Source organism: Pristiophorus japonicus, chromosome 15 (assembly GCF_044704955.1).
Source record: "Pristiophorus japonicus isolate sPriJap1 chromosome 15, sPriJap1.hap1, whole genome shotgun sequence".
Classification (NCBI taxonomy): Eukaryota; Metazoa; Chordata; class Chondrichthyes; family Pristiophoridae; genus Pristiophorus; species Pristiophorus japonicus.
In genome coordinates this window covers 47,860,753-48,149,110 of record NC_091991.1, presented here as the reverse complement: position 1 = coordinate 48,149,110, position 288,358 = coordinate 47,860,753, and the positions used below count along the sequence as shown (strand labels likewise).

Below are 288,358 nucleotides of genomic sequence, written 5' to 3'. Positions count from 1 at the left end.
TTGATATATTTTGGCCATTGAATGTAAAGATTGTCCATCCTTGATAAGCAGAGTTCCAAAATCAAAGAAAATACAACAAAAATACTAATGTATTGGACATGTTGTTGTACTTGTAAATAAGGTCAGTAGGTAGATTACTTGAAATGCCTTCATAATATTTTACTGTGATTTGGTTAAGAATTGTAATTGTCTATTCAGAATTGTACAATAGGCAATATTGCAGAACCCACCACTATCGTTAGCATGTGCTACCCTTAAAATTCTAAAAAAGAATGTGAAGAAGTCTGTACATTTTCAATCATTTTTGAATCTTGCAAATACATTGTTATGAATCATTATGTTTTAAAAATGAACTGTCTAAGAATTGCCCAGATGGAATTTATGTGAAAAAGGGGAGTTGGAAAATCTTTGACAACCTCTGAGTTGATTGTTGGCTATTTCTCATATTGTACTTTACAGAATATTAACCTAATACCGATAAAATTATAAATCTGTGACTATCAGGGCAGTTATTTTAAAACAAACAGTATAAATTTGAATAATAATAATGCTTAGTCTCCAGTTTAAGAGGCTGGACTTTAAAGGTCATGTGATGAGTGAGCTTATCAGTGTAAAGAACAGTCATTAATTATTATGAGAATAAGGTTTTTTCTTAAAGTCTAAGGGTATATTTGCATAACAATTGTAGCCTTGGTACAAAGTGGTGTCATTTAAACATGAAGGAAGCTTAATCCAGAGTCAGGCCTGAGCTGACACAAGAGTGAAGTGGAAAGAGACTGTCCAGACTCTCACACTATTTCACACTGACATTAATATTATAAGCCTACCCTAAATATATTCCCTTTTTTCTGCAAATTTTCTGTGATTTTGTGATTAGTTGTTTTGTTTGAAACATTGCTCTGTCTCCATGTGCTTTCTCTGCTCTGATATTAATTCTGGTAATCTTATGCTGCATTTATACTGTATCTACAGTACAGGCAGTACACTGTTTACACTGCCTGGCTTACTCTGTAGCTGCTGTATCAGTTCCAGTCAGGCAGTGCATTGTTTACATTGCCTGGCTTACACTGCAATTGCAATACTGGATCCAGCCAGACAGCATGCTACTAATACATTGCCTCGCTGGAATTAGATTATACTTGCCCAGGAGAGAAATCTGCATGTGATTACATGCACAGAGTGCCTCTGCCAATAGTTAAAATGGAAATGTTTAAAGAGTGTGGCTTGCAGAATGTACACTGTCTAAATGTTTAAATTAACTCTTGTTAGGCTGAATAAGTATGCAGGAAGTCCAAAAAGCCCTGTGGACACCTTTTAAATGTGATTTGATAAGATGCTGGAGTTACGCTCCATGTGGTGTCAAACCCAAGTGGTGTGATACTGCCTCTTCCAATGCGTCTCCACTCCACTTCTCAGATGTTAGTGATGGGTCCTGACTACGGATTTATACTGCAACTTTAATTTTGCTTTGTATGAAAACTATTTTGCAGTAACACTAATTCAATATTGGGAAGACTGAAGCCATTGTTTTTGGTCCCTGCCATAAACTCCATTTCCTAGCCACAGATCCCATCCCTCTCCCTAACATCTGTCTGAGGTTGAAACACAATATTTGCTAACTTGGTGTCATATTTGACCCTGAAATTAGTTTCCGACCACATATCCACGGCATAACTAAGATCACCTATTTCCACCTCCGAAACATTGCCCATCACTACCCTTGCCTCAGCTCATCCGCTGCTGAAACTCTCATCCATGCCTTTGTTACCTCTAGACTTGAATATTCCAATGCACTTCTGGCTGGCCTCCCAAGTTCTACCCTACATAAACTTGAGATCATCCAAAACTCGACTGCCCATGTCCTAACTTGCACCAAGTCCCATTCACCCATGACCCCTGTGCTCATTTACCTACATTGGCTCCCAGATAGGCAATGCTTCAATTTCAAAATTCTCATCCTTGTTTTCAACTTCCTCCATGGCCTCACCCTCCCTATCTCTGTAATTTCCTCTAGCCCCACAACCCCCCAAGTTATTTGCTCTCCTCTAATTCTGCCCTCTTCAGCAACCCTGATTATAATCGCTCAACCATCGATGGCCATGCCTTTTGTTGCCTAGGCCATAAGCTCTGGAATTCCCTGCCTAAACCTCTCTGCCTCTCTACCTTGCTTTCCTCCTTTAAGACACTCCTTAAAACCTATCTCTTTGACCAAGTTTTTGGTCATCTGCCCTAATTTCTAATTATGTGGCTCGGTGTCAATTTTTTTTTTATCTCATAATGCTCCTGTGAAGAACCTTGGGACGTTATACTATGTTAAAGGCACTATATAAATACAAGTTGTTGTTGTAAAGTTATAAAGTCAACTCAAGATATGTATTTGTAATATGCAAATCACAGCCATCATAAGCATGGCCTGAATGTGGTTATGAATCACATGGCGCCTGTTGGGTGTCATCCCTCCCAATCTCTTTAACCTCCTCCAGCCCTACAACCCTTCGGGAACTCAGCACAGTCATGCCTTCAGACGTCTAGGTCCCAAACTCTGGAATCTTTGCTCTAAACTTCTCCGCCTCTCTCTCTCCTTTAAGACCCTTCTTAAACCCCATCTCTTTGACCAGGCTTTTAGTCTCCTTCTCTCCTTATTTCGTTCAGTGTTAATTTTTATCTGACTAGGTTTTTGTGAAGTACTTTGGGCGCTTTCCCACGTTAAAGGCCTAATATAAATGTAACCTGTTGTTGAGAAAGTTCTGCGCATGTCTGCACAAAGCTCCACTCCCTCGGCACCTTGTTTTAACGGGAGGAGACTGGGCGGTAGTGTCCGTTTTCTCAGCACTATCTACCAAGTTTAAAAAGTGCACAAGAGATCCGATGTATCTGAGTAGCTTTTAAACGTGCCAGGTTGCACACGGGAGTTATACTCCACACAGTGACAAGCCCAGGCGGTGTAAAATTGACCTCTGGAAGGGTCGAACATCTCTAGCTTTAGATTTGGTCCTGGCTTGTGTTGGTGCACAATCAAAACTGCTTTGACTGGACACAAAAGCAGCAGCATCAGTGCAACCGTAAGACATTTTACTGAGGATTGCGTTTGTACAAGGTCGATTAGATGCCAACATGTTACAGCCTCTGGCTACAGTTAACGAAACGTTTTCACTTTTTAAGTATCTTTGTCCATTGACTTTTAAAGCAAAGCTAAGGCTGCAGTTATACACACGGATAGAATGTGGTTTCGGGTACACCTCAATGTGAAAAGTATCTGTGCAATGTGGGTGTTGATCTGACACCAAGTGTTGCAGGAGCGCCAAGATACCCTCTCACGCCACTTGAAGTTTGCACTGGACGCGGTGTAACTGCAGCCTGGTGTAAATATGCTTTTCAAAAGTACCCATTTAAAATTGTGAAAGGATTTGCTTTAATGCTACGAGCCTGTCCTCTGCTAGCTTTAACATGTTAGTGTCTGGGGAGTGCAGATGTGCACATACCCCCAAGCACTCGAGTATAGATAGTCTGCCCTGTCCTCGCTGTGTCTGGATGCTGGTCAGCCTGAGATCATTGTGCATATAGCCAGGTTTTGCTGGTTGTACATCAGAGCCGGCAGCTGCCGGTCTCGGGTATTACCTGCCGTACTACTCGTCCTTTCACCTTTAAAGCAAGTAAGAGAGAATTGACTGGGAGAGTATTGTGTAATTACCTAAGGGTGTATTTTGCAGGCTGTTCCCTCAGTGCCACAACCGTCCATAGGCGGCAGTGAGGAGCGACTCGGAGACGGATCCGCTGCCGGGATCCCTGACTTCGGAACCCACGGAGCGTGCGTGCCTCCGACTCTTCTCCTCCCGGCTTCGCTGCGCTTTGCGCTTGCTGCTTTTCCCTTGCTTCTTCCTCTTGCCGTTCTTCTTCGCGTTCTGGTATTTGAAAGGACCGGGTTTGTTGGTCTCTTGCACCTGCTCCAGCGGAGTCTTGGTGCCCTCGTTGTTACTGTTGTTGGCTGCCAGTTTGATGAGGAGCACGGCCAGGTCCGGCGAGTCGGGCCACGTCGCCGGGTGTTTGGGGTTGCGAGCCGGCTGTGTCTGAGCCAATGCCCGGCCCTCTGCTGTGTGCAGTTCGCCCATGACGTTGTGCAGCCAGATCCGCCTCTGTAGCTCCTGGATAGACCTGCTCTTGTCATGCATGAACTGGTGCTCCGAGACAGACCTCTTCCTACATAACACAGACACGAGAATTTTATTATTTTAGATTAGACAGCTCGGCACAGGCTCAAGTACAGTTCAAAACCAGTTGTAACCACATCAAAACTCAACCATCAAATTCCAGTCGACCGTAACAGGAAAGCTGTATTATCCAAAGGGCATTCCAACTGAACTTATTGTGCTGGAGTTATTTTAAAGTCAAAATACTTAACACGCGTTGTTGCCATTATGAACTATTTTATGCCAAGTGCATTTCAAGGTGCCGATTGTAAAATAGAGCAGGGAATCTATAGCAAAATGTTTGACCCGAACAGCTTCATATGATCGTAAGGTCAGTTCACAGTCGATCCTGAATCTCGTGCGCGCCGCTCCGAACAATTGGATCGCAAACTGATCGCAGCGCAATGCTTCTATCGAGACAAGGGTAGCGCGCTGGCTTTAACACCTTAACCAGGATCAATTACTGATCCAAAGCTTTGGCAGCGCAATGAGCAATGTTCTTCACTTTGTCATTTCTGCAATCTTATAAAACCACCAACATTTCCGCGTTCCGAACACCCTTCGTTTTAAAACTGATGAAAATAAGCATCCAACTCGCGTGTAATACTTTAGCAAAAGACCAGCACAATTTTTGTATTAAAGTATGTGCTGTTTAAATAGAAAACTGTACCCGCCTCTTGCAATACACTGGGAGACATTTCAATGCATTATATGCACCATTCAGCCTACATATATCAAACAGACTCTGTGAATATGCACAATACAAACTTACTTTATGGAGATTTCATCCACTGGCTTCCCATGTGTGGGCATTGAACAGCACAGGAGAAATATCGCAAAGCTCAGCTGCTGAAACAATCTTCTTGTGTTCGACATCTCACTTTCCCCAACCTGCGAACACGAGAATTCACGAGTCAAAATGAAGTGCATGACAGAATCCCCAGTCAGCCTCTACGCACTGACGATCTGAATTCTTTCCACAAAGCTGACTCGAAACTGTGTGAAATTGTAAAACAAGATTCCAGTGCATATGTAAATCGATCCCCCTCCCCTCACTTACTTCTGGGTAGTCAGTTCTTGCAAAGTCTGACGGAATCGGAGACTTTCCTAGTCTGGTCGCCTTAAGGTGCTCTGTAGAACGAAACAGAAAGATACATGAATCGCTTGGAGTAGAAGCAGCGTGCACTGTGCTCGCGGAGCCTGGGCTGCGCCAGAGACACGCAGAGCAACGTTCCGAATTTAAACTCGCTAATCAAATTCAAAACACAGTATCCCCCTTCACCGTTTCATCCGACCCAGCCAAGTAGGAAAGGAACTTTAAAATATCGCACTTTTTGTCCCAACTTGTTTTAAACACTGGGGGCTGTTTTACAAAACCTCAAAACGAGCGTGTTCATTATCTAGCCTTTAGACGTTTAAAGGAGCACTGACTTGTCAAATGGTTCGTTGAAGTTTATAGCAACTAGATATAATAGTTTGAACTTTATCCAGAAGAACATCTGTCAATTTCCAATGATTATATCAGTCTTACATCTCACATAGGTGCACTATAGAAGGTTCTGGACATGGTCTGACCTTGCAGAACTGTTACTAGAAAATGGAATCTGTTGAACGTCCTCTCACCGTCCAACACTCACCAGTACAATGACAGATAACCTGTTAGAGCAGAATTCAGTATTGAAGGTTGGACGGATCTCTGAATAGCTCGCGATTCCTTTATGATATTCAATGTTTCTTTGAAACTAAAACAGGATCTTCACTGAACAGATTAAAGACTAATACAAAACGTAAACGATTTTAGTTCTTGCATATGCCATGCATGCTCCCCGCACCGACCCTGCCCGGAGTTTTTAAATCTTTCGGTGGGACGCCGAGACCTGGCCTTGATAAGCACCTTTTCTCTGACGTCACGCCGCGTTAATCTGCGTTTGAGTAAATCATCGCCGGTTTGATGATGCTCAACACATCCGAACACTTTCCCAAAGCCATTCAACTGGAACAAATACGGTCAATCATTAAAGGAAACAAAAAAATGTTGGCAATGATATGCAGGAAGGTTAAAAAAACAAACTTTATTACAGGTCTTAATATCGAGCGGCGTTGTCCTCAGCAATCACCTCTGTCAGCAGATCCTGTGTCCCTGGCGCTGTGTATAAACGAAATCAGAGGATTAATGGAGAGAAGAACGCTATTCAGGACAAGTCTCATTCTCATTGTAATACCCTCGTTGACTTTGATGAGTAAATCTTACCCTGACACAAAATAAGTGAAAAATAACGTTGCTGAATTCATTCGCGCTTAGTATAACATTATTTGATTTACCCTTTATAGACAATAGTTTTATAAACAAACATAACAAATTAGACATAGTATGATACGGGGTAACATAATTTCAGTATACGGGCATTTTCAAGTGATGTTGCTCGTATATAATGAAAACAGTAATCTTCATCCACAGAACTTTCAAACTGTGCCCTAACTAGACATTCATATGTGAATCCACCTGTGCATCTAAAAGCATAGATAGAGAGTATAAATCCAATGACAAGCAGCTTCCAGTGCAACACAGGGACATAGATAGAGAGTATCAATCCAGTGAAAAGCAGCCTCCAGTGCAACACAAGGACAAGGTTGGGTTCAGTCAGTTCCCATTAGCATTGAGGAAATACTCTAAACCTTTGGATTTGCCGCACATTGTGCGATGCTGAGAGCTGTCCATGGTGATTACCAGATTCTCCAGAAAAAGCAAACACGATCGGTAAAAAAAACCTTGAAAATTGCGTTGCACAAATAATCTATGGAACTTTGATGAAAGTGGATGTCATTTGATGTTTTCTGATGATTCTCTAGGGCACGATAAAACAATATGCCCTGGGATACTGTTACCTCTTTGGATGTGGACATTGGCATATCTTCCTCGCTGCAGTGTAAACAGAAATAATCCGCATAGTAAACGGAAAAAAAATCCTTGATGAATATAGCAAAGATAGCAATAAAAAAGATAGCTTTAAAACCTGATTTTTTGCATTTTAAAATTCATGTTTTTACTTATGCCGGACATGTTACAGCGTGATTATTAGTTGGTTTTTTTCATGGACTTGTGGTTTTGCTGGCACAGAAACTTCCAGACTAAATTTCTAGGGCACAATTAATCTGTCATACCAAACCCAAACTTTGGTCAAAAGCGGGAACAGAAAATACGAAGCGAGAAAAGGTCACTGGTCCCATGCAACCTATTCCATCCAAAACAAACCATGTACAGTTTTGCATGGCAATGGACACTCCCAATTTAATCAATTTCCAGAGTGATGTGAGCGAAGCTTAGGGGCATATTGTGCTTCCTGTTTAAAAGCAATGGTCACATAATCAATTCACAACTGGCAACACCTAACTGAACCCACTTTTCAATTGATTTTCGCGTGGCAGCTCCCATAGCCTGGGTTTCCTACAACCTGCTGTATTCCTGCCAGGAAACCTATTTTTCTTTGTTCTTAGTGGTATGCTGCCCATTTAACTTTGGTCACTGAAAGCGTTGCACTGGCGGCAGCGCATGTTTCAAGGGTTTTCAAAATGGCCCTGCTGACATAATCTGTGATGATATCATGACGTATTGCTCAATGTGGGGGCCAATTTGCGATGGCTTCTCTGAGCATGCGCAACCCCCATGGAATGCATTTTGCTGCCGAGAGAAAGCAGCGAGGCTACTGGAGTATACATTTAAGATAGCAGTATTCTTAGGCAGTGCAGGGAAGACCTAATATGTAGTATAAAATATTCTGCATTGTACTTTTGTATTGCATTAGACCCGTGTTGCTAGTGTTGCTGGCTCCCGACTTGCATGTCTTGTACAGCTAACGGCCTCCCCAAAGCAAACTTGGCAGGATTTGCGAAGGCTGGCCACCCAGAAGATGGGTCTTCTTGGAAAATGTACTTTGGCATTGCTGCCAGTTGCATGAGACCCAAAGATTGTGAGCCAACTGCACTAGCACCGCACTTAAGCCAATATGAAAGTGGTTTTTTTACTGCCTGGCTGGAATTGCATTAACCTGGCCAGACGAGACTACACATATTTTCTTACATGCGCGCACAGACCTCCGACCAGAAAAAGACTTGCAGAGGTACAATGTTGTTATGAATTCAGATCTTCCATAGCTACCTTCTCATGTTCAATGGCGCCAGTCATTCTTGTAGGTGGTCTGAGCATCTTACTTTTATGAGAGTTGGCTCACACTTCCCTATATTTATTTGTACGATAGTGGGATCAGAGGCTATAACCATCAAATCCGTTTGTGGCCTGAATGGGGTTCCTTATCTCCCGCACATATATTTCTTTAGTCTCTCCGACAGCAGATTGAACTGACATTCGATGGGGTTCGAATTGTACGAATCCCGCAGGAAGGTGAACATACAGAGCAATAGTTACGATCAGATATTCTTCGATCCACACAGCATTTCTTCATGCCATAACATAACATAAAGAATATGTTATAAAAAAACAGAAAATGTTAGAACTACTCAGCAGATCAGGCAGCATCCGTGGAGCGAGAAACAGAGTTAATGTTTCAGGGCCTCAGAACTGGAAAAAGTTAGATATGCAACAGGTTTTTAAGCAAGTGTATGGGCAGGGAAAGGCGGGAGAGTAGGAAAGAACAAAAGGGAAGGTCTGTGATTGGATGGAAGGCAGAAGAAATCAAGCGACAAAAGGGATGATGGCGCAAGGCTAAAGGAGATGGTATTAAGAACATAAAAACATAAGAAATAGGAGCAGGAGTAGTCCATTTGGCCCCTCGAGCCTGCTCCACCATTTAATAAGAGCACGGCTGATCTGATCATGGACTCAGCTCCACTTCTCAGCTGCACTTCCCTGCCCAATCCCCATAACCCTTTACTCCCTTATCGCTAAAATCTATCTTGGCCTTAAATATATACAATGACCCAGCCTCCACAGCTCTCTGGGGCAGAGAATTCCATAGATTTACAACCCTCTGAGAGAAGAAGTTCCTCATCTCATTTTTAAATGGACGGCCCCTTATTCTGAGACTATGTCCCCTAGTTTTAGTTTCCCCTATGAATGGAAATATCCTCTCTGCATCCACCTTGTCGAGCCCGCTCATTATCTTATGTGTTTCAATAAGATCACCTCTCATTCTTCTGAACTCCAATGTGTATAGGCCCAACCTACTCAACCTATCTTCATAAGTCAACCCCTTCATCTCCGGAATCAACCTCATGAACCTTCTCTGAACAGCCTCCAATTGAAGTATATCCTTCCTTAAATATGGAGAACAAAGCTGAATGCAGTACTCTAGGTGTGGCCTCACCAATAACCTGTACAGTTGTAGCAGGACTTCTCTGCTTTTATACTCTATCCCTCTTGCAATAAAGGCCAACATTCCATTTGCCTTCCTGATTACTTGCTGTACCTGCATACTATCTTTTAGTGTTTCATGCACAAAGACCCCCAGGGTCCCTCTGAATTTCAACACATTGCAATTTTTCTCCATTTAAATTCTAATTTGCTTTTCTATTATTGCTGCCAAATTGGATAACCTCACATTTTCCCACATTATACTCCATCTGCCAAATTTTAGCCCACTCACTTAGCCTGTCCATGGGCTAGACTTTCTATTATTGTGCAGATCACCCCAAAATGGGCGTTATTTCCAGCTTGGTGTTTATTATGGGTTTTGAGATCGCAGGATTATCGCCCATTTTCAAAACCCTAGTTTCCACTTTATAAAATGGGCATTAGCGGGAACGATGTGAAATGGGCGTTAGCGGTGTTTATTTCTTCTGTCGTAAAATGTCGGTGCCCATAGCAATGGTCTTTTCCCACATTTCAGGAGGTCAGTGGTCATCAATACATGGGCAGAAGAGGAGAGAGAGAGAGCAGAGAGGAAGAGAAAGCGTGTGTGGGTTTGTTGTGTAGGGGTTTGTGGTTTGTTTGGCTATTGTGGGAGTTTGGAAGGATTTTTATGAGGAGCACTCATTAAAAATAGCACTATTTCATTTTCTGAGACAGAAATATCTGTCACAAAGATATAAAAAAATGGAAGGCATGGAGGAGGCGAGAGATCACGATGTGAAGGTGGAGGAGGCTGGTGAGGGCTGTGAGGTTGGAGAGGAAGTGGAGATGGGAGGTCAAAAAAGAGCAAGGAGATTTTCAGCTGAGGCAAATGCTACCCTTCTGTAGGAGGTGGAGTCACATTGGGGTCAATTTACCCAGGGTCGGCATGGGAAGCCTATCCTGAAGATTTATCAGAAGATTTGGGCCAAAATCGCTGAGGTGGTCTTAACGGTGATGCGCAAGGTGCGTGAGGGCAACCAGTGCCGCAAGCACTGGAATGACCTTGTTGGCTCCTGCAGAGTATGTATTACATTTATTTTGATTTATTTATATATTTATATAATTCGAATTGTAAGTGTAATGAGTAAATAAATTCAGATCTGATGTATTGCAGTTAGACCGGTAAAATGTTTTACTCAAATCCTACGTTTACGGTGTCCGTGTTTAGGTTAATAAATGTGTTGTATCGGTATCTGTGACAGTAACTAGCAATGATCTTATGCAATGATCTTATGCCATGTCATGCTGGTGTCACCACTTGCAGAAGAAGCTTTCAAAGAATAGGGCCAAACAGCAGCGCATGGGTGGTGGCCCACCAGTGATGTGTGAGCTGACGGTCATTGAGGTGCGGGCGCTGGCACTCGTGGGGGTCCTCAATCGCTTGTCCACCCATGCAGCAGCAGAACCAGATGTTAAGCCACATCAGTAAAGTATATACCATTACGTGATGTAAAGTCAATCAATGCCGCACCCACTCATATCTATACAATATATGATAGATGATTGATGAAAGTGTTATGTAATTAATGATAGGGTTATGAAAATCATTGTAATGCAGGATTTGGTTATGTTCATTAAATGTGATGTCTGTGATTATTTTGAAAGTGGTACTGCTGTTCTCGTGCATACGTTGGTGTGTAGCATTTGAATTACCCTGTGACCCTAGCACCCCTTTCTCCATTAATTACCTAATTTATGTTCTGTAGCGCAGTCACTGCCAAGAGCATCAAAGCAAGGTGATGATCTGGCGGCGGCATCTGCGGTGGATCGTGCTTCTGGTGTTGAGGAGCCCCGAATATCGCCTCTTGAGCTGCAGGTTGTCTTCTCCAAAGGACAATGAGGAGTTGGAGGAGCCTGCTGCAACAACCTCAAGATCAAGCACAACTATTATATTTAGTGCTCCTGGGGCCATGTCCTCCTCCACCATGGAGGTAGCAGGCCCAAGCACTTTGCCGCAGGGCACCCCAAGTGTCGCCATGCCGTTGCCGACCTCACCGAGGTTGTTTCAACGCTGCAGGACTGATTCACAATCGGCAGATCTCGGCAGGAACATGGTACATTTGTCGAGGAGAGGTGTTGACATAGGTCAGCAGATCCTCCAGACAATGGTGAGCATATCCCAACAGATGACCACAATATCCACGACCATGACAGAGAACATGCCACGGTTGGCGGTGGCCCCAGAGGTGATAGCCAGGAACACTAGTGTCAAAGGGCTATCAGTGTTTCCGGAATGCCAAGTTGCCCCACCCCCATTGCCAATGACACATGCGAGCCAGGAGGAAGCTCTTGCTTCTGGCTCGGCGGACGTTTCCTCCTCGGGAACGTCCTCTCCAGCATCCAGCCAAACAGCAGATCTACCATCATCCCCTCCAATGAAGCAGCATCTGAGGAGCACTGCGGCAAAGCGGCTTGGAGTCGGGAGTGAAAGGGGAAGGGGTAGAGGTGGAGAGAAAATGCGGGGGCGGGGGGGAAGGAAAATGAGATGCATGGCTGCAGGAGTTGGAATTCTAACAGTATTGTTGTTATTGTTGCTACTATTTAATGACTGTTGGGAGTTTTGGGGAAGGGGTGGGGGGGGGTACGTTGTTGTATTTGCATTTGTGTTATTTGTGTTATTAATGTTATTGGAAATGTAAAAAATGTTAGAAATGTTATATATGTTCTAAATTTGTTGTGGGGTGGGGTGAGGATGGGCTGGCGTGATTTTTTAGAGTAATAATAATGAATCAATACAAATGGTTTCATTAAAAATTTTTATTTAACATAACATTGTTGTGCATTTTCTCAGATTGCTGTAATGTTAAACATTGGTGATTCCTTAACAGGAAAGGGGATAATTAAATGTAACTTGAATCGACTTTAACTGTAACTTTCAGCAAGGTAATGCACACCATTCATGTATGAGCTGCAGACACAGCAGTCTTGCAGCTTTGTAAATACCACCAACATTATTTCAAGCAAGCGCTCATTTATGAGCTGCTGACATAAGAGTCTTGCACCTATGTAGCCACCATAGGCCCTTTCCTGCAGTGTACAGGGGGGCGGGGGCATGGTTTCATCATCAGCCTGATTGTCTGCCCCGAGGTCATCATCTACCTCCTCATCCTTCTCTTCCTCTTTCTCCTGAGAGGCAGTCCCTTCTGGCAATTCTTGTCCCCTCCTGATAGCCAAGTTGTGCAGCATGCAGCACACCACCATGAATTGAGCTAACTACTCAGGGTCATATTGTAACTCGCCTCCTGAGTGGTCCAGGCATCTAAAGCGCTGTATCATCAGCAAACTTGGCCCCTTCATTCAAATCATTAAAATAGATTGTAAATAATTAAGGACTCAGCACCGATCCCTGCGGCATCCCACTAGTCACTGTTTGCCAACTGGAAAATGACCCATTTATCCCGACTCTCTGTTTTCTGTTCGTTAGCCAATCCTCTATCCATGCTAATATATTACCCCCAACCCTATAACCTTTTATCTTGTGCAGTAACCTCTTATGTGGCACCTTATCGAATACCTTCTGGAAATCCAAATACATCATATCCACTGGTTCCCCCTTATTCACCCTGCTCATTACATCCTCAAAGAACTCCAGCAAATTTGTCAAACATGATTTCCATTTCATAAAACCATGCTGACTCTGCTTGATTGAATCAGGCTTTTCCAAATGTTCCGCTACTGCTTCCTTAATGCTGGACTCCACCATTTTCCCCAACAACAGATGTTAGGCTCACTGGTCTATAGTTTATGCTTTTTGTCTGCTTCCCTTTTCAAAATAGGGGCGTTACATTTGCGGTTTTCCAATCCGCTGGGACCACCCCAGAATCCAGGGAATTTTGGTAGATTACAACCAATGTCTCCACTATCTCTGCTGCCATTTCTCTTAAGACCCAAGGATGTAAGCCATCAGGTCCAGGGGACTTGTCCGCCTTTAGTCCCATTATTTTACTGAGTACTACTTCATTCGTGATAGTGACTGTATTAAGTTTCTCCCTCCCTATAGCCCCTTGATTATCTACTATTGGGATGTTTTTAGTGTCTTCTACCATGAAGACCGATACAAAATATTTATTCAACGTCTCTGCCATTTCCCTCTTCTCTATTATTAATTCCCCACTCTCATCCTCTAAGGGCCCAACATTTACTTTAGCTACTCTTTTCCTTTTTATGTACCTGTAGAAACTCTTACTATCTGTTTTTATATTTCGTGCTAGTTTACTTTCATAATCTATCTTCCCTCTCTTTATCATTTTTTTAGTCGTTCTTTGCTGGCTTTTAAAAGTTTCCCAATCCTCTGGCCTCCCACTAGTCTTGGCCACATTGTATGCCCTTGTTTTCAATTTGATACCATCCCTTATTTCCTTAGTTAGCCACAGATGGTTATCCCTTCTCACATAGTTTTTCCTTCTCATTGGGATATATTTTTGTTGCGAGTTATGAAATATCTCCTTAAATGTCTGCCACTACTCATCAATCATCCCATACTTTAATCTATTTTCCCAGTCCACTTTAGCCAACTCTGCCCTGATACCTTTGTAGTCTCCTTTATTTAAGCTTAGGATACTAGTTTGAGAACCAACTTTCTCACCCTCCAGCTGAATTTGAAATTCAACCATAGTATGGTCACTCATTCCTAGAGGATCCCGATCTAAGATAGCTTGCTCCCTGGTTGGTTCCGCAAAATACTGTTCCATGAAACTATCCTGTATACACTCTATGAACTCTTCTTCAAGGCTATCCTGGCCAATTTGCTTTGTCCAATCAATATGAAGGTTAACATCGCCCATGATTATTGCCGTTCCTTTGTTACAAGCCTCCATTATTTCTTGATTTATAGTCTGTCCAAGAGTGTAGCTACTGTTAGGGAGCCTATAGACTATGCCCACCTTATTATTCCTTATCTCCACCCAAACTGATTCAACATCTTGATCCTCTGAGCCAAAATTGTTTCTCACTAATGCACTGACCTCATCATTTATTAAGAATGCTACCCCACATCCTTTTCCTTTCTGTCTGTCCTTCCAAATTATCAAATGCCCCTGAATAATTAGTTCCCAGTCCTGGTCACCTTGCAACCACGTCTCTGAACTGGCTATCAGATCATACACATTTTTATCTATTAGTGCCGTCAACTCATCTATTTTGTTACGAATGCTACATGCATTCAGATAAAGAGCTTTTAAATTTGTTTTTTTACCATTTTTTCCTGCTTTGACCCCACTTTCTGATTCACCTTTATGTATATACATTCTGTCCCTCCCTGGCATGCTCTGGTTTTCGTTTCCCCCAGTGCTACCCTGATATATTGCCTTCTCCTTATTCTTTGGCTTTTTACATTTTCGCTCACATGAATCCTCCCCCCTGCCCCTGCCACCCCCCCCCCCACTAATTAGTTTAAAGCCTTCTCTACAGCCCTAGTTATTTGATTTGCCAGGACTCTAGGCCCTGCATGGTCTAAGTGGAGCCCGTACCAATGGAACAGTTCCCTCTTACCCCAGTGCTGATACCAGTATCCCACGAACCAAAACCCATTTCCCCCACACCAATCTTTGAGCCAAGTAACTCTCTGATCTTATTTACCCTATGCAAATTTGCTCGTGGCTCAGGTAGTAATCCAGAGATTAATACCTTTGTGGTTCTTCTTTTTTATTTGGCCCCTAGCTGCTCAAACTCTCTCAGTAAAACCTCTTTCTTTGTCCTATCTATGTCGCTGGTACCCATGTGGACCACAACAATTGGATCTTCCCCCTCCCACTCCAAGTTCCTCTCCAGCCCTGAGAAGATGTCCTTAACCGTGGCACTGGGCAGGCATCACGGCCTTCGGGACTCACGCTCTCTGCTGCAAAGAACCATATCTGTCCTCCTAATGATACTGTCCCCTACCACTACAATGTTTCTTTTTACTCCCCACACTTGTATGGCCCCCTGTACCATGGTGCTGTGGTTAGTTTGCTCATCCTCTCTGCAGTCTCTGCTCTCGTCCACACAGGGAGTAAGAGCCTCAAGCCTGTTAGATAAGAGCAAGGGCTGAGGCTACTCCATCACTCCATCCTGAGTCCCCATACTTTCCTCACTCATAGTCACATCCTCCTGTCCATGACCATGGATCGAATTTGAATTAATTATTCTAATTGGTGTGACTAGCTCCTGGACTGCGGCGTCCAGGTAACTCTCTCTCTCCCCGATGTGTCATAGTGTCCGCAGCTCGGATTCCAGCTCATCAACATGGAGCCGAAGTTCCTCGAGCTGCAGACACTTGCTGCAGATGTGGTTGTGATGGACCTCAATGGGGTCAACCAGCTCTCACATGCAACAGCAGAAACACATCGCCTGTCCTGCCATCTCTGTATGTATCTAATTAATTAGATTTAATTTTTAGTTATTAATCACGGCCCCTAATCTAAGGCCCTTAAATTAAAGCAAGAAAAGAGAGAAAAACTCACTAACCAATCACTTCCCTGCCTTCCTGTGATGTCGAATATAGTCACCCTGTTCTCCTTTTATCATCCTCTCTTACCTGCTCATGCTGCTCCCTGCGGTGGCTGCTCACATTTTTCTCTCCGCTGCTGGTGTTGTGTTACCTCACAGGTCTGGGACAAGTTAAGAAACAAAAGATGAGACTAGAAAGGGTGTAAATAGAGATGGCAGAATCATCAACAGCTGCCGTGGGAAAGAGAAAAAAAAACAAAAAGAAAAAAATAGGGGCAGAGGTTATGGTTTAAAATTGTTGAACTCGATATTGAGTCCAGAAGGCTGTACAATGCCTAAAAGAAAGATGAGTTGCTGTTCCTCGAGCTTGCCTTGAGTTTCTTTGGAACAGTTTAAGAGGCCGAGGATGGAGATATCAGAGTGGGAGTGGAGTGGAGAATTAAAATGAGAGGCGACTGGAAGCTCGGGGTCACGCTTATGGACTGAGTGGAGGTGTTCTGCAAAGCGATCACCCAGTTTGGTCTCCTCTATATTGGGGAGACCAGATCATGAGCAGCGAATACAATATACTAAATCGAAAGAAGTACAAGTAAATCGCTGTTTCACCTGGATCACTGTTTCACATTTATTGCCCATTCCTAATTTTCTTTGAGAAGGTGGTGGTGAGCCGCCTTCTTGAACCTCTTCAGTCCATGTGATGAAGGTACTCCCACAGTGCTGTTCGGGAGGGCGTTCCAGGATTTTGACTCTACGACAATGAAGGAACGGCGATATATCTCCAAGTCAGGGTGGTGTGTAACTTGGAGGGGAACTTATCTCTTGGTTCACAGACAACCAGATATCAAATCATTTTCCAATACAAAGGGTGAGTGGTGTTTCTGAATACGTAGCCAAGCTACTGAAGCATTTAATGTCCTGGAAAAACAAATTAAATATAGTGTATTGCCTATTTAGAGTATTTCCATTCAGGTTTCAGTCTTGGTTCACTTTTAACCCTCTTGCCTGAGTCAGAAGGTTGTGGGTTCAAGTCCTACTTTAGAGACTTGAGCAGATAATCTAGGCTAACACTTTCATGCAGTACTGAAGGAGTGCTACACTGCTGGAAGTACCATCTTTCAGATGGATGTTAAACCAAGACCTCGTCTGCCCTCTAAGCTGGGCCTAAAAGATCCCATGGCATTCTTTGAAGAAGAGCAGGAAAGTTGTCCCTCATATCCTGGCCAATATTGATCCCTCAAGCAATATCATTAAAACAGTATATCTGGTCATTATCTCATTGCTGTTTCTGGGAACATGCTGTATGCAAATTAGCTGCTGCATTTCCTACATTATAACAGTGACTACATTTCAAATGCACTTCATTGGCTGTAATTGCTTTCTTTTTTTTAATCACACTTCATTTGGGTGTCTTTTTTCAGAAAAAATCTCATGAGAATACATATTGCTTATAAAAAAGCCCAGCACTAAAATTAACTCTTTTCCCAAATCCTTTCTGTGGAACATGGTCAAAAGGATCTCAAGCCAAGACTACTGACTTAGATCTACTTTCAGAAACATCCCAAAGTGCATCACATACAATGAATTACTTTGGAGTTTAGTGACTTTTAATATGTAGATAAACACAACAGTTATTTTACATATAGCAAGATCCCACAGCCATGAGATGATTTAACAGTTAATCTGTTTTGTTGGTGTCTTTTGAGAGTCTATTTTGGCTAGAACTCCATGCTGTTCTTCAAAAGGTGCCATGAAATTTCTAACATCCAGCTGAACCAGCAGATGCATCATTGGTTTAATCTCCCATCCAATGGACTGCACCTTCAACAATGGAACACTCCTTCTGAACTGCATTACAGCGGCAGCCTAGATTATGGATTCAAATCCTGGCATGATACTTGAATCCACAACCTTAGAATCAAAGATGAAAGTGCTATTAACTGAACCAAGTTGATAATGGCAGTTTAAAATAATAAGTTTGTGCTTATAAAGTTCTTCAAAAGTCCAACAGGCAAAAATGCATGTTTTAAACTCAACTCAGTTCAAAACGATCTTTCTTCTGCACTTGCATTCAACATACAACTGACCCTTAAAATTCAGTAATTTATGCCTTTCATGGTGGTTCATTATCACATAGTCTCTGGTCTGCCTTAATAAGCTGCAGAATGACTGCTTACTTAGAAGTTGTTAGCTCTTATATACCATTCAAAGTCCCTTTAAGAGGTACTGGAGCATATTAAAAATGTATGTCTCATAACTACTTTAAATGTCATCCATTTGCAGGATTCAAAATTCTGTTTGCCCATAGCTACCATTTACAGTAGAGTTTAAATATATCTCTCAGACTGTTTGCCTGCACATAACTGAGGTATCAAGATGACCATAGTTGAATAGAACAACACCTAAGGAAATAGGCGCCAAGAAATCCTTCTTAAGAATAAAGGTCTTTGATATTTCTGAATTAGTGATATCCAAATGGATTTTGGAAACTCACAAATCTCTCTACACTATTGTTTAGTTTATCATGTGATTATGGTCACATGGGCTATGCTCAATATTTTAAAATACAATAAAAATGTTTCTCAAGACCAGAAAATGTCGATTCAGAAATATTAATATTTCTATTTATGATCAAATGCTAATATATTCATGTATCTGTGCCTTCACCAGGACTGCCTATTTCCACCTCCATAACATTACCCAACTCTGCTCCTACCTCAGCTATTCTGCTGCTGAACCCCTATTCCATGCCTATGTTACCTCCAGACGTGACTATTCCAATGCTCTCCTGGCCAACCTCCCATCTTGCACTCTCAATAAACTTGAGTTCATCCAAAACTCTGCTGCCCATATCCTAATTCGCATCAAGTTCCATTCACCCATCACCCCTGTGCTTGCTGACCTACATTGGCTTCCGGTCCCACGTGCCTCAATATTAAAATTCTCATCCTTGTTTTCAAATCCCTCCACGGCCTCGCCCCTCCCTATCTCTGTAACCTCCTCCAGCCCTGCAACACTCCACGATCCTCGAATTCAGGCCTCTTGCACATCCCCTATTTTAATCGCTTCACCATTGGTGGCCGTGCCTTCAGCTGCCTAGACCCTAAACTCTGGAATTCCCTCCTTAAACCTCTCCGTCTCTCTCTCCTCCTATAAGACACTCCATAAAACCCATTTCTTTGAACAAGCTTTTAGTCATCTGTCCTAATATCTCCTTATGTGGCTCGGTGTCAAATTCTGTTTCATAATGCCCTGTGAAGTGTTTTGCACCATTAAAGGCACTATATAAATGCAAGTTGTTGTTCATATTCCAATCATAATCTTGTGGAGAATTGTCACAATTATACAATTTCCTTGAGGTTATAGATGCTGTACTCTGACAGACTGTCCTCACCACAAACCGGCCCACTACTCTGCATGCCTCTGGACTGTGCTAAATCAAGTAGTGAAAGATGAGTATTCTCTGCGGCCTGCCAAATAGAATTCCAATGTCCCATCACTGGGCGGCTATAGGCTTGGGGAAATAACTGGAGACAATGACAATTTAGGACTGAATTCTTTTCAGGATTCTCGATGTTCTGTTGTATTTTCTGGTGGTAATGGGCATTAGTTTATCCCAGCATCAATTACATGTAACTGCCGAGCCATGGAATTGAATGTTGTGACTGAAGATGGTTCGCGCCATTATGGAATGGAGGTGGGAGAGCAACACGGTGGTTAGCCATTCACCACAAGGCTGTTGACTTCTTCTTCTCGCTATAGTCGGTTGACATGTGTTCCGTTGTGCTATATGTATTGTGGCGAATTGCGTTGTTTATTGTATCTTGTTGTATTGTAAAAAGACGCATTATTTAAACAAAACAGACTTTAAAAACGTCTCGCGTCCTTCACCATTTCTCCTGTGTTTAGTTTTACAGAACGCTACGAACAGTGCTCAGAAATGTAACCAAGGGACAGAAGCTACCACGAATAACTATAAAACAATATGCAGGATTATCAGAAAGCTGAAACTGATGTCAATAAAATGATCATTACAGTTGTTTTCATTAGATGGGATAAATTTTACAAGTCAATCAAACTGGACCTTTCAATTTGATCTTACAAATGAGATACCTTTCAATTTGATCTTACAAATGAGATAGACCATCTATCGAGGTCCAAGGATCAAACGCGCGCAGCTGTTGGGCAGGAATGTAACTTCTAAAGATTCCTGCTCTTTTATCTCCCATTAAGCATGAAATGGAATGTAAGTAGAAATAGCGTTCAGTCTGATCGTTTGGAAGGCTTTTTGAGGTGTGCTTTGTCTCCCTAACTAAGAAAAGGAAGTGAGAAAAATAACCCAAGTATTGTGTGGAAAGCTCGGTCCTGGAGTGTCATGGAGCTCACAACCTTTCGAATGAACAACTTCAAGGGCAATGCTTTCAGCCATGAGTCAAACGTGTGCACCAAATGTAGACCCACGTATAATATACAGTTGATTAACATTTCATGTTAAATTACAATCGTATTGTGTCATGAAGTTTGGGGTAATTCAGGCTCGGGGAAAGTGAAATGGATATATACAATTGATGCAGAACAACGACAATTCAAAGATCTTAGGCATACAATTATATGAAGATAATACGAAATGAAGAAAGCAAATATCATTGATGCAGAAAACAGACTCTGAGTGTTTAGAATTAAATAAAAACATTTTTAACGGAAAATAAATCACTATCGACTTACAATCGCACGGTCAGTATTAAAAGATCGTTTGGACCCCAATGGCGTACAGGGTATAACTTTCAAGGCAGTACAAAAATAAATTGACCGCAGTGAACTTATTTCGTAAAATTAAAATAGCATAAAAATGGAGACAGGTTACTTTTAATGGGTACTATAGAAATAAAATCGTAGCGTCGTGCAGATTTTAAGAGCTTCGACTGTGACTCTTGCGGCGGAATGAAACAACCGCCAGTCTCGACCAGTTGCATGAAAAAAAGAATCACCCAATTCTCTGCACGTCGCCTGCAGTTTGATAGTTCCAGCTCATGGTCAGTCTTTCCAGGCACAGCGTTAGTGGACGCGTGCCTGACCGACTTCCCCCCCCCCGTGCACTGTAACTGGGGAATTTTCAGCCAACATGTGTGCCAAGGTACTTCTAAAAATGCAAAATAAGAATTGTATAAAAATTAGATCTTAAAAACAAAGGGGTCGCTCGTTCGCTTTCCTTCAGCTGCTGTCATAAAAATTGATGGCCATTTATTGGGTGATTCTTTTGTTCATGCAACTGGTCGAGACTGGCGGTTGTTTCATTCCGCCGCAAGAGTCACATTCAAAGCTCTTAAAATCTGCATGACGCTACGATTTTATTTCTATAGTACCCATTAAAAGTAACCTGCTCCGGAAAAAATCGGTTTAGTTCTGAAGATATGACATTTTAAAACAGTTAAACGATTTATTCATGAATGACTGATTGTGTCTGGCCGCATATGCCCCTTGCGAAAAAAGCCTTTGAGTAGCTAAATAGAAGAGCTGGTTAAAGGCAGAAAGTATTTGAGTGAAATTCTGAGGTTCCAAATAACCTCCCTTGTGGCTATAAACCTGTGCGTTTTCCCCTCCCTTCTGCCACCGACGCCCAATATCAGTTATCATTATCATGCCGAGACAAGGGTATGCAATCGGTTTCGGGAGCCGATTAATGTTGCTCTAGTACTAAAAGAAAAATTGGAGCTGAGCGGCACGGTTGTGTAGAAAACTGTCCTTTCACCTCTGGGACCGAGGAACCTATTCATCCCATATGAAATTAAAACAATTCTCTTCTCTGGGTTTGGACAGTCGCGATTTAGCACAGCTTGCCTCAGTTTTGGCTTAATTTTTGCTCACTCTAGGATAGGCAACAATTAAATGGATATTATCATCTCAACAGCCAGGAACAACTTGCTGTAAAAACAGAGTTTAATTACAATAGGGACGATATTTAGTGCTGCACAACCTGCAGTATTCTAATATTCTCTTAGTTTTTTTCAAAAATTAAATGGGTAGCAGCAGATTGGATTGGAGATATAACAACGTGATCTTATCATGCATTATCTTTGGGCAGTCATCTGTTTATAACCATGGTAAAGTGTCTTGGTTGATACTTTAGCCCCTTTAAGGAGACTGTAGGGAATGTCAATGCTTCCGATATGTCTTCCATTTTCCTCAATCAAGGATTCCCCTCCACTGTGGTTAGTAGGGCCCTCAACCGTGTCCGTCCCATTTGACACACTTCTGCCCTCAGCCCTTCCCCTCCCTCTCAGAACCACAAAAGGGTTTGCCTTGTCCTCACCTTCCACCCCACCAGCCTCCACATTGAATGGATCATCCTCCGACATTTTCGCCACCTCCCGCATGATGGCACCACCAAACATAGCTTCCAGCATTCCCTCCTTCACACGCTGGTCCACTCTGTAATCACCCCCAATGGCCCTTTCCCTCCTCACGGCTCCTTCCCGTGCAAGCACAGGAGATGCACCTCCTCCCTTCCCACTCTCCAGGGCCCCAAACACTCCTTTCAGATGAAACAGCGATTTACTTGAACTTCTTTCAATTTAGTATACTGTATTCGCTGCTCACGATGTGGTCTCTACAATGGGGAAACCAATTGGGTGATCACTTTGCTGAACACCACTGTTCAGTCTGCAAGTGTGTCCCTGAGCTTTGGCTTGCATGCTGTTTTAATTCTCTGCCCCACTCCCACTCTGGCCTCTCTGTCCTCGGTCTCCTACGTTTTTCCAATGAAGCTCAACGGAAGCTCGAGGAACAGCACTTCATCTTTCAATTAGGCACTTTACAACCTTATGGACTCAACATCGCGTTCAATAATTTCAGATCATATCTACTGCTTCCATTTTTTGGACAACAGGTTCTGGTAATAATTCTGCTATTGCCATTTATACCTTCTCTAGACCCATCTTTTATTTCTTTCCTTATTCCATTACCACCCCCTTTTACCTTGCACATTCATTGTTTTGTCATTTAATAACCCCTGCCTTCCACCCTATCACATACCTTTTCATTTGTTCTGTCCACCTCTCCCCACTACCCTGCCTCTGCACTTGCTTAAAACCTGTTACATCTGTAACATTTTCCAGTTCTGACCAAAGGTCACCGACCTGAAACTGGGGCTGGATTTGCGGGTCCTAAGGGCAGCAGCGTACGAGGTGCGCATGCACCCATAGGGGTCCCGCATGTTCCGGGTTTACGCATGCACTGCGCATGTGCTGAAACTCAAAACTGGTTAATTTTAACATATTGCATAGAAATTACTATATGAGAACTTATTCTTGAAGTACTGTATATATGTTTCATTTGCCTTGATTTCAACCGAATAAAATTTTAACAGTATTTTAAATACTTGGTTGGGTATGAGATTGCAGGTAATAGGGGTTGGTACAGACTGAGATGAGATGTTCAAACACTTTGCTGGACATGAATATTCCACTGTGAAGAATCCTCTTGACAGATTGTATGAATCCGATAGAAAAGGGTATGAGAGTTGGTCAATCTGCCCAACGGAAGCCATTGAAATTCTTATGTCTGGTAAAAGCAGGCGTAAGGCTTTTAAAAAATTAAAAAATAAAATTTCATCACTCATTTATACATTAAAAATCTTGTCCAATAAGATAAGTTTATTTTTAGCCCCGTTAAAACATTTTGGACTGGAAATTCGGGTTTTAGCGATTTTACCCGCTTTTGGACGATAATTGTGGCGGAATTTTGTTTTACTGCCAGACCTTCCATACCCCGAGCTTCTCCAGTGGACCACACGTGGCGTCTCCATTGTTTCTCCCCGCCCCCCCCCCCACAATACAGCAGGACTCTGGCCGCTGTGCTGCACGAATTCTTGGTGGCAACTTGGGTAGGGTCATGACGTGAGGGAGGGGGATTAGGATGACGGGGGATGGAGGGGCCGCAGGTAAAAGACGTTCGGTACAGGGGTTGTTGTTCCGTTGTTTTGTAGTTGTTTTGTTGCAGTTTTGTTGTTGTTGATATTTTATAAAAGTTTTAAAAGATTCCCAATTCACAATAATGTTTAATAAATTTTGTTCCATTTTTGAAATGCTTAAATTTTATTCAATTTAAACCTTATTCAAATTACAATGTTTAATAAATCTTAGTCAAGTTACTGTATGTTTAATAAATTCTTTTGTTCACCTTAACCATTCCTGTGTCGAGTCTCATTTGCAGAATAAGAGGGGAAATAGTCAACATGGTGGGATAGAGTGGCCAGGCAATGGTCAAATGTGCCATTCACTCTTCAAGCAAAGCATTGAATTATGAATTGCTGACGTAAGGCTTTTTCAGTGGCGAAAGCTCCACGAGGCTTCCCCTGTGGTGGTGGTAGTGGTGGTGGCATGGGTTCCTCGCCAGGCTCCTCGTCCTCGTCCTTCTCCTCCTCCTCATCCATTTCCTCATCCTCCTCCTCCTCCTTCCCTCTCTCCTGAGGTGGTCCTGCAGTCCCCAGTGGCAAATCCTGTCCCCTCATGATGGCTAAGTTGTGTAGCATGCAGCACACCACAATGAACTCAGAGACCTGCTGAGGGGAGTATTGCAGGCAGCCTCCAAAGTGGCCCAGGCCTCGGAAGCGCTGCTTGAGCACTCCAATTATCTGTTCAATGATGTGTGTGGCTATATGGCTGTCATTATAGCGATGCTCGGCTTCTGTCTGAGGGTTCTGGAGGGGGCGTCATGAGACAGGTGGCGAGGCCATAACCTTTGTCCTCCAGCATCCAGCTCTGGCCTTGTGACTGACGCTCAAACAGGCATAAAACACTGCTCTCAAGATGAAAGCATCATGGATGCTCCCTGGAAATTGGGCATTTACTGCCATGATGCGCTGAGTATGGTCGCAGACGATCTGTACATTCATGGAGTGGAATCTGTTTCAGTTTTGGTAAACCTCTGGATTGAGGAAAAGTGCTTGCAGAGTGATGTGCGCACAGTCAATGGCAGCCTGAACCTTGGGGAAGCAAGCAAAACCTATAGCCCACTCATTCTGTACCTTCTTGGTTATTGGGAACCTTATAAAGATCATCCTGCATGTGTATAGTGCAGTAGTCACCTGGCGAATGTGTAGCGTACTGTAAGATGGAGCAGATGTCCTTTGCTGATGCCTAAAAGGAGCCGGAGGTATAGAAAGCAAGTGCTGCAGTCACCTTCACCTCCACAGGCAGTGCAGTCCTGTTGCTGCTGGTAGGCTGTTGGTCTGCCTTTATGAGCTGGCATATCCCTGTGACCATCTCTTTTTGGAAGTGCAGCCTTCTAATGCACTGTGCCTCAGAGAGCTGCAGGCATGAGCGCTGTTCCCTGTAAACTTGTGGGGGGTAAGGCTTCCTCCCCATATGTCTGCGAGCTCTTCGATTATGCTCAAAATGCTCATCAATAAGTCTTCTTCCAGCTTGACGCTGCATACAAAAAGCAGCCAGGAATAATGACTGACATAGTATAGCCCCTATTTTTTAAAAGCCATGAACTCATTGAATGGCGGTGCAGGCTAGAAGGGCTGAATGGCCTGCTCCTGCACCTATTTTCTATGTTTCTATGTCCTTAAATGTCCTTTAAAATGAACTATAAACTCACATAAAACATCACTCTTTAAAACGCAGTCTTCCTTCTCCAAATCCTTTCATGCACTGAACTTGTGCTCCGTTTTCAAGATGGCGCCGTTAGCGCCGGGTGTGCCCTGGGTCCAACCTGCGTCCGACGGTTTTTTCTGGGTGGGTTTCCGGGCGGGCGATAAAATGGGTGATATCGCCGAATTTACTGCCCATAGCGATTGACGTCATAAAAACGCTTAAAAAATCAGGCGGGCGATAACTTTCAGCACCGGCGCAAAACCACTGACGAAATTTCCGCCCGATCACAAAATGTTATGCGACTTGTTTAGTGCCATAAAAAAATATCGCTTCGCCCTGGCAGAAAAACAGTTGCAAACCTGTCAAATTGCTAGCCTATAATTTTTTTTCCCAAAAAATTAAGTTTTGCTTAAAATATTTCATTAAATGGCATTTTAAATATGTAATTGAAAAAAATATATATTGCATGTGTTCATGTATTTTTTAAGTGATTCCCATTCATATTTATGGTGATTCCTGGCTGCACCTAGGCTCTCCCATGACTCCCTCCATATGCTTGTCACAGCAAGCAGGGAGGTCCTCTTCCCTTCCAATGGGAGGAAGAGACCCCACCAGGTCACTAACGCAGCCTGGTTGCACATTGCACAGGAGGGCACAAGCAGGGATATCGTCAAGAGGACCTGGCTGCAGTAGCGCAAGCCTTTCAATATTCTCAGTCGATCACCAAACGTGACTATAAAGCCAAACTCAACCTCATCCTGCTGTGTCACTCATCACATCCCAATCACTCTCCCTTTCTACCCTACTCTTGCACATTCTATCTCACACCAACTTACCTTGCACCTCAATCCATCCCTCTCTATCTACATTATCACTTCCCCATCTCACTAGCCATCTCTCACATTCCCCCTCATCTGAGTGCAATCATATCAACAAACAAGGGTAGTCCCTTGGGGTTTTATGCAATGTTCACGTAAAGTTTCTGTTAATGTGGTGTCAAACATTGAAACCTTTATTTTTAACACTTTGAATTCTTGTACAGATTTGTGTGCACCTTTGGAAGTGGCTTAGTGAGTTGCAGTGAATGGTGAGACATAACGGTACCCTGCAATGGTGATGAGTGTGAAAGGAATGGTTTGGATATTGTAGCGATGCTTTATGGTGCTGGTTTGGGGTGGTGCCAGTATAGCGTATCATGTGGTAGCTGGGTGCATACCGTCAAGTGAAGTAAATCGGGCCATTGTGATGCAATCCTTGGCATCCTGGGCAGCAACATGCTCAGCTGCTGATGCCCTGTGTCCTGTGCAACATCAGTTGATTGTGGAGAAGGTTGGTGTTGTTGTTGGTGCTGCTGGTGTGCCTGGTGGTGCTGGTGTTGGGGCTAATCGTGATGGAATGCTGAGGACCAAGGTGAAATAGTTTTAAGGGCACCGATGTTGATGTAATAGATGGCAGGTGAACTTGAGATGACAGAAGCAATCTGTCAGTGGTGAGAGAGGTTGTTCCAGTGAGGTGACACTGGATAGGGAGTTTGCTCCAAACAGTTACAACCTGCATAAAGCTCAATCTGTCTTCCAAAATCAGTAAGTAACAGCGTATGAGCTTGGAAAGTGAACAGCTGTGAGATGGGAGCTTTTAAAGCATATTTGCAGCATGTCAAGTAATGAGATGATTCCATGGCCATTCAACTCCTGCCCTGTTTACCTGACATGATCCCCAAGCAGCGTGGATCCTGTGAGCAACATGGTAAACTCTGAAGGTGAGCTGAAAATAGTTCTTAATCCTGTTAACAAGGCCATAATGACCTGAATTGCCTCCCCTGCCACTGCGTGTCGGGTCTGCTCAGCGCTGACAGACCCAACATTTGGGAAAGGTGTGTGGTGGTGGGTTGACAGCAGGGTCTCATCCCGCTGTCAAAAAAAAAACATTTTCCCACCCGATCTACCACCAATCGTGCGCGCTGACCCCTGCAAAATTCCCCCCCCAGAGATTCTGGGTTGGAGAGGGAAAATTGGAAGCAGATATTTGGGTGGATGTAAACTTATTTCCAATGGGGATACTGGTTCTCTGGAAACTTTATGGTAGCGGTAATGTGTGAAGTGTGGAACATGCCACTTCAGTGTTTGCAGGTGTATTTCACCACCTGAATAAATTATAGAGACAAATCTAGTCATGTTGGTGAGCAAGATGTCTCACAAGACAACCTTCAGTGTCAAAGGAGACTTCACCAGCTGCCGAGAGAAGAAAAGACAGTAAGAAATTGGATGCAGATAAAACAGTTTAATAGAGCAGAAATAACTCACCTGATGAAAGAAAGGCTGAAAGAAGTAGTAACGGTAAGATTTGAATATCAGGTTAAATATTTTAAATATTTCATTATCCTTTTGCTTTTCTTGGTGCACACTTACTTATATGCCCACTGAGAAACACAAGATCAATACAGAGAAACAGTTTACTCTGTTGTGTTCTAATTCTTATATTGATTGTTGTATTTGCTGTATGTAGGGAAGACAACTAAACTGCCAAATGATCCATTTGTGCCACCCATAGGGGGAAGGTATTGAGTCTATCTGAAAAATAGTTTATTGACACTGGTTAATTTTAACATATTGCACAGAAATTACTGTATGAGAACTTATTCTTGAAGTACTGTATATATGTTTAATTTGCCTTGTTTTCAACCGAATGTAATTTTAACAGTATTTTAAATACTTGGTTGGATATGAGATTGCAGGTAATAGGGGGTGGTACAGACTGAGATGAGATGTTTACTTTGCTGGACATGAATATTCCAGTGGTGCTGAGTCCAGAGGATGGGTCATTGTCTTTGGAGGGTAACGGGCTAAGGCTGAATACTGGAGATGTGGGAATAAATGTTCTAGAGATTTATTTGGTTATTCCAGTGGTGACTATTTTGTTCATACTGTGAGCTGTCAAAACATACTAAGATGGAGTGTATGTACCTACATTTGTGCACATATGCGTGTGTACACACATTCTAAGTCTTAATATTTATAACCAGGCTGCAAGACGATAAAGCTAATCATTTGTGATTGCTAACCTATGAGAAGATGAGAGAGTTTGTTGTACCAGGCATTTCAATTAAGGCATCCGATGATGGTGCTCACTGACTGTTCCATGCTCAGAGCATGCCTAATAGAAAATAAATACTAGAAGCCTTTTGCCAGTTTGGCAGTTCGCTTCTTGGATCGCTGTATGCAGAAGAGGCGAGGGCCCAGGGGCAGCACGGATCAGCCCACATTGCAATATGTATGCGCACTAGGTCCGTGCAACAGAGTTGGTCTCCAGTCGTCTTGGTTAATCCTTGCCACTGGACCAAGATCTAGCTCTGTCAAGCCTGTGTGGTGGCTGGTGTGCAATGGCCACCATATGTTTAAAAAATCCACGCACAGGCATCTTCCACCCTTTAACATGTAGTTCGGGACCTGGAATATTAGGTCCTTCATTGAAACACCTGTGAACCCATCCTTTTTTGGCGTGGAAGCAAGTCATCCTCGATACGAGGGACTGCCTATGATGATGATGATGATTTTGTTCATGTGCAGGTCAAAAATAAATCAAGTATTCCTTATTGTATACAAGAGTTCTGATACAAATGTCACATGGTGGCTGCAATATGTACTATTTTCAGGATGCACTGCAGCAGTTTGCCAAGCTTACTTCAGCAGCACCTCTCAACCCCATGACTTCTACCACTAAGAAGAACAAAAGAAGCAAGTTCTTGGAAGCACCATCACCTCCAAGTTCCCCTCCAAGTCATATGCAATCCTGACTTGGACATATACTTTTCTTCATAATCACTGGCCAAATTCCTGTAATTCTCTACCCAACACCATTGTGAGGATACTATCAGCACACATACTGCGGCAGTTCAAGAATAAGGCCAACCACCACCTTCTCAGGGCAACCAGAGTTGGGCAGCCAATGCATTACCCACATCCTGAGAACCAATTAACAAAGATAAGCAGTTTACCAATAGTGGTAGGATTAGATCAGGACTACGAGGAGCAGAAGAGCAGTGGGGAACATAAAAAGGAACACCTGAGATCAGCGCTGAGAATGGGAACATAAAAAGGAGTGCCCGAGACCAGTGCCGAGAGCAGGAGCAGAGGAGCAGTGGGGAACATAAAAAGGAGCTAGCTGGGAGCAGAGTGAACGGACCTGTGAGGGGATCAGAAAAAAATCGAAGTGTGACATCACAGAAAAGTAGGTAATTGATTGGTTGGTGAGTATTTCTCTTTTTTTCTAAACTTGGGCATTGGTTTACATTAAGAGCTGTGATTTCAGATTAAAAACTATACATAGATAATTGATATTTCAAAACTTGAAAATTTAATTCGTTAAATAAAATACTGGAGATGGTAGGGCAGGCGATGTATTGCAGCTGCAGCATGTGGGAGCTAGTGGACACCAGTGTGATCCACGGCGACCACATCTGCAGTACGTTTTGGCTGCTATAGGAACTTCGGCTCAGAGTTGATGAATTAGCGTCCTGTTTGGACGAGGGTAGGGACTGCAGGGAGGATGAGCTAACTGACCACAGCACCGTGGTACAGGAGGCCATTTAAGTGGGGGGAGTAAAAAGAAATGTTGTGGTGGTAGGGGACAGTATAGATAGGGGGATAAATACTGTTCTCTGCAGCCGAGAGCGTGAGTTCGAAGGCCATGTTGCCTGCCCGGTAGAGTGGGAGGGGAAAGATCCAGTTGTCATGTTCCACGTAGCTACCAATAACATAGGTAGGACAAAGAAAGAGGTTCTACTGAGGGACTATGGGCTAAGGCTAGGGGCTAAATTAACATACAGAACCACAAAGGTAATAATCTCTGGATTACTACCTGAGCCAAGAGCAAATTGGTTTAGCGTGAGTAGGATCAGAGAGTTGAATACATGGCTCAAAGATTGGTGTGGGAAAAATGAGTTTCGATTCATGGGGCTCTGGCACCAGTACCGGGGAAAGAGGGAGATGTTCCTTTGGGACAGGCTTCACTTGAACCATGCTGGGACCAGTATCCTGGTGAATCGAATAACTGGGGTTGTAGACAGGGCTTTAAACTAAATAGTGGTTGGGAAGGATCAGGTGAGGGGAAATTTAAAAAGTCAAAGAGAAAGCAGAAAGCAATAGTGCAGGATAGTGATAGGGATAATGATAACCAGAGTGTGACAGGAAGGGACAGAGGGTACAAACATAAGAATGCATCAGAAAATAGAATTAGAGTAGGGAAAAATGGTAAAAAGACAACATTAAAAGCTCTTTTCTGAATGCATCATTCGTAACAAGATAAATGAATTGACGGCACAAATAGAAACAAATGGATATGATCTGATAGCCATTACAGAGATGTGGTTGCAAGGTGACCAAGGCTGGAATCTGAATATTATGGAGTATTTGACATTTCGGAAGGATAGGCAGAAAGGAAAAGGAGGTGGGGTAGTTCTGTTAGTAAAGGATGAGATCAGTGCAGTAGTGAGAAATGATATTGGCTCAGGAGATCAAGATGTTGAATCAGTTTGGGTGGAGATAAGAAATAATAAGGTAAATAAGTCACTGGTGGGAGTGGTCTACAGGTCCCCAAACAGTAGCTACACTGTAAGACAGAGTATAAATTACAAAATAATGGGGGCATGTAAGAAAGGCAGTGCATTAATCATGGCGATTTTAATCTTCATATAGATTGGACAAATCAAATTGGCAAAGGTAGTCTTGAAGAAGAGTTCATAGAATATATTTGGGATGGATTCTTAGAACAATACATTGTGGAACCAACTAGGGAGCAGGTTATTTTATATTTCCTAATGTGTAATGAGATCGGATTAATTAATGATCTCATAGTAAAGGATCCTCTAGGGAAGCATTATCATAGCATTCTAGAATTTCAAATTCAGTTTGAGGGTGAGAAACGTGGTTCTCAAACTAGTGTCCTAAACTTGAATAAAGGCAATTACAAAGGTATGAAGAGAGAGTTGGCTAATGTGGACTGGGAAAATAGATTAAAATGTAAAATGGTAGATAAGGAGTGGTAGACATTTAAGGAGATATTTCATAACTCTCAGCAAAGATATATTTCAGTGAGAAAGAAAGACTCTATGAGAAGGATCAACCATCCGTGGCTAACTAATGAAGTTAAGAATGGTATCAAATTGAAAACAAAGGCATACAATGTTGCGAAGATTAGTGGTAGGCCAGAGGATTGGGAAATTTTTAGAAACCAGCAAAGGGCAACTAAAAAAAAAATGAGGGAGAAGATATATTATGAGAGTAAACTAACAAGAAATATAAAAATAGACAGTAAGAACTTCTACAGGTATATAAAAAGGAAGAGAGTAGCTAAAGTAAACATTGGTCCCTTAGAGGTTGAGCCTGGGAAATTAATAATGGGAAACAGGGAAATGGCAGAGACTTTGAACAAATATTTTGTATCGATCTTCACAGTAGAATACACTAAAAGCATCCCAATAATAATAGATAATCAAGGGGCTATAGGGAGGAAGGAACTTAAAACAATCACTATCACTAGAGAAAATATACTAGGCAAACTAGGGACAAAGGTGGACAAGTCCCCTGAAGCTGATGGCCTACATTCTAGGGTCTAAAACGAAGTGGCTGCAGAGATAGTGGGTACATTGGTTGTAATCTTCTAACATTCCCTGGATTCTGGAAAGGTCCCAGCGGATTGTAAAACTGCAAATTTAACACCCCTATTCAAGAAAGGAGGGAAACAGAAAGCAGGAAACTATAGGCCAGTTAGTCTAACATCTGTCATTGGGGAAAATGCTAGCGTCCATTATTAAGGAAGCAGTAGCAGGACATTTCGAAAATCATAATACAATCAAGCAGAGTCAGCATGGTTTTATGAAAGGGAAATATGTGTTTGACAAATTTGCTAGAGTTCTTTGAGGATATAATGAGCAGGGTGGATTAAGGGGAACCAGTAGATGTAGTGTATATAGATTTCCAGAAGGCATTCAATAAGGTGCCACATAAAAGGTTACTGCGCAAGATAAGAGCTCACGGGGTTGGGGTAATATATTAGCATGGATAGAGGATTGGCTAGCTAACAGAAAGCAGAGACGGGATAAATGGGTCATTTTCAGGTTGGCAAACTGTAACTAGTAGATTACCACAGGGATCGGTGCTGGGCCTCAACTATTTACAATCTGTATTAATAACTTGGATGAAGGGAGCGAGTGTACTGTAGCCAAATTTGCTGATGATACAAAGATAGGTGGGAAAGCAAGTTGTGAGGAGGACATAAAGAATCTGCAAAGGGATATTGATAGGTTAAGTGAGTGGGCAAAAAAAATGGCAGATGGAGCATAATGTGGGAAAATGTGAGGTTATCGACTTTGGTAGGAAGAATAAAAAAGCAAATTATTATTTAAATGGAGAGAGACTACAAAATGCTGTGGTGCAGAGGAATCTGGGGGCCTTGTACATGAAACACAAAAAGTTAGCATGCAAGTACAGCAAGTAATTAGGTAGGCAAAAAGAATGTTGGCCTTTTATTGCAAGGGGATGGAGTATAAAAGTAGGGAAGTCTTGCTACAATTGTACAGGGCATTGGTGAGACCACACCTAGAGCACCACGTACAGTTTTGGTCTCCTTATTTAAGAAGGCATATACTTGCATTGGAGGCAATTCAACAAGGTTCACTAGGTTGATTCCTGAGATGAAGGGGTTGTCTTATAAACAAAGGTGAGTAGGTTGGGCCAATGCTCATTGGAGTTTAGAAGAATGAGAGGTGACCTTATTGAAAAATATAATATTCAGAGGGGGCTTGACAGGGTAGATGCAGAGAGGATGTTTCCCCTTGTGGGGGAAACTAGAAGTAGGGGGACGTAGTTTCAGAATAAGTAGTCGCCTATTCAAAATGGAAATGAGGAGGAATTTCTGCTCTCAGAGGGTTGTGAATCTTTGGAATTCTCTACCCCAGAAAGCTGGAAGCTGGGTCACTGAATATATTTAAGGTGGAGATAGACAGATTTTTGAACTATAGGGGAGTCAAGGTTATGGGGAGCGGGTAGGAAAGTGGAGTTGAGGCCAAGATCAGATCAGCCAAGATCTTACTGAATGGCGGAGCAGACTCGAGGGGCCAAATGGCCTATTCCTGCTCCTATATCTTATGTTCTTATGTTCTTATAAGTGGAACAGGATATCTAGAAAATTCAGATATTAAAGTAAAAACTGCAAATCTCACAAATCTAAGTAAAAACAGAAATGCTGGCAATTCGCAGCAAGTAACAACACCAACTTACATCTTTCTCGCACTTTTCAGGTAAAGAAGATGTCTCAGATGGCAGAATAAAGGTGGACACTGAATATGAATAAAAGGGGAAGAAGAAGTTAGATGGAAGCTAAAGGCATGGTCAAAAATAAATACTTTTGGGAAGCTGTTGAAGGCTGGAAGGGAGGTAGCAACGTAAATGTTTCTTAAGGGAGAATTCAGGAACAGAACAGAACGGTCACCAATGGTAGAATAGAAGCAATTGTTGATGACCATGAGTAGTGTCAGAGGAATAGAGTATGGGTTCAGGAATGTACAGATAGGTAAGTTTGCTCAGGGTGGAAAGAGGGTATGAAGGAACTTGAAAATTAAGTTCAAGATTTTGAAATCAATTCAGTGAGGCATAAAATGCCAGTGGAACATATGAAAAGTAGGGTGAGAAAAGACCATCAAGCTCACTGTACCCAATAATCATTCCATCCTCTAATTTCCATCCAGGACAAACAGCCCGCTTGATTGGCACCCCATCCACCACCTTAAACATTCACTTCCTCCACCATCGGCGTACCGTGGCTGCAATGTGTACCATCTGCAAAATGCACTGCAGCAACTCGCCAAGGCTGCTTTGACAGCACCTCCCAAACCCATGACCTCCACCACCTTGAAGGACAGGGGTAGCAGGCGCAAGGGAACACCATCACCTCCAAGTTCCTTTGTAAGTCACAAACCATCCTAACGTGGATGTATAGCGCCGTCCTTTCATCGCCGCGGGGACAAAATTCTGGGACTCCCTCCCCAAAAGCACTGCGGGAATACCTTCACCATGCTGACTGCAGAAGTTCAAGAAGGCGGCTCACCACCACCTTCTCAAGGGCAATTGGGGATGGGCATTAAATGCTGGCCTAGCCAGCAATGCCCTCACCCCAGGAATGATTTTTTTAAAATAGTCATGCCAGATCCGATTGCACATTCCTAATGGACAGTCGTATTCAGATGGAGCGCATTGTGCCCATAATGAATGGAAAATCACAGGCTGTCTGCACGCGATTCACTACAAGTACTGTTCCCTACCAGGATCAGAATTGCCCTGCTGTTTCTGACAGAGGCAAAAGAACAGAAAAAAAACTTATGGCCAGTTCAGGAAAAGGTTTTGGAGAATACTGTCCAACTCCCTAAACCAATCCGCAAGCTGCAGGAGGTCCATCACAATGTAAACTAACCATTTACCATTTTATAAATGACATAAAATGCTTGGAAAGCCCATGGCTTCAAACTCCTGTGCCCAGAACACATGGATACTCATCTGAAAAGAACAATGTTCAAGGAGCATTACATCTGCATACATATTCAGACATGTCTCCAAGGATGTGCAGCAACTGACAGCTATGAGTATAAAGTCTACAGATCTATTTGCCACAACCTCATGGAAGCTTTACATTACAGGCATCAATAGAGCATCTGGCAGCTTCACTAGAATCTCTGCTGGCCCTCAGAATCAGCCCTGGATCAGATGTTGTCTCTACCTCCACAGAAACACAGACTGCTGCCTGGTGGCTGTAGGGGACAGAACCCTTCATACCAGCTTTGAGATACTGGGGGCTGGGATGCAGGCCACTGTCTGTCAGGGTTTTTATGAGCTGATAGCTACCCTTAAACCAGCCAGCCTGGAGAGTGGGCATGCTGGAGTGCACTTGTATGACTTCTCAGGGCAGCAGCACATTCCAGCATTCTGCCTATCCACTCAGAGCACCACACAAGTGACACCTGTCCAAGCACCAGCTCTAGAAATGCAACCAGAAACCACAAAAATGATGACACCTTAAGTATGATGGACAAAACACACACTTTTAAATCTATCAATGATATATTAAACGTTTTCCATAAACATGCACATCTTCCCTGTCTCTTATTTATTTCATGTAATACATAATTTTATTCTGATCTTTCATCACATTACGGCTAGCATGCTATGTCCATCAAAACTTTTCAGTCATATTTGTAATTTCTTCAATTTTCCCATTCATTTTAATAGAGTATTAATTCAGCCCTTCTTGTTCAATCTGCAAACTAGGCAGCACTGTGACAGTGTTATTGGCTACATTATTTATACTTACTTATGCTTACCTTTGAGTGTCTGGAGATGATCACATCACATGGACTCAATTCCCAAGGCTACTGCTCCCCCCATTTTATTTTGTGCTGCCCACACATTTTTCTCCTGTTCAGTCCTTGCCATTCTTACTGAATATCCTGTTCAAGTTTGCAGTCTTGGGCCAGCAGATTCCCTCACATTTCAGGCCTTGGTTGACCATCTACATCCCTTCCGCCACCTGGTTTCCTCTGCTTGTTATTATCAGTTGTCAGGGCTCGAGCCTAACACTCGGGGCAACTGTCTCACCACTGCCATCTTGCCTCCAACATAATGGCCCCCAACCTTGCGACTGCCTCCAGCAATTTCTAAACCATATCCAATCCAATGCTGTGAAATAGGCTTCTAGTTTTTTAGCCTGAATCTACTAGGGTACTGAAGGAAAATAAATCTTTCGGGGGATGAGCAGATATGTGGTTAGGGAGGAGGGATAAAACATCTGCTGGACAGCGAGGCAGTGAGATGCAGAAAAAGTTACAGATCACAGGCAACAAGGGAGAACAGGAAAGATGATAAACTTCATACAGATAACGAGGAGCACAAAAAAAGATGGGACATACAAGACTGAATACAGTACTAACTGTTTAAATACTAAAACAAATACACTATAAGCCTTTTTCCCAAATAAGTGCTGAGAAACAGGCTTTTAGAGCTGTAAATTTGGGGTTGGTGGAATGTATGGGGAGAAGGAGCGAGAGAAACATAGGCTGCTAGTGTTTTTGTTTCTATTAATCCTACTACTGCTCTTGTATTTCTTTTAGTTCCACACCCACTCTGGTATTTTTTTAAACTTACCACTATAAAGGTATGGGGTTACAACAAAATCCGCCACAAGGGACTGTGTATGTGGTTATGGGAGGGGGTGTAACCATACGCAGGTCAGCAGAAAAGCGAAACCCAGAAGATGATGGACAATGAGGGGGACCAGAAACCACAGGCTTTATAAGTTAAATACCATATTAACTCTATACATTTGTTCAAAAAAACTAACAGACAGTTGTCAAATCAATACTGTGAAACAGGCTTTCAGTTTTTTTTTAATGGTGGAAGTTTGGAGTGGGGGAAAGGGAATAGGAATGGATCACAGGGCAGCAGAGGAGCCTGGATAGCGGGGGGTGGGGGGGGGGGTGGAGAGAAGGGGAGGTAGAAATGGCAGAGGCAACAAGAGGAAGGGGTATGGGGTGATATGGAGAGGGTATGCATAATGTTGGGGAAAGATGATGGGAGAAAGTCTCCCCATGCAACGTATTCTCCATTGTGCCTTTCCCCTGATTGACTGCTCTTTTTACTGGTTACACTGACACGGAGTTTTATAAAATGTTTGTACTATATTTGCTGACTGCAATGTAGGCACTTTCTAAAATGAAAAACCTGTTTCGTAGCTCAGTACTGGGAAACAGGCTGAACATTTAAGAACCCAGGGTTAAGAAACCATAGGTCAGGGAGCATAGGGGTGATGGGTGAATGGGACTTGATGCAAGTTAGGACACAGACAGTTGAGTTTTGGATGACCTCAAGTTTACGTAGCGTAGAATATGTGAGGCCAAACAGGAATGCATTAGAATAGTCAACTCTAGGGTTAACAAAGGCATGGATGAGGGTTTGAACAGCGGATGAGCTGAGCCAAGGGTGGAGATGGGTGATGTTACGGAGATAGAAATAGGCGGTCTTAGTTATGTCGGGATATGTGGTCGGAACTCATTTCAGAGTGACCCCCAACCATTAATACATAACAGTTGGGTTATGTTTTAATCTGAAGTCAAGTGTACAAGAAATAATGGATGCCATTTGAGTCCTGCTGTTATTCATCATTTGAACAATCCCTTGCTATATCTAATTAGATTAATGAGTTGTATCAACCTCCATCAGACTGGCAATCTGCTTAAACAATGCCTACTTGATGAAGAACACAATGAAAATCTACCCTGTATTTTATGTGGAATTTCACAGAAACATATTTGCACGTGATGATTTGGCCATATACTGGCAGTTGGGTTTGGGGTTTTGTGATGACCATATATTTCACAGACTGTTATTTCTGAGCTATTTCTATGGTACGTTAACTCATCTCTGTAAGATAATGGGACTAAAGGCGGATAAATCCCCTGGACCAGATGGCTTGCATCCTAGCGTATTAAGAGAAGTAGCGACAGGAATAGCGGATGCATTGGTTGTAATTTACCAACATTTCCTGGATTCTGAGGAAGTCCCAGCAGATTGGAAAACTGCAAATGTAAGGCCCCTATTTAAAAAATGAGGCAGACAAAAAGCAGGAAACTATGGCCCAATTAGCCTAACATCTGTGGTTGGGAAAATGTTGGTGTCTATTATTAAAGAAGCAGTAGCAGGACATTTGGAAAAAAATAATTCAGTCAGGCAGAGTCAGCATGGATTTATGAAAGGGAAACCACGTTTGACGAATTTGCTGGAATTCTTTGAGGATGTAACGCACAGGGTAGATAAAGGGGAACCAGTGGATATGGTATATTTGGACTTCCAGAAGGCATTTGACAAGGTGCCACATAAAAGGTTACTGCACAAGATAAAAGTTCATGGGGTTTGGGGGCAATATATTAGCATGTATAGAGGATTGGCTAACTAACAGAAAACAGAGAGTCAGGATAAATGGTTCATTCTCGGGTTGGCAATCAGTAACTAGTGGGGTGCCGCAGGGATCAGTGCCGGGACCCCAATTATTTACAATCTATATTAATGACGTGGAAGAAGGGACCGAGTGTAACGTAGCCAAGTTTGCTGACGATACAAAGATGGGAGGAAAAGCAATGTGTGAGGAGACAATAAATCTGCAAAAGGAATAGACAGGCTAAGTGAGTGGGCAAAAATTTGGCAGATGGAGTATAATGTTGGAAAGTATGAGGACATGCATTTTGGCAGAAAAAAAGTCAAAAAGCAAGTTATTATTTAAAAAGAGAAAAATTGCAATGTGCTGCAATACAGCAGGACCTGGGGATACTTGTACATGAAATACAGAAGGTTAGTGTTATGAATGGAGAAAGAGTCAGACTGAACACTGTAAGCTCAAAGTAACGTGTGACCTTAGTCTTTTATTGCAGGTCTCCAGAGTGCCTCTCCAACCTGTGAGACCTCCTTAAATACCTGTGCTCTCAAGGGATTATGGGATCCCTTGGGACTCCAGGGGATGAGCCCTCTGGTGGCTGTACAATTAAATACAAGTTTACATATATAACAACATTCCCCCCGCCAAAGTCAATGGTGTAACTATTTACAATGTGAGTCGATCTGGTGCCCTTCTTGCCCTGGTCGATCGTCTCGGTGTGAAAGTTGGTATTGTTGAATCACTTGCTGGGCCCTCGCTGGGCTGCTGTGCAGCTGGCCTTGCTGAACTACCTGGTGTGTTGGGTCCTGCTAGGCTGCTGAGGATGATGGGTTCTGCTTCGTGGTCAACCGTGGTGCCGGTTGCCACTGGTGTGTATGTTGGGGGATCAAAAAAGGTAGGGTCCAAGGTGGGATGCTCAGGATAGTCCATGAATCTGAGTTTGATTTGTCCAAGTGTTTCCGGTGAATGAATCCATTTGAAAGTTTGACCCAAAACACCCTGCTCCCCTCTTTGGCCACGACAGTGCCGGGAAGCCACTGGGGACCTTGTCCATAATTCAATATAAGTACAGGATCATTGATTTCAATCTCGCGTGACACATTTGCGCTATCATGGTATGCACTTTGATGAAGCCGCCTGGTTGCTACCTGTTCATGTAGATCAGGGTCAACTAACGAGAGCCTTGTCTTGAGTGCTCTTTTCATGAGCAGTTCAGCAGGTGGGATCCCAGTGAGCGAGTGGGGACTCGTGCGGTGGCTAAGCAGGACTCGGGATAGGGGAGTCTGCAGTGAGCCTTCAGTTACCCTCTTCAAGCCTTGCTTGATGGTTTGCACTGCTCTGTCTGTGTGACCATTGGACGCTGGCTTAAACTGGGCAGATGTGACATGTTTGATCCCGTTATGGGTCATGAATTCTTTGAACTCAGCACTGGTAAAACACGGCCCATTGTCGCTCACCAGGACATCGGGTAGGCCGTGTGTGGCAATCATGGCCCGCAGGCTTTCAGTAGTGGCGGCGGACGTGTTAGCCGACATAATCTCACATTCAGTCCACTTGGAGTATGCATCTACAACCACAAGTAACCTTTTACCCAAGAACGGTCCTGCACAGTCGACGTGTACCCTAGACCATGGTTTGGAGGGCCAAGACCATAAACTTAGAGGCGCCTCCCTGGGTACATTGCTTAACTGCAAGCATGTATTATATCTGTGAATGCAGGACTCTAAGTCCTCATCGATACCAAGCTACCACAAATGGGATCTGGCTATCGCTTTCATCATTACGATGCCTGGGTGGGTACTATGGAGGTCATTGATGAAGGTGTCTCTGCCCTTCTTGGGAACCACTACTCGATTGCCCCACAGAAGGCAGTCTGCCTGTATAGACATTTCATCTTTGCGCCACTGGAATGGCTTTATCTCTTCCTGCATTTTCACTGGGACACTGGACCAGCTCCCGTGAAGCACACAGTTTTTGACTAGGGAGAGTAAGGAGTCCTGGCTCGTCCAGGTTTTGATTTGCCGGGCAGTGACGGGTGATTGCTCACTCTCAAACGCTTCCATAACCATGGTTAAATCTGCGGGCTGTGCCATTTCCACCCTCGTGATTTGGCAATGGCAGCCTACTGAGAGCATCGGCGCAATTTTCTGTGCCTGGCCTGTGGCGGATGGCATAGTTGTATGCGGACAACGTGAGCGCCCATCTCTCGGAAAACAGGGATATGAGTGGCTTATGTTCAGGTTCCAATTCGAATTTTAGCCCAAACAGGCATTTTCTTTACCCCACAGACACAAGCTAACGCTTCTTTCTCAATCATGCTGTAGGTTCTCTTAGCCAGACTCCTGGATGCATAAGCAACCGGTTGCAGTTTCCCGAAATCATTAGCTTGTTGCAATACACACCCGACGTCATATGACGACGCATCACAAGCTAGTACGAAATGCTTACATGTATCATACAACATTAGCAATTTGTTTGAGCATACAATTTTCTCGCTTTTACAAAGGCATTTTCTTGGCTTTTGCCCCAAACCCATTCATCCCCTTTTCGTAGTAAGACATGTAGTGGTTCTAGCAGTGTGCTGAGACCCGGTAAAAAGTTACCAAAGTAGTTCAAGAGTCCCAGAAAGGACCGCAGCTCCATCACGTTCTGTGGCCTCGGTGTGTTCTCGATTGCCTCCGTCTTCGCGTGGTGGGCCTGATGCCGTCCGCCGCAATCCTCCTTCCCAAGAACTCCACTTCAGGCACCAGGAAAACGCACTTCGAGCATTTTAACCTGAGCCCCACGCGGTTGAGTCGACTAAGAACCTCCTCCAGGTTCTGCAGATGCTCAACTGTGTTCCGAGCTGTGACCAAGATGTCGTCCTGGAAGACCACAGTGTGCGGGATCGACTTCAGTAAGCTTTCCATGTTTCTCTGGAATATCGCCGTCACTGATCGAATTCCAAATGGGCATCTGTTATAAATAAAAAGACCTTTGTGTGTATTGATGATTCCTCCAGTTCCTGCGTCATGTAGGCTGAAGTCACATCCAGCTTTGTGAACGTCTTTCCTCCCGCCAGCATTGCAAAGAGGTCATCGGCCTTTGGTAGTGGGTATTGGTCCTGCAGGGAGAAACATTTGATAGTTACTTTGTAATCGCCACAGGTTCTAATGGTGCCATCTCCCTTGAGGACTGGGACAATGGGACTGGCCCACTCGTTGAACTCGATCGATGAAATGATGCCCTCTCTTTGCAGCCGGTCTAGCTCGATCTCTACCCTTTCTCTCATCATGTACGGTACTGCTCTTGCCTTGTGCTGGATGGGTCGTGCCCATGGAATTAGGTGGATCTGCACTTTTGCTCCTTGGAAATTCCCGATGCCTGGTTCGAACAGCGAAGGAAATTTGTTTAAGACCTGGGCACATGACGTGTCGTCAGCGGGCAATACTGCTCGGACATTGTCCCAGTTCCAGCATATCTTTCCCAGCGAGCTCCTGCCGAGCAGCATGGGACCATCGCCCGTTACCACCAAGAGTGGTAGCTTGTGCACCACTCCATCATAGGAGACCTTTACAGTAGCACTGCTGATTACAGGAATGAGTTCTTTTGTGTAAGTTCTTAGTTTCGTGCGAACTGGAGTTAAGACTGCCTTGAGGCCTTGTTGCACCACAACCTTTCGAAAGTCTTTTTGCCCATGATGGACTGGCTCGCGCCCGTGTCCAGCTCCCTTGACACTGGGAGTCCATTTAGTTCAACATTCAGAATTACCGCGGGACAGTTCATGGTGAATGTGTGCACCCCATGTACCTCTGCCTCCTCGGTCTGAGGCTCTGGTTCGTCGTGATCCTCCGTGGATATGTCCTCCTCTGCAACATGGTGGTTTGCAGGTTTAACAAGATTTGCAGCTCGCCTGCACATACGTTGGAGGTGTCCCATTGTGACACAGCCCTTGCAAACGTACCCTTTGAATCGGCATGAATGGAAACGATGATCACCCCCGCAGCGCCAACATGGTGTTAATGGCCTTGCATTCATCACCCTTGATGGTGGACTCTGAGACATCTGCGGACATGCAGCTGCAGGCATGTGTGACCTGCCCTGTCCATTGCGATTCGAAAACAACATCACTTTTTCACAGTACTTGTAGCAGCACTTGTGTGCTGAGAGATTTGCTTAGTATTGTCACTGGTTGCAATGAACGCCTGGGCTATCGCTATGGCCTTACTCAAGGTTAGGTCTCTACAGCCAAAAGTTTGCGAAGTATGGTTTCGTGGCCAATGCCAAGAACGAAAAAATCTCTTGAGCATGTGCTCCAAATGTCCTTCAAATTCATAATGTCCTGCAAGGCGTATTTGCTCGACGACATAACTCTCCACTTCCTGGCCTTCAGACCTTTTGTAGGTGTAGAACTGGTACCTCACCATCAGAACGCTTTCCCTCAGGTTCAAATGCTCTCGGACCAGTGTGCACAAATCAGCATACGATTTCTCCGAGGGTTTCGCTGGAGTGAGCAGATTTTTCATGAGGCCATACGTTGGTGCCCCACAGACGGTGAGGAGGGTCGCCCTTCATTTGGCAGCATTCTCGTCCCCATCTAGCTCGTTGGCCACGAGGTATTGGTCGAGTCGCTCCACAAAAGTTTCCCAATTATCTCCCACCGAGAATTTCTCCAGGATGCCCACTGTTCTCTGCATCTTTGGGTTCACTATCTGTATCTCGTCGCCAGTTGTTATGTATGGAGAAAGAGTCAGACTGAACACTGTGAGCTCAAAGTAACATGTGACCTTAGTCTTTTATTGCAGGTCTGCAGAGTGTCTCTCCAACCTGTGAGGCCTCCTTAAATACCTGTGCTCCCAAGGGATTATGGGATCCTTGAACTCCAGGGGATGAGCCCTCTGGTGGTTGTACAGAGTAAATACAAGTTTACATATATAACAGTTAGTATGCAGCTACAGCAAATGATCAGGAAGGCCAATGGTTTATTGCAAAGGGGATGGAATATAAAAGCAGGGACGTCTTGCTACAGCTATATAAGGTATTGGTGAGGCTATGCCTGGAATACTGCGTGCCATTTTGGTTTCCATATTTACGAAAGGATATATTTGCTTTGGAGGCAGTTCAGTGAAGGTTCATTGAGTTGATTCCGGGGACGAGGGGGTTGACTTATGAGGAAAGGTTGAGTAGGTTGGGCCTCTACTCATTGGAATTCAGAAGAATGATAGGTGATCTTATCAAAACGTATAAGATTAGGAGGAGCTTGACAAGGTGGATGCAGAGAGGATGTTTCCACTGATAGGGGAGACTAGAAGTAGGGGGCATAATCTTAGAATTAGGGGCCACCCATTTAGAACTGAGATGAGGAGGAATTTCTTGTTAATCTGTGGAATTCGCTGCCTCAGAGTGCTGTGGAAGCTGGGACATTGAATGGATTTAAGACAGAGATAGACAGTTTCTTAATTGATAAGGGGATAAGGGGTTCTGGGGAGCGGGTAGGGAAGTGGAACTGAGTCCATGATCCGATCAGCCATGATCGTATTAAATGGTGGAGCAGGCTCGAGGGGCCGTATGGCCTACTGCTGCTCCTATTTCTTATGTTTTTATGTTCTTATGTTCTTATGTTTAATGTTACTTAAGTTGTGCTGGGAGAGGTGTGTTTTGAAATTTAATTGTCTTTTTTCTTTTTAAAGCAACAATTTGATGTGAAAGAAAAGTAATAGCAGCAGTCCTGCTGCAGCTTGCGACAATCAAAAATAGCCCCATGAATAATGGTATCACTCTGCTGTTACCACACTGTTCTAAATGTCAACACCTTTGTATAAAAAAGGTAAAGGAGAAATTAATTAAACTTTCTATACATCAGGTGCTTATAGTCTACAGTCTTTGCTCTAATTTTAATTTTAACTATAGTTCAAAAGCTCAAAGAAAGATAAAAGCATGTGTAAATATCTATGTAATTGTTCCTGTACTTCTGTTATTATTAAGGGTCGTGATGTAAATCTAAAGGTATTTATTATAAAAACATTAGATGATGAGTGAGTCATCATTTCCTGAGGGAGTCCATTCTAACTTTTTATTGTCCTTGGAGAAAGGCTATATTTAAAACTGTTTACTGAAGCATACAATTGAATGTATTGAATTTGCATCCTTTAGTGACTATTAATTTTAAAACATAATTGGGAATGGGGAGGGTGAAATGCGGAAAAAAACTGAATGGATCCAACTTTTCCCTTTAGGGCGCAGGTGCAATTTTAGCCACTGCACAAATTTTCCATCTGGCACTGAGCTGTATTACATTCATTGAAATTGTGTCAGTATATCAATAGCATCACTTACATTGTTGTGTGCATATCCAAGAAGTAAAAGGGCAAGTTCCTCGCTCAGCTGCTCATATAGTAGGTCTTCCTCATTTGCACTGGAAATTTTAGACCCTGTATTTAACACATTTTATAACTATAAGTATAACTCCCAAATTAACAGGTTCTAATTGTACCAATTGAGGCAGAGGCCATTTGAGGATGTTAAAACTGGCACACTCATTTTGAGACAATGAAGTAATATGTAACACAAGAATAAGCCCACTAAACATTATAACAAAGGAACAAATATGCTGTTAATTAAAAAAACACAGGGATGTACATGCCATATTTGGTGACATACGAAGACACAGGGCTGGATTTTCGGCTTTTGGGATTTCGGGGCAGTAATGACGGCAGGGCGGTCCTGAAACCGCCTGAAAATGTTTGCGACATCGTCTGCAAAATCGGGCAGAGAGTGAGGTTCCATAAACGGGGGTGCAAAATCAGTGTTACACAAGGGAGTTTTACCACCCCAGCCGAAAATCGCGGCATTAAAAAAATCTACATTTTGCGCATGCGCAGATGCATTCCAATCTTCCCGGGCGCAGGTAAAACTTTATGGTGCGGCGATTTCCTTTGCGCATGCGCAGATGAACCAGTCCACTTTGTTCACAGTGGGAGAGATGGCGCAGCAGGAGGGATAACAAAGAACATGCTGCTTCTCTCCAGCGGCTGCTGAGGCATTAGTGCAAGCCATAGAGAGGAGATGGCCTGCACTGCATCTGGTGGGTGGAAGGAGGCCCGTGACCAGTGTCTCCAAGAGGATATGGAGAGACATAATCCAGACATGGTGGCCAGAACTGCCACCCAATGCCACAAGAAGCTTAATGACCTCACGAGGAATGTCAGGGTGAGTACCCTTCACATTTATGTTGCCCTGCCGTGGTTGCAAGATGAGTGCCTCACACAATGTTAAGTCTTTGATGGAGCTGCCCCTTCTCTATGTGTTCCAGGCCATGGTGTGGGTTGTTGAAGCCACCTGAAAACTGGAGGCTCACTTCTCCAGCCATGCCCTCTGCATTCATGATGCACCCTCTTGTCCCCTAATCATTGTCAACCCTCCTCGCACTCTCCTTCCACTGTTGTTATGCGTTGTCCAAACATCACCCTGAGCGCAGTGCTACCTGGCTCTCACCTCCTCCCAGTCTATCCACATGATCAGTCACTAGCCACACATTTTGTACTGAACACATTTTCACTTCCACACAGTGGCAGCTATTGAACTATGGAAGGCACATGTGGCACAAGAGGAGGTGGACACTTACTCAACCCTTCTTCTTGCTCTTATTGTCGGCCAAGCTATCGCATAATAGGAGGGAGCAGCATCGGACTGGAGGCAGCCAGCCTGAACTGCAGGAGCTGACCGAGGTTGTGCAGAAAGTGTCGGCCCTCATGGGCACCCCAGTTCACCCGGTGGCCGGTGGCGAGGCCGAGCCCCTTACAGCTAGTGAGGGTATGTGAACGACATTTGCGATTGATGTGACTTCCTTGACCCCTAATATCAAGTGGCCTAGCCCCTTTACATATACATGTCCAATGCCACTTTCCTCTTATCTGCCTGCCCCCTCCCCTGCTGCTAACCACACGTCTATTGTTTTGTGCTTACAGATGATCAGCCAGAAGCGCAGTTGCCTTCCCGTAAGCTGTCGACATCTAGCCATAGGGGAGACGATGAGGGAGGGGTGGAAGTGTGCTCCCTGAGCCTGAGACCCCATCAGTCCCACCATGTGGGGAAACAACATCGGGAGAGGACAGTGATTTCGAAGGCTTTGAGGATTCTGAGGCTCCTGGTCCCAGTGGCCTACAGCAATGCCCAGCGGGAGGGGAAGCTCAGAGGCCAGCTCCCCAGAGGGTGAGTCGTGCTCAGGGACAGGCAGACATGCACCTGGACTTGGTGACTATGTCCAGGGAGAACATGGAAATGGACTGTGAGCTCATGGGTAGGGTCCCTCACTTGCTGTGAGTGTGGCCGCCTCACGCATTGTACATGAATCTGAGGAATCCAGCGAGCCCATCCTTGCCCTCTCACAGAGGCAGATGGGCTCCAGAAGTGACAGTGGAGTTCCAGAGTGCGTGCCACGTGCCATGGGTGATTTTGCAGCAGCGATTGCATCGCAGTCACAAGTTACGATCCAGCTTGGTGATGTCATGCAGTCTCTGACTGCTGTGATCCTCTCTGTGTTCCCCACTGTCCAACGGGCAAGTAACGGTGCTGAAGCAGGCACATATCATGCTCCGGATGCTATGGGCCAGCCCCTTGTGAGTGTCAGTGGTCCCCAGGAAATGGAAGGTGCTGTCCTTCCTCAAGATGACAGCATTGTGAACCTGTGGAATTCTCTACCACAGAAAATTGTTGAGACCAGTTCGTTAGATATATTCAAAAGGGAGTTAGATGTGGCCCTTACGGCTAAAGGGATGAAGAGAAAGTAGGAATGGAGTACTGAAGTTGCATGATCAGCCATGATCAGATTGAATGGTGGTGCAGACTTGAAGGGCCGAATGGCCTACTCCTGCACCTATTTTCTATGTTCCTATGTTTCTATTCCGACTCTCCCACCTTGCACCTAACGTGGTCCACTCCCGATCCAGCAAAGACTGCTGATGCCGATGCTGAGGTGCAGCAGTCTGCAGCCGAGCTTTCTAGGCCCAGACCTGGTCCAGGGCATTGTCATTGGATGTCTGCATTGTCTGGCCCACCAACACAGTAGCCCTCAAGCAGCCTTGCTGTAGGCACTGAGACCTCATTGAGCAAGAGCAGCAGGCATTGGAGGGGGGTAAAGGTAGAGGGGGCAAAGCTCAAGGCAAGTCCAAATAATGTGCAGGACAATGTTGTGGAGATGTCCTGATTTTCTTTATTATGCCTATAAAAAGTTATGTTGAATTAATGCACTTCATTGTTGGTCAGTGCCTTGCAGCACATTGTATATTGTATGGTTTTCTTTTGGTGGGGGGAGTGTTTATTACTTTGGTGCAGTAAAATATTACATTGATCCTTTGCCATTGGTGTCTTGTGTATCATTCCAATGTTTACCGGAGATGTGCCTTTAAAGTGGCACATAACATGGCCAGTATTAGCTCCATCCCTCAGCTTCCTCCATTCAGGAGAACTGGTCCATAATGAGTTGGTGACAAGCGGCTCTTGGTCCGGCAACATCTCCACACTGCCTCCACCGTGGATGGTGTGGCTGTCCAATTGGGGCCTCGCCAGGCTCCTCTTCAACGTCCTCCTCATCCTGAGGTGGGCCTGCAATCCCCACTGGCATTGCCTGGTGTCTCATGATGGCCAAGTTGTTTAGCATGCAGCACACCACAATGAATTCGGATACCTGTTGAGGGGAGTATTGAAGGCTGCCTCCAGAGCGGTCCAGGCATCGGAATTGCTGCTTGAGCACCCCAATTGTCTGTTCAATGATTTTGTGGGTGGCTGCATGGCTCTCATTGTAGCACTGCTCCGCTTCTGTTGTGGGGTTGCGGAGGGGGATCATGAGCCAGGTGGTCAGGCCGTTGTCCCCGAGCAGCCAGCCGCGCTGTTCCGTTGGTGGCTGAAACAATTGTGGGACAGTGCTCTCACGCAAGATGAAAGCATCATGTGCACTCCCTGGATAGCAGGCATTCACTGCAAGGATGCGCTGCGTATGATCACACACCAGCTGCACCTTTAGGGAGTGGTATTTCTTTCGGTTTCAGAATACCTCTGCATTATGGAATGGTGCTCGCAAGGCTACATGTGTGCAGTCAATGGCTCCTTGAACCTTCAGGAAGCCCGCAATTCTGTCAAACCCACATGCCCACTTATTCTGGCTGTCCCTGCTCATTGGGAACTTTATGACGTCCATTCTGCGAGCGACAGAACCTTTGTGACATGGTGAATGCAGCAATGTGCAGTGTATTGAGAGATGCTGCATATTTTCCCTGCTGCTGCCTGGAAGGAGCCGGAAGCCTAGAAGGCCAGCGCCACAGTCACCTTCACTGTGATGGGCAGCGCAGTCCAATTGGTGCTGTAAGGCTGCAGGTCTGCCTGTAAGAGGTGGCATATCTCTATCAGCACTTCCTTTCGGAAGCGCACCATCTCACACACTGCTCCTCAGAGAGCTGGAGGTATGACCATTGGTGCCTGTAAACCAGAGGGGGGGTAATCCCTCCCCCCCAGATGTCTTTGGTCCCTCCTTAGCCATGGGCCGATATGGCCAACAGCCCTTCTTCTATCCTGATGCCACCTAGCAATAGCATGGAGCATGATACGGTGGTGAACTAGTAATGCCCCCATTAAATTCTTTCACTGAAGTTGTAAGGACATTGTAATGACAGATATAACTGCCGCTTTCAAGTTGGGGCTTCAGGCAGTGTGCAAACATTGCAGTCAATGTGACTGCAATGTAGGATCCTCCTCCCTCTATTTCAATACGCGGCAAATACCGCTTACTGGAACGTGGGACCGCCTGGTTTTTCAGTCGTCTCTTGGGGCGGGCGTATAATGTGGCATTATAGCCTAATTTTGCAGCCGGGGCACTAGCGGAGCATTGCACAATGATTGATGTCATAATCTCATTGAAACTAGAGGGCGGGCGGTAACTTTGTGTGCCACCGCAAACCCTGAGCCAAATTTTCTGACCGGACTGTAAAAGCTGGTCGCCCACCATTATACCTTAAAACACCCTTTACTGCCCCTCTGGGGTGCTGCCAGAGGCACAAGAGAGCCTAAAATCCAGCACTTGGGAAAAATTGGGCTGTGTAGTGGCTGTTTTTTCAGTGCTACGCAGCCACCTAATGCTCAAAAATTGGGTCCGAGATGTGCGCACGCACTTAACTAACGACTGCCGACAGCATGCAGCGCAAGCAGATCATGATGCGAATCTCTGTGATTTGACACCAGCGTTGCCATTTTCGAACAGCATACTCCAGCCAATGCCCTGTCTTAACCTCGCACAGCTGAACACGACGTTAAATGGAATGAAGGAATCTAGATTATTTCTTCTGGCTGCTGGTGCAATTATACGTGGTTTTGGATCGTTCCTATGCTTGGCTAAAGTTTGAATACGCTGCAGGGAATGGTCTGGCTGGTGCTGAAGTGCATTTTTGCTCATTTAAGATCTTGCGCTGAAACATGTTATTTCCTGACATGGGTGGACTGGTAAGGCTTCCTCTGGGAAGTGAACGTGACTTGGAGAATGAAGAGCAAACACGCAGGGCAGGACAAGCTGCTAGAAGAGGGAGGAGGAGGAAGGGCAGAAGGACTATCAGCAAGAAGCATTATCCCCCGAGGGACTTCAGGGAACCATTCTCTTATCTCAACTAAAGCAGTGATCAATGCATTCGACGTCTTTGCTTCATGTTTGACAAATTTGCTGGAATTCTTTGAGGATGCAACGAACAGAATGGATAAGGGGAAACCAGTGGATGTGGTGTCTTTGACAAGGTGCCACATAAAAGGTTACTGCACGAGATGAAAGTTCACGGGGTTGGGGGTAATATATTAGCATGGCTAGAGGATTGGCTAACTAACAGAAAACAGAGAGTCGGGATAAATGGTTCATTCTCAGATTGGCAAAAAGTAACTAGTGGGGTACCACAGGGATCAGTGCTGGGACCCCAACTACTTACAATCTATATTGACGACTTGGAAGAAGGTACCGAGTGTAATGTAGCCAAGTTTGCTGATGATGCAAAGATGGGAGGAAAAGCAATATGTGAGGAGTACACAAAAAATCTGAAAAAGGACATAGACAGGCTAAGTGAGTGGGCAAAGATTTGGCAGATGGAGTATAATGTTGGAAAGTGTGAGGACATGCACTTTGGCAGAAAAAATCAAAGAACAATTTATTATTTAAATGGAAAAAAATTGCAAAGTGATGCATTACAGCGGGACCTGGAGGTACTTGTGCATGAAACACAAAAGGTTAGTATGCAGGTACAGCAAGTGATCAGGAAGGCCAATGGAATCTTGGCCTTTATTGCCAAGGGGATGGAGTATAAAAGCAGGGAAGTCTTGCAACAATTATAGAGGGTATTGGTGAGGCCACACCTGGAATACAGTTTTGATTTCCATATTTACGAAAGGATATACTTGCTTTGCAGACAGTTCAGAGAAGGTTCACTCGGTTGATTCCGGAGATGAGGGGGTTGACTTATGAGAAAAGGTTGAGGAGTTTGGGCCTCTACTCATTGGAATTCAGAAGAATGAGAGGTGACCTTAGCGAAATGTATAAGGTTGTGACGGGGCTTGACAAGGTGGATGCAGAGAGGATGTTTCCACTGATAGGGGAGACTAGAACTAGGGGGCATAATCTTAGAATAAGAGGCCGCCCATTTAAAACTGAGATGAGGAGGAATTTCTTCTGTAAATCTGTGGAATTTGCTGCCTCAGAGAGCTGAGGAAGCTGGAACATTGAATAAATTTAAGACAGAGATAGACAGTTTCTTAACTGATAAGGGATTAAGGGCTTATGGGGAATGGGCAGAGAAGTCGACCTGAGTCCATAATAGGATCAGCCATGATCGTATTAAAAGGTGGAGCAGGCTCGAGGGGCCGTATGGCCTACTCCTGCTCCTATTTCTTATGTTCTTATGTTCATATAAAAGAGGTCACAGCTGGAATCTTCCAACTGCTGCGACCACAACTGCAACCTCAAAGCAGGACAAGGATAGCATTGCCTGTGGCTGTCAAGGTGACCGTGGCTCTTAACTTTTATGCATCTGCCACCTTCCAGGCTGCTGCTTGAGATATAAGCAACATCTTAGAGTTTGCAGTGCATTCCTGCATTAGGTAGGTCACTGAGGCTCTCTATACACAGAAACAGCTTCATCTCCTTCCCCCTTGCCAGGGATAAACAGGAGGAGGGTTTGCATGGATTGCAGGCTTCCCCATGCTGCAGGGTGCCATTGACTGTCGCAGGCGCTCTACTCGGAACTTCATCACAGCAAACGAGCCAAAGGTGGGCAGAGGACACGTAACAAGACACTCTCAAAGCCTCCCTGATAAAGTGCAATATCCCCACTGACACCTGGGAGTCCCTGGCCAAAGACCGCCCTAAGTGGAGGAAGTGTATCCGGGAGGGCGCTGAGCACCTCGAGTCTCATCACCGAGAGCGTGCAGAAAACAAACACAGGCAGCGGAAAGAGCGTGCGGAAAACTAGTCCCACCCACCCCTTCCCTCAACGGCTATCTGATATACCTGTGACAGAGTCTGTGGTTCTCGTATTGGACTGTTCAGCCACCTAAGAATTCATATTAAGAGTGGAAGCAAGTCCTCCTCAATTCCGAGGGACTGCCTATGATGATGATGATGATGATTGCCTTGTGTGCACCTCATGTGGACTTGCCCATTTTCATAACTCCCTCAATGTGCATGTGGTGTGCAACCACACAGCACATCAGGTGAATGCTCATTGTGGCTGTGGTCACGATTCCTTCATTCTGCACAGTCCTTTGTGCACCTGGATTTGACCCACCATGTTAAGTCAAAGACTGGCTACTGGGCAACAAGGGTTAGCCATTCATGACATGGCTCATGACTCCAGTCTGGAACCAATGCGCACATGCACAGCAGGGCTACAAAGAGAGTCACGCTGCCACAAGGAACATTATAGAGCACACCATCGGTACCCTCAACCAACACCTCCACTGCCTAGACCGCTCTAGAGGAGCCTTGCAGTACTCAGCTGAGCAGGTATCGAGATTTGTAGTAGTATGCTGCACAACCTTGCCATTATGAGGGAACAGTGCTTGCCACCAAAAATCAGTCGAGAAGCTGGGGAGCAGGAGAACGAGGAAGAGGAGGAGGAGGATGCGGAGGATGTGAAGGAAATAGAGGAGGAGGAAGTGCAACAGGAAGTGGGGGAACAGGAAGAGGAAGGGAGGCTACAATGTAGACAGCCCCTTTCTGCCTGGTTTCTACGTGATGAAAAAATTAATGAGTGATACCAGTAACCTTAACCACATCTTCCCATTCACCAACAGTCCACACACCTTACCTTTCCATTATCATATCAGCCTCTTTTCGACATTACAGCAATAAAAACCATCAGAAAATGCACATTCCAATCCAATTTTATAAATTCAATCATTACATAATGCATACAAAATTAAAGTAATCACCCTTGTGCATTTCCTTAGTGCCTGTCTTCCATGTGCCTTTGCCTATCCTAATGCTCCTACGAGGTGCTTCCCCAATGGCTGCAGCATGGATGGTGCAAGGCTGCTGACCTTCAATTGAGGAGACTGCGGATGACCTTAGAGGGCGACGTTGAGCAGCTCTGGGCCTAGAAGGCCTAGCTTCAGACTGCACCATCACAGTCTGGGCTATAGCAGTCTGGACTGGCTGGCTGACGCGCAGCAGCAAGGGCATGGGTGGAGTGGCAGGGGTGGGAGCAGGAATGCTGTAATCCTGAGAGAGTACAGCAGGTTCATGTTTCATGGAGCCACTGCCACTTTCCTGGGATGGCACCTCACCAAACCTACTGATCTGTTGGAGAACAGATTGATGGACTAGTTGCCCGAGAAGCCTCTTTGATCAGAACCGTGATGGCAGCAGTCTGGATTAGAAGCAGCGGCCTCAACCATCAGACACTGCACCATGCTGGGCTCCTCAGATGTGCTGATGGAGGGTGACCACCCATTCCATATCGGAAAGAATGGGCTCCAAGCTCTGCACATACCCCTGTGCCAAGTTGGTGCTAGACTCCTCCATGCTCCTTGACATTGTGCGCAGGCTTTCTGGCAGGCTTTCCAGTGCACCAAGCATTTGGTTGTGTATACCCATTAACCTTCTGTAGCCTGGCACATCAAAGTCCTCATGTGAGACCTCTGCAGCAGAGCTAGTGTGCAACCTTGCCCTCTGACAAGTTGGCACCTGCGCTATCCTTTCTCCCTGCCTTGGCTCCTGCACACTTGTGCCCAGTGTCTCACCATGTGCAGATCCCTCCTCAATCCTAGCCTCTAAAATACAGTGTCATTCCCGAGCTGGTGGCTGCTAATGTAAGATTGAGTGATGGTTTCTCTTCCTGCTCTGACTCGAAAGTTTCCAATTTTTAGGTACCTGAAATGAATAAGTGAGAAGGGTTGAGTTGTGGTGAGGGGAGAGGAGAAAGCAAGAAATGTGTGCTTACACCCTCTGCAGCTTGTGAGTCAGAGAGATTGAGCTGAAGGAGAAATGAGATGAGAGAAGGAGGATTACTTATGCAGAGACCTTCATCATCAATCCCTCCAGCCCCGCCAGTGGCCACAGTGTCAGCGATGCTCCTTCCCATGATAGCCAGCACTGACTCCTCCATGGTGGTTAAAACATGCAGGCACGCTTGTCCTCCTTCAGTTCTTTCCTGCTGCCTCGTTTTATACGACAAAGAGGGAAGAGTGTCAGTGAGTGTCCAGCAATATGTTTGGGTGATGTGGCTGCAATGGTTGAAAAGCTGCCAGTGTGTGCGAGCTGTGAGTTGTGGTTGTGAGATTTGCAACAATGTGTGAGGGTAAAGTATGAATTGAAGGGGTGAGTATCGATTGTTAGAGATTGTTGGTAGGTGGGTGATGGACTGTAGTGAATTGAGCACTGGATGAGGCGACTGGTGCAGTTGATTGGATATGCCATTTAAAGTTGAACTCACTCACCTTGACAACTCATGTCAGATTGTTAAACACCCATGTTTTTGGAGCTACAATCCTGGCAATGATCACTACTGTTATTTGTTCCCACTGCCTCCTGAGTATGTCTTGCACCAAGACCTCCGTGCTTAAAAACCTTGGTGTTCACTCTCTCACATGTTGAGCCATTCCTCAAGGTATCACAGTGCAAAGTATCACAAAAAAACTCCTATTTCTTGCAGGCACAATGCTCCTTCCCTTTAAGAAATGAAGGCTGCCTTTAAGTAGCGCTAGCCACTCGCGATATTGGGGCCCCTGCTGATGTGTGCAGCCGATGAACAGTGCAGGCAGCCACCATGGCTGCACACAGCAATCATTTAAAACAGCAGGCAGCACAAATTTAACATGCTGCCTGCAATGTAATAAACGGGCATGGGTTAAACGCCCATTTTCTGGGGTTATCCAATTTAACCCCCACTATACCTGAATATGTTTTATGTGGCATTGTACATGGTAGTCAAGACCACATGTGACCTTCAGGTAAAGAAAGATTAGAGAGGATTAGGATACATAAACATACTTTCATTCCCATTTTAAAGACATACATTATGTCCTATTTTTATGTCTCGATTAAAAATTTTTATGTTCACATTTATAAAAGAAACTCCATTAAACTTGTCATGAGATAATGAAAATTTATGCTGGTGTGGAGGAAATGGGAGAGTTGTTAGAAACATAGAAACATAGAAATTTACAGCACAGAAGGAAGCCATTTCGGCCAATCGTGTCCGCACCGGCTGACCAAGAGCTATCCAGCCTAATCCCACTTTCCAGCTCTTGGTCCGCAGCCCTGTAGGTTACGGCACTTTAAGTGCACATCCCAGTATCTTTTAAATGTGGTGAGGATTTTTGCCTCTACCACCCTTTCAGGCTGTGAGTTCCAGACCCCCACCGTCCTCTGGGTGAAGAAATTTCACCTCATACCTCCTCTAAACCTCTCCCCGCATTACTTTAAATCTATGTCCCCTGATTGTTGAACCCTCTGCCAAGAGAAACAGGACCTTCCTATCCACTCTATCCAGGCCCCTCATAATTTTATACACCTCAATCAGGTCTCCCCTTAGCTTCCTCTGTTCCAAAGAAAACAGACCCAGCATCTTCAATCTTGTCTCATAGCCAAAATTCTCCAGTCCCGGCAACATTCTTGTAAATCTCCTCTGCACCCTTTCCAGCGCAATCACATCTTTCCTGTAATGTGGTGACCAGAACTGCACAAGGTACTCCAGCTGTGGCCTCACCAGTGTTTTATTCAGTTCAAGCATAACGTCCTTGCTCTTGTAATCCATGCCTCAACTTATAAAGGCAAGTTTTCCATAGCTTTCTTAACCACCTTATCTCCCTGGCCTGCTACCTTCAGGGATCTGTGGACTTCCACTCCAAGGTCCCTTTGTTCCTCTAAATTTTCAGTGTCGTAACATTTAACGTGTATTCCCTTGCCTTGTTAGACCTCCCCAAATGCATTACCTCACACTTATCCAGATTGAATTCCATTTGCCACTGTTCTGTCCACCTGACTAGTACAGTGGCCCAGGAATCCCGGTTGGCTGCTTCCCGCAGACGATCGGGTAAAAAAGTTTAAAAAGATGCGCACCTACCTGTTCCTGCTGCGCCCACACGAGTTCCTGGTCCTGAGGCTTCCACTGACTGTGCGTAGGAGCGGGTGCAGGTCAGGATGTGCGCAGGGCTGGAGCTGCTGTCACATGGGCCTGGCAGCCAATCAAGGTAAAGTATTTTCTCATTCATAATAATGGGAACTCCGGAAGTTGGAGTTTCCATTATTATGAATGAGAAACCCCCCACCCAACAAACAAAACTCTAATAAAAAAATTGAAAAAAATACACCACATATTTTTATTAATTTAAATTAAAGTTATTTATGTATTATAAAAAATAGATATTTTTCCAATTTTTTAAAAGTTTAAAATAAACTTACCATAGTGGGGAGGGTTTTTAACAATAAATTGTGACTTTTAAAATTTCATTTTATAATGTTTTTGTGTATGTTTTAAAACTCTTACTCCTTTAAAAGTAGGCTATGCACCTGCTTTTATCAGGCACAAGAGTTTTGATGACATTTGCTGGGCAAGATATGCGTAAATACCGCAATCTTACCCATGCGAATGTCCTTGCTTCTGAAATGTGGAAGGTCTGTTAAGCTCCAGCTTGACAGATCGGAAAAGCCGGTTTTCAGCACATGTGCATTGTGCGCTGAAAACCAGCTTTTGCGATGCCTTCCCGGGTCCATACAGACTCCGTACGGACCCGGGGAGGCCGGAATTTCTGGGCCATTGATATCTTCCTGCAGTCCGCAGCTTTCTTCTTCATTATCAATCACACAACCTATTTTAGTGTCATCTGCAAACTTCTTAATTATACCCCCAACATTTAAGTCCAAGTTATTGATATATACCACAAAAAGAAAGGCACTCAGCACTGAGCCCTGAGGAACCCCACTGGATACAAACTTCCAATCACAAAACCACCCATCAACTATTACCCTTTGCTTCCTGCCACCGAGCCAATTTTGGATCCAACCTGCCACTTTGCCCTGGATCCCATGGGCTATTACTTTCAGGACCAGTCTGCCATGTGGGACCTTATCAAAAGCTTTGCTTAAATCCATATACAGTACATCATATACACTGCCCTCATCGACTGTCCTGGTTATCTCCTCAAAAAATTGAACCAAGTTAGTCAGACACGACCTTCCCTTGACAAATCCATGCTGACTGTCCTTAATTAATCCATGTCTTTCCAAATGAAGATTTATCCTGTCCCTCAGATTTTGTTCCAATAATTTTCCCATCATCGAGGTTAGGCTGACTGGCCTGTAATTACTCGGTCTAGCCCTTTCTCCCTTTTTAAACAAGGTACAATATTAGCAGTCCTCCAGTCCTCTGGCACCGCACCTGTAGCCAGAGAGGATTAGAAAATGATGGTCAGAGTCTTTGCTATTTCTTCCTTTGCTTCTCTTAACAACCTGGGATACATTTCATCCGGGCCTGGAGATTTAACCACTTTTAAAGCTGCTAAGCCCCTTAATACTTTCTCACTCACTATGCTTATCTCGTCTAATATTTCACATTCCTCCTCCCTCATTGCCAAGTTTGCATCAACACTCTCTTTTGTGAAAACGGATGCAAAGTATTCATTAAGAGTCCTACCCACATCTTCCGCCTTCACACACACATTTCCTTTATGGTCTCTAATAGGCCCTACTCTTTCTCTAGTTATCCTCTTGCTCTTAATGTATTTCTAAAACATCTTTGGGTTTTCCCTGATTTTACTTGCCAACATTTTTTCATGCTCTCTCTTTGCTTTCCTGATATATTTTTAATTGCACCCCTGCACTTCTTATACTCCTCTAGAGTTTCTGCAGTGTTCGGGAGTCTGTGAGTTCGGGAGAGTTTGAGAGCGGGAGAGTCCGTGAGTTCATGAGGTCAGGAGTTCGGAGGTCCGAGAGGTCAGAAGTTCGGAGGTCCGAGAAGTCGGGAGTTCGGAGGTTCGAGAGGTCAGAGAGTTCGGGAGGCCACAGAGGTCGGTGAGTTCAGGAGGCCATTACATCTTTTGAAGGAAAATTGAATAAGCATTCGAAACAGAGGAAGGTGAAGGAGTGTGAGGAGAGAGCAGAGCAGTGGGATTGGTTTTGGATTGCTCTAGCAAAGAGCAGCACACCTGATTCATGGCACAATTTTCCAGCCATTAAAATCAGTGATTGTAAACTCAGGAACACTGTGAATCAGGCACCATAACCTTGTGCTCGAATCTTCAATGTGAACTCTAATCGAGCAAGATACCATGTCAGGAGTGGAGGTTCACAACTTCATGGCTATAAAATACATTTTGGAGTTTTGAGGGGTGATCTTATTTAGATAAGGGTTTATTCCTTTGCCAGGATCTGAAATAGTTAATGCTGAAAGATAGTATTCAGTGCCATTGGGGGGAATTTTAACTTTTTCTTTTTTCATTCACAGGATGTGGGCATCGCTGGCAAGGCTAAGATTTATTGCATATCCCTAATTATCCTTAACTGAATGGCTTGCTATTTCAGATAGCAGTTAAGAGACAACCACATTTCTGTGGGTCTGGAGTCAGGTGTAGGTCAAACCAGGTAAGGATGGCAGATTTCCTTCCCTAAAGGACATTAGTAAACCAGATAGGTTTTACAACAATCCAGTAGTTTCATGGTAACCATTACTGATACTAGTTTTTTACTGCAAATTAACTTATTAAATGAATTTAAATCCCCCAGCTGCCATGGTGGGATTTGAACTCATGTCTCCAGATCATTAGTCGAAGCCACTGGATTAATAGTCCAGCAACATAACCACTTTACTATGTTCTCAATCAGCTGGAAGCGGGGCAGCGGGCCAGTATCACGCGGGAAACCTGGAAGTCCATGTTTTCCCACACGTTGTGTCGTCATTGACAGGTTTCCCATCCAGAAGTTGGTTTGATGGACAGGCTTGGCTTCCAGTCGGGTAGGGAATGCTGGAGAAGAGGCTGCAGCCCCAGGTAGGCCAGTGCCCCTATCCCAGGGGGTGTGGAGGGGTCCAATCCCAGGGGGGGGGGTTCAATCCCGGGAGACGGGATATTGCCAGGTCACCATGAAGACTTCTATCTGCTTAGAAGAACCTACTGATGTAAATGTTTTGACAAACAGTTGTAGCCCAAATGTACTTCCTATTTTATTTTAAATTTAAAAAAAATGTCCAAACAACATCAGCAACAATTTGCATCTATAGCACGCCTCAAGGGCCTTCACAGAAACATAATCAGACAAAAATGGATAGCAAGGCAAGAAGATGTTAACTGGGGTAACCTTTTTTAAATTATTCATTTTGTCAGCATTCTTTTATTGCCGACCTTAATTTTGAAAAAAACAGTGTCATAGAGTAGAAGCCAATTAAAATTAATGAAAATGTTTGCATTTATCGCCCATCCTTATTTACTACAACTGAGTGACTTGCTGGGCCACTTCAGTGAGCAGTTATGAGTCAACCATGTTGACGCATATAGGCCAGACTGAGCAAAGGTGGCAAGTGTTCTTCCCTCAAGGACATTCATGAACCACTTGGGTTTTTATGACAATCGGGCAGTTTAATGGTCACTTTTACTGATGCCAGCTTTTTATTTACAGATTTCTCTTTTTGGAATGGAATTAAAGTTCTCAAACTGCCATGGCAGACTTTGTACTAAAAGTTTAGTAAAGGAGCTGGGTTTTAAGGTAAAGGAGGAGAAGGCAGTTTAGGAAGAAAGTGCCAGAATGTGGGACCTAGGTGGCTGAAGACAAGGGAGCTTGTGGTGGGCTGAAGGAAAGAGGGATTCACAAGAAGCCAGAGTAATAGGAATGTAGTGCTAGAAATTCCCCAGCCTGTCATTTTTTGATAAATAATGTCACTTTTGTGAAGAAATAAGAATAAAAATGTCACCATTTTTTAAGGGGCTAAATTTGGCAACAGAATACGCTTGTCATTAAAAAACAGCGTTGCACGAGGATTCGCAGCGGAAACCGCGATCTCAACAACTTTAGCCCGCGGCCTATCAATGGCAAAAATACAGGCCTTAGGAGGGGAGAAAACACAGAAAAAAATTGGAAAAACAAAAAAACAAAAAGTCAAAAATCACAAAACATTTACAAGACCCTTAACTAAGTAATCGCTGCAAAAGAATTAAAAAATAAAAACTTTAACTTACCTTTTTTGCAGGTCTTCACACATACCGATGTTTTTGAGGCTACAACGCCTGCTTTTCTTGTGCGTTTTTTTTCACTCGAGTACGGGTTCGGCGAACGGCTAAATTTAGGCGGTGCGAATTTTTTCACGTTGCACCAAGGCGATCCGCTTTTCGGCGATATTTGAAAAAGCCATTCTTAAACTTTGGGGAATTTTGTGCACTTCATTTTAAGAACAAAAAAGTAGTTTGAACGCAAAAAGATTGCGTTAAATTGTGCATTAGGCTGGCTAATTTCTAGCCCGTAGAGTTTGAAGGAGAGTTTGTAGGTTTGAAGGAGGTTATAGAGATAAGGAGGAGGTATTTAAACATAAGGATGAAAATTTTAAATTGGAGATGTTAAGAGACCTTTAGCTTTATATGTTGCAGCCATGGAGGGGCAATCTCAACAAATCGGGTTTGTCAAGCCTCACTTATGTTCAGTGAGGCTTACTCTTTTTGTGAAAAGTATATGTGGCTTCCTATTAAAAAAAAACACTGCTTCAGTATAGCCAAGGTCAGATGGTTAAAAACAGTGAAGGCTTTTGAGAACAAACAGCGTCATAGAGTAGAAACCAATTAAAATTAATAAAAATGATTTCATTTTGCAGTGAGGGACTTATGAAAATATAATTTCCCCCCCAAAACAGTGGCTGTTACTGGAATTAAGTGAGACTATACAGAACTGCAGCATAATTCGTTTTAATAGGTTTGCAAGAGGTCTTACTGGTTCACTCTTGGCAGTGACCTTGGCAACTTGGCAAAGATTGCATTTTTTTAATATTCGTTCATGGGATGTGGGCATCAAGGCCAGCATTTATTGCCCATCCCTAATTGCCTTGAGAAGTTGGTGGTGAGCTGCCTTCTTGAACCACTGCAGTCCACATGGTTAAGGTTCTCCCACGGTGCTATTGGGGAGGGAGTTTCAGGATTTTGACCCAGCGATGATGAAAGAACACCAATATACTTCCGAGTCAGGATGGTGTGTGACTTGAAGGGGAACGTGAAGGTGCTCCCATGCGCCTACTGCCGTTGTCCTTTTAAGTGGTAGAGGTTGTGGGTTTGGGAGGTGCTGCTGAAGAAGACTTGCCGAGTTGCTGCAGCACATCTTGTAGATGGTACACATTGCAACCACGGTGCGCCAGTGGTGGATGGAGTGGATGTTAAAGGTGGTGGATGGGGTGCCAATCAAGCGGGCTGCTTTGTCCTGGATGGTGTCAAGCTTCTTGGGTGTTGTTGGAGCTGCACTCATCAAGGCAAGTGGAAAGTATTCCAACACATTCCTAACGTGCCTTGTAGATGATGGAAAGACTTTAGGGAGTCAGGAGGTGAGACACTCGCTGCAGAATACCCAGCCTCTGACCTGCTTTTGTTGCCATAGTATTTAAATGCCTGCTTATTACACTTAAATTTTCTGTCTTTGCTGTATGTCCGTCTGCTGGTAAGTTTTTTTGTTTTAAGACTCTGTATAATGGATCAGGTTTGTCAAAATCCATAAATGAACTTCACTAAGTTGATTGGGCAAGGTGAATACAAACCCTTACAACCCCCTCCTTGTCTTCAGTCCACAAAACTAATGGTTATTATAGAATCATAGAAACTTACAGCACAGAAGGAGGCCATTGTGCCTGTGCTGGCTCTTTGAAAGAGCAGTGTTACGTTTCCCCACATCCCTGCTTTTTGTATATGTATAGATGATAAAATCGCTGAGAAATTCTTGTAGTGATATTGTTGAATAGGTGATACAACTTTTTTGTGCTATGTAAGTACATGATAAAATAATGTAATTAACTTCAAAGAACATCATTGCATCATAAAAACACAAATGTGTTGTTAAGTATAATGCAATTGTGCACAATTCATCTTAGTTGTTGCATTCATTGTTCCTCCAGAAAATAGCTATAATCCTCCTTGAAAGTACAAAGTTATAAACATATGGGTGCACTGTCAAGCACCAGAGTGCACAATTCAGGATTTTTAAAAAACATCCAGGTTAGGGCTATTTTCTGCAAGGCTGCACAAATAGCCAATGGTCAGTGAGGTTTGCCAATCATGAAACTTAAGTTACTTTAGGATGAGGGAAAAAAATTAGATCAGCGCAATACAAGCATCACCTTAGGGGGAGCTAAGGACAAACTGTTCTCCCAATAGTAATTTTGAAGCTGTAATTTACCTCCAGTACAGACCTGATTTTTCTAGTATGTCAGGTGTCCATCGTAACCAAACAAATCCGGTCTCCACTGAACTCAAAAGAAAATGGGGGTGAAATTCAACTTTGATTGTAGCATAAACCGTGATACCAAATCTCCACCGTACTTTACACAGTTTTCTTTTCATTCACTGCGATGTAAAATGGGCTGCTGATTCACTATTGCCCATTTTGCACTACCACCAAAGTCGAATTTCACCCCCAATGATTCTGAGCTGCTTTCGCAACTATGACTGACAGAATACTTCAGGCCAGGGTGAAGTCAGTGAAGATAAATGAATCTGTAGTAGGACATGATTGTTCCTTTTCTGGTAAATCTTCCAGCATTTCAGCAAAAAGGCACAGTTCCTTCTAACTTTGGCACTGTTTAAATCCACCAGAAACCGAGGACCTCTCAGACCTTCTCCTCAGTAACAGTAGTTTTCAAGCAAAATGCATTTTCCTTATAGAATGAATTTTTTTAAGTGTTTATTTTTTTCATGATCACTTGGTCACTGATACTGATTTTATTCAGCTGTTTCTCAACGTACTGGCAACTTATTTTTAGATCCTAGAAATAAAGAAACTGAGTCATCTGGGAGAGGGGAGAAGAGAGAAGAGAGAAAAGAATCTCTCCCAATTTAATCTGTGCAATTTAAATTAAAAAAAATTATAATTATTGTTATAGAGCAAGTTGAAATTCCTCAGGCCATTTCTTTAGAACAGATCCTAGAACATGCACTGGGTGCCTGATTCACTTTACCTTTGCATCTCACAGTACCTTGATCTTGCTCTACCAATATTCCATGATTATTGCTACCCATACAGCGAACAAGTTTTTTTAAAAATCCTGCCAATAAACTAAGAGGAGCAGGTGTGATGGACTGTACTTATGTGATTTGCCAGTGTTGGATACTTGCATTTTATAGGAAAAGTAAACTGTATCGAATGAGGGAAGAAAAGAATGGAAATCTGGCAATAGGAACTATGGGCCCAATTTTGGCCATGACTTGCATCAATTTTTTTGGAGTAAGTTGTTTTTTCTGGCGTAAGTTTAAAAAATGCCATTTTCCCCAAAAAATTTGCTCCAGAGTAAGTCAGGTGAATTTTTTTTTTTGTTCAGCTTTTTTTTCCAAAAGGGGGCATTCCCAAACACTTACACCAGTTTTGGCAATTTATGCCACTTTGGCCAGCTAAAACTTACTCCAAATTGACTTAGGTCAGCGTATGTGGCCAGCTCTGAAAACACTGCGGGCAGTTAAGAATTCGGTGCAGATTAGTACATTTAAAGCACCAAGACTTACAAAGCACTAAACAAAGCACAAAAATAAGCTTTCAATAACAAATATAAAATACAAGGAAGCTGAGAGGATCTGCACCAAGACTTACAAAGCACTAAACAAAGCACAAAAAGGAATAAGCAATCAATCAATAACAAATAAAAAATATAAGTCCTACCTTTATGCCAGAATCAAGTTTTTTTTTAAAAGTACCCCGCCCCCATCAAAACACTCCCCCCCCCCCATCAAAACACTCTTTCTCCCCCCCCCCCCGCCAAAACTCTCCTCCTCCGACCCCCCGCCGCCGCCCCCCCCCCCACCCGCCGCAATCAAAACTCTCAAGCACAACCATCAATAAATAAAAAATAAAACTGAAGTCCTACCTCGGCCCGGGAACTCAGCCGGCCGGCCGGTGCGGGAGGCCACTCGGCCGGGGATAGGGTGCGGCGAAGATCGGGGCATCCCTTCAGCCGGGGATAGGGGCTGCGAGCATTGGGTCCTGCTCACAGCCCGCAGGACACGCTGGGAGGTTGAGGAGCATGCGCGCAGACTTCACTGTGCATGCACGCAGCTGCCAGCAGTGCTTTCTGCACTGGCCTGTTGCTCCACCCCCCACTTCACTATCTACGCCATGCTGGGACACTGGAGACTTGGCAGAGCAGGCAGGATGGGGCCCTTTTTTTTCGGCGCCATTTCCAGTACGTAAAGTTGGTGCATTTAAGGTAAGTGCGCCAAAAAAAGGGGTTGGGGAAAATTGGGCCCATACAAACAGGAGTAAGCCCATCGAGCTTGTTCTGCCATTCAATGAGATTATGGCTGATCTGTATCTTAACACGAACCACTTGCCTTCGCTCCATATCCTTTTATACCTTTGCTTAGCAAAATCTAGCGATCTCAGATTTAAAATTATTAATGAATCTACTGCTTTTTGTGGGAGAGAGTTTGACACTTCTACCACTCTTTCCATGAAGAGGTGTTTCCTAGCTTCTCTCCTGAATGGCTTGGCCCTGATTTTAAGTTTATGTCCCCTTGTCCTAGCCTTCCCCCCACCACCAGAAAAAGTTTATCTCCATCTATCCTATCAATTCCTTTTAAAATCCTAAAATCCTCAATCAAATGACTCCTTAACCTTCAATATTCCAGGGAATACAAGCCTAATTTATATAGGCCTAGAAATTGCATAGCTCCCCATTTGGGGCGATAACTTTTCAGGGAGCAAAAGTATCGGTGGCAAAAAAGATTTGCTGCTGCCAGGAACTTCCATTTTAGCGCTTCAAGAGGAAAGTGGAGTGCTAAATCAAGCATTGCCACTTCTCTTATAAAACTAAAAGGAGTGAGAGGGACGGTATTGGCAGAGTGCTGAGCAATGTTCAGTGCAGCGCAGCCGTATGTATCGGCCCCTTCCCTCGCTTAAAGGGAAGGGCCAATGCTGGGTCGAATGAATTTTCCTGCTGTCTGTTTTGGACCATGCCACCTGTGCTTCGTGCAGAGCAGCCCCAAACATTCTAAGAGAGTGCCGGGCTGAAGAATCGCAGGAGCAAAAGAAATCAAGAGGCACCAGAATGGGGAGATAAATTAATTTTGCCCTTCCTGCCTTTAAATATCGCTCCCCAAGCGGCCAGTCAAGGTGGCAACGCTTCCTGCAGCTGCCATTGTTGATGCCCGGCGATGCTGCAGGGGGTGGGAACAAATATTGCATCTGGGGTGGTAACGGGGCACTGCACACCGGATGACGTCATGATCTACAAGGCGCAAGAGATCGAAGTGGTAACTGTTAATGCCAGCGCAAAACCGCCAGGGAAGTTCGCGGGCGTCAGTGATTTCACCGCACCTGGTCGGTAACCCCTTAGCGCCCCATTACCGCCCCTTGCAGGCACTAATGGGAGGCATAAACCAGGCCAATTTCTCCCCATTATCTCTCCTCAGAATTTAACCCTTGGAGCCTTGGTAACATTCTGCCAAAACTTCGCTGCATTCCTTCCAAGGCCAATATATCCTTTTTAAGGTGCGGTGCCCAGAACTGTACACAGTTCCTGATGTGGTCTGACCAGGGATTTATATAGCTGTAGCAAAATTTCATCCCCTTCATATTCTAGCCCTCTAGTTATAAAGGCTAACATTCCATTCACATTTTTGATTAATTTTTGTGGCTGACTACTGCAGTTTAGTGATTTGTGCACATGGGCCCCTAAATCTTTTTCGACCACCCTTGTTCCAAGCTTTTCACCATTTAATGCACAGGAAATTGAGAAAGTGGATCTAATTAATTTTAGCTTGTTAGGAAGTAGTAGTGATTATAAAACTGTGGCCCAGGGGAATGGGAACTGGGTAGTACAGTGAGTTAGCACATGCTATACTTTCTGGGTTCTGGGTTCAAGTCCAGTCAAGACTGATGGGATCAAAGTCGACTCTTGATGCTCATTTAAAGATCCTTAGTGAAATAAACCTTGCCTGACTCAATCCAGTTGTTACTGGATTTGAGCCTGACCCTCAGCTCTAAGAGGCTACCAAAATCATTGCTGGAAACAGCTGATGCAGTAAGGTTGAGCATGAGGCTATGGCAGCCTGCCTCTCTTCCGCGGTTATATCCGAGCCTGGGTGTCCCTGGAGAAGGAGCACGTGGTGTCCACCGGTACGCTCACGGCCTTCCGCGAGAGGTGGGCGCCGGAGGGACTGGAGTGCATCATCACCCCGGCAACCAAATTTTTATTTGATCATTTAAGTTTAAAGTTTAATTTGTTTAATTTGTCGGTTTTAGTGTTCCTGTTCCCGCCCCCCCCCCCCCCCCCCCCCAACCACCTTTTAGCCAGGGGGCACTTGTATAATTTGTGTGTTGGTGCCCTCAAGGGGCACTGGAAAAAAATTATTTTGGAATGTGACCCTCCTTGTAGGGGGCATTTGTTTAAAGTGCACAACTAAAATAATTGAGGCTATGGCATTTTGGTGAGATAGAGTAAAGGAGAGCTTTGCTCTGCAATTGACATTGTTATAACAAACCAAGGAGTCACCATTGGTGCCTCAAATGAGAAAGTATTCAAACCTGTTGAGTACACACACAAAATTCAGGAAGAAAACTGAAACATGCAAAATGCATGAAATAAACATTAAATACATTCTGAGTTGAGTTAAAAGCGGTGCATCAAATAAATACTGGGGTTCCACAGATCAATAGGTTCACATAGAATATACAGCACAGAAACAGGCCATTCAGCCCCACCAGTCCATGCTGGAACTTATGCTCCACTTGAGCCTCCTCCAATCTTTCCTCATCTAACTCTATCAGCATAGCCCTCTATTCCCTTCTCTGTCATATGCTTATCTAACCGCCCCTTAAATGTATCTATACTATTCGCTTCAACCATTCCATGGTGGTGAGTTTCACATTTTCACCACTCTCTGAGTAAAGAAGTTTCTTCAGAATTCCCTATTTGATTTCTTGGTGACTATCTTATATTGATGGTATCTAGTTTTGTTCTTCTCCACAAATGGAAACAATCACTCTGCACCTACTTTATCAAAACCTTTCATAATTTTAAAGATCTCTATTATATTCAAGAGAAAAGAGACCCAGCCTGTTCATCCTTTCCTTATAGGTATACCCTCGCATTTCTGGTATCATCTTTGTAAATCTTCTCTGTACCCTTTATCCTTTTTATAATATGGCAACCAGAACTGTACGCAGTACTCCAAGTGTGGTCTAACCAAGGTTCGATACAAGTTTAGCATAACTTTTCAATTCTATCCCTCTGGAAATAAATCCTAGTGCTTGTTTTGTTTTTCTATGGCCTTGTTAACCTGTATCGCTACTTTTATTAATTTATGTATTTGTACTCCGACAAATTTATTTGCCAATTATATGCCCATTCTGCAAGTTTATTAATGTCTTCTTGTAATTTGTTGCAGTCCTCCTCAGTATTGACTAACCCCGCCCCCCCCCCCCAATTTGGTGTCATCCTCAAATTTAGAAATTGTGTTTTTTATTCCAAAATCTAACTCATTAATATAAATTATGAACAGTGGTCCTAGCACTGATCCTTGTGGAACACACTTCCCATCTTCTGCCACTTTGAATAGCAACCCTTTACCCCTACTCTCTGCTTTCTGACTTGAAGCCAGCTAGCTATCCATTTTGCTACTTGTCCCTTGACTCCCCATTCTCTGATGCTATTCATTAGTCTATGATGTGGTACCGAATCGAAGGCTTTTTGAAAATCTAAATAAATTTAATCTACTGCATTACCCTTGTCTACTTTCTTTGTTACCTCTTCAAAAAATTCAATGAGGTTGATCATGCAAGTCTTTTCATTTTGAAATGCATGCTGACTATTCATTATTATATTTTTGATTTCTAGATGTTCTTCTATTTTCTCCTTTGGTAGGGATGCCATTATTTTTCCTGCCACTGATGTTAGGCTGACTGGTCTATAGTTCCCTGGACATGTTCTATTTCCCTTCTTAAATATAGGTATTACGTTAGCTATCCGCCAGTCTTCTTTTCTAACAAATTATTAAATATGTGTAGTAATGCCTCTGCTATCTCTTCCCTAGATTTTGTTAAAATGTGCGGATATAATCCGTCTGGACCAGAGGTTTTATCCTCTCTGAGTTTGATTTGTTTATTTAATATATCTCTTTTTATTTCATTGCTAATCTCATCATCCGATATCATGTCCACCTGTTCGATCTCCCTTGTAAATACTGAAACAAAGTAATTATTTATTATTTCTGCCATCTCTCGACTGCTAATATTTTACTATTTTGTTTTATGTTCCTTGACAATTTAATTTCATAGTTCCTCTTTGCCTTCCTAAATGTTTTTTTGATTTCTCTTCTAATCTCTTCGTATTCTCCCTTATCATGCTCTCCCCTGCTGTCCATCTACTTAATGTGTACCTCTTTCCTTACCCTCAATTTTTCTCTTAAGTCTTTATTCATCCATGGTGTCTCATTCGTGTTTAGCTTGTTCATTTGTTAACAGAATATATCTTTCCTGGAGCAAAAATAAGGTTTAAAAATTCTCCATATGATAAATATAGGTAGGACAGTGTAGTGAAAACTATATGAATTGTAAAAATTATGGAACCAAAGCATAAAAGGATATTAGGAAAGCTAAGAGAAAGTATGATGAAGGACTGGTGGTCAACGTAAAGGGAAACAGAAAGGTCTGTTATAAGCACATAAGACGTAACAGAATAGTTAAAGAAAGGATGCTTAAGGGTCAAGGGGTCCATTCTGCATGTGAGGCAGCAGGAATGGAAGATATGCTTGGTAAGTATTTTGCCTCATTTTTTACAGAGGAAGACGAAAGTGGGACTATAGAAATACTAGGAAGATGAGGAACAGCCAATGCTGAAACTAAATATTCAAAGGGAAACTAGTCTATGGAGAAAGAGCCAGACGGAACACTGTGAGCTCAAAGTAATGTGTGACCTTAGTCTTTTATTGCAGGTCTCCAGAGTGCCTCTCCATCCTGTGAAGCACTCTTAAATACCTGTGCTCCCAGGGGATTATCAGATCCCTTGGGACTCTGTGGATTGAGCCCTCTGGTGGCTGTACAGAGTATATTCAAGTCCAGATACAGAAGAACATTCCCTGCTAAAGTCAATAGTGTAACTATTTACAATGTGAGTTGATCTGGGGCCCTTCTTGCCCTGGTTGATCGTCTCGGTGTGAAGGCTGGTGTTGTTAAGTCGTTTGTTGGGCCCTCACCAGGCTGCTGTGCAGCTGGCCTTGCTGGGCTGCCTGCTGTGTTGGGCCCTGCAGGGCTGCTGTGGGCAACCGTGGTGTCGGTTGCCACTGGTGTGTGTGTAGGTAGGGTCCATGGTGGGTTGCTCAGGGTAGTCCGTGAATCTGAGTTTGATTTGGTCCAAGTGATTCCGGTGAATGAGTCCATTTGAAAGTTTGACCCGAAACACCCTGCTCCCCTCTTTGGCCACGACAGTGGCGGGAAGCCACTTGGAACCTTGCCCATAATTTAATACAAATACAGGATCATTAACTTCAATCTCGCGTGACACATTTGCGCTATCATGGTATGCACTTTGTTGAAGCTGTCTGCTCTCTACCTGTTCATGTAGATCAGGGTGAACTAACGAGAGCCTTGTCTTAAGTGCTCTTTTCATGAGCAGTTCAGCAGGTGGGATCCCAGTGAGCGTTTGTGGTCTCATGCTGTAGCTAAGCAGGACTCGGGATAGACGAATCTGCAGTGAGCCTTCATTTACCCTCTTCAAGCCTTGCTTCATGGTTTGCACTGCTCTCTCTGCCTGACCATTGGACGCTGGTTTAAACAGGGCAGATGTGACATGTTTGGTCCCGTTACGGGTCATAAATTCTTTGAACTGGTAAAACATGGCTCGTTGTCGCTCACCAGGACATCGGGTAAGCCATATGTGGCAAACATGGCCTGCAGGCTTTCAGTAGTGGCAGCAGACGTGCTAGCCGAAATTATCTCACATTCAATCCACTTGGAGTATGCGTCTACAACCACAAGGAACATCCTACCCAAGAACTAGCCTGCATAGTGTACGCAGGACCATGGTTTGGAGGGCCAAGACCATAAACTCAGCGGCGCCTCCTTGGGTATATTGCTTAACTGCGAGCATGTATTACATCTGTGAATGCAGAACTCTAAGTCCGCATCGATGCCAGGCCACCACACATGGGACCTGGCTATTGCTTTCATCATTACGATGCCTGGGTGGGTACTATGGAGGTCATTGATGAAGGTGTCTCTGCCCTTCTTGGGGATCACGACTCGATTGCCCCACAGAAGGCAGTCTGCCTGCATAGACACTTCATCTTTGTGCCACTGGAACGGCTTTATCTCTTCGTGCATTTCCACTGGGACACTGGACCAGCTCCTGTGAAGCACACAGCTTTTGACTAGAGATAATAAGGGGTCCTGGCTTGTCCAGGTTTTGATCTGCTGGGCAGTGATGGGTGATTGGTCATTCTCAAATACTTCCATAACCATGGCTAGATCTGCGGGCTACACCATTTTCACCCCTGTGATGGGCAGTGGCAGCCTACTGAGAGCATTGGTGCAGTTTTCTGTGCCCGGCCTATGTGAGATGGCATAGTTGTAGGCGGTTAATGTGAGCGTCCATTTCTGGATACGGGCTTTGGTATTTATCCCTTTGCTCTTGGAAAACAGGGATATAAGTGGCTTATGGTCAGTTTCCAATTTGAATTTTAGTCCAAACAGGTATTGATGCATTTTCTTTACCCCATAGACACATGCTAACGCTTCTTTTTCAATCATGCTGTAGGCTCTCTCAGCCTTAGACAGATTCCTGGATGCATAAGCAACCGGTTGCAGTTTCCTGAAATCATTGGCTTGTTGCAATACATACCCGACGCCATATGACAACACATCACATGCTAGTACTAAACGCTAACATGGATCACACAACACAAGCAATTTGTTTGAGCATAACAATTTTCTCGCTTTTACAAAAGTATTTTCTTGGCTTTTGCCCCAAACCCATTCGCCCTCTTTTCATAGTAAGACATGTAATGGTTCTAGCAGTGTGCTGAAACCCGGTAAGAAGTTACCAAAGTAATTCAGGAGTCCCAGAAATGACCGCAGCTCCGTCGCGTTCTGTGGCCTCGGTGCGTTCTCGATTGCCTCCGTCTTCGCGTTGGTGGGCCTGATGCCGTCCGCCACAATCCTCCTTCCCAAGAATTCCACTTCAGGCGCCAGGAAAAAGCACTTTGAGCGTTTTAACCTGAGCCCCATGCGGTTGAGCCAACTAAGAACCTCCTCCAGGTTCTACAGATGCTCGACTGTGTTCCGACCTGTGATCAAGATGTCGTCCTGGAAGACCACAGTGTGCAGGACCGACTTCAGTAAACTTTCCATGTTTCTCTGGAATATCGCCGCCGCTGATCAGATTCCAAACGGGCATCTGTTATAAACAAAAAGACCTTTGTGCATGTTGATGCAGGTGAGGGCCTTCAATGATTCCTCCAGTTCCTGTGTCATGTAGGCTGAGGTCAGATCCAGCTTCATGAACGTCTTTCCTCCAGCCAGCGTTGCAAGGAGATCGTCGGCTTTTGGAAGTGGGTATTGGTCCTGCAAGGAGAAGCGATTGATAGTTACTTTGTAATCGCCACAGATTCTGAAGGTACCGTCTCCCATGAGGACTGGGACAGTAGGACTGGCCCACTTGCTGAACTCAATCGGTGAGATGATACCCTCTCTTTGTAGCCGGTCGAGCTCGATTTCTACCCTTTCTCTCATCATGTACGGTACTGCTCTCGCCTTGTGATGGATGGGTCGCGCCCCCGGAATTAGGTGGATCTGCACTTTTGCTCCTTGGAATTTCCCGATGCCTGGTTCGAACAGCGAAGGAAATTTATTTAAGATCTGTGCACCTGAAGTGTCGTCAGCGGTCAGCGACTCGGATGTCGTCCCAATTCCAGCGTATCTTTCCCAGCCAGCTCCTGCCGAGTAGCGTGATACCATTGCCCGGTACCACCCAGAATGGTAGCTTGTGCACTGCTCCATCGTAGGAGACCTTTACGGTAGCACTGCCGATGACAGGAATCAGTTCTTTCATGTAAGTTCTTAGTTTCGTGTGAATTGGAGTTAAGACTGGCCTTGAGGCCTTGTTGCAACACAACCTTTCGAAAGTCTTTTTGCCCATGATGGACTGGCTCGCGCCCGTGTCCAGCTCCATTGACACCGGGAGTCCATTTAGTTCAACCTTCAGCATTATCGGGGGACAATTCGTGGTGAATGTGTGCACCCCATGTACCTCTGCGTCCTTTATCAGAGGTTCTGTTTTGTCATGATCCTCCGTGGATCTGTCCTCCTCTGCAATGTGGTGGTTTGCAGGTTTAACAGGCCCTGCAGCTCGCCTGCACACTCGTTGGAGGTGTCCCATTGTTCCACAGCCCTTGCAAACGTACTCTTTGAATCAGCATGAATGGAAATGATGATCACCCCCGCAACGCCAACAAGGTGTTAATGGCCTTGCATTCATCACTCTTGATGGTGGACTCTGAGACATGTGCGGATGTGTAGCTGCAGGTATGTGTGACCTGCCCTGTCCATTACGATTCGAAAACAACATCACTTTGTTTACAGTACTTCTAGCAGCACGTGTGCTGAGAGATTTGCTTCGTATTGTCACTGGTGGCAATGAACGCCTGGGCTATCGCTATGGCCTTACTCAAGGTTGGGGTCTCTACGGTCAAAAGTTTGTGAAGTATTGTTTCGTATGGTTTGCCAAGTATGAAAAAGTCTCTGAGCATGTGCTCCAAATGTCCTTCAAATTCGCAATGTTCTGCAAGGCGTCTTAGCTTGGCGACATAACTCGCCACTTCCTGGCCTTCAGATCTTTCGTAGGTGTAGAACTGGTACCTCGCCATCAGAACGCTTTCCTTCGGGTTCAAATGCTCTTGGACCAGTGTGCACAAGTCGTCGTACGTGAGTTTCGCTGTATTGAGCAGATTCTTCATGAGACCATGCGTTGGTGCCCCACAGACGGTGAGGAGGATCGCTCTACGTTTGGCAGCGCTCTCTTCCCCATCTAGCTCATTGGCCATGAAGTATTGGTTGAGTCGCTCCACAAAAGTTTCCCAATCATCTCCCTCCGAGAATTTCTCCAGGATGCCCACTGTTCTCTGCATCTTTGGGTTCGCTGTCTGTATCTCGTCGCCATTTGTTATGTATGGAGAAAGAGTCAAACTGAACACTGTGAGCTCAAAGTAATGTGTGTCCTTAGTCTTTTATTGCAGGTCTCCAGAGTGCCTCTCCAACCTGTGAAGCACTCTTAAATATCTGTGCTCCCAAGGGATTATGAGATCCCTTGGGACTCCGGGGAATGAGCCCTCTGGTGGCTGTACAGAGTATATTCAAGTCCAGATACATAACGGTATTAAAAAATATATAATGGAATTGAAGGTAGAAAAGCCACTAGACATAGAATACTGAGGGAGTCTGGGGAGGAGATGGCCAAGGCAGTAAACATAATTTTGCAAAAGCAATGGAAACAAGAATTGTGCCCAGGAACTTGAGGGTGGAAATGGTGAAACCATTGTTCAAGAAGGAATAAATGAATAAGCCAGCAAATTATAGTCTAGTTAGTCTAACTTCGGTTGTGGGTAAACTTCTACAGTGTGTAATACAGGATGAAATTAGTAAATAATTATAAAGTCATGGATTAATCAAGGACAATACATTTTTAAAGGGCAGGTTGTATTCATGTAAATAAATAATAAAATGTAGGAAACCACAGAATGTATAGTTAAAGGGAATATGTGGATGTTATATATATGGATTTTCAGAAGTCATTTGATAAAGCGCCATTAAACATACATGTTGTGAAAATTAAGGCAAATTAAAGGTCATTTGGCTGCATGGATAGAAAGATGGCTAAAGCACAGAAATCAGAGAATAGGAGTATATGGATGATTTTCAGACTGGTGGGATGTGTTTTGTGTCTGAAGCATGACATTCACCACCACCCCTCCCCCTAAACCCTCCTTGACTCTTAAGGTTCTGAACAATCACCCTCGCATTGTCATACTGCTGAATATCACGTGAACATTTTAATATACATACACTTAACTCATAACTTCGTTTGCTATTACGTGCTGTAAGGACTGGAAGCATCGAACCCCCAAGAATTTATTGGACATTGTCTGGACATTGCATTTAATATTTTTCTCACCACAGAAAGAAAGCTGGAAGCTGTTTGTGGGAGAGGCCCAGGTGCGGCTCCATGTTGGACTTAGAATGATGGGCAGGGTGTCTGGAATGACAATGGCCAGCATAAGGCAGGAGGTGAGCTAATGGAAACCATTGTTAGGCAAGGTGACCTCGTCAATCAGTGATTATCTGGATGAGTTACCAGAATAGAGAGCCATTAAGCCTAGCCTGCCTGGAAGCGAAAACCCATCACAGGAAGCCTAGAAAACAAGGAACTTTATTGGGTAAAAGCAGAAAACACACCCACAGGAAGCCTAGAAACAAACTTTATTCAGCCTGAAAAGACAAACGAACTTGGAATATAAAAGCATGCCATGTGGACACAGCTCTCTCTCTTGCCTCGCTGCTTCGCCCCTACAAGAATCCAACTCTCCGTATTGTGATGGAGAGATGAAACCAGAAGAGACACCTTTTCATCGGAAGAAGCAGCGAGTAAGCCAGTGAAATCGGTGAGCATTTCTGCACACACATCTTTTAAGATCACAGCCACAGTGTGAAGGGGTATCATGCATTTTCCCAACCAAATTCTTAGGCATTTACAGGGGAGGTGTTTTAGATGTTGGGGTACTTCGCGTTAGACAGGCAACACTGTGTATTGTACTGCATTTGTTTGTTTTACACACCAGGGTGTATGTGGTTTTACTGGGTGCAGGTTGAGACCGAGGTAATTGTCCGTGATTCATTCATCTGTTCAGTACAGTAATCACTCCCAGGTCTAGAGCTAGTGTAAAGTGGGCGTGCATCGAAAATAACTAAGGGAAACCACTTACAGAATCTATAAAGTGCCTGTAACACTCTCAAGTTCCTTTAGTGGCAGTACAGTTGAGGATATAAATGGCTGCTCGTGCTTGTGAGCCACGTGAACAGCTTCTTTCCATCTGCTTCTGCTCCCTCAAGTTGTATTGTCAGAAACTCATCAATTACATCAATACAGAGGTAAGACCCAAAAGAATCGATTCAGCAGCCAGGACATGACAAAAAGATGTGAAGAGCGGGATGAGTTTGTCCAGTAAGGGGTGGTTACTACTGCTCATGGGCCTCCGCACGCCACTCCTTTTATGGCCCCGACCTGCTGCTGATAAGTTTCTCGCAGGTCGGAGCCTCCACGCTGCTCCCTGGGCCACTCGCCTCTCCTTTTATGAGCAGCGTGGAGGCATGCCACTACAAGGTACAGTGCAAGCTGGTGCAGGAGGGCAATAGCAGCGAAGAGTGACGTCAGCAAGGTTCAGGTTAGTGATTGGAGCATGGGCAGATTCAGCAGGAGCGGCGAGAGGGGTGAAGGAGCTATGAGAGATTGTGGAGGGATGTGATCGGGGCCCAGGGGAGGCACGAGTTCGGGGCCAGGGGCCCGGGGCAGCACTGGCCAGCCCACAATGTGATATGTGTGCGCACTAGGTCCATGCAGCAGAGTAGGTCTCCAGTTGTCTTGGGTAATCCTTGCCACTGGACCAAGACCTAGCGCTGTCAAGCCAGTGTGGTGGCTGGTGTGCAACGGCCACCACACGTTAAAAAAATCCACGCACAGGCATCTTCCACCCTTGAGGATGTAGTTCGGGTTCTTCATTCGAAACACTTGTGAACTCATCCTTTTTTTGGCATGGAAGCAAGTCATCCTCGTTTCGAGGGATTGCCTATGAAGATGATGGTTACTACTAAAGAGAGCACTGCATAATGCAAAGAAAGTAAGGGGATGAACACATCTCAGAGTCCCAGATATGCCTCAGGTAGGTTATATATGAGATCATCTAGTCCCTATCCTCTGGAGTGCCTAAAACAGCCTCAGAATTCGTGTTGGATTTGGTTATCTTAAGCAATTGATTGAAACTTCATCCTAATAATATTTTCTCTATGTTCAAATATTTGATATTCTATTACAAAAGCAAAATACTGCGGATTTGGGAAATCTGAAATAAAAACAGAAAATGCTGGAAATCCTCAGCAGGTCAGGCAGGATCTGTGGATATAGAAACAGAGTTAACATTTCAGGTTTCATCAGAACTGGAAAAAGTTAGAGATGTAGCAAGTTTTAAGCAAATAGATTGGCAGAGAAAGGGGAGAAGGGAGGAAAGAACAAAAGGGAAGGTTTGTGATAGTGTGGAAGGCAAGGATTAAATGACTAAATGGTTCATGATTAAATGACAAAAGGGATGATGGTGCAAGGTAAATGGGACAAGCAAAGAAACAAATGATGGGTCTGGAGGAGCTATAAATGGGAATAGCAGAATCATTACCAGCAGCTGCTGTCTGTAAAAATGGGAGCAGTGTTTATAATCTGAAATCATTGAGCTCAATGTTGAATCCAGAAGGATGTAAAGGGGCTAACCAAAAGATGAGCTGCTGTTACTCGAGTTTCCGTTGAGCTTCATTAGAACAGTACAAGAGGCCAAGGCCAGAGTGGGAGTAGGGTGGAGAATTAAAATGACAAGCGACCGGAAACTCAGGGTCACACTTGCAGACTGAATGGAAATGTTCCACAAAATCTGCATTTGGTCTCCCCGATGTTGAGGAGATCGCATCGTGAGCAGCAAATACAGTACAGGTATACTAAATTGAAAAAAGAACAAGTAAATCGTTGTTTCACCTGGAAGGAGTGTTTGCGGTCCTGGAAGGTGGGAAGGGAGGAGTTAAAAGGGCAGGTGTCACATCTCCTGCCTTTGCATGGGAATATGCTGTGGGACGAGGAGCAGGTGTTGGGAGTGATTGAAGAATGGACCAGGGTGTTGCGGAGGAAATGGTCCCTTCGGACTGCTGAAAGGGGAGGGGAAGATGTATGTAGGTACAGCAAGAGATCAGCAATGCCAATGGAATCTTGGCCTTTATTGCAAAGGGGATGGAGTATAAAATCAGGGAAGTCTTGTTACAGTTATTCAGGGTATTGGTGAGGCCACACCTGGAATACTGCGTGCAGTTTTGGTTTCCATATTTACGAAAGGATATACTTGCTTTGGAGGCAGTTCAAAGAAGATTCACTAGTTTGATTCCAGAGATGAGGGGGTTGACTTATGAGGAAAGGTTGAGTAGGTTGGGCCTCTACTCATTGGAGGTGATCTTATCGAAATGTATAAGATTATAAGGGAGCTTGACAGGGTGGATGCAGAGAGGATGTTTCCACTGATGGGGAGACTAGAACTAGAGGGCATGATCTTAGAATAAGGGGCCGCCCATTTAAAACTGACATGAGGAGAAATTTCTCCTCTCAGAGGGTTGTAAATCTGTGGAATCCGCTGTCTTAGAGAGCTGTGGAAGCTGGGACATTGAAAAATTTAAGACAGAAATAGACAGTTTCTTGAACGATAAGGAGATAAGGGGTTATGGGGAGCGGGCAGGGAAGTGGAGCTGAGTCCATGATCAGATCAGCCGTGATCTTAATGAATGGCGGAGCAGACTCGAGGGGCCGTATGGCCTACTCCTGCTCCTATTTCTTCTATGTTCTTATGTGTTTGGTGGTAGCATCACGCTGGATGTGGCGGAAATGGTGGAGGAAAATCCGTTGAATATGGAGGCTGGTGGGGTGGAAGATGAGGACAAGGGGAACCTTATCCTGGGTCTGGAAGGGAGGAGAAGGAATACATCAGAAGTGTAGGAAATGGGACAGACACGGTTGAGGGCTCTGTCAACCATCGGTTGAGGAAAAAGGAAGACATATCAGATGCACTGGTATGGAAGGTGGCAGCGCCAGATACGATAAAGAAGGAGAAACTGTGAGAATGAAATAGAGTCCTTACAGAAAGCGGGATGGGAGGATGTGTGGGAGTTAATGGGTTTATAGTAGATATTGGTCGACAGCCTATCTCCAGAAATGAAGATAAAGTCGGGGAAGGGAAGAGTTGTATATGGCTCATGTGAAAGCGAGGGAGGGGTGGAAATTGGAAACAAAGTTGATGAAATTTTCCAGTTCGAGGCAAGAACAGGAAGTGCCATCGATACAATCATCAATGTACTGGTAAAAGAGGTAAGGGACCTGAATAGGACTGGAACAAAGAATGTTCCATGTATCCCATAGGTTCCCGTATTTGGAGGAAGCGAGTGAAGTCAAAAGAAGAGTTGTTCACATAAGAACAAGTTCAGCCAGGTGGAGGAGGGTGGTGATCAATGATCCCATTAAGCTGGGTGGCCGGGCAGCTGTCTGGAAGTCCCGCGCAGGCTGGTCACCAGCTTTTCAATGCGAGATTTTGCAACATTTTGAATGGACCGCATAGCCCGTTAAAGGGACGGCGCACCCAAAAACAATTAATGGGAACATCGGTGATGATGGATACTACTTGGGCCTCCGTTCAAGAAGCGGCAGGCTCTCATCTGATATTCTATGCTTTGTATTATTTGGTTTGGTGAGGTTTGCCACTCACCTGGTTTTGAATGGACCATCCACACAATTCTAAAATGTAAACCAGGTAGCAAAGATGTTTTTTTTTAAGCGATCAGGGTTATGAAAAGTTTGCAAATCATTTTTGTTAGTCAAACAAAACAAGCAAACTCCAGTCACGATTGAATTCCCGTTCGATCCCTAAATGCTGCCCTGGTCTGTTTTTGAACGTGGCTAAAGGTGGCAGTACTATAAACAGTATCCTTCGCGAAGGGCAGTCTTTAAGCATTGGCGAACTGGTTAATTTTGGAGAGGGTGGGGGTTGGTGTTTTTATTTGATGTATTTATTTTTCTTGCCGGGAGCCTGGCCACGTGTTGGCTGCAAGCGCTTCCGGGTAGGAGGGCGCGAGCTCGGTGCCCTCGCGCGCGGACAGGTAGCGGCAGTTTGGCGGCGGGCTCGCGGGCGCACAGGTGAGCAGCAATGAGCCTGAGCCGGGCGCTTCACCCAGGCCGCTCACCACAGCAACAACAACACTAGCAGCAGCGGCCTTAGTCGCTGTCCGCATTAACTGCGTGCAGGAGGGTGAGACAGTGAGTGCGCTTGGTAGCCGTGTCTAGGATTTGGGAGGTTAGTTTTGGCTTCAGCATTAATGTAGGCCCGTGGGAGGTTACAGGATCCACGCACATCATCCAAGCGTCTTCCCCTACCGAGGCTTTCCCATTTATTTTGTTGAAAATTACATTCATTAAAACGGAGCGGACGATTCAGGGCAGCAAACCTGAATTAGGTGATGTGATTTAGCTTTTTTTTCAGTTTGTAATTGCTTGTACCAAATATCTGACATCACAATCTGCAGGAGTCTTTTATCTCTAAAGTGGAGTTCACTTTTTTTCCCGCTGTAACGCACGTTGTCCGGTGATCTGTTATACTTCTCATTGCTATTTTAAAACCTGGAACCAAAGGCTATGGATATCGTTCAGACTACATCGCCATTAAATATTATACAATTCCCAATACATCTACTTCATCATCCACTGACCGAGCTCAGCGCTAGCCTGTCCAACTAGTTTGGGGATCCAGTATATCCGCTTTCCAGTAACAAACCTCCCAAGACTCAGGGCTATGGCAGCCTCTGCAGCATATGTGAAAAAGTCTAATGTAATCTGATAGGAGTTAAGAATCTTGTAAAGTGTATTTTATGTAAGCTGTGAGAGCGTTGATCCATGAATACTTCACTGCAGGGAGCGGCAGAGACCATTACGTCTTTTAAGGGAAAATTGGGATAAATATTTGAGGCAGCTACAGGGATTTAGGGGGAGTTTGGGACAGACTTTCGATTGCTCCTGCAAAGAGCTGGGACAAACATGATGGGCCAAATGGTTGTCTCTTGTGTTGTACATTTCTATAGTTGTGTTTTTTTTGGCAGTTTATCCTGATCTGTTTTGGAGTATGCGTTCATAGTCACCATTCTTCATCTGAGCCAGATGAGTGTTAAAGGAAAGAAATAAAGACTTGGATTTATATAGCGCCTTTTATGACCACTGGACGTCTCAAAGCACTTTGCAGCCAATGAAGTACTTTTGGAGTGTAGTCACTGTTGTAATGTGGAAAATGCAGCAGCCAATTTGCGCAAGAGCAAACAGTAATGTGATCATGACCAGATAATTGTTTTTTTGATTTGAGGGATAAATATTTGGCCAGGACACGGGATAACTCCCCTGCTCTTTTTCAAAATAGCACCATGAGATCTTTAACATCATTTGAGCGGGCAGACCTTGGTTTAATGTCTCATTCGAAAGTCGGCACCTCTGACTGGAGTGTCAGCCTAAATGTTTTTTTTGTGCTCAAGTCCCTGGAATGGGACTTGAACCCACAACCTTCTGACTCTGAGGTTCAAGTGCTACCCACTGAGCCACAGCTGACACCTGGAGTGTTGGTAGACTATTTCATCAGAGGTATGGCAGCCAAGCTTCTGGTATCACCCAACATTTACAAATGTACTTTCCACCAAAGGTCCTAAGTCAGTGATTAGGAACTGGGCAATTTCCTCTGTCCAGCTTCGAAAACTCAGGGCCAACTATAGAGTTCCTGCTACCCTTGATTGATATCAATCAGCTAACTCAACACAGACTTGAAATTAAAGCTGAGACCTGGTTTGTGTTGGTTAGTTACATGTGATTTTTACTCACTGAGCCATTGGGAGAGCTATTGCCTGTTTCCCAATTATATCTGCCTGCTTTTTCATTGGAGAGGGAGCACTGAAATCCTGGGAATGGGGAGCTAAAACCAGGTAGATTGAGGAAGTGAGCAGAGGCAACAAGGGATGCAGAAAGGGAGGTAACTTCATGAGTAAATATAATTCAACAATAAATAGACCAAGTTAGCTAAATCTTCAATGCTCAGGAGCTAGAAAAATTCTTATTGTCATGGCCACATGTTTTAAATGTACTAATAATGCTATCTATACTCACTGATAGTTTCACTAACTATACCATAAGGCAATTATTGAAACCTAGGCCCAAATTTTGGATATTCACATTTTCTCTCCAGCAATTTTCTTTAAATCCTGACCTACCTCTCTTTCCCTTTTCTTCTCTCTCTCTCCTGCTCCTTCCTTTCCCCCTCTCTCTCCCTTTTGTATTTCACTCTCGCTCTCTCCCCCATTTCATTTCCTAGAGCAGCTCTTAAGTCGTTGAAGGTTTCAAGTTAATGTACTACATTCTTGTGTTATATGGTTATGTAGAATTATTCCTTCAGACCATTTGTTTACATAAATAGAGTGAGAAATAGGAATAACAAGCAGTCTGTTAAGAATTTCGTGAGTCTATAATAGATATTCTCTTGATTTCAGTGCCAGAGTCATTCCCATAAGTACACCTCATATCCACAATGATTTTGAGAGTACCTTTATTGCCCGATATCTAGTTAAATCATAGCATAACCTGGGGACCATAACATTAGCCGCATTGTATGTGCTGCCTATGATGATGTTGCACGTGCTGCCATATGTTTTTTTTTCAGAAGGTGGATTGAAAAGCACTCTAGTGAGATGAAGCTGATTGTAAACCAACAAACTGGTTTATTTTACATAGAATACACGAATGAACAGAATTCAGTTTTCCTATTCAATTTTCTATCACACCTTGTACCAAAACATAACGATACACAAATCTTCCCCAGTTGTGGACCAAACTTGCTCATAAGTTAGCTGCCCTTGGATTAATTGGCACTAACCTTTGGATACAAGCAGGATGAGTCTCTCTGTTTCTGATTGACCTACTCTCACTGTCTGGAGAATGGTATTTCTCTGCATCTGTCTTTTTTTAGACATCTTCTCCACAGAGAGAAAGACAAGACCTGTGACACCCTCCCTCAACTTTGAGACACAATGATTGAGCTCCTCAGTTATCAAAGTTACCACCTTGAATGAAAAATTGCACTCTGAAAGTTTGTGGCACCAGTATTGTCCATTCAGGTATATTAAATGAAAACCTATTCTCGCATCAGGGTACAAACTTCTCTGGAATGTGTCCTATGACTTCCCATTGCCTCAATGCTGATGCAATATGCAGAAATAAGCAGTTTTGATGGCTATCACATTTCCTTTTTGGAAAGTTTACTGGTATTTCCAACCACCCACCAGCATTTTAGTGTGAAAATAAAAAAACAAAGCTGCAGTCTTGAAGATTAACCTGTTACAAGATGAATCTAAGTTAGTAATGCAATATCAACAGCATAACATAAATCAAAACAAGATTCCTTACAGCCCAAGTAGGTATAAATCCCAAAATGGTACAGTCCAAAAATGTTTGGATGTATATACAGTTTTTCACAGTTTCCCATGTTGCGACAATCAGTACATGCTGAAATCAAGGAAGGCCACAACCAATGTTGGAAATTTAAAAAACAGTGTAAATTCTATTTCCTTTAAAAAAAAAAGGTTGTTCATAAAACGTAAAGGTGAAACTCCAGTTTACGACCCATGTCTTTCTCAGAGTGTTGAGATATAGCTAAGGATAACACTGTTTCTATTTCACGGCTTGCAGTAAGCATTTAAAATGCAAAATTAAAGCACATGGTATTGGGGTTAATGTATTGACGTGGATAGAGAATGGTTGGCAGACAGGAAGCAAAGAGTAGGAATAACCGGGTCCTTTTCAGAATGGCAGGCAGTGACTAATGGGGTACCGCAAGGTTCAGTGCTGGGACCCCAGCTATTTACAATATACATCAATGATTTAGACGAAGGAATTGAATGTAATATCTCCAAGTTTGCAGATGACACTAAGCTGGGTGGCAGTGTGAGCTGTGAGGAGGATGCTAAGAGGCTGCAGGGTGACTTGGACAGGTTAGGTGAGTGGGCAAATGCATGGCAGATGCAGTATAATGTGAATAAATGTGAGGTTATTCACTTTGGTGGCAAAAACAGGAAGGTACAATATTATCTGAATGGTGACAGATTAGTAAAAGGGGAGGGGCAACGAGACCTGGGTTTCATGGTACATCAGTCATTGAAAGTTGGCATGCAGGTACAGCAGGCGGTGAAGGCGGCAAATAGCATGTTGGCCTTCAAAGCGAGAGGATTTGCGTATAGGAGTAGGGAGGTCTTACTGCAGTTGTACAGGGCCTTGGTGAGGCCACACCTTGAATATTGTGTACAGTTTTGGTCTAATCTGTGGAAGGACATTCTTGCTATTGAGGGAGTGCAGCGAAGGTTCACCAGACTGATTCCTGGGATGGCAGGACTGACATATGAAGAAAGACTGGATCGAATAGGCTTATATTCACTAGAATTTAGAAGAATGAGCGGGGATCTCATAGAAACATATAACATTCTGACTGGATTAGACAGGTTAGATGCAGGAAGAATGTTCCTGATGTTGGGGAAGTCCAGAACCAGGGGTCACAGTCTAAGGATAAGGGGTAAGCTATTTAGGACTGAGATGAGGAGAAACTTCTTCACTCAGAGTTGTGAACCTGTGGAATTCTGTTCCACAGAAAGTTGTTGAGGCCAGTTCCTTAGATATAATCAAAAGGGAATTAGATGTGGCCCTTACGGCTAAAGGGATCAAGGGGTATGGAGAGAAAGCAGGAATGGGGTACTGAAGTTGCATGATCAGCCACGATCATATTGAATGGTGGCGCAAGCTCGAATGACCAAATGGCCTACACCTGCACTTATTTTCTATGTTTCTATGTTACAATTTATTCAAAATATACAGATTAGCCAGGCCTGAACGGACTCGAGGATGGATATTTTGCTGTGGTTGCTCGTGCCTTCGTTATTCTGCACCACTCACATCGGTGGAGTGCGTGGGAAAGGCTATTAAGCAAAATAATCGAAAAATAACACTTCAACCACAAAAGAAGCATATGTGGCTTGGGAGATACAGATTGGTTAACAGTGAATTAGAATCTTGCTACAGCTTTGGTCCAGGCTTGCATGGAAAAACTGGCTATAATGGCAATGCTATTAGGTATGAACTCTGATGAATTATCCAAAGGGAAAAGCCAAACACTGCACTTTATTTAAAAAAAAACTTTTTTCTTTACATGTTAACATCTTTGTGTTTGGATGACTTGGTGACAACAACTTTGCTGCAATGGAGCATGTTAGTCATTTTTAATAACCAGGACAGCAGTTTGAGGGATTTAATGGGAAACTGTTAAGTTGTCACCAGTGACATCCTTTGTGACTTTTACAGAATTTACACTGCTTTTTAAATTTCCAACATTGGATATTTGCGGCTTTCAACACAGTCAACCCCTCCACCCTACAGCACTGTGATCTACCTCAGTGGCACTGCCTTAACATGGTTGCACTCCAAACCTGTTGCCTATCCCAATACAGTCAGTACTGATGGCTTTTCATCCTACCTTCATACGTGTGCCTGAGGCTATATCTTTGGCCTCCTTCCTTTCCTTGCCTACATGCTGTCCCTTAGCAATCTTTTTTTATTGGCCTGCTGATGGCACTCAACATTACCTTTCTGTCATCGCTCTTGTTTTTGTGACTGCCACTGTAGTGTCAGATGGCTCAGTTGATATTGAGTCCTAGATCAGCAAGAATTTCCTTCAAATCAACAATGGCAAGCCATTGGGTTCAGTTTCCATCTGCATTTACCATTCAACTTCTTCTCTAACGCTGTCTGCTCCTTCAGCTGACGCCTGATAGTGCGTAACACTAGTGTGTTCAACACTGAGCTGTGCTTCAAGTTGCATGTCCTTGCCACTGCAAGGCTACTTACTTCCTTTTCAACATTCCACATCTCAGCCCTATGTCAGCCACTTTTCTGCTCAAATACTCATCCATGCCTTTATCACTTACACACTTCAATTACTTCATGCTCCCCTTGCTGGTCTTCTGGGTTTTACTATCTACAGATTTAAACTCTTACTGTCCATACTCTGCTGTCCATACTCTATCCCACTCTTAAGTCCAGTTATCCAATTATCCCTATGTTTGTCAACCTTCACTAATTCCCGATGTGCCTACGCATCAGTATCAAAATCCTTGATCTCACCTACAAATCCCTGCTTGGCTTTGCCCCTCCCTCCCTCGACAACCTCATTCAACCTCATATTCTTCTACATGCCCTCTGATCTTCTAATTCTGGCCTCCTATGCAATCATCACTACCCTTTGTTCCACTTTTTTGTTACAGAGCCTTCAGTTTCAGTGCCACGTTCCGCAACCTTCTACTTAAACTGCTTTGTCTTGCTACTTCTTCCCTCCTTTAATCCTACCTCTTCAATTTTGCTTTTGGTCACTGCCACAATCCTTTTCCTCCGTTTCTTGGTCTCTGGTTATTTTCCACCTTTGTAAAGTGCTTTAGACATTTTATTATGTTAAAGCTACTATACAAGTGTAAGTTGTTGGTGAGTTACGAAAGTATATAATTATATAGTTAGTCAGTTCTGTAGTGTAAGCATTCACTCCCTCCAAAGATCATATGGATGAACTACAACAATTGTACATCCCTGTCTGGTGTAAAAATAAAATAGGAAAGGTGGCTCAACCGTGGCTAACAAGGGAAATTAGGAATAAATCCAAGGAAGAGGCATATAAATTGGCCAGAAAAAGCAGCAAACCTGAGGACTGGAAGAAATTTAGAATTCAACAGAGGAGGACTAAGGGTTTAATTAGGAGGGGGAAAATAGAGTATGAGAGTAAGCTTGCAGGGAACATAAAAATTGACTGCAAAAGCTCCTATAGATATGTGAAGAGAAAAAGATTAGTGAAGACCAATGTAGGTCGCTTGCAGTCAGAATCAGGTGAATTAATAATGGGGAACAAGGAAATGACAGACCAATTAAACAAATACTTTGGTTCTGTCTTCACTAAGGAAGACACAAATAACCTCGCGAAAATACTAGGCGACCGAGGGTCTAGCGAGAAGAAGGAATTGAGGGAACTGAGAGAAATCCTTATTAGTCAGGAAATGGTGTTAGGGAAATTGATGGGATTGAAGGCCGATAAATCCGCAAGGCCTAATAGTCTGCGTTCCAGAGTACTTAAGGAAGTGGCCCTAGAAATAGTAGATGCAAAGGTGGTCATTTTCCAACATTCTATAGACTTTGGATCAGTTCCTATGGATTGGAGGGTAACTAATGTAACCCCACTTTTTAAAAAAGGAGGGAGAGAGAAAACGGAATTATAGACCGGTTAGCCTGACAGTGATCGTGGGGAAAATGCTGCAATCAATTATTAAAGATGTGATAGCAACGCATTTGGAAAAGCAGTGACAGGATCGGTCCAAGTCAGTATGGATTTATGAAAGGGAAATCATGCTTGGGAAATCTTCTAGAATTTTTTGAGGATGTAACTAGTAGAGTAGATAAGGGAGAACCAGTGGATGTGGTGTATTTGAACTTTCAAAAGGCTTTTGACAAGGTCCCACACAAGAGATTAGTGTGCAAAATTAAGGCACATGGGATTGACGGTAATGTATTGACGTTGATAATGAACTGGTTGGCAGACAGGAAGCAAAGAGTGGGAATAAACAGGTCCCTGTCAGAATGGCAGGCAGTGACTAGTGGGATACCACAAGGTTCAGTGCTGGGACCCAGCAATTTACAATATATATTAATGATTTAGATGAAGGAATGTAATATCTCCAAGTTTGCAGATGACACTTAAGCTGGGTGGCAGTGTGAGCTGTGAGGAGGATGCTAAGAGGCTGCAGGGTGACTTGGACAGGTTAGGTGAGTGGGCAAATGCATGGCAGATGCTGTATAATGTGGATAAGTGTGAGGTTATCCACTTTGGTGGCAAAAACAGGAAGGCAGATTATTATCTGAATGGTGACAGATTAGTAAAAGGGGAGGTGCAACGAGACCTGGGTTTCATGGTACATCAGTCATTGAAAGTAGGCATGCAAGTACAGCAGGCAGTTAAGAAAGCAAATAGCATGTTGGCCTTCATAGTGAGAGGATTTGAGTATAGGAGCAAGGAGGTCTTGCTGCAGCTGTTCAAGGCCTTGGTGAGACCACACCTTGAGTATTATGTGCAGTTTTGGTCTCCTAATCTGAGGAAGGACATTTTTGCTATTGAGGGTGTGCAGTGAAGGTTCACCAGACTGATTCCTGGGATGGCAGGACTGACACATGAAGAAAGACTGGATCGACTAGGCTTATATTCACTGGAATTCAGAAGAATGAGAGAGGATCTCATAGAAGCATATAAAATTCTGATGGGATTGGACAGGTTAGATGAAGGAAGAATGTTCCTGATGTTGGGGAAGTCCAGAACCAGGGGTCACAGTCTAAGGATAAGGGGTAAGCCATGTAGGACCGATATGATGAGATATTGTTTCACCCTGAGAATTGTGAACCTATGGAATTCTCTACCACAGAAAGTTGTTGAGTCCAGTTCGTTGGATATATTCAAAAGGGAGTTAGATGTGGCACTTATGGCTAAAGGGATCAGGGGGTATGGAGAGAAGACAGGAATGGGGTACTAAAGCTGCATGATCAGCCATGATCATATTGAATGGTGGTGCAGGCTCGAAGGACAGAATGGCCTGTTCCTGCACCTATTTTCTATGTTTCTATGTTCCTACTGTGGCTGCAGTGTGTACCATTTACAAGACTCACTGCAGCAACTCGCCAAGACTTCTTCGGCAGCTCCCCCCAAACCCGCAACCTCTACCACCTAGCAGGACGAGCAGCAGGTGCATGGGAATACCATCACCTCCAAGTCACATGCCATTCTGACGTGGAAGCATATCGCTGTTCCTTCATCGTCGCTGGGTCAAAATCTGGAACTCACTCCCTACCAGCACTGTGAGAGTACCTTCATCACACGGACTGCAGCGGTTCACTACCACCTTCTCAAGGGCAGTTAGGAGCGGGCAATAAATGCTGGCCAAGTCAGCGACACCCACATCCCAGGAGCGAATTAAAAAAACACACACGTGTGTGTGTGTGTGTATATATATATATATATGTACATACATACATATACATATAATTTATAAGCAAACAAACCACATTAATAACCACAGTTTGTATTGATGGTGCTGATAATTAAGATGACCATAGCTGCTGACATCAGTTATTTATTGTTCATCAGTGTTACATTCTAGAACTGGCTGAAGAATTAAAGGTCATTGAAAATTTACAGTTCACTTTGTCTAAAAATTGATGAAAACCACGTTGGAGACATCCAATACTCACGATACTTCTCTGAATCTTAGTTGGACTTGGCTGCCGATAACAACAACACATAGTAAAACATTCAAAAGTGCTTCATAGCAGCGCAATCAGACAAAAGTTAACACCAGGTTAATGTTGGATCTGATGTTTGTGATTTTTCTGTGAGATAATTGCCTGTGGCATGTTTGCTCCAGCTCCTAACTCAAATATGGGAACTTCATTTAAGAATGCTTGCTGAAGTGTGAAATTTCTGGGAAATTGTTGCTAGTAAAAGGAGCAAGAAGGACCTTTGCTTTCCTGTTCATACATCCAGGCCCATTCAGATTCCATCCTAGTTACAATGACACAATCTTTTCCCCTCTTTTAGGCTGGGTTGACATTGTTGGGGGCAAATCAGCCCGGGTTCCCATTCCAGGTGCCTGCAGGAAATTGTAGACGTTAGATGACAACATATTTGGGCTTAACTATGATGTTTCTCTTCATTGTCAAGTGTAACTTTGTGACCTGTAATTCTCAACTTGCTAGAAATGCTTTGGACTGCTGTCCTAATGTTTGGAATAGTGTGTTTAAAAACAAATTGCACTGCCGAAATACTAACAGGATACTTTCCAAAAATAAAAGATGTGTTTTATTTTGTTCTGGGATTTTAAAAACCTTTATTTTTTTCGAACATTATTACCAATTCTCTTTACTCCTAGTGGATTAATCCTATTGATGATATGGTGGTTAAAGTTGAGCAAGTTCCTTGGAATACTTGTTCAAGTTTAAACATTCTACAGTGCAACAGTGATTCCAAAGAGAAGAGAATATAGTAATCTTGCCAATGAAACTGAAACTGCAGATTCATAATTTTTAATTTAGATTTTAACTCATCACCTTTTAAGATGTATGGGGAAATTCTTATGGTTTTACTTTGTCTATCATAAGACACAATTTTATGACTATTCTCACTATGGGATAAGGCTCATAAATTTTTGGATAGACCAGTGAAAATGCATACTAATTCCTTGAAAAGAAACTACTATGGAAAATGTTTTCTTGCATTTGTGTTGTGTTTTTGTATGAGTATTATAGTACAGGTACATTGTTATTGCAAACAGTTATCACATGATGTAAAGTGATATTGTTACTTGATCTTTGCAGGCGCACAGTGAAGGATGGATGATGATGAATTTGGAGGATTTGAGGTATGTATTTAAGTGTGCAGCATAAGTTCATGTGAAGTTTCAGACTTTGTCTTTTTGTTAGGTTCAGCATTGGACATGTACCATACAAATGATGGGTGGTACAGTGTGGTGGAATACTGTGGTTTGTTTTTGGAATCAGGTTTTAAATTCAGCCCAGACAGATGGGAATAAAAATCTCAGCTAGCTTAAGGCAGTGAAGGTTTGAATTGGATTTTGGCAGTCTCACTGCAGTTCTCAGAAAGAACTGGTACACAGAATTGCTTTCACATTTGCTATAAAGGACCTCATTCTGGCTAATTACCAAGACAAGGTGGTAATGAATGGTAATTTCTTATGGGGTAGCTCATGAAGGGGACCAAGTGTTTTTCTTGCACCTCCTCATGGGCTGTTATATTTAAGAAGGGACTCTGGATGCAATATTTTATGACACATGCTTTTAACTGATCTTGATTTGAATTTTATTTTTGTGCTCATCAAATCAAAGGATGTTAGTGCTAGGGAATGGAACCCATTTCTGTTTTTTGCACACACTGTTGGCATTACCACACTCTGGCTCAAAAACAGCACCGATGGAAAAACCCTCTTCCACTTCCACAATGACATGATTGTACCCCATCCTTTAGTGCAACAGTGTGATTTTTTTTTCTTTGCGCACATAAGCCACCTTCTGACCACTCAGTCAAATCTGTAGGCAATTTTATAGTGTGGCCCATATGCAATGGCAACTGAGTTGAGACTGCCCAAATTAATTTCAAGTGGGACTCTTGCAGCCAACAGAAAGAAGAACCCTTCATTCCATCAGTCTAGTCTGGATTCAAACCCAGCTCCCAAAGAGGAAAGGGCAATGTTCCAATACATACTGCATGACCCAGTATATTTAAAAAAATACATATTTTTCATCAACCCCTCTGTGTGTATTGTGGGGTCCCATATTGGAGTGTGGGTGGACTTGGAGCACATTCTTTAGTGGTATGTTTCACAGAAAGAGTCCGGTGTAATTCTACTAGCACGTGGCCAGACGAGTTGAACCTCCTGGCATCCTCTGAGCATTTAATTTGCCCACTGAAGACCCAAAACCAGACTGACCGCTCTCTTGTGGAGCAGTTATAAATGAGCTCTTGTTATTTCTCTCCTACCACATGATTGGACCTGCCATTTATTGAGTAAATTGTTCAGATTGAAAGTGCTCGTATTCAGTTTTGAAAAGGAGAAACAACCAACGTCTTGACTAAAAGTTTTTTTAACAACAGTAACTAATTAGTTCAGCAGAGCTTCTTCAATCGGGAGTGTCTCATTTTTTTTCTTCCTTTTCACCCCTCCCCAAGGTTTGAGAAACAGGCCAATTGTAGTAGCTAACCAGGCTCAGATCCGCTAACAACAACACGGACCGCAGATTGTAACTGCAATTTTACTGGTCTGTATGGCTCAATGCAACACTACATAGTGAATTTATCCATTGAATCATCAGGGGAGGCATTATTTTTATTCAGCACAGCACAGAATGTTTTCATAGCTTTGAATCTGTGCCTTGAAGGCAGTGTGGCACAAAAACATTATTGTAGATGCGTGAAATTTAATTACTCTTGGTGCTTTTGTTTTATTTGGTGTTGACCCACATGGGAGAATATGACATTTCTCTGACAGATGCTTGGAGGGCAGTTTGGAAGCTAGTTTTGCAGTTGGGGGGTGGGGTGGGGGCGCAGACGATTCATTCCATAATGAGCAACTGTGTTCAAGGATGAAACATCCCATCACGATACGACTTAAGAACATTTAATGTCCCTAACTGCATTCAGATGGACATTTTAAAAAGTGGGTTCCAAGTCAGCCCCAAGCTAACTTCAACCAAACACTTTCTCATCTTTCATTTGGATTTGCCTTTTTATTCTGAACAAATTCTGATGACTCTTCATTCTTTTATTAAATATATTTAGGAAATAAGTCCGTACTGCCAAATTAAACTCTGCTTTTATTTAAAAAATGCTTAGGCAGCAGAGAGCTTTGAAGATGGTGAAACAGGAACACAGTCAGTCTCACCAGCCATCCCCTGGGCAGCATTTTCTGCAGGTAAATAAATCTTATCAATCTATTGGCAGTACCCTGATAATTTTAAATCTGTTTTAAATAGTACATTTTGGTTTGGATATATTTTGCGTTGAATTCTTAATCAGAAAATGGAAATGCACACAACACATACACCAAAAATGGTTTATATTTCGTAATCTCGTGCTTGTCCATCCTGTATTGCACCATGTGTCTGGAGAGCTTATTTGTTTTGTAAATGCATTATAATAAGTTGCTGTTGTAATCTGATAGGAATAGGCCAACTGATCTTTTATTTTGGTGGTTCAGCATACTGAAAATACTTCCCAACTTACTGTAGACTGATAGCATTTCTTCCTGCCATCCCTCAAAAAAGCTAGCTGTGCATGTGATACACTATCTAGTTTTACCAACGCAATTACATATTTGGACTGCAGTCTATTATTCAGTTGTCACTACCTTCTGGATTTGTGTATAGCGTCATAAATTCTCTTCAAAAAGTTGCCAAATTACTGACCTCCAAGAATCTGCTTTGGTGACCAAACATTGGTCTACAGCCCAAATCATTGAAGGTCTTGATCCTTGAATGGAATCACACCTGGGAAATTTTGATGCTAAGTCCTTCACATAGCAAAGTGCTACAATGGAGATGCAAGTGGTACCATGTGAGAAGCTAGTCTATTTCTTGCTCCTGTTGAGAAAGTCGGGAGTGAGCTTAATATTCCCAGGTCTACTACAAAACTGCTCTGAAACCTGCTGGTAGGAAGTGTGTGAAAATAGTCTTGTGTGATGTTTCCCCACTGAGATGAAATGTCTGGACTCTGTTGAGTGCCACAGCTCAGAGCAGAACTGTATGGCAGATCACATACGTGAATGCACATCCTACCACATTGTGGTGCAGCTCTGGTTCCAATTCATTTTGTGTTGTATGTAGCAAATTGTTTTGATGGTTAGATAAATGGGTTTGTAATGGACTTGCTTTATTCTTGTAGTGATGGGCAGCTCCACCAGATATTCCTACTCTTACTGCTTCAAACAAACATCATATTGTGTATCTGGTTGCATGTTGCAACTGCAGGTATAACATGCCTGCGTAGTTTATATAAAATAAACAGCACGAGAGGGGAGTGATGAACAGGAGGAATACTGGGTTTAAGGCTTGATTTCAAGTTCACTGTTGGCTGGACTTGGCGGACATCAGTTGGGTCTAGTTTAAATGATGGTTTTTGTTTCCAGCATCTTGTAGTTTTATTTCATGGTTTCAGCATTTATTTTTTTCTATTATCTCTAAATTTTAAAATTTAGAGAGTAAATGGAGGCTTGTGTTTTTTTTTCAGTCAAATCCTCAACCTCAATATAGCACTGCATATAAGGCTAGAAATTCGGCAGGTTTGTGCCCGTTTTACCACCATGGCGGGGCGGAAAATGTGATTCTTTGGCGGTAAACACGGCGCACAAAATTTAGCGCCCGGGTGGAAAATTCAACAGTGGTTTTGCGGCGGCAGTAAAAATGGTCGTCCATCCGTTTTAAAAAAAAAAAACTTTTAATGACGTCAATTGGCGTGCAATGCTCCGCTATTGCCGCAGGTGGAAAATTCGACGATACCACCATTTTTACCGCCCGCCCAAAAACACGCCCGAAAAAATCATGTCTTACAAGGTCGGACCTATGACGCACCCGACGCTAACGATGCCATCTTGAAAATGGAGCAGAATATAGTGCATAAAAGGATTTGGAGGGAAGGCTGCGTTTTACACATTGAGTTTTTTGTGAGTTTATAGTTCGTTTATAAGATTATTTGAAGACATTTAAAATAATGGGGGCTATAATATCTCTGCCATTATTGCTGGCTGCTTATTCGATGCAACATCGAGCTGGAAGAGGCATTCAAGAGCATTTTGAGTGTAATCAAAGAGTTCGCAGACGTATGGGGAGGAGGTCTTATGAGTTTATAGGGAACAGCGCTCATATCTGCAGCTGTCTGAGGCACAATGTGTTCGAATGCCAGCTCATAAAGACAGACCTACAGCCTACCAGCAGCATCAGGACTGTACTGCCCGTCGAGGTGAAGGTGACTGCAGCACTTGCCTTCAATACCTCTGGCTCCTTTCAGGCATCAGCAGGGGATGTATGCTGCATCTCGCACTCGCCCAATAGATTTGAGGTTCTTGCAACCCTTGAGGACAAGTGTGCAGACTGCGGGGTGGATGAGCAGACTGACCAAGGCACCGTGGTACAGAAAGCCATTCAAGTGGGGTGAGTAAAGAGGCATGTGGTTGTAATAGGGGACAGTATAGTTAGGGGGATAGAGAGGGTTCTCTGCAGCCAAGAGCGTGTGTCCCGAAGGCTGTGTTGCCTACCTGGTGCCAGGGTAAAGGACATCTCCGGGCTGGAGAAGAACTTGGAGTGGGAGGGGGAGGATCCAGTTGTCGTAGTATACGTAGGTACCAATGACATAGGTAGGGCTAAGAAAGAGGTTCTGCTGAGAGAGTTTGATCAGCTAGGGACTAAATTGAAAAGCAGAACCACAAAGGTAATAATCTCTGCATTATTTATTACCTGAGCCACAAGCAAATTGGCATCGGGGCAATAGAATCAGGGAGATGAATGCGTGGCTCAGAGATTGGTGTGGGAGAAGTGAGTTTCAATTCGTGGGGCACTGGCACCAATACTTGGGAAAGAGAGCTGTTCTGTGGGGACGGACTACACCTGAACTATGCTGGGACCAGAGTTCTAGCGAACCAACTTACTAGGGAGGTAGATAGGGCTTTAAACTAAATAAGGGGGGGGGGCATTGGGGAGGACAGTCGCAGTGGAGAGTAACCTGGAATGCTAAAGAGAAAAGAAAAGGAAGCAATGCAGGAAAGTGATTGTGGTAAGGATAACCAGATTGTGGTAAGGATAACCAGATTATGTCAGGAAGGGACAGAGCAAACAAACAAAAGAGTGCAGTAGCAAGTAAAAAAAAATAGCGTTAAGACAAATAGGGCTATAGTACAAAATAATGATAAGATGTCTAATAATGTTAAAAAGACTATTTTAAAAGCATTATATCTGAATGCACGAAGCATCTGTAATAAGGTTGACGAATTAACAACGCAAATAGATGTAATCGGATACGATATAGTTGCAATCATGGAGACATGATTGCAGGGTGACCAGGGTTGGGAACTGAATATCCAAGGATATTCGATATTTAGGAAGGACAGGCAAAAAGGAAGAGGGGGTGGTGTGGTGTTGTTGTTAGTAAAGAATGAAATCAGAGCAATAGTGAGAAAGGTTATTGGCTCAGAAAATCAAGATGTAGAATCAGTATGGGTGGAGCTAAGGAGCACCAAGGGGCAGAAAACATTGGTGGGAGTTGTCCATAGGCTTCCAAACAGTTGTGGTAGTGTAGGGGACGGCATCAAACAGGAAATTAGAGATGCATGTAGCAAGGGTACTACAGTAATCGTAGGTGACTTTAATCTACATATAGACTGGCCAAACCAAATTAGTAATGATACTGTGGCAGATGAATTCCTGGAGTGTGTACGAGATGGTTTTTTTAAACCAGTATGTTGAGGCGCCTACTAGGGAACAGGCTATCCTAGATTGGGTATTATGTAATGAGAAAGGGTTAATTAACAGTCTTGTTGTGCGGGCTCCTTCAGGGATGAGTGACCATAACATGATTGAAATTCTTATTAAGATGGAAAGTGAAGTAGTCAAATCCGAAACTAGGGTCCTAAATCTAAACAAAGGAAACTACGAAGGTATGAGGAATGAATTGGCTATGATAGATTGGGAAGATTCATTAAAAGGCACGACGGTGGATAGGCAATGGGTAATATTTAAGGAACGAATGCATGAATTGCAACAGTTATACATTCCTTTCTGGCGTTAAAACACAACAGGAAAAGTGGCCCAACCATGGCTAATAAAATAAATTAAGGATAGTATTAGATCCAAAGAGGAGTCATACAAAGTTGCCAGAAAAAGTAGCAAACTTGAGGATTGCGAGCAGTTTAGAATTCAGCAAAAAAGGACCAAGAGATTGATTAAGAGGGAAAAATAGAATATGAGAGTAAATTTGCAAGGAACATAAAAACTGACTGCAAAAGTTTCTACAAGTACGTAAAACGAAAAAGCTTAGTGAAGACAAATGTAGGTCCTTTACAGTCAGAAATGGGAGAATTTATAATGAGGAATAAGGAAATGGCAGAACAATTAAATAAATACTTCGGTTCTGTCTTCATGGAAGAGGGCACAAATAACGTACCAGAAATGCTAGGGAACCAAGGGTCTAGTGAGCAAGAGGAATTAAAGGAAATGATTATTAGTAAGAAAATAGTGCTGGAGAAACTAATGGGACTGAAGGCAGATAAATCCCCAGGGCCTGATGATCTACATCCCAGAGTACTAAAAGAGGTAGCCATGGAAATAGTAGATGCATTGGTTGTCACCTTCCAAAATTCTATAGATTATGGAGCAATTCCTGCAGATTGGAGGGTGGCAAATGTAACCCCACTATTTAAAAAAGGGAGGAAGAGAGAAAACTGGGAGCTACAGACTGGTTATCAGTAGTAGGGAAAATGCTGGAGTCTATTATAAAGGATGTGATAACAGCACACTTAGATAATATCAACGGGAATAAACAAAGTCAACATGGATTTATGAAAGGAAAATCACGTTTGACAAACCTACTGGAGTTTTTTGAGGATGTAACTGATAGAATAGATAAGGGAGAACCAGTGGTTGTAGTGTATTTGGATTTTCAGAAGGCCTTTGATAAAGTCCCACATAAAGAGGGTTAGTGTGCAACATTAAAGCACATAGGATTGGGAGTTGATAGAGAATTCAAACAGGCTGCATTTAGACAGGCTGTGAAAATTCACAGACAACAAGTCAGAGATGCTACATGCATTTCAGCCACATTGCGTTAAGTCATCAATCAACTTGACATTTTCGGACCTTGGGTAGTGAGCCAATAAGGTCAAAGAAGGCGAGTTCTTTTCTGTAAATTGAACCCGGTATAAAATACAGCCATTTTGACCATGTGTCTCAGTAAGACAAAGGAACTGGCAATCAGCCAGCAGTTTGTTGCTCTCTGCCAAGATTAAAAAGTTAAAACTACAATCGGAGTTCGTATTTCATTAGAAATTAAGAGATCTAACAATTTTGGCGCTGCGAACAGGATCGCTGAGGAAAGAAACTGAATTTTGGACATCGGACCTACATATTGAGGTAAGGACTCCTCTTTTTAAAAAAAAAGTCCTCGGTCAAAAGTCTAAATTTGCCTCTCCTTCTACGCGATTCCGAAAGCCTCCGGTTTGCGAACCCTCCGGTTGGTAGTCGGCTCGAGGTCCCATAGACGTCTAAACTTCGGCGGTGTGTTAGTTAATTAATCACCGACCTATTGATCGGCTAAAAGCCTACGACTCGAGACCCCAGTAAAGAAATGGCAGCAGGAGATAAGAACAAAGAATTGCCTACAACTATTAAAGGTGGGCAGGCACCACCTGAAGTTTCGCTAGATTTAATTCTCGAACAGTTGAAAGAATATATAGAGCAACAATTCAACTTATCTAAAACCTGTATTAAGATCGAACAAAAGTACGGCACCTCCAAAGGACAATGGTCCTTGGACGAGATTAAAAGGGTCTGGGGAAAAACGACCCGTATAAAAAATAAAGAGCGAACTAGATGGTCCCTAGCGGTTATGGGCCAGATCCGAAACCAGAATGAAATTATAATGCGTTCCCAACATGATCGAGAACTGACCAGTACAAAGGATCAATTGCAAACTGTTTGTGCACAGCTGCGACAGAAAAAGCTTGAACTTGAAAAGCTGGAAGCGGAAGTTAAAGATCTTAAAGGTGAAATTAAAGAATGGAAAAAATCATTAGGTCAAGAGACAGTAATAGGAAAAGAAAAATGTATTGATCAATTCCCAGGGTACCCATGTTTGGATAAATTAAAAGCGCAAACCCGAAGACACGACCGAGGAATAGATACGGTTTCTGAATCCTCCGACAATACAGTGTCGGAGGATGATGAAGAATTAGGGGTGCGCTTTGCCCCGTTTAAAAAAAGACGAGTTGTAGTCAAATCAGAAGAGACTGCGGATGAGGGCGGAACCAAAAAAACAAAGAGAAGGGTGTATGCAGATCCGGCAGACCCAGAGAAAATTGATAAATGGTCCAAGGAATTGCCCAATCCAAAGAAAGGGGGAGTAAAAACGTGGGACCAATTGGACCGCTTAAGAAATATATATCAACTTCATCCCTGGGACGGAGTGCAAATTTTGACCATAATGGTGCCAAAAACACAGGGAAGAAAATTGTACGACAAGGTAGATGAAGCTTTGGGGCAGAATGAGCAAGAATTAGACGCAGGATGGGAGGCGATTAAACACTGGCTGCAAGCCTTCAGTCCAGCTAAGACAGACTGGGGAAAAATTGCAGCCTGCCAACAGAAAGGAACAGAGGAGGTCCTGGAGTATGACGAACGGTTTAGATGCACGTGGCTAGAACATACGGGTATGAATAATACGGATGAGGAAATGGATGAGCAAGTGTTTGGACCCCTGAAAGCAGCTTTCGTGGCAGGTCTAAAGCCAGAACTGTCCAAAATGCTTAAGGTAGTGTTACCGGACTGGGAAGAGAGAGGAACTACCTTTACAGCATTGGTGGATCGATGGAACCAATTAGATCGGGATATGGGAGCTAAAGTCCGAGCTGTACAGGCTATGGGATGGAAATCCCAGGATTACGATAAACAGTTATTAGGAAAATTACCCGGAAAATGTCATTATTGTGGGAAAGAAGGTCACTGGGCCAAGACGTGCAGGGCAAAACAGAAAGGTCGTGGCTGGGGAAGAGGACGCAGCCAGGGATACAATTCAGCCAACAAGCCAGGCTTGTCACAAGATAACGACCTCATAGAAGCATTTAAGCGACTGACAATACAACAACAGAAGGAGTTACTTGGGATAGCAAAAAACGATTAGAGCCCACCCTGGTCCCCCTCCTCGCACTAATACAACAAAGGGGAGATGGGCTATATATAACTGTGAGGGTGGGCGATAAGGATGTGGACTGTCTTTTAGACACGGGCGGAATTAACATGCTTACCCCTACAATATGGAGACTTTTTGCCGTTGGATGGTAGGGCACGTACAGCCTATGGAGTTGGGGGCCATAAAATGGAAATTAAAAGGACAACACCGGTACTTATAGGGCTGGGTCCACATGAACTAACCATGCCGGTCTGGATAGGCCCAGTAGATCAACCCCTTTTGGGAATGGACGTTCTAATCCAAATAGATTCATCGTTGCATTTCGAGGATGGTCAGGTGACATGGTCAATTAGAACTTTGAAGAAAGAAGAATTGAAGGAATACCCGATATGGGCTAAAGATAAGAACGATTGTGGCCTACTCCAGATGGAGCCTGCGTCATTTACAGGGACCAAGCCTCCATGCACTAAACAGTATCCCATCAGTCCAACTGCCATCGCGGGAATCTTACCGGTTATTCAGCAATTGGAGAAACAAGGGGTGCTTATTAAAACGCATAGCTCCTCCAATAGCCCCGTGTGGCCGGTACAGAAATCTAATGAGACTTGGCGTTTGACTGTCGATTACAGGAAAGCTAACCAGTGTATTGATCAAAAAGCTCCTTTGGTCGCAGATCCCTCCACCATTTTTAAAGCCCTCAAACCGGAACATAAATATTTCTCGGTTATAGATATGGCTAACGGATTTTGGTCGGTGCCTCTGGCACTGGAGGTTCGACAGTGGTTTGCTTTCACTGTCCAAGGACAACAGTATACTTGGACCTGGTTACCGCAGGGTTTCCACAACAGCCCTACGGTATTCCACATGGCTTTACAAAGCCATTTGCGAGAATTACCTCCCCTGTCATCCACAGTCATCCAATATGTAGACGATATCTTGCTAGCTTCAAACACGGAAGAACAGCATGAACAAGATTTACGAGCTTTGCTGGATCACCTTCGGCTGAAAGGACATAAAGCCAGCATCGACAAAGCACAAATATCCCAAGAAGAGGTTGTATACCTGGGACAAAAGATTTCACAAGGAAAGAGAGAACTTACCCAGGATAGAACTGCAGCCATTCGGGCTGCTAAAAAACCCACCACTATTCAGGAACTAAGGTCTTTTTTGGGATTGTGTAACTTTAACAGAAATTGGATTGACTCCTTCACACAGCTTGCTCAGCCACTGAATGATATTTCAAAGGGGAAACGTGCCTCGAAAGAAGCCATCACCCTCACTAAAGAACAGCAAGAGGCCTTCCTGAGTTTGAAAAAGGCTTTGTATTCGGCACCGGCTCTGGGAATCCCCGACAGTGGTAAGCCATTTACCCTGTTTGTTCATGAGAAAGAAGGATATATGACAGCTATACTGACACAAGAACATGGGGATCGGCAAAGACCTATTGGCTATTATTCGGCAAAACTGGATGCGGTAGCCCTCGGATGGGGAAGTTGCCTAAGGGCCATGGAAGCTACATGTCGAGCGGTAATGATCACTGCGGGTCTAGTCCTCGCCCAAAAGCTGATTGTCAAGTGTCCCCACACCGTACGCGCTTTGCTGTCTATGAATAGAATGTCTCAGGTGACAGCAGCAAGATGGACCCGCTGGACAGCAGTTTTGGAAGCTCCTAATCTTCATATCGTCCGGGCCAGCCCGGTTAATCCCGCATCTATGCTCCCGATGTCCGAATCGAGGGAGCAAGAGGGGGGGAGAATGTGAAGAGCATGACTGCGTGGAGATTTTAAAAGAAACAGAAGAAGCAGCCTTAGCAGCAGAGGAGCCTCTGCACAACCCAGACCTCATCCTGTTTACAGATGGTTCCTCCTTTGTTGACAATGGTACCAGAAAAGCAGGATGGGCAGTTACAACCTTATATGAGGTAGTAGCAAAAGGATGTTTACTCTCAGGAACGTCAGCACAACAGGCCGAGTTACGGGCCCTGTCAGAAGCATGTCGAATAGCAGAAGGACAGACAGCTAATGTCTACACAGATTCGCGTTATGCTTTTGGAGTCGCTCACGACTTTGGTATGTTATGGCGGAAAAGAGGATTCCTCACTGCTGCTGGTACACCTATCCGAAATGGAAAAGAAGTCCGAGACTTACTGGAGGCCATACAATTACCTCAGGAAGTGTCCATTCTGAAGTGTAAGGCCCATACCAAGGAAAATACCACAGAAGCACAGGGAAATGCCCTAGCCAACCAGGCAGCTAAAGATGCCGCCTCACAGGGCGTTCCTCCAGAAGAACCAACACAGATGTACAGATTGAAAGCACTCAGGACTCTGACACGAGACCTTCAAACAATGCAAGGCGAGTGCTCCCGAGAGGAAAAATAGACATGGATTGAGGCAGGAATTAAGCTATGCGAAGATGGTGTCTGGAGACAAAGAGTTACCGACAAGCCAGTCGCGCCACAAGCGCTTATGCCTTTTTTAGCCCAACAGATCCACTCGTGGGGACACTTGGCCTCACAACAGATGACGGCACGGTTCCAGAAAAGCTGGTGGGGTCGGGGATTTAAAAAACATGCCCAGCTGGTAACAGACCGCTGTGTGGTCTGGCAGAAAAATAATTCTGGACCCATCACGGTAATGCCCCAACTGAGGCCCCCTGCCCCTGTCGGACCATTCCAGCATCTGCAGGTTGATTTATATATCTCTTCCTTCATGCCAAGGATACACTAACATTCTTGTCATGGTCGACAGATTCTCTAAATGGGTAGAAGCTGTCCCAACTAAAAGAGCCACAGCTAATCACACTGCAAAGGTCTTGTGTAAGGATTACATTCCCCGTTGGGGAGTCCCGAGTAGCATTGACTCAGATCAGGGAACACACTTCACAGGTGCTGTCTGCCAAGAAGTCTGTACGTTACTGAACATTACGTGGGATTTACACTGTCCTTATCATCCACAATCATCAGGACAAGTAGAGCGAATGAATCGAACTCTGAAACAACGGCTTGCCAAATATCACCAAGAAGGAACACCATGGCCCCAGGCACTACCAATAGTGCTATGTAGCATTAGGGCAACCCCGAACAGAACTACAGGTCTAAGCCCATTTGAAATTATAACAGGAAGACTCATGTCGCTGCCAGGAACTATCGATTTACGGAAAGCTGATGTTCACTTAATGGGTGACACTTTGTTATCATACTGTCAGAACTTAACCAATGCTATTAGTTCTGTTTCCCGACAAGTATCGGCAGCTTGGGGTAATCCACCCGAAGGAGGACACGACATCATCCCGGGAGTCTGGGTGTATGTGAAAAAGTTGCATAAAGAACCTTTGGGTGCCAAGTGGGAGGGATCTTATCAAGTGTTATTGACCACCCAGGCAGCTGTTAAAGTCCAAGGAAAGAAAGCCTGGATCCACGCTTCACACGTTAAACGAGCACCCGTAACTGAAGCTGAAATCTAATAAGGACAATTACTTTTCGCGAAAATGTATAAATTTACTGTAGTATTGATTGTAGGTATTCTAGGCATAGGCCTACTTCTTACTAGCTGACCCTCTGCACCAAAGGGAAATAGTAGGGTAGCAAGGGAATACCTTTTACTTTTATATTGTTTGTTTATGTTGATTAAATGTTGTTGTGACCAGGCGGCTGTAGCTGCTGTCCCGCAGGTGAGACACCTTGCAGGTCCCAGCAGACCGTCTGTACGTGGCACAGGGGTATGTTATGCTTAAGGAAAGGTTGTTTACTGGTTGAATTAAGATATTGATTTGGATTAAATTGGAATAAGGTTAATTAACCTACTAAAACCAGACTTCCATTGTGGCCACGATGGAACTCGGGTTGGTGTAAATTTGTGTGGAAGCTACTAGTCCAGACATGTGGCAAAACACATCAACAAATTTTAGAAGGAAACTCTATTAACATGTATGAAATTATTTTGTAGAATGTTTAACCAGTGATACCTGATGTTTTATGATTCAGTTTGTGAAAGAATCAAAGGGGGAATTGATAGAGAATTCAAACAGGCTGCATTTAGACAGGCTGTGATAATTCACAAACAACAAGTCAGAGATGCAACATGCATTTCAGCCACATTGCGTTAAGTCATCAATCAACTTGACATTTTCGGACCTTGGGTAGTGAGCCAATAAGGTCAAAGAAGGCGAGTTCTTTTCTGTAAATTGAACCCGGTATAAAATACAGCCATTTTGACCATGTGTCTCAGTAAGACAAAGGAACTGGCAATCAGCCAGCAGTTTGTTGCTCTCTGCCAAGATTAAAAAGTTAAAACTACAATTGGAGTTCGTATTTCATTGGAAATTAAGAGATCTAACAGGGGTAATGTATTGGCATGGATTGAAAATTGGTTAACTGTCAGGAAACAGAGAGTAGGAATAGACGTGTCTTTTTCGGGGTGGCGGGCAATGACTAGTGGGGTACCACAGGGATCAGTGCTTGGGCCCCAGCTATTCACAATATATATAAATGATTTGGATGAGGGAACCAAATGTAATATTTCCAAGTTTGCTGACGACACAAAACTAGGTGGGACTATGAGTTGTGAGGAGGATGCAAAGACGCTGCAAGGCGATTTAGATAGGTTGAGTGTGTGGGCAAACCCATGGCAGATGCAGTATAACCTGGATAAATGTGAAGTTATCCGCCTTGGTCGGAAAAACATAAGGACAAAGTAGTATTTAAATGGTGATGACTTGGGAAGTGTCGATGTTCAGAGGGACCTGGATGTCCTTGTATACCAGTCATTGAAAGCAAACATGCAGGTGCAGCAAGCCGTTAGGAAGGCAAATGGTATGTTGGCCTTCATTGCAAGAGGATTTGAGTACAGGAGCAAGGATGTCTTACTACAGTTGTACAGGTGAGACTGCACCTGGAGTATTGTGTGCAGATTTGGTCTCCTTACCTAAGAAAGGATATGCTTGCCATAGAGGGAGTGCAGCGAAGGTTCACCAGACTGATTCCTGGGATGGCAGAACTTCGTATGAGGAGAGATTGGGTCGACTAGGCCTGTATTCACTAGAGTTTAGAAGAATGAGAGGGGATCTCATTGAAATGTATAAAATTCTGACTGGGTTGGATAGACGATGCGGGGAGGATGTTTCCCCTGACTGGGAAGTCGAGAACAAGGGGTCACAGTCTCAGGATATGGAGTAGGAAATTTAGGACCGAGATGAGGTGAAATTTTTTCACTCGGAGAGTGGTGAACCTGTGGAATTCTCTACCACAGAAGGCTGTGGAGGCCGAGTCACTGAATATATTTAAGAGGGAGGTAGATAGATTTCTAGAAACAAAAGGCATGGGGAAAAAGCGGGAATATGGTGTTGAGATAGAGGATCAGCCATAATAATATTGAATGCTGGTGCAGACTCGAAGGCCGAATGGCCTACTACTGCTCCTATTTTCTATGTTTCTATGCTACACATAGCTGCGTTCGCCAGGTGACTACGGTAAGAGAAGGAATAACCATCCATGGCTAACAGGAAATAAGGGAGGGTATCAAATTAGAAAAAAAAGGCATACAATGTGACCAAGACTAGTGGGAGGCCAGAGGATTGGGAAATTTTTAAAAGCCAGCAGAGAACGACTTTAAAAAAAAGTGATTGAGAGGGAAAATAGATTATGAAAGTAAATTGGCACGAAATATAAAAACAGATAGTAAGAGTTTCTACAGATACATAAAAAGGAAAAGAGTGGCAAAGGTAAATGTTGGTCCCCTGGAGGATGAGACTGCAGAATTAATAATGGAGAACAGGGAAATGGCGTTGAGACGCACAGAGACGTGAGAACAAATTTTTTTTTCGGTTTTCACGGTAGAAGACACTAAAAACATCCCAATAGTGGATAATCAAGGGGCTATAGGGAGGGTGGAACTTAATACTATCACTATAACTAATGAAGTAGTACTAGGTAAAGTAATAGGAGTAAAGACGGACAAGTCCCCTGGACCTGATGGCTTACATCCTAGTGTCTTAAGAGAAATGGCAGCAGAGATAGTGGATGCATTGGTTGTAATCTACCAAAATTCCCTGGATTCTGGGGCAGTCCCAGCGGATTTGAAAACCACAAATGTAACGCCCCTATTTTAAAAAGGGAGGCAGACAAAAAGCAGGAAACTATAGACCAGTTAGCCTAACATCTGTCGTTGGGAAAATGCTGGAGTCCATTATTAAGGAAGCAGTAACAGGACATTTGGAAAAGCATGATTCAATCAAGCAGAGTCAGCATGGTTTTATGAAAGGGAAATCATGTTTGACAAATTTTCTGGAGTTCTTTGAGGATGTAACGAGCAGGGTGGATATGGGGGAATCAGTGGATGTGGTGTATTTGGATTTCCAGAAGGCATTTGATAAGATGCCACATAAGAGGTTACTGGACACGATAAAAGTTCACAGGGTTGGGGGTAATATATTAGCATGGAAGAGGATTGGCAGACCAATAGAAAACAGAGAGCCGGGATAAATGGGTCATTTTCCGGTTGGCAAACAGTGACTAGTGGGATGCCACAGGGATCGATGCTGGGTCCTCAACTATTTACAATCTATATTAATGACTTGGATGAAGGGACCGAGTGTAATGTAGCTAAGTTTGCTGATGATATAAAGATGGGTGGGAAAGCAAATTGTGAGGAGGATACAAAAAATCTGCAAAGGGATATAAGGCTAAGTGAGTGGGCAAAAATTTGGCAGATGGAGTTTAACGTGGGAAAATGTGAGGTTATCCACTTTGGCAGAAATAATAGAAAAGCAAATTCTAATTTAAATGGAGAAAAATTGCAAAGTGCTGCAGTACAGAGAGACCAGGGGTCCTTGTGCATGAAACACAAAGTTAGTATGCAGGCACAGTGAGTAAGGCCAATGGAATGTTGGCCTTTATTACAAAGGGGATAGAGTATAAAGGCATAGAAGTCCTGCTACAACTGTACAGGGTATTGGTGAGGCCACACCTGGAGTACTGCGTGCAGTTTTGGCCTCTGTATTTAAGGAAGGATATACTTGCATTGGAGGCTGTTCAGAGAAGGTTCAATACATTGATTCCAGAGATGAGGGGGTTGACTTATGAGGATAGGTTAGGCCTATACTCATTGGAGTTCAGAAGAATGAGAAGTGATCTTATTGAAACACATAAGATAATGAGGGGGCTTGACAAGGTGGATGCAGAGAGGATATTTCCACTCATGGGGAAACTAAAACTAGGGGAATTGGGGCTAGATTTTCCACGATTTTTGCATGCTTAATGCCCACTTAACATCCATTTTACTGCTGAAATGACGGATAACGCCCATATAGCGCCCATTTAGCAACAAAATAGAAACTGATGGGCATTTTTCGGAAACTTATCCCCATGTGCGTAACACCGGGAAAAAATAATACTGCCGCCCACTTTTTTTGGGCAGAATCATCAGAATGGGCGAAATCAATGCCCATAATATCGCCCAGCGTTAGTTCCGCATGGAATTAACGCTGAGATTCAATAATACCGACCGCCCACTTTTTTTTGTCATAAAGATCACATTTGCCGAAACTAACGCCCAGGAGATCGCCCAGCGTCACTTCACCTCCTCGCACACATCGGCCACAATATCGTTCACCCAAAAAAACGCCCGCAAAAAGTGGAACTGCTCTGAACTAAATCGCAGGTCGCTTCATTCAAAAGGCTGCTTCAACTTTGGGGGACTTTGAATTCACTCTGGAGTTCTTCTCAGGTGAAGTGACCATCTCAGCAGACATAGTTTCAAACTCTGGACTATTGGGAGTTTACGGTAGGTGTATCTCGCAGCGTGGCGGCCCTGACCTGCGAGAGACCATCAGTAGCAGATCGGGGCCATAAAAGGAACGGCGAGCAGCGTGGTGGCATACCACTTCAAGGTACAGGGCGATAGCAGCGAAGAGTGACGTCAGCAGGGTGCAGGTTGGTGATTGGAGCATGGGCAGGTGCAGCAGAAGCGGCCAGGTCGGGGCGAAGGAGCTGTGAGAGACTATAGCGGGATGTGATCAGGGCCCAGGGGAGGTGTGAATTCGGGGCCAGGGGCCCAGGGGCAGCATTGGCCAGCCCACACTGATATGTGTGCGCACTGGGTCCGTGCAGCAGAGCAGATCTCCAGTTGTTTTGGGTAATCCTTGCCACTGGACCAAGATCTAGCTCTGTCAAGCCCGTGTGGTGGCTGGTGTGCTACGGCGGGATTAAAAAAATCCCCTCACAGGCATCTTCCACCCTTGAGGATGTAGTTCGGTTTCTTCTTTCGAAACACCTGTGAACTCATCCTTTTTTTTGGCATAGAAGCAAGTCATCCTCGTTTCAAGGGACCGCCTATGATTTTAGTGAGGAAATTATTCCTTCTGATCAATCGCTGTTATACTTTCATTGCAATGGGGCCAGCCATTTCTCAGCGTGCATTAATTAATGCGCAGATGCTGCAGAGTGCAGATGGCTCAATGTGTGATGCGCACATCATTATGTGTCCAATTTAAGATGTGCAAGAATGAGTAGGAGGGCCAGACCATACACACCCCGCATGTATAGGGAAAAGAGGTCTTACCTCGACGTGTCCGAGCACACCTGCCTTTGGAGACTGCGCTTCCACAAGGTGGTGATCAATGAAATATGTGAACTCATCAGGCCACATATACAGCCTGACATCAGTGTCGGTCGAGGTCAAGGTCACCGTGGCACTGTCTTTCTACGTGTCCGGTTCCTTTCGAGCCTCGCGGTCGAGATTTCCCCTCTGTCTCACCATGCCACCCATCGCTGCATTGGACTGGTCACGGAGGCCCTGTACGCACGAAGAATGGTCTTTTATCAGCTTCCCCCATGACCATGGAGGCTCAGACTGACTGGGCTGGAGCATTCTACCGCATTGCTAAGTTCTCCAGAGTGCAGGGAGCAATACAGTGCACTCACATTGCCATGCAGGCACCTTCTCAGGACCCAGAGCTTTTTTGTAACAGAAAAGGATTTCACTCCCTGAAGGTCCAACTAGTTGTCGACCACAGCTAGATCATAATGGCAGGGAATGCCAAATGTCCGGGCAGCTTCGATGAGGCTCACATCCTGCGTTGAGAGCGTTGTCTCTGACATGTTTAAGAGTCAGCCACAAGGACAATGCTGGATGCTTGGTGATAACCGATATGGCCTAGCCACCTTTCTGATGACTCTCCTGCGTGACACCCACACAGAGGCCGAGAAGCAATACAACCAGAGTTGCAGAGACATGTGCAATGTGGTCCACAAAACAATAACCGCTTAAGCAGCACTTCAGATGTCTGGACCACTCAGAAGGAGAGCTACAATACAACCCTGAGCAAGAAGGTAAATTCGTGGTCGTGTGCTCCATGCTGCACAACCTGGCTATCAGGAGGGGCAAGAATTGCCAGAAGGGACTGATGCTCCACCTCAGGAGAGAGAGGAAGAGGACGAAGAGGGACTGGATGCTGACCTCGGGCCAGACATTCAGGCTTGCTACGCAACCATGCCCACGACCCCCTCCAGACCGCAGGAAAGGGCCCGTGGTGGCTACATAGCTGCAAGACTCTTACGTCAGGAGCTGATATCTGAACGATTTGCCTGAAAGAACGTTGCTGTGAGTGACCACGCTGACACACTTGTGTGTGTGCAGCTCAGACATCAATGGTGCCCATCACCTTGGTGCCAGTTAAAGTTTACGTTGATTGAAGTTAAGTTTTATTTAACCCTTTCATGTTAAGGAATCACCAGTGTGTAACGGTCCAGCCATCTGAGACAATGCGCAACAAGGTTGTGTTCAATAAAAAAAATTTATACCAACATTGGTCTGAAATCATAAGTATCACAGGCAATAACACCCAACCCCCGCCCACATCCCACTTTTTCCACCATTGACATCAATCAAATGTTCAACATGTCCAGCAACGCAGGAGGGTGGTCCCCTCCCCCCATACATTACAACAAATTGCATACACCCAGATGGAGATATAACACAGTCATCACCTGCGAACATGCACTCAGTTTCCTTCCCCCCTCTTTCTCCCCACCTCTACCCTTTCCCCTCCTCGCTCCATGGCACCTGGCTGAAGAGCTCCTCAGGCGGTGCCTCATTGGAGGGGATGAAGGCAGAGGCGGTGGTTGCACGGGAGCGGGTGGGTGGCGGCGGTGCCGAGGGGGCAACATTCTCTGATGCAGAAGCAAGATCTTGGTCCTGCCCCTCATCTGCAGTGGTGGTGCGGAACCTAGGGAAGCAGTGCCATGCTCCGGGACCACTGGGAGGTCTGTGCCAGCAGTGTTCCTGGCTATCGCATCTCGGGCCTCCGCCATCCACAGAACGTACTCTGTCATGGTGGCCAGCTGTTGGGATATACCCCCCCCCCCCCCCAGTGCTTCGAGGAGCTGGTCACCAATGTCTACAGTCCTCCTGGACAACTGTACCATCTCTCCGCTCTCGTCGCGCTCGTGGACCAGACCTGCCGCGTCCACGACACCTCCGCGGGGTCGGCGCCGTCCTGGGGACAAATGGGGTGCCCTGTGGCGAGGTGCTTGGGGCCGGTACCTCCAGAGTGGAGTCGGGAATGACTGGAGGAGCACTAGATAGCCTTGTGATGGAATGGCTTCTGGAGGGTGGCGATGCAGGTTCCTCGAAGTCCACGCTCTCATCTGCAGAGAACAGACCCAGCAGATTGATGGGTGAGAATCGGAGCTCCTCAGCAGATGTAGGATCGTCCGGCGAGTCCGGTCCCGCGCCCCCACCTTCTGGCTTCTGTGGTCTTTCCTGCGGCCGCGCTGCTGGCTGAGCTGCAAAGCACAAATGAGGTTATTCGAGGAGAAATGGGTGCTCGGGTCACAAGGTGATTCCAGCGCTACACACAGCATATGCACGTCAAAAGCACCACCGCTATCAAAATCATCATAGACATCACATTTCATGACCATCAACACATGGTGCATTGCAATGATTTTCATTCGGCCAGCATTATTTCTAGGACAATTTTAGAAATCATCTATCAGATATGATTGGTTATGAGTGTGTGTGGCATCCATTGACTTTACATCACGCAATGGTGTTAACTTTACTCAGGTCACTTCACTTAAGGGTCTGCAGATGCTTCCGTGATTGTCTGGTGGTGCTTCCTCACAAGTGTGAGCACCCGCTCCTCCATATCAGTGATGTCGTTGACAACTGGTGGCCCCCTACCCATTCGCCATTGCAGGTTTCCTCCAAGGAACTTGTGGCCGCAGCTAAAAGACGTGCTGACTGCATCACCCCCTCCACCACCACCACCACCACCACCACCAACCCCGCCCCTCGCAACAGCTTCATGATGCTTCTCTTGTGGAAGGTCCTCGGTGCGGCCCTCATCTTCCTCCTCGATCCACACATGATGGACTGAGGTGGAGGCGTTCATAGAAGGATGTGGCGCCTCAGAATCCTCATCTGCAAAATAGAAAACAACAGACGAGTGCTTAGCAGCAGGGGAGGGGGCAGGGTGACATGAGTAAGGTCACATAGTGCAGGCTTATTTGAAGGACCACCACTACTGCATTATATGTCGTCGAGAGACACTGCATCACATTGCCCCAACCCTAGTCCACAGACACTGCATCACATTAGCCCAACCCCAGTCCACAGACACTACATCACATTGCCCCAACCCAGCCCGGGGATTTTGCAGGACTTACCGTCAGTTTGGAACATGGGCTCAGCACCCGCATGGGTAGTTGACCTCCCGGAGGCGCCAATTAAGCCAGCCACACACTCTCCTCCAGGTCTGTTAATGGATGCGTTTGGGGTAGACCACCGCCTGTGCATTGCTGCTCGCGGCGATTGTAGGACAACTTTTCCTGCAAAAATGACAATAGGAATGGTTACCAGATTGCCCTTCTGCTCTTGTGGCACACACAGATAGCCATCAAAGCACTTATACCATACTGTGTGCATTTAATACAGCCGTCTGTTTAATGGCCCTGGTAGTTGCACGTGGTTAATGAGGAAGATATCGATGTGCAGAAACATCTTTTAAGATGTCAAAAAGCAGTCTTAATAATGTGTAATGATCATTCATGGCAAATAAGGTGCAACACTAAGCCTACCTATAGTAACATGTCAGATTTAGAATTTAAGTAATCAAGGATTGCATCAATAAAAATATTACTTACTCTCACGACCCTGCAATGGTCATTCCACCTTTTCCTGCATTGCTGGTGGTCCCTGCGAATGTCATCAACTGAGGAGACCTCCTCAGCAACACCGGTCCAACATCTTATAACGGCTGGGGTGGGGGGGATTTACTTTGACCCCTCCTATTAAATTCCCCCCCATCTACTTTCAATTGCTGTGATCAGTGCTTCATTGGCATCGGAACTAGATTTCCTGGCCCTCTGCTTACTATAATCACCTTGCTGCATCTTCTCTTGTCTCTGAAAAATGGCAGATTGAGACCTGGGTGTACTGCGCATGCACGGGCGCATCCTGACATCTGACCAGAATTGCAGGAGGAAAAAAATTGTGCGTGCGCAGAAGGTCCGATCGTTTTTTCCGGATCGTTGAATTCGGCTCTGGCGCAAAAAATGCAGTCGTGCCAGGCCGAATTTTACTGCTACAGCTACCGCTGGTCACTGTTTGCTGAATTTTGCGGCGTCTCGCCATAGCGGCATTCCGGTGCTTCAATAAAACCTGCGATTGGAGCCTAAAAAACAGTCATAGCGCTAATTGCCGAATTTCTAGCTGTGTTAAGAAGTGGGGCATATCTGTTAGTTCTAGTCTGTTTTCAACAGCACTGCACTGAAAGTTTCTCTTCAGTTCTTGAGTGTACCTTCAATCACACCCCTTTGTCCATTGTTCAGGTGCATGTAATCTGTTTTCCACACTGGTTGCAAAATATGTCTCATTAATGTGTGCACTGTTGCTGTAGCAAAACTGACATTTTACAAGATTGAAACCTTTTATTTGAAATAGATGAGTTAGAAATAGCTGGAAATAACCAAAATATAATTAATATAAATGTGCCTACCTCCACTGAAGCAAGTCATCAAGTTAATTAATGTGTGTGATTTTTGATCTGTTGATAGGAATTCTTTTCCCTCAATCTGTTTCAGAGAATACACTGACTCGAACACTTTAAAGTATAGTTCAGACTAACTTTATTCATCGATGAAGTGTCTTGCTCTGATAAAGGGGCACCGACTTCGAGTCTGTTGAATCCACCAGAGCAAGCAAAAAATCATTACAAACCTTTACAGTTATACAGTTCTTCATAGGTACCACCCTTTTTCATTGTCCTATCACATCAACTATTGTGGCATAGATACAAGCTAAACCAGTCATAGACACAGTAAAGCAAGCAATTCCCCAATCATGAGTGAAGATTAAGTCATCTCCAGCTTATCTTTGTTTTGCAGGCAAGGAAGACACAGTTCTGTTTCTCTGGGTATTCCCACAGTTTAGCTCCTACATCTGTTGCTGCATTCACATATACGGCCCCTCAAGGTTGTTTCACAAAGACAAGTCACTCATTGTTTTCCCCTACAGCGAGATCTGAAGAATCAGTAATAACCATGAGCGGCCATTTTAGAAAGAGTTAATACATTTGAAATTAGTACGGATAATACATATAAAGTTGGTAGCTACATTGATACAGATTCTCAGATCCATGTACTGATTGGGAATGGCAACTTATGTGTGCCCTGAAAAGGTTCACGAAAGGTGTCAAGGTATTCAATTCTCTGTCTTGTAGTAGGAATTAGTTACAATTTGGATAAACTTAATTCTTAGTAAGTGTTGGCATTACATTAATGTTTCACATCAAAGAAGAATCTACCCAGTTCTCTGCTTCAAGAAGCATTGTGTGGCTATATGATAGTTCAGAATGAAACTAATCAACAATATTGCAATGTGGTGTTGATACTGTGGGTTGAAAGAGTTGGTATTGGAATCATTTCAGTTATTACTGAGGGAATGCTTATTTTCAATGCAAGTATTTTTCTGCTGACTTTGTATCATTTAAAAGTACAGGTATCATCCAATCTTGGCGTTGGATTTCTTTTTAAGTAATGATATATGCCAAAAGTAAACCTTGTACAAACAGTGAACAGGATATTTTGATCAAGTAGCAGCAATATTGAATTTGTGAAAAAAGCCCCAGGGTTGCATGTGGTCTGCTCAGATTTATAAAACATGTAGATCTTTGGCAGTTGATCCGAATCACTCATGGGAAAAACGAGCATGGATTTTGAATGGGGGTATTTAAAGCTTGACTCCTGAAGTTAGCACCTGTGTAGTTATGTCGCTAGGCTGGTTTTGAGATTTTGTGTAGGGAAACATAATTAACTATGTATTCCTATAATTCTGGCTTCGTTTTTATTTAAAAGATACTGGAATTTTAAGTAACACATATGCCACTTCACAATAAAGGGAACTTCAGTTACATTTTGGGCAGGCCAGGATGGAAAGGGGCTCAGTATAACTCTTTCTGATCTACTCTGTGAATTCTGTACTAAATCCTTATCCATTTTTAAATGGATTTCAGACGTGCTAATAAGTGATGATCTGTGCTTTTATATAAATCGACTTTTCCGTGTTCATTGTTACAAAATCAGACGAGACCATTGCCTACCTATGCCATGCAGGTTGAGAGTGCATGACTGGGAATCCTGGTCTTGGGCATAGCAACCAGAAGGCGTGCAGAGCTGTATGTTGAAATATCAATGAACAGCAACATGGAACCGAGGGAAGTGGGTTCTATGCCCCATTTTGATCTTTATATGCTGCACATAGAGATCCAGGAAGGGACAGAATCTGCTTCCTTGTGCTCCATGTAGCACTTCACTGCTACTCCAACATGCAGCTTCATTGCACAATCCATCACAAGTTACCGGATTAAAAGATATTAATCCGGAATTTGCGATGAGAATAACGGCGAGGCGATCAGCGCTCGATGTTATAATGGAGGAAATCTGACAGCAACTTCTGGAGTATGCACAATTTTTTTTATTCGTACATGGGATGTGGGTGTCACTGGCAAGGCCAGCATTTATTACTCATCCCTAGCATTGCCCATCTCTAACATACGCAGTTAAATGTTGAAATCCAGACGTTGCTGTCAGAGATATCCTGATCCTCCACAGGGTGTGGTGTTGCAGTCTTCGTTGATTGATTCGGCATTGAAATTACTGCAATGGTGTGAACTTGAGGTACTTGTTCACTAGATGTGCACTAAAAATGGTTGACAAAGTTAGGGCTGTTGCATTCAACAACAACTTGCATTTATATAGCACCTTTAACAATGTAAAATGTCCCAAGCAATGTTACTGCTAATGTTTTTTTAAGGGCTGCGAGGCCCATTCTTTCCATTATAACACAATTGAGCGGCCTGCGCGGGACTTGCAGATCAGCTGCGCAGCTTAATGGAAACGTTGGTCCCAAGGCGTTTCTCAGGAGTGTTATCAAACAAAGTATTACACCGAGCCACATGAGGTATTAGGGCTGATGACAAAAAGCTTAGCCAAAGAGGTAGGTTTTAAGGAGCATCCTAAAGGGGGAAAGAGAGGTTTAGGGGGGGAAAGAGAGGTTTAGGGGGGGAATTCCAGAACTAAAGTCCTGAGCAGCTGGAGGCACGGCTGCCAATGGTGGAGTGATTAAAATCGGGGATGAGCAAGAGGCCAGATATTGGAGGAGCGCAGATATCTCGGACGGTTGTAGGCCTGAAGGAGGTTACAAAGATAGGCAGGGGCGAGGCCATGGAAGGATTTTAAAACCAGGATGACAATTTTAAAATTGAGGCATTGCTCAACCGGGATCCAATGTAGGTCAACGAGTACAGGGGTGATGGGTGAATGGGACTTTGTGAAAGTTAGGATATGGGCAGCAGTTTTGGATGAACTCAAGTTTATCGAGGGTGGAAGATGGAAATCCGACCATTAATGCATTGCAGAAAATGGCGTGATGAGCAATAATTACTGCTGAACAACCTTTCTGTCCCTGAAAAATAAATTTTTAAAATGGTGTTACATTCCCTTGGAAGAAAATTAGTGTTGGTGATTTAAAAAAAAAATTAATGTTTTCTTTTACTTTTTCTGTCTCTCATATCTCTCTCCCTTAATCCCATCTGTAATTTCCAATCGTTATTTCTCATTCTGTACATTATGTAAATCTAATTTTCTTTCTTGTTTTATACTTCCTGGTTTGGACTCTGCGGTCGGAATTTTACCGGTGCTGCGAGTTTGGAGGCGGGTCGGCTATTGAAGTGGCAGTGATTGACAGCGTGGCGGAAGTCCACTGTCAAACCTGCCTCCATGTCAGGTTCCCAAGTGCCAGGCCTGCCTGTGCTTTACTGAGCTGACACCAAGTGGCAGGGGGGCCAATTGAAGTCGTTAACAGCTTGTTTAAAGGTATTTAATATGCATTTTACCAGGTGCTTACAATTATTCCAGCTTATTTGAGGCTCCCGATGCTCGGAGATCACGTCAGGTAAGTATGTTGGATTCTCAGTGACTCTCCATTGCTGTGAATAGTTGACAGCTGCAAAAGTGTTATAACACTTTGGAAGACACTATGAATGCTTTATGGATGTTTGGAGTGAACTCTATCCAGTGTCACCTCTTTGGAGCAACCTCTCTCGCCATTGACAGCGCTTCTGTCATCTCAACTTCAGCTGCCATCTATTTTATCAGCGTCGATGCCCTTGGAAAAAAAATCTCACCTCGGTGCTCAGAATCCCACCACGATCAGCCCCAACACCAACATCACCAATCACACTAGTAGCACTAACAGTCTCTGCCACCACCTGAGGCTGCACAGGGCATCAGCACCTGACCACATTGCTGTCCGGGACGCCAGGGATGGCCTTGTCATGGCCACATTTACTTCACTTGATGCTGTACATCCTGGCTGCTCCAGGTTGCACTAGGTTGGCACCACCCCACACCAACACCATGAAGCATCCCTACGATGCCCAAGCTATTCGTTTCACACTCATCACCATTGGGACAGTGCTGTTATGTCTCGCCATTCACTGAAACTCACTAAGCCACTTACAAAGGTACGCACACATCTGTCCAAGAGGCAAAGTGTTGAATGTGAACATTATGTGAACATTACCTCAAAGGCCCAAGTGTGTTTGTTGGTATGATTTGGACAAGGATGAGGGTGAGTGTGAGAAGTAGCTAGTAAGCTGGGGATGTGATAATGTAGATAGGTAGAGAAAGATGGATGAGTGGAGGTGCAAGGTAAGTTGGTGTGTAAGGATTTGCAGGAGTAAGGTAGCCAAGGCGGAGTGATGGGGATGTGATGAGTGACACAGCAGGATGAGGTTGAATGTGGTTTTGCAGCAACATTTTGTGATCATCTGAGAACATTGAAAGGTTTGCTCCACTGCAGCCTTGTCGTCCTGATGACATCCCTGCTTGTACCCTCCTGCGCAATGTGCAACCAGGCTGCATTGATGTCCTGGGGAGGTCACTTCTGCCCACGGGAAGGGAAGCGAACCTCCCTGCATGCTCTGATTGCCTCCATAAGCACATGGAGGGAGTCATGGGAGAGCCTGGATGCACCTGTGCACCTTTGTAGAGTGCTTGTCAGTGTTTGCAGCACCTCAATGCTGCAGAATACTGACAGCACAATTATCAATATGAATGTGGGTATGCTTCCTTTAAGGAAGCCGATTGATGCGTCATCAAATGACGTCATCAGATTCGTTTCCTTTTAATTGGCCAGGAACCTCGTAGGGCAGGCTTCACAAGCCCAATCGGGAAAGTCGTACAGGAAGTTGACATAGAGCAAGGAGCGGCGTTCTCTTCTTCTCATCTTTCTTCCTTTCATTTTGAGCGCCAGCTTGGTTCAGTTGGTAATGCTCCTGTCTCTGATTTAGAAGGTTGTGGGTTCAAGCTGCTCTCCAGGGGCCCAAATATTCGCCATCATTTAGCTCCATTTTTTTTGAGTTTACAGTGTTTTTGTAGCTAATTTAATGTTGCAAGCTTCACCAATGGTATAACGCCGTCCTTAACAGATAATTACCGTTTTTTTTAGTACTGTTTTTCTGACGCCACTCGGGCTCAAACCCACCCGCAATGCCATTTTGCCCGGTTTTCCAAGTTTTGGTAATAAGGATTTTTTTTAAGGACGGCACTAGGGACCACTTTGTAAAACCTTAACTTGCAAATCAGAGTCCGATCGAAATTGCTGTTACCGACACCATCTTGGGGAACTGAGCTGAGTTATAACTTTTGGAGGGAGGGAATAAAACTTATATATAAACTACTTAAAATGTGCGGAGGGAGAAGACAAACTTTATTGCAGTTGAAAAATAAAATTGTGAGAGATGCTTAAGTTCCACCACCGAACTTTGGCGTCCTGTCTCCGCTGCTCACCGGGTTCGAGGCACACAGGGTCGACATGCCGGCCGGCAGGTTCGCTCCCTCGGCCGGACACAGAAGCTCGGGGCGGGTGGGGGTTGAAGCCAAGCTTCAATTTGTACATTTTGCCCCCAGTGTTAATTTTCTCTGTTGTATTCTCTGGCTGAAATCTCTGCTGACTTGCAATTGTGCATCGCGTTACCCTGGAAACCTAAATGCTTCGAGTCGAGTGCTGCACATGTACAGAGCGGGTCCGATTGACCAGGGTGTCAACTTTTGGAAGGAAGGCTGTGTTTGGTTTTTGTGAGTGCTGAATTTGTTCTGAAGGAAATTTAAGCAATGGGGGCAATTCCAACAATGCCGTATGAGCTGCATGCATATATTGTATGCTGGCTTTTCAAATGAGAAGGATAATTCGGCAGCAATATCTGAGGCATCAGAGAGCTCGCAGACTGATGGGGAGGAGGCCTTACCCAGATCGTGTTTACAGAGAGAGGCGCTCATGCTTGCATCTCAGTGAGGCAGAGTATGTTCGAAGGATGAGCTTTTGAAAGGAGGTGGTCGTAGAGATATGCCAGCTTATAAAGGCAGACATACAGCCTAGAAGCAGGAGAAGGACTGCACTGCCTGTCCAGGTAAAGGTGACTGCAGCACTTGCCTTCTATGCCTCTGGCTCCTTTCAGGCATTAACTGGGGATGTACGCTACACATAGCTGCGTTTGCCAGGTGACTACTGCACTGTATGCACGCAGGGACAACTTCATCAAGTTCCCGATGACCAAGGAGGCACAGCGTGAAAGGGTTATAGGCTTCGCAAGAATTGCTGGCTTCCCCAAGGTACAGGCTGTCATTGATTGTATGCACATTGCCCTGCAAGTACCTTTAGACGATTCGGAGGTTTACCAGAACTGAAAAGGATTCCACTCCCTAAACGTGCAGATCATCTGCGACCATATGCAGCGTAACATGGCAGTGGATGCCAAATATCTAGGGAGCATCCATGATGCTTTCATCTTACATGAGAGCGCTGTATCTTTAATGTTTGAGCAGCAGCCACAGGGCAGAGCTGGATGCTGGGGGACAAAGGTTGAGGAGGAAGAGGATTATTGACTATCTGCACCTGTTGTGAAAATTATGTACAAATTAAATTCACTTAAATAACAATAAAAGAACAACAGCAGCAAACAAACTTTAGCTGCAGCCATCTTGCCTCCCCCTTATTTAAGCCCTTCTTGCCCTCACCCCTCTTGTACTTGCCACTATCCTTGTCCATTGGCACAGCCTTAGCCCCCTACTCCCAGTGAGCCCAAGGTATTTGTTACTTTCTCAGGTACGGCACTGCACTTCTTGGTGGACAGACCCAGGAGAAGGATCCTCTTCGGCCTGTGGATCAACCTGCACAGCACTTGAGGTTGGTCGGGATTGGAGTGGGAGTGGCATCAATTGATGCCGTCCATTTCTGCTGGCTAATGACAGCCTGGGTGTGTTCCCGTATTGCAGCAGCTAATTCTGATATTCCCTTCCTAATCTCTCCTGACAGTGTTGCAACTCCTCCCGACAGTGTAGCTGCCATTCCTCCCGACAGTCCTGCTACTTCTGCCGACAGCGCCGCTATTTCTCCCCTCATCCCACCCATGGTCTCAATGAGTGATCTGGATCTGGTAAGCTCAGTGCTCGCCCCCCTCATTCCCATGAGCTCCACCACCTCCCGTGTATCATGCATTTCAGGAGAGCGCTGTGGGTTTAAGTTTACCGGGACCCTTGTTGTCAATCTGCTGCCATCTCCTTTCAATGGCATCTACCAGGACCTTATTGGCTCTTCTCCTTTCAGATTCATGCTCCATTTTTAGGATATTTAGTTCTCTATCTCCTTTTTGGTTTTAATGGACTCTTATGTTTTTCACACCACAGGTGTCAAGCCAAAATTGAATGCGTTTCCTCTTTTTAGTTTTGCAGCTCTGATTTCAGGTACTCCCAGATCTACTCAAAATCTCTTTAGAAATGGCACATTCATCAGGTGGAAAACAGGAGGATTTTTCTTTTGTGCATGTGCAGAGAACGGGCCTCACTTTTTCGGTGCAAACAGTTAGCTCCACTCTCGAAACCAAAGTTCATTCTGCACTGCGCCACCAAAATCAAAAACAATTTTGCCGCAACTTTTTTGGGGGCGTTAGTTTGGATTTAAAAAACGGCAATGTGGAATTTTGGGCCCCAGGACTTTAACATCTAATCTAATTTGCCACTTCAGTCCAGCATTGCAGGAATGCTGCATTCTTCAATGTGCCTTCCTCCACATGAGTGCATCTACATAAGAACATAAGAAATAGGAGCAGGAGTTGGCCTTGTGTGTATTCCCCCTCTCTTCACTCGACTATTTGTAGCAGACATTTCAACTGCCTCAGTACTATGCTTTGGAACTCCCTCCCTAAAACTCACTACCCCTCCATCATTTAGAAATTTCCTCAAAGCCCATCTCTTTGGAAAAGTTTTTGTCACCATAATCTCTCCCTTCCTGACAGCATCTATTTCCATATGCGAGTTGTGAAATTTGTTGGCACATTTCTTTGTTAAATGTGCAATATAAATAATAAATACAAGTTGCTGAAATGTTGAACCTATGTCTTGACTTTCTGCTCAAGTGATGTAGCAAAACCCATGGCACTATTCAAAGAAGAGCAAATTCTTTGACCTTGCGACCGTTTTTTTTGGTGATATTTCGCCATTTTTCGCGAAAAACCAGTCGGCGGGAAATTCAGAGATGTCTTGCGGCGGCGGTTTTTAAGTACCGCTGGGGAGCGGACCGCCGCAATGCAAGACTCGAAATATCGCTTTCGTCAAAAATTTGGCTCAGCACGCACCCATATTGAGGGCGAAAAAAACCACCAGGGAAAAAGCTGCATTGGAGCAACGGTAAGTATGAAGACCTGCAATAAAGGAAAGAAAGTTTTTAGTTTTTAATTCTTTTTCAGCGATTTGATAGTTAAGTGTCTTGTGAATATTTTGAGATTTTAATTTTTTTGCAATTTTTTTAGGGGGGGTGTTTTTCCCCCCCCCCCCCCCCCCCACCCTCCCCAAGGCCTTTCTCGCAGCGGCCTCGACCTCGGAGTAAAGTTGCAGACAATTCATGGTTTGCGTCATGAATCCTCATGCAACGCCGATTTTTACCGCTGCGCAAATTGAAGCTTGAAATTTAGGCCATGTAGTGGAGCGAAAGCGGTATTTTTGACAAACAAGAACTGTTTTTGCCAAAAAATAAATTTCTAGCCCATAGAATGTACAATAGAAAAACAGGCCATTTGACTCAACTGGTCTATGCCAGTGTTTATACTCTACATGAGTCTTCTCCCACCCCTTGTCATCTAACCCTATCAGCACAACCTTGTAGTCCTTTCTCCCTCATGAGCTTATCTAGCTTCCCCTTAAATGCATCGATGCTATTCACCTCAACCACTCCATGTCGTAGTGAGTGCCACTTTCTAACCATTTTCTGTGTAAATAAGCTTCTCTTGAATTCCCTATTGGATTTATTAGTGAATATCTTATATTTATGACCACTAATTTTGGACTCCCCCCCCCCCCCCCCCCCCCCACCCCCACCCCGACAAGTGGAAACATCTATGCCTACCCTATCAAACCCTTTCATAAAAACATGAGAAATAGGAGCAGGAGTAGGCCATTTGGCACCTTGAGCCTGATTCAATAAGATCATGGCTGATCTGATCTTGGCCTCAACTCCAGTTCCTTGCCCACTCCCCCTAACCCTTTACACTCTTATCATTCAGAAATCTATCTATCTCCACCTTAAATATATTCAAAGACCCAGCCTCCAGAGCTGTCTGGATAGAGAATTCCAAAGATTCACGACCCTCTGAGAGAAGAAATTCCTCCTCATTTCCGTTTTAAATGGGCGACCCCTTACTCTGAAATTTCATAATCTTAAAGGCCTCTGTCAAGTCACACCTCAGCCTTCTCTTTTTTTTTGAGAAAAGAAGCCCACCTTGTTCAATCTCTCGTGCTAGGTATAACCTCTCAGTTATGGTATCATTCTTGTAAATCTTTATTGCACCTTCTCCAATGCATCTGTATACTTTATTTAATATAGAGACCAGATACATAATGTAATGCACAAATGTTGGCTCCAGTTGTGATGAGAATATTCAAACAGTTGCCCTGAAGATTATACTAACTGTGGAATGCTATTGATGTATTGAAGATAGTTCAAAGAACTATAACCAGGATAATTACAGGATTTGGAGCTTCAAATTATGATGCTCTCGGAACTGCACCTGTTTTTTCATTGGAAAAGAGATCGAGAGGATATAGTTCAGATCTTCAACTTGATGAGAGGCATAGATAATGAAGATGAAAGCAGACTATTTAATTTGTATGGTGAGCACATGACTACTGTAGTGGTGATCCGGCACCCTCAGGGTGCCTTTACTCATTCCACAATTCTATACTCTCTTGGGAACAATTCTGTAACGCGAGTGGCAAGTAACTTGATGCTCTTTTAAAAAATATTCGTACCTGGATGTGGGCGTCGCTGACAAGACCAGCATTTATTGCTCATCCTTAATTGCCCTTGAGAAGGTGGTGGTGAGCTGCCGCCTTGAACCGCTGCAGTCTGTGTGGTGAAGGTACTCCCACAGTGCTGTTAGGGAGGGAGTTCCAGGATTTTGACCCAGCAATGATGAAGGAATGGTGACATATTTCCAAGTCAGGATGGTGTGTAACTTGAAGGGGAACTTGAAGGTGATGGTGTTCTGATGCACCTGCTGCCCTTATCCTTCTAGGTGGTGGAGGTCATGGGTTTGGTAGGTGCTGTCGAAGAAGCCTTGATGAGTTGCTGCAGTGCATCTTGTAGATGGTACACACTGCAGCCAAGGTGCGTTGGTGATGGATCGGGTGCCGATCAAGCGGGCTGCTTTGTCCTGGATGGTGTTGAGCTTCTTGAGTGTTGTTGGAGCTGCACTCATCTAGGCAAGTGAAGCATATTCCATCAGTCATTGAAAGCAAACATGCAGGTGCAGCAAGCAGTTAGGAAGGCAAATGGTATGTTGGTCTTCATTGCAAGAGGATTTGAGTACAGGAGCAAGGATGTCTTACTACAGTTATAAAGGGCCTTGGTGAGACTGCATCTGGAGTATTTTGGTCTCCTTACCTAAGAAAGGATATACTTGCCACAGAGGGAATGCAGCGAAGGTTCACCAGACTGATTCCTGGGGATGGCAGGACTGTCATATGAGGAGAGATTGTGTCGACTCGGCCTGTATTCACTAGAGTTTAGAAGAATGAGAGGGGATCTCATTGAAACGTATAAAATTCTGACCGGGTTGGATAGACTGGATGCGGGGAGAATGTTTCCCCTGGCTTGGAAGTCGAGAACAAGACGTCACAGTATCAGGATATGGGGTAGAAAATTTAGTACCGCGATGAGGAGAAATTTTTTCACTTGGAGAGTGGTGAACCTGTGGAATTCTCTACCACAGAAGGCTGTGGAGGCCAAGTCACTGAATATATTTAAGAGGGAGATAGATAGATAGATTTCTAGAAACAAAAGGCATCAAGGGGTATGAGGAATAAGCGGGAATATGGGGCCCAAGTTTCGGGCCACGCCTAGAACGGCGCAGCCCCGACCTGGACGCCCGTTTTTCGCGCCACAAAGTGTGCCTAAAAAAAAATTCTCCGGCTCCCTGCAGGTCCTCTTGAGTCAGGCACGGCACAGCACGAGCTGTAAGGGACGGAGCTAGGTCCCTGCGCTGAAAACAGTGCCGAGACCTCTGCACATGCGCACTACAGTGGGCGCGCATGTGCAGTAGCTCCAGGCGCCCAAAACTGTGTGGGAGGGGCCCGAAGCACGCAGCCCCTAGCCCTGGCCGAATGGCCTCACTGGGGCTGCGTGCATAAGGCTGCCTCCCACGCCCAGCTCCTGCTTCCTCCCGACCCGACTCGACTCCCGCTTCCCCGCCACCTGGACCAGACCCGACACCGACCCAACTCGCGCACCCCCAGGCTCCCACCCGACCTGACCTCCCTCTTCCGACTCGACCCGAACTAAACCGACCTCCCTCCCATCACCCCCCCGACCCAACCCGCGCTCCCGACCCCCCCAACCCAACCTGACCTCCCCCTCCCTCCCTCCCTCCAACCCGACCCGCGCTTCCCCCCCCCCCCCCCCCACACCCGACCTGACCTCTCTCTCCCTCCCTCCGAACAAAACCGACCTCCCTCCGCCCCCCCGACCCGCCCCGCGCTTCCGACCCCGACCCGCGCTACCCCCGACCCGACCCCGGACCCGGCCAGACCCAACGCCACCTACCTGTAAATCTGGTGCTGGGGACGGGCCCTGCCCGAAGTCTTGGGCCTGGCCAGTTCAGCCCCCCACCCTTCTCCTTTCCCCCTCCCACCCTTCACTTCCCCCCCCCCCTTTCTTTCCCCCCCTTCTCTTTCCCCCTCCCTTCTCTTTTCCCCCTTCCCCTTCTCCTCCCACCCTTCCCCTTCTCCTCCCACCCTTCCCCTTCTCCTCCCACCCTTCCCCTTCTCCTCCCCCCCTTCCCCTTCTCCTCCTCCCCTCCTCCTCCCCCTCTTCCCCTTCTCCTCCCCCCCTTCCCCTTCTCCTCCCCCTCTTCCCCTTCTCCTCCCCCCTTCCCCTTCTCCTCCCCCCTTCCCCTTCTCCTCCCCCCTTCCCCTTCTCCTCCCCCCCTTCCCCTTCTCCTCCCCCCCTTCCCCTTCTCCTCCCCCCCTTCCCCTTCTCCTCCCCCCCTTCCCCTTCTCCTCCCCCCCTTCCCCTTCTCCTCCCCCCCCTTCCCCTTCTCCTCCCCCCCTTCCCCTTCTCCTCCCCCCCCCTTCCCCTTCTCCTCCCCCCCTTCCCCTTCTCCCCCCCTTCCCCTTCTCCTTCTCCTCCCCCCCTTCCCCTTCTCCTCCCCCCCTTCCCCTTCTCCTCCCCCCCTTCCTCTCCCCCCCCCCCTTCCCCTCCCCCCCCTTCCCCTCCCCTCGCTGTCAGAAACACAGACACTGACAGACAGAGAGTGAGAGACACACACAGACAGACAGAGAGATAGAGACACTGACAGACACACTGGGGGGGAGGGGGGGCATCCCAGCACGCTGTTGGAGGGCTGCCGGTGCTGCAGTCGGTAAGTAGAAAATGTTTTATTTATTGATTTAAAAAAATATATTTATTAATTTTTTTTGATTGATTTATTGATGTTTTTTATTATTTATTATTGATGATGGCTCTTTATTTGTAAAACTGAAGTGTTTAATGTTTGTAAACTTCCCTTTAAACCCCCCCCCCCCCCCCCATTCCCTATGCCTGATTTGTAACCTACGCCTGATTTTCTAAAGTGTAGACAAGGTTTTTTCGAGCGTACAAAAATCTTCACTTACTCCATTTAAGTTAGTTTGGAGTAAGTTTTCACTGCCGAAACTTTGAAAACAGGCGTAAGTGGCCGGACATGCCCCCTTTTGAAAAAAAAATTCTGTTCCAAAGTGAAACTGTTCTAACTGACTAGAACTGGAGCAAACTAAATGCCGAGAATTTGAATTTCTAAGATACTCCGTTCTACACCAGTTGCTCCAAAAAATCAGGAGCAACTGAGGCCGAAACTTGGGCCCATGGTGTTGAGATAGAGGATCAGCCATGATATTGAATGGCGTTGCAGACTCGAAGGGCTGAATGGCCAACTACTGCTCCTATTTTCTATGTCTCTATATTTCTATCACACTCCTGACTTGTGTCTTGTAGATGGTGGAGAGGCTTTGGGGAGTCGGGAGGTGACACTCTCGTGGCAGAATACCCAGCCTGTGACCACCTCTTGTAGCCACAGTATTTATGTTTCTGGTCCAGTTAAGTTTCTGGTCAATGCTGACCCCCAGGATGTTGACGGCAGGGGATTCGGTGATGGTTGTGCCGTTCAATGTCAAGGTGTGGTGGTTAGACTCTTGGTTGTTGGTGATGGAGCTAGTAATTGCCTTGCATTTGTGTGGTCCAGTGTAGTCAAATTGTGCCCTTGGGTTACCTAAGAAATTGCTGTGATGTTGGGGAAAGTAGTGTCTATTATTTTATGTCGCTCGTTAAAGATTGTAGTCCACTAAACTCCGTTAGCAAGCAGTAGTGAAAATATTTCTGCCATATGATGGTTCTTTGCTAATTGAATTGGCTTTACAGTCTGAGTACAAATGCTTTCAGTCAAATATTTCTAGGAATTGGCCATAAAGTGGGATTAATAATGTTAGAATAAATGTGTAGATATCAACATTATATATTTACTGCATTAAAAAAATTACCCCAACGCAAACATATAGGCTTAACTTTAAATCAATTCTGGTTTGAAAGGAGATTCCAATATTTTGAATCAAGTTTCAGTAGAAGCACAATGATTAGAAAACACTTTATTTTTTTCAGCAGGTATTAAAAATTTATAGGGCACCAATTAGGCAGTTTCATTTGGAAAACATTTGTATTTTGTAAACTGGTGAAGTTTAAATAAATATAAACAGAAAATACTGGACATACTCAGCAAGTCAGGCAGCATCTGTTTTTCTTCCCACAGTTGCTTCCTGATCTGAGTATTTTCTGTTTATATTTCAGATTTCCAGTAGTTGGAGTTTGCCTTTTGTATTAAGTTTAAATAACAGTTGGCTTTTAGTATATGTGTCATTACCAACTGTAAAATACAGTAACTGACTTCAGTTGTAAACTTCCATCTCCCTAGTTTGACAGTAGTGTCTGAGTGATACTGGGGAATAGATGGTGAAGGTAGCTGGGATAGTTGGCAGCAGAGTGGGAATTCAGATTTTTGGCTCTGCTCATTGCAGTCTGCAGTTCTGGTATCCTATAAAGTCTATATCTGGCCAGCAACAAGATATTGTAGACCTATTTGGTAAGCTGAAGGTAATCCTTTGCTATCTCTCTCGCCTCATTTATGCTAGAGCCCACCCTTTATAGCATCACAAATGTGGCTAGGATGAAAGTCTTTCACAATGTCATCTTGTAGCAGCATCACAAAAGTCACCAGTGCTTAAAGGAAGTGAATGTAGTTTCAGCCTCCCCATGCCAATCTAGGCAAGTGATACGGAAATGTCAATGTGGCTCAGTTGGTAGCACTCTTGCCTGCTGAGTCGGAAGGTTTTGAGTTCAAGCCTCACTCCAAAACTTGAACATTTAATCTCGACTGACACCTCAGTGAAATACTGATTGTCAGACGTGTCATTGTCAGACGTGCCATCTTTCAGTTGAGACCTTAAACCAAGAATCCATTTGCTGGTTCAGTTAGAAATAAATAATTTGATGGTGCTATTTAAAAAAAGAGCAGGCAGTTCTTCTGGTGTCCTGGCCAACATTCCTCATTTAACAAATGCTACTAATAAAGTTAGCAGATCAATGTAGTTTGTGGAACCGTGTTGTGTGTTGGGACATCATGAGGGCATGGTAAGATGCTATATAAATTAGTTCTTTGTACCAGATTTGCTTGAGCCACATAGTCAATTCAGTATGAAAATTATGGTATAAAACACTGACCTTCTCTCGGATTCAATTTCACCACCTCTATTGAGGATTACTGGTGGAGAGGTCTTGGCCATGGAGGGAGAATGTGTTGGCTCCAGTTTAATAGCTGAAACTGAAACGACAGCCTGGAATACTATATTCATTTTGCTGTGCATTGGAAGCTCCCACTTTAGGTGTGAGTGTGAATCTGACTGCTCAGCCAATGCATTAAATTGATTTAATGGATCTATATTCATTATCATTGCTACATATAAGATGTACCATCTTTCTCCGAAACACTGAGGGGCCGAAATTGCCCTCCACTCCAAACGGGGCGGATAATTCAAATTACATGATTATTCTCCGCCCCAATCCATGGGGCGGCGAATAGAGGGATTTTGCCCGCTTTTCCTCTGTGATTTCGTTGAGGCGGTGTTTCTGGTGGAAGTGGGTCGGGAGCAGGGCGAAAGGCAGGTGGTGTCATCATTGCGGGGTGAGCACGTCAGCACGACACTGATGACATTAATGTGCCGTGTAGCAACATCCTTCCCCTTCAGTTAAAGGGAAGGGCCACTGCAAGCTCTGCAGCCATTTTAGTGATGCCCCTGGGCCACCAGGGAGGGCTTTGGCCGGGCCAGAGGTCCGGCATCCAAGAGGGGGTGCCGGGCTGCTTGTTGGTGGCCCGGCCGAACCTGTGGCCACCCTTGTCGGGCTGACTTCAGAGTTGGTTGACAACTAAAATAAAACGGCAGCCAAGGCAGCGCACCCTCCCCTTTAAGGGCGGACGCACCACCCAGCCACTGGCAGCTTCCCGCAGGGAAAAGCTGTTGGGGGCACTGAGCAGCCTCCGCTCCCGCGGGGCAATTTCCCTCACGGGGCAAAAAGCGGTTGCCGCCGAGCATTAAGGGGTAGGCACGTGTCCGATGGGGTGGGTATGCTGGGTGGGGCAGTAACCTGTTTCCGCCGGACCTTCTATTCTCCGCCCCAATAATCATTTAATTCGAATTATCGACCTCTTCGAGGCGGTAATGGACCTTAAGGAGGGGGGAAATTTTGGCCTCTGAATGTTTAGTGTGCACTGGCATTTCAAATCTTGTTTGTGCAGAAAGATAACCTAGTCAGCATAAGTTAGGTGGTAGTGTTAAATGTGCCTCAGTTACTGCAATCATGGAAGTATGATAATAAAATATTTTAGATTGAATGCAAACTCCCTCCATGTACATCTGTCATTTCACTACTTGCCAAGGAATCATTCAGTTTGGCGTCAGAACCTGAAAACATCAATAATAGATGATTGGTGCTGTATGTCCAGTCAGTATTGCAATTTACAGGTTTGGAAAGGAAGGGATGCTGTTCTGTATTCCCTTTGGAGCTGCTTGCTGATGGAGTCTTTAGTTAACATCATCTGGAAGAGAAGAAATTGCATTGAACTTGAAATATCTGACACTAGGTAGACTTTTTAAAGATTAACCTAGGTATTTGGGAGGGGGAAGGGAGAATGAATGAGAGATTGTTTTACATTAAAAATATTACACAATGTGACACAAATTTGAATTGTTGTGGTTTTACTTTAATTTAGCTTAATGTCCAGATACAGAATATTGATCATTTTTTGGTGTGTTTCTTAAAGATGAGATTTTAAAGTGATTCCTTGATAATAACTTTCATCACTCTTGAAGCATGGCTTGACCAGTGGCATATGAAGCAATGGACTTGGATAAATGAATAATTGTAGAATTTACTTATTTTTTATGTCACTCTCGAGAAAATCTGCTTAAAAACTAAAATTTAATAGAATCTGTTCCTTGTAGTTAATGAAGGACTTCAAATAAATACAGTGTAAAAAAAACAAATAAATTGTGTTATGCTTCTTGTAGCTTTACGTGTATAAAATATCAAAAGATGCCAATGTGTTCAGGAACTATTTTTGCAATTGTAATTAATTATCTTAATTTATCTTTGTGATTCTTATAATGTCACTGGATATATATTTTTTTAGGGCCAGGAGTGCAGCTGGCTCAAAGTCCTCCTCCCGACATCCTCGGGGACCAAACCACACAATCGGTTGGAAACTACACTTCAAAACCTGCCCACTTTTCAGAAGATGAGCCTGACTCTAACTTGGGAGTTGAGTCAGTAGAAAATGCCTTTGTGGAACAAACGGCATCAATAGAAAAGGTAGCGTATGTAAGCTTACCTGAATTTAAGGACATGGATAACTTTAGTAGTCCGCACTTCAGTTTTCTTTAAAGGATCCCTTAATTGAATGGTTCAGTGATGCAAATGTTACACAATATAATAGTAGCTACTGTCTACTTTCACTTCCTGCACAACATATTCCTGTTCTCTTTCACGGAATCTGGAGGTTAGTTGATCTTCACTAGGAGTCAAGAGAAAAGCAGAAGGAGAATGATTCTCTGCTCTCGCGCTGATCAATTGCACTGGCAGAGAATTGGAGCAGGTAATCGAACCGCCCACTAAATTAAGAAGGGTGCCGAATGCATGCGAAAGATCAAGAGAGAAAAAATAACTTGAGAATTCGAAAAGAAAAATAGATGAATTGAGAACAGTTTACATTTTCAGTACCATTTTCTGAGTTGTGATTGTGGTGGGGCGGCGGGGGGGGGGGGGGGGCACGGTGGGGAAGTGTCCTTGTTGTGTGATTTTTATTTTGTGAGACAGTTTGTTACTCCTCAAAGAATTGTGTGTTTTGCAAACTATCTAGCATTAGACCCCATTTGTAGAGAATGAGAATCATTATAATAATCATAATTATAACCCATAGAGTGTGGTTAATGTGGCTTCAGAAAAAAAAGATCCATTAAGCCTGTTCCCAGTAGGCACAGCCGATTCCTAAGTCAGCCTAATGGTGCTACTCTGGACTGATGTCGTGGGTGAGAGATGCTATTAAGTAATTTAGTAGAAATACCCAGTACAACCACTTGTCAGCTGATTACCTTGCTGCCAGGCAATGTTCTGCTGCCGGAAATTAGTAGTGCTTTTGAAGAGTTGAGCAGTTGTTGCATGGAATTTTCTTGAGGGTGGTCAGCAACTTGCACAGTTTCTATACTTTTTTTGCCCAAGAATATTTAAATTAACTAACTCCAGGAAACTTGTGTGTAACTCCCTCTGCTGGTGAATGGCTGAGGCACGGTGCAACAATGACGTAATTGAGGAAACTCGGGACCATTGTTTTCAGAAATTAAGATTTGTCTTGTTTATACGTACTGATCAAAGTTTCCTTCACTGTAATTTCATCTGACTATTGGTGGAGAACTTTGCCGACTGGCTGCATATATCGTAAATTTGGGTACAGCTGCAGGTGGAGAAGGTTCTCGACGAAGTGCAAATTTGGAAAATTAGCCGTAAAATTACATAGAATTATATAGAATATACAGCATAGAAACAGGCCATTCAGCCCTGCCAATCCATGCTGGTGTTTATGCTCATCATGACCCTCCTCCCGTCTCTCCTTATCTAACCCTCTATTCTCTTCTCTTCTCCCTCAAATGCTTATCTAACCTCCCCTTAAATGCATCTATACTATTCGCCTCAACCATTCCCCATGGTTGCGAGTTCCACATTCTCACTATTCTCTGGGTAAAGAAGTTTCTTCTGAATTCCCTATTTGATTTCTTGGTGAATATCTTGTAGTGATGGCCACTAGTTTTACTCTTCCCCACAAGTGGAAAAACTCTCTCTGTCTACTCAATCAAAACTTTCATAATTTTAAAGACCTCTATTAGGTCACCCTCCACCTTCTCTTTTCAAGAGAAAAGAGACCCAGTCTGTTCATTCTTTCCTGGTGGGTATGACCTTGCATTTCTGGTACCATTCTTTTTTTACATCCCCTCCAGTGTTTCTATATACTTTCTATAATCTGGTGACCAGAATTGTACACAGTACTATAAGTGTGGTTTAAACAAGATTTGATACAAGTTTAGCATACTTTTCAATTCTATCTCTCTAGAAATAAACCCTAGTGCTTGGTTTGCTTTTTTTATGGCCTTATTAACCTGCGTCGCTACTTTTGATGATTTGTGTATTTGTACTTCGCGATCCCTTTGTTCCTCTACCCCATTCAGATTTTTATTTTCCAAGTAATAGCCCAAAATTTGCAGTCAGGATAACGGCGAACTGGCAGCATTTGCCGTCATTCCGCCTTTGAAACTGATGACATCTTCGGGTTTTGACGCAGGTGCATGTGGAAATCCGCTCCGAAACTGTGCATGCTGACTTACATTGGCTCCCAGTTAAGCAAAGCCTCTATTTTAAAATTCTCATCATTGTTTTCAAATCCCTCCATGGTCTCACCCCTACCTGTCTCTAATCTCCTCCAGCCCCATAACCTCTACCTCTGAGATATGTGCATTTCTCTAATTCTGGTTTCTTGGGCATCCCTGATTATAATTGCTCAACCATTGGTGGCCGTGCCTTCAGTTGCCTAGGCCCTAAGCTCTGAAATTCCCTCCCAAAACCTCTTCGCCTCTCTTCCTCTTTCCTCCTTGAACATGTTCCTTAAAACCTACCTCTTTGACCAAGGTTTTGGTCATCTGCCCTAATTTCTTCTTATGTGGTTCGGTGTCAAATTTTTGTCTGGTAACATTTCTGTGAAGTGCAATTTGTTGTTGTTGTTCTGCTGTCCTCCCCCCACCCCCCCTCACAGAGCTGGCAATCAGTGAAATCTCATAAATCATTGAAACTGACAAAAGCTTTGGCTCTTCCGCAGTAACTACGTTGTTAAATTCCCTACTAAAAATTAGACCCAAAGGGATTAGGTGCAAGTGGGGTTTTAACAGCGTATTGACTGCTAAACAAATGTTAAGGGCTTGGAAAACTAATTTAATTTTGTCTAGTGTGAAATTTCTTTGTCCATTTTAATAAAAATTAAAATTTTTAAGGAACTTTTCAAAAATGTTTTAAGCTTGTCCATCTCTATTTCAGGTTTGCCTTTTCCCTGTACAGGCACCCCAATCTTTCTTTTGCTCTCTAACTATTTTTAAAAAGTTAGAATCTTAAGGGCTTACTCACTGCCTTGTTCACTCTCTGAGAATTCTGCCTTTTGATTGGCTGATTAGACAGCCTGTTGATGTCACAGCAGCTCGAACAAGTTCCATTGAATTGAATTGTAGGTCGAAAACCCGAAGTTCTCGACACAAGGATTGCAAGATCCTTGTGTCAGCATACTTTGGGGCCAGCAAAAAGTCTAAATTATTATAAATTGTGAACAATAGTGGTCCCAGCACTGATCCTTGTCGGACCCCACTTTCCACCACCTGCCCCATCTCTCTGCTTTCTGTCTTGAAGCCAGCTAACTCTCCATTCTGCTACTTGTCCCCTGACATCCCATGCTCTGACCCTATTCATTAATCTATTACGTGGCACCTTATTGAAGGCCTTTTGGAAATCTAGATAAACTACACCTACTGCAATACTCTTTATCTATTCTCTCTTTTACCTCTTCAAAGAATTTAATGAGTTTGGTCAAGCAAGATTTTCCCTTTTGAATTCCATGCTATTAATATATTTTTGTAGGGGTTCCATTTTTCCTAATACCGATGTTAAGCTGACTGGTCTATAGCTCCCTGGACATGTTCTATCTCACTTACTTATATATAGGTATTATGTTAGCTATCCACCAGTCCTCTGGCACTACACCTTTTTCTAACAAATTATTAAATGTGTGTAATAGTGCCTATGCTATCTTTTCCCTAGATTCTTTTAAAATGCGTGGGTGTAATCCATCCAGATCAGGGGTTTTATCCTCTGAGTTTCATTAGTTTACTTAATATTTCTTTCTCTCTATTTTAAATGTGGTTATATAATTTCTAATCTCATTTTCCGATGTCCTGTCCACCTGATTGGTCTCCCTGGTAAATACTGAAGTGAAGTAATTATTGAATACTTCTGCCATTTTGCTATCACTGCCTGTGATTTTATCCTGTCCATCCCTTAGTGGCCCTATTCCCATCCTGATTTTCCTTTCCATGTGCCTGTAGAATATTTTATTATATTGTTTTATATTCCTTGATAATTTAATCTCGTAGTTCCTCTTTGCCTTCCTAATTGTTTTTTTGACTTCTCTCCTAATCTCTGCATATTCTCCCTGGTCATGTTCTCTCTTGCTGTCCATGTACTTAGTGTAAGCCTCTTTCCTTAATTTTTTTTCTTATGTCTTTATTCATCCATGGTGTCTCAATGTTGTTTAGTTTGTTCTTGTTTTTTTGTGGAATATATTTTTTCCTGGTTGTTGAACACCGTTTCAAATGTTGCCCATTGCTGTTCTACATCATTGTTTGCTTTACCCCAATCTTTTACCCTGCTTTTTGTCATACTTATATCCTTCTCAATTATTATCTTAAAGCATATTATATTATGGTTACTATTGCCTAGATATTCCCTTACTTTTACTTCTCTTATCTGCTCTGGTTCATTCCCCATTGCTAGATCCAATTGCAAATCCTCCCTTGTTGGGCTTCTTACATACTGGGTTAGAAAGGAACACCATTCCATTATCTCCTTTACCTACCTCTTCTGGCTAATTGGTTTCGGGGTAGTTGAAATCCCCTATGATTTTTATTCTGTTTTTTACTAATTCCCCTAATTTGGTTGCAGACTTCTTCATCCACCTCCCTTCCACTATTAGGTGGTCTCTAGACTACCCCAATTAATGTGCTTGTTCTTTTATGATCTTTTATCTCTATCCACATGGAGTCTATTTCTGTCTTACTGATAGCTGCATCACTTTTTTCTACTTCTATATTATCTCTAATAAGTACAGCTACTCCACCTCCCATTTTCCCCCTCTATCTTTTCTAAATGTTATGTCCTGCAATGTTTAATTCCCAGTCCTGATTTTTCTGTTGCCATGTCTCTACTATATCTGGTTCCTCGCAACATATTATTGCCCCCCTAGTTCCCCTGTTTTATTTCAGACACTGCATTGCTGTACATACGGTTTAACTCATTTTTAAAAGTGGTTCCTCTCACTTTACTTTCTAACCATCTTTTTACACTACTGTTCTATAACTCGGTTTATTCACTGGCCACTTATGTCCTCCCTTTAGTTTAACCTGTCCTATTCCCTCCTTTTCTGTTTCATTTCTATTTTGGCTTGTTTCATTTCTTGTAGATCCAGCTCCGCATCTTGCTAGTTTTAAGCCTTTGCCACCTCCTTTACACTTTCCATTAGGACATTGGTCCCATTCCGGTTCAGGTGAAGTCCATCCTGTCACAGTACTGATTCCAGTGTCTATGCTCAGAATAAAAAGCAAATTAAAGTTGGAAGTCACCAAATATTATCTGTTTGACATTGTTGACGGTAGGATTTTCTTAACATCAAAGTAAAGCCAACAACATAATTGCAAGATTCAGGCTATTCAGAATCCTGTCTGCTGAATGGCATTCTGTAAACTTTCTTCTCCAATCAAGGTAATTATGTTTTACTAAGTGCACACTATTTGAAGGAAGAAGTATAAATTGATGGAGAGCTCAAAATAAAAGTAAAAGTAGTTGCATTCAGTTATATGATCTTACTCTCTTACTAAAGCTAATTTTCTCACCTCTTGTGCCATTATTCATTGGAGAGGGTCAGAAGGGGACACTCAGTAGTTTGACCCTAGAACCTATGTAAGTTGACTTGGGTAAATTGCACGGTACTCTCCTTAAATGCTATGACCAATTCTAGTCACTGAGACATAGAGAAACATTGAAGGCATGGAGGTAGTGTAGAGAATAATTGAGGCTCATTCCTAGCATCTAATAATTGAGTTAAGAGGAAAATGGAGAAATTTGGGCATTTCACCCTTGAAAGGAGGTGACTGAAGGGCCTCATGGAAATAGTGAGCTTTAAAGAAAAGGTAATTCAAGTTATTACATGACCATGGGACAAAAGGATTTCAAATCAAACTGATGAAGACAAATTTAGGACTGATATTGGGAAATTCATCTTCATGCAAAGTGTGATCGACACTTGGGGTCGAAATTCGTTATGGCTGTTTTTGAGACGGTGTCACTGCCTGAGTGATATCAGCGTCGGATGTTAGGCACAGCCTCAAAGTCCTAAATTCAGTTTTTACGCCCAAAGATGAGAGAGAAGCGCTAAATAGTGGCGTTGCACACTCGTCCTCGGGTGGCAGCTCAGGAGGCCTACTGAAATTCCTGTTGGGAGGCTGCCACCATGCTAGAAAAAAAAGGGAAGAAAAAAAAGAATAAAACTTCTCCGATCCACACACACACTTCCCCACTCTTAAAGATAATGAAAATATGCAGAAATAACTGAAGAGAAAAACTTACCTTCCTTTCTGGGCGACTCCACCTGAGAGCCGGTCTTTAACGACCACTTTTTCTTGGCTGTACGGCCACTTATTTGTATGGCAGCCATACAAAGCAAATGTCGCGACTAGAGGCGTCAAAGAGGCGTTGTACGCTGGATGACGTCACTACATGGGTGGCGTTAGCCGGTGCAGCATTGCCTCTTGGCGCCGACTGAATGTAGGACGAGGCGTCGATGCCTCTTATTGTCGAAGGTAGGCGTTTGCCGCCTCCCGCGCGTGGTAACAGGCGCTATCTACAACCGAAGTTCGATCCCTTGGACTTTTGATTGGGATAGTGGAGGCAAAAAAACCATGGACTCATTCAGGAAACAGTATGAAATTGTCATGGAAGAAGTATCGGTTTTTCTGGATGGGTGAGTTGGAATATACCTTGTGCTACTCCTCATCCATATCAATGTTGTGGGGAAAGAAAAATTCCTCTACCTCGCTGCTGGAGAAGTGCCTCACTTGCATTCCCCAAGCACCCTGGTTGAGTTCAAGAACAGTTATTCCGCAATGCATTGATATGATTCTCTTTGGGGACAGGGTGCAGTGTGGTGGCATATCCTGATCCAGCAATTTAATTTGAAGCAACAACTTCATCAACAATGGGTCCAAGGAAAAATCTTAAGTTTAAACAGCAATATTAAGTTCAGTGTAACTCCGTATAAATTAAGAGTGCTATACCAAGTTCTGTCCCTATATCCTGCATGTTCTGGAAAGGCAAGGTGGCAAATTTGAATGAAACTGTGTGTAAAAATAATGGCCAAAGGCAAGCATTCAAAGATTTGGGATTTATGTAATCGGGTAACTTTAGTTACAATAAGCACTTGAAAACTGCATTCTTGTCATATTAAAAAACAAAATTCTTTATAGCTATATATGTGACAATGATGCAGAGCAGTAGTTCCATCTTAGTTTCTGAACCTCAAGAAAATCCTCCTCACTTTTGGGTTTCATTCAGTTATCAATTGGCAATAATGTTAAACATTTTGTGCCTACTGTTTAATTTCAATGTTGAAAATCTGTTTGTGAAATGTCACAGCATACGAGTTGTTATGGCAGTATTGGTTAAGGAGAATGTTACAATGCTGAAGAGGGAGGATGTCCTGGAGGGGTCAATGACAAAATTTATATAGCTAGAGTTGAGAAATAATAGAGGTGCCATGACACTAACTACTCGGTGTATTCTATAGACCACCAAATAGTGAGAAAGATATGGAGGAGCAAATTTGCAGAGAAATTAGAGAGGTGCAAGAACTATAGAGTTGTAATAATGAGGGACTTCAACTATCCTAATATAGACTGGGATCATAATAGTGTAAAGGGCAGAGAAGGGGAAGAATTTTTGAAGTGTGTTCAGGAGAACTTTTTGATCAGTATGTTCCAGGCCCGACGAGTGAGGAGGCACTGCTGGATCTGGTTCTGGAGAATGAGGTGGGTCAAGTGGAGCAAGTGTCAGTAGATGAACATTTAGGGAACAGTGATCATAGTATCATAAGGTTTAGATTAGCTATGGAAAAGAACATGGATCAATCTAGAGTAAAAATGTTTAACTGGGGTGGGGGAAGGGAGGCCAATTTCAGTATGATAATGGTTCTGGCCCAGGTAAACTGGAATCAAAGATTGGCAGGCAAAACTGTAGTGGAACAATGGGATGTCTTTAAAGAGGAAATTGTTTGGGTACGGTCGAGGTATATTCCATTCCCACGAGGGGGAAAGGTAGGGCAACTGAAGTCACAGCTCCCTGGATGACGAAACAGATAGAGAACATGTTGAAGCAGAAAAAGAGTGCGTATGACAGATGTCAGGTTGAAAATACATCTGAAAATCAGGATATATATATATAAAAAGGTCAGAGGAGAAGTGAAAAAGAAAATAAGAAGGGCAAAAGGAGGGTATGAGAATAAAATGGCAGCCAACATAAAAGGTAATCCAAAAGTCTTCTCCAGGCATATAAATAGTAAAAGGGTAGTAAGAGGAGGGATGGGATCGATTAGGGACCAAAAAGGAAAGCTACACATGGAGGCAGTGGGTATGGCTGAGGTACAAAATTAGTACTTTGCATCTGTCTTCACCAAGGAAGAGGATGGTGCCATAGACATTGTGAAGGAGGAGGTCATGGATGCACTTGATAGGATAAAAATTGATAAAGAAGAGGTATTAGAAAGGCTGGCTGTACTTAAAGTAGATAAATCAGGGGCGGATGGGATGCATCCTAGGATGCTGAGGGAATTAAGGGTGGAAATCGCGGAAGTACTGGCCATAATATTCCAATCCACTATAGATACGGGGATGGTGCCAGAGGACTGGAGAATTGCAAATGTTACTCCATTGTTCCAAAAAGGAGTAAAGATAAACCCAGCAACTACAGGTCAGTCAGTTTAACCTTGGTAGTGGGGAAGCTTTTAGAAACAGTAATCAGAGACAAAATTAACAGTCACTTGGATAGGGGTGGATTAATTAAGGAAAACCAGCACAGATTTGTTAAAGGCAAATCATGTTTAACCAACTTGATCGAGTTTTTTGATGAGGTAACAGAGAGGGTTGATGTGGATAATGAGGCTGTCGGAGTATACATGGATTTCCAAAAGGCGTTTTACAAAGTGTCACAATAGGCTTGCCAGCAAAATTGAAGCCCATGGAATAAAAGGGACAAGTGGCAGCCTGACTAAACTGACTAAGTGACGGGAAACAGAGAGTAGTGGTGAACGGTTGTTTTCGGACTGGAGGAAGCTATACAGCGGTGTTCCCCAGGGGTCGGTTCTAGGATCACTGCTTTTCTTAATATATATTAATGACTTGGATGCGGGTGTACAGGGCACAATTTCAAAATTTGCAGATGACACAAAACTTGAAGTATAGTGAACAGTGAGGAGGGGACTGATAGACTTTAGGAAGATATAGACAGGCTGGTGAAATGGGCGGACATACGACAGATAAAATTTAATGCAGAAAAGTGTGAAGTGATGCATTTTGGTAGAAAGAATGAGTGGACATATAAACTAAATGGTGCAATCCTCAAGGGGGTGCACGGACAGAGAGACCTGGGGATATGTGTGCATAAACCGTTGAAGGTGGCTAGGCAGGTTGAGAAAGCGGTTAAAAAGACTTGCGGGATCCTGGGCTTCATAAATAGAGGTATCGAGTACAAAAGTGTGGAAATTATGAAGAACCTGTATAAAACACTGGTTCGGCTCCGACTGGAGTATTGTATCCAATTCTGGGCACCACATTTTAGGAAGGATATGAAGGCCTTGGAGAAGGTGCAGAAAAGATTTATGAGAATGATTCCAGGAATGAGGGACTTCAGTTACGTGGATGGACAAGAGAATCTGGGTTTGTTCTCCTTAGAGCAGAGAAGATTGAGAGGAGATTTGATAGAGGTGTTCAAAATCATGAGGGGTCTGGAGAGGTTAGATAGAGAAAAACTGTTCCCATTGGCAGAAGGGTCACGAACCAGAGGACACAGATTTAAGGTGATTGGCAAAAGAATCAAAGGCGATGTAAGAAAAAACTTTACGTAGCGAGTGGTTAAGATTGGAATGCACTGCCTGAAAGGGCAGTGGAGGCAGACTCGATTTTATCTTTCAAAAAGGAGTGAGATAAATATCTGAAGGAAAAGAATTTGTAGGGCTAGGGGAAAGGGCAGGGGAGTAGGACTAGCTGAGAGTCATCACGGGCTCGACGAGCCGAATGGCCGCCTTCCGTGCTGTAACCATTCTATGATTGCACGAGGAAGCTAAAGGCTGCAAGCTGCTTGTTCAAAGTGTGTATGTATATTTTATATCTATATATATATATATCATTAGTAAAATCTAATTTGCACTCATCATTCAGGAGTCACAGATTTGTTTCAATAATAAAGGTGAAAGCAGCATTATTACAAATAATTTTGTGTTCTAGTATTTTCCAAATCGTGAATCAATTTTATTTTAGTTCTTGCATGGTGTGTAGTTCAAGTTAATTATTAAAAATGCTTTTAACTAAAAATGCAGGTTCAGCAAACATCCCAACCGGCACTGGACATTGTAGCTGCGCCGACAAGCTTACATGAAGAAATAGATCCTCAACAATCTGGAGATGACCTTGCAGACCACACAGTGCCGACAGAAACAAACAAAATGGAAGCACACTTCAAAGAAACAGTGCAAAATATGGAGGTAAAGCTTTCTGCTGCAGAAGAGGAAAAGCTCAGAATGAAAAAGGTACTATTATGCTTTGTGTAAAGTGTACATTGTGTTTTAAAGTCATTGCAATATTCCATAAATAGAAATGATTTTCACTGGGAAGATGTCTGATTTTTATTCCCTTAAAATGCTACTTGGTGATTGTGGGCCCAAATTTGGCCCACCCGTTTTCTCAGTGCACTCACGTGAGATGCGCCGACTTCCTAGGCTCAAAACGGCGCCAAAAAGATGTCCGAGAATTCTGGCCGCTCTGTTGACTCTCCTGGGGCTTGGCGCGGTGTGGCGATTCCATTGGGGGGCAGAGCTAGGGCCCTGCGTGTGAAAGAGGTACCGGCAACTGTCCGCATGTGCATTAGAGCGTTAGTTCATGCGCAGTAGCTCCTGCTGATGATGCGTGCTGCAACATGGGACCCGATGCGTTGCACCCCTATCTGGGGCCGAGTGGCCTGCTGCCTTCCCGGGCTAAGGCTACAAACAGGTTGCGGGGTGGGGGCGGGGGAGGAAAGAGAGGGGGGGGAAAGAGAGGGGGGGGGGGGGAGAGAGAGAGTTTTGATCGGTTGGGGGGGAGGGGGAAAGAGAGTTTTGATCGGGGAGGGGGGAAAGAGAGTTTTGATCGGGGGGGAGAGAGTTTTGATCGGGGGGGCGCGGGGGGAGAGAGTTTTGATCGGGAGGGAGGGGGGAGTTTTGATCGGGGGGGAGGGGGGAGGCAGGGGGAGAGTTTTGATCGGGGGGGAGGAAGGGTGGAGAGTTTAGATCGGGGGAGGGGAAGGAGGAGTTTTTTGATCTGTGAGGGGGGGGGGGTTGGAGGAGGAGGAAAGTTTGGGTCGGGGGGGGGGGTGATAACTATGTAGCCAGTAATTTTAATGAACTTACTCAAGACTTTCCTTAACCCTGTTGATGAAAATACTTCTATTTTTTATTTGGATATTTTGAAAAAATTATGTAAATATGTTTTGTCTCTTTACTACTTTTATTTTTGTAGTTTAAGCTTCGATGAATGCTTCTGTTATATAGTAACTTAACTTTGCAAAGTTTATCATATGATGTCCTGTATAGCTGTTTGATCATATTCACATTCTTTAGTCAAGTCATTAGTACCTACTTGCGTTGATTTCTTAACTTTCCGCAAGGGTTTTCTGTGCGGCCACAAATGGCCACATACACTGGCCTAAGTTAGTTTAGAGTAACTATTAGCTGACCAAAGTGGCCAAATGGCCAAAACGGGCGTAGGTGGCTAGTAACGCCCTCCTTTGAAAAAAACTAAACGAAATTTAAAAAAATCGGAACTAACTCACTTTCACTGCCGCAAATTGAATGTGCAAAGTGGAGATTTTTAAGATACTCCAGAAAAATCAAGTTGCTCCAAAAGAAACAGAGCAACTCCTGGGCAATTTTGAGCCCATTATTTTAAACTGTTAGCAATTGCCTGAAAATGTGAAAATTGTAAAAGTTAAGTGACAAGTTTTAAGTTAACAATTTTTTCATAATACCATTGCGTCTCTTGTGCTGTGACAGATAATTTAGAGAGTTTAGCACAGTGTTCTGTACACATTACTTAAATTGACCTGACATTTCTACCTTATTTATTATCATGGCTGTAGCCGTTTCTTGAGGGCTTTGTTTATTTGCCTGGATGGACTGAAAAAACTGGAGGGATGGCTACTTGGCTGCAAAGCTGCCAAGATGAGGTCAATCCTGTTCTACTGGGTGCCACTTGACAAGTGTTTTTTTATTTCTGAACTGCAACATTTGGATGTGTCTGCAATGCATGATTGCGTTAGAAGTTTTGTGGTTTTCTGCAAGAGCTGCTTTGTAGCCTCCTGTGCCAGTTGCTCTTTTTTCTCTCTCTTTCTGTGTTTGTCTCTTTTTGTGTGGGTTTCTTTCTGTCTCTTATCTGTCTCTCTTTCCTTGTATCTTTACAGCTTTTCCTGTTTTTCTCTGTTACCCTGTTATTGTTACTGCCACGGTCTCTACTTCAGTGATCTCTGCCACCTGCTTCCTTTACATTCAGTAAGCTGCTAGCATTGCCTTTTCCTCCAAGGATCTCTCCATCAGAACTGAGGAAACAATTGGAGAACCATGGGAAAGAGGAAGCGTGATGGATAGTGTAGAGCAGCTGAAAGCAGCATTGGTGCAGTAGATTGGCAGTATGCACAAACCTTTGGTTTGCTGCCAATACATTCTTTACCTCAGGCCATACAATGTCGGGCCTGGTACTGTAGAATAGGAATATTGGTGCATGTAGTGGTCTCTGCCGATGGAGGAAGATGTACGTTGGTTGAATCTGTTGGTTTTGTGTGTGGTAGGGGAACAATTGGAAGCTGGAATGGGGAAGTTTGCGAATGTTTCAATCTTTTTGTGCTAATTGTGAGAGTCCATTTTTGGTTTTACTTGGTAGGTTGGGTAAGAACTGTCATGATGGCTGTATCTCAAAGAAATGTTGTTTTTGTGGGGAGAACATTTTTGTGTAAATTGATTAGTGAATAACAAAAATAGCAAAAAATGACTAAGAAGAAAATTGGGCATTCAAAGGCAAAATTGACATACGTTCACTATGGACACACAATTTATAAAGATAGATTTAGAATAATAATAGCATTGAAACCCCATGACAAAATGCAGGATATTCTGCAAGTTAGCTAGGAACCATCTCCCTTTGTTTTCCTCGTTTCACTGATCATCTGGGCAGTAGACCTCCTTGAGGCAATGAGGGTGGGAGTAGGCAAACCTGTTCTCGGGCCACAAGCAGAAGTAATTTAACCAGTCACAGGCAGCCCAGCAACTTTCCTTCCCCTGCCCCCCACATGACCTGATTGATTAACTCATCAACATCATCATAGACAGTCCCTCAAGGAAGACTTGCTTCCACTCTTAGTGAGTTCTTAGGTGACTGAACAGTCCAATACGGGAATTATAATCTCTGTCATAGATGGGACAGACAGTTGTTGAAGAAAAGGGTGGGTGGGACTGGTTTGCCGCACACTCCTTCCCCTGCCTGCGCTTGGTTTCTGCATGCTCTCGGCGATTGATTAACTATTTCGCTGTTATATAGCATGGTGGAATACATATTCTCTCCAGGGATCTGCCCAGGTTGTGAGTTCACAATTTCAGATGGGCTAAAAAGAGGCAGTGCTGGGGTGGATGGGGGGAGCGTTAGAAATGCTTTTTCCTCATGTCAGAGTAGTGGGGAGGATGTAAGAGAAATGGGTGAGTAAACCTGTGCAACTATAATGTACTTCTTGATAAGCAGTCCAACAGTGGCATTGGAAGAGATCTATGTTGCCCTTTTGGAGAAATGCCATTTGTGAAATCTGCATGGACCAATAAGATAACATAAGAAATAGAAGCAGGAATAGGCCATTCGGCCCCTCAAGCCTGCTCCGCCATTCAATATGATCATGGTTGATCTTCAACCTCAACTCCACTTTGCTGCACTATCCCGTTTTCTCTCTCCCTCCTTTCTTAAATAGTGGGGTTACATTTGCTACCTTCCAATCTGAGGGAACCATTTTAGAATCTATGGAATTTTGGAAGCTGACAACCAATGTACCCACTATCTTTATAGCCACCTCTTTCAAAACCCTAGGATGTCGGCCATTGGGTCCAGGGGATTTATTGGCTTTCAGTCCCATTAATTTATCCAGGACTTTTTTTTTACTGATACTAATTTCTTTCAGTTCCTCATTCTCGCTAGACCATTGGCTCTCAACTATTTCCGAAAAGTTTTTTGCGTCTTCTGTGAAGACAGACACAAAGTACTTGTTTACTTTCTCTGCCATTTCCTTATTGCCCATTATAATTTCTCCTGTATCAGCCTGTATTTACTTTTGCTAATCTTTTCCTTTTTACATACCTATTGAAGCTTTCACAATCTTTGTTTCTCTCACTAGTTTACTCTCATTCTATTTTCCCTTTCTTTATCAATTTCTTGGTCCTCCTTTGCCAACTTCTAAAATCCTTGTATCCTCAGGCTTACTGCTCCTTTTAGTAACATTATAAGCTTCTTCCTTTGACATAATACCATCTTTAACTTCTCTTGTTAACCACGATTGGACCACTTTTCATTCGGAGTTTTTGTGCCTTAAAGGAGTGTATATTTGTTGTAAGTTATATATTAATTCTTTAAATGCTAGCCAATGCTCATCGAAAGTCATACCTTTTAATGTAGTTTCCCAATCTACCAATTAGCCAACTCGCCCCTCATACCTATGTAGTTTACTTTGTTTAGATTTAAGACCCTAGTTTCGGATTTAAGTAAATCACTTTCAAATGCAATATAAAATTCCATCAGATTATGGTCACTCTTCCCTAATGGCTCCTTTACTACAAGGTTATTAATTAACCCTTTCTCATTGCACAATACCAGATCTAAAATAGCTTGCTCCCTAGTTGTTTCCTCAACATACTGATCTAGAAAACTATCATGTATACATTTCATGAATTCATCCTCCATATTGCAAATTTCGTTTGCCCAGTCTATATGTAGATTAAAGTACCCCATGATTACTTTATTACCCTTGTGACATGCGCCTCTAATTTTCTGATTTTTACTCTGCCCTCCATTATAACTACTGTTTGGGGGCCTATAAACAACTCCCACCAATGTTTTCTGCCCCTTGCTGTTTCTTAGCTCCACCCAGACTGATTCTACTTCTTGATTTTCATAGCCAACATCTTTTCTCTCGACTGTCTTTGTCCCATCCTTTATTATCACTGCTACCCCATCTCCTTTTCCATTTTGTCTATCTCTTGGAAAAGTTAAGTATCCAGGAGCATTTAGTTCCCAATTTTGGTTACTTTGCTATCTCCATAATGGCTATTAGATCAGACCTATAAATTTCTATCTGCGCTATTAATTCATCTATTTTGTTGCAAATGCTTCACGCATTCAGATGTCGTGCCTTTTGCTTTGACTTTTTTCTCATTTCCCCTGATGTCACCGTAGTCACTGATGCCCTATTATCTTTGTTACACTCTGTCCCTTCCTGACTCACTGATTATTTTTACCCAAAAGCTCTGCTCTGCTTTTGAGCCTTGACATTTCTCTTGCTGCTTTTAAATTTACTCTTTCCTGGATCCTCCCACCCCACCTTCATTAGTTTTAAGCACTGTCGACTGCCCTAGTTATTCGATTCACCAGGTTCAAGCCTGATTTAAGTGAAGCCCGATCCAACGGAACAGATCCCTCTTTCCCCAGTACTGATGCCAGTGCCCCACAAAGCAAAACCCCCCTGCCTCCCACACCACTCTTTCCTCCACACATTTAACTGTCTAATCTGCTTATCCCTGTTATGTATCTGTAAAGCATGCACTCCCATGTTCCGCCACCAGGGAGCGCATCCCCTGAAGTCCCAAGGGATGGGAGCACTGAATGTAAGCCAGCCCCTAAGTCCTGTTCCTCACTCTGGAGTGTCTTAATAAAGACTGAGGTCACTGTTACTTTAACCTCCCTATGTGCAGTCTCATCTGTGTTAGAAACACAATAACTGGCGACGAGTATACGAATCCAACGCAAAGATGCAGCAAACTGTGGGCCTCCTGGAGAAGTTCTCGGAGGGTGAGGACTGGGGAGCCTATGTCGAACGGCGAGACCAGTACTTTGTAGCCAATGAGCTGGACGGAGAAGGAAGCGCTGCAAAAAGGAGAGCGGTCCTCCTCACGGTCTGCGGGGCACCGACCTACAGCCTCATGAAGAATCTTCTGGCTCCGGTGAAATCCACAGAGAAGTCGTATGAGGAGCTGTGCACACTGGTTCGGGAGCATTTTAACCCAAGGGAGAGCGTGCTGATGGCGAGGTATCGGTTCTACACGTGCCAGTGATCTGAAGGTCAGGAAGTGGCGAGCTGCGTCACCGAGCAAAGGCGACTTGCAGGAAAATGTGAGTTTGATGGCTACCTGGAGCAAATGCTCAGAGACTTTTTTGTACTGGGCATTGGCCACGAGACCATCCTACGAAAGCTTTTGACTGTAGAGACACCGACCTTCAGTAAGGCCATTGCGATAGCACAGGCGTTTATGTCCACCAGTGATAACACCAAACAAATCTCTTGGCACACAAATGCTAGCAATGTTCATAAATTAACTGGAACTATATTTGCGAGCAGAAATGTACAGGGCAGAAACAACTGCCAGCAGGCCTCAGGTAACTCAGATGACTGAGTCCCAAACAAAGGATGAATGCATTGTAGAGGCTTCCATTCAGCCTATTCATGCCACTTCAAAGGGTATGTTTGCAGGAGCTTGTGGAACAGTGGGGCACCTCCAACGAGCTTGCAGACAAGCTGCAAGCTCTGCAAAACTTGCTAACCACCACGTGGCAGAGGAAGATCGGTCCATGGTAGATCAAAGCTTTTTCGAGCCTCAGAGAGGAGGCAGATGCTGAAGTACACGGGGTGCACACATTTTCGATGAAATGTCCACCTATAATGCTAAATGTAAAATTGAATGGCTTACCTGTAGCCATGGAAATGGACACTGGCGCTAGCCAATCCATCATAAGGCCACACCTGGAGTATTGTGTACAGTTTTGGTCTCCTAACTTGAGGAAGGACATTCTTGCTATTGAGGGAGTGCAGCGAAGATTCACCAGACTGATTCGCGGGATGGTGGGACTGACCTATCAAGAAAGACTGGATCAACTGGGCTTGTATCCACTGGAGTTCAGAAGAATGAGAGGGGACCTCATAGAAACGTTTAAAATTCTGACGGGTTTAGACAGGTTAGATGCAGGAAGAATGTTCCCAATGTTGGGTAAGTCCAGAATCAGGGGTCACAGTCTAAGGATAAGGGGTAAGCCATTTAGGACCGAGATGAGGAGAAACTTCTTCACCCAGAGAGTGGTGAACCTGTGGAATTCTCTACCACAGAAAGTAGTTGAGGCCAATTCACTAAGTATATTCAAAAAGGAGTTAGATGAAGTCCTTACTACTCGGGGGATCAAGGGGTATGGCGAGAAAGCAGGAAGGGGGTACTGAAGTTGCATGTTCAGCCATGAACTCATTGAATGGCGGTGCAGGCTAGAAGGGATGAATGGCCTGCTCCTGCACCTATTTTCTATGTTTCTATGTTTCTATGTAAGTAAAAAGATGTTTGAGAGACTGTGGTGCAATAAGGCACTGAGACCGGCACTGAGACCAGCCCTGAGCCCCATCCACACGAAACTGAGAACGTACACCAAAGAGCTTATCACTGTCCTGGGCAGCGCCATGGTCAAGGTCACCTACGAGGGCACGATGCATGAACTGCCACTCTGGATTGTCCCGGCCGATGGCCCCACACTGCTTGGAAGGAGCTGGCTGGGGAAAATCCGCTGGAACTGGGATGACATCCGAGTGCTATCACATGTCGATGAGGCTTCATGTATCCAGGTTCTTAACAAATTTCCTTCCCTTTTTGAGCCAGGCAATGGAAACTTTTCAGGGGTGAAGGTGCCAGAGGCACGACCCATTCACCACAAGGCGCGAGCGGTACCTCACATGATGAGGGAGAGAGTGGAAATCGAGCTGGACAGGCTGCAACGTGAGGGCATCATCTCCCCCGTGGAATTCAGCAAGTGGGCCAGCCCGATTGTTCCAGTACTCAAAAGTAATGGCACAGTCAGGATTTGCGGCAATTATAAAGTAACCGTTAATCATTTCTCGCTACAGGACCAATACCTGCTACCTAAGGCAGACGACCTATTTGCGACGCTGGCAGGAGGCGTTCACCAAGCGTTCACCAAGCTCGACCTGACTTTGGCCTACATGACGCAGGAGCTGGAGGAGTCTTCGAAGAGCCTCACCTGCATCAACACGCACAAGGGACTGTTCATCTACAACAGATGTCCGTTTGGAATTCGGTTGGCTGCAGCGATCTTCCAGAGAAACATAGAGAGCCTACTCAAATCGGTACCACGCACGGTGGTTTTTCAGGACGACATATTGGTCACGGGTCGGGACACCATCGAGCACCTACAAAATCTGGAGGAGGTCCTCCAGTGACTGGATCGCGTAGGGCTGCGGCTTCGAAATGCGTCTTCATGGCAACAGAAGTGGAGTTTTTGGGGAGAAAGATCGTGGCGTCATTCGGTCCACAGACGCCAAGACAGAGGCTATCAGGAACGTGCCCAGGCCACAGAACGTCACGGAGCTGCGGTCGTTCCTGGGACTCCTCAACTATTTTGGTAACTTCCTACCGGGGTTAAGCACCCTCTTGGAGCCCCTACACTGTTATTGAGCAAAGGTGAGAACTGGGTATGGGAAAAAAAATAAAGTAATTGCTTTTGAGAAAGCCAGAAACATTTTATGCTCCAACAAGTTGCTTGTATTGTATAACCCATGTAAAAGACTTGTGCTAGCATGTAATTCGTCGTCGTACCGAGTCGGGTGTGTATTACAACAAGCTAACGTTGCGGGGAAGTTGCAACCTGTCGCCTATGCCTCCAGGAGCTTGTCTAAGGCCGAGAGGGCCTACAGCATGATTGAGAAAGAGGCATTAGAGTGTGTGTTTGGGGTAAAGAAAATGCATCAGCACCTGTATGGCCTCAAATTTGAGCTGGAAACCGATCACAAGTCCCTCACATCCCTGTTCGCTGAAAACAAGGGGATAAGTACTAATGCCTCATCCCGCATACAAAGGTGGGCACTCGCGCTATCAGCGTATAACTACACCATCCGCCACAGGCCAAGCACCGAGAACTGTGCGGATGCTCTGTCGGCTACCATTGCCCACCACAGGGATGGAAATGGCGCAGCCTGCAAACTTGTTGATGGTCATGGAAGCGTTTGAAAATGATAAATCACCTGTCACGGCCAGCCAGATTAGGACTTGGACCAGCCAAGATCCTCTGCTGTCCCTCGTAAAAAAAACTGTGTACTGTATGGGAGCTGGGCCCAGCATCACCGTTGAAATGCAAGAGCTAATCAAGCCGTTCCAGCAGCGAAAGGACGAGCTGTCCATTCAGTCAGACTGCCTGTTGTGGGGTAACCGCATAGTGTTGCTCAAAAAGGGCAGGGAGACGTTCATCTCGGATCTCCACAGCACACACCCGGGTATAGTAATGATGAAAGCGATAGCCAGATCCCACGTGTGGTGGCCCTGTATCGACTTTGACTTAGAGTCCTGCGTACGGCAATGCAGCGTGTGTGCTCAGTTGAGCAACGCGCCCAGACATTTAGAGACCGCATGGATGAACTTACAACAATTGTATATCATCACTGTCTGGCGTAAAAATAAAAAGGGGAAGGTGGCTCAACCGTGGCTATCAAGGAAAATCAGGGATAGTATTAAAGCCAAGGAAGCGGCATACAAATTAGCCAGAAATAGCAGCGAACCCGGGGTCTGGGAGAAATTTAGAACTCAGCAGAGGAGGACGAAGGGTTTGATTCGGGCAGGGAAAATAGAGTACGAGAGGAAGCTTGCAGGGAACATTAAAATGGACTGCAAAAGCTTCTATAGATATGTAAAGAGAAAAAGGTTCGTAAAGACAAACGTATTTCCCCTGCAGTCAGAATCAGGGGAAGTCATAGCTGGGAACAAAGAAAAGGCAGACCAATTGAACAAGTACTTTGGTTTGGTATTCACTAAGGAGGACACAAACAACCTTCCGGATATAAAGGGGGTCAGAAGGTCTAGTAAGAAGGAGGAACTGAGGGAAGTCCTTATTCGTTGGGAAATTGTGTTGGGGAAATTGATGGGACTGAAGGCCGATAAATCCCCAGGGCTTGATGGACTGCATCTCAGAGTACTTAAGGAGGTGGCCTTGGAAATAGTGGATGCATTGACAGTCATTTTCCAACATTCCATAGACTCTGGATCAGTTCCTATGGAGTGGAGGGTAGCTAATGTAACCCCACTTTTTAAAAAAGGGAGAGAGAAAACAGGGAATTATCGACCGGTCAGCCTGACATCGGTAGTGGGTAAAATGATGGAATCAATTATTAAGGATGTCATAGCAGTGCATTTGGAAAGAGGTGACATGATAGGGCCAAGTCAGCATGGATTTGTGAAAGGGAAATCATGCTTGATGAATCTTCTGGAATATTTTGAGGATGTTTCCAGTAGAGTGGACAAGGGAGAACCAGTTGATGTGGTGTATTTGGACTTCCAGAAGGCTTTCGACAAGGTCCCACACAAGAGATTTGTGTGCAAAGTTAAAGCACATGGGATTGGGGGTAGTGTGTTGACGTGGATTGAGAACTGGTTGGCAGACAGGAAGTAAAGAGTAGGAGTAAATGGGTACTTTTCAGAATTGCAGGCAGTGACTAGTGGGGTACCGCAAGGTTCTGTGCTGGGGCCCCAGCTGTTTACATTGTACATTAATGATTTAGACGAGGGGATTAAATGTAGTATCTCCAAATTTGCGGATGACACTAAGTTGGGTGGCAGTATGAGCTGCGAGGAGGATGCTCTGAGGCTGCGGAGTGACTTGGATAGTTTAGGTGAGTGGGCAAATGCATGGCAGATGAAGTATAATGTGGATAAATGTGAGGTTATCCACTTTGGTGGTAAAAACAGAGAGACAGACTATTATCTGAATGGTGACAGATTAGGAAAAGGGGAGGTGCAAAGAGACCTGGGTGTCATGGTACATCAGTCATTGAAGGTTGGCATGCAGGTACAGCAGGCGGTTAAGAAAGCAAATGGCATGTTGGCCTTCATAGCGAGGGGATTTGAGTACAGGGGCAGGGAGGTGTTCCTACAGTTGTACAGGGCCTTGGTGAGGCCACACCTGGAGCATTGTGTACAGTTTTGGTCTCCTAACTTGAGGAAGGACATTCTTGCTGTTGAGGGAGTGCAGCGAAGGTTCACCAGACTGATTCCTTGGATGGCGGGACTGACATATCGTGAAGAAAGACTGGATCAACTGGGCTTGTATTCACTGGAGTTTAGACGAATGAGAGGGGATCTCATAGAAACGTTTAAAATTCTGACGGGTTTAGACAGGTTAGATGCAGAAAGAATGTTCCCAATGTTGGGGAAGTCCAGAACCAGGGGTCACAGCCCAAGGAGAAGCGGTACTCCATTTAGGACCGAGATGAGGAGAAACTTCTTCACCCAGAGAGTGGTGAACCTGTGGAATTCTCTACCACAGAAAGTTGTTGAGGCCAATTCACTAAATATGTTCAAAAAGGAGTTAGATGTAGTCCTTACTACTAGGGGGATGAAGGGGTATGGCGAGAAAGCAGGAATGGGGTACTGAAGTTGCATGTTCAGCCATGAACTCATTGAATGGCGGTGCAGGCTCGAAGGGCCGAATGGCCTACTCCTGCACCTATTTTCAATGTTTCTATGAGAGGTACCACTAAGTTTGTGGTCCTGGCCCTCCAGACCATGGTCAAGGATCCATGTCGACTATGTGGGCCCGTTTCTCAGTAAAATGTTCCTGGTGGTGGTGGTGGATGCTTTTTCAAAATGGATTGAATGTGAAATAATGTTGGGAAGCACCGCCACCGCCACTGCTACCACCGCCATTGAAAGCCTGAGGTCCATGTTTGCCACCCACAGCCTGTCTGACATACTGGTCAGTGACAACGGGCCGTGTTTTACCAGTGCCGAATTTAAAGAATTCATGACCCGCAATGGGATCAAACATGTCACCTCGGCCCCGTTTAAACCAGCCTCCAATGGGCAGGCAGAGTGGGCAATCAAACAGAGCCTCAAACGAGTCACAGAAAGCTCACTCCAAACTCGCCTGTCCTGAGTACTGCTCAGCTACCGCACGAGACCACATTCGCTCACAGGGATGACCCCGGCTGAGCTGCTCATGAAAAGGACACTTAAAACCAGACTCTCGCTGGTTTACCCCAACCTGCATGATCAGGTAGAGAGCAGGCGGCAGCAACAAAATGTAAACGATGGTCGCGCCACTGTGTTACGGGAAATTGATCTGAATGACCCTGTGTATGTGCTAAACTATGGACATGGTCCTAAGTGGATCACGGGCACGGTGATAGCTAAAGAAGGGAGTAGGGTGTTTGTAGTCAAACTAGACAATGGATAAATTTGCAGAAAGCACCTGGACCAATCGAGGCTGCGGTTCACAGACTGCCCTGAACAACCCACAGCAGACACCACCTTTTTCGAGCCCACAACACACACCCAAAGGATCAACGACACCATACCGGACCAGGAAATTGAACCCATCATGCCCAGCAGCCCTGCAGGGCGAACAACACGCCAGCCCAATGAGGGCACAGCCAACACACCAGAACAGACATTTGTACCGAGGCGGTCCACCAGGGAAAGAAAGGCTCCCGACCACCTCACCTTGCCATTAGTTTTCACTTTGACTTTGAGGGGCGGGACGGGGCGGGGGGGAGTGATGTTGTGTATCTGACAAACATGCACTCCCATGTTCTGCCACCAGGGAGCGCATCCCTTGAAGTCCCAAGGGATCCCAGCATCCCTTGGGAGCACTGTATATAAGCCAACCCCTAAGGCCTGTTGCTCACTCTGGAGTGTCTTAATAAAGACTGAGGTCACTGTTACCTTAACCTCCCTGTGTGCAGTCTCATCTGTGTTAGGAACACAATAATCCCTATGCCAATTGACGCATGGCTCAAGCTACAATCCAGAGATTATTACCTCCTGAGGTTCTGCTTTTTAATTTGGACCCCAACTCCTCAAACTCTCTTCGCAGAACCTCATTCCTAGTTCTACCTATGTTGTTGGTTCCTATGTGGACCACGACAACTGGATCCTCCCCTTCCCACTCCAAGTTTCTCTCCAGCCGCGAGATGATGTCTTTAACCCTTGCACTGGGGCAGGCAACACAACCCTAGGAACTCACCGGTTGTGGCTACAGAAAACATTATTTATCCCTCTGACTTTACTGTCCCCTCCCACAACAGCATTCCCTTTCATTCCCCCCACTTGAAAGACCTCCTGCACCATGGTGCCATGGTCAGCTTGCTGATCTATCTTGCAGGCTTTTACCTCGTGCACACAGGCAGCAAGAACCTCATACCTATTGGATAAGGACAAATGTCAAGGCTCCTCCAGCACTGCACCTGGGGGGTCCCCTTCCCTGTCTGAGTTGTAGTCCCTAACCACTAACCAGACCTGTATTACTACCTCACCTAAGGGGTGTGACTGCCATTGGCATCAAAGTGTCCATGTAACTTTCCCCCTCCCTGAGCCCCCCCCCCCCCCACCCCTCCGCCATGTCTGCACTTCTGCGCAACAACTCTGAGCTGAGGTTCCTCAAGATGCAAGCTCTTACTGCAAACGTAGTTGTCCGGGATCACCATGCTCTCCACGAACTCCCACATGCTGCAGGTGCGACACACCACCTGAACTGCCATCCCTTATGACCTTGTTCTATGTAATTAAATTTAATTACATTTGTATTTAAGTAACGTCGTTTACAGTTTAGTTTCTTGACTACTAACTTGATTTAGATTAAGTTATGGGTAATGAAATTAAATAGCTACCTGTAACACAAAGCACTACAAGTAGTGTAGGCATAAAGCAGCAAATGTTTCTCCCTCTTCTCCGAATTCCCACTCTTTCCAAATTCCTAAATAAAACACTGTCCCAAGTGCACTCCGTTTAACGTCGTTCTGTGCAGACTGCTGAAGATGGAAGAAAGTAAATAGAGGGAATTAAAATTCAAGTATAATATGCATTTACAATGATCTGTTGTCACAATTAACCAAAGGGAAATTGGTATTTTCATTGCTGTCAAATGATTAGGAACCTTCTCATATTTGTGTGTGATGAGCAGCCATTGCAGGTTTTATTTAATATGTATAGCACAGGAGAATATTCAATTTTATATTCCTAAAGGAGTATTGCTCCATAGGATTGAAGTAGAGTTCAGTTGTGTAATTTAGAAGCGAAACGTGAACCAGTCTGGTTTTAAAAATTACATTTTGATTTAAAAATTGTTTTTTTCAGTTGCATCTGGTGCTCTTGTAAGGGCCATGTGCATGTTGTAGTCCTTTGCACCATTAATTTAAATTCATTATGCTGTGTCAAATTCACCACATCAGGGGTGTCCAACCTTTTGTCTTTGTGGGCCATCTAGACAAGTACCATGGAGCGTTGGGCACATATAAAGTTAAAATCCATGTTCTATTAACCTCATTGATCTTGAGTTGTTTACACTGACAGATTTTGGTGTTCTGATTTAGTATTTATTGTTGAGGCACAAGTGCTTTTTTAAAAAAAAACACCCTTTTCAGGCCACCAGGTTTATAAATTCTAAATATGACAAACCAGCAAATAAATATAAGCACAAGCAAGATTGAGTTGTTTTTAGGGTGAAATGGCCAGGACTTACAGGCCGCATGTGGATGGTGCTTTTTAGGCAGAGCTCGTGCTGTGGCTAGTGCGACCGCTACTTCAGGCTGGCTTGGCTCTGCAGCCCTTGACTGACTCCAAGTAACCACATAAGCTTCTTTCTCATTCATAGCAGCCATAACATTCTCATCATTCAGATCATTCCATAACAGAACCACAAATGGTATGAGGATTAAAAACTTCAACTTGTTTCATCCCCTACCACAAATTATATTATTGCTGTACTTTAACAAGTGGTATGTCAACAGACCCAGTGGGAACATGAATGTGGGCAACTCTACCATCTCGGTACTGGTCATTCTGCTTCAGCTGTGGTCGTACCATAAGAACATAAGAAATAGGAGCAGGAGTAGGCCATACGGCCCCTCGAGCCTGCTCCGCCATTTAATACGATTATGGCTGGTCCGATCATGGACTCTGGTCTACTTCCCTGCCCGCTCCCCATAACCTCTTATTCCTTTATCAGTTAAGAAACTGTCTATCTCTGTCTTAAGTTTATTCAATGACCCAGCTTCTCCAGCTCTCTGAGGCAGCAAATTCCACAGATTTACCAGCCTCTGAGAGAAGAAATTCCTCCTCATCTCAATTTTAAATGGGCGGCCCCTTATTCTAAGATTATGCCCCCTAGTTCAAGTCTCCCCCATCAGTGGAAATTCTCTCTCTGCATCCACCTTGTCAAGCCTCCTCATAATCTTATACGTTTCGATAAGGTCACCTCTCATTCTTCTGAATTCCAATGAGTAGAGGGCCCAACCTTCTCAACCTCTCCTCATAAGTCAACCCCCTCATCTCCAGAATCAACCTAGTGAACCTTCTCTGAATTGCCTCCAAAGCAAGTATATCCTTTCTTAAATATGGAAACCAAAACTGTACGCAGTATTCCGGGTGTGGCCTCACCAATACCCTGTATAACTGTAGCAAGACTGCCCTGCTTTTATACTCCATCCCCTTTGCAATAAAGGTCAAGATATCATTGGCCATCCTGATCACTTGCTGTACCTGCATACTAACCTTGTGTGTTTCATGCACCGGGACCCCCAGGTCCCGCTGTACTGCAGCACTTGGCAATTTTTCACCATTTAAATATTAACTTGCTCTTCGATTTTTTTTTTCTGCCAAAGTGCATAACCTCACACTTTCCAACATTATACTCCATCTGCCAAATTTTTGCCCACTCACTTAGCCTGTCTATGTCCTTTTGCAGATTTTTTGTGTCCTCCTCACACACTGTTTTTCCTCCCATCTTTGTATCGTCAGCAAACTTGGCTACGTTACACTTGGTCCCTTCATCCAAGTCGTTGATATAGATTGTAAATAGTTGGGGTCCCAGCACTGATCCCTGTGGCACGCCACTAGTTACTGATTGCCAACCCGAGAATGAACCATTTATCCTGACTCTGTTTTCTGTTAGTTAGCCAATCCTCTATCCATGCTAATATATTACTCCAACCCTGTGAACTTTTATCTTGTGCAGCAACCTTTTATGTGGTACCTTGTCAAATGCCTTCTGGAAGTCCAAATACACCACATCTATTGGTTCTCCTTTATCCACCCTGTTCGTTACATCCTCAAAGAATTCCAGCAAATGTGTCAAACATGACTTCCCCCTCATAAATCCATGCTGACTCTACCTGACTGAATTATGCTTTTACAAATGTCCTGCTACTGCTTCTTTAATAGACGCCAACATTTTCCCAACCACAGATGTTATGCTTACTGGTCTATAGTTTTCTGCTTTTTGTCTCCCTCCTTTTTTAAATAGGGTCATTACATTTGCAGTTTTCCATTACATTCTGCTGGGACCTCCCCAAAATCCAGGAAATTTGGTAAATTACAACCAATGCATCCACTATCCCTGCCACTACTTCTTTTAAAACCCTAGGATGCAAGCCATCCGGTCCAGGGGATTTATTCGCCTTTAGTCCCATTATCTTACTGAGTACCACCTCCTTAGTGATTGTGATTGTGTTAAGTTCCTCACCCCCCCCCCCCATAGCCCCTTGACTATCCACTGTTGGGATATTTTTAGTGCCCTCTACCATAAAGACTGATACAAAATATTTGTTCAGAGTTTCTGCCATCTCCATGTTTCCCATCACTAATTCTCCGGTCTCGACCTCTAAGGGAGGAGCACCTTTGAAATCTAGCCCATTTTGTCACACCTATTACATAATGTATGACTTTGAGAAATTAGTACAGAATATACATTACATTACACTTCTGTAATCCTTTGGTGGGTTGCCCATTCACTGAAATTGGACACAAACCCCATTTGAATGTATTGACCACTTGCATAACAAAACAAGCTGTTAACAGAAAGTGCTTCTGGTCAGATCAGGCCAAATGGTTTCGCCATTGACTAGTGTTCACATTAAAACCAACTTGTCTCGGCAGCCACTTTGTATCTGGGAGTGGATGCACTGGCCGAATGGAATACACAACGCTCTAACTGGGCTATTTCTTTAAGCGAACCTGGGTTTATCCCCAAAAGTACCATAAAGAAAAGAGAACCGATCACCATAGGAATCTAGCCCATTTTGTCACACCTATTATATAATGTATGACTTTGAGAACATCGTACAGAATATAGGTGAGCTAATTTTCATAAGTTGATGATTCTGTTGCAGAGTGTGTGGCAAACTATGCGTTTTGTGTTCTTGCTTGCCAAATTCTTTTAAAACTTTTTTTTAAAGGAATTGGAGCAGATGCTTGAGAAGTACTCAAAGTTAGAAGAAGAACATCTGGAAGAAAAAAAAGCAGAGGAAATTTCATACCAAGACCACTACAGTCAGCTCCAGGTAATTTAATGCTACATGAGTACATGAATAATGTTGGGGTTGGTAAAATGTGCAGTTTGCACCATATGTCCAAGGTCTGTATTAATCATGTTACACCGATGGATGACTACTACTGCTGACATTGTTCATTTTAAATGGTCAGATCTGACAATTGGAAGAAATGGATCTGTTATGTGGCCTCTACAATTTGTCAACTTGCATACATAAAAGTCTCAATCACCAGGTCAACTCTGTTCTTTTGGAAAGACACATAGTGACCCATTCAAACAGTCAAATGTATTGAATTTTAAAAAAGACGGAGGGAACTACTATTAATTGTAATATATTCCCTGCACTTACTGATTCAGGCTTGATGAGGTGGAATTGCTGGGAACTACCCATTTTGTACAAGTAAGTTGAATGTGGATTTTAGACATTTGCTTTTAAAGTAATGGAAGTTAAAGTGGTGTTAAGCTTAAAAATGTGAAGCATTGAGGCAGCTTAGAGGAACAGTTGCAGGTTATGATTTTATTCCCATGATGTCCTCTCACTCTGAGATTCCAGCCACGTCCACTCTCCTTCGACAGTTAGAACTGGTGCTCCCCACTCTCCCGTCCTATGACAGTTGGAACTGGTGCTCCCCATTCTCCTGTCCTGCAACAGTTGGAACTGGTGCTCTCCACTCTCCTGTCCTGCGACAGTTGGAACTGGTGCTCTCCACTCCTCCTCCTACTGCTCCTCTTCATAGTGCAGGAGGCCATTCAAGTGGGGGGAGTGAAAGGGAATGTAGTTGTGGTAGGGGACAGCATAGTCAGAAGGATAGATACTGTTCTCTGCAGCCGCAACCAGGAGTGCCAAAGGTTGTGTTACCTGCCTGGTGCCAAGGTTAAAGACATTTCCTCGCGGCTGGAGAAGAACTTGGAGTGGAAAGGGGAGGATCCAGTTGTCGTGGTCCACGTAGGAACCAACAACATAGGTAGAACTAGGAATGAGGTTCTGCTGAGAGAGTTTGAGGAATTGAGGTCCAAATTAAAAAGCAGACCCTCAAAGGTAATAATCACTGGATTGTTACCTGAGCCACACGCCAGTTGGCATAGGGATAAGCAGATTAATAGGTTAAATGGATGGCTCAAAGAGTGGTGTGGGAGGCAGGGGTTCTGCTCCGTGGGGCACTGGCACCAGTACTGCGGAAAGAAGAAACTGTTCTGTTGGGACGGGTTCCACTTAAACTGAAGCTGGAACCAGTGTTCTGGCGAATCGAATAACTAGGGCAGTAGACAGCACTTTAATCTGATGAAGGTGAGGTGGGAGGATTTGGAAAAGAGTAAATTTAAAAGCAGCAAGAGAAATGTCAAGGCTCTAGAGCAGAACAGAGTTTTGGGTAAAAAATAAACAGTGGGTCAGGAAGGGACAGAGAGTAACAAAGGTAATAGGGCATTAGTGACTAAGGTGACATCAGCAGAAAAAAGTCAAAGCTAAAGGCACTATATCTGCACAAAGCATTCGCAACAAAATAGATGAATTAATAGCGCAGATAAAAATGAATAGGTTTGATCTAATAGTCATTACGGAGACGTGGTTGCAAAGTAACCAATGTTGGGAACTAAATACTCCAGGATACTTAACTTTTAGAAGAGATAGGTAAATTGGAAAAGGAGTAAGGGTAGCCGTGATAATAAAGGATGGGATAAAGACAGTAGAGAGAAAGGATCTTGATTCTGAAAATCATGTAGTAGAATCAGTTTGGGTGGAGCTAAGAAACAAAACAGAAAACATTGATGCGAGTTGTTTATCGGCCCCCAAACAGTAGTTATAATGGAGGGCAGAGTATTAATCAGGAAATTAGAGGCGCATGCAACAAGGGTAATAAAGTAATCATGGAGGACTTTAATCTACATATAGACTGGACAAACCAAATTTGCAGTAATAATGTGGAGGATGAATTCATGGAATGTATACAAGATAGATAGTTTTCTAGATTAATATGTTGAGGAACCAACTTGGGAGCAGGCTATTTTAGATCTAGTATTATGCAATGAGAAAGGGTTAATTAATAACCTTGTAGTAAAGGGGCCCTGAGGAAAGAGTGACCATAATCTGATAGAATTTTATATTGAGTTTGAAAGCGATTTAGTTAAATCTGAAACTAGGGTCTTAAATCTAAACAAAGCAAACCATGTTGGGTATGAGGGGCGAGTTGGCTAAGGGAAATTTGGAAACTACATTAAAAGGTATGATGGTAGATGAGCAATGGCTAGCATTAAAAGAATCAATACATAATTTACAACAAATATACATTATTTCAAGGCATAAAAACTCCACACAAAAAATGGTCCAACTGTGGCTAACGAGAAGTTAAAGATAGTATTAGATCAAATGAAGAAGCTTATAATGTTGTCAAAAAGAGCAGTAAGCCTGAGGATACGGAGGATTTTAGAATTCAGTAAAAGAGGATCAAGGAATTGATAAAGAAAGGAAAAATGGAATATGAGTGTTATCTAGCGAAAGACATAAAAACAAACTGTAAAAAGGGAAAGGTTAGCAAAAGTAAATGTGGGTCCCTTACAGGCTGAGACAGAAGAAATTAGAATGGGGAATAAGGAAATGGCAGGAAAATTAAACCCATACTTTGAGTCTGTCTTCATAGAAGACGCAAAAATAATGGAGGACCAAGGGTTTAGCGAGAATGAGGAACTGAAAGAAATTAGTATCAATAAAAAAAAAAGTACTGGAGAAATTAATGGGACTGAAAGGCCATCAGGTCCAAGGGATTTATTGGCTATGTCCAAGGGTTTTGAAAGAGGTGGCTATAGAGACAGTGGATGCATTGGTTGTCATGATCAGCCATGATCATATTGAATGATGGTGCAGGCTCAAAGAGCCGAATGGCCTACTCCTGCACCTACTTTCTATGTTTCTTCCAAAATTCCATAGATTCTCGAAAGGATCCCATGGATTGGAAGGTAGCAAATGTAGCCCCGCTTTTTAAGAAAGGAGGGAGAGAGAAAACGGGGAACTTACAGACCAGTTAACCTGACATCAGTAGTGGGGAAAATGCTAGAATCTATTATTAAGGACGTGGTAACAGTGCACTTACAAAATAATAATAGGATTGGGCAGAGTCGTCCGTTACGACAGCTTGAGATCCATGTTTTGGCGTTTGAGTAGCAGCTGGAGTCACTGTAGTGCATCTGCGAGGTTGAGAACTTCTTGGATAACGCGTTTCTGGAAGTGGTCACCCCGCAGCTTAAATGTGTGTAGGCAGAGAGGGAATGGGTCACTGCCAGATAGATGGAGGAGGACCAGGCAGGTAGGACAGGAGTCCCCTGAGTGCATCTCGCTCTCCAACTGGTATTCCGTTCTGAGTACTGGTGGGGGCAATGGTTCCTGTGAGAAGTGCAACCAGAGCCAAGTTCACAGCACCATGGGTGGTTCAGCTGTACAGGGGGAGGAAGAAGAGTGGAAGAATAATAGTGGTAGGGGATTCGATAGTTAGGGGAGCAGACAGGCGTTTCTGCGGCCGCAGACGTGACTCCAGGATGGTATGTTGCCTCTCCGGTGCTAGAGTCAAGGATGTCACTGAGCGGCTGCAGGACATTGAGGGGAGAGGGTGATCAACCAGAGGTTGTGGTCCATATCGGTACCAATGACATAGGTGGAAAGAGGGATGAGGTCCTGCAGGCAGATTTTAGGGAGCTAGAAAAGAGATTAAAAAGCAGAACCTCAAAAGTAATAATCTCTGGATTACTCCCTGTGCCACGTGCTAGTCAGTACAGAAATTGGAGGATCGAGCAGATGAATGCGTTCCTGGAGAGATGGTGCAGGAGGAAGGACTTTAGATTCCTGAGGCGTTGGGATTGTTTCTGGGGGAGGTGGGACCTGTACAAGCTGGATGGGTTGCACCTCAGCAGAGCCGGGACCAATATCATTGTGGTGGGGTTTGCTGGTGCTGTTGGGGAGGATTTAAACTAGCTTGGGAGGGGGATGGGAACCAGAGAGTAGATTCAGAAGGGAGAGAAGCAAAGCTGAATTGGAAAACAGAAAATTAGAAAGTGAATTTGTAAGGCAGAGGAAACAAAGGCTAGAAAATAGAAACAAGGTGGTTGGCAGTGCTAAATGGCATCTACTTCAATGCAGGGAGTGTAAGAAATAAGGTGGATGAGCTGAGAGCACAGATAGACACTTGGGAGTATGATATTATAGCTATTACTGAGACATGGCTGAAAGAAGGGTAGGTATGGCAGCTCAACATTCCTGCTAACGGGGTTGTCAGACGGGATAGAGAGGGGGATAAAAAAGGAGGGGTGGGGGTTGCAGTATTCATTAAAGAAACAATTATAGCTGTGAGGAGGGATGATGTGTGAGAAGAATCATCAAATGAGGCCATATGGATTGAATTGAAGACAAAAAAGGGGCGATCACACTGCTGGGAGTGTACTATAGACCCCCAAACAGTCACAGGGAGATAGAAGAGAAAATATGTAGGTAAATTTCTCAGAAGTGCAAAAACTATATGAGTAAGAGTAGGGGATTTCAACTACCCAAATATTAACTGGGATAGAATTAGTGTGAAAGGTATGGAGGGTGCATAATTCCTAAAATGCATTCAGGAGAACTTTTTTAGCCCGTATGTAGCAAGCCTAACGAGGGAGGGGGCAATTCTGGACTTCGTTTTAGGGAATGAACTGGGCAGATGGAATGGGCATCAGTAGGAGAGCATTTTGGTGCTTGTCATCATAATTCAGTTAGATTTAGCGTAGTTATGGAAAAAGACAAAGATAGACCAGGCATAAAAGTTCTCAATTGGGGGAAATCCAATTTTACTAAGCTGAGATGTGATTTAGCCAAAGTGGACTGGAAACAGCTACTGGAAGGTAAATTCGTGTCAGAGCAGTGGGAGGCATTCAAAGAGGAGATCCTGAGGGTTCAGAGCAAGTATGTTATCTTAAAGAAAAAGAGTGGGACTAACAAATCTAGAGTGCCCTACATGTCAAGGGACATTCAAGGTAGGATAAAGAAAAAAAGAGGCTTTTGACAGATACTGCGGGCTCAATACTGCAGAAACCCTAGAGGGGTATAGAAAGTGCAGGGATGAAATTAAAAAGGAAATTAGGAAAGCAAAGAGCGAGCATGAACACATTTTGTTAAGTAAAATCAAGGAAAACCCAAAGATGTTTTACAAATGCATTAAAAGCAAGAGGATAACAAAAGAAAGAGTAGGGCCTATTAGAGACAGTGGGCCCAAGTTTCGGCCTCAGTTGCTCCTGATTTTTTGGAGCAACTGGTGTAGAACGGAGTATCTTAGAAATTCAAATTCTCGGCATTTAGTTTGCTCCAGTTCTAGTCAGCTAGAACAGTTTCACTTTGGAACAGAATTTTTTTTTCAAAAGGCGGCGTGTCCGGCCACTTACGCCTGTTTTCAAAGTTTCGGCAGTGAAAACTTACCCCAAACTGACTTAGAATGGAGTAAGTGAAGATTTTTGTACGCTCAAAAAAGCCTTGTCTACACTTTAGAAAATCAGGCGTAGGTTACAAATCAGGCATAGGGAATGGGGGGGCGGGGGGGGGGTGGTGGTGGTTTAAAGGGAAGTTTACAAACATTAAACACTTCAGTTTTACAAATAAAGAGCCATCATCAATAATAAATTATAAAAACATCAATAAATCAATCAAAAAAAATTAATAATTTTTTAAAAAATCAATAAATAAAACATTTTCTACTTGCCGACTGCAGCACCGAGAGCCCTCCAACAGCGTGCTGGGATATCCCCCCCAGTGTGTCTCTGTCAGTGTCTCTATCTCTCTGCCTGTCTGTGTGTGTCTCTCACTCTCTGTCTGTCAGTGTCTGTGATTCTGACAGCGAGGGGAGGGGGAGGAGCGGGGTAGAGGGAGGGAGGGGGGGGAAGGGGAAGGGGTGGGAGAAGGGGAGTGGGGGGAGGGAGGGAGGCTGAACAGGCCGGGCCCAAGAATTCGGGCAGGGCCCAAGACTTCGGGCAAGGCCCGTCCCCAGCACCAGATTTACAGGTAGGTGGCGTGGGTTCGGGAGCGCGGGTCGGGTCGGGGGGTGCGGAGGGAGGTCGGGTCCGGTCCGGGGGGGGGGGGGGGGGAGTCGGGAGCACGGGTCGGTCCGGGGTGGGGGGTCGGGAGCACGGGTCGGGTCGGTGGGGGGGAGGGTTGGTTCAGGGAGGGAGGGAGCGCGGGTCCGGTCCGGTCCGGGGGGGGGGGGGGGGAGAGAGGGGTCGGAGCACGGTTGGGGGGGAGTCGGGTCGGGAGGAAGCAGGAGCTGGGCGTGGGAGGCAGCCTTATGCACGCAGCCCCAGTGAGGCCATTCGGCCAGGGCTAGGGGCTGCGTGCTTCGAGCCCTTCCCACACAGTTTTGGGCGCCTGGAGCTGCTGCACATGCGCGCCCACTGTGGCGCGCATGTGCAGAGGTCCCGGCACTGTTTTCAGCGCAGGGACCTAGCTCCGCCCCCTACAGCTCGTGCTGCGCCACGCCGAGCTGCAAACGACCTGCAGGGAGCCGGAGAATCTGTAAGTTTCTTTTTTAGGCGCACTTTGTGGCGCAAAAAACGGGCGTGCAGGTCGGGGCTGCGCCATTCTAGGCGCGGCCCGAAACTTGGGCCCAATAAAAGTAATGTGTGTGGAGGCGGAAGATGTGGGTATGGTTCTTAATGAATATTTTGTATCTGTTTTCACGAGAGAGGGGCAATGCAGACATTGCAATCGGAGGAGGAACGTGAAGTATTAGATGAAATAAATATAATATAGGAAGTAGTAAGGGGTTTAGCAGCTTTGAAAGTGGATAAATTTCCAGGCCCGGATGAAATGTATCCCAGGCTGTTAAAGAGAAGCAAAAGAGGAAATAGCAGATGCTCTGAGTTCTGACCATCATTTTCCAATCCTCTCTGGCTACAGGTATGGTGCCGGAGGACTGCTAACATTGTGCCTTTGTTTAAAAAGGGAGAAAGGGATAGACCAAGTAATTGCAGGCCAGTCAGCCTAACCTCTGTGGTGGGAAATGTATTGGAAAAAATTCTGTGGGACAGCATAAATCTTCATTTAGAACGACACTGATTTAAACAAGGACAATCAGCATGGATTTGTTAAGGGAAAGTCGTGTCTGACCAACTTGATTGAATTTTGTGAAAAGGTAATGAGGAGGGTCAATGACGGTAATGCGGCTGATGTAGTGTAAATGGATTACAGCAAGGCTTTTGATAAAGTCCCACATGGCAGACTGGTCACAAAAGGAAAAGTGGCAAGTTGGGTCCAACATTGGCTCTGAGGCAGGAAACAAATGGTAATGGTTGATGGGTGTTTCCAGTGGGGTTTCGCAGGGCTCCGTACTGGGTACCTTGCTTTTTGTGGTATACAGGCAACTCTCGATTATCCGCACATGGATGTAACGGCATTTAAAATTCCGTGTGTGCGCGCTGCTGCAGTCGCTGTCTCTCGTGGTTGCCGCTGATGTCGGAGTGCTTTCGGCCCGGGACGGCATCGGGCCAGTGTGTTCGGAGTCCTTGCAGGCCGCTGGTGTCTGAGTCTTTTCAGCCCGGGAAGGCAGCGTGCTCTGGAACCCTGGAGCTAGATAATCTCCTTCTCAAAGCCACCTGCATGCTGATAATGTCCATACTAACTGCCTTGTTACTGTTTGTAGCTGATTGCATTTGCCACTGCTCTGCCCACCAGTTCATTGATATCTTCCTGCATTCTACAGTATTTATTCATTGAAGTTTTAACTTTATAATGTCAACTCGCTCTAATGGAGAAATTGTTTACCTGGCATAGCCCAATCCCCGAGGAACCCGGATAATCGAGAGTTGCCTGTATATCAATGATTTAGACTTAAACTATAGGGGGTATGATTAAGAAGTTTGCAGATAATACAAAAATTGGCCGAGTGGTTGATAATGAAGAAGAAAGCTGTAGAATGCAGGAAGATATCAATGAACTGGTGGGCAGAGCAGTGGCAAATGGAATTCAAGCCTGAGAAGTGTGAGGTAATACATTTGGGGAAGGCTAACAAGGCAAGGGAATAAACATTAAATGGTAGGACTCGGAGAAGTGTAGAGGAACAAAGAGATCTTTTAGTGCATGTTCACAGATCCCTGAAGGTAGCAGACCAGGTAGATAAGGTGGTTAAGAAGGCATACGGAATACTTGTCTTTATTAGCCAAGGCATAGAATACAAGAGCAGGGAGATTGAACTGTATAAAACACTCGTTAGGCCACAGCTAGAGTACTGCATGCAGTTCTGGTCATCATAGTACAGGAAAGATGTGATTACGTTAGAGAGGGTACAACGGAGATTTATCAGGATGTTGCCTGGACTGGAGAATTTTATCTATAAGGAAAGATTGGATAGACTCAATTTGTTTTCTTTGGAACAGAGGAGGCAAAGAGGAGACCTAATTGAGGTGTGTAAAATTATGAGGGGCCCAGATAAAGTGGATTAGGAAGAACCTATTTCCCTTAGTAGAGGAGTCAACAACCAGGGGGCATAGATTTAAAGTAATTGGTAGGAAGTTTGGAGGGGATTTGAGGGAAATTTGTTTCACCCAGAGGGTGGTGGTGTTCTGAAACCCATTGCCTGAATGGGAGGTAGAGGCAGAAACCCTCACCACATTAAAAAAAAAGTACTTGGATATGCACTTGAAGTGCTGTAAACGACAAGGCTACGGAACAAGAGCTAGAAAGTAGGATTAGGTAGGATAGCTCATTGTCGGCCGGCGCGGACACGATGGGCCAAAATGGCCTCCGTCCCTGCTGTAAATTTCTATGATTCTTTAACATCCATTACATACCACTGGTTTTACATGGGCAAATATGCATTCTACTCTGGATATTGATAAATTGTACTCCAGTGCCAACTACCTAAAAAAAACTACAACTTACTGGCTGCTGTAGTTAATTGTAGGTCATGAATTCCCTGAAAGAACATTTCAAATTTGAAGTAACTTTGGAAAACTACTTCTATCCTTGGGACAAGTAATTAAGCTACTACTTGTTCCAGTTAAGTGATGCAAGAATACACAGAAAAGAAAAGCTGCCAGCCAGTTAATTGTGTAATTTGAGGTCAATAGTTATGGCAATTAAATTGCTTAGTAACTTGTTGATGTAACACTGAATGTTGTCTATGTATGTTTGGTTAAATTATAATTTAAATGGAGAAAAATTGCGAAGTGCTGCAGTAGAGAGGGACCTGGGGGTCCTTGTGCATGAAACACAGTGAATATGCAGGTACAGCAAGTGATCAGGAAGGCAAATGGAATGTTGGCCTTTATTGCAAGGGGGTGGAGTATAAAAGCAGAGAAGTCCTGCTACAACTGTACATGGTATTGGCGAGGCCACACCTGGAGTACTGCGTACAGTTTTGGTCGTCTTATTTAAGGAAGGATATACTTGCATTAGATCCCAGGCCTCCGTTGTTCTCTAACATGCTGTTATGAACAATTTGGACAAATTGCTGCAATTTTTCCTTTCCCTCTGTGTCTCTACTTTTTTCTGTTAAATATTGTTTGCTAATTGCTCCTGTGAAGTGCCTTTGGTCGTTTTACTATGTTAAAAGTGCTATGTAAATGCAAGCAGTTGTTGGCCTACCATCAGTTCCTGTGGGAAGTGTTCTCTTTTTGATACCCAATAGGGGTTTGAGCTTGGAGAGGTCGTAGTACAATTGTTTGGCTATGCCGATGACCTAGCACTGCTGACGCAGGCATCAGTGCTAGAGGAAGCAACAAGGACCCTCGCAAGTTACCTGAACCTACTGGAATGTTACTTCTGGACCTGGCGCCTCCATCAATCCAGAGAAGACAGTGGTGTCCAATGTTCCCTAATAAGATGTGCTGCACATCTCTCTGCCGGTCATGCACAGTCCTGGACTGTGTTTTTTTCAGTGTGAAGTTTTGCGCATAACTGTGAATGAACAGTGCAGCCCACCCAAATAAAAGGGGGAACATTGGTTGTGTCACTGTTCCATCTGAACAATATTGCCGGCGAGAAAGAACTCAAATGTTTCCTTCTGCAGAAGGCGATTTACCCATGAAGCCCTCCCAAACTACCTGGGCGTCACCCTGGACAGGACTCTCACCGATTTGCCACATCTCACCAACACCGGCCAAAAAGTAAAAACCAGGGTAAACCTGGTCCAGAAACTCACTGGAACATCTAGGGGCAGCACAGCACTTCGCACTGCAACAGTGGCCCTAGTCTATTCTGCTGCAGAATACTGCTCCATTGTCGTTTAGCCGCCAGATAAAGATTGTGGACGTGAAGCTAATCGCCGCAATGAGAATGGTGTCAGTGATGCTTAAGTCCACTCCAGCTGAGTGGCTCCCGGTGCTGTCCCATAATGCCCTGCCTGCCATTCACTAATGCCACCATGCTCTGAGAGATGGAAAAAATCATGAGCAACATCGAATGTCCCATTTACAAAGACTGGAAAAACCCACCACAAAAGCACTTAAAATTGCACCAGTTATTCTGGGAAACAGCAGCCAATATTCATGCAGCTGGTATCAACCCACCATCCAGATGAGATGGACGGAATCGTGGAATGCTGCAACATAAAGAACCAACACCTCATCACTGACCCAACAACAGAGGTCACTGGCTTCGACCTCCCTCGAAGGCAGTGGACAGCGCTTCACCGAATCCACAGAGCATGGATGATGCGGCCATCTGCTTCACAAGTGGAAGCTGAGGGAAGACCCTAAGTGTGACTGTGGCTCCGAGTCCCAGACCATGAAACACATCACATCAACCTGCCCACCCAAGATCTATTGCGGGAGGCACTTCATTTCTCCACTTGGTATCTCAGGAGGCCGTCGAATGGGTAGTCAAACTAGACATCCCATTATAAGTTTTTCCCTTGATATGAAAGTATAGCGGTACAGTTGCTGATTTATTTGGCAGAGCTTTGCGCAAATATTTTTACCCATTTTCTGAAAGTCACTCAGCTATTTTAAGATGGGTTGAATTACTCAGTGGAACTTTTGAGATAACCCTGGTGATTAATGCTGACCATAACTACCCTGTCTCAACTGAAAGTTTGTAAATCCTCTACATCTTGAAAAGGATTCAGTTACTTGCATAGTTCAATGCATGAATGGTGCATCAATGCTAAAATGATCTTCGATATGGCTAACAATGGCATAGCTACTGTGCCTTGATTGGAATTGCATCCCTGTAATCTTTTTACAGTTCATTTCTGGTTGTTCCAGCTCTCTGCCAGTCCTACACAGTCTGTAACCGGCTTTTTCAATGTTAAATTTCGCACATGCGCGAAACTGAATGGACATGCAAAAAAAATAATTCGGGGAACATTACCGAGGTGTTGACTGGCAGAAATTAACACATCATGTTGTTAAAAGGCTTTTTAGGCTTAATATGACTTGACTTAACTGTCTGCGGCAAGTTTCCTTCGTATCTACCATGCAAGTACAGGAACTTCACCCCGTTCAAAGCATTTGAGTGGGGAGCCAAACACTGAGACGTTGTTTTCGTGGAACTAAGGGCACAGTAGCGCATCTTCTACAGCCACTTTTCAATTTCCGTGTTTATTCGTGCATCTCCCCTCGCCTGACGTTGCTGTGGAATTTGCGCATAAATGACAGCGAGTGCTATTAGCCTCTGCTATTTTGACAGCAAATTCTGGGCCGTTATTAATCTTGTTGACTAAATATTTTTCTGTTGAGCAAAATGTGACAGTTATTTAGTTCAGTGAAAAAGTGATATCGCTTAATTGGGATTGCATCAAATTGGCATCTAAAAGAATGTGTGATTGTGTCAGTTATTTCACTATATTGCACTGATGAGAATAAAATTAGACATTTTAAAGAAAAGCCAACTGCTTCAGTCTTGATCATGTGACCATTCAAATACTTCAAGCATTCATACAAAGATTTCATTGTCTTGAGAATGTGTAGTAAAATCTCATCAGGATAAAGCAACATGGACGATTTGTTTTACAATTATTACAGTATTGCTGTGGATGTGAGAAATGTATTGTGTACAATATGCAAACACTGATATTTCTGTGAAAGTGAAATAATTGCCAAACCTTGATTGCGATTTGATTGCATCATCTTTTGTAATAGTGATGTAAGTTCAATTCTCTTGTTTTGCATTGAAATAGGTAGAAAGTTGGAAGTTTTTCTAAGTCATAGAAACAAGTTTTGAATTATTTTGTTAAAATTTAATAGCTTCAGAATATTGCCTGCCTATTAAATAATTAAATCATTATTGTGCAGTTTTAAACCATTGCCATTATTGTGCTTATTATTTTTGTTAATAATTGAACATTTACACAATGAACAGTTAGATTTCTAACATGTTATAATTTCCACACTCAAAATGAAAATGGTACCACAGTAGTTTTGATCATTGCTGAATTCTGTAATAAAATCTTCTTTTAAAGTTGCCCATTGTCAACATTTTAATAAAATGTAATACTCTGTTTGCAGGAGAAACATAAACAAGAGCTGGAAGACCTGAGAAAAGCTGGTCATGATGCTCTAAGCATTATCATTGAAGAATTTAAGGTTAGTACTCTTCAGGTAGAGTTTCAGAAAATCTTTGCTCCCAAAAGTTGAAAACAAAAGGAATGAATCTATTGATTTATGATTATTTTATAGGAAGCACAAAACTTAGCCAATTACTAAAAGCACAATCCATTAGAAAGTTAAATGAGATGAATCAATGACCCTGTGAAAAAAACGATATTTGAAGAAAAAACTGCTTTTGTTGGCTCACCAAATAAAGATTCTATCTTTGTGTCTTTTTGGGTGTCAGTGTATCAGAGATGTTTCAGCTACTCGATACAATTTTTTAAAGTCTGATCATATCACAGAATATCAAAAAACTTCTCAGTTAAAGCAGGCAACAATTTATAACTTTTTAATCCTTTAAAAAATAGAATGTTCTAACTTAATACTGCTTTCCAATATACAACTAATAAATACATTATGTAGTTGTGGTGCTGGACAGAATTCACTCTATATATGTGCCTGTGAAGATGTAAACATAATCAATGAACTTACCACTTTGATCTATGGATAAAAAAAATACCAATTACTCCTAATTACAAATGCAAGATCAATACAAAAATTTGTGACAACTTTTCTTGTTTGTCCTTCTCCCCATAACCCAAGACATTTTGCTTTCATAGGTGCCCCATCTAGTGGCCTGTGTGAGAATTTATTTTTAAATTGTCCATTTTAAGACCTGGACCACTGGCCAATTATTGGGTCATGAATGTTTCCACTACAGCACAGTTTTTTTTACTATTTCAGGTGAACATTTTTTTTGCGAATTGATCCACATTTGTGAAAGATTACTCTGTCTTTGCTGTTTTGGTACTAAGGCTAAAAATTTGGTTTGGTAAGGCTAGAAATTCGGTGATTTTGTGACCGGGTTTTTGGTGCTATTTTGCCTTTTTTGGTGAAAACCCGATTGGCAGAAAACTTGGTGTAGCTTTGCAGCAGCGCTCTTCAAATACTGCTGGAGAGAGGAGCGCCGCCATGCAAGACTCGAAATAACGCTTTTGCCCAAAATTTGGCTCACAGCGCACCCGTATTTTGCGCGAAAAAGACTGCCAGGGAAAAGCTGCATTGCAGCCCTTGGAGCAGCGGTAAGTATGAAGACCTGCAAAAAAGGTAAGTTAAAGTTTTTATTTTTTAATTCTTTTGCAGTGATTCGCTAGGTAAGTGTCTTGTAAATGTTTTGTGAATTTTTTTTTTGTTGCTTCTAATTTATTTTTAGGTGTTTTTCCATCCTCCCTAGGCCCAACTTGCAGCGGTGTCAGCCTCGGACTAAAGTTGGCGAGGATCGCAGTTTGCAGCGCGAATCCTCGTGCAACGCCGATTTTTACCGCTGCACAAGTTAAACCTTGAATTTACGGCCTCATAGCGGTAGCGTTGCGATAACGATAATTTTGGCGAAAAGATACTATTATCGTCGAGAGCTGAATTTCTAGCCCATAATCACCAATTCTTTATCTGCCGGTGTGAGTTTTGACACAGTAATATTAATACAAGCAGCATTGTACTGTTTGAAGAAGAGACTTACTTTAAAACTCCAGGCTTACTAAACTGCACCTTCAGTTTTGTTTCAAACTTTACCTTGCTTGGCAAGCAGCCACTTGAAATTACGTTACACAGATGACTTAGTTCACAACACAGGATAAGGTAAGTATTGATGCTTAATAGATCTGTGTAACATTTGTGACCTGACACTTTGATAGATATGGTTAATTAGTGGTTCAGATATTTTTATGACATTGTACACAAATACTGCTTGGTGTAATCTGATAAGTCACAATCTGCAAATCAGCTTTTGGCCATTTGTTGGAGTAAAAATCTGGAATGAGATGTAAAAATAGCTCATTAATTAAGGTATTAAAATTCTATTTTAAATGCCCTGTGGTTTGAAACAAGCTTTATGTATGTTACAGGCAAATAACCTAGTTAATAACATTAATGTTAACCACGCATATTTCAAAGTTTCCATTCTGGGTAGAGCATTCTTAAAGGTACACTGTCATTCTTTCAGCAAGGTTTATCGTCAGCTTGGTTCCTGGAGCCGGTTACTCCAAAAGCTCTCTTCCCACAGCCACTGAAAATTATCCTGCTTTAGAAGATGTGATATTTCATATAAATAAATTTATTTTCTTTGATGTAGATATGATCTGTGTCTCTCTGATGCCACAATTGATGACATTGCACCACTATTTGTGCCATTCTGTATCTTTTGTTTAGAAATCTGATCAATTTCCTATGTCCATTTTATAAGGATAATTATAGTCAAATGTTAATGATTCACTTTGGCAATATTCCAGTGATCTGGATTTGTTATTTTTATTGAGGTGCAAAATATTGCAAATATAAAAAGAATCTAATAAGGCTGGGGTTGTTTTGTTGTGCTTGAATTGAGTTAAGAACATGGTCAATTTTCCCTAATGCTGTTTTTTGGCGTATTGCCTGAGTTACGCCTGTTTTTTTTTTCTGGTCCCATCTACCCATCTACTCAAAAAAAAAAGTACCAAGTTTCCCCGTTCTATTTTTTGAAATTGGTGCCACACAGCCTGTCCTGTAGCTTCGGGGGTGGAGCCTAATGTCTGCGCCGAAAAAACAATGCCACCCTTCAGCGCAAGCATGAAAAAAAGGACATTTTTGACATGATTGCTATGGGCACGCATGCCCAGTACAGCTCCCAGTCTCCATTTGGCTATTTTTAAAGAGCCAGTTGTGTGTGAGAACTTAAATTCTCATTGGACAAATTGGAGCTGCAACACAAGCTGCAACGTGGCTCAAGGACCAAGAATTTCTTCCAGGATGAATTGGAGGCACTGGTTACTGTAATTAAGGCCAGATGGCACGAGCTGGACACCAGCAGTGGTCACAAAAGTTTTGCCAAAAGAAAGGAAACACTGGAATCAACTTGCAGAAGATTGCTGTGCAATGGTGACCATCCCGAGGTGTGAAGGCCAGTGCAAAAAGAAGTGGCAGGACCTTGGTCAAGTAGTTAGTGTAAGTAATATTTTCATTTATTCACTGGAATTGCAATTGTAAATGTGACCAGCTGTATATGTCCCACCCAGCAGAAAGACACCCTCCCTAAAAAGTTATGTTTTCATCTTTGCAGAGGAAGGTGACACACAACAAATGGGAAAGAACTCGAACAGGAGGAGGCCTGGCAAATCTGAACCCACTGACACCCACTGGAAGAGAGGGTCACTACTTTGATGGGTCCTGCCTGGAGAAAAGCAATCATCACTGCACAAGCTGGGCCCACACTTGAGGGAGAGGGTAAGTCCTGCAAATTCCACAATCTGGCTTTGCTAAATAAGAATTTGAGGCCAACCCTGACGATGCAGAAGCGGAAGAGCCTGAAGAGGAGAACACCTTCCAATCCCACCTTCCAGACCAAGAGCAGGGGGGGGAGGGGGAGGGGGATGGATGAAACCCCCACTGTTCTACTCATATTGGAGGAGGTGCAGGTGCCGCCCATTGAGGTGTCAGCTCCTTTCCTGAGTGGTACGAGTGTTGCTTGGGACATTCCGTGGTTTCCCACTGTCTGAGGCTGGGGATTCCAAATGGGTGCAGCGTGGCACACCCAGTGCCCCTACGTCCGAGGCTGTGGGTCCCAGTGGCATGCAGCGAGCCACAGCCAGGGTGAGGATGGGAAGGAGAGCTCAACATCACTCTTCTGAGGTGCAGGAACTAACCAATGTGGTTTGGATGATGGCAATGAGTGCGGAGAGCATTGACCTTACGCGATCACTCCTGGACACCATCAGTGGGGTGGTAATGAGGTATCGTAACTGTCGGGAGAAGTAACAACACTCTCTCGAGAAATGGGAACACAGTCCGAGAACATGAGGGAGGAAATGTCGCAGGTAGCTGATGTGCTGTCAGCGAACATGAAGGAGGGAATGTCGGAGTTAGCTGCTGCAATAAGGGAACACGCCCAGACCCCACGCCCATTGACCGAATCAACTGCCACTCCCATTCCGATCCCCAGACCAGCCTCTGAAGAGGCCAAAGCCGGGTCCTCCACATTACCACTTGCCCCTCACCCCCCAAATCAAGCATTACCCGAGTTGTTCGAAAGAATAAGCTTGATACCAACCCGAGAAATGCTGCGCCACCGCCTGCGGGCAGGGGTGGAGTCACCAAGACCAAGGGCAACAGGCGGTCTTAGAATAAGGTGGAGGAGAGATGGGTGCAGCCTTTCTTTGCTGCTGTTGTTATTATTGTTGTAACTGTTCTCAAATTAAAAGTTTTTTGTAAGTTATGTAAATTTACAAGTTTAAAAGTTTGTAAGTGATCTTAACTAAAAACTTTAAAGTTTGATACAAGAATATTTTTATTAACGTTAAGTTAAGTACAAATAAATGTTTGTTAACCTTTTGAATAAAATATATTTCAAATTATAACTGAATCATTTCCATTATTTGTTCCATTATTAACACAACTTTTTGAAGTAACAAAGATTAATTTCCATTATTTGTTCCATTAACATAACACAACGTTACGGAACAGGTCCAAACAGTAAACCTGGTCCATTTGTAATAGCAGCCACTGAGCCTTCAGGCAGCAAAGCGTTCATGGTTGAGCTGCTGGCGCAAGGTTCGAGCAATCGTTCAGGAGTTAGATACCCCCCCTCCCCCCCCCCCCCCCCGCCTCCGCCATCATGCTTCAGGTTCAGGTAGTTGCATAGCTTCCTCGTCCTCCTCCTGCTTGTCATCAGCATCTTCCTCCTGATCATCAGCCACTCTCACCTCAGGTGGGTCTTCTGCTACCAGCTGCTGCTGCCTCATGATGACTATGTTATGCAGCATGCAGCACACAACAGTGAACTGACCGACAATCTCAGGGGAGTATTGCAAGTAGCCTCTGGAATGGTCTAGGCATCGGAAACGCTGTTTCAAGATGCCAATGATCCTCTATTATGCTGCGTGTTGCAAAGTGCAACATCTTGTATCCCTGGTCAGCTGCCGTCCGGGTTATGCGTAGGGGCGTCATGAGCCAGGTGGCGAGGCCGTGTACCCTTGGTCTCCCAGTAGCCAGCTCTGCCTTTCTGGCTGTTGCTGAAACATGGGAGATATAGCTCTTGCACGTTGAATGAACACATCATGGGTGCTCCCAGGGAATCTTGCATCAACTGACATGATGCGATGCATGTCATCACACATGAGTTGCACATTAACGAAGTGGAAGACTTTTCTGTTCCTGTACATCTCTGAATTCTCCAAAGGTGCTCACAAGGCAATGTGGGTACAATCAATGCAGCCCTGTACCTTTGGGAAGCTAGCAATCCTGGAGAAGCCCACAGACCTTTCACACATTGCCTGGCTGGTCGTGGGGAACTTTCTAAGAAGATAAAAAATAGAGCAGGAGTAGGCCATTTGGCCCCTCGAGCCTGCTCCGCCATTCAATAAGATCGTAACTGATTTTATCATGGACTCAGCTCCACTTCCCTGCCCGCTCCCTATAACCCTTAACTCCCTTATCGCTCAAAAATCTTGTTTATCTCCGCCTTAAATATATTCAATGACCCAGCCTCTACAGCTCTCCTGGGGGCAGAGAATTCCATAGATTTACAACCATCTGAGAGAAGAAATTTCTCCTCATCTCAGTCTTCGACAAAGGGGCCACCCATTCAAAACTATGTTCCCTAGTTTTAGTTTCCCCTATGAGTGGAAATTTCCTCTCTGCATCCACCTTGTCGAGTCCCCTCATTATCTTATATGTTTAAATAAGATCACCTCTCATTCTTCTGAACTCCAATGAGTACAGGTCCAACCTACTCAACCTATCTTAAGTCAACCCCCTCATCTCCGGAATCAACCTAGTGAACCTTCTCTGAACAGCCTCCAATGCAAGAATATCCTTCCTTAAATACGAAGACCAAAATAGGTGTGGCCTCACCACTACCCTGTACAGCTGTAGCAGGACTTTTCTGCTTTTATACTCTATCCTCCTTGCAGTAAAGGCCAACATTCCATTTGCCTTCCTGATTCCTTGCAGTACCTGCATACTAACTTTGTGTTTCATGCACAAGGACCCCCAGGTCTCTCTGTACTGCAGCACTTTGCAATTTTTCTCCATTTAAATTATAATTTGCTTTTCTATTATTTCTGCCAAAGTGGATAACCTCACATTTTCCCCATTATACTCCCATCTGCCAAATTTTTGCCCATTCACTTAGCCTGTCTATAGCCCTTTGCAGATTTTGTGTGTCCTCCTCACAATTTGCTTTCCCACCTGTCTTTATATCATCAGCAAACTTGGCTGCATTACACTCAGTCCCTTCATCCAAGTCATTAATATAGATTGTAAATAGTTGAGGACCCAGCACTGATCCCTGTGGCACCCCAATAATCACTGTTTGCCAACCTGAAAATGAACCATTTATCCTGACTTTCTGTTTTCTGTTAGTTAGCCAATCCTCTATCCATGCTAATATATTACCCCCAACCCCGTGAACTTTTATCTTGTGCAGTAACCTCTTATGTGACACCTTATCGAATTCCTCCGGACATATAGTGCAGGAATCACCTGCCGATTGCAGATATGTGTTGCATGTTGAGATATGGCGCACACATCCCCATTTGTGGCCTGGAATGATCCTAATGCATAGAATGAAAGTGCAGCTGTATATAACCTTCACTTTTACTGACAAAGCAGTCCACCTGATGCTTCGAGATTGCAAGTCTACTTTTACTAACTCACAGATCTCAGTCACAACTTCTTTGCGGAAACACAGCCTTCTGATACAGTCTGCATCACTCGGCTGTAGGTATGAATGCCTATCTCGATATTCCCGACGTGGCTGCCCATCATCCGATGTGCTCTGAAGTTCCTCACGTGATGGCGTTGAATCAATTGTCGTCTCCGCAGCAGCATCATGCAGAAGGCTTGCACGAGGTACGACATTGTCAGAAAGTAAACTAGCGCAAAATATAAAAACAGATAGCAAGAGTTTCTGTAGGTATATAAAAAGGAAAAGCGTGGCTAAAGTAAATGTTGGTCCCTTAGAGGACAGGACCGGGGAATTAATAATGGGGAACATGGAGATGGCATAAACAAATATTTTGTATCAGTCTTTACGGTAGAGGACACTAACAATATTCCTACAGTGGATAGTCTAGGGGCTATAGGAGGGGAGGAACTTAACACAATCACATTCACTAAGGTACTCAGTAAGATAATGGGACTAAAGGCAGATAAATCCCCTGGACCTGATGGCTTGCATCCTAGGGTCTTAAGAGAAGTAGCAGCAGGGATTTAGTCTTCAGGCAGCAAAGCAATCACGGATTAGCCCCTGACACAAGTCTCTAGCTATGGCTATAGGTGCACGAGGCTGCCTCCTCCGCCGTCGTCCTGCGGGTTGAGGTGGTGGCCTCGTCCTCCTCCTGCTGCTGGTGGTCCTCGTCCTCCTGCTCCTCTTCCTCCTCCTCATCGTTGTCAGCCTCCTTGTCGTCCTCTTCACCGCCACCCCCCCCTTCTCCCGTCAGGAGGGCGGAGTTGGCTAAAGTGGACTGGGAAAATAGATTAAAGTGTAGGACGGTTGATGAACAGTGGTGTGCTCCCAGGGGCACTTCCGGCGCCGACAATCCAGCAGCACGAACCCAGCTGGAAAGTCAAACAACCAGCACATGTGCAGAAAGACCATCCAGTCACGCAAGCGCAGTGAGTCACTCTGGCCATTGTACAAGTTGTTGTTTAATTTAGCCTTAGAGCCGTGCCGTTTTGGAGCGTGGGCAGGAACATCAGCAGGGCCCAAGTACAGAGGAGTGGGAAGGTCGGGGCGGATGAGTGGCGAGTGTTTGTGGCGAGATGCGGTGAATGTTTATGTCGGAGGAGCGATGAGAGATCGTGACGGAGATGCGACAGATGAGGGTACGGGGCCCAGAAGAGCCGAGGGCCCAGGGGCAGTACGGGCCAGCCCACACTGCGATGTGCGCGCGCACTAGGTCCGTGTAGCAGAGCAAGTCTCCAGTTGTCCTGGTTAACCTTTGCCACTGGATAAAGGCCTACCCCTGTCAAGCCCGTGTGGTGGCTGGTGCGCAACGGTCACCACACATTAAAAAAAAATTCACGCACTGGCATCTTCTATCCCCTCAATTGGAGTTCAGGACTGGAACATCGGGTCCTTCATCGAAACACTCGTGACCTCGTGGAAGCAAGTCATTCTCGTTCGAGGGACCACCTATGATGATGACATTTAAGGAAATATTTCACAACTCTCAAGAAAAATATATTCCAGAGGAGGAAAGGGTGCAAGAGAAAAGATAGCCATCCGTGGCTAACTAAAGAAATCAAGGACGGTATCCAATTGAAAACAAGGGCATAGAATGTGGCCAAAACTAGTGGGAGGGCAGAAGATTGGGAAGCGTTTAAAAGCCAACAAAGAATTACTTAAAAAATGATTAAGAAAGGGAAGATAGACTATGAAAGTAAACTAGCACAAAATATAAAGAGATAGCAAGAGTTTCTATCAGTATATAAAAAGGAAAAGAGTGGCGGGAGTAGATGTTGGTCCCTTAGAGGACGAGACCGGGGAATTAGTAATGGGGAACATGGAGATGGCAGAAACACTGAACAAATATTTTGCATCAGTCTTTACGGTAGAGGACACTAACAATATTCCAACAATGGATAGTCAAGGGGCTGTGGTGGCGGGGGGGGGGAGGAACTTAACATGATCACAATTACTAAGGTGCTCAGTAAAATAATGGGACTAAAGGCAGATAAATCCCCTGGGCATGATGGCTTGCATCCTAGGGTCTTGAGAAGTAGCAGCAGGGATTGTTCTCTCTCTCCCCAAGTATGGATAACACCCAGGTCTGAGCATGCGCAATGGGCTTGCTTCGGTCGGGAAACAAGCGCCCTCATTCTCTCTCTTCCCCCAACCCCTGGGCTTCATTTGATGCTGCTTGCTGAATAGTGCAAGGCCTCTCATCCCTTCAGTTCGGCTTCCACCCTCCCCCCCCCCCCCACCCCAGGTTCCTTTTCAAGCCAAGCCCCAAGCCCCCGTGTCTGGGTGAGGGACTGATTCTGCCGGCCGACGCTCCGACCCTTGAGCCCAGTTTGGATACGTTCGGTGCTGGTGTGGCACTTTTACAAAAAAAAAATTCGTCCAAGGAGAATTGTAACTTGGCCAAATATGCAAAGTTGTGAAAAACTGGTGCAGACATCAGGTTACACCACCTATGACCCAAAAATAACTAACCTAAAAAAATCGTAACTAACTGAGTTACGCTGGCGCACAAAGATTGGGGAAACTTGGATTTTTTAATTTAGGCCAAGAAAAGCGGTGCATGCCAAATAAATGGCACCAATCAGTGGGGAGAATTGAGCCCAGTGGAGCAGGAATAGGTTATTCAGCCTCTAGGGCCTGGTCTGACATTCAGTTAGACCATGGCTGATCTGCAGCTCAACTCTTTTTTTTTTCCCCTGCCTATGCTCCATATCCCTTGATATTCTTATCGAACAAAAATCTATCAATTTCAGTCGTGAAAGCTCCAAATATCCTAGCATCCACACAACCTTTTGGGGGAGAGCATACCAGATTTCTACTACACTTTGTGTGGAAAAAGTGCTTTCTGATTTCCCTCCTACATGGCTTAGCTCCAATTTTAAAGTTATGTCCTCTTGATCCTTATTCCCTCACCAGGGGAAATAGTTTCACTGTATCTATCCTATCAATTCTTTTAACATGTTAAACTCCTCGATCAGACCACCCTTTTTTTTATACTTGAAGAACACAAGCCAAGATTATACAACCTGTCCTCAATTTAACCCATTAAGCCCTGGTATTCTGGTGAATCCTGCGCTATACCCCCTCGAAGGCCAATGTGTCCTTCCTGAGGTGCAGTGCGTAAAACTGAGTGCAGTACTCCAGATGGGGTCTGACTAATGCTCTATGCAACTGAAGCATCACTTCCTCCCCTTTATTCCACCCCCATTGATAAAAATGCCAATATTCTATTAGCCTTTTTGATTGCTTTTTTTTAACCTGTCTCCTAACTTTAAATGATTTTGGTACTCCGACTGTCAAATCTCTTTGCCTCTCTACAGTTCCTAGTTTCTCCCATTTTAAAAAAAAAACTTCCCAATTTATCTTTCTTGGGTCCAAAGTGGATAACCTCACACTTTCCTATCTGCCATAGTTTTTCCCATTCATTCACTATCTGTCTACAATAACAACTTGCATTTATGTAGCGCTGTTAGCGTAGTAAAACATCCCAAGCCGCTTCACAGGAGTGTTATCAAACAAAATTTGACAGAGCCACATATGGAGAAATTAGGACAGATGACCAAAAGCTTGGATCAAGAGGTAGGTTTTAAGGAGCGTCTTCAAGGAGCAAAGAGGTAGAGAGGCCGAGAGGTTTAGGAAGAAATTCCAGAGCTTACGGGCTAGGCAGCTGAAGGCACAGCCGCCAATGGTGGAGCGATTAAAACCAGGGCTGTGCAAAAGGCCAGAGTTGGAAGGGTGCAGACATCTTGAAGGCTTGTAGGGCTGGAGGAGGCTAAAAAGATAGGGAGGGACGAGGCCATGGAGTGATTTGAAAACGAGATGAAAATTTTAAACTTGAAGTGATGCCATTGTACATCATCGACCGCAGGAGTAATGGGTGTAAGGGACTTGGTGCGCGTTAGAACACAGGCAGCAGAATTTTGGATGAGCTCAAGTTTATGTAGAGTGGAAGCTGGGATTCTGGCAGGAGAGCATTTGAATAGTGAAGTCTAGAAGTAACAAAAGCATGGATGAAGGTTTCCGCAACAGATGAACAGAGACAGATTCAAGCGCTGGTATGGGGCATAGGTTGACAGCCTTGGTGACGGAGCGGATATGTAGTCGGTCGTTCATCTCAGTGTCAAATTCGACCCATAGGTTGCAGACAGTCTGGTTCAGCCTCAGCCAATTGCCTGGAAAAGGGATGCAGTCGGTGATTAGGGAATGGAGTTTTTGGCAGGCACCGAAGACAATGTCTTCAGTCTTCCCAATATTTAGTGAGGAGAAATTTCTGCTCATCCAGTGCGGATGTCGAGCAAGCAGTGTGACAAATCGGTGACAGTGGAGGGGTTGATAGAAAGTGATGTTAGGTAGAGCTGGATGTTGTCAGCATACATGTGCAACCCGACATTGTGTTTACGGATGATTTCCTTGAGGGGCAGCATTTAGATGAGAAATAGGAGGGGGCTAAGGATAGTTCCTCGGGGGCTCCAGAGGTAACGGTGCGGGAGCGGGAAGAGAAGCCATTGCAGATGATTCTCTGGCTTTGACTGAATAGATAAGAATGGAACCAGGCGAGGGCAGTCCCACCCAGCTTGACAATGGAAGAGAGATGTTGGAGGAGGATGGTGTGGTCAACCGTATTCAAGGCTGTAGACAAGTCACGATGGATTAGAAAGGATAGTTTACCACAGTCACTGTCACATAGGATTTCATTTGTGACTTTGATGAGGGCCGTTTCAGTCCTGTGGCAGGGCGGAAACCTCATTGGATGATCCAAATATGGATTTGCGGGAAAGATGGGCATGGATTTGGGAGGGGATAATCACGTTCAAGGACTTGAGAGGAAAGGGAGGATGGAGTGGTAGTTTGCAAGAACGGAGGGTTTTTTTGAGCAGAGGGTTAATGACGGCACATTTGAATGGGAGGGGAACAATACACGAGAGAGTACAGTTAACAGTATCAGCTTAAATGGGGGCCAGGAATACACGTTGGTGGTCAGCAGTTTGCTGGGAATAGGGTCGAGGGAGCAGGAAATGGGTCGCATGGATAAGATGAGCTCCAAGAGAGCACGAGGGGAGATGGGAGATAAGTTTGGCTCGGTGGGCGAGAGAAAGCGAGGGAAGCAACAGAGGCAGCTGAACGGTTGGTCTCAATTTTTGTGCCAAAGAAGTCCATGAGCGTCTCGCACTTGTTGGACGTGATGGTAGAGGAAGCATAGGAGCGAGGGGTTTAAGATGATGGTTTGTAGTGGAGAAGAGTAGCGGGGAGTTATCTGTGCATTCCTGGAATAGTGAGCAGTTTTGGCAGAGGAGAGCAGGCAGGACCCGACATTGCTTTATGCGTCCAGTCAAATCAGACGATGAATAATGTAAACCAATTCTCATCTATGGTTCCTAGTTTCTCATCATTTCTTGTGTCCAGGTAGATGACCTCATACTTGCCTACATTAAACTCCATCTGCCATAATTTTGCCCACTGTCTGTCCCTTTGAAACTTCCTGTTGCTATTTGCACTAAATGCTGTCCCTTCTAATGTAATCTCATCTTAAAACTTGAATATACAACTTGCTATTCCTCCATCCAAGTCATTAATAAATATGGTGAAAATTTGAGGTCCGAGCACTGATCCCAGGGGAACACCACTTGTCACATCCTGCCAATCTGAGTACATGCCCTTTATCCCTATTCTCTTGTCTCCTACCTCCTACCTCCTAACCAAGTTAACAAATGAAGGATTAATCTGAAGCACAGTCCAGTGTATTAGCATTTCTCTTGCCCATTTAAAAAAAAACTCTCAGGATAAGTGGAAGAAGTCACTCATCAGACCAAGTCTGAAAATCCCAAACCAAATGGAATTCAATTTTAAGTCATGAAGCACCAATCATCATATTTGTTGTGTTAAACATAGAGTTCCTGTTCAGATAAAAGTTGAATTGGGACTACATTGTCCCTTATTATAGATATGAAAACCAGAAGTGTAAATTCAGCACAGGATTTTCATTTTTTTAAATAAAGGAAATTCAGCGGCTGGGCAGGAGAGAATGCTTATGAACAGGAATAAAGAAAAACATTTTAAAATTTATGTCGAGTTGCAAATCACTATCGTATCTGCATAATTACTGCCATGTGACATCAATAAGTTTAAAAAGTTAGATTTTAAACTAAGGTACAGGTGACTTCCTGTCATCAGTGGAGCCGTTGAACAAAAACAAAGTGGATAGAAAATTAGCATAGTTGGAACTTTCCATTTGTGCATACGCAATTATTATCTTGCAAAGTACAAGTCTGCGAAGGCTGGAGTTTGGTAAAAACGTTATTGCTGTAATTAAGTTATATTTGTCACAAAAACATTTTTTTGTAATAAGGCAGTTTCCTTTTGTTCTGGACTATATTTCATTCTTTGAAATTTGGTGTCGATGTGGAGTTAGTTAGTTTTTTTAAAAAAAGGACAAGCATATCTTCCCTGATGTTGCTCATGATGATTCAGAGGTTCTGTAAGTACAGGGGTGTTGTGCCAAATTATATTACCAAGGACAGTGACTTATCAATATTGGGAGTCACCCTGGGATCACAGGGAAGGGTCTGTTGGTGCTGGGATGGCACCAGTATTTTGAAGGGAGAATCCTGAGGTCTTGTAACACTGGCAGGGGACAGTCTTGGGAATCTGTGGGTACTGAGCGGTGGGGGGCTGTGTCTCTGAGCCTCGAAGCCTTTCCAGGATGAAGGAATGCTGGAAATGCATTCTAGGGTGTGTGATCACAGAGTGTTTGGGGGGATTTGGGAGTGTGGGAGAAATCGGAGCAGAGGGACCTGAGGTCCAGCAGGAATGATGAAAGGATTTGGGTACATTGGGAGGAGAGGGGGTCGGGGGCGAGGAATTGCAGGGGGAAGAGTGGCAGCATTGGAGAATGACATTGGGAGATTAAGGTTTAACAGCCTATTGGGGGATGGGAGCCTATGAGAATGGGACCCAAACTGTCATTGGTCCCTTTTGAATTATCAATTCATAATCCACCATGTGGTCCTACCGACAGTGCCTGTCTACAGCTCTTTTTGCACTTTCAGATACACCCCTCCACTCTTCTACTCAACTGGTTCTTGTCATTTTATTCCCACTAGAAAACATTTAAGCACAAATTTCTGTTTCTTACAATTAGTGAACGGAAAATCATGCAGTTTCCTGAAAAATACTTCTGGCATGCACTAGAACTACAGAAGAGGAAACTTTAGTGAACCATTTCTGAATTTGACAACTTGCATCGTCTTAATAAACATTTCTGTAAACAAACAATAATTGCCTCAAAACATTCTCAAAGGTCCATCTTTTATAAGTTTATACATGTATAAATGTCTTGTCTCAAAATGGTTCTGAAGAGGAAGAAGTTAATGCAATTTAATTTTGACATTTTCATTTGTGAATTTCCAAATTTTCTATTCTGTACCAAAGGCGACAGAAAGAAAGAACAAACTGTCTTAAAGCACTTTAAGATCTATTAAGTACTTTTGAAGTGTAGTCACTGTTGTAATGTAGGAAACGCAACAGACAATTTGCATACAGCAAGGTCCCACAAACAGCAATTGGATGAATGACCAGACAATCTGTTTTAATAATGTTGGTTGAGGGATAAATATTGGCCAGGACACCGGGGATAACTTCCCTGCTCTTTGAAGTAGTGTCATGGGATCTTTTATATACACCTGAGAGGGCAGACGGGGTTTCCGTTTAACGTCTCATCCGAAAGATGGCCTCTCTGACAATGCAGTACTCCCTCAGTACGGCACCGGGAGTGTCAGGCTGGATTATGCGATCAGGTCTCTGGAGTGGGACTCATATAAACTAGGCCACATCAGATACCTGAGTGGGGTAGCTTGTTTCAGACAGACTTCTACTGGGAGGGGGGCGCGAGGGGCCGGGGGGTTGGGGAGAAAAAGGTTTCATAGCCTTTGTCCATTGTTGGTAATTTTTTTTCCTGTTTATTTTTATAATAAGCAGGCTGTAAAGAGCTGGAGATGTGGAAAAATACCATGAGAGGTTTTATTAGGCAGAAAAATAAACTTACAAGTCACCTCTCTGTGCCAAACTGTCCACGCTTCTCAAAGTTATTTAACAGAATGCATTTTGAATAGTTTTCAACTCATCTGTCCTTTATTATATTATTCATCACTCGGTAATTATTGAATTGTAGACTGGTAATCACTTCAAACGAAAAAAAACAAAATCACAATGGGTCTCTGCATGTAGTGTCCATTTTGCTACTTGCATACTTGCATCAGAATGGTCTGTAACAACATATGAATGGTATCCAAAGCCAGCTGGCAAGTTACTTAAAGTAACCTTGGATCAGACGTTCTTCTCAAACTTTTGCTTCTTGTTGATGAAAGATGACATAAACGTCTGTGAACCTATACAGAGTAATTAACAGCAACTACCAGACATTGAAGGAAACAACCTAAAATTATCTTTTGTCTCTCTGGCCAATGGATTAAATTATGTGTGTCAATTTTGATATATAGTTTTCAATGTATTTGCCAGGAAATGTACTGCATATTTTGTGAATTTTTCATTGCAAACCTAGGATGTATATCTTGAGTTACAACCACAAATCATACATGTATGTGTTAATGGAATGATCCAATATTAAAATTTCATAGAAGGATGTGTGTGCTGGAAAAAATCTTTGCAATTATGGATAATACTTCAGGTTCAAAGAAAATCTTTGGAGGTGGTCAGGAAGTGAACTGCAGAGCAGTCATCAATAATGTCCAGTAGAAGAGTGAGACATGTAGGGCCCAAGTTTCCACATGATTTGCGCCTGATTTTTAGGAGCAACTGGTGGAGAACGGACTATCTTAGAAATCGCAATTCTCCACATTTTTTTTTCTGCAGTTCTAGTCAGGTAGAACAGTTCTACTTTGGAACAGAATTTTTTCTTCAAAAGGGGGCGTGTCCGGCCACTGACGTCTGATTTCAAAGTTTCCACAGTGAAAACGTACTCCAAACTAAGTTAGAATGGAGCAAGTGAAGATTTTTGTAGAACTGAAAAAACCTGTTCTACACATTAAAAAATCAGGCGTGGGTTACAAATTAGGCGTCCAGAACGAGGGGGGGGTGAAGGGCACTCATTAAATTCTACAATAAATCCTTATTTACACTTCTACAAATATTATACAAATAAATCCAACCTGAATAAACATTTATAAGCAAAGTAAAGATTAAATAAACCATCTTCCTACCTGTGTGAAAGTGCTTCAGGCACGGAGAATGTTGCAGGCGTTCCTTCCTGCGGCGGGGTGGGGGGGGGAGGAGAAGGAAACAGCCGTTTCGTTCCCGTGGAGGGGAGTCAAACCAGATGATTCAAATTATGGATCACCTTTCAAGCTTTATGCTACTGCTTTGCCGACTATTTCCAGCAAAATTCAGCAGCTCCTTGTGGTTTAAGGTATGATTTCACGATGCATGACTGAAGCGAATTGGTTGCTTTTACACTTCATTATATTCTGAAAAGATGTCGAAGAAAAATGTACTTGTATATTGGCATGGCCAACTACCAAAAAGTACACTAAGTAAACAGACATTCATACAAAAGTACACTGGCATACAAAGATCATTTTAGCTGCAGTCGTGATTTTTTTTCCCTCCAGTGATTTGGTAAGTGGTTGGTTTTGCTGGCTTTCAATTCTTATCCATATATATTGTAGACATTTTTAATATAATATTATTTAATGTATCTGAAAAATAAATGCAGCTACCATCAAGCAAGAATAAGTTCCAAGTTAATTTTCTACATTAAACATTGTTATGCATAGTGATTGTATTGTTCACTGTGTGAGATCATGTAATATTTTTAAAGTTCAGCATTTTTTCTAAAGATAGACAAATGAGGTTAAATGCTTTTTCACCTCTGACCTGGGTTCACATTCATTTCAGAGTGATGAGTTGAAGGTTTCTCTCTGCTGACTGTATTGGCCCTAAATGAAGTGAATGTGGTTGTTACAACTTAATTGGTATTAAGCATGCATCCATAGGACAACATTACTCATGATTTGGCACTAGATTGGTAATCTTACTCGGAGAGACAACATGGATGGCTGGTGTAGGAAAAGGAAAGATCATATAGGTGCCATAGGGAATCCTCTTCTGAGGTTGATCTTGAAGCATATTGTTGGATTACAGTCTAAGAACATTCACATTGCAGGAGGCTGTTCTTACCTAAACTGGGAGTATTGATGTTAACATTGAGTGCTTGAAATTGGATAAGTATTGAATTCCTCAGCACTGATGTACCTTATTTGAGCCCAAAAATTAAAAAAACAAATTCAGTATAATTGACCATGTACAGCTTTAATTTATAAATATGATGTGGTTTGTTTTTGGTTTTTGATGCAATTGAACATGAATTTATCAGAGATAAAATTGAGCACACTAGATGGAACTGTGCTCTGGAAGGAGAGGGACAGGATTATTTAGATTTCGTGCTGTTTCCATCAAATCAAGCGTTTCCAAGGGCTCTACTGTCTCCCATTCGATGATACCCTCCACTCATCATGCAATCTACTCTTGCTGTTGATTCCATTTCATATTTGCCAACTTTTTCAGTTTGTCAATTTTCTTTTTCATATTGTAGGCCCTCAGTGCAATGGTTGAATCATAGCCAGCTTTTACTTTTTGGCTCCACACTTGGTTTTTCTTGTATCTATTGATGTTCTTGGACTGACTTTCTCCTCTGATCTACATTGGAACTCCTACATCTCTATTGCTGAAGCTGCTCCAGGAAGCTTGATTTTCTCTCACACCCAACTTTTCTTTTCCCCCTTAACCATTATAACTCTTCATAAAGTCTCTGATTTTTCTCTATTTGTCAATAGTATTCTGGTTAACGATTTTCTGAACTTCCTAAAAGCTTAATACACTATATTCTGCATTTTGCTCTGACCCATTCTCAGCACCTCAAAACAGCAGAACTCCTTACTTCTCTTCCTCCTCTAAGTTATAGGCTTTTAAAACCCTGCTTGACATATCACCACTTCTTCGTTTATCTACTCTTTTTATCTTGCATTTCAAACTTGGTAGTGTACTGTGTTATGGACCTTGAACCATCTCAGTAATTTAAGTTTTTTTTAGTAAAATCTTAGTTCTCATTATATTGATGAATGTTTCGGGAGATATTCAATGGGAACAATATTACTAGCTATTTATGCAGACGTTCTGTTTACATTCCTTTCAGCACAATTTAGAATTCTTCCCAATAGTCCTTAGAACTTTTTTTTTTAGCTTTTTAGAGGTTAATGGTGTCAATTTTTTAAAAGTACAATATGATTCTGTCTTTAAGATCAATACTAATAATAACTTTCAAAGAATGCTAACTTAAAGGATTATAAGCTTTGCCTACCAATTTTTCTGCTGCTGCCCGTGGTGAATTTTTGTGGGCCAGCCTAATGAACATAATTTTGGTGGGTTTCCAGTGGGATAGCATGGCTTAGGGGCAGGGATGAGGAAAATGGCTGCTGCAGGCTTCTTGCCTGCAACAGTGGAACAGGGCTGGCTGCTCAGAAGCAGTTTAAGAGGTGGATCAAATTGTTACAAATAATTTTAAAAAAATGGTGGATCACCAGAATGCAGTCATGGGGTCTTTAAAAATTTTTAAATCCCTTACCATTACTATGGCGGTAATGGTGAAAATGTATTGTGCTATTTGAATACACCTGCCCATATTTGGGCAGACAAATTCAACTGCTGCCAGCACTTCTGACGGAAAAATCCTGAAATGACGGCAGTTAGAAGGGAGCTCACGAATGACTCCTTAACCAAATATCTTCCTCTGCCTACCCCGCATCCGTTCAATATCAAGAAAATTTCAAATTTCTGGCTATCATGTCTAAGTGATTGAAAACGCTAACATTATGGGCTGGAATTTGCGATCCTGATGACGACCAACTGACATTGTTTGGCGAAATTTCGCCGTTGAAACTGACCGCAACGCAGGATTTAGCGCATGCGCGGCCTCGCGCGAAATTCCTGAAGTTGTAATTTCTCATTCACTGCACCTCCACAGGCTGCGCTGTGCCATCCCCCACCCCCCCGCCCCCTGCCCCCTGCCCCCTGCCTAGAACTGGCAATCAGTGAAATCTCCTAAATCATGAAAACTGCCCAAAACTTCAGCCCTTCTGTGCTATTACCACTGTTAAATACCCCATTAAAAGTTGGACCCTTTTGGATTAGGTGTAACTGAGGTTTTAACAGCATATTGAATGTTAAACAAAGGTTATGGTCCTGAAAAACAAATTTTAATTTTGTGGAGTGTCAAATTTATCCATTATAATAAAAATTTAAATATTTAAGAAACTTTTTTTTTAAAGTTAGTTTGTTCATTATTTCAGGTTTGCCTTTTCCCCATGTGAGAGCCCAAATCTTTGTTTTTCTCTCTCTAACATTTGTAATAAGTTAGAATCAAAGGAGCTTACCTACTTCCTGGTTCACTGTCAATGAGAATTCTGCACTTTGATTGGCTGCTTAGACAGCTTGTTGCTGTCACAGCTGCTCTTTGCTGGGAATCCCCATTAACTTGCGTTGCTTTCAAATACGCATCAGAAAAGCTGAACTTCTCGCCACAGAGATCACACGATCTTTGTACGAAGCTTACTTCGGGGCCAGCGACGAATGCCTTTGCTTCGCTGCTGACCGGAAATTATGGGTCTATGAATATCAAAAGAATACCCATTTTTTAAAGAAAGGCCCATGAGAGCAGCCTCAGTTACAGAGCAGCATAAGTGAAGGCCTAGGAACATCCCTTCGTCTTCAGGAGATTGGTATTATTTAGGGCATCAGTAATGCAAACCTGCATCATACTATTTTGTGTCACATTAGTATCTGAGCAACAATGTGCTGTCACCATTCTGCCCAAGTCATTTTGTCTTAGAAATTTAAAAAAACGTAGTTTGTGATTAATGCTTGTGAGGTTTCCATTGCTACCATCTGACAGCCAAGGTTTCTGGATGTGCTAAATACATAGGTGGTAGATCGTGCCATCTGTGGAATGAACATGTTTGCTACATTAGGGAAGAAGGCTCTAAAATTGTTTAACCACAGCCCAGAATTTGTGGTCGGAGGCCTCCGACAGCAAAAGTTTCCACGGAAGCACCTGGTGGTCTCGGAGATTCGGAGACTTGCAGTCCTGGGCCTCTACGCGAAGGCCTTCCTCGAGGCACATGTATCCAGGAGCGTATGGGTTTCGTACGCATCACTGTGGCCATGTGGGGTGGCCCAACCTATCAGAGTGGGGGAATCCCTATTTATACTTATGTGAGTTCAATATATACAGAACCACAATAAGTATGAATGGGAATACACACGAACACTAGTAGTAATTTTTTTTAAACCATCACATATTTCAAATGAATAAAAAATTAATTACTTAAAACAAAAATTGTAATTTAAAAAAAAATAAATTTACATATTTTAAAGGGTCCAAAAACAAACTTACCGTTTAAATGTTTCAATTATTTAAAAAAATGTATTTTTCTGTACTTTAAAAGCCTTACGCCTGCTTTTATCAGACATTCACTGGGCAGGTGTTGGGCAAATAGCCCGTGGGGAGTGCGAATTCAGGCCCATTATTTTTAAATCGTTTAACAATACGTTAAAATTTTAACATTCTTGTTTGCTGGAATTTCAAAAAGGATTACATGCTATAATTTTATTTCATTGGCACAGATCTGTGATATGGCCTTTACAAAAAAAAACCCTCCCCATTGCTATAGGCTTGTTATTATCAATAAGTGTTGTCATCATTCTTTGCAGTCATTAGTCATTAAAGTCTAATATTTGTAGGGTATTTTGTGACTGAAGCACCCATGAACAAAAAGAAATGATCCAATGAAAAATATTAAATAGCAACAACTTTCCAAAATTGGAAAACCATTAAAATTGAAGTTCATATTTAGCGAAATTGGAATATTCCAATTAATCGAGGGAAGCTATGCGAGGAGTTAAACATTTCAAATGTGTGTTCTTGCATTATAAAATGATTTATGGGCCTTTATCCATTTTGATCACTTTCATTTTGGACCATCCGCAGTTCTTTTCCAACAAAACCAGAGTCCTGGAATGGATTTGCATGGATACTATCGTTGTCCTGCCACACCCACACAATGGGTTGTCAGCCTCATTGCCTTGTATGCTCCACTTCTCGGACTTTCCATCTGCTTTTACTTGACGTTTTTAGCATCATGTTGGCCCATGGGATTTCACAGCATGCAGATTTAATGTAGAGGATGTGGTATTTGTCAGTTAGTGAAATATGTCTGGTGTTTCTTTCTTCAGCAGCTTTCATTTGCCTGCGTCCTGTGTGGTCTGCCTTTAGATCACTAATTTGAGCCCACTTTAGTCAAGTGAACCCACTACCTTTCCAGCTGCCTGTGAATTGTCTAGATTTGCAGGAGAAGCAGTCTTTGAAATGGGATTGCTGACTGGGATATTAAACATGCAGAAACTTCAATTGGGTCAATTTATATTGAACTGAATTTCATTACTTTATATTAATAAATCAAGAGAGTAAATTCCATGGATGTTTTCTGAAAGATATAAATCTAATTGTAATTGCATGCTCTTTTCAGCCTTTTAAACAGTACAAACTGAAGAAATAAATATTGGTGTGCTTAAAAAAAAAATCTGTTTGACTTGGCTTGTTCTCTGTGTTCAAGGCGTTAACAAAGTCTGCTGTACTACAGCAGCAAGAGACGAGCAGAAAACACCTTCAATCAACCATAGAGAAACAAATGCAGAAATGTGAAGAACTGCTCAACGCCCAGGTAATGTTATTGCTTCAAACACAGACATTTTGTTTTTTTTGTGTGAAGTACAAGTGTCCTGAGTAATTAGTTATGCGTTCAGTGTGGGTTTGAGAATCTTCTGTTTTACTATATCATTTACTGTTATTTCTGCTCATGGTGCTCCTAATTCCTGCTGTTTCTTTGATGCGAGATATTAAACAAAGTAGTTTTATTGCTTCCAATGGTCAATAATAGACTGATTATCACAGTCTGCTCACATTTTCTGAATCAATTAATTAAAACTAAAATTGCTCATTATCTTGAAATGAAGCTGTACCAACATTGTCATACAGTAAATTTTCAGCAATTTGACATATTTCTCACATCACACCAATATTAAATCTGTAGTGTAACTCCAGTTTAAATTGATCTATCTCAACCTTCTGATGGGACAATTTTTCACAGCACCAGCTTTGTACTGGCTGCAGTATAAAAGAGAGAGATGGAACTTGTATTTATAGAGTACCGTTCACGACCTCAGGATGTCCCAAAGCACTTCACAGTCAATGAATACTTTTGAAGTGTAATCACTATTGTAATGGAATGTGGCAGCCAATTTGTGCACAGCAAGATCCCACACAAGCAAAGCGATACGTGGCCAGCGATGTTGCTTGAGGAACACCAGGGAGAACTCCCTTGATCTTCAAATAGTGCCACAGGGTCTTTTATGCCCATCTGAGAGAGCAGATGAGGCCACAGTTTTAACATCTCATCCAAAAGATGGCATCTCCAACAGTGCTGCACTGCACTGAATGTCAACCTAGATTAAGTACTGTTCTCCGGAACTCAGCTTGAACCCACAACCATCTGACTCGGGCAAGAATCATCATCATAAAAATTTACAGCACGGAAGGAGGCCATTTCAGCCCAGAGTGCAATCACTGAGCCAAGACTGACACCTGACTAGCTACTGCAGAACAATAACTAGATGGTGCAAAGTAAAATGTTTAAATAAAGTTTAAAAAGTTTGCAGCTTCTCTATTGGATCATCTTTGTATTTTTATCCACATCTCACGTTCCATTCTTAATATTACTGTACAGAATTTTATGATGTCACAGGAGTATTATACAAAATGTTTTCTCCCTTGCTGCCCTCAAGCAACAGTTCTACAGTATAAAACAGGATAACCAGAGGTTTCTAGAACAATCCAGACAATTATATAGGTATTTTTCAAACTTTGTGCTCCTAAATTTCTGATTGGTGTTGCTGGTGAGTGAAACTTCTCGCTGGAAGCACAAAGTCTAAAAATTAGCCTATATATTTGTCCTTAAAAAATTAAGTGTGTTACTTTGCTCCACGTTTTGTGCCCTTCCAGGGTTTCTTCTTTCCACATGCACGGTAATATGACAGCTGCTTTCCTGCTTGAAGCAATACATTTTATGCTACAAGTTATACTTCATGAATATTAAAAGGTCTGCTGCTGTAACCATGTTATAGCTTCTGGAGCTGTAAAAGAAAAATTCTGAATTTGCCAATGAGCAATACAAAGTTCTTCTCACCTTGATTGGCAATGTGCAGCATTTTGGGTTGCATTTTTCTTGATTTGTTCTCAGATGTTTTTTTTAAACGTTTGCTTCACTTGATCAAGGATTTAAAAATTATAGTACTGGTTCAGCGTCCCGAATACGGAACCCTCGGGACCGAAGCCGTTCCGGATTTTGCGTTTTGCTGGATTTTGGAGTGTCTTTCTGACGTCACGAATCTGGAAACAGCCGAGCCCAGGTTCGGGTATTTCCGGATTTCGGAATGTTAGAAAGGTGGGGGGGGGGTGGGTGGGTCGTGTTCGTCGAGGAGCTGTTCGGGTCACCGGGTGGGGCCCCGCCGCCATGGATGTGTTCGCGCGGGGCCCCGCCGCTGTGGAGTTGTTCGCACGAGGCCTCACCACCATGGATTGTTCACGCGGGCCCCGCTGCGGACCTGATCGGGCGGGGCCCTGCCGCCGCGGACCTGATCGGGCGGGGCCCTGCCGCCGCGGACCTGATCGGGCGGGGCCCCGCATTCGTGGAGGATTTCCTTGTCTGGCCCAAGGTAGGCGGGGTCGGGCAGCCGAGGTAAAGGGGAGGGAGGGGGGCCGGGACAAAGTCGGGCCCGGGTGAAGTCGGTTCGCTGAGGCGGGGGGAGGGGGTCCGGATATCGGAAAATTTTTTGGTTACTGGACGACCCCGCCACGGATCGTTCCGGATTCCGGAACATTCTGGATTCCGGTACTCTGGATTTTGGAGGTTGAACCAGTACGATATATTTTTTTCTGAAACTTGATAATTGGCTTCATATAGTTTATGCATGCAAATCTGTTATCCATTTGATATGATGTTTACCAAATAAACAATCTGACTAAATCTTGTAAAAGAGATGCAGTTGTGAGTACATTATTAAATCAGGAGCAACCTTTGGATCAATTCAATTTTCATGGTTGCAGAGCAGGTTTTCTTAATGTACAGTGGAAATAGAAAATAATGTTTAAAAATATTGAACAATTATACAAATAAGAACAGCAGTGCTATTAAGTTAAGTGTTCTCTGATGAGCTGAACAGTTAATTAATTTAAATGGTATCAAGGGGTAGCTTTACAATTGACAGCTTTCTGATAAAGCTGATAACTTTGACCACTATTACACCATAAAAAGACTATGGAAAGAAATACAATTCACAAATCTGATTGAAGGACATTTGATTTTGTGGAAAACAAAATAAAAGGTTTAAGTCCACATAAAGCATTAAAAGGTTGGGGGAAGCACTCAGTTGAGTCCAAGCTAATGCAAGGACCAGTGCTGTTTCTGATTTACATCTGTACTTGGATTTGGAAATTTAAAGGAAATTGATCAGATTTGCAGATGACAGCAAACTGTGTGGAGGAGGGCTGTGGATTTGGAGGAAGCAACTTGGAAATTAAAACATTAGTTGCATAAAGTATATAAATAGCAGAACAACGGACGATTAAATTTAATATGAACAGGTGTGAAGGACTGCACAGAATAGAGAAAAGTGGATGATGAGTAAACCATGAATGGTGTTGAAATAGCTATGGATGAAGTTGAGAGATCCACGAGTCTTGTGCAACCAAAGCAGAACAGCAATCAACAGCAATTTGCTGACTTTCAATTGAGAGATTAAACATGCACATCTTGCTGCCAAGTTCATGTGTTTCTGTCCAACAAAGGGAACGATCCTGCCGGCATGCACTTCAAACTGTGCATCAGCAATGGCACATCACAGCAGCAAACATATGCATTTCGGTAAAAGCTCTTAGTGCCATAAATCACTGTGCGTCGCGCCTCCATAGAGACAGAGCTTAGTGTTGCGCATGCGCGCAGACCAGGGTATGGTCCATTCTACTCTGGCATCACCCAATAAAGGTGTGTGTGCGGTACTTCGGTAAGTACTACCTCACAACAAGAATAACAAAATTAAGAATAATTATGGGTGCAAATATTACTATGCCTTATGTAGTAAAGTTGATTTACATGCATGCCATGCAGTGGTGACGGATAATACGACGCCGCCATTGCAGAAACCAGATCGCTCAAGCATTAATCGGGAGGAGGCCATACTCTGATCGAATCTACAGGGACAGGCGCTCATACCCACATCTGAATGAGGCAGACTTAATTCGCAGGCTGCGATTTAGAAAGGAGGTCGTCACCGAGATCTGCCAGCTAGTCAGGACAGACATACAGCTAAGAAATGGCAGGAGGACTGCCGTACCTGTGGAAGTAAAGGTCAATTCAGCACTTGCCTTCTATGCTTCTGACTCATTTCAAGCAGCAAATGGGGACCTGTGCTGCATCTCGCAGCACATGTCACACATTGCTGCATTCGACAGGTGATTGCTGCACTGTATGCCAAAAGGGACCAGTTCATCAATTTCCCTATTACCATGTAGGCAATGCGAGTCAGGGCTGTAGGGGTTCTCCAGAATTTCTGCCTTCCCAAAGGTATCGGGTGCGATCGATTGTACCCACATCGCCTTGAGAGCACCTTTGGATGACTCCGAGGTTTATCGCAACAGGATTCCATTCCCTAAATGTGCAGCTCATCTGCAACGATATGCATCAGATCATGGCATTGGATGCAAAATACCCAGTTAGCATCCATGAGAGCGTTATAACTACGATGTTTCAGGAGCTGCCAGAAGGGTTGCTCGGAGTCAAAGGGTATGGGCTCGCCACCTGGCTTATGACGCTCCCCCCCCCACCCCTCCCAACCACACAATCCCCGCACTGAGCCAGAGCGTCGGTACATGTCGTACATAACCACACGGAGCATAGAAAGGATAATTGGCATACTGAAGCAGCATTTCCAATGCCTGGACTACTCTGGAGACTGCCTGCAATACGCCCTCACTACGTCGGTCAGTTCACTATTGTGTGCTGCATACTGCACAACTTGGCCATCAGGAGGGGCCAGGCACTGGACATTAATAAGAACATGAGAACATAAGAAATAGGAGCAGGAGTAGGCCACATGACCCTCGAGCCTGCTCCACCATTGAACATGATCATGGCTAATCCGATCATGGACTCGGGTCCACTTCCCTGCACCCTCTCCATAACCCCTTATTTCCTTATCGATTAAGAAACTGTCCATTTCTGTCTTAAATTTATTCAATGTCCCAGCTTCCACAGCTCTCTGAGGCAGCGATTCCACAGATCCACAACCCTCTGAAAGAAGAAATTTCTCCTCATCTCAGTTTTAAATGGGCGGCCCCTTATTCTAAGATTATGCCCCCTAGTTCTAGTCTCCCCTATCAGTGGAAACATCCTCTCTGCATCCACCTTGTCAAGCCCCCTCAAAATCTTACACGTTTCGCTAAGACCACCTCTCATTCTTCTGAATTCCAATGAGTAGAGGCCCAACCTAATCAACCTTTCCTCATAAGTCAACCCCCTCACCTCTGGAATCAACCTAGTGAACCTTCTCTGAACTGCCTCCAAAGCAAATGTATCCTTTCGTAAACATGGAAACCAAAGTGGCACGCAGTATTCCAGGTGTGGCCTCACCAAAACCCTGTACAACTATAGCAAGACTTCCCTGCTTTTATACTCCATCCCTTTTGCAATAAAGGCCAAGATTCCATTGGCCTTCCTGATCACTTGCTGTACCTGCATACTAACCTTTTGTGTTTCATGCACAAGTACTCCCAGGTCCCGCTGTGCGGCAGCACTTTGCAATCTTTCTCCATTTAAATAATAAATTGCTCTTTGAATTTTTCTGCCAAAGTGCATGACCTCACACTTTCCAACATTATACTCCATCTGCCAAAAATTTTTCCCACTCACTTAGCCTGTCTATGTCCTTTTGCAGATTTTTTGTGTCCTCCTCACACATTGCTTTTCCTCCCATCTTTGTATCGTCCGCAAACTTGGCTACGTTACACTCTGTCTCTTCTTTCAAGTCGTTAATATAGATTGTAAATAGTTGGGGTCCCAGCACTGATCCCTGCAGCACCCTACTGGTTACTGATTGCCAACCCAAGAATGAACCATTTATCCCGACTCTCTGTTTTCTGTTAGTTAGCAAATCCTCTATCCATGCTAATATATTACCCCCAATCCTGTGAACTTTTATCTTGTGCAGTAAACTTTTATGTGGCATCGTGTCAAATGCCTTCTGGAAGTCCAAATACACCACATCCACTGGTTCCCATTTATCCACGCTGTTACATCCTCAAAGAATTCCAGCAAATTTGTCAAACATGACTTCCCCTTCATAAATCCATGCTGACTCTGCCTTGACTGAATTTTGCTTTTCCAAATTTCCTGCTACTGCTTTAATAACGGACTCCAACATTTTCCCAACCACAGATGTTAGACTAACTGGTCTATAGTTTTCTGCTTTTTGTCTGCCTCCTTTTTTAAATAGAGACATTACATTTGCAGTTTTCCAATCTGCTGGAACCTACCCAGAATCCAGGGAATTTTGGTAAATTAGAACCAATGCATCCACAATCCCTGCTGCTACTTCTCAAGACCCTAGGATGCAAGCCATAAGGCCCAGGGGATTTCTGCCTTTAGTCCCATTATTTTACTGAGCACCTTAGTAATTGTGATCGTGTTAACTTCCTCCCCCCCCCCCCCCCCCCCACCATAGCCCCTTGACGATCCATTGTTGGAATATTGTTAGTGTCCTCTACCGTAAAGACTGATGCAAAATATTTGTTCAGTGTTTCTGCCATCTCCATGTTCCCCATTACTAATTCCCCGGTCTTGTCCTCTAAGGGACCAACATCTACTCTTGCCACTCTTTTCCTTTTTATATATCTATAGAAACTCTTGCTAGTTTGTGCTAGTTTACTTTCATAGTCTATCTTCCCTTTCTTAATCATTTTTTAAGTCATTCTTTGTTGGCTTTTAAACGCTTCCCAATCTTCTGCCCTCCCACTAGTTTTGGCCACATTCTATGCCCTTGTTTTCAATTGGATACCATCCTTTATTTCTTTAGTTAGCCACGGATGGCTATCTTTTCTCTTGCACCCTTTCCTCCTCTGGAATATATTTTTCTTGAGAGTTGTGAAATATTTCCTTAAATGTCATCATCATAGGTGGTCCCTCGAACGAGAATGACTTGCTTCCACGAGTTCACGAGTGTTTCGATGAAGGACCCGATGTTCCAGTCCTGAACTCCAATTGAGGGGATAGAAGATGCCAGTGCGTGAATTTTTTTTTTTAAATGTGTGGTGACCGTTGCGCACCAGCCACCACACGGGCTTGACAGAGGTAGGCCTTTATCCAGTGGCAAAGATTAACCAGGATGACTGGAGACTTGCTCTGCTACACGGACCTAGTGCGCGCGCACATCGCAGTGTGAGCTGGCCCGTACTGCCCCTGGGCCCTCGGCTCTTCTGGGCCCCGCACCCTCATCTGTCGCATCTCCGCCATGATCTCTCATCGCTCCTCCGACATAAACATTCACCGCATCTCGCCACAAACACTCGCAACTCATCCGCCCCGTCCTTCCCATTCCTCTGTACTTGGGCCCTGCCGATGTTCCTGCCCACGCTCCAAAACGGCGCGGCTCTAAGGCTAAATTAAACAACAACTTGTACAATGGCCAGAGTGACTCACTGCGCTTGCGTGACTGGATGGTCTTTCTGCACATGTGCTGGTTGTTTGACTTTCCAGCTGGGCTCGTGCTGCTGGATTGTCGGTGCCGGAAGTGCCCCTGGGAGCACACCACTGTTCATCAACCGTCCTACACTTTAATCTATTTTCCCAGTCCACTTTAGCCAACTCCGCCCTCCTGACGGGAGAAGGGGGGGGGGGGGTGGCGGTGAAGAGGAGGACGAGGAGGCTGACAACGATGAGGAGGAGGAAGAGGAGCAGCAGGAGGATGAGGAGGACCAGCAGCAGGAGGAGGACGAACCCATGCCACCACCTCAATCCGCAGGACGACGGCGGAGGAGGCGGCCTCGTGCACCTATAGCCACAGCTATAGAGACTTGTGTCAGGGGCTAATCTGTGAGTGCTTTGCTGCCTGAAGGCTAAATGGCCCGACATTGTTGACTCTTTGCACGTGTTAGTGTGAAAAAATAATGTACATAATATCGTGTTGGTTTATATTGCTTTAATTCAAAAAAAAAAGTACATGAGAATATACATAATGTGTTGGCTTATGTTGCTTTAATTCAAAAAATAATGTGCAGGATTCTGCTTAAATTTTAAAAATAATTAGGTTTATTAAACATTTGTACAGTTTTACTTAACTAAGTTTAAAAAATTGTATCAAACTAAACTTTTCAATGAAGGAAACAACAAGTAGCAGCAACAAACAAACAAACTCTAGCTGCAGCCATCTCTCTTCCCCCTTATTCAAAGACTGTGTTGTGTGCCCCTCTTGTCCCTGTTGTTGCCTCTACCCCTACCCATGCCCGCTGTCTCAGACTTCTGTTTCCTCACCCTGACCCCAAGGATTTTTCTGCTTTCTGTGCGAAGACGCATTTGTTGTTGGTGGGGTTGGACAGGGACAGACCTAGCAGACAGCATTGTGGAAGGCCCGGGTTCCTCTTCAGACTCTTCTTCAGCCTGTGCATCAACCCACAGCACACTACTTGAGGTTGGTCTGGGGACTGGAAAGTGAGTGTCAACAGTTGATGCTGCCAATTGCTGTTGGGCAATGACAGCCTGGGTGTGTCCACTTATTGCAGCAGCTATCTCCGATAATCTCGCCCTAATCTGTCCCAACACTGCATCAGCTGACTCCGACATTCCCTCCCTAATCTCCAACATCCCCTCCCTGATCTGTCCTGAAACTGCACCCATTCCTCCAGACAGTTTTGCTACTTCTACTGATAGTCCCGCTAATTCTACCCTCACCCCACCCATGGGCCCCAAGTTTCCACATGCGGCAAAACAGGTGCCCCTCTGAGCTGGGCGCCCGTTTTTCGCTCCGAAAACGGCACCTGAAAAAAATCGCGCTATTCTCGAGCGCTTTGCAGCTCGATGTTTGCTTGGCGTGGCGCCCAGGGGGCAGAGCCTACCACTCGCGCCAATTTTGTAAGTAGGAGGGGGCGGGTACAATTTAAATGAGTTTTTTTGGGTGCCGGCAACCCTGCGCGTGCGCGTTGGAGCGTTCGCGCACGCGCAGTCTGAAGGAAACATTGGCACTCGGCCATTTTAAAAAGTGCTGCAGAAAAAGTGAAAATTTGTTTATTGAACCCTTGCAACGGCTTGTATTTTAATTTTCTTGATATTTCTGTGTGTGAGGGTGAGGGAGTGCATTCTGTAATTAAAGATAGACTGTGATAAACTTGTTTGAGACTATTCAAATTCTTTGTAGCTGTTCAATTTTTAAAATTTTTAAATAAAACCACATTGCCCTTCCATGATCAGCACTGAGGCTTCTTGCCGCTTTCTCCCCCTGCCGTCGGCCGGGCCCGACGGCAAACGGCTGCCTCAAGTAATGAGGCTTCCTGCAGCCTTTTCACTGCCTCCCCCTGCTGTCGGCCGGTCCCGATGGTAAACCGCTGCCTGAAAGGCCTGCCTGAAGCACTTTCACACAGGTAGGAACATGGTTTATTTAATCTTTTCTTTGCTTATAAATTTTTATTCAGGTTGGATTTATTTGTATAATATTTGTATAAGTATAACTAAGGATTTATTGTAGAATGTAATGACTTCCCTTCTCCCCCCCCCCCCCCCCCCCGACGCCTAATTTGTAACCTGCGCCTGATTTTTTAATGTGTAGACAAGGTTTTTTCAAGCCTACAAAAATCTTCACTTGCTCCGTTCTAAGTTAGTTTGGAGTACGTTTTCACTGTGGAAACTTTCAAATCAGGCATCAGTGGCCGGACACGCCCCCTTTTGAAAAAAAAATTCTGTTCAAAAGTGAAACTGTTCTACCTGACTAGAACTGCAGAAAACTTAAATGTGGAGAATTCCGATTTCTAAGATACTCTGTTCTCCACCAGTTGCTCCTACAAATCAGGAGCAAATCATGTGGAAACTTGGGGCCATGATGTCCAGGAGCGATCTCGTTAGCTCAATGCTCTCCTTACTCATTCCCATGATTTGTCCTAGGACCCCTGCATCCTGCATTTCAGGTTGAGCTCTTCTTCCCGCCCTCCTTGGCTGTCTCCCAGGTGTGGCTTGCTGCAACCCACTGGGACCCGCAGCCTCAGACTGTACCCCATGAAATGTTGCGTCAGTTGTATCGCTCAGCAAAGGGCTTGGCGTCCTCAGGGAGTTCACCGGCTCCAATTCCAATGTAACCGTCTCATTATTGGGGTCTTCCTGCTGCCTTTCATTATCCAGCTCATCCTCGTCCTGAAGTTGATGAAGAATATCTGGATTGACAACTTCCTGATCTTCAGCTTCAGCTTCTGTCTCGTCCTGATGTGCAACATCTGCAAAACATAACAGAGCAGATGTTTGGTTAGCAGCAGGGGAGAGGGCAGAGATGGCAGGGTGACATGAGTACACGGGTCTCACAGTGCAGGCTCTTTTCAAAGACCACAGTGCCAATCCAGACTGCATTTTGCAGGGCTTACCCTCTCTCGGTAACCTGGGCCCAGCGTCCACATTGGTGTTTGATCTTCTCTTGCGAGATTTAATCATATCAACGATCCTCTGTTCCACGGTTGTTAGTTGCAGCCTACTTGGCACACCACCTCCAGTTTTTGACCTTTCTCTGCAAAGATGAAAATAGAACTTTTTAAGAGAGGGTCCTTGTGTTGTGTTGGCCACACACACATCGCGCACACCACCCCTACGCACGCACACCACCCCCACGCACGCACACACACATTTGAAGCTCCACCCCCAGATTTAACTTCGGGTACCGCAGCATCAAAATTACATTTTACTTTGGTGAAACTTGTTTTGTTTTTTTGACGGCGCAATCGGGCACAAAAAAATCGGCCGTACATCCTCCTGGGCACCAAAAATCGGCAAAGAGGAAAATAGAGCCATTTAACTTTAGATTAGGATAAGCAGACTAATACATGTCAGAAAGGTAGTGAGTTTCTTGTGTGTTCAGGGTAGTTTTCTGCAACAGTATGTCCCAGAACCAACAAGGGGGCAGGTCATATTAGATTGAATAATGAGAAATGAGATTTCGTTAACAGCCTAATGGTGCCTGAACATTTATCAATTAGCAATCAAAATATGATCAAGTTCAACTTTGTGTTTGAAAGGGAGAAACGTGAAACAACTACTAAGATTCTAGATTTAGGTATGGCTGACTTCAATGGGATGAGACAGATACTATCCTCATTAATCTGGACAAATCTGTTACCAGGTAAATCAACAGAAGATCAGTGGAAGGTATTCAAAAAAATAATTTAATGTAATCCATAACTAGTTTATATCCCTAAGGGGCAAGCGCTCTACTTGCCAAAATAAACAGCCGACAAAAGAGGTAAGGGACATCATAAAACTGAAAGAAAAAGCATACAGGAATGCAAAAAATAGCACAGATTCTGCAGACTGGGAGAGAAACAAAGAACAACAAAATATGATAAAAAACAAATAGAGCGACAAAAAGGGAGTACGAAAAGAAACTTGCAAGGGATATAAAAATCAACACCAAAATTTTACAATTATATTAGGAAAAAAAGGGTGGTCAGGAACAATGTGGCCCCTTGAAAACTGATAATGGTGATATTGTAAATGAAAATAAGGAAATGGCGAATATGTTGAATAATTACTTTCCATCAGTATTTACAGTAGAGGAAGAGGATAGCATACCAAACACCCCAAGGAAACTAATATTGAATCAGGGATGGGGACTCCCCAAAATTAACATATGTAAAATAACAGTAATGAAGAAAATAATGGCACTAAAGAGTGACAAATCTCCAGGACGAGATGGTTTCCATCCCAGGGTTTTAAAGGAAGTAGGTGGGAACATTGAAGATGCCCTAACTATAATCTTCCAGGCTTCTCTCGATTCAGGAACCGTTCCTTTACATTGGAAAATTGCACGGGATGTGGGTGTTGCTGACAAGGTCAGCATTTATTGCTCCTCCCGAATTGCCCTTGAAAAAGTGGTGGTGAGCCGCCGCCTTGAACCACTGCAGTCGATGTGGTGAAGGTACTCCCATAGGGCTGTTAGGGAGAGAGTTTCAGGATTTTGACCCAGCGATGATGAAGGAACAGTGACGTATTTCCAGGTAAGAATGGTGTGTGACTTGGAAGGGAACTTGGAGGTGGTGGTGTTCCCATGTGCCTGCTGCCTTGTCCTTCTAAGCAGTAGAGGTCATGGATGTGGGAGGTGCTGCCGAAGAAGCCTTGGCGAGTTGCTGTAGTGCATCTTGTGGATGGTACACACTGCAGCCACAGTGCGCTGGTGGTGAAATGAGTGTATGTTTAAGGTGGTGGATGGGGTGCCAATCAAGTGGGCTGCTTTGTCCTGAAGCTTCTTGAGTGTTGTTGGAGCTGCACTCATCCAGGCAAGTGGAGAGTATTTCATCACACTCCTGTCAACATAAGAACATAAGAAATATAAGCAGGAATAGGCCCTACGGCCCCTTGAGCCTGCTCTGTCATTTAATGAGATCATGGCTGATCATCGACCTCAACTCCACTTTCCTGCCCGATCTCCATTTTCCTTGATTTCCCCTAGACTCCAAAAATCTATCTATCTCAGCCTTGAATATATTCAGAGACTCAGCATCCACAGCCCTCTGGGGCAGAGAATTCCAAAGATTCACAACCCTCTGAGCGAAGAAATTTCTCCTCATCTCTATCTTAAATGGTCTATGCCTTATCATGAGACTGTGCCTCCGAGTTCTAGATATGCCAGGGGAAGCAACCTCTCAGCATCTACCCTGTCAATCCCCTTCAGTTTTGTGACTTGTGCCTTGTAGATGGTGGAAATGCTTTGAGGAATCAGGAGGTGGGTCACTCACCGCATAATACCCAGCCCTTGACCTGCTCCTGTAGTCACAGTATTAATGTGGCTAGTTAAGTTTCTGCTCAATGGTGACCGCCAGGATGCTGCTGATGGGAGATTGGGCAAAGGTTGAATGTTAAGGGACAGGGCTTAAACTCTCTCTTGTTCGAGATAGTCATTGCCTGGCACGTGTGTGCTGCAAATGCTACTTGCCACTTATCAGCCCAAGCCTGAATGTCGTCCAGGTCTTGCTACATGAGGGCATGGACTGCTTCATTATCTAAGGAGTTGCGAATGAAACTGAGCACTGCAATCATCAGTGAACATTTCCACTTCTGACCTTAAAATGGAGGGAAGGTCAGTGATGAAGCAGTTGAAGATGGTTGCTCATAAGAACTTTTACAGCCATATCCGGGGCAGAGATGATTGACCACCAATAACCACAACCATCTTCCTTTGTGCTAGGTGTGACACCAACCAGTGGAGAGTTTTCCCCTTGACTCCAATTGACTTCAATTTTACTAGGGCTCCTTGATGCCACACTTGGTCAAATGCTGCCTTAATGTCAAGGGCAGTCACTCTCACCTCACCTCTGGAATTCAGCTCATCTGTCCAGTTTGGACCGAGACTGTAATGATGTCTGGAGCTGCGTGGTCCTGGCAGAACCCAAACTGGGCCTTGGTGAGCAGGTTATTGGTGAGTAAGTGCCGCTTGATAGCACAGTCGACGACACCTTCCATCACTGCTGGTAATTGAGATTAGATTGATTGGGCGGTATTATCCTGCTTTTTGTGGACAAAACATGTCTGATCAATTTTCCACATTGTCAGGTTGTAGGTGTACAGCTTGGCTAATTGTCCATCACCATTCACGACTGGATGTGGCACGACTGCAGAGCTTTGATCTTATCCGTTGGCTGTGGGATCGCTTAGCTCTGTCTATAGCATGCAGTCCTGTGTTATAACTTCACCAGATTGGCATCTAATTTTTAGCTATTCCTGGCATGCTCTTCTGCACTCTTCATTGAACCATGATTGATTCCCTGGCTTGATGGTAATGGTAAAGTGGGAGATATGACAGGCCATGAAGTTACAGGATATGGCGGTATACAATTCTGCTGCAGCTGCTGATGACCCACAGTGCCTCATGGATGTTCTGTTTTGATCTGCTAGATCTGTTCTGAATCTATCCAATTTTGCATGGTGGTAGTGTCCTCAGTGTGAAGACGGATCTTACTATTCACAAGAACTGTGCGGTGGTCACTCCTACCAATACTGTCATGGACAGGTGCATCTGCAACAGGTAGATTGGTGAGGACAAAGTCAAGTTGGAATTTCCTTCATGTTGGTGTTCTCACCACCTGCTGAAGATCCAGTCTGGCAGCTATGTCCTTCAGGACTTGGCCAGCTCGGTCAATAGTGGTGCTACTCAGCTACTCTTCGTGATGGACATTGAAGTCCCTCACCCAGAGTACATTCTGTTCCCTTGCTACTCTCAGTGCTTCTTCCAAGTGGTGTTCAAATGGAGGAGTACAGATTTATCAGCTAATCAGCAGGAAATTTCCTTGCCCATGTTTGACCTGAAGCCATGAGAATTCAGGGTGTGCAGAGTCAATGTTGATGACTCCTAGGGCCACTCCCTCCTGCCTGTATACCACTGTGCCACCACCTCTGGTGAGTCTATCCTGCCGGTGGGACAGGACGTATCCAGGGATGGTGATGGAGGAGTTTGGGATTTTGGCTGAAAGGTATGATTCTGTGAGTATGATTATGTCAGGCTGTTGCTTGCCTAGTTTGTGGGACAGCTCTCCTAAGTTTGGCACAAGTCCCCAGGTATTAGTGAGGACTTTGCAGGGTTGAATGTGCTGGGTGTGCCTTTGTCGTGTCCGGTGCCTAGATCGATGCTGGGTGGTATGTCCGGTTTTATTCTTAATATATTTTGTAGTGGGTTGGTAGAATTGAGTGGCTTGCTAGGCCACATCAGAGGGCAGTTAAGAGTCAACCACATTGCTATGGGTCTGGAGTCACATGTAGGCTAGACCAGGTAAAAATTTTACATTTTCTTCCCTAAAGGACATTAGTGAACCAGCTGGGTTTTTACGGCAATCCGGTAGTTTTATGGTCACCATTACTAACACTAGCTTTTTATTCCACATTTATTTAATTAACTGAATTTAAATTCCCCAGCTGCCGTGGTGGGATTTGAACTTGTGTCTCTGGATAATAAGAAAGGTGAAGAGGTAAAGCAGGTAATTATGGACCAGTTACCCTAACATCTGTTGGGAAATTACTGGGGTCTATGGGCTAAAAATTCAGGGGCTTAACGCCACCCGTTACTGGCAAAAAGTTGCGTTAAGAGCGTGGCCACCGCTCTTTTGCCAGCTGGTGGCGGGTTCCATGCGTCCTTCATTTTCCCAGGCCCAGCAGCACTGCTGGTAAGATCCATCACCCTGCAAATTGAAATGAGGGAGCACACCGACTTAATTTTCCAAAGCAAACTTTGATCTTTGCATTGAGTTCAGTGCTGGATACTAAGTTTGCCATGTAAATCTAGCGTGCAGCAGCAGACTGATAGAGGCGCCACCTCTTACAGGGACACACATCTTTCGGGTAATTTTGCATTTAAGCTTTTGGACTGGGTTTTTTGATTTTATTGGCTTGCTGCAATACATGTTAAAAGTTTTTTTTAATTGTGTAATGAGTGCTGCTGGATGCTTGCAAGGCCATGGATGGTAAAGGAAGGCCTCTGAGAAGACAGAAAATGCTACAAATACTCAACAGGTCAGGCCGCATCGGTGGAGAGAGAAACAGAGTTCAGGTCTTGGGTCAAGATGCTGCCTGACCTGAATATTTTCAGCATTTTATGCTGTCATTTCAATTTTATAGCATGTGCTCACAGAGCGAAGAGGAAGATGCTGAAGAGGAAGATGCCAAAGGAAGAAAGCAACTCAGACAGCCCCTTTCTGGCTGGCATATCCGGGATGAAATCGTCTGCCTGTAACACCAGTGACCACAACCTCAATTCCCCTTTTAGCATTAGTCCCACATGCTACCTTCCCTCTGTTACTGACTATCACAGCGTTCTCTTGGCCACAATGCTAAAATAAAAGCCACTACAAAGCATACTTTTCAATCCAGCTTTATACATCTATCCATCAGTAAGGGGATAAAATATGGTCACTAGAGTGGAGACAGACCGATGGTCACAAAAGTGGATACTGAAGGTCGTGAATTGATCTGACACGTAAAATGGTCCAGATTAAAAGGGCTTATCAGTATTAGGAGGTTCTGAGGAATCAGGAGTTCTTCTGTATTCCAGTAAGGATTGTGATTGACCGATTATATGTAAAACTCGCTTATGTATGTAAAGCACGCTTATACACTCGCTTATATTGGGTTAAGAAGAGGAAAGCAGCAATGCCTGATGGTTAATGAACCAGCCATTGCATTAACCTTAGTACAGACAAATGGAAACTTATATATTCAGTACAGAACAAGGACAGTAAAATGTGTGGGAACATAGATTATAGCAGCATGGGAACAGGATGGTATTGACTGGTAGTTTTGACGAGTTCTTGGGAGAGGGATAAGAAGGCACCACCCTGGAAAACAAAGTTAATCTACACGTCATGGGGAACTGAGGCAAAGTTGACACCACTGAATAACACATTCCAGAAGGGTGACATGTGATGGGAGATGGACAAGTGGGGGAGAACCACTCAGAGCCAGTCTGAGCAGTAGGCCAATTGGTGGTTTTGTAGGAGAGTCGCACACCTCGAAAAACTGTATAATTATAATTGTAAAACCTCTGATCAGGGAAGTGTTTATCGGAACCCTTCCCCTGCATGCTTGAATAAAAACCGGTTAACCGAGGTTTCGTTTGAGTGATTCCGTGGTTGCTATACGGACGGACGGGTGTCGATTCCTTATATCAGGGACTCCACCTTGAGGAAGAGAAGTCTACTTTTCACCCCAACACATCCAATATAACATCAAGAAATCAACTCATCAACCTTATGCATTCTTTTTGTGATTATCTTGTGTGTGCCTTGGTAGGTGAATGATTGGGGAGGGGGGAGTTGTGCATTGAGCAGCTTGTGAGGCTAGTGGTGCAGTTGGTAGGAGACGGCTTTTGAAGATGCATTCACTGACCTTGACCAGTGGTCTGATGTCATGAAGTTTCTTCGGGCACTGGAGCCAGGTGGTGGGGGTAACATTGCTAGCAGTGATGGCCTCGGTGATGTGGTCCCACATTATTCTTTCTGGAGGCTCTTCTGACTCCTGCGGCTTGGGGACCTTTCTTGCAGCGTTGATCCCCTGCACAAAGCTGGAATGCTACGTGCGAGACCTTTGGTGCCCCTTCCCTGGCTTGCTGAGCAATTTGTGTTGGTGCTGAAGCAGTTTTCCCATTTATTTTTTTAAGTTGGAAAGGGAATTCAGCTTCAAGAGCTGAATACTCTCATGTGGAAATTATTTTTAAAGTTATTTTTTTAAAGGCAGTAAAAGGGTTGAAAACTGCATTTTTTTCACTTCATTTTTATTTTTATTAGTTCAGAATACATTGGCCTTTTAATGCATTGCCCTTTTCATTTCCCACAGTGCCTAGCAAACTCTATTGCCTCGCTTCCAGAGGCTGTTAGAAGCTGGAATGCCGCTTATGCACAGTAACGTGCCGGCACTAACACCACCAGAAGGCGTTGCATCGTAAGTTAGTGCTGGGCTAAAAATCTTGAGCCCCCCCCAGCGCGAATTTTTCTCTTGTAGCACTTTGTCCATTTTCAGTAGCCGTTGACACCAGCAACTCTCATGTTTAGCACAAAAATTAAGGCTAGGGAGACTGAACACCGTAAAAAATTTTAGCTGATCAAAGAGAGCCAGCATGGATTTGTAAGGGTAAGTCATGCCTGACGAACCTGATTTGATTTTTTTGGAGGTAACTAAAGAAGTGGGCAGGAGAATCTCTATAGATGTTGCTGTTTGTGTAATCTCTCTTGTACTTTAACCCTTGGAGTCCAGATATCATTCTGGTAAATCTACACTGCACACTCTATAAGATCAATATATCCTTCCTAAGGTGTAGTGCTCAGAAATGAACTCAGTACTCCAGGTGTGGTCTAACTAGGGCTTTGTATAGCTTTATGTAACTTCTACCCCCTTTTAATCTTGTCCTCTAGATATAAAGGCCAGCAATCCTTTAGCCTCTTTGATTGTTTTCTGTATCTGTTGATGACATTTTAATGATCATGTCCATTTGATAAAGTCCCTCATAAGAGACTGTTGGCTAAAGTTGAAGTTCATGGAATTAAAGGCAAACTATTGACCTGGTTAGCAAATTGACTGAGCGGCAGGAGACAGAGAGTAAGGATAATGGGCAGGTTCTCTAATTGGCAGGAAGTGGCTAGTGGTGTCCCACTGGAATCGGTGTTGGAGCCTCAACTGGTCACCGTATTTATTTACGACTTAGTTGATGGGAGAGAGAGCCACATATTCAAGTTTCCTGATGACTCAAAGTTGGGCGACAGTGTAAGTAGTGTAGATGGAAGCATAAAATTAAAAAGTGATATTAACAGATTAAGTGAATGGGGAAAAAAACTATGGCAAATGGATTTCAATGTAGACAAATGTGAGAGCATCCACTTTGGACTTAAAAAGGATAGATCGGAGTACTTTCTAAATGGTGAAAAGCTACAAACAGTGGAGGTCCAAATAGACTTAGGGGTTCATGTACATGATCATTAAAATGTCATGAACAGGTATAAAAAAATCAATCATAGAGGCTAATGGAATGCTGGTTTTTAGATTACAAGGGGGTAGAAGTTATACTACAGCTATACAAAGCCCTATTTAAACCACACCTGGAGTACTGTGTTCAGTTCTGGGTACCATAACTTAGGAAGGATATATTGATCCTGTAGGGAGTGCAGCATAGATTTGCCAGAATGATACCTGGAATCCAAGGGTTAAAATATGAGGAACGATTACACAAACTAGGGTTGTAGTCCCTGGAACTTAGATGTTTAAGCGGTGATTTGATTGAAGTTTTCAAGCTATTAAGGGGAACTGATGGGGTAAATAGAGAGAAAATATTCGGCTGTTTGGAGGATCTAGGACTAGGGGACATAGCCTAAATTTTAGAGGCTGATCTTTCAGGAGTGAAGTTAGGAAACACTTCCACATGGAAAGGATGGTAGAAGTTTAGAACTCTCACGCAAACGGCAGTTGATGCGAATTGTTAATTTTAAATCTGAGATTGATAGATTTTTGTTAACCAATAATGCTAAGGGATATGGGGCAAAGGTGGGGATATGGAGTTAGGTCACAGATCAGCCATGATCTCATTGAATGGCGGAACAGGCTCGAGGGGCTAAATGTTCTACACCTGTTCCTATGTTTCTATAACTGCTGTCGCCAAGCAAGGGCTCAAATACATGCTTATCAGCAGCCCATTTGAACCAGTAGTAACTGCAGCAGCGCTGACATTGATTGATGTTGAATAGATACTATTTGTATGTTTTTGAAGCATGTATGTGGAAGATATTCTTTTTATTCTATCAGCAGTGCTGTGTCAAGGAATTTTTACTTCTTGGGAGTGTCAGCAATTGCTGATACATGGGTTTCTGTCAGTTGATATTCTAAAGATGCAACAGTAGTGTAGATCCCACTATCTTTGTGGGTTTTTCCTTCTGCTGCTGGAACAAAAGAACCCATGGCTATGCTGTTAAACCAGTTGAGACAGTTCAGTGCATCTGCACCTTCACATTGAGATAGAATTGTGTCACGATATATGTATGATGCACTGTGCTGGCTCATCACCTATTACCAGACCCACCACTCAAAAATTTTAATTAAGAGGAGGAAGGACTATTTTTATTCGCTTCCAGTCTGCTATTTATAGAAGACTGAGTCTTCATTTTTCAAATCATTCCCCGGTGGGTTTACAGGAAGCACAGGAGAGTGCCATTTTAATATCAGGCTCCCAAATGACATAATATAAGAGTGCATATGGAGAACGGGGAGCTCTAGCTGTTTGCAATGTTTCCAGTTAATTAGTCAGTTGTTTGCTATTGCATCTGCTACCTCTGCCCTTGTTTTAAACCAACGTACTAACTTTCACATTCCAGCTGATTGAGGAGCTGCTAGATCAACTATGATGTTCTAGCACACATACATCTCAACCTTGGTTATCTATTTTCCCATTGCTCCTGCTTGGTGAAAATTGTTATTTATTGCCTGATATTAAACACGGTTCCCTTTCAGAAGGGAAAAACTAAACATGACTTATGCGTAAACCCACAGAAACTATCCAAACTCAATTTTTGGACTCGAGGCAGCAGTCCTCAATTTGAATGTTAATAGTGTTCTTGTAGTTGGCAATGTCTGCCTAAAGGGCTAGAAAATCAATGCTTTTATTCAATCACTATTTCTTATTCATCATTCATCTTGCCCAGCCTATCATAATGGGCATGGCACAGTACTGTATGCGCAGCATGCTGGTGTGATTTTGCAGAAAGCCTAATTGCAATAAGAGTAATGAAATAAAAACAGAAAATGCTGGAACTACTCAGCAGGTCAGGCAGCATCTGTGAAGAGAGAAACAGAGCCAAGGGTGGCAAAGTTGCTCTGCACCCCAATTGCGGGCAGTGACCAGCTGGGGCCGGGACTTTCTGCGGCAGGTGCAGAAGTCCTGCCCTACCACTGAATTGGCCATATCGCCCCTCAAAGGAAGTAGAGCGCTATCTTCTACGCTCCACTTCCTTTAGGGGCGAGTCCTGGGGCGAGGACTGCAGTGCTACGCGGTTGCTCTTCGACGCTGAAGCGCTTCAACATCCCTTCAAATGAGGAGGGCCGCTGCGCACTCTGCAAGGCCTCTGATGGCCTCCACTAGTCCACCAGGGCAGTGTGAGACCGGGGCACCAAAAACGGAGTGCTGGGCTGCACTATGGCAGCCCGGACCACACTAGGAATCATATACTAGAGCCGACCCAAGAGTCAGCAAACCAGTAAAGATGGTGGGATGTTGGCATCCTCCGTGTTAAGTTAGGTCCCGCAAGTAGATGTCGGGTAGCTTCGCGACCCACGAAGCTGGCGATGACATCCGCTCGTGCCAGCCTTGAGGGCCACAGGATGGTAAGGAGTTGCTGCACATGGTGATGATGTAATCGCTGGTTGCGGGACGGCCCAGGATGCTACCCAACGAGCAAGCCAGAAGCCTCACCCCCATCCCCAAGGCGAAAAGAGGCAATTTCACCCCTAATGTTTCAGGTTTGATGACCTTACGTCAGAAGTGGAAAAAGTTAGTGATGTAACAGATTATTAAGCAAGTATGCGGGCAGGGAAAGTGGGGGGGGTGGTGGGTAGGAAAGAACAAAAGGGAAGGCCTGTGATAGGATGGAAGACAGAAGAGATTAAGAGACAAAAGGGATGATTGGTGTAAGGCAAAAGGAGATGGTAATGGGGCAAGTTAAGAAAAGAGTCTAGATGAGGTGGAAATGGAAAAGGCTGAATCATCAACAGTTGCCATGGGGTGGGGGGAAATAGGGACAGAGGTTATGGTTTGAAATTGTTGAACACGACGTTGAGTCCAGAAGGTTGTAAAGTGCCTAAAACGAAAGATGAGGTGCTGTTCCTCGAGCTTACATTGAGCTTTGTTGGAACAGTGTAAGATGCCGAGGACAGAGGGACCAGTGGGAGTGGAGTGGAATGGAGAATTAAAGTGACAGGCGACCGGAAGCTTGGGGTCACGCTTACGGACTGAACGGAGGTGTGCCGCAAAGCAGTCACTCAATCTGCGTTTGGTCTCCCCAATGTAAAGGTGACTGCATAGTGAGCAGTGAATACAGTGTACTAAATTGAAAGAAGTACAAGTAAATCGCTGTAATGAAATACTGGCATTTTCCTTTATTGTTTAGATGAACAGTTGGCATCTCTATTGACTGAAAAAGTACAATCCTTCTTTCCTTTTTTTTTTACTGTGTTTCAGCATCTTTTACAACCGACTTAACACTAAATGAACATGTTAACAAGCGATTTCCTCCACCAGTGCCACAGTGTAGACAATATAAAAGCAATTGCCAATACAGATAATTTTTGTAAGTTTGCAAGGCGTGGGATTATACTCAAATGGTAATTGGGTGTTGCACTGATTTTGTAATTTCCTGATGATCCAATTATTTTACTAATTGATATTCAGTGATATGAATTTAGATAATAAAATATATGTAATTGCAACTTGCTATTTTGTTTTTAGTTAAGTTAATATTTTAATCCATTACAAACTTTGTATTTTACATCTATCTAATTCCGAAAGAATTTTTCCATACTTCAATGTTTTAAAGATAAAAGATCCTACGTTTAGAGGAAAAGTCTGGTATGGTTTACTGGAAATAGTAAAACCAAATAAATGGTTCTCTGGAGTGTTTTGCAGACTCTAACTGTTAGAATGTGTTATGATGAAGATTGTATTGACAGCTGCTGCTCCACATGTGTTTAACTTGGAAGTACCATCTAAATACAACTTGTGTTATACAGTGCAACTGCTAAGGACGTTTTTAGTTGGATTTATTAAACAAAGCTGAAAGAATAAATAGTTACTTGCTTTAGTCTTTTTTGTAAGATTTTTTTTGTACAATTGCTTTGAAATTGTTGCACCATATAGTGCTTATGAGGCAAAAAGCCATAAACCATGTTTTACTTGCTCCTTTTTCTCAACATCCCCAAATTTTTGACTATGTCAAAGTTTCTCAATAAACAGCAGGTTGATGAGATTGATGTCACCATTTTAAAACCGTGAAATCAGGCTGTTGAATGGACGGAAAAGGCTGCAGTATTACACAGTAACTATGTTAATATTTTTGAAGACAATAACTTTTTTTTAATATGAACTTTCTGGCCTGAATAACCATAGCAACATAATGGACCTCAAACTTATTTAAAAACATAAATTCATAAAATTACATTCCTTATAGTTACTTTTGTTCATTTAGGTAAAGATGAAGTTGCTGAAATGTAAGGACAATTTGTATTGTCTCAATATTGGCATTCACAGGATGTTGTACAAAGATTTTCACAATAAAATTATTCATTTAGCAGTACATGGGTTAATCAAGAACAGCAACACAGGTAAAGGCAAGTTGGGCTTACCAAATTTGGTAGTTCTTTCAAGAAATGTCTGATTGGATAGATAAAGTAAATGCGGTAGATGTAGTGTTTTTTGATTGATAGATTGATATGAGATGTCTCAAGTGGCTTGTTAGAAAAATTGAGACATGTATAAGAGGAAATGGAGCAGCATGGGTAGAAAATTGGTTGAAGGACAGGACACAAAGTGTTATAATAAATGGGTGTTGCTAGGATTGGAGATTGGTTGGAAGTGGTGTACCCCAGATGTCACTGCTTGTTCCACTTCTGTTCGCAGTGTATATGTATGATTTGGAGTTGGGTGTAGGGAATAAAATCAGAAAATTTACAAACCCCAAAATAGGAGGTTTTTCAAATAGTGAGGTGGACTGTAAAAGACTTCAGGAAAACATAGGTTAGTGGAATGGGCAGACAGGTGCCAGATGCAGTGTACTGTGCACAACTTGAGGGCATACATTTTGGGAGGAAAAAAAGAGATGGGACTATATAGACTGAATTGTATGGATGAAAAGAGAGATCTTTTGTAACAATCTGTAACAAACTCCATTGTATTTTGCTTTTGTATTAAGTCTATCTGTATACTTGCAATATAAATGGATATTGGTTTACTGGAATATTACGACAGCAACCTATCTCATATCAAGCGGTTTATTACATAGTAGCGAATGACTACAAAATAATTGGCACTTGATACTTAATTGGCAGTCTTTGTTTTACTCAATTTTAATTATACAATAAAATAGACAAAAAAAGAGCAATTACATTGTTTTTGAAAGAATTGTCCAGCAGTACAGAAGATTCAATAACAGATCATACTTACTTTTCTTTGAGCATTTGACCATCTTGTCTATGCCTGTCCTATCTAGTATTTCCATTATGGAGATTTAGTGCTAGTTTGCAGAATGTAGGCCCCAGATCGTCAATTAAGTGTATGTAATCTACATAGTGTAGAAATAGTTGCATGTCTAAAGGTAATATAGAACTGCATGAAAATCAGTGGGTGCAAAAGGCCATTTAGGCCTGTTAACTCAATCGCCCTTTTAACACACAGGCTTTACTGGCAGTCTCCATCTCTTGCCCGCCAGGCATCAACTGCCTAGAATAACAGCCCCCACCCCCATTATTCACCACCTTTTTCCTCAATTAGAGCTTCCACCCCCATCATCGTGCAGCAGGAATCTGCGAAACTGCCTTTTGTGGTGATGTACAGGTTCTGCATTACAAGCAGCAGATGGGAGCTAATTCCATAAGCCAACAATCCTCAATGAGAAGTTCCTTCTTAATTTTGATTTCACTTTCCATTGCATCTTTTTAAAAGCCTGGCCCCTTCCAGCTACTTGTATCTGCTCTGCTTTTTTGGGTTGGAGTTGGAGGTTGGAGAGGTAAGGAAAAGTGAGAAAGGAGAACAAATACAGAATAATCCTAGTTTTCTTCTAACTTTCATAGGTGCATTTTATGGTTCTTATTCTTGCCTTTCTCGACCCCTTGCCTTAGTGTTGCCTGCCTAAGATTAGGTAGACAACTTGTTACTCGGCTTCTGTCATTACTGCTGTTGAATTGTCAGCTAAGAAGGATGTGCATATTGTCTGGGGTGACAGTCCAAAAACAATCAGAGGGCATGTTTGTGTTTCTCAGAGCTCTGGAGCACCAACACACTGTGCCAAAGTGCTCCCGCCCTCATACCAGCAAATACAGAAAAGAGAACTGTTTAAAAATACTTTCTACTTACTCAAGCAACAAGACAAATGCTAACACTCAGTTCTGATCTGGAATTTCTATATAATCTGGTGTATAAATTGGAGCTTCATGCAGACTTTTATAGCTTGTACTTCTGGGAGTGTAACTTGTCTGTCTTCCAACGTAAACCTTATAGGAGAGACCTTCATACCGTCACAATCATTATGTTAAAAACATAAGAATCAGGATGAGAAAAGGCATTTGGCCCTTTGAAGTGGAACCTACTGCTTTGTTAACTCTCCTATCATGAATCAAATTTATTTTTGCTTCTTGCTGAACAGCAAGACTGCCATTTCTTACATTTTTACAGTGCACTCTAGCACAAATGAGTTTGAAGGAGGCAATTAAAGCCCAAAATTGTTTTATACTGTTACAGCTGGAATATGTCGTTCACTTTCGTTGTATTTAACATGTATTCATTCAGCATGCTTAAAGGGAAAGAACTTGTACTAAATATATTCTACTCAAAAGTTACTGGGTGCAGTTTTACCCCTACCATCCGGCAGAAACTGGTCAGGAGGGTAGTTAAAATGTCCAGGGTTACTTACTCGCCCGAAGGCTGCCCAAATCCGGTTGACTGCAATTTTTATTTGTGCTTCTGGATGGGCAGCTATGCTACCTGTCCAAAGCTGGTGGAATCCTTCTTTATCATAGAATCATAAAAATTTACAGCATAGAAGGAGGCCATTCGGCCCATCGTGTCCGGGCTGGCCGACAAAGCTATCCAGTCTAATCCCATTTTCCAGCTCTTAGTCCGTAGCCTTGTAGGCTACAGCATTTCAAGTGCACATTGAAATACTTTCTAAATGCTATGAGGGTTTCTGCCTCTACTACCCTTTTAAACAGTGAGTTCCAGACCCCCACCACCCTCTGGGTGAAAAGACTTCCCCTCAAGTCCCCTCTAAACCACCTACCAATTACTTTAAATCTACGCACCCTGGTTATTGATCCCTCCGCTAAGGGAAATAGGTCCTTCCTATCCACTCTAGGCCCCTCACCTGTAATGTGGTGACCAGAACTGCATGCACTACTCTAACTGGCTTAACTAGTGGTTTATACAGTTCAAGCATAACCTCCCTGCTCTTATATTTTATGCCTCGGCTAATAAATGCAAGTATCCCGTATACCTTCTTAACCACCTTATCTACCTATCCTGCTAATTTCAGGGATCTGTGGACATGCACTCCAAGGTCCTTCTGTTTCTCTACACTTTTCAGTGTCCTACCATTTATTGTGTATTCCCTCACCTTGTTAGCCTTCCCCAAATGCATTACCCCTCAGTTCTCGAGATTAAATTCCATTTGGCACTGTTCAGCCCACTTGGCCAGTCCATTGATATCTTCCTGCAATCTACAGCTTTCTTCTTAATTATCAACCACTCGGCCAATTTTTGTATCATCTGCAAACTTCTTAATCATACCCCCTACATTCAGGTCTAAATCATTGATATATACCATAAAAAGCAAAGGACACAGTACTGAGTCCTGCGGAACCCCACTGGAAACATCCTTGCAGTCACAAAAACACCCATCGACCATTATCCTTTGCTTCCAGCCTCTGAGACAATTTTTGGATCCAACTTATCACTTTTCCGTGGATCTCATGGGCTTTTAGTTTCGTGGCCAGTCTGCCATATGGGACCTTATCAAAAGTCTTGCTAAAATCCATATAGACTACATCAGATGCACTACCCTCATCGACCCTCCTTGTTACTTCCTCAAAAAATTCAAACAAGTTCGTCAGATACGACCTTCCCTTAACAAATCCGTGCTGACTGTCCTTGATTGATCTGTGTCTTTCTAAATGAAGATTTATCCTGTCCCTCAGAATTGTTTCCAATCATTTTCCCACCACTGAGGTTGTGCTGACTGCCCTTTTTAAACAAAGACTTAACCTTAGCAATCCTCCAGTCCTCTGGCACCGCACCTGTAGCCAGAGAGGATTGGAAAATGATGGTCAGAGTCTCTGCTATTTACTCTTTTGCTTCTCTTAACAGCCTGGGTTGCATTACATCTGGGCCTGGGGATTTATCCACTTTCCAAGATGCTAAACCACTTGCTACTTCCTCTCTCACTATGTTTACTTCTTCCAATATTTCACACTCCTCCCTGATTGCAACGTATGCATCGTCCCTCTCTTTTGTGAAAGCAGACGCAAAGTATTCATTCAGAACCTTACCCACATCTTCCGCCTCCACACACAGGTTACCTTAAGAATAATGGACCTACTCTTTCTTTTGTTACCCTCTTGCTCTTAATGTATTTATAAAACATCTTTGGGTTTTCCTTGATTTTTTTTCATGCCCTCTCTTTGCTTTCCTAATTTCCTTTTCAATTTCACCTCTGCACTTTCTATACTCCTCTAGGGTTTCAGCAGTATTGACCCCTCGGTATCTGTCATAAGCTTCCCTTTTTTCTTTATCCTTCCCTGCAAGTCCCTTGACATCCAGGGGGCTCTAGATTTGTTAGTCCAACCCTTTTTCTTTAAGGGAACATACTTACTCTCGGCCCTCACTATTTCCTCCATGAATGCCGCCCACTGCTCTGACGTCAAGTAGACGTTTCATAAGAACATAACATAAGAAATAGGAGCAGGAGTAGGCCATTTGGCCCCTCGAGCCTGCTCCGCCATTCAATAAGATTATGGCTGATCTGATCTTGGTCTCAACTCCACTTCCCTGCCTGCTCCCCATAACCCTTGACTCCCTTATTGTTCAAAAATCTGTCTATCTTCACCTTAAATATATTCAATGACCCAGCTTCCACAGCTCTCTGGGGTAGAGAATTCCAAAGATTCACGAACTTCTGAGAGAAGAAATTTCTTTTCATTTCCATTTTAAATGGGAGACTCCTTATTCTGAAACTATGCCCCCTAGTTTTGGATTCCCCCACGAGGGGAAACATCCTCTCTGCATCTACCCTGTCAAGCCCCCTCAGAATCTTACACGTTTCACTAAGATCACCTCTCATTCTTCCAAACTCCAACGAGTATAGACCCAACCTGCTCAACCTTTCTTCATAAAGGCAACCCCTTCATTTTAGGAATCAACCTCGTGAACCTTCTCTGAACTGCCTCCAATGCAAGTATATCCCTCGTTAAATAAGGAGACCAAAACTGTACGCAGTACTCCAGGTGTGGTCTCACCAACGCCTTGTACAGTTGCAGTAGGACTTCCCTACTTTTATACTCCATCCCCCTTGCAGTAAAGGCCAACATTCCATTTGCCTTCCTAATTACTTGCTGTACCTACATGCTAACTTTTTGAGTTTCATGTACAAGGAACCCCAGATCCCGCTGTACCGCCGCATTTTGTAATCTCTCCCCATTTAAAAAATAATTTGCTTTTTTATTCTTCCTACCAAAGTGGATAACCTCACATTTTCCCACATTATACTCCATCTGCCAAATTTTTGCCCACTCACTTAGCCAACCCTATCCCATTGCAGATTCTTTGCTTCCACTTCCGTTTCCAGTCCACCTTGGCTAAATCACATCTCAGCTTAGTAACATTGACTTTTTCCCAATCGAGAGCTTGTATTCCTGGTCTGTCCTTTTTCATAAGTACCCAAAATTTAACTGAATTATGATCACTACCCCCAAAATGCTTTACCACTGACACCCCTTCCACCTGCCCACCTTCATTCCCTAAAACCCAATTCAGAACTCCCTTGTTGGGCTTGTTAGGTACTGGTTAAAAGAAGTTCTCCTGAATGCATTTTAGGAATTCTTCACCACCTTTCACACTAATTTTATCCCAATTAATATTCGGGTAGTTGAAATCCCCTACTATTACTGCCCTATTGTTTTTTTTGCATTTCTCAGAAATTTGCCTACATATTTGCTGCTCTTTCTCTCTCTGACTGTTTTTGGGGTCTGTCGTATACTCCCAGCAGTGTGATTGCCCCTTTTTGTTCTTCAGTTCAACCCTCATTTGATGATCCTTCTAACATATCATCTCTCCTCACAGCTGTAGTTGTTTCTTCAATCAATACTTCGACACCCCTCCTTTTTTACACCCCTCTCTATCCCATCTGAAAACCCTGTAAGCAGGAATGTTAAGCTGCCATTCCTGCCCTTCTTTCAGCAATGTCTCAGTAATAGCTATAATATCATACTCCCAAGTGTCGAAATGTGCCTTCAGCTCATCTGCCTTTTTCCATAGGCTCCTTCCATTGAAGTATATGCCATATAGCACTGCCAAACTCCTTTGTTGTCTATTTTCTAGCCTTTGTTTCCTCTGCCTTCCAAGCTCGTTTGCTACCGCCAGATTTTCCAGAGGTTGCCAGCCGCTTCCATCCGGAACGGTTGGAAAATGGACTGGCAACATGTTAATCAAGACCAGGGATGAATTTGGAGTTAAAATCGACCCCAATGTATTGGCCACATTTCCTCTTTTGAATAACCTTTTTTATAGTAAGGTAATCATTTAATGATTTATGTCTGAAAATCATCTGTGATTTGCTGCTGATACTGTCGACTGTATGATCTTACAGCATGAGCGGCTACTTGACTTACTGGAGAAAGAAAAAAGTGCATTGCAAGACAAGATAAAAGAAGCTTTGGAGGAACAAACAAAACAGCATAAGGTGAACTTGCAGTTCTCTTATAAAATAATTCCTTTTTAATATTGTCCTTGGCATGTAAAAAAAACTCTGAACATTTGATGAATTATTTACAGGACACACTAGAAAAATGTGTAGCTGAAGAAAGGCTACGAAGCACAGAGGCAGTGGAAAAAGTTGTAAAGGTATTTTTTAAATCAGTCTTGTCTAACAAAATTCCTGTGTGTTAGCATTTTCCCTTTTAAAGAAGTGCTGCTCTTCTTTTTGGTTTGCTTGTCAACTTTCTTTGTACATTGCCATAATAGGCGACTATATAATTAAATGTAGAATTTCCCTGTAATCAGCTAGCTATTAACTTCCAATAGCAGTAAGCCTTTTTATTTAAGCTTATGCTTTGGCTTTCCTACTCACTATCCGTTACATATTTTATACAACTAACTGAAAATAATTCTGTTTTGAATGAGTTAACAACTATTTGGGCTTTTCAAAATCAAGAGAAGTTTACACCATGTGGAGTTTTCATTTAACATGAATATACAAGTTTAAAATAAATTCTAATTTTCCATCATCCTATGATATGAACTGCATTAATTGTCTTATTCATTCTGCCAGCTTAAAATATGTTTTGCCCACATAATAGGAAAATAATATAGGAATGAATAGCAAAATTACTGTTGGTTTTAGTTTGGTGTCATATTGAGCGGTATTTAGATGATATACAACAGGTACGTGACATGCTACAAAACTCATGTTTTCTGTCCTTTTACTTCTGCAAAGAGGATTTTCTGTATGATATCTTTCTTGATTCGCTTAATGGATTCATGAAGGGGAAATCATGTTTAACTAATTTACTGGAATTCTTTGAGGATATAACGAGCATGGTGGGTAGAGGTGTACCGATGGATGTGGTGTATTTAGATTTCCAAAAGGCATTCGATAAGGTGCCACATAAAAGGTTACTACAGAAGATAAAGGTACGTGGAGTCAGAGGAAATGTATTAGCATGGATAGAGAATTGGCTGGCTAACAGAAAGCAGAGAGTCGGGATAAATGGGTCCTTTTCGGGTTAGAAATCGGTGGTTAGTGGTGTGCCACAGGGATCAGTGCTGGGACCACAACTGTTTACAATATACATAGATGACCTGGAAGAGGGGACAGAGTGTAGTGTAACAAAATTTGCAGATGACATAAAGATTAGTGGGAAAGTGGGTTGTGTAGAGGACACAGAGAGGCTGCAAAGAGATTTAGATAGATTAAGCAAATGGACTAAGGTTTGGCAGATGGAATACAATGTCGGAAAATGTGAGGTCATCCACCTTGGGAAAAAAAAACAGTAAAAGGGAATATTATTTGAATGGGGAGAAATTACAACATGCTGCGGTGCAGAGGGACCTGGGGGTCCTTGTGCATGAATCCCAAAAAGTTAGTTTGCAGGTGCAGCAGGTAATCAGTAAGGCGAATGGAATGTTGGCCTTCATTGCGAGAGGGATGGAGTACAAAAGCAGGGAGGTGTTGCTGCAACTGTACAGGGTATTGGTGAGGCCGCACCTGGAGTACTGCGTGCAGTTTTGGTCACCTTACTTAAGGAAGGATATACTAGCTTTGAAGGGGGTACAGAGACGATTCACTAGGCTGATTGCAGAGATGAGAGGGTTACCTTATGATGATAGATTGAGTAGACTGGGTCTTTACTCATTGGAGTTCAGAAGGATGAGGGGTGATCTTATAGAAACATTTAAAATAATGAAAGGGATAGACAAGATAGAGGCAGAGACGTTGTTTCCACTGGTCGGGGAGACTAGAGCTAGGGGGCACAGCTTCAAAATACAGGGAACCAATTTAAAACCGAGTTGAGAAGGAATTTCTTCTCCCAGAGGGTTGTGAATCTGTGGAATTCTCTGCCAAAGGAAACAGTTGAGGCGAGCTCATTGAATGTATTCAAATCACAGATAGATAGATTTTTAACCAATAAGGGAATTAAGGGTTATGGGGAGCGGGCGGGTAAGTAGAGCTGAGTCCACGGTCAGATCAGCCATGATCTTGTTGAATGGCGGAGCAGGCTCGAGGGGCTAGATGGCCTACTCCTGTTCCTAATTCTTATGTTCTTATGTTGACTCCTGAATGCACCAGTTGATGGACATCCTAGTGTTGCTGATGGAATACCACTGAGTTTGATGCTCATAGTGATTTTAAAGTACAGCCGCTGGCATGGGACTGTGTGAATGAAGTGTTTGGTAAAAGAAGGTTGAGGTGATGCAGCACAAAGGGACACTAATGTGCCAAGCTATGGAGTCATAGGGCTCAATTTTCCCCGATCATTTGCGCCGTTTTTTTGGCACGTGCCGTTTTTTCTGGTGTATTTATCTTTTTCAAACTTTCCCCCTGCGATCTGTGCTGGCGTAACTGACTTAGTTCCGATTTTTCTAGGCCAGTTTTTTTTATGTCTTTTTTTTTTACACGTCCCTCATGTCTGCGCCGTTTTTTTCATTTGTTCGCAGTTTGGCCAACATTTTTTTCTCTTCGGTCAGCGTATCTGGTCACTCCTGGTGAGTTACGAAAACCAACGCACATTCACAAATCTGCGCTGAAAGTCGCCATTGTTTTCAATCGAAGATTTTGGAGGGAGTCAAAAACACTGTCAAAATCAATAATAAAGTTCAACTTTTTTTTAACCTGTCAACGTAGGTGTAAATTTGTTGAATTTCACAAGTTTTCTCATTTTTTCACTCACTCACATGCCACCAGCGAACGTCTTGAAGACCTGGAGGGTTGTAGGTTTGGTCGGACATAGTGGCTTGGGGTTCGGCTACAAAACAGGCTGTCGGGGGGGGGCGGGTGGGGGTGTAGAGGAGAGAGAGAGAGGTGCCGATCGGAAGGCTTGGAGCCTGGGCAGGGGGAGGGAGAGAGAAGTCACAAGACTCGAGGAGTGAGGGGAGAAGAGAGGAGAAGTCACAAGACCTTTGAGTGTGGTCCATCCATACAGACCTTGAGAGATACAACTGCTAACCTGTGCTGCCTGCTTTCTTGCTGTTTTAAACTTCTTTCAGAGGTTAAATTTAAGTCAGTGACAACTATTCCACATGGACATGTTTACTGTTTGGAGCTGTTCTGTAATGTTGTGTTGTTTTAATGTAAAATACATTTTATTCAAAAGTTTACAATAACTTAACTTTAATAAAATTATTCTTGCATCAAACTTTACTTTAAGTTCACTCTTTAAAGTCACTTAAAAACTTTAAGATCACTTATAAACTTGTAAATTTACATAACATACAAAAAAACTTTCAATTTGAGAACAGTTACAACAGTAACAATAATAACAACAACAGCTGCAAAGAAAGGCTGCACCCATCTCTCCTCCCCTTTATTCTAAGACCGCCCGCTGCGCTTGGTCTTGGACAGTCCACCACCCCTGCCCACAGGCGGTGGCGCAGTGTTTCTGGGCTTGATACCAAGCTTATTCTTTCTAACATCTCGGGTACTGCACACCTCTTTAGGGTGGGGGGGTGTCGGCATCATGCGGCAAGTTGGAGGGCCCAGGCGGCAAGTTGGAGGGCCCGGTTTTGGGCTCTTTTGAGGCTGGTGTGGGGATTGTAGCGGGAGTGACAGTTGATTCTTTCAATGGACGCGGGGTCTGGGCGTGTTCCCTTATTGCAGCAGCTAACTCCATCATGCCGTCCCTCATGTGCCCTGCCAGTGTCTCAACGGCCTGCAACATTCCCTCCCTCATGGCCAGTGACATGGTTTGCATTACCTCCCTCATGGCCACTATTCCCTCACTGATGGTCCCATATATCATTCCCATTTCTCATGAGTGTGTTATTTCTCCCGACAGTCCCGCTACCTCATCACTCACCCCATTGATGGTGTCCAGGAGTGATCACGTAAGGTCAATGCTCTCCGCACTCAATGACATCATCTGAATCACATCTGTTAGATTCTGCATCTCAGGAGAGCGTGATCGAGCTCTCCTTCCCCTCCTCTCCATGGGTGTGGCTCGCACCACAACACTGGAACTCACAACCTCGGAAAGTGCAGCCCTGGGTGTGTCACGCTGCATTACACCACTGAGACCCGCAACCTCGGAAGGTGTGAAACCATGGAATATCCCACGAACACTCGAACCACTAGTCACGGAAGGGGCTGTCACCTCCATGAGCGGCACCTCCTCCAAAGTCAGTACAACAGTGGGAGCTTCATCCAGCTCCTTCCCCTTCCCCTCACCCCCATGGATGCATTGGAAGATGTTCTCCTCTTCTGGCTCGTCTGTGTCTGAATCCTCTTCTGTATTGTCAGGGTTGGCCTCAAGTTCTTCAAAATATAACAGAACAGTCAAATGGTTAGCAGCAGAAGGAGGTGGGGTCAGGATGGGTGGCATGAGTAGGCTCAGACATCGCAGGCCAGGCAGCAGGTTGATTTGAGGGGCCACAATGAATTTGGAGGACTTGCCCTCTCCCTCGAGTGTGGGCCCAGCTTGTGCAGTACTGATTGCTTTTTTTCCAGGCAGGAGAAGCTGTGACCCTCTCTTCCAAGGGTGTCAGTGGGTGCAGATTTGCCGGGCCTCCTCCTGTTCGAGTTCTTTCCCTTTTGTTGTGTGCCACTTTCCTCTGCAAAAATGAAAGTGCAACTTTTTAGAGAGGGTGTCTTTCTGCTGGGTGGGACATGTACAGCTGGTCACATTTATAATTGCATTGAATAAATGAAAATATTACTTACACTAACTACTTGACCATTTCTTTTTACACTGGCCTCCAGATCTCATGGTGTTCACCACTGCGCAGTAATCTTCTGCAAATTGGTTCCAGCGCTTCTTCTTTTCTTTTGGTGGAACTTTTATGTGACCCCTGCTGGTGTCCAGCTCCTGCCATCTGTTCTCAATCACAGTAACTAGTGCCTCCACTTCATCCTGTAAGAAATTCTTGGTCCTTGCACTGCATTGCATCTTGTATAGCTGCAGCTGCGATTTTTCCAATGTTCTCACGCAGCACTTGTAACACACACAGCTGGCTCTTTAAAAGCGGCCGATTGCCAAATCCGAGCTGTATTGAGCATGCGCGTCCATTAGAACGACGTCAAAAAAGTAACTTTTCCCGCACATGCGCAGAAGGTGCGGCATTGTTTTTTGGCGCAGACAGCAGACTCCAACCCCCCAGGTAACTGGACATGCTGCGCGGCGCCAAATTCGAATTATCCATCGGGGAAAGTTTGGCAAAATATTTCTGGCCTAGAAAAATGGGCGTAACTCTGGCAATATGCCAGAAATCGGGCTTGGGGAAAATTGAGCCCATAGAATGCAAGGTCCTACTGCAATTGCGCACAGTTAATTTCTGATGTATCCGTGCAACTCATTTTAGCTGTATCGTTTTTATTGCTCTATCAGTGTTTGGCATCATCAAAGAAAGAGGAAGGATAATCAGGTATGGTCAATCCCAAGCCAACCTTGCGCAACTCCAAATAGGCAGATTTAAAGTAGATTGGGAAAGGCCTACCTCTTTGACCAAGTTTTTGGTCACCTGTCCTAATATCTCCTTTTTGGCTCTGTGCCAACTTTTGTCTGATTCGGCTCCTGTGAAGCTTCTTAGAATGTTTTACTATATTAAAGGCGCTATTATAAAAACACGTTGGAAACTTCAGAGTAGTCAATAATAATGAACAAACATGGAGGGTAATTAGAAAATATATATATATTATGTGTGTGTAAGTTGATATTAAATAACAGTATTAAACTGAGTCTTGCCAATTATTGAGCCTATTATTTACTTGATACATCACTACAAAGTAAAATTACATGTGTGGAGTGATGATTAATCAAAAAATTCTAACCTTATTTTAATTTTTATTCGATACTATAGTATTGTTATCATCTGTTTTATGTTGTCTTTTGAAGATTTATTCTTCCCTTGAAATTGTAGATGGTCTCTGTGGTTGCCAATGGCAGCCATTTTCCCAACATCGCCACTGTAACAATATTGTAACAAGAAAAATTTGCATTATTGGCAAGGAATGCTATAATAACAGGGACAACAATATTTCTGAAGCATCTGTTTCCAGCTTTGTAATCCAATTCCTGTTGAAGTTGGCAAACTTACTTCGTTTTTCAACATACAACATTTGTTAGTTTCTCTGATCTTTTATTTAGTATATGGCCATGGATTTTTATGTGGTATTATATTTGGTTTAAATATCTTTTGATTTTTTTTCTTAAAATCCCTTTTGAACAATGCTCTGTTACACAGTCAGAAAAGGAAATCATTACAGAGGCTGTTTTGAAAGCTGTGCGAGAGGAGAGGGAAAGGATGGAAACGATCCAGTTAGAGAAAAGAGAACTATGGGAAATTGAACGTTGCAAGGACCAAGAGAAATTGGAGCAGGCTATCCAAGAGGCATTGCAAGAGGAAAGAAACAAAAGCCAGGTAAGGTATAAATTGCACAAATTAGGATCTTTTAAATCTGGATCTGTTCATGTCATTCTGCAGAACATCTGAAGTAGCAGTATGCATTATTCATTGGTGGCTCAGGTTGATTTAATGCTGTCACCAGGAATATATTTTAACATGGAATTCTATGATTTGATTCTTTTCGGGAGAAATATTTCAAGGTGGTGAAAGTACCACGATAATTATCTGCTTTATAAATTGAATAAGGATGTGGATTGGAATCGAGGCATGTCAGTTGGTCACAGATACAACCAAACTGGTCAGAGACATTACCAAAACCTCACCATCATGTTCTCTCCTCTTCCAGCTCATGTAGTTGAGTGCTTGTTCTCTCCTTTCCATTCAGGCGGTCTTGTACATAGTCGTTCCCCCCCATCTCAGATTGTGGCCTTCTGTGCAATTTTGGTTCCTTTTTATTATTTTTCACATATTCATGCTAAGTCCTATGGTATCCATGTACTACCCATTGCACCCATCTTAAAACCCTGTACTACCCATTGCACCCATCCTAAAACCCTGTATTAGGACAAGCAACCAACTTCTTCCCATTACTTCCATACTGGTCATTGCCCTCTCAGCTTGTCACGATCCAGAGGTTAATTTTCGAAAGTGTGGACGTTCAATGAGGGCAAGATCAGGCTCCGTTCTGTTTCACTAAGCTATTTAATAGCCTTACACTCCCTAGCCAGGCACACATGAGGGGCCATATAGGTGAGATACCTGTGCATTACAAGAGCATGTATAACTGTAGCCTAATATAAATAAATGCCTTCAGAATCATGAAATTAATGGAAGAAGTTGTTCTTTATTTAATGTTAATAGCTTCCAGTATTCTAATGTAAGGGGTTTCAGAAACTGTTCATACATGCTATGTATTTTGCATTTTCTTCTTACGATAACTCTTCAGAAAGATTTATATGGAAGGATAGGCATGTGATACCTTGCATTTCTGCTTTCCACTGCAGGGGGCAGGGAAAATGTGGGTTCTCTAGAAATTTCCATGTAGCGATGGTAGATGATTTATCTATCAGGCTTGAGGTGGTGTATTATTTGATCATGATCTGACTGCCTGTCTGAGTTTTGAGGTGAGTTTGTAATAGTTGTGGACAAGTTTCCTAGACGTTTTGGGCCTGGTTGGGAGCTTACAAGAAAGCGTGCAGAAAATTGAGCATAAACCATCTTTAAAGGCTGCTTACCATGGTGATGGGTAAACTTAAAGGGATGCAGCCACTCCATCATCATCATCATCATCATCATAGGCAGTTCTTTGGAGTCGAGGATGACTTGCTTCAACTCTAAAAGTGAGTTCTCCGGTGACTGAAGAGTCCAATGTGGGACCGACAGTCTCTGTTACAGGTGGGGCAGACAGTGGTTGACGCACGCTCCTTCCGCTGTCTCCGCTTGGTTTCTGCTTGTTCTCGGCGCTGGGACTCGACTTAAATGTAATTGGCCACATAATGGAAATAAAAATCGTGGTAGCTTTGCAAAGGCTGTTTTTGTATTAAAAATGCCTGGCAAAACCCAGTGGTTGGCACAATAAATGTGGTGACAAAAATCTAATTGTGTTGCTGAGTGATAAAGCAGTACACCACTCCAACCCCGTTTGATTGCTTACAAAGTAGAAGTAGTGCAAGATGAAATGGTAATAAAGATAGTGGCCATGCTTGCCATTCTGGGTCACTCTGCCCATAGGATAACATTGCAGCATGCCTGAAAGGAGGCAGAGGACTCGATCTGTAACTAACAGTTACTGCCACCAGTAGCACCAACCTTGTGGTCTGTGTTAACTGCAGATGTCCTTGCTGCAGATTACACAGTTTTGCATCTGTCTGCCAGCTGACCCAAAGCCCACATTGCCAGTTCCATGTGGTCATTGCCAGGTAGGTGCACCTTTGTCTGTAAATGCAGATAGGAAAGTACTGGCAGGTAGGTGTAGTCTGACCTGCCTGGTATCCCATCGTTGCCCATTTTATTCCTTCAAAAACAACTAGTGTTTCCCATTGGGAATATCATGGACACTTGGCACAAAGCCACCTGGCCAACCAATTCGAAACAAGAAATAAACTCTCAAAGAACTTCAAAATAGGTTCAGAAATAGTCACAGATCTTTATAAATACATTTCTGTAAACAGTACATGCTAGCAGTCCTGAATACCTATCTTATAAGGGTGGATAGATGACTGAGTGCTAAAACCGCACAAATGTTAGAAAATTACATGGACATCTAAACAACCTCGCAGGGACTTAATTTTAATATAATTAACTGTACTGGCAGGTGCTTCTGGTAGTAGTACAATACCAGAAAATTGGGAGAGCACTAAATGGGTATAAATCTGGCATGACCGGTCTCTAGTTTCTCTCCTATCTCCTTTCATGCCCTCCCCCAGCTCATCTTGTCCATGAGATCCAACTCCCGCTTTCTGGACCCCATTCCCACCAAACTGCTGACCCTCCAACTTCCCTTCCTGGCCCCCATGTTAGCTGATATTGTTAACGGTTCCCTCTCCTCAGGTAATGTCCCCCTCCCCTTCAAATCTGCCATCATCTCCCCTCCTCAAAAAGCCCACCCTTGACCCTGCTGTCCTTGCAATCTACCGCCCCATTCCAACCTCCCTTTCCTCTCCAAAATCCTTGAACGTGTTGTCGCTTCCCAAATCCGTGCTCTTCTTTCCCAGAACTCCATGTTTGAACCCCTCCAATCAGGTTTCAGCCTCTGCAACAGCACTGAAACGGTCCTTATCAAAGTCAGAAATGAAATCCTATGTGACTGTGGCCATGATAAACTATCCTTTCTCATCCTTTTCAACCTGTCTGCAGCTTTTGAAACGGTTGACCATGCCATCCTCCTCCAACGCCTCTTTTTTGTTGTCCAGCTCAGTGGGAAATCTCTTGCCTGGTTCCATTCATACCTATCCAGTTGTTGCCATATAATCACCTGCAATAGCTTTTCTTCCTGCTCCTGACCGGTACTTCTGAAGTTCCCCAAGGATCCATCCTTGTTCCCCTCCTATTTCTCATCTTCATGCTGCCTCTCGGCAACATCATACGAAAAGGTAACATCAGGTTCCACATGTATGCCCAGCTCATTACCACCTCTCTTGACCCCTGTACTTGCTCTGATTTGTCTCACTGCTTGGCCAACATCCAGTATTGGATGTGCAGAAATTCAATTAAATATTTGGATGACTGAAGCCATTGTCTTTGGCCCCTGCCACAAACTCCGTTCCTTACTCACCGACTCCATCCCTTTCCCTGGCCACTATCTGAGGCTGAACCAGACTATACTTGCTGACCTACATTGGCTCCCAGTCTAGCAATGCCTCGATTTTAACATTCTCATCCTTGTTTTAAAATTCCTCCATGACCTTGCCCTTCCCTAGCTTCAGTCTTCTCCAGCCCAACAACCCTCTGAGATCTCTGCACTCCTCCAAATTTAGCCTCTTGCATCCCCAATTTTCTTCACTCCACCATTGGCAGCCGTGTCTTCAGCTGCTTAGGAACCTCTGGAATTCCTTCCCTAAACCCATCTGTCTCTCTACCTCTCTCCCCTTTTAAGACACTCCTGAAGCCCATCTCTTTCACCAAGCTTTTGGTCACCTGTCCTAATATCTCTATTTGGCTCGGTGTCAAATTTTGTTTGATAATAGCTTTTATGAACCACCTTGGGATGTTTTACTATGTTAAAGGCACTATATAAATACGAGTAGTTGTTGTCTCCAGCCACTTTTCCAATCAGTTCTGCCAACTTGACACCTGTTTCCTAATCTGTGATTTTAGACGAGATACTTGCCTTGAGGGAGTATTGATCTGTGCGGCTCCTGGGCACTTCATAATGGAACAATATTAGTAGAGTTCTGTGAACCGGTCACAATTCTCCAGACTTGTTGGACACAATTTTTTTTTACCAGAACTATTTTCATCTTGCATGTGACATAAGACTAGTTTCATGATTTGACAGATAACAATCCCCACTCCAGTCATTTCAGTTCAGCACAGAGTACTTTGTCCGATGACGAGGCTAATTCTAATACATTCACTACTGTCTGTGTAAGTGTGGGGAGGGCGTGTTAGTACAAAAGCAGCTGTTGGGCTGATTATCTACCCTTTTTCCCACCAGGAAGCCATGAGGGAAGCTGTAAATCAAGAAAGAACAAGAAGTGAGAAAGTTGTAGAAGAGGCAATTCAAAAAACCAGGGACGACATGATAAAATATATCAAAGAGCAAAAAAGGGTAAATGATTCCAATCATATGTTCCATTATCTACTCATTGATTTATGATTTCTACTTTTACCCCACCTTTTATCTTGAGTGATTTAAGTCTGTTTTTGAGACTGTATGTAAGATGCATACTCTTGTGTGCACCCTTATCACAATCCTTGATGATGTCAGGTAACTTAGCACAAACCTGGGACCTTTCTGATTTGTATGGTTCAAAACCACATGAAGCCGAACATTTAGCTGCCGAATGATTGATTGAGACCATAAAAATTGAGATTTTGAACACAAAATTATGAATTTGATTGTTTCATCAGTTGTGTTTTTTATAATTCCTCCTACCCAAGTCTTCTAAATGAAGGATACTGAATTCTACACCATGGGATAAGACCTTTTATATAACTGGTGCGAATCAAATTTATGAGGGATACAAGTATCAAATAGCACAGCTGGCATTTACACATTGTTTATGTTATGGTTCATTGTCAGTACTTCCACACCCCCACCCCCATAACTGTTAACATGCATCAAAAGGCTCTTCTGTTGTATGATTTTTATACCACAGGCTTGAGCTATGGGATAATTAAGGTTGTCATTTGGTCATTTTCAGAGGCTTTGTGGTAGATTCTTTCAGATTCTTGGTAAGTGCAGTGTGAACTGCCATTAAACACAGATGTTGCCTTTGGGATGTAGGTTTACTCAATACTGTAAAAAGAGAAACTAATAGCGCCCTTTATTATACCACTTATTCATTCCTGATCTTTGACAAACAGCCCATTAAACCACTTGAGCCATGCCACTCACTGTGTGTAGAATGAAATCATTTTGTCCCAGTAAATGAAACAGTGGTAGAAAAAAATAGTAGAAGTTTAATTAGATTTTTATCCTATTAGTTATGTATATTTTATTTAAAATGATCATTGTTGCTTTTTGAGGGGGAGGAAGAGAGAAGAAACTGTTTTAAAGAGATTCTCCTACACCATGTCAGCTTTAAAGGGATATAGTAGATTGGTAAAAGTTGAAGTTCCATTCAATTTCTCCCTCAATCTATAGGGAGAGGGAGATGAGGAAACTGTTGCTACTTCCATTGGGTTTTGTCAAATCAGGTGACAATGATGTCCTGACAGGCTGTAAGTTTCCATTTAAGCAGGAAATGTGTACATCTCTGCACTGTTTGCTGACCTGCTGAGCAATTTTGTCGTTCTTTCCCTGATTTATTTTGAATATAATATTTTTAAAATTATTTTGATTTTAAGAAATAGTTATAAATGTGAAATACAATCTTCAATTATTAGTTTTTAAATTTAAAAATATGCTTGTGGTCTCTCTAAAATTTTGCAAATATGCACAATTACATTTAAAGATTAAAATTAAGATAGTGGAATACAAATTCTCATCAAAACTTAGCAACTGATTGCCAGTTATTAAAATAGCACTATTTAGGCATATCCTAGCATAGTCATAAAGTTATTTTTATTTTTCCACAGAAAGTACTTTTAATTCAAATGATTAGCCATGACATTGCAGCAGTTTCAGTATTTGCATTCAGAGATCTCTGACTGTCCAAAAGAAAACTGGTTGTGGCTGGGCGTAAAATCCTGGCCTCGCCGGGTCCGTACGGAATGCATACGGACCTGGCGAGGTCTCGCAAAAGCCGGTTTTTGGCGTGCAATGCGCATGCGGCGAAAACTGGCTTTTCCAATCTATCAAGATATCTCTTGACCGATCTTCCACATCCCCGCAGCAAGGACATTCGCGCGGGTGAGATTGGGCTATTTGCCCATCTCTTGCCCAGCGAATGTCCTTTACCAACGTGAGTTTTAAAACGTATAAAAATTAAATTTAAATACACATTTTTATAGTAAAAACACTGTCCATTAAGGTAAGTTTATTTTAAACCCTATTAAAACACACCAAAAAATCATAAAAAATATAGTTTTTTTTCTAAAACATTTAATTAACTTTAATTTCAATTAATTTTAAATATCTGAGGTGTTTTTTTTATTTATTATGTTGTGTTTGGGTGTTTTAGGGGGTTATTCTCATTGATAGTGATGGGAACTTGTAAAATCAGAGTACCGTGATTGGTTGTCCAGGCGCACGTGACTCCAGCTTCTCTGTCCGCATCTCGAAGGTGCGTGGGCAAAGAAGGCCTCTGACCGGAATCGAAGGTGCCTCTGGGACCACCTGGTACCTTCGCAAAAAGATTTCGGGTCCGAGGCGTTTGTCTGAAGGAAGCCTCCGACTGGATTTCAGGGCCATTATTTAACTATAATGGAACACTTCCTGCCTCAGTGAATAATCTAAATGAATAGATAATTGAGAGATCCTTATATGGAAAATCGTAGTACAGGTTGAGCGTTCGACATCCAGAGTTCTGACATTTGGAATGCTCCGGAATCCAGACATCGGCCGATCCGTGCCGGGGTTGTCCGGAAACCAAAAAAATGTTCTGAAATCCGAACCCGCCGCCACCCGACCTTCCCTCTTCTCGGCTGCCTAACCTCCCCCCGCCTTGGCCACCTGACCTCCAGCCGCTCAACCTCCCCCCGCTTTGGCTGCCTAACCCCCCTTACCTCGGCCCAGGCATTTGTGGATTCGGGACGTCGAAAAATGTTCCGAAATCCGGAAATAGCCGAACCTCAGCTTGGGTGTTTGTGGATTCGGGATGTCAGAAAGATGTTCTGAAATCCAGAAATACCCAAAATCTGGAATGGCCTCTGTCCCCAGGCTTCCGGATTTCGGTTGCTCTATGTGTACAACAAAGGGAATACTTAAAATAATTAGATTTTGTGGCATTAAAAGGACACAGTTCCAACTAGCAGAAAGTTTTGCAATAGGGTTGTACAATCACATGCAAATTTCTGTATCGCACTTTCTAAAAAATAATTAAGAGAAAGAAAGTCAGTTATTTTCCATCAACAGAAAATAGCTTATGTTGTAGAATCATGTATCCTCTACATACCACCCAACCATCCACCTAAGTATGCTTTTGAGGTTGTAGTACAGGTATTGGTAATTGAAAAGTTTCAGTTTAGCTTTGTATAAAGATGTAACTGGCATGGTGTTGTGGGTCCTGGCACTTTCGGGACATGGTAGATGATCAAATGCACCACCTAGCTACAGTATCATGACATTTTTATGCCCACACATATGGTTTTTCTCCAGAACCAGTCAAATCACGCTTTACTCCTATAATGTATATCAGTTGAAGAATAAAAGATCTTACAAGGGTAGATAATGTATCTTCCATGTGCACTGTTCACATGTGGCAGTCGTAGGCCATTTGCAACTTCAGTGAACTGTAGCTCTTCCTGTTCATGTAGGTAAGGCGTTTTGTGCAGGTGCTTGCTCAAAAGGTTACATCTGTGCACTCTGATTCTCTTTACCCCAGAGAAATCATACTGCTTGTAGTACTGCATTTGTCTTTCTGACTGCTTTTCATACCAACATTGGTGTACGTTTTCTTATGCTAAAGTAGGGCATCCATCATCACTTTGATGCAGTGATGCATGGCAAACTGGTTTATCCTGTACTGTACAAATGTGTTGTGGGTGGCTTCACTGATTTTGTAGTGTACTGATTGATAGCCATGATGATTTCCACTACCAAAGATGTAATGTATTCAAGATTTTTAGCTATGTCTACAGGTCTCATCCAGAGCCATTCCACTGAACTTCAGCCTCCTCAAATAAAACTCTTCTGAAGGGTAGCTCCTAGTCTCACCATACACCCAGTGGCCAGGTGAGTGTGCCTCCAATATCTGGACTTCCCTGGTCACCTTTGCATGTTAGAATCATAGAAATTTACAGCACAGAAGGAGGCCATTTCGGCCCATCATGTCCACGCCGGCCGACCAAGAGCTATCCAGCCTAATCCCACTTTCCAGCTCTTGGTCCGTAGCCCTGTGGGTAACGGCACTAAGTGCACATCCAAGTATCTTTTAAATGTGGTGAGGGTTTCTGCCTCTACCACCGTTTCAAGCAGTGAGTTCCAGACCCCCACCACCCTCTGAGTGAAGACATGTCCCCTCATATCTCCTCTAAACCCTACCCCAATTACTTTAAATCTATGCCCTCCTGGTTGTTGACCCCTCTGCCAAGGGAAACAGGTCCTTCCTAGCCACTCTATCCAGGCCACTCATAATTTCATACACCTCAGTTAGGTCTCCCCTTAGCCACCTTTGTTCCAAAGAAGACAGACCCAGCATCTCCTATCTTTCCTCATAGCCAAAATTCTCCTCCTTGTTCTTCCTTTTTCTAGATAGGAAAACATCAATGCATATAGTAACCATGCTGTCATTCCAGCAAAGTGAACTATCCTCCAACTAAACTTTTGTCAACCATCTTGTATATTTACGCGCTTCACAGTTTTAATACCAGTTTCAGCATGTGACTTTTATGCAACGTGCAGAAAATGTTGCAGGAATGTAGCAAGCTAAATTTGATTTGCACATTGAAAATGTTTTTGTTTGCATTGGTCAAGAACCCTACATACAAAGCAATTTTCTGGGAAGCGCAGTAAGCACACCAATGCTATGTTGACCAAATGTGAAACTTCAGTCAACAGTGCAAACAGTGATTCTCAACACACTGACCACGGTGGTATCTGTTCAGTCTTGCGTCTACTCCAGGACTAGATTAAGTGGTGCTGGGGTTCTAGAAACCTTTGTGTATCTTCCCCTTCCCCTATCTTATTGTACAGAGAGTGTTAAGTTAAATGAAGTTAAATCCATAAGCCCCGAACACATTGTTCAGACTCTCTGGACTGAATTTTTGCCGTTTTTTGGCCTACGCTGTTTTTTTTTAAGCAAACTAAAATCTGCAAACTTCATTAAAGTTTCTGCGCCATTCTAAAGTACTTGCGTCTGATTTTTTTTTTAGTTCCTGATTTTTTGGCGTCACTGGGGGCAGAACCTGCCGGGTGTGCCATTTCTGGCCATTTAAGAGAGTTTGGCCAATTGCGACGTTTTTCGAAAACAGTGCAGTGCACCGTTCTGAATAACCTTACCTACACTTAAGAAAATCAGCGGAGAAAAAACGTCATTGTTTCCGCAGAGCTGATGACACGGCTCTGGCGGGGAGCGGGGGGCGCCTTTCGGCCCGGGGTGGTAGCAGCATCTGGGTCCGGTGGGGGGAGGCGGGGAGTGGTGGCGTCATTCGGCCTGGGATGGCAGCGGCACTGGCGGGGAGCAGCAGTCCTTTCGGCCCTGGATAGGAGCGGCACCGGCAGGGGGCGAGGGCCTTTCGATCCAGGATAGCAGTGGCATCGGCACCTGGGGCGGTGGGACTTTTGGCCCGGGATAGGAGCGGCACATGTTTCACTTTTCAGCCTCAGCCCTTCGTCAGTTTCAGTTTCTAGCTTCAGCCCTTCTTTAATTTCAGTTTCCAGTCTCTGCCCTTCAGAGCGTTCCTCGTGACCCTGGCAACCTCAGTTTTTGGCACAGACCTTAAGCTCCACCCACAGAGCTTAAGGACAATCTCTGCCACTTCAAATTCAAAATTTATTCCGGCGAAACTTGGAACTTTTTTTTTGGCGCAATCGGGCGACTAAAAAATCAGACGTACCTCTTCAACTGCACCAAAAATCAGCCATGTGGAAAATTGAGCCCTTATTTCACCCTTTGTTGCTTATTCTGTTCAGCCTGCTTACTACACTGTTCTTTACATTCGGTATATTGATTGTTTAAATTTACAGCAAATTGCATCATAGCCTGCACAAAACACTGCCTCACCTGCATGTCCTTCCTTTCAGTCATTCCCATCATTGTTTTCCCGTTTTCCTCTGATTTTTATCATCCTGTAGATATGTTATTCAGTTTTCTGCCCGAGCTCCTCATTCCCTTGGAACGAGCCTTTGGAACTCTGCAAATTGTGGCTGATAATTTCATGGTTTGCTGTCCTGAGGGAAACCACCCTTGCCAACATTGGAAAGAAAGAAAAAAAAAACAAACAACTGGAAATCTGAAACAAAAACAGTAAATGCTGGAGAAACACAGCAGATCAGTTAGCATCTGGAGAGAGAAAAAGACAATTTAATATTTCAGGTAGCATCCATCATCAGAACGACTGAAAGGTGAATAAGCATTTTAATAGAATCAAAAAAACAAGGGGAACCTGTCAATACAGTTACAGACTTTTTATGGTTGACCTTGGTTTAGTTCTAGCCAAGACTTTTGCCATAATATCTCTTAGCTTTGTTTATATAATTCTTCAATGTTGTTTAGTTTTATTTTTCTTTATTTATATTTTTGTTTGGGGTTTTCCTTGCATGTTGTCAGTATTGCTAGAGAATTCAAAATTCCAGGATTAATTTGTAACAAAAATCTTAAATTGTTGAGAACCAACAGTGACCTACAAAGAGGTTCAAAATTGAACAGGAGTCATTCATCAAGTTTCTGTGACATGGGGGCGATGTGTCATTAAACTCGTGAAATGAGCAGATTCAAGTTGGTTAGCACATACATTGTGAATCCGAAAAGGAAGCAGCCTTAGAGTTTTAAACCTCATGCAATCTAATTTAATTTGTAACCTTGAATCTGTTCTGTAATCCTTATAAATAGAATAAATTGGGATGATCTAATTTGGAATCTACTTCTGACATCAAAAAATGCTAACCTTTAAGTATTCATTATGATATGCCCAAAGGGTCGATCATGCGCAAAATTAGCTCATCATTGTAGACTGAAAACAAAACCAAATTCTAGATGGAATTAAATTAATCTGCATTTGTACTGCAGATGTAGACTTGTCCTGCATTTCCTGTGGTCAACCATCTTGGTCCTTTTTTATTAAAAAAAGTTATTTTCTCTTATTGCTTAGAAGTGTCACTGTCAGCACCTTTAAAAATCAGATAGCTATAAAGGATCATCATTGACTTTTAACATGCTTTTGTTTCAGTTTCTTTTGATTCACTTTTTTTTAGGCAGTCTAATAAATGTCAATCTAATTCAAACTGGATTGACCCATGCCCAGAAAACCCAAGAGCAAATGTGGCAAAACAAGGACAAGCATGTGCGTACTCTGGAAGTTGCTGTCCGATTTATTCCATAATAATGGTGAACGCTGTTAGCCTCACCATTATTCTCAACACAAAATCCAGACTATTGTCACCTCATGGTGAACACCAATCTCATTATTCATGCTGAACCCAGAAAGTCAGCTGGATCAGGGCTCATAATCTCAGGGTGGGTGCCAATCCAGCTGCACCCATCTTCTGCCTGTTCTGCACTGGACACGTCGCCGTGAGCATGCAGAAATCAAGCGCAGGCAGCGGAAAGAGCGTGCAGCAAACCGGTCCCACCCACCCCTTCCCTCAACGACTACCTGTCCCACCTGTGATAGAGACTGTGGTTCTCGTATTGGACTGTTCAGCCACCTAAGAACTCATTTTAAGAGTGGAGACAAGTCTTCCTTGATTCCGAGGGACTGCCTATGATGATGATGGCTGGACACAGAATCAGCCCTGTTGATCTAAAACTGTGCTGAACTTTAGCTGGTTCACTGAAGCCTGAAATACAGAAGATAATAAAACTAGATGAGTATACAAGGATTTTGGCAAGTTATAGAGAACTGAGGGAAATTGGTTTAATTAGTTGAAATAAACTATGTGCAATGATGTCATAAAGCATGCAATATTATTAACTAAATTAAATGTGACAGTACCAAAGGAAAAATCCCAAGTATGATTTAAAGAAGTTTAATGATCAAAATAAATGGCCTATGATCAATTTGAGGTATAATGAAAGAAAACAGATCATTGGGCTCAATTTTCCCCAGTGACTTGCGCTGTTTTGTTGGCACGTGCTGTTTTTTTTGGCTTAAATTAAAAAATCTAAGTTTTCCCAAAGATTATGCGCCAGCATAACTCAGTTCGTTACGATTTTTTTAGGTTAGTATTTTTTGGGTCATAGGGGGCGTAATCTGATGCCAATCTGTGCCAGTTTTTCACAACTTTGTAAGTTTGGCCAATTTACATTTCTCCTTGGACGGCGTATGCGACCACTCCCAAAAAAACTTCTGGGTGCTTAAGGAAAACCAGTGCACATTAAAACAAATTAGCACAGAAAGGCGCCATTGTTTTTAGGTGAAGTTTTGGAGGGAGTCAAGAACACATAAATATGCAACATCAAGCTTAAATTTAAAAAAATGGAAACACAGGAATGGAAGTTTAATGGAATTCTTTAAGTTTTCATTTTTTTTAAACTGACACGCCACCACCGAATATCTCCAAACCAGGCTCGAGCGTCAGAGCATTGGCCGGCAGAATCGGTCCCTCGCCTGAACATGGGCTCGGCTTGAAAAGAAGATCGAGGTAGGGTGGGGGCTGTGGAAGGCGAACGGAAGGCATGAGAAGCCTTACACTGTGCATCAGAGTAAGCCTTGGGCGGGGGGAGGGGGGTTCCCGATCATTGCGCCTGCTCAGACCTGGGTGTGGTCCATTCTAGGGCGTCGACCTTGGGGAGAGGGAGAATAAAGAACCTTGTCCTGCCTGCCATTTTGAGCTGCTTGCAAAGGTACAATTTAATCAATGGGGGCAATATTGACAATGCCATACCTTGTGCAAGCCTTCTGCATGATGGTGCTGTGGAGGAATAAATTGATTTGACGTCATCGCATGAGGAACCTTAGCATATAGAGTGATGGACAGGAGGCCTTACCCACATCGGGTATATCGAGACAGGCATTCGTATCTGCACCTGAATGATGCAGACTGTGTCAGGGCTGCGTTTCCACAAAGAAGTTGCAATTTTCATAGAACTTTCATTCTATGCTTCTGGATCGTTCCAGACCACAACTGGGGATGTGTGCGCCATTTCTCAACATGCAACACATATCTGCATTCGGCAGGTGACTGGTGCACTATGTGCACGGAGGAATGACTACATAAAGTTCCCCATGACTGCCCAGACAATGCGTGAAAGGGCTGTGGGTTTCTCCAGGATTGCTGGCTTCCCAAAGGTACAGGGCTGCATTGATTGCAACAGCATTTCGAGCACCTTTGGAGGATTCCGAGATGTACAGGAACAGAAAAGGCTTCCGCTCCGTTAATGTGCAGTTCGTGTGTGATGACATGCATCGCATCATGTCAGTTGATGCAAGATACCCTGGGTGCACCCATGATGTGTTCATCCTACGCGAGAGCGCTATATCTGCCATGTTTCAGCAGCAGCCAGAAGGGCAGAGCTGGCTACTGGGAGACAAAGGGTATGGCCTCGCCACCTGGCTCATAACCCCCCTATGCGTAACCCGACGGAAGCTGACCAGGAATACAACATGTCACACAGTGCGACGCGCAACATAATAGAGAACCATTGGCATCTTGAAACAGCGTTTCCGATGCCTCGACCATTCCGGAGGCTCCCCTGCGATTGTCAGTCAGTTCACTGTTGTGTGCTGCATGCTGCATAACTTAGCCATCATGAGGCAGCAGCAGCTGGTAGTAGACGACCCACCTGCGATGAGAATGGCTGATAATGATGAGGAAGATGCAGATGGCGAGGAGGAGGATGAGGAAGCTATGCAACTACCTGAACCCGGAGCACGATGGCCCTTTAACGATTGCTCGAGCCTTGCACCAGCAGCTCATCCGTGAACGCTTTGCTGCCTGAAGGCTCAGCGGCAACTATTTGACATGGACCATGTTTACTGTTTGGACCTGCTCTGTAATGTTGTGTTGTGATAATGGAACAAATAATGGAAATGATTCTTGTTTACTTCAAAAAGTTGTGTTAATAATGGAACAAATAATATAAATCATTCAGTTATAATTTAAAATATATTTTATTCAAAAGTTATACAAACATTTGTTTGTACTTAACTTTAATAAAAACTTCTTGTATCAAACTTTAAAGTTTTTAGTTAAGATCGCTTACAAACTTTTAAACTTGTAAATTTACATAACTTACAAAAAACTTTTAATTTGAGAACAGTTACAACAGTAACAACAATAATAATAACAATAGCAAAGAAAGGCTGTACCCATCTCTCCTCCACCTTATTCTAAGACCGCCTGCTGCGCTTGGTCTTGGTGACTCCACCCCTGCCCTCAGGCAGTGGCGCAACATTTCTCGGGATGGTACCAAGCTTATTCTTTTGAACATCTCGGGTAAAGCGCACTTCTTGATTGGGTGGCAAGCGGTAATGTGGAGGGCCCGGCTTGGGCCTCTTCAGAAGCTGGTGTGGGGATTGGAATGGGAGTGGCAGTTGATTCTGTCAATGGGCACGGGGTCTGAGCGTGTTCCCTTATTGCAGCAGCTAACTCCGACATTCCCTCCCTCATGTTCACTGACAGTGTTTCAACTGCCTGCAACATTCCCTCCCTCATGTTCACTGACAGTGTTCCCATTTCTCGTGAGAGTGTTGTTGCTTCTCCCGGCAGTCACGATGCCTCATTACCCACCCCACTGACGGTGTCCAGGAGTGATCGGGTAAGGTCAGTGCTCTCTGCACCCATTGCCATCATCTGAATCACACCTGTTAGATCCTGTACCTCAGGAGAGCGCTGTCGAGCTCTCCTTCCCCTCCTCACCCATGGTATGACTTGCTGCATCCCACTGGGACCCGCAGCCTGGGACGGTGGGGCCCTGAGTGTGCCTCGCTGCACCCCACTGGGACCCGCAGCCTCGGACGGTGGGAAACCCTGGAATGTCCCACCAACATTCATACCACTCAGGGAAGGGGCAGGCACTTCAATGGGAAGCATCTGCAGCTCCTCCAAAGTGAGTACAACAGTGGGGGCTTCATCTATCCCCTTCCCCTCAACCCCATGCTCTTGGTCTGGAAGATGGGATTGGAAGATGTTCTCTTCTGGCTCGTCCGCCTCAGGATCTTCTTCTGCATCGGCTTCAGCCTCGTCAGGGTTGGCCTCAAGTTCTGCAAAATATAACAGAATGGACAAATAGTTAGCAACAAAGGAGGGGGCAGGGTGGCATGAGTAGGTTCACACAGCGCAGGCAGCAGGCTCATTTGAAGGACCACGTTGAATGATAGTACATTGCGTCAATCGAAGCGTAGCTGACGGAGACATCCCCATGAACCAATGCATGGCTAGCCCGTGCAGTACTTAACATTTAGCAAAGCCAGACTGTGGAATTTGCAGGACTTAACCTCTCTCTCGAGTGAGGGCCCAGCTTGTGCAGTGGTGGTTGCTTTTCTCCAGGCAGGACCCATCAAAGCAGTAAACCTCTCTTCCAAGAGTGTCAGTGGGTGCAGATTTGCCGGGCCGCCACCTGTTCTGAGTTCTTTCCTGTTTGCTGTGTGTCCCCTTCCTCTGCAAAAATGAAAATACAACTTTTTAGGGAGGGTGTCTTTCTGCTGGGTGGGACACATACAGCTGGTCAATTTTACAATTGCAAATTCCATTGAATAAATGACAATATTACTTACACTAACAACTAAACCAAGGTCCTGCCACTTCTTTTTGAAATGGCCTCCAGACCTTGGGGTGGTCACCATTGCACAGTATTCTGCTGCAAGTTGATTCCAGCGTTTCTTCATTTATTTTGGTGGAACTTTTATGTGACCTCTGCTGATGTCCAGCTCGTGCCCACAATCACAGTAACTTGTGCCTCCACTTTTTCCTGTAAGAAATTCTTGGTCCTTGTGCCACGTTGCATCTTGTATTTCAGCTCCAATTTTTTCCAATGAGAATTAAAGTTCTCACACACAACTGGCTCTTTAAAAATGGCCAAATGCAGACCCGGAGCTGTACTGGGCACGTGTGACTGCACAACCGATCAGGTACAGTATTCCACGGCTTTCTCATTTATAGCAATGAGAACTCTGTATCTACGAGTTCTCATTGCTATTAATGAGAAAAAAAAACACACTAAACACACCATAATAAAAAATAAAAAACACACCTCACATAATTAAAATTAATTGAAATTAAAGTTAATAAATGTTTTAGAAAAAATATATATATTTCTGATTTTTTTTTTAAAGTTTTGTAATTAGGGTTAAAAATAAACTTACCTTAGTGGGCAGAGTTTTTAACAATAAAATGTGTTTATTTAATTTAATTATATTTTTGTATGTTTTAAAACTCTTACACCTGTAACAGTAGGCTATGCGCCTGCTTTTATCGGGTGCAGGAGTTTTGAGGACATTTGCTGGGCAAGATATGGGTAAATCCTGCAATCTTGCCCTTGCAAATGCCCTCGTTCCCAAAAACTGGCTTTTGCGATGCCTTCCCGTGTCTGTACACACTCCGTACGGACCTGAGGAGGCCGGGATTTCCAGGCCATTTAGTTTGGAGAGTAGGAGTATTTTATTTCCACTCTTTTGTGTTACAGCACACGACTAAACTATCTTTTTGCTCGTCAAAGCCAGATAGTTAAACTATAACCAGAGGAAATGAATCTTTAAAAAAAAAAGATCAGATTACACCTTTTGATATATATGAACTGATCATTATGGTCGTAAAGGACTCAAAATATCAGCCACAGCAAGACCCAAAAATAAGGAGGGAGAAATTCGCTATTGCCCCATTTGGGGCGTTCACTTTTAAAAGTTTGAAAAATTAGTGCAAAACTTTTTTAAAATTCGTTGTTTGCACTCCAAGAAGGAAGTGGAGTGAGCAATCAGCAGCTGGTGGGTGGTGAGTTCAGCAGCGCTGCACACTGGGCCATGAAGCGTTGCTGCATCGAGAGGGAAGGGCCAACGCTGCAGTGCCTGCAAAATAAAAACAACTTCCCAGGACCACAACGGCAGCCGCAATCCCGCACGATTAGCCCGGCACTCCAATCGATTGCAGGAAGGAACCTGCGAAAAAAGCCAGAAGAAAAAAGGTATGTTTTGTTTTAGTTACCTTGGCCGGCTAGTATTTATGGATCGCCTGCCACCCCCCCCGCCCCCCCCCGAAGCGTCTGGCTGGCCGATGCACGCCTCGGCAACTGTTGGTGTTTTCGCCTGGCGCTGCTACAGGGGGCGGAAGGCAATTTCGGGTGCGGGGCGCTACCAAAGTGATGCACATGGCGATGATGTCCCGATCCAAGCAATTGAATCTCATTCTATAATGATCCCAATCTAATTATGGGCCTTTCAGAAAACTGGAGCAATATTGCAACATTACGCTAGTCTTGCAATGTATGGAGAGTAGAATTTGGGCTGGAAATAGACATTTTGTAATGTTTTATAAATTTTTAGAGTAACTACATTTCTTTTATGTGTATCTGAAAGAGAACCTAAAAGCATATTCTCAAAGGATTTTGTATGTGAAATTTTATGGGACAGTTAATTAACATGACAAATTAATATATGGTTTAGATTCTTGTAAAATTTAAGTATGTCACAGGATTCAGTCATTCCTTCACTATTGCTTGTGGTATGGCATGTGTAAAGCAAAAACTCACATTTACGTACCACCTGATTTTTTTCCTCTGGGTGTCCCAAAGTGATTTACAGCCAATGAATTATTTCTGAAGTGCCATCATTATTATTAGGCAAAGTTATGTTATCTAGTGTCAGAAAAGATGAGGCTGCTCAAAAGAAAGGGAAGCTGAGATATTTGCTACAAAGATTGAGAAAAATACCAAGTTAACTTGGGCTATATCAATATTATGCAACAAAAATAGCTCTCAATTGTACAGTGGGTCTACCGAAGTTGAAAGGTCATTGCGCCACCAATTACATCATTCGGCCGTGACTTTCCAATGTAAAGTAAGCCCCTGCCAAGCCTGTTCTCGGCTAAGTTAAGATGGTGACAGGCAGGATGTACCGGGAATTTGTCCTGTTTTTGCAACAGGTAATTTGTGTGCCTTATTTTTTTCTTTAGGGTTTTTGGGAGAAGGATTACACACTTTTTAAAGGTGGTGTTCACTACTTGTTTTCCCTTCATAGCCCTTCCTGCACCCTGCACTAACCCCGCGGGGGTGGGTAGGTAAGTTGCCTTTTTCTCCGATCAGTGTAACTCTGCAAATCGACCACAGGGAGGTGTGTGTGACAACAACTTGGGTGACTTTTGGTCTCTGATTTTTTTGTTGCTCCTTCCCTCTGTGGGGTTCCACCTTTTACTCAGCACCTAATGGCGTGATTTGAAATTGGAAATTCAATGTATGGAACATTGCTTGCACAGAGAATTGGAGGCAGGAGGTGCAGGTTGTAAACTATCTCAAAATTTATAATCTAGAACATTGTAACATAGCTAATCCTTCCTCTTTTTAGGTCAGTTGAAGTGAGAAGCTTGGACTGTTGCAGGTGGTGTGGAGGAGCACTTAACCTGCTCAGAATTCTGACCATTCTGCTTGAAATTAACATGTTTTTACTAGGATGTGCGGGGAGGAGGGATACTCTCTTCAGTACTCGGTGGCAACTTTCAGTGTCTTGACTTTGGAACTGAAATACTGTACTGTGGTAAAAACACAAAATTCTGGAAAACACTCAACAGGTCAGGCAGCATCTGTGGAAACTTCGAAGAGATGTGTAGTATCCTTCTGTGAACATTATTTGGCATTGCACAAAGACTGGAGCAATTATATTTACTCTCTCTTGCAAAATAAAAACAAAAAATCTGAACATGAAATACATGACCCTGAAAAATAATCCCATAGATTTACTTTTGCTTTGAATCATGAGCAAGGGAGAAATATTCTGATTACCAGTTTCTTCAGTAATCTGTTTTCTTACATAATGCACTTTCTGCTTTTCTCTCTTCCAAGTTCTGTGATAAACTCTCAAACATAATTTAACCATGTTTATACAGGATGCCGTGATTAATCCAGAAAGGTTCTTCACAGCCAGGGAGCTGTGCTGATTTAAGAGTAGTTTGACGATCTCTATGTCCTGATCTAATTTGAGACTTGATACCATTTGAGTAAATTATTCACTTTCTCCACTCCAGCAGCCAATAATAACTGCGCCATCTGGCACCACTCTAGTTCTGGCGTTGATTGGGTGAGAGTAGTGCTCGTATAAATACGCAGATTCCTGGATAATGGCAGGACAGGCCAGAAATAATTTAAGTCATCAAATATATAGATGACTATCACCTACATGTAAGTTTCACTAATTTCAAAAAAGCTACTGCCGTGAAGTGGCTAGTATGTTCGTGTGTTTAGGGGGTATATTTTTTTAATAATCAGGCACTATTTAATCTACTAATATGAGTCTTTTGTGAGGTATTTATTGAGGATTAACCAAGTCGTCTTGGTTAATCCTTGCCACTGGACCAAGACCTAGCTCTGTCAAGCCCATGTGGTGGCGTTAAAAAAACCCACGCATAGACATCTTCCACCCCTTCAAGATATGGTTCGGGATCTGGAATATTAGGTCCTTCATTGAAACACCTGCGAACTCATCCCTTTTCAACATGGAAGCAAGTCATCCTCATTTCGAGGGACTGCCTATGATGATAATTATTGAGGGCTTCCAGGGTACCTCAAGTAATTGATGTGATGGAGGATATTGGGAGTCAGTTGTGTGATGGTGCTGGAAAAACAAGATGTTTTACTGTTATGGGGAGATGTCTGAGTTTGCTTTCAAGTTAATGGTTTTCTGGCGTAGGTTGTAGCAGCTGCCATGGGGTACACACTGGCAAAAGTGTTTGCTGTGTAGCTGAAATAAATTAATTTGAAATTCATGCCAGAGGTCCTGATATATATGAGCTACTAAAGATAGATTTTTCAGTTATGTACTACCCTAAACTGCATACAGTGGTTGTTGACATTTTCTTTTTGTAACAAACATGTTTGAAAGTTCTTGCATGGAAATGTTCCACAAATTATCTGTATACTAAGTAACAAATGTCTGATTGGTCTTACAAATAATGGTGGAAGTGTATCCCAGCATGCATGATCCCCTTAAAGTGGAACAGGGAGGGGTGAAATATAGAATAAATATGTGTCATCTCGCAAATATAGAACATGGAATTTGTTCCACAGACTTGGGAGAATTTGATAATCGGAACTATCTGTGCACAAATTTGTCTGCACTGGTTATACTAGACTATTGTAAGAACTTTCTCGAAAATCACCATTGGTAAAGAGTGTAATTTGGAGATTTTTGCCCGTAAGAGAGAATATTTTATAGTTGTGAGTTCTTGAATTAATGAAAGCTGTGGACTTGATTTATAGAGACATAAATGTCCCTTGCTTTATCATTTGAGCTATTCTCGGAATGTGTTTTTTCTCCTATCCTAGTAAAGGTTGGAGACCTGCTCCAAATCTGCCACCAATGTGCCTGTGTGTGTATATATATGTCTGCCAGAAGTTGCATGTAAACGACCTCAACTCTCCCACCCCCACTTTCCACACCTCGGATCTCTCACCATCTCACCGAAGGGCGCTGCTCAGCGCTGAGCTTTATGGCTTGCATCCCACTGTAGGCAACTAGGCCCATACAGTAGAGCCTGGTCTGCAGTCGTCCTGGACCCTCTTGCCAAGACCGTGCTCTGCTAAGCCTGTGTGGTAGCTGGCCACCTCAATTTAAAAGAACTTATACACAGGTATCTTCGCTTTATTCGGAACTCCTACATGGCAAGCGAGCCCCAGATGGGCAAAGGAAACACTTCAAGGACATCCTCAAAGCCTCCTTGATAAAGTGCAACATTCCCAACGGCACCTGTGAATCCCTGGACCAAGACCGCCCTAAGTGGAGGAAGAGCATCCTTGAGTCTCGTTGCCGAGAGCATGCAGAAACCAAGTGCAGACAGCGGAAGGAGCGTGCGTCAAACCAGACTCCCCACCCACCCTTTCCTTCAACTACTCTCTGTCCCAACTGTGACAGACATTGTAATTCCTGTATTGGACTGTACAGTCACCTGAGAACTCACTTTTAGGGCCCAAGTTTCCACATGATAAAAAACGGGTGCCCCTCCGAGCTGGGCGCCCGTTTTTCACGCCGAAAACGGCGGCGGAAAAAAAACCTCGCGATTCTGGAGAGCCCTGCAACTCCTTGTCTGTTTGGCGCGGCGCCCAGGGGGGCGGAGCCTACACTCGCGCTGATTTTGTAAGTGGGAGGGGGCGGGTACTATTTAAATTAGTTTTTTTCCTGCCGGCAACTGTGCGCGTTGGAGAGTTCGCGTTCGCGCACGCGCAGTGTGAAGGAAAACATTGGCACTCGGCCATTTTTGTAGTTCTTTGTAGCTGTTTAATTTTTGAACATTTTTTAATAAAAGCACATTGCCATCAGCACTGAGGCTTCCTGCAGCCTTCTCACTGTCTCCTTCCCTCCCGCCGTCGGGAACGTCTTTCCCCCCCCCCCCCCCCCACTGCATTCGGGCGGGCGGGCCCGCACTCACTCCCTCCCTCCCGCCGTCGGGAACGGCTTCCTCCTCCCCCTCTGCCGTCGGGAACGAACGAACTTGTGAGGCTGGCTGAAGCACTTTCACACAGGTAGGAAGATGGTTTATTTAATCTTTTCTTTGCTTATAAATGTTTATTCAGGTTGGATTTATTTGTATAAGTATAAATAAGGATTTATTGTCGAATTTAATGACTTCCCTTCCCCCCCACCTCGTTCTGGACGCCTAATTTGTAACCTGCGCCTGATTTTTTTAATGTGTAGAACAGGTTTTTTCAGTTCTACAAAAATCTTCACTTGCTCCATTCTAACTTAGTTTGGAGTACGTTTTCACTGTGGAAACTTTGAAATCAGGCGTCAGTGGCCGGACACGCCCCCTTTTGAAGAAAAAATTCTGTTCCAAAGTAGAACTGTTCTACCTGACTAGAACTGCAGAAAAAAAAATGTGGAGAATTGCGATTTCTAAGATAGTCCGTTCTCCACCAGTTGCTCCTAAAAATCAGGCGCAAATCATGTGGAAACTTGGGCCCTTAGAGTGGAAGCAAGTCTTCCTTGATTACGAGGGACTGCCTATGATGATGATGTAAACTACTGAGGATACCTGGTCTATTGATTTTTCCCTTTATTCCTATGTGCAAATCTGCTACTTTTGCTGAGCAATTTCCTACAACCTGGCAGTTGAAATGAGTAACCTATCATGTTGGAAAATTGTGGCGAGAAACACACATCCTGTTGAACCATTGTGCTCCCCAGTAAATGTCAAATACTTTTTTCAAAACTGGATTTTAACTGTTATATAGAATTGAAGCAGTAAGGGAGCAGTAACACATTTTAATTCCATGCAGTGATTGGATTTCAGTTTGAAAAGCATTTTTGAATTATTTTTGTCTTCAGTCACTCATAAATTCATCCAACTTTTATGTTCTATTTTGAACCAAGAAAGGTATATGGAACTTTTGCCTTAAAGAGTCTGGGTGCAGCTCACATGGTACACTCAGGTGAACAAATCTACCATCCCTGTAGATAATAGTCCTCAAATTTACATTATTGAATAATATGGGAAATTATGGAACCAGATTCATTCCATTTGCAAAAAAATCTTTGATTTCTCACTCATGATGTAGTTTTCTTTCTTCCTCTAATAAGTCAGTATTCCACAGTTTTCGCTTGACTATCCACTATTTTGTCTGTGACTGAATAACAATCTATAATAATAGTCATTTTACGTCTGTCCGGGGACGGGGTCTGGGAGCACCAACCAGTGGGCGATTAGGGCCCGCACGGCCTTGCAACCAATCAAGGCAGGGAGCGATGACACAAATTTTAAAAGTTTGATTGACGCTAGGTCTGCTCCAATGAGGAGGCGGCAGTGGATGCGGCAGGGCCAATGGGCGACGGCACGGGGCTTCCCCGGGTGTTGCTGCAGAGCCGAGAGGAGCGCATGTCAGGTGAGAGAGAGAGAGGGAGGACATCAGCATTGATTCTATAGACAAAGAAGATAAGTCTAAACAAGTACTGTTGCAATAAAGATACTAATTTGACCGCAAATATTTTGCAGGTCTCTGCCAGTAGTATATAATCTCTTCTGGTGGGGAATGCCAGATATGGGTTTTATCCTTCATAGGTCAGTAGCCACAAAACTTAAACTAGTCTGTGGTCTTTCTCCTGTCTTTGTCACCATCTCTCCTATGGAAATGACTATGCCTTCATATCTATTTTATCAGTAATGTCAGAGCACTTACGTCTGTCCTCTCAGCTGGACGTAAAAGATTTCATGGCACTATTTCGAAGAAGAGTAGGGGAGTTATCCCCATGTCTGGTCCAATATTTATCCCTCAATCAACGTAACAAAAACTGTTTATCTGGTCATTATCACATTGCTGTTTGTGGGAGTTGCTGTGCGCAAAAATTGGCTGCTGCGTTTCTCACATTACAACAGTGACTACATTCCAAAAGTTCTTCATTGACTGTAAAGTGCTTTGAGACACCTGGTAGTCGTGAAAAGTGCTATATAAATGTAAGTCTTTCTTTATTGGTCATTGCAGGCAGCAGATCTCTGCAGCAAATATTTCATTTCATGGCCGGCATCACTTTTTGCCATTATTCTGGAACATCTGTGGCATGAGATACCTGATAATCATTCTTCATCTCATACTAGTGGAATAAAATGGCACTTATTAATTGTGACAATTCAACTCCTCCAATGGATAAATGTACTTTTTACAGTAATGAGATATATAGGTGAACATAAGAACATAAGAAAAAAGAACAGGAGTAGGCCATACGGCCCCTTGAGCCTGCTCTGCCATTCAATAAGATCATGGCTGATCTGATCATGGACTCAGCTACACTTCCTCGCCAGCTCCCCATAACCCCTTATCCCCTTATCATTTAAGAAACTGTCTCTTTCTGTCTTAAATTTATTCAGTGTCCCAGTTTCCACAGCTCTCTGAGGCAGCGAATTCCACAGATTTATAACCCTCAAAGAAGAAATTTCTCCTCATCTCAGTTTTAAATGGGTGGCTCCTTATTCTAAGATCATGCCCTCTAGTTCTAGTCTCCCCCATCAATGGAAACATCCTCTCTGCATCCACCTTGTCAAGCCCCCTCATAATCTTATACGTTTCGATAAGATCACCTCTCATTCTTCTGAATTCCAATGAGTAGTGACTATAAGCCAAACCCCTCATCTCCGGAATCAATCTACTGAACCTTCTCTGAACTGCCTCCACAGCAAGTATATCTTTTTGTAAATGTGGAAATCAAAACTGCACACAGTATTCCAGGTGTGGCCTCACCAATACCCTGTATAGCTGTAGCAAGACTTCCCTGCTTTTATACTCCATCCCCTTTGCAATAAAGGCCAAGATTCCATTGGCCTTTCTGATCACTTGTACCTGCATACTATCCTTTTGTGTTTCATGCATAAGTACCCCCAGGTCCCGCTGTACTGCAGCACTTTGCAATCTTTCTCCATTTAAATAATGAGGAAAGCGATGGATTCAATAATTGGTCTATGCTAAGTTGAAATCACTTAGGACAGTGGTGGAGGCAGTACAATCATACTCTGTCACTTGACTCGGAAGAGAAAAATCATCGAGTTTCTGCTCCTGATGGCTATCCACTGACCTGTTGGAAAGTGCATGTGTGGATGTCAGGTAAGGAAAGGATTGGTATCAATTGTGATACCTTTGCCACATGAGTTGTTTGCTGACATTCACCGTCACCTTGCACATGAAGAATGCCCACTTGGGAGAAGTACTGAAGGGCTGCCAGCACCTGTAGAACTGTAACCCATTAAGAGTTGGTGCCAAATGGAGAGCAGAAAATTGGGAAAGGGAAGAAGTAATTTGGTGAGTACAAAGTCACATCATTAAAGGTTTTACTTTGGCAGAACATTCTTGTTCTATTAAAAAATAACACTTGAAGATTTCAAACAATAATGTGTTTGACATAACTGGGTATAATTAGTTTGCTGCTCAGTTCCGTTATTGTGATTGCTTCCATTTGCTAATGGTCTTTTTTCATCATTAACATTTCGACTAGTTGGAAAGAAACTGCTTGTTGGGGGAGGGTGAAATACTGTATACTAATAAACTTGAAGCTACTTGCAAATGTGGTCATCTCTTATTATATCAGATATTGGCTGACCTACCTGCTGTTGCCACGACGTACAGCCTAAATTTCAGAATTCAGTGCCAGTAATACCAGGGCATTGGTGAGAGGCTAATAATATTCTTTAAGAAGCTGTGTTTATACTTTCCCAGGAGTAAGTTTAGTGGGAATCTGAGCACCGGAATCCACCACCAACAGCCAGTCGACTTTTTAAAGTTGTAAAGTGAAGGTATCAATTTCAGTGTTCTCAAAACAGTTTTCTTTTCCTTCAGGTTACAAAGAAATAACAGCTTTAAAGTCTTAACATTTCTTTTTATTGGCGTGCATAGATTAAATTTCAAATCATCAAAAAAAATTAAGTCACCACCAAATCCTTTTTAATATAACTCAGCTACTTTACAAAAAGTTCCCTATAAATTATTTTTTTTATTTCTTTGATTACTGAATTTCTGTTGCTACTGGGAGGTTTTGACTCGGATTTTCATCATGTATTGTAAAAATATTTTGTAAAATTAAATTGCTGTAATGAAATACAGTACATGATACATAGATCATATCTTTTCCAAAGAAATTCTAGCCGTGTATTTTTCTGATGTAGTGCAATAACTATTCTTACAGGTCTGATACTGTTTTTTTTTCCATTTAAAGTTAGCATCATTTTCAGTTACAGAACTTTTTAGATTCATTTTAACTGCAATCTTTTCCCAATTTTATTTATTTTAAAATGTTTATGTGAGGCAAACCTGAACTAACTAAAATAACTAGTTTACACGGGAGGCTCATCTAGTTGCCATACAGTGCAGTATAATTTAGAAATTTAGCAGCTTTGATAAGCTAAACACTGCTTTATATTTATGGATTTATATGACATAAGCTACCATCAATGATAGTAGAAGCCATTTCATTTGAAGCATTCAGAAGAAATTGGATTGCTGATTCAACAGAGACTAAAGGGAAATCATTGCAAAGGCAGGAAGAACATGAAATAATCTGTTCAGCTCTAGAGCAAGAATCTAAGTTGGAGTGAAAGGTCTTTTCTCATTCTAATGATTTTTCTGTGACTTTTGAAACATTTATGCAAATATAACCATAACACGAGATTCAACATAGGAAAAATGCTTGCAACAGAGGAACCTTATGCATAATATATTGATCTAGATGGCTACAATTATAACAAGTGGTTTTCCGTAATTTTGTGAGCATGGTTTTGTGCTTCACAGTAATGTAAAGTAGGATAGGTAATTATAAATTCAAAAGGTCTGCTTAAAATGCACTTCAGGAATATAAATTAAAACTCGTGACAAATGAAGCACCTTTCCCAGAAACAACCAAAAAAATGAAAAAGGGAAATGCTGCACAACTTAAGTGTGGTAGTTCAATGAATTGAAGCACCTATATATAGTGCCACCGCAGTGAATTCAATCTTTACATGCCAAGTTACTAATCTCAGCCGTACTGCTTTGAAGGGTCCAAGGACTAGAAATTCGGCTCTGTAGTGCCCGATTTTTCGGCACTACGGGTGCCGATTTGTGTCGAAAATGGCATCAGTGCCGTGCGCAGGCACTTCTGGTGCGGGCAGCACCAGACAGCATTTTGGTTAGGGCGGATGTTAGGACTTTGAGCCGGAAGTATGTAGAGTAGGCAGATTGGGCCTGTATCCACTGGACTTTAGAAGGATGAGAAGGGAGCGCATAGAAACATATAAAATTCTGACAGGACTGGACAGGTTAGATGCAGGAAGAATGTTCCCGATTTTGGGGAAGTCCAGAACCAGGGGACACAGTCTAAGGATAAAGGGTAAGCCATTTAGGACTGAGATGAGGAGAAACTTCTTCACTCGGAGAGTTGTTAACCTGTGGAATTCCCTACCGCAGAGAGTTGTTGATGCCAGTTGATTGGATATATTCAAGAGGGAGTTAGATATGGCCCTTACGGCTAAAGGGATCAAGGGGTATGGAGAGAAAGCAGGAAAGGGGTATTGAGGTGAATGATCAGCCATGATCTTATTGAATGGTGGTGCAGGCTCAAAGGGCCGAATGGCCTACTCCTGCACCCATTTTCTCTGTTTCTATTGTGACGTTAGTCAGCGTGCTACACAGATTTGACGCTAGCGCTGCCATTTTTGTCCTCAACACTGGAGCTAACGCCCTGTCTTAACCATGCACTGCTGAGCATGCACTCAGCAGCAGCAAGGGCTCCCCCCCCCCCCCCCCCCCCCCCCCCGCCAGCAATATTTAAAGCGATCAACAACCAATCTCAGGTTAGTTGCTGATTAATTTCTACTGGCTCTGTGTACGGTTATAGATGTGTTTGGTGCTTTCCAGAGTCGTTTAAAGTTGGTGTGGTGACGAGGAGTGGTGCTACAAGTGGAGAAGGCCTTGGTTCTGACTTCAAGGGTTCTGGTCTTTTTTCCAGTCATGGGTGTGCTGTAGTTGCTATCCCCCTAGGCCTGCAGCATGACGGGGAGATCGAGGTTGAGCCACCTTCTTGAACCACTGCAGTCCATGTTGTGAAGGTACTACCATTGTGCTGTTAGGGAGGGAATTCCAGGAATTTTCCCAGCGACGAAGGAATGGCTTCTTGAGTGTTGTTGGAGCTGCACTCATCCAGGAAAATGGAGAGTATTACATCATACTCCTGACTTGTGCCTTGTAGGTGGTGAAAAGGCTTTGAAGAGTCAGGAGATGAGTCACTCACTGAAGAATACCCAGCCTCTGACCTGCTCTTGTAGCTACAGTATTTATGTGGCTGGTCCAGTTAAGATTCTGGTCAGTTGATACCCTCTTCTCTCCCCCCCCGCCCTCGGATGTTGACGGTGGGGAATTCGGCAATGGTAATGCTGTTGAATGTCATGGGGCGGTGGTTAGACTCACTGAAGATAGTCAATGCCTGGTATTTGTGTGGCATGAATGTTACTGGGAATTATCAGCCCAAGCCTGAATGTTGTCTAGGTTTTGCTGCATGCGGGCATGGAGTGCTTCATTATCTGAGGAGTTGCGAATGGCACTGAACACTGTGCTGTCATCAGCGAACATCCCTACTTCTGGCCTTATGATGGAGGGAAGGTCATTGATGAATTTGCTGAAGATGGTTGGGCCAAGGACACTGTCTTGAGGCACTCCTGCAGCGATGTACTAGGGTTAAGATGGGTGGCCTCCAACAACCACAACCATCTTCCTTTGTGCTAGGTCTGACTCCAGCCAGTGGAGAGTTTTCCCTCTGATTTCCACTGACTTCAATATTACTAGGGCTCCTCTGCCACACTTGGTCAAATAATGGCTTGATGTCAAGGGCAGTCACTCTCGCCTCACCTCTGGAATTCAGCTCTTTTGCCCATGTTTGGACCAAGAGAAACAAATTGGCTGAAGACTGACTTCTGCAATAGTGGGGACCTCAGGAGGAGGTGGATGGCTGCTATCTTTCAGTGGGGGAGACTGCAGATGGCCTTGCAGGACGACCTCGAGCAGCTTTGGACCTAGAAGGCCCACTTTAGAATGCACCACCTCGGCATGGGCAGCAGTAGTCTGGGCTCACTGGCTGACAGACAGGCAACAGCAAGGGCACTGACAGAATGGCAGTGTTAGGAGGATGAATGCACCAAGCATACCCATCAGCCTTCTTCCGAAGTCCTCATCTGAGTCCTCTGCAGCTGATCTAGTGTTCAGCCTCACCCTCCGGGGAGCGGCACCTGCGCTACCCTTTCCCCCTGCCCTGGCTGCAGGCCACTTGTGCTTGATGTCTCACAACGTGCAGATCCCGCCTCTAAGCTGACCTCTTAAAGTACACAGAGTGTCAGTATCTGAGCTAGTGGCTGCAAGTGCAAAGTCGAGTGACGGTGCTGTATCTTCATCATCAGAGTCCTGGTGCTCTTCAATTTCCTGCTCCTCCACCAGTGCCTGGCCAAGTGGCAGTTCTTGGCTATCTGAAAGGAGAAAGGCACAAAGATAAAGCTGAGGTGAGAGAGGTGGTGGGGATTCAAGAGGTTCATGCTTACACCATGTGCAGCTTTTAAATCAGAATAGATTGTGGGATGATGGGGAAGTGGGATGTGAGAAGGATTAAGTATAAGGATACCGTCATCTTGTGTTTCAGACTTGCCACTGGCCACGGAGTCAGCAATGGCCCTTCCCATAATGGCTTCCACTATCTCCTCCATCAGGGTCCGGTTATGCAGGCACACCTCTTTCCCCCTCCCACCGGTTCAGTCCTGCTGCCTCCAGTTGTAAACTACCTTGTCTTGCAAGAGAAAGGGAGGTGTGTCAGTGAGTGAAATCTTCCCTATATGCGGGGGAGGTGCCAGAGGATTAGAACGTGGCACATGTGACACTTTTGTTCAAGAAAGGATGTAAGGACATTCCTCGTAACTAGGCAAGTCAGTTTAACATCAGTGGTGGGTAAGCTTTTAGAAATAATTAACAGGGAAAAAAATTAACAGGCACTTGAAGAGGTTTAAGTTAATTAAGGAGAACCAGCATGGATTTGTAAAAGGCAGATCATGTTTGACTAATCTAATTGAATTTTTTGATGAAGTAACAGAGAGGGTTGATAAAGGGAATGCAGTGGACGTTGTCTATATGGATTTCAGGAAGGTGTTTGACAAAGTGCCACATAAAAGGCTGGTTAACAAAATTGGGGCTTATGGAATAGGAGGGTCGGTGTCAGCTTGAGTAAGAAATTGGCTTAAGGACAGAAAACGACGAGTCGTGGTGAATGATTGTTTTTCCGACTGGAGGATGGTGGACAGTGGTGTTCCCGAGGAGTCAGTGCTAGGACCGCTCTTTTTTTGATATATATAAATGACTTGGATATTTGGAATACAGAGTAAAATTTCAAAATTTGCTGATGGCACCAAACTTGGAAGTGTGGCAAACAGTGAGGATGATACCAATCGACTGCAACAGGACATAGATAGGCTGGCAGGCTGGGCAGACAAGTGGCAAATGGAATTTAATGAAGTGTGATGATGCATTTTGGCAGAAGGGATCGGGAGAGGCAATATAGACTTAATGGCACAGTCCTAAACTCTTGTGTAGAGACAGAAGGATCTTGGGGTTCATGTGCATAGATCTTTGAAGGTGGCAGGACACATTGAGAGAGTAATAAGCAAACCATATGGGATCCTGGGCTTCATAAATAGAGGTATTGAGTACAAAAGCAGGGAAGTTATGTGAATCTTTATAAAGCTCTAGTTAGGCCACAACTGGAGTATTGCCTCCAGGTCTGGTCACCACACTTTAGGAAGGATGTGAAGGTCCTTGAGAGGGAGCAGAAAAGATCTGCCAGAATGGTTCCAGGAATGAGGAATTTTAGCTACAAGGTTAGTTTGGAGAAGCTGGGGTTATTCTCCTTGGGGTAAAGGAGGTTGAGGGGAGATTTGATAGAGGTGTACAAGATTATGACAGGTTTAGATGAGGTAGACAAAGAAAAGCTGTTCCCATTAGCTGATGGTATAAGGACTAGGGGACACAGATTTAAGGTTTGGGGCAAGAGATACAGGGATGTGAGCAAGAACTTTTTCACGCAGCAGGTGGTAATGACCTGGAACTCGCTGCCCATGAGGTTGGTGGTGGAAGCGGAGATGATCAATGATTTCAAAAGGAAATTGGATAGGCACTTGAGGGAAATAAATTTGCAGGACTACGGGGATAAAGCGGGGGAATGGGACTGACTGGATTGCTCTACAGAGAGCCGGAATGGGCTGAATGGCCTCCTTTTGTGCCGTAATCACTCTGACTATGTGGTTGGGTTATATGCCTGTCATGTTTGAATAGCTGGCAGTGTGTGAAAGCTGTGAGATGTAGGTGTGAGGCTTGCAGCAGCGGTAAGTGTGTGAGGGTGAGGTGAAGCTATGAATGTGAGGTATGAGTCGTGTTTGGTAGAGATTGTTGGTAGGTGCGTGAAGGGGGTGTGGTACATCGAGCAGTGTGTGAGGCTAGTAGGGCAGATAGTGGGATCTGTCATTTGAAGATGAATTCACTGACCCTTGACTATTCGTGTGAGGTCATTAAACCTCTTCCTGCACTGCATCCAGGTCCTCAGGCATTGACCATGATGGCTATCTGTTTCCATTGCCTTTTTCACATTTTGTTGGAGGACCTCCTGGCCCCTGTGGAGAAAGCACTTCCCCCCTCGTGTTCACTTCCTGCACCAAGTCCTCCAGTGTTGCATCCGAGAACTTTGGACCACACTTTCTCCCCTGTGTGACTTCAGTAGTACTTTTTGCTGCTCTGACTCTGTTTCCCTGCCATATGAATCACCTCCTGCAGGCAGAATGCACCTCTCATTTAAGAGGTGCAAATTGCCTTTAAGAAGTGCAGCCTCGCATGAACTTTGACCCCTTGCTGAGTGTTCAGTTACTTGGCAACACGTTGCATGCTGGGCTGAACACCACAATCATATTAATCAGCAGGCAGCACGAAGTTAGTGTGCTGCCTGCATTACTTTGAATGGGCGCGGGTTGATCCCGCATTGTGATCCATGTGCCAGTTTTCACAGGCAAATGAATTTCTAGCCGCAGGTGTCGTTCCTCAGGGCAGGAAAAAGCATGAGCAACATTTGTGGCTGCGTGGCAACAGGTTGTCACCTTGGAATTATTACCCTGGAAAAAATTGAGAACCTAATGTTCTGTAGTGTCAGCAAAATCAAAATAGGGTGTTAATTGTCATAAAGTACCGATCGAATCAGACCTTGACATCCATAGTTTTCAACTAATTTAAGACCCACTACGAGTATATTCCATTCTAAAATGAAACAATTGCACAGAGCCATGCACAGATCAGCTTTGGCATCCTATTGTTACTTTTCCCCCTATTTTCTGTCATTTCTTTTACTAGTTAATTCCAAAGTGACTTCATTGCGCTGTACAGTTTGAAGGAGACGAACTAAAACACTTGGATGATGTACCAGATGGCCATGCAACTGGACTTTATGAGCCTGCGTTTGAGAGAAAATTGAAAAAAATACACAGAAATAACCTGCGAAAACACGCTGAATGACCATATCTGCGAATGTTAGTTGAAATCCCTCACCAGGCTGAACAAGTTCTCTTTGCCTGCCCCCTCCAGTTGCATCATCAGAATTTGCCCATCAACATAGATATTTTGTTTAGAAGTCATAAAAAATAAACAGAAAAAAATCATGTTTTTTTCAAAAAAGGTGCTATTGATCTCTCAATGCTTCAATATTTTTTTCCCAGAATTAAAATAATTGGTGTAGTTAGAAGAAAAAAAAATCATAACAAACTTGTCAGATACACTATTCAAACACATGACTGAATTCTGGAAACCAGGGAAGAAAATGTGCCAATCGTGAAAGGAACCATGCTGTGTCCCAACTGGATCTTGGCATGCCGGAAAACACCAACAGTAAAAATTAAAAAGAAATACAAAATTAACACACAAGGTTTTCTTTTTAAGTGAACAGCTAAAATGGCAATAGCACCTGCATTATAGATGGGAGAGAACAAAAGAATAATACACCTATGTACACACTCAGTCTAAGAATATAAGAAATAGTACTTTTTCTCTCGTGATAGCGATTGTTTTAAGTTCCCCCCTCCCTATAGCCCCTTGATTATCTATTATTAGGATGCTTTTAGTGTCTTCTACCATGAAGACCGAGTACAAAGTATTTAGGGCTAGACTTTTGGCAACATTCTGCCCATTTACCACCCATATTACCGCCCATTTACCATTAAGGAAGCCATTACCACTTGGAAACTCACACCCAATTACCACCCATATATCGCCAGTGGTAACTTCGACAGTCTATTAACTGCCGGCAGTAAACGGGACCGCCGCCCATTTGTTTTTTGCTGATTTTCCCAGCACTTCAACGTGCACCACCCAAATACCGCCCATAATTGCCGTCTGCGCTAAATTCGACAATTCACCCAAATACTGCCCAGTTTTACTGCTGGACTAAAGTACCGCCCTGAAAAAGCTGCACTCACCTGACAACCCAGTGGCATGGACGTCATGTTTTAAAACTGATGAACTTGAAGAAAAGGCTGCTTCAAGTTGGTGGAAGCATTAAAGTCATTTGTGAGTGGATTCTAAGAGTGTTTGAAATCAATTCTCATCATCTGAGGGTATTGTAGTCTATCTAGATTAAGTTTTTGGGTGTTTAAGGAAAATTGAATAATTTATGTGACAGTTTAGAGGACTTTTAAAGGAATGGGGTCTAATTTCTCTGCCAATATTGCTGATTAATTACATGCTGCGGAATAGAGCTGGAAATCATTGAAGAGCATTATGTGCCCAATCAAAGAGGTAGCAGACTGCTGAGGAGGAGACCTTATCCCCAACACATTTACACGGATAAACGGTCATACCTGGACCTGTCCGATACATAGTGCGTTAGAAAGCTGCGCTTCCAAAAGGTGGTCATCAATGAGATATGCCAGCTCATTAAGCAGCCTATCATCACCATCAGGACAGCACTGCCTGTTGAGGTTAAGGTGATTGCGGCACTTTCATTCTATGCATGGGGCTCCTTTCAGGCATCAGCTGACGACATATCCTGCATCTCTTAGCACGCCTCGCATTGCTGCATTTGCCAGGTGACAAGCGCTTTACGCACAAAGGTTTGACTTTATAAACTTCCCAATGAGCAGGGAGGCACAGAGTGAGATAGCATTGGGTTTTTCAAGAATAGAAAACTTCCCTAAGGTCCAGGGTGCAATAGACTGTACGCACATCGCCGTGCGAGCAACTTTAGAGGATACAGAGGTGTTGCGGAACCGAAAGGGATTCCACTCCCTGAACATGCAGCTCGTTGTCGACCACAAGCAAATAATCATGGTAGTAAATGTCAATTTTTCAGGGAGCATTCATGATGCGCACATCTTGCGTGAGAGCACTGTCTCCGACCTCTTAAGAATCAGCCACGAGGTCAATGCTGGATGACAAAGGATACGGCCTCGCCACCTGGCTCTTGACCCCCCTCCGTAAGCCCCAGACAGATGCTGAGCATCGATACAATAACAGCCACATAGCCACACGCAATGTAGTCGAAAAGACAATTGGAGTGCTGATGTCTGGACCAATCTGGAGGCAGCCTACAATACCACCCTGAGCAAGTCGCGGAGTTCATTATTGTGTGTTGCATGTTGCACAACTTAGCAATCAGAAGGGGACAGGAGTTGCCACAGGGGACTGCAGGACCACCTCAGGATAGAGGGGACGAGGCAGAGGAAGAGGAGGATGAGGAGTCTGGTGATAAACCCATGACACCACCCACCCCTACACCGCAGGAGAAGCCCCGCGGTAGTTACGCAGCTGCAAAACTGTATGTCAGCAGCTCATAAATGTACGCTTTGCTTGAACGGTGTGAGTTAAGTTTAAACCTTGCCTGGCCATTGTTTGCACCCCTTTTATTGATAATCCCTTATTTTGTGAAAGTGAGTGAGACACTGCACAATAATTGATAAGTTGAATAAAATATTTTATCAATTTTGAAAAATGAATCTTGAAATAAATTAATAAATAATTATTTTTAAAGGAAATGTAGAACAAAATGTAAACAAAGCAACCAATTAACAGCAACAAGATTGAAAACATTAAACCCACAACGCCCAGTGAACTATATTTGAAAATAAATACCCCTCTCCCCCCAGCCCCACCTGGCAAAAAATCTACTTGCGGCCACCATTCCCAACGTCTTATCCCCAGCCTCCACCTTACCCCCAATTGTTTGGTCCCAACACGGACAGAGTAATGGAAAAAATGTGTTGTGCAGCAGGGCGCCTCATGAGCTGTTGCTGTCGGGGGGGGTGACAGTGGCAGTGCCATAGGTGGGGAATCTGGAGAAGTGGAAGGGTCTGAAGACCCATCTTCGGAGTCAGAAGTCGGAGTCACAAGTATTAGTATGCTCCTGATTCTCAAGTGCTGTCGGTATTAGTGGTATGACACCTTGGAGTTCAGTGCCATGGACCGATTCCAGCGTTTGCCGCAAGGCATCAACGGAAATCGGCGGTTCGCCATATCACCGCCGCTATGTCCTCCGATTGGTGTGCTGACTGCGTGGCGATGTTTCCGGCTAGACCACCAATAGCCTGGAGGAGCTCTCGCCCAATGTCGACGCTCGCTCGAGACAGTGCAACCATGTCCAGGTCGACGTCTGCCTGTCTTCAAGCACGCCTTCCCTGCCGAATCAGCCTCTGCAGATTCGGCACAGGGGCTGTAACACTCGGTGTGCCCTGCTGCACACCGCTTGGTCCCACTACTTTCTCAGAGCCGAAGCCGTCCTCCGATGCGCCGACGCTCACCGCGATTGAAAGCAATTTTTCTCTGCAAAGGTGACAATAGCATGGTACAAGATAATTGGTACAATATGGAGCACACAGATAGACGTCCACAATTACCCACCTCAAATGCCTTTCAACAATTTCCCATTAATGCACTGTTGGGATGCAAGTGATACATGATGAACACATCTTAGTACAGGAAAAGAATATAATAACATCGTTGATAGTAAATAATGCGTGACACCAAGCTTACCAAGATTAACAACATCACAATGTGGCAGATTTACATTTTAAGTAATGAGTCAGTGCATGATTAAAGTTATTACTTATTCTCGTGGTTGAAACAATGTCATTCCAGCGCTTGCAGCACTGGACTGGCGCTCGACGGACCTGGGCAACTGAGCACACCGCCTCTCAATCTCTGCCCACATTCGCTGGTACGCAGCCGGGTGGGTTTCCCACAACCACCCCGGGTGAATTGGTTCCAGCGTGCCTCCACTTCGTGGACCAAGGCAGCTTGGGCATCTATCGTGAAGCGTTTTTGCCCACTTCCTCCCTCCTACTTTAACTTCCACCATTAACTGATCCTCACTATCCATTATAATAAGTGACTTCTATGTTTTTTTATGAATAAGAAGCAGAGATGTGAATTCTCCTTGAATGAATGAGAACAGACAGAACAAACAGGCATGCAGTCTTTTTTCTCCTCCCTCCCCCCCCCCCCTTTCCTCATCTGCGCAAGCGTGGGGTGACCCCGACCCCCGAATCGCGGGAAAAAGAAGAAAAAAAACGCGCATGCGCCAAAAGACCATTGCCAAGGACGCCGGCCTTACACGAGGAAAAATACCGCTCCCGCCCGATCACTACTGCTACCACCAGGGGGAAAAAGGTAAAACTAGTGGCTTTGGATCTTAGTGGTATTCCGGCGGTATTGAAAAGTCGTGAAGTGTATACTGCTGAGATATGGGCGTTAGCGGTAAAAGTGGGAGGTCTAGCCCTTTAAGTGTTGTAACTGCTGAGGAAATTGGTTTAGATATTTTGTGGAATATACGCCACCGAGAACCGTGACAGTCTAGCTGTCTACAGTAATATCACAATGATCTCGAGTCAGTCAAATTCTGTTGTACGTATGCGTCATTAAAGGTGGCAAAACCCGAATGAATAGCTTATAGACTAAGAATCAGGAAGTAAAAGAACCAATGCCACACGTGATTCCAGGTTCGCATACGCACAATTGTACGGCCCTAGTCTCCATGGGGGAGTATACTGCGGGAATTTTGCAGCATTTTAAAGGAAGTTCTCGCATGGGCGATCGCACGAGGTAGATTCGAAATTATTTGCGATGTCGGCAGTGTACTCTTTGACTTCGCCGCTGACTGCAAATTCAGGCCCATTAGAATTTTTTGAGGGGCACATTTATTAATTTTTTGAGGATGTAACTAGCAGGGTAGATAAAGGAGAACCAGTGGATGTAGTATATTTGGATTTCCAAAATGCATTCAATAAGGTGCCACATAAAAGGTGTTACGTTCGAAAAGGGCTCATGGGTTGGGGGTAATATATTAGCATTGATGGAGGATTGGTCCATGGGCAGAAAAACTAGAGGAGGAATAAATGGCTCATTTTCAGGGTGGCACAAGGATCAGTGTTTGGGCCTCAGCTATTTACAATCTATATTAATGGCTTAGATGAAGGGACTGAGCATGTATCCAAGTTTGTTGACGATACAAAGCTTGGTGGGACAGTAAGCTGTGAGGAGGACACCGAGTCTGCAAAGGGATGTAGAGAGGTTAAGTGAGTGGACGGTAAGATGGCAGATGGAGTACAATGTGGGGAAATGTGAGGTTATTCACTTTGGGAGGAAGAATAGAAAAACAGATTTTTTAAATGGTGAGAGGCTTTTAAACATTGGTGTTCATAGAGATTTGGGTGTCCTCGTACAAGGAACACAAAGTTAACGTGCAGGTACAGCAAGCAATTCGGAAGGCAAATGGCATGTTTGCCTTTATTACAAGGGGGTTGGAGTACAAGAGTAAAGAAGTCTTGCTGCAATTATATAGGACTTTGGTGAGACCACACCTGGGGTACTGTGCACATTTTGTGTCTCTTTATCTGAGAAAGGATATACTTGCCTTGAAGGCGGTGCAGCGAAGGTTCACTTGTTTCCAGGGATGAGAGGTTTGTCCTATGATGAGAGATTGAGTATGTTACGCTCATAATAAAGTGATGCAACTGAGTCCTATCGACAATGAGTAAGTGTGACCTTAGCTCTTTTATTCAAACTCCAGAGTGTTGGTATAGCATGGGAGGCCTGCTTATATACAGTGCTCCCAAGCACTGTATATAAGCAGGTTGCCTCGGGTTACATACATAACATCACTCCCTCTCAAAGTCAATAGTACACTTATGTACAGGGTGAGACGATCTTGGGGCTTTTCGCTCTTTTGTCGATCGTCTTGGTACAAATGCAGGTGTGGGTGAGTTGGTTGGTTCTTCGCTGGGCAGCTAGCCTTACCAGGCTGCTGGGGATGGCGAGTTCAGCTTCATGGTCAACCGTGATGTCAGTTACCACTTATGTGTGTGTTGGAGGGTTGAAGTTGGTGGTGTCCTCTTCAGGTTGCTCGTGGCTGATTGTGAATCGCAATTTGGCTTGGTCCACATGCTTTCTGCACATTAGTCCATTGGCCAATTTGACCTGAAACACCCTACTCCCTTCTTTGGCTATGACAGTGCCAGCAAGCCATTTGGGACCCTGTCCATAGTTGAGTACAAATACAGGGTCATTGACTTCAATATCGTGTGACAAGTTTGCGCCATCATGGTACATGCTTTATTGATGCCGCCTGCCCTCGATGTGATCATTGAGATCAGGGTGGACAAGAGAGAACCTTGTTTTGAGCGCCTTTTTCATGAGCAGCTCGGCTGGGGGAACCTCGGTGAGCGAGTAGGGTCTGGTGCGGTAGCTGAGCAGGACTCGGGACAGGCGGGTCTGTAGGGAGCCTCCCGACACACGTTTCAAGCTTTGCTTGAATGTTTGGACTGCCCGTTCTGCCTGGCTGTTGGATGCGGCTTGAACGGGGCAGATGTGACATGCTTGATCCCATTGCCTGTCATGAATTCCTTGAGTTCAGCACTCTTGAAACACGGCCCATTGTCGCTGACAAGGACATCAGGCAGGCCGTGCGTGGAAAACATGGCTTGTAGGCTTTCGATGGTGACAGTGGACGTGCTCACAGACATTATTACACATTCAATCCATTTTGAATAAGCATCCATAACAACCAAAAACATTTTGCCTGGAAATGGGCCCGCAAAGTCAACGTGGATCTTGCCCACTGTTTGGAGGGCCATGACCACAAACTTAGCGGTGCCTCTCTGGGTGCATTGCTCAGTTGAGAGCAAGTGTTGCATTGGCACACGCATGACTGCAAATCTGAGTCGATGCCGGGCCACCGCACATGGGATCTGGCTATAGCTTTCATCATTACTGTGCCTGGGTGGGTACTGTGTAGGTTGCGTATGAGCATTTCCCTGCCTTTCTTGGGCAAAACCACGCGATTACCCCACAAAAGACAGTCCGCCTGTATGGACATTTCGCCTTTGCTGGAACGGCTTGATCTCTTCCTGCATTTCCGCTGGGATGCTGGACCAGCTCCCATGGAGGACACAGCTTTTTACCAGGGACAGTAAAGGATCCTGGCTGGTCCAGGTCCTCATCTGGCAGGCCATACTGGGTGACGTTTCATTTTCGAATGCATCCATCACCAAGAGCAAGTCTGCAGGCTGTGCCATTTCCACCCTAGTGGTGGGCAATGGTAGCCGACTGAGAGTATCAAGCTAACGAATCGGGAACATTGCAACCGATCGCCTATGCGTCCAGGAGTTTGTCCAAGGCCGAAAGGGCTTACAGCATGATTGAAAAAGAAGCTCTGGCATGCATTTACGGGGTGAAAAAAATGCACCAGTATCTGTTTGGTCTCAAGTTTGAGCTAAACTGACCATCAGCCGCTCATATCGTTATTCTCGGAGAGCAAAGGGATTAACACCAATGCCTCTGCCCGCATCCAAAGATGGGCGCTAACGCTGTCTGCATACAACTATGTAATCCGCCACAGACCAGGCGCATTATTGATGGCCTCCGTCTTGGTGTCGGTGAGTCTGATGCCGTCTGCCGCGATTCTTCTCCCGAAGAACTCTACCTCTGGCTTCAGGAAAACACACTTCGAGCATTTCAACTGAGTCTTACGTGATCTAGCCAACTTAGAACCTCTTCCACGTTCTGCAAGTGTTCGATGGTGTCCCGACCTGTGACCAGTATGTCGTCCTGGAAAACCACAGAGTGCGGAAACGATTTTAGCCGGCTCTCCATGTTCCTTTGGAAAATTGCTGCGACCGATCGAATCCCAAACGGGCATCTATTGTAGATGAACAGACCTTTGTGCGTGTTGATGCAGGTGAGGCCTTTCGAAGATTCCTCCAACTCCTGCGTCTTGTAGGCCGAGGTCAGGTCCAACTTGGTGAACATCTTTCCTCCAGCCAGGATCGCAAACAGGTCGTCTGTCTTGGGTAGCGGGCACTGGTCCTGTAGCGAAAAACGGTTAATCATTACTTTATAGTCCCTACAAATTCTGACCGTGCTGTCGCCTTTCAGAACCGGAACAATCGGACTGGCCCACTTGTTGAACTCCACTGGTGCGATGATGCCTTCTCGCTGCAACCTATCTAGTTCAATTTCCACTTTCTTTCGCATCATATATTGCACCGACCGTGCCTTGTGGTGGATGGGCCGTGTACCGGGAACCAAGTGGATCTGCACCTTCGCCCCCGAGAAACTTCCAATGACTGGCTCAAACAACAACGGGAACTTGCTCAGATCCTGGACACATAAGGCATCGTCTACGGACGAGAGCACTGTGATGTCGTCCCAGTTCCAGCAGATTTTTCCCAGCCAGCTTCTGCTGAACAGTGTGGGGCCATCTGGTACAATCCATAGTGGGAGTTCGTGCACTGCTCCATCATAGGAGACTTTTACTTCTGCCCTGCCAATAACAGGGATCAGCTCTTTGGTGCAAGTTCTTAGCTTGGTATGAATGGGGCTAAGCTTGGGCCTGTGTGCCTTGTTGCACCACAGCCTGTCGAAGATTTTTTTGCTCATAGACTGACTCGCACCCGTGTCCAGTTCCATGGATACTGGAATTCCGTTCAGTTCGACTTTTAACATGATCGGCGGACATTTCGTGGTGAAAGTGTGTAACCCGTACACTTCTGCTTCCTCTGTTCGAGTCTCTAGTTCAGCCTGATCCACCATGGATCGATCTTCCTCTGCAGCGTGGTGATTTGCAGCTCGTCTGCATATTCGCTAGAGGTGTCCCATTGTTCCACAGCCTTTGCACGCATAGTGTTTGAAGCGGCATTGATGGGCTCGATGATCACCTCCGCAGCGCCAACAAGGTGTTAACTGCCTCGCATTAATGTTTGATGGCGGCCTCTGCGTCATCTGAGGTTGTGCAGCTGCCGGCATGTACGTTGTGCCATATATATTCCTGCCTGAAAACGCCATTACTTGGTGTACAGTACTAGCCAAAACCTCTTTATGCTGCGAAATTTGTTTGGTGTTATCGCTGGTGGACATAAATGCCTGGGTTATTGTTGTGGCTTTGCTCAGATTCGATGTTTCAACAGTCAATAATTTGCGAAGGATAACCTCATGGCCAATGGCAAGCACAAATAAGTGTCTCAGCATTTGCTCAAGGAATCCATCGAATTCGCAATGTCCTGCAAGGCGTCTTAGTTCGGCGACGTAGCTCGCCACTTCCTGGCCTTCAGACCGTTGACATGTGTAGAATCGATACCTAGCCATCAAAATGCTTTCCTTTGGATTTAGGTGCTCCCGGACCAGCATAAACAGTTCTTCATAGGATTTGGTTGTTGGTTTCACCGGAGCTAGAAGATTCTTCATGAGGCCATAGGTTGTTGCCCCACAGACGTTAAGGAGGATCGACCTTCGTTTGGCAGCGTTTTCGTCCCCTTCCAGCTCGTTGACCATGAAGTATTGGTCGAATTGCTCCACGAAGCCTCCCAATCGTCCCCTTCTGAGAATTTCTCCAGGATACCAACAGTTCTTTGCATTTTCGCGTGGTTGTTAGTTATCTCGTCGCCAATTGTTACGCTCATAATAAAGTGATGCAACTGAGTACTGTAGACAATAAGTAAGTGTGTCCTTAGCTCCTTTATTCAAACTCCAGAGTGTTGGTACAGCATGGGAGGCCTGCATTTATACAGTGCTCCCAAGGGATGCTGGGATCTATTGGGACTCCCAACAGGTAGGCCCTCTCGTGGTAGTATAATACAAGTTGCCTAGGGTTACATACATAAGAGTAGAATGGGCCTATACTCTCTGGAGTTTAGAAGAATAAGAGGTGATCTCATTTGAAACACACAAGATTCTGAGGGCGCTTGACACGGTAGATGCTGAGAGGTTGAAGAGTCTAGAACTAGGGGGCATAGTCTCGGGATAAGGGGTAGGCCATTTCTGAGGAGGAATTTCTTCTCTCAGAGGGTTGCGAATCTTTGTAATTCTCTACCCCAAAGGGCTATCAATGCTCAGTCATTAAGTTAGATCAAGGCTGACAGAGATCGATTTTGGACTTTGGGAATCAAGGGATTTAGAGATCGGGTGGGAAAGGATTAGGGTTAACTCTAACCATAACCCTAACCCTAAAAAAGGAGGGAGAGAGAAAATGGGTAATTATAGGCCGGTTAACTTGACATCAGTAGTGGGGAAAATATTGGAATCAATTATTAAAGATGAAATAGCAGCGCATTTGGAAAGCAGTGACAGGATCGGTCCAAGTCAGCATGGATTTATGAAACGGAAATCATGCTTGACAAATTTTCTAGACTTTTTTGAGGATGTAACTAGTAGAGTGGACAAGGGAGAACCAGTGGATGTGGACTTTCAAAAGGCTTTCGACAAGGTCCCACACAAGAGATTGGTGTGCAAAATTAAAGCAGATGGTATTGGGGGTAATGTACTGACGTGGATAGAGAACTAATTGGCAGACAGGAAGCAGAGAGTCGGGATAAACGGGTCCTTTTCAGAATGGCAGGCAGTGACTAGTGGGGTGCCGCAGGGCTTAGTGCTGGGACCCCAGCTATTTTCAATATACATTAATGATTTAGATGAAGGAATTGAGTGTAATATCTCCAAGTTTGCAGATGACACTAAGCTGGGTGGCAGTGTGAGCTGTGAGGAGGATGCTAAGAGGCTGCAGGGTGACTTGGACAGGTTAGGTGAGTGAGCAAATGCATGGCAGATGCAGTATAATATGGATAAATGAGAGGTTATCCACTTTGGTGGCAAAAACAGGAAGGCAGAATATTTGAATGGCGGCAGATTAGGAAAAGGGGAGGTGCAACGAGACCTGGGTGTCATAGTTACATCAGTCATTGAAAAGTTGGCATGCAGGTAAAGCAGGCGGTGAAGAAGGCAAATGGCATGTTGGCCTTCATAGCTAGTGGATTTGAGTATGGGAGCAGGCAGGTCTTAATGCAGTTGTACAGGGCCTTCGTGAGGTCTCACCTGGAATATTGTGTTCAGTTTTGGTCTCCTAATCTGAGGAAGGACGTTCTTGTTATTGGAGGAGTGCAGGGAAGGTTCACCAGACTGATTCCTGGGATGGCAGGACTGACATATAAGGAGAGACTGGATCGACTGGGCCTGCATTCACTTGAGTTTAGAACAATGAGAGGGGATCCCATAGAAACATATAAAATTCTGACAGGACTGGACAGGTTAGATGCAGGAAGAATGTTCCCGATGTTGGGGAAGTCCTGAACCAGGGGACACAGTCTAAGGATAAGGGGTAAGCCATTTAGGACTGAGATGAGGAGAAACTTCTTCACTCGGAGAGTTGTTAACCTGTGGAATTCCCTACCGCAGAAAGTTGTTGATGCCAGTTCATTTGATATATTCAAGAGGGAGTTAGATATGGCCCTTACAGCTAAAGGGATCAAGGGGTATAGAGAGAAAGCAGGAAAGGGGTACTGAGTTGAATCATCAGCCATGATCTTATTGAATGGTGGTGCCGGCTCGAAGGGCCAAATAGCCTACTCCTGCACCTATTTTCTATGTTTCTCAAGTGGAGTTGAGGTTGCAGATCAGCCAGGATCTTGAATGGTGGAGCAGGTTCAATGGGCCATATGGCCTACTCCTGCTCCTAATTCCTATGTTTAAACATGATGCTCACCCAGTCCACTTAGGCATTATCCTCAACCAATCACTAACCTACAAAAACTATCCACTGAAAATGTAAAACCCAAAATAACCTAGTCATCAACTTGCAGAGACTCTACCTGGGGAGCAAAGGCCTCTACTTTAAGCTCATCTCCTCGCACTTTGCTCCATCTGGGCTTGCTCACAATGCACTGTATGCTACTGTGCGTTTAGTGTCGGGCATATTGCACCCCTCCCATGGTTAACCCGTCCACATCTTTATCCTTCAAATGTGGTAGAAAAATTGGTGACAAAATTATGTTGCCAATTTACTCTTGATTTGTTCTATTCATCAACAACACCACTCTGTCCGAGACATCCAAGATACTCCACCTTTCCTGATTCATTTAACTTTTCTTCAACTCTGGCACAAAGATGCTCCTCTACATCACCATGTTATCTCTGATCCTACAAACTGTCAACCAAGACTTAACTAGCTACATTGTTGTTGGATCACTACTCAACTGCTTTCTAACTGGACAGGGTCAGTGCACCTCAAATCTTCACCTACGCGGCCTTCTGGACTGCAACAAATGTCCTAGTGGACAAATACCAACCACGTCCCATATCATTGAGTCAAACCCATTAACCAAGTTATCTGGTGGTCCATGTGCTTTTCATGCTGATGATGACAATGCTTTAACATGTAGGAATTAGCTATTGTTTTGGTATTCAGTGGCTTATTGGCAAATATTGCTCAAAATTCCTGATTGCTTGGTCACATCGATGGCTGATTCCCTGTTTAACTTGGCTTGCCTGGCCCAGCAGCTGGTTTTCTTTCACTGCTCTCTGGAGATTGAGCACTGACAATTGATACCATTTCATTAATGAGTAGCAAAGGAGTTGTAAACACCGTGGTGGTTGATGTCTTTCATTCAGCTGCAAATATTCTGCGCTTCTTGATCATTCAGTTGGATTACTGATCACTAAGGTGGTGAAAGTGGTTCCAGGTGTACTTTTAAATCACTATCACAATCACCATGGTTCCATATGTGGACCAATTGCAGTGGAGCAGCATGCAGTTTGTAAACTGGCTTTACAATTTTGGTAGTAGAGGGTTGAAAATTGAGCAACAGCGCTGCTATACCTGCTGAAAAACAAATGCCAAAAAAGTTTAGTGGCAATCCTTGGAGGTCTTTTGGACATTCTAAAAGTCTGCAAAGAGAAGGAAAAAAACCCTAAATGTTTGCAGGAAAGAATGAGATCATTCAGTGAAAATGAGCAACTGTTTAGAGCACTGGGAAAGTATCCACAAATATCACATTAAATGACTGATGAATTAGAAAAGTCTGACAACCTGCATTTGTTACAAGCCAACATAGAAACCTGGCAAGCTCTCAGTCATCCAACTGCTGTAAAGGTATTTGAGACTTTCATATTTCACCATTACTTTAAAAAAAACTATTTCAAGGTGCCAGACATCTTGTGCACCATTATTACATGCATAAACATGTTTAATTTGAAATTTTTGTTAACCGGATAATTAAGCAAGTTTTATCTTTCTATTAAAGCACAACAGTGTTATTTTAATTAAAGGGTAATTGTAGTAATATCCTTTTGTTAAATCAGCATTGCTAATCCAAGATGCTTATAACATGTTCATTGCAGCTTCTGTGGAATTAAATTTCAATACTCTCTCCAGTAAAAGTACTTTTATTGTTAAATACTTTAACTGTTTGCAGCTGAAGCGAATGTGCCCTATAAGTCCATGGTCTCAGATTAAACAGGCAATTAATATCAATATTCACAGTAATGGCAATGGCAAACATCTAAAGATCACATGGATGAACTTCAACAATTGTACATCCCTGCCTGGCGTAAAAATAAAACAGGGAAGGTTTCTCGACTAATCAGGGAAATTAAGGATAGTGTTAAATCCAAGGAAGAGGCATATAAATTGGCCAGAAAAAGCAGCAAACCTGAGGACTGGGAGAAATTTAGAATTCAGCAGAGGACAACAAAGGGTTTAATTAGGAGGGGGAAAATAGAGTATGAGAGTAAGCTTGCAGGGAACATAAAAAATTGACTGCCAAAGCTTCTGTAGATATGTGAAGAGAAAAAGATTAGTGAAGACAAATGTAGATCCCTTGCGGTCAGAATCAGGTGAATTTATAATGAGGAACAAAGAAATGGCAGACCATTTGAACAAATACTTTTGTTCTGTCTTCACTAAGGAAGACACAAATAACCTTCCGGAAATACTAGGGGACCGAGAGTCTAGCGAGAAGGAGGATCTGAAGGAAATCCTTATTAGTCAGGAAATGTATTTGGGGAAATTGATGGGATCGAAGGCCGATAAATCCCCAGGGCCTGATAGTCTGCATCCCAGCATACTTAAGGAAGTGGCCCTAGAAATAGTGGATGCATTGGTGGTCATTTTCCGACATTCTATAGACTCTGGATCAGTTCCTAGGGATTGGAGGGTAGCTAATGTAACCCCACTTTTTAAAAAAGGAGGGAGAGAGAAAACAGGGAATTATAGACCGGTTAGCCTGACATCGGTAGTGGGTAAAATGTTGGAATCAATTATTAAAGATGTAATAGCAGCACATTTGGAAAGCAGTGACAGGATCGATCCAAGTCAGCATGGATTTATGAAAGGGAAATCATGCTTGACAAATCTTCTAGAATTTTTTGAGGATGTAACTAATAGTGGACAAGGGAGAACCCGTGGATGTGGTATAGTTGGACTTTCAAAAGGCTTTTGACAAGGTCCCACACAAGAGATTAGTGTGCAAAATTAAAGCACATGGTATTGGGGGTAATGTATTGACGTGGATAGAGAACTGGTTGGCAGACAGGAAGCAAAGAGTAGGAATAAACGGGTTCTTTTCAGAATGGCAGGTAGTGACTAGTGGGGTACCGCAAGGTTCAGTGCTGGGACCCCAGCTATTTATAATATACATTAATGACTTAGATGAAGGAATTGAATATAATATCTCCAAGTTTGCAGATGACACTAAGCTGGGTGGCAATGTGAGCTGTGAGGAGGATACTAAGAGGCTGCAGGGTGACTTGGCCAGGTTAGGTGAATGGGCAAATGCATGGCAGATGCAGTATAATGTGGATAAATGTGAGGTTATCCACTTTGGTGGCAAAAACAGGAAGGCAGAATATTATCTGAATGGCGGCAGATTAGGGAAAGGGGAGGTGCAACGAGACCTGTGTGTCATGGTACATCAGTCATTGAAAGTTGGCATGCAGGTACAGCAGGCAGTGAAGAAGGCAAATGGCATGTTGGCCTTCATAGCGAGAGGATTTGAGTATAGGAGCAGGAAGGTCTTACTGCAGTTGTACAAGGCCTTGGTGAGGCCATACCTTGAATATTGTGTACAGTTTTGGTCTCCTAATCTGAGGAAGGACATTCTTGCTATTGAGCGAGTGCATCGAAGGTTCACCAGCCTGATTCCCGGGATGGCAGGACTGACATATGAAGAAAGACTGGATCGACTAGGCTTATATTCACTGGACTTTAGAAGAATGAGAGGCGATCTCATAGAAACACACAAAATTCTGACGGGGTTGGACAGGTTAGATGTAGGAAGAATGTTCCCGATGTTGGGGAAGTCCAGAGCTAGGGGTCACAGTCTAAGGATAAGGGGTAAGCCATTTAGGACCGAGATGAGGAGAAACTTCTTCACTCAGAGAATTGTGAACCCGTGGAATTCTCTACCACAGAAATTTGTTGAGGCCAGTTCATTAGATATATTCAAAAGGGAGTTAGATATGACCCTTACGGCTAGAGGGATCTAGGGGTATGGAGAGAAAGCAGGAATGGGGCACTGAAGTTGCATGATCAGCCATGATCATATTGAATGGTGGTGCAGGCTTGAAAGGCCAAATGACCTACTCCTGCACCTATTTTCTATATTTTTATGTGAACAGACTGTGACTACAACCATTCCAAACTCTTCCATATCATTTTAAAATAAGTCTGACTCAAGTTAATGTACACGTGTTTAAGTGATAAAAGAGTAACACACCTCTCTGCTGGTTTAATTCATTAGAAGGTTAATAGAACGGAATGCTCAATTTTTGGTTTCCTTCAGGGTAGGTCAATATGTGTACATATGCCCTCCTAAAACCTTGGGGTATGTGGAATATTTCAGGAGAATTCAAGCATACCATGTGATCATCCACACATTATTGAACCATATAGCCTTCCCAATGGAAAATAGCTCTTCCTTGTACTTTTGCATTAGGGACTGGGAGATCCAAGGAGAGAGAGCACGGGGCGGGGCGGCACGGCAAGGTATGGGGGGTGGGGTGGAGATTGGAGGGGAGAGAGGGAACTCGGGGAAGACGGATCACGTTCTTCCAATCCCCTTGTGCATGTGTTACAAGGCACATCGTTGGAGTGGATGAAGTCCAGAAGTCACGACACTCACTATTCACTTCACATCCAATAAACCTGTTAACAATCCGCACACAATGCCACATCTATGGCGGGGGAGGCAGTGTGTATGGTCATGCACTTGCACTGAGCTAAGGGACTTTGGCTGGGGGAGGGATGCACTTGCGCTGGGGTAAAGGTCTTCGGCTGGAACTTGGCTTTTGGGGAGATTTATCCTCTGTGGCTTCTGAAGTCAAAATGGATCGAATTACAAATTGGAAAGTCAATCAGAACTTGGGGTGGGCGCTTCCAGTTGCACATTCCAGAGAAACTTCAGGGTGTGGCTTAGCCTCCAAGGGAACCAATTAGCAATAGATCATGTGATAATGGAGAGCCAATCAGAGAAACGGCTGCCTTTCAGTTTGTACAAATAAACTTTTTTTTTTAAAAAGACATGATGAAAGAAACTGTACAAATTAACTTTTTTCAGCATATTTCCTCGAAGTCCTCCATCCAAATGGCCATTTCTACATGTGTTCATCTGAATAGTCATGTATCTACAGACTTCTATTATAGGGAGCATCACAGCCAAACTCAGTCTGGTTATCATCCAACATGGACACCCATGCACTTTCAACCATTACTACCAAAGATTTCTGAATAGTTTTAAGTTGCCCTCAGAATGTTGCTGTGGTATTGCTATACAACCCGCAGTTCTTTATCCTTCTGATGATTTTATTTTTGAATTGTTTTACTATGAAGGATAAACATTTGTGTTTTTAAATAGAAGTTCCAGTTGACTGCTCTTGATTTTGTTTAGGATTTCAGAGTGTCTAGTGTCAATACTCAATCCAGGGACCCAGGAAGAGGAGTCTGGTCAGATCTGGTGTACTTGATGTGTTGATACCATTAGTGCAGTCAAGTTGCATTCTAAGTGAACCATTTTCAATTTTAAATTAACTTTTTTGTCCACCAGAAAATGATTGTCTAAAATCCGAAACTTGGCAGAAGCTTGTTTGAGTTCCAAAACTTATTAGCTACGCTTGCTCCTACTTACTCTATATGTATCAGTAACAGATGGCTCCCTTTTCAAGCCATGCAGATGTTTTGTTGCACTGTACTTTATTTTAATAGCTGCTTGCCTGCATTCAATTCTGTAGTTGATTTAGGTTTCATTTTTGCATACACAGCAAGTCCTTTTTGCAGTGTTTTGTCTGTACGTAGTACTGTCATATCAATTTTTACGAAACTGCACTACGTGCATGGAAATCTACACAAAACAATGTCCATGTGTGATGACACTTTCAGTAAACCTTGGAAAGAGTGTTTGGAAGTATTTATTTGAAATTGTATATAAAGGACAGGATCGAACCAGCACTGCCTTGAAACATATTTTGCCCATTCTATTTGAGTAACCAGGTCAGAGATCTTATAATATGTGGAAAAGAATCGGTTATATTTTGGGATTGAGAGAAATGATGTGAATTGTCAGTTTCTATTGGTTACCACTTACATTCCACACAACTTATATAACACATCTGATAAGTCTGAATACTCGGACACTTTTTAAGGTCAGACACCATTTTCTTTTGTAGAAATAAATAAATAATTTTTTGCCTTGAAACAAATTGCATATTTACAATGCACAAAAATGTGTTGAAGGGGCTAATGTGATTTGGGGTTCTATTAATACTTAGAATGAAAATTAAACTCAAACTACTTTGCTGTTTTAAATGTGTGTAAAATGTATCTTTCTTCTGCTGTAATAAGTTTATCTCAATCTTTTTAAGCAATTGAATCAGGAGTCATCCAAGGCAGCAGTTGGAATTTTTCTAAATCCATCTGTTCTGTTTTTGTGTACTTTTTAAGATGATCTTGTCGTAATCACACAAGTTAATAATGTTTTTATCTACATGGATGACATGATATTTCCTGTATGCGTAGCAGATATTTTGCTTTTGCTATTGGAAAGAAATTATGTATAATGTGAATATATTATAACGGGCTGAAAGATAGCAGGGTAGGAGAAGGAAACCCAATGGTGTGACCTGTTTGTGCAGGACTCGATTGGTGGTAAAAGAATGAAATGCAGTCAGGGCTTGTATTTGGCATGCACAGGGTTCTACTAAATGTTGTTCAAGATGCTTAAAAACTGACAAGAAAGATGAAAATATCATTTAAGCACACTGTTTTCCATTCACATATTGGATCAGGGCTTGAATCCAGTCTGCTGGGGTGAAAGATTCCTCTCTTTGCTTGCTGTAAGATTTGTATTGTGAAAAAAACTCGTATTACATTTCTGGTCTCAATGCCACATTTAAATTTTTATTGTACTGACATTTTTAGGATTTTTGCTTTCAATTTTATTTTTTTTAAATCCCGAATACTCCTGTACCATCCTTCTATTCTATATTAATTAAAAGAGCTGATTGGACTATAAGGTAGATGAATGAATAGCATTCCATATATGGTTTGAGTGCACATGTGCAAATCATCATCTCCCTGCTCCCAATAGTTACATAGACATAGAAACATAGAAAATAGGTGCAGGAGTAGGCCATTCGGCCCTTCGAGCCTGCACCGCCATTCAATGAGTTCATGGCTGAACATTAAGAGGGCAGGATAACTAAATAGTTTGGTCAGGACTGGACAGGTTGCTCAATATTGCTTCATGGAAAAATTGCCCACTGGTACAAAGAAGTTGGGGGTCGAAATTCGGTACTGCCGTTTTTGAGGCGGTTCTTCCCAAAGATGAGAGCAACGCTAAAAGTGGCATTGCACATTCATCTCAGGTGCCAACAGAGCAGTAACTCAGTAGGCATGCTGAATTTCCCGACGGTAGGCTGCCAGCATGCGAGTTGAAAAAACTGAAAAAAAGTTTCCGAAAACTTCACTGACCCACACCCACACATCCCCACTGGTGCCATTAATACATAAATGCTGAAAAAAATTAAAGATAACAACTTACCTTGATCTCTGGACGATATTGCCCCGGGATCCCCGATGTACTGACAGCCTTTCCAAGTTGTACAAACGCCTGCCGGTAAGGCCACTGTACATAACTAATTTCGTAGCCGCGGCACTAAGAGGACGTTGCACATCGATGACGTCAACACGTGGGTGGCCAACCACCCAACTAAGTTTCTCCGGAATCCAGGAACCTGCTCCCCGCTGACTAAGTCATTTGCCGCCTATTAGCCGCCCCACTCCAGCGCTAGCTGGTGGCGTTATCAACTAAATTTCGATCTCTTTGTATTTCTGGACTGGAGTTGAGGCGCACTATTAGATTACAATGAGTGATATTACACCATGCAATACAGTTTTTGCAGCTATGCCAGTGGTGATTTTTTTCACTGCCTGCTTATAATTCTGTGAGGTTGGAAAAAGCAGATCCCTACTCCCATGTACTCAAGTTGTTTGGTATACTGTTGACCAGCCTCTGTCTAACACTGTTTAATTTTTATTGGCTGAAAAAAGGTTACGAGGTAGTTGAGTCTTCTCAATCATAAAAATGTCACAGGCATCAAAGTGGGCTATCCAAGTTTGTTTTGAAATTCAACAACTTTGGCATTTTGTAAAGCTTCCCACCAGCTGCTTGATCAACGTTCTTCTGTATTGCAACAAAAATGTACTTTGCTCTATGTATTTATGTTAATATGCTGATGGCATCTGCTGTGTTTTCTGTTTCCATATGCGTATTTTGAATCAGATTTTGTTTCGTACTATGGTCTGTAACAATGGTTTATTTTGCATGTTTTTGTCTTGCAGTTTGACCAGGTGGCTCGTCAGCGTAACCTAGCCAGTTTGGGACTGTTTCTATCGTGTGCACAGAAGCAGTTATCTGCCCTACTGGAAGATATGCCAGTAGCTGTGGAACAAGACAGCGAATAACTTTTAAGTAGATCAAACAGATGAAGCAAGTAAAGCAAACACAGTAATACAATAAATCTGACACTACCCACTTTGTTTCTGTATGTTTGGAAATCTGTTCCTTATTGAGTATGCTGGTTAAAAATGTGTGCGTAATATTTACATATCAGTAACAGCCTTACAGACCGTGACATCAGACTATTTTAGGTGTACATTTCTTGGTCATAGCTGTCATTTACAACAGATTGAGGGTTATTAAATTATAAGGACCTGAAACTGGTCTTGAGAGAATTTTGAACATCTGCTGTGAAAAATCTTTAGTTTCTTGAATTTCTTCTTGCCTGTGCATCTGCTGAGAAATAACACTATACTTTTTATAGGTTCTTGCTTCAGTGTTTTATTTTTTGTGACCTTGGACTTTACCAGTTAGGTGTGCACTTCAAATGAATTAGTTACTGGTTTGAATTCAGGTTGAGTCCATCAGTGCAGTCTGCAAAACTTGGATCTTGTTTTTGCTGAAAGTTTCAAGTAGGCAGCCCTGAAAGAGAGTGGAAATATATATTTTTAAGCAGCTGGAACTGCACAGCCCATCACTGAAGCTGATGGAAGAGAACTTCATCAAACATTTTTTACAAATTTCATTATAAAAGGAAAGGAGAGAACTGCTGATTGCTTAAAGAAGCAGTCTTTTCAGAGAGTTTCTAAACATGCAAAACAATGACATTTGCATTGCAAAATTCTTTGCTCTCTAAACATACAACACAATGATACTTGCATTGCATAACTTTAGTGTTGATTATGCATGATATCATTTTAATGTACTGTGACAAAAAAGTTGCTGGACTTTTCTAGAATCTAAAAAAGTGAAACACCCCGTCAAAATATTCTGACACATGACTTCTTGTTGACACAGTGAGTCAGCATGTCTGGTAAGTACACTAACAACTTGCTTTTCATTAGTTTATGGAAAATGGGCAACTTTGAATGATTTTTGCATGTTAACTTCTAGACCAATTACACTGATCTCAATAGGGAAGTTAAATAATTCGCTCCACTTATTGTACTAGTATGTATGTGGACATCTTGATAAATTAACTAGTGTCTTAAATGAACACATTGTCATAGCTCGACAGCTAAAACGGGTAGACTGTTGCCCTCTGTTAGATGCGAGAGTTATTATCCCAGGTTTGGCTAAAGTTTACCTAGGATTACATAGGATATACGGCACAGAAACAGGCCATTCAGCCCAACCATCCATGCTGGCGTTAATGCTGCACCCGTACCTTCTCCCATCTTTCCTCATCTAAATCTCCACGGTATTGACTATCGCCCCCAATTTGGTGTCATCCACAAATTTAGAAATAGTTTTTTTAATTCCAAAGTCTAAATTAATATAAATTTATAAAATCCTTGTGGAACACCCCTACCCACCTTCTGCCACTGTGAATAGCTACTTTTTACTCCTACTCTCTGCTTTCTGTCTTGAAGCCAGCTAGCTGTCCATTCTGCTACTTGTCCCCTGACTCCGGATTCTCTGACCTTGTCCATCAGTCCATTATGGGGTACCTTATCAAAGGCCTTTTGAAAACCTAGATAAATTACTTCTACTTCATTACCATAATACTTTACCTTTTGAAATCCATGCTGACTATTGTTATAATATTTTTGGTTTCAAGATGTTCTATTTTCTCCTAAGTAGGGATTCCATTATTTTTCCTACCACCGATGTTAAGCTGACTGGTCTATAATTCCCTGGATATGTTCTACCCCCTTCTTAAATATAGGTATTATGTTAGCTTTCTCGCAGTCCCCTAGCACTACACCTTTTAGTAATGGATTATTAAATATATATAGTATGGCCTCTACTATCTCTTCCCTAGATTCTTTTAAAATGCGTAGATGTAATCCATCTGGACCAGGGGTTTTATCCTCTTTGAGTTTGATTAGTTTATTTAATATATCCCCTCTCTTTATTTTAAATGTACTTATCTCATTACTAATCTCATCATCAATGTCATATTCACCTGTTCTATCTCCCTGGTAAATACTGAAGCAAAATAATGATTTAATATTTCTGCCATCTCTCTATAGTTACCTCTGGTATTATCCTGTCTATCTTTTAATGGTCCTATTCCCATCCCAATTTTTTTTTAAAAATCTACGTGCCTGTAAAATATCTTACTGTTTTGTTTTATGTTCTTTGATTTAATTTGCCTTCCTCATTGTTTTTTTTTACTTCTCTCCTAATCTTTTTGTATTCTCCCTTATCATGCACTCCCCTGCTATCTGTACTTAATGTATGCCTCTTTCCTTATCCTCAATTGTTCCCTTATGGCTTTATTCATCCATGGAGTCTTATTAGTGTTTAGTTTGTTTTCTTTTAATGGAATTTTTGTTCATGCACTGTTGAACACCATTTTAAATGTTTCCCATTGCTGCTTTGCATCGTTTTTTGCCAATATTGTTGCTCATTTTATTTTCCCAAGTTCTAGTCTCAGCCCTTCAAAATCAGCTTTTCTCAAATCTATTACCCTGCTTTTCATCATACTTATGTCCTTCTCAATTATCATCTTAAAACGTATTTATATTATGGTCACTATTGCCTAGATGTTCCCCAACTTTTACTTCTCTTACCTGCTCTGGTTCATTCCTCATTACTAGATCCAATAGCGAATCCTCCCTTGTTCAGCTTTTACACATTAGTTTAGAAAGGCGTCCTGTACTCATTGTAGGAACTCTGTTCCCTTTACCTAACTCTTCTGTCTAATTAATATCAGGGTAGTTGAAATCCCCCATGATTATTATTCTATGTTTTTTACTCATTTCCCTAGTTTGTCCGCATATTTCTTACTCCACCTCCCTTCCACTATTGGGTGGTCTGTAGACTACACCTATTTGTGAGATTGATCTTTATTATTTTCTATTTTTGTCTTGCTACTGTCAATATGTTATTCCTAATAAGTACAGCTACTGCTCTTTTTCCCCCTCTATCTTTTCTAAATATGTTATGCCCTGCAATGTTTAATTACCAGTCCTGATTTTTCTTTAACCATGTCTCGGTACTCCCCACTATGTCTGGTTCCTCGCAATGTATGATTGCCTTTAGCTCCCCTGTTTTATTACGGACACTGTATACATTGCTGGTGCAGACAGTTTATGTTTAGCCATCTTTTTAGTCTCCTGTTCCATAACTCTCTTTCCCTTGCCATCAATGCCCTCCCTTACTTTATTCTTTCCTATGCTCTTGTCCTGTTTCGTTTATATTTAGGCTGGTTACGTTTCTTGTAGATCCCTTCCCCCATCTTACTAGTTTAAAGCCTTTGCCACCTCCCTATTTACCCTTTCCACTTGGAGATGGGTCACATCCCGGTTCAGGTAGAGACTGTCCAATCGGTACAGTTCCTTCTTGGCCCAGAACTGGTGCCAGTGTCCCATGAAAAGGAACCCCTCTTTCCCACACCAGTCCTTTAGCCACGTGTTAGTTCTCCTGATCTGTCTGCTTCTATGCCAATTTGCACATGGCTCGGGCAATAATCCAGAGATTATTACCCTCGGTCCTGCTTTATAATTAAGACCTCCTCCCTGTTCACACCTATGTCGTTTCTTCCAGCATGGACAATTGGATTTACCCTCTCTCTTTCCAAATTCCTCTCCAGCTGCCATGAGATATGCCTTACCCTGGCACCGGGTAGGCAACACACTCTTCGGGATTCTCGTTCTTGGCTGCAGAGGAAGCTATCTATCCCCCTAATTATATAGTCCACTATCACTACCACATTTCTATTCTGGTGACACCCCCCCCAGGGACAGCCTTCTGAGCCATGGTGCCTTGGTCTGCATTGTGGCTGTCCTCCCTGCAGTCTTTCTCCTTGTCCTCGCGGGCAACAAGTACATCGTAGCTGTTGGACAGGACCAGTGTTAGTGGGACCTCCTCAACCTCTTCTAAATCCCTGCAACCCAGCTCCCTAACAGTCACGCACTCTCTCTCCTGAACCAGTGCTTTCCTCTGGGGTGTGACTGTATTCTGGATAAAACTGTCCAGGAATTCCTCCCCCTCCCTTGTGTCGGAGTGTCTCCAACTTGTGCTCTAGCTCAATGACTCTGAGCCGGAGAGATTCGAGATGGTGACATTTCCTGCTGTGTTTGCTCGGGACAGACTCACTGTCCACAAACTTCCACATACTGCAGATCAGACACGCAACATGCTCTGCCATATCTTAGTCTAGCCTTATTTTATTTAATTAGTTAAAGTATTTTTTCAATTATTATTTATAGTTATATTAATTAGTTTAACTAGTTAAGCTATAAGTTTAATAGAATAAGTTACAGTTTCTGACACTTAGTTTAAACCACAGTCCTGGGTTAGTAAAAAAACCATTAATACTCACCAACCAATCACCTTCCTGCTGTCCTTGTTTTTTGGGGAAATTGTCGAACGTTCTGCCACCACTGATACCTCCTCCAATTAGGTCCTTCCCCCTCTTCTCCGAATTCCCACTCTTTCCAAATTCCCAAATAAAACACTCTGGTTAAGTGCACTCCAGTTAAGACACTCTAAAGCACTCTTTTGTGGTATCCGTTTGCTTGCCATGTCGTATTTCACTAAGTTTAAGTAGAGCCGAGGATTACAAGAGCAAAGCGTCCTGGTGTTTTAACCAAAGAGTCATATGAACAAGGGCTCCTGCTGAACTCATTTCTCCCTCATAATTTAGGTCTGTGTTTGGCAAGGGAAGATGTTGGAGGCGAAAATAATCCAGCAAGTCACCATTTAATATTGAACAAATATGATCAACTTCTGGCATTAACATTAAAATTAATTTTATGTAGATAAAACTTGTAAAAAAAATATACAGTATAATGTGCTTTTATAATCTGAAAATATAATTGCTATTCAAGCATCTGATCACTTTTTAAGCAGGCCAGTGAAACCAGTTGGCCATCAGCCTCTTCTATTGTGCATAGAACATTAGGATTTCTTACTTCATATGGTGAGATGAATACTGTAGCTGCCATACAGAAACCTTCATTATCTTTTTCTGTCTTTATAGTCATGCACTTACATATTTTGCATTGTAGGTGCATGGGTGCAACTATTCCAATGCTACCATTACTTCCTTAGATTTAAAAAAGAATACTGGCAAAACATTTATAACAGAAGCTGAGCAATGCTTAAAGGTAATTAACACTTCCTAGGGTAAACCTAATGACAATTCTCTCTTTTTTGGTTCCTCTTTCCCTTATCCCACCTCACCATTTACCCTCCCCCCTCCCCTCCCCCCCAAGCAAATATGGAAGAAATCGGGTTGACATCATGATTAGTGGATCCTTTACAAAGCTCATGTTATTAACTTGCAAAAACATCTGAAGTACACGCTCAAATACCAGCAAATTATACAACCTCCTGTCAGCACTGTCATTTATCACAAATTGTGGCAATGGTTCAGGAATATCTAACACATGGAAAAAGGAAAAAATTGACACTTCAGTTATATATTTGAGTGATAAAGAATGGCAAAAGGAAATATGTGAGGATCAGAACAGAAGACCATGATAGACTTGGGAATGTTAAAAACCATTGCTAGAAAGCAAATATATAATTGCACTGAAAAGTTGCGCATAGCTTGTCAAAGAATGCTGAGGGTTTTTTAAGCCTTAAATACGTAGTGAAACAACTACAACTTGTATTTATATAGTGCTTTAATATAGGAAAACTTCCCGAGGCGTAATTAGACACAAATTGATACCGAGCCAAAGGAGGAGATATTTGGAGAAGTGATTCAAAGCTTGATCAAAGAAGTAGGTTTTAACAAGGGTCTTAAAGGGGAGAGTGGAGTGGCGAGGCAGAGAGGTTGAGGGAGGAAGTTACATGAGCTTGGGGCCGAGGCATCTGATTACATTGCCGCCAATGGTGAGGTGCAGGGAGTGAGGCATATGTAAGAGACCAGCGTTGGGGGAATGCAGAGTTCTCGGACGGTTGGAGGAGGTTATGGAGCGAGGCCATGAAGGAATTTGAACACTGCGAATTTTTAATTGGAAACGTTGGTTGACTGAAAGCCAATGTAGGTCAGCGAGCACAGGGATTTGGTGCAGGTTAGAATATAGCAGCAGAATTTTGGATGAGATCAAGTTTATACAAGGTGGAAGTTGGAAGGCCAACAAGTATGGATGATGGTTACAGCAGCAGATGGGCTGAGGAAGGGGCAGATATGGATGATACGGAGCAGGAAGTAGACTGTCTTCATGGTGGAGAGGACATGGGCTTGGAAGCTCAACTCAGTGTCCAGTAGGATGCTGTTACGAACAGTCTGGTTCAGCTCGAGACGGGAGGGTGCTGGAATCGGTGGCGTAAACACAAAATTGATACATAACAACTTAAAAGTCTCCATGGGAAAACACTACCACAGGGCGATGAGATATTGCACTCAACTAATAAATATCAGCTGATCTCAGCAAATGTCATAGTCTGTTCAATGATAGCCCACTATTATAAAACTGATATATGTTTAAACTGGTTAAAGTTTGTGAGAAAATTTGTTGAAATAGTTTAACTTCATTCTGAAAAAGAAATTGTATAATTTTCATTAAATCGGAAGACTTCTGTCATTATTTTGCATCTCCTTTTAAAAGCCACCAAAAATGCGGCCAGCACAATCTCGTTAGAATTTGCTTTTTCCTGCAGTATTAGATAAGTAGCTACAGTTTATGGTGTGCATATACTCTGAACTGGTTAAACTTAGTTCTGTTTTTGTACACTCAAATTTGCTGTGAAATTTAGTTGGAATAATAAATTTCAGTCAGCATTTTTTCAAAGCTTTTTTCTCCTTCAGAATCTCACCCCCCCAGGCCTTTGTGAATTATCTTTTCAAACTCGCTGAAAATAGATTCCAACTCAAGATTTTGTAAGTCAAGCTGATCCATGATTAACTTTTGTGTTTTTCTATTTCAGACTTCTTTTTAAACTATGAAGCAGTTGACACAATTGAAAAGACATGGGGAACAGTTAAATTATATAGTCAATCAGCACCTTCGCATGGTCAGGTTTAAAATCTACTTTTAGTTTCCCAGTGATGTTACTCCTGATAATTGAATTATTTTGCCTGTTAATTGCATTTTTTTTTCTTACTCAAGTTACACATTTATTACTTCTACAGTGAAAATGTGTAATTATCTGTTGTATGACTTGTAATTTTTCACCATTCCATTAAATTACATCAAGTTTAAATTAAATAATATGAAATACTTTATATTTAAGACTGCCTTTGGTTATGATAACTATGAATAAATGATGCAACAGAAAATTTTTACCATGACTATTCTGTTTAATTGGGATGTCCTGATATCAAATAGTGCTGTGAAGAAAACAAGGGTGCATTACAACTGCAGCTACCAATCTCAGACCAGTCGTGGTTCTGATTCCAACCAGCCAGAACTGCATTCACATTGCCTGGAAGAGACTGGAACAGTTTTGTCCAGGAGAGACCTGGATCAAGGCATGGACAGAGGTCTCTCGCAACAGTTAAAATATAAATACTTAGAAAACGGAGAGAGAAAAATCCCAGCCTTCTCTATTTAAACTGAAGGTAACTGGGCTTACAAAGTGTCTAATGGGTCCAACAGACTCCTGAGTATTTTGTAAGCCAGGTTTGACATTGCACTGGACTTGCACTTCATGTGGGGTTAAATGGAAGTGGTGTGAGACTACCCACTTCAACGAGCCTCAGTCCGCTTCTATATGGTCAGATGATGAAACTGGATTTACCCTCCAAGTTCAGTGTTAGCATGAAGAAAAATCTCTTGCATTGAATTTAAACTTGAAATTTGAATGCACCCTAACATGGCAAAATCAATTAGTTATACAGAACTGTGTGCCTATCCAAACATGGACCACCAATGCTATCCTTTCAACACATGACTGGTTGAGAGGAATTATTTATCCATGTCTTACAATGAATTCCTGACCAGAAAATAAAACATTATTAAAAACCCACTTTTCACTTAACAGGGATTCAGCATTGAAGGCAAGTGTCAGCCTTGGCTCACTTACCTCTGATTCAAAAGGTTGAGCGTTCAAACCCTACTCTAGAAACTTGAGTACATATTTAGTGCATTACTGAAGGAGTGCTGCACTGTTCGAAGTGCCATCTTTCAACTGAGGCCCTGTCAAAGGGGTGGGGGGAGGTGGGGGGGAGAATTGGCGGCGGCACATTTAGTTAAATATATTTTAAAATCTTACCTGTTGGTTGCGGCTAACAGACTGTCCCTTTAAGGATCACCTGTTAGGCCGCATGTAGGCCAGCTTTACCTGAGTGCAGCTGGTGCTGGTACCGGCTGTCTCGTGGCAAACCAATCTTGCAGTGAGGGCCTGGTAGGTATTTGTTGCATATGCAGACTATAGATATACTCTCTGTGTAGTCACTGTGTGGTTGCATAAGATGGAGACTTGTTTACCTGATGTACCATCAATAAGGGTTACACTGTATATACATGCTGGCACCACTAGAGGGTACAACTGGTGGCGACCGGGGAGTTTCCTGCCCTGGTGGCAGGGCCCAGTATAAAAGGCTGTACATCATGCTTGTGCCTCACTCTGGAGTTTAGAATAAAGGACCAAGGTCACTACAATTTGAGTACAACACATTGCTTCGTGGAGTCATTCATAAGTACATTACAGACATAATAGTATTAAACCCCATATTTGCGTATGCAAAAGGCCCAAAGCTTGTTTCAGGCATGGGCACTGCGCGCCGATATTTTGCCCTTTACCAATATCGCAGTTGGCACACTTCCGACATGTGTTTCATGTCTGCTTTATTGTAGGTTTATGAAGCCACTTTGCGCTCGAAAAACGGGTGCTGCATGGCAGAATTTCTAGGTCCAGGTGGTTTCTCCTAGGGAAGGAGGATAATTCTGAAACCGAGTTAACCTTCTCTGCTCCAGCATACCTACAAGCAGTTGGGGTTGGTAGCAATTTGCCTGTCCACCTTTTAGTTAAGAAAACGTCTGGAATCTGTCCTGACCCCCACATTTTAGATCTCCAATCATGGTTTGAAATAATAACATGCATTCAAACCCATCTAACTGAGGCAAAACTGACAGTCCTGGGGATAAACTTCAAAAACATTTGGCAGGTGTTCAACTATTTGCAATCATATTGTAAAACATGTTATTTTTAAAAGTTCTGACATGTTACTGATTATTTGAAAACTGCATTATTGTCTTCATTCACACTTTATTTGTGTCCCACTATCCCTGTACAGCAGCAGTCATTGTATATCTAGGAAAAAATTGAGTTCAACCTATGGGATGGTGGTGCAATGTAGATGGTGCTTAATACTTCAAAAAAAGCACCTGTTTGGTCGAACAGCAACAAAAAAATGACATTCTCTACATTCTAATGGGGATTACAATGAAATGGACTAAAGGAAATGCAATTACAGAACAAATGTTGATTTCTGCCATTAATCAAATGAACCAGTTCATGCCATTCCATGCAGCACGGATGGTCCCACAGGGTTAAAGTCCAAAAACAGTTTGTCCATTTTGTATGGATTTTCTTGTACAAGGGAGATAGCTGGAAGACTTGCGTATTTATTTAAGAAATGGTGCAAAGCAGAAGACTGGCAAGCACCTCCGGCTGCAAGCAGACCTGATAGCAAAGTTCAGCTTTGCCACACATGGTCTAAGACAAACATCACCCACTGTGTTCAACTATTTTTAGAAACAAACTAAAAACTATTCATTCTTCAAATTGTTTAAACTTCCTGCTCCAAGGTCCACCAGACACTAAGCATGAGGTGGAAAAGTAACATGCCGTAACCTAGACAAGTATGTGAGCATGGAGCTGGTGAAAGGGTTCTCCTCTTGTGTCAACAATTACACTCCAGCAGCCTGAATTGTTTGGTATTCGAGGCACATTTGATTTGGAGTGCGGAATCCCAAAAAAATTCCTGCACCATTTTGGGAAATACTATACTAAACTTCCTATCTATTTCTCAGTTCACTCCTCCACCTTTAACCTTTTCATTAGTGTCTAGCTCGCTTGAACTTGCGGACCAAAATTTGAAGTAAACTTTTTTGAATGTTCTTTTCTGACATGAAACTTTGCTGTAACCTCTAATTACTATAGTTCTTCTAGCTCAGAGGTATCTCCTGTGTGGAAATTGTTGCTACATCTGGCCTACATTTCACCATTGGTCTGGATTTTCTCAGCCGCTAGCAGTATGCCCCATTTCAGGTGTTACATGGCTGACCATTAGTGATGGATAAATAGGATATTGAAATGGACTATTGCTGTAAGAGAAAATTGCTGCAGGAGGCACGGTAATCATTTTCCAGTAGGTAGTGAGCTGTTTATTCAGCTCCCTCAGACTGTCAGAATTAACACAACCTGTAAACTTGGCATCTTCCAAAGACAGATTCTCCTGATTAGGGTTTTTGGCTGATGCAGCATTTCAGAAAAGCGATAATCTGTTCCTAGATCAGACTAATTCAAAATTATGAATATTTTCTTGTGTATCCATGCACATGCAAACTGGAATAAACAGAAAATATAAAAATAATTGATCTGTTTATGCTTTGATCCAAGGTTGTTCCAGACAGAAAATATTAAAAAGGAATATAGGAAAATGTGTAATGTACTGGAAACTCAACTAATAATTTTTTTTCTCTCTTGCCTTGCTTCAGCTTTGATTTTCTCTCTGTCTGAGTTGGAAGATATTTTACTTTACTTCCTAATTAATTGTCACCCTCAGCCACTCTTCTGCTTTCCCAGGGTGTCAGTTACAGAGTAGCAATGGCAGAGGCCTGATAATAAATTGTCTGCCTGCTGACCTCATGGCTAGGGATGGTGTTTGGCACTGGAAGGCCACTGAAAGGGATGTCAGACAAATACCTTTTTCTAAAATAAGGATCTTTCTGCTCATTATTGCTGGCTTCTATTTTTCTCATTCTGTCCATTTCTTACTCTATTTGTGTCTCTACCTAGACACATACATATTTCAGAATCTGTCTGAAAAAGTTTTTTGGAATACGTTTTTATCATAGAAAATACTGGTAGTATTTTCGTTGAGTATTTGGAAGAGTCAGAATACATTCAAGTTCATGAAGAAAAGCAATGTTAGTAATGAAATGGTGCCTAAAAGGCTGGCGTACTTGAGGCATCAACACCAGATGGACTACATCCAAAAGTACTTAAGGAAATGAGGTTAGAAGAAGGGTTTCTGTGGCTGAAGGTCTCCACAGCTCATTAAACACAGGTGGTACCGGAAAATTCGAAAATAACTAATATTGTTCCAATTTTTAGATAAAT

General features: G+C 43.5%; 2 protein-coding genes across 4 annotated transcripts; one reads left to right on the top strand and one right to left on the bottom strand.

Moving 5' to 3' along the window:
• Positions 1-3,719: 3,719 nt before the first annotated feature.
• On the bottom strand, positions 3,720-5,063 carry LOC139281538 (parathyroid hormone-related protein-like). The gene is made up of 2 exons (XM_070901704.1): positions 4,960-5,063; positions 3,720-4,197 (listed from the first exon to the last, which is right to left on the bottom strand). Exons 1-2 carry the CDS (start codon positions 5,061-5,063, stop codon positions 3,720-3,722), a joined length of 582 nt encoding a protein of 193 aa, XP_070757805.1.
• Positions 5,064-79,092: 74,029 nt separating this feature from the next.
• On the top strand, positions 79,093-277,433 carry LOC139280736 (coiled-coil domain-containing protein 91-like). Of its 3 annotated transcripts, none has more exons than XM_070900400.1 (13): positions 79,093-79,171; positions 89,501-89,544; positions 91,533-91,611; positions 128,414-128,592; positions 138,728-138,937; positions 155,896-156,000; positions 168,441-168,518; positions 189,924-190,031; positions 218,750-218,842; positions 218,935-219,003; positions 225,055-225,231; positions 229,373-229,486; positions 276,949-277,433. In XM_070900400.1, the coding sequence occupies exons 2-13, from the start codon at positions 89,515-89,517 to the stop codon at positions 277,069-277,071; spliced, it is 1,365 nt and encodes a 454-aa protein (XP_070756501.1). In that variant the 5' UTR covers positions 79,093-79,171; positions 89,501-89,514; the 3' UTR covers positions 277,072-277,433. The 3 variants fall into 3 exon arrangements, with proteins under 3 accessions (XP_070756501.1, XP_070756502.1, XP_070756503.1); XM_070900401.1 differs by lacking the exon at positions 79,093-79,171 and adding an exon at positions 79,180-79,328; XM_070900402.1 differs by lacking the exon at positions 79,093-79,171 and adding an exon at positions 79,360-79,488.
• Positions 277,434-288,358: the final 10,925 nt, after the last annotated feature.

What these genes read in the sequence shown, in the direction of transcription:
- LOC139281538 (XM_070901704.1), bottom strand. Translation starts at nt 5,063, where the DNA reads ATGTCGAACACAAGAAGATTGTTTCAGCAGCTGAGCTTTGCGATATTT. An exon ending in GTGGATGAAATCTCCATAAA is followed by an intron (nt 4,198 to 4,959) that starts GTAAGTTTGTAT and finishes TGTGTTATGTAG; the next exon opens with GAAGAGGTCTGTCTCGGAGC.
- LOC139280736 (XM_070900400.1), top strand. Translation starts at nt 89,515, where the DNA reads ATGGATGATGATGAATTTGGAGGATTTGAG. An exon ending in AAAAGCTCAGAATGAAAAAG is followed by an intron (nt 138,938 to 155,895) that starts GTACTATTATGC and finishes TTTTTTTTAAAG; the next exon opens with GAATTGGAGCAGATGCTTGA. An exon ending in CAGTGGAAAAAGTTGTAAAG is followed by an intron (nt 219,004 to 225,054) that starts GTATTTTTTAAA and finishes TCTGTTACACAG; the next exon opens with TCAGAAAAGGAAATCATTAC.